This window comes from Symphodus melops (assembly GCF_947650265.1).
Source record: "Symphodus melops genome assembly, chromosome: 16".
Lineage (NCBI taxonomy): Eukaryota > Metazoa > Chordata > Actinopteri > Labriformes > Labridae > Symphodus > Symphodus melops.
Window position 1 is genome coordinate 10,526,674 of NC_136706.1, and position 252,773 is coordinate 10,779,446.

Below are 252,773 nucleotides of genomic sequence, written 5' to 3' on the forward strand. Positions count from 1 at the left end.
AATTGCATCGGCTACATAAAATAAAAATAAATAAATTTTTTATCTATGATTATCCAATCCAATAAATACCTTTAATGTTGTCATAATTATGTTAAAAACCCAGTTCAAACTCTGGTTATCAAAGTGCAAACAATACCAGAGATACCATTGCACAATAAAAGTGTGCAAATCTTGCTTCTTGTGTTAGCCTAAGGATGCATTAACAAAGCAACCAACGAGTGGACCCAACATCTCACATTTATTTTGTGACTGTCTGGTGGATTAATTGATTGATTAAGAGCCAATGTTGACTGAAGTGATATAATAATATACAATAATATAGTTTGTTCTGTTAAGCATGAGATAAAATGTGTTTATTACTATGCATTCATTCATCATACATTTCAACAGTTCTATAATTACAGAACAAGAACAAGTTTGGCTTATAATGTTGAGACTCTTTTGAGAAGAAACATTAATTAAACAACGTTGTATGACCTACTGCTGATTTGATAGTCATATTAAAGAAAAACAATGTAGTAATAATTAGCTTCTCCACTAGGTGTCTCTGTTTTGGTTGTGTGAAGACTTGATACCTGGCCCACATTCTTTGTTTGTCCATATATTGCAGTCACTTGTAGAGTCAGAAACTATTTTAAAACGAGCCACACCTTGAAGACGGAGACATTCCTATGAACATAAGTCTGATCTATCAAACTGTCTTTTTCTCCCCCACTTTTCATCTTTTTTTAATATCAATTTAGATATTCTCAGGTTACATAACTCATGATTGTGCTCATTAATAGAATATTTGATATAGATAAATTGCCATATACTATAGTTTAAAAAAAAAAATGGTTTACATTAGAGTGATGGAGTTTGAAATGTAGATGTTGGCAATAGTTCACTAAACATTTTAAATGACTGTTTTGGTTTATGACACAGAAACAGACAGTGAGGTAGCCTATAGCACAACTCATACCAAATAGTACCAACATTACACCCTGACAATAAAGACACGTTCTCACCTGCATTAATAGGTATTATTGCTGAGGTGTTGCATCACAGGCCCATCATCAACATGACACGACTGGTTTTTAAAAGATGATACAAATAACACAGAAAAATCGGTGTACCCATGATGACTAATTTTTATATGGAAATATTCTTGAACAAAAACAAGTATAGGCTTACTGTGTTCACATTTATATATCCCCACCCTAAAGGTACAAAGGGCCCATCTATTTAGGAAAAATAAGAATAGTAAAAAAAAAAGATAATCACCAGTGTGATTCCATTAGACCATGCCCAATAAAGTGCTAATGCATGCATAATAATACAATATGGTAAATAAATGATGAATACAGAATCAAAAAATAGTTGGCAAATAAAAAGGCTTTTTTTTATGGTTTAATGAAAGTAGATTGAGATTTGTTAAAGTTATAGGAGCTGCCGCTATATAAAAGTGGGCCAGTCAACCTTGTTTTTCCTCTTCTTTTTTGTATTTTTTTTTGGGGGGGGGGGGTCATGGGAGTTCACAAGATCGGGGATAAGACTTCAGTAAAGTGGCAAATCAGCAGATTTATTATCTGTCAAATATAAAGACGGACGTTTTCCTTTAGTAACACATCATGATCTAGCTGTACGCGTTTGGTTTAGTGTGAAATACCCCTTTAACCAGAACATCTATGGGGCACAAAGGATAATACAAGAGGGCTCGCTCGCTGCCGTCACGAGAGCACTTGGAGTGACGTCACTTTCCTAAACCGGGCAGCAACCGCTGAGTTGAGTTGAGTAGCGAGCGAGAAACAGGCAGGAGTCCGTGGACAGCAAACTTTTAATGTATACGGGCCGGGCGGTGTTAATGAGCTCTACTTTCTATTCTTTTGCATCCTCCTCCTAGGCTTAGAAGAAACATCGACTCGCTGTTTTCTTACCGGTTCGGTAGATAATCGTTTTTTGGCACAAAAAGCGGTTGTGTGTCAGATTCTTTTATGTGTCCAGCTCTGCTGCGATTCCAACTCATTACAGGGTAAGTGAGTCCAGTTTCATATCATGGAAGTAGTTATTGGTCAATATGCGGACTGGTCATTTCCTTTTTATAACTAAATGTTTATGGTAATTCAAACAGCTCGTGTGCTGTCGCGCAGCGTATTTAAAAAGCGTTATTCAATTGATCACTGTGCAATGATACTCGGCGCGCGCATGAGATACTCTTGCAAAACCGAAGGCACCAAATTTTGTGCATGAATTCATGCATAGCCTTTATTGCTTAAGGAGCAATATGCAGTTCTGCTCATGTAGCTGTTTGATAGAATGTGAACTGTGTAGTGTTTGGAGCTTCATGCATTCAGTAGTGAAGTTGGATTCCCAACAGTCTGTCTGCTGAAATCTAGTTTATGTAGTTTCTCTACTCTACCAGTTTGTCGTTTTGATTCTGTTTGTCCTTAGTGGTCTGGACATTTTACTTTAAATTCCAACAGGTGCAGGTATACATATACAATTGATACATATACTGACTAGTCAAATTAAAGTTAATGTGAAATGCTTGAATGTTGTCAGAGTAGCTCAGACATGGCTGTCCTTGATGCGCCCACATACAATAAACCTTCTCTCGTACATTGCCATCTGCCCAAGCAAATACTCTTGGAAATATGAATTATTCTTTCTAACTTACGCTTTGTGCCTGCAAAACATTTCTGGATGGAAAATGTAAGATATTTTCCTCCAGGACACAACTGCTTGTTATCATTGCAAAGAGGCTCATTTAATAAGCGGTTCTCTCAGTTTAAATAGAAGCAGACCCAGAGGAACCTGTAAATAATATTAATGAGGGAAGTAAGTATACCTTTTTTTATGCTCCGTAAATCATTGACATGGTCATTTCAGGCATGACATTTTTGAAATTGCTCAAGGCTGTTAAGGCACCAAAATAGACCACATTAACCAGACATCCCCCTAGGGTTTTGTGGTGATTTTAAACATCCTTAAAGTAAACAATAGAAAGCCGGATGCCAGCAAAAGGTCTGAATTGGCATTACCCGCCTGTTCAAAGTCACAAAACATGTTTTTGTTGCTTTCTAGGACTAAACATTTCACTTCAGATTAGGCCTGAATAAGCAGCTTTTATGAGTTTTTGTAAGACAAACACTTCTTTTTTTTTTAACCTACTGTTTCTTGTCTGCTTTCAGCACCACAAACGTCTTTGTGTTTGGATGAGTTTAGTCTTTATGGATGGATACCTGAATCACATTTGAAATAGGAACAAACACGAGTGATTTCAAACATCTGTGTTTTCGTCTCCACAGCCCTGACTGAGTGAACGACTGCATGGACCGGACTGAACATGAAGAGCCTTAAAGCCAAGTTCAGAAAAACTGATGTAAGTACTGTAACATGTGTTCTAGGCTATGTAAAGTGTGTGTGTGTGTATGTGTGTGTGTGTGTGTGTGTGTGTGTGCCACCGTGTGTGCAAATGAGTGTGTTTGCATGGCTGAGTCAGCGTCTGTCTATGTATGGATATTGCGGATGATTTATGGCAGATTTGTTCTCCCCTTGGGGTTTACAGCTCTCCACGGCTTGTTGTTATTTAACTTTTCATGAAGAAGAAAAAAAAAGATTTGAATCATGTTGTTGGTCAAATCAGTATCGGGCATCCTCCAAGCTTATCTATAAACCGAAAAAATAAATAAATCACAGTTTCAAATGAAATCTCTTTGGCTGCATCTCATAGCATCACAAGAACTTTAAGAACCTACAACTGTGATTTATGTTTTATGGCCTCATGACACAAACTTCAGACATGCTGAGTCTCCTACGAAGGAGTGATGTGAACGTTTTAGATTCAATGAAACAGGCCACAAATTCTTTCAAGACACTCTCTCTACGTTGCTTCATATGGTGATTTTAATCCTCCTGACAGTGAATCAGTCTTTCGGGAAGATTTTCTCTAGTCGGCTCAATCATTTGTTTTAGTCTATGATACTTTACACTCACAGGAAGTGAGGCGTCTGCACACTGCCTGACTCATCAGTTGTCACAGTGACCGGAATGACACAGAGCCAAAAACCAGACAGGAAAAATCTGGAGGGTTTCTAGATGAATGGGAGAAGTTTTAGAGGACGCAGGGAGTGTCAGGAGTAGAGAGGTTGGCAAATGGAGAGATGGATTGCCTAATGTATCAGACACTGGGTTCATGTAGACAGTTTCCATGAGATTTGGAGTGAAGGGCGGGGCAGGGTGGTGCTCCTCTGGTTAGATGTCAGACTGTTGAGAGAGAGAGAGAGAGACGGTTGGACAGAGGAAGGTGGAGTATATCCCTGCTTTGTGAGGCATAGCTAATGCATGGGTTTGTAGAGAGCAAAATCAAATCACTTATATAATCTAGAAGCACACAAACATGTATAGCTGAGCTTTTCACATGGACTAGGGACACTCAATTTTATCGATACAGTATGAGTAGAAAAGTAGGGAAAACAGACATATTTAAGTGTCTGATTTCCTCTTTAACAAGCTGCAGTTTTACATACGCGGCAGCCTAGTTACAGTAAATTATTGAAAATTCAGGCAGCTATGTGGGGGAGCACAATAGTGTCCATTGTTCCAGGAAATGTTCAGCATTACGCTGTAAGGTCTCAAAAGTTCCTTCTTTGTGCATGAAACGGCTCATGGCTGTCTCACCTGAACTGTGCGTGTGTGTGTGTGTGCGTGTGCGTGTGTGTTTCTCGTGGAACTTGCGATGAGAGTTGAAAATAGTTTGAGACTGATCCTTTTGGAGAGAGATGCATGAAAGTCGTAGGCGGCAGGAGGGATAGGAAGGAAGGCAGGAGAGCAGCGGATTGAATGTTGCTTAGAAACACGACTGAAGCCATTCGCAGTCATGCATGCCTTTGTGGACCTCACACCCACGTACACTGTCACTTTGATGTCTAATAAATATCCAGCTCGTCTCTGGAATGATGATGAATCCCCTGTGTTGGTGTGATACTGTTTAGAAAAGGATAGGACTGAACTGTAGTGATGCACATCTGAAAGAAAAAAAACATTTCAAACGGATGGCAGCTATTCTGATTGATTTTAAAAATCCTGTAATAATCTCAGTGCAAACACATTACATCATAAAATGACACATGATCAGTGAGTCATTATTTTTTGTTACTTAATATCGAATCCAACTGCAAAAGCAGGTTTATCCCTCCATATTTGTGTGCAATACAAAGTGCTTCCAAATGTTAGTATAACATTGTTATTGTTATCAGACTGTGTGCGCTGATTTTGTACTTTCATCAAAACGATTCTGCTTCTTATTTAAAAAATAAATAAATACTGCTCCACATAAAATATCTCAGGTCATTTAGTTAAAGACAGAAAAAGGAAAAAGAAGAGTGACTTTGTGAAAAGATCGGCAATGAAATAATCGCTACATTGTTTTGTATGCAAAGGAATTCTGGGTAAAAACAGTGCCAGCCCTGTAGTGCACAAATGGTGATTAAAATTAATGGCCACCTTTAAGGTATGCGGGAAAAAAATTAACAGACCGGCATGTTTATCCCCTTAGCAAAAAGTCATTTCAGAAAAAACAACAACAACCCTGAACTACCTTAGTAGAATATCTCCTTGCTTCTATTTTTGGCCATGTGTGTCTGTGATAGATTACATAGGAATGTTTCCCCCAAAAAACAGCTTCATTTTTTTTTTTAGAATACAATAACCGAAAGTTAATGCCCTCATAAATAACTTTTATATGAAGTCAAGACATTTCCAGAACATGCGTAATGGAGTCTGTGTTCTCCTATCAAATCTTTACTGATTGTTTCACCACAAGAGTTCTCATCCAAGAGAACTGAGCCAAACATTCCCCTCAAACACTCCACCACAACATGAGGCCTTAATAAGGTCGACACGTTAGAAATGAGACTGGAGGAGATAGAAGATCTAGGTTTTCTGTAGTACAGTACAGAAAGTAACACAACTGAATGTTATGAAGACTTTTCCTGTGTGTATTTTTCAACTTCCCCCGATAGTTAACTAGGACTTTGATCCATTTTGTCCACGTGAAAGACCACAACACAATGCATCGAATAGACTCTAAAATCAGGATCTGGAAATAATTGCAAAAGAGGGAAAAGAATCAGCAGAGTGATAGAATGTTGGGCTGGGTGTTCATAATGACCCCAAAACAAAACAATACGCATCACAATACACGGGATCACGATATGAAATGGATCGCAACGCTGCACACAACTCAGTGAGAAATAAGAAGTGGAACCAAGAATACAGTTAGCTGCCATATTGTGTCAAAATGCAAAGAAACCATTTCTATTTTCATTTATTAGAGCAAAAGGTTTGTTTGAATACCAGAACTCCAAATTTAAATATGACACTAAAAAATCACGACCTGTTTCGATGCCATGGTAAAAAAAAAAAAGAAAAAAAAAAGTAAGCCCTGCCGGGACTGGCTTTCTTGTTTTTAATTACCAACCTGCACACAGCGCAGATTAGAGCTCAGAGCAAATACTTGAACAGAGACTAGCATAACTAGCAGAGAGACTCACTCCCCATGATACCCGGCAAGCCTCAACGTCAGCTCTGCTCTACATTTAAATGAATCTCCTCTTTACATCCGACTTCCAAACAGACGTTACGTTTGCTTGTTAGAACTTTTTTGTCATTGTAATTTCACAATCTTTTGTAAAAGCATCACACAAGCGAGCTCACATCGGTACAGCCGGGCAGACTCAGCGGACTGTATCACCGTTATTCAGAGAATCAGCTTTTTCTGAAAAGCTGCACACTAGTGAATGCACTGCAAGGCCAAGCAGTGTAAAAATGCTGCCCAAGCTTAAGGTGGCCACACGTTCCCCAAACATGACAAACAGCTTTGTTACCGCACAAAAGAATAACCGAATGTGAGATTTTCACACAGATGTGACAAACCCCCACAGTTTTCACCTGTGCCGTGATCATCGTGGCTGTGCTGTGGGTCGACTTTTTTTCCACATGAAACGTATCCACCAAATGCTTTGCAGCCTGCACTCGAATGGAAGGACGAGCAAGCATAGCTTTATCAAACTGTGTGGGCAGGTGTGTAGTTATGCAAGGTCACAGTGAATCAGAAGAATTCTTCTGTGTGTGTGTGTGTGTGTGTGTGTGTCTGTGTGTGTGTGTGTGTGTGTGTGAGTGTGTGTCTGCTGGATATCTGAGCTTTGTTTGAGCGTCTCGTTGTCTGCCTATGTATTTATATATCATTGACATGGTGGGGAAAGTGTGGGTGTCTGTGGTCGACAGTCGTATGTAGTTTTTTTTTGTGTGTGCTTATTGCAGGAACTGTATTATTACAGTATTAAAGGGATTGCAATTATGAATGCCGATGCACTACCCCCCCCCCCCATAAGGTTTGTTGGTGCAAACACAAGGATAGAGGGGTTGGAGGTGTGCAGCTGAGGCTTCAGGATGGAGGAGGTGTGGCCAAACAGTCGCACATTCCGCCTTTTAAGACCCCAGTTATGACAAAGGGGTTTTTTTTTGCAGATAAAATGACTCCTTCATTGACTTAGCTTCAGAGGAGTGACAATAAAGCCCCGGGTCCAGCAAGCGGTTCAGTTCGGTTCGTCTCGGTACGGTTCTCTGATAGCTATGCTTGATTATGTTTTGGAACAAAATGATATCAAGCGTCTAAAAGAAATACTACAATGTTCATTTTAATTTCGTTTCCCCGTTCTGCTGATGGACATTCATACAGTGATGTCTCTTGAAGTTGTACCAGCTGACTTTTGCAGCTCTTTTAACATTTAACAAAAGTGTACTTTTTCCCCCCCACTTTTAAATCAGCCTGACATGGAAAGTGTAGCGGCCCTCTTATTAGTGGGAAGAAGCTATTTTTATCCTGACATGAGAGTATCACTCAGTATGAAGGTCAGTAGGTGTCCTTTGGATGATGCTATACTGTAATCTGTTATCAGCACTTCTCTTCAAAGTAGAAGTCCCTTCATCATGAGGTTGAGCCACCCTGACATTTGTAAATATGCAAATTAGTGGACACAAGCTGTCAAATGCTTTATAGCTCTATTGTGTGGGCGAGCTGTGTTTAAGACAAGCAGACAATGTGACGTGGTTTCTGGGAATGTGTTTGGCAAACAGCCAGAGAAAGACGCCGAGGCATTCTGATGCACTCATGTCTGAACAATTAGCATTCAGAAATGAGCTTTCTGTTCCCTCGATCGTTTGCTTTGGAGTTACCACTGACATTTAATTCAGTCAGCCTGCAGAAAAGATGTGGAAAGGATTCATGAATGGATAGACATTCTATCATGTCTTTCCATTCATAATTTCCCACTTTTTTTTTTATTGTCATCCATGTTATCAGCTTATCCCCCCTGCCAGCTCCATAAATGTTCTGCTGTTTACCAGAAATGTAACCTCTAATATAAACATCAGGGTTTATTGAAATCAGCTGTCCAAAAATCTAGAGTTAAGTTGTTTTTTTCCCCCCTCAATTGGAGCTTAAACTGATCAAAGAATTAGTTAACAAAACAAAAATCGGACACAGAATTCAGCTTCAGTTTGCAGGTTTTTGTATTGAAGCAACGCGAGGTTCTTGGGTTTCAAATAGTTCTATGTGACGCCTTAAAACAACGCCAGAAACCCAAAATGTTGGAAATAATTTTAAAAGGTACGAGTATTTCTATTCACTTATTACTAACCCTAATAAAAAAACAGTCCTGTGTAAATAAACATTGTAATGAAATCTTACAGTGTGAGTCGACTCTCTGAGAGCACATTAACAGCTGTCCCTGCTGTTTGAGCCGAGCTGCTCGAAATTGGTTAATTTACTTCGACTATTATCTTACACTCAGCTCTTTACTGCCACCCCCCAAGTACATTACTCACACTACCACACACACACACACACTACCACACTACCACACACACACACTACCACACACACACACACACACACACACACACACACACACACACACACACACACACACACACACACACACACACACACACACACACACACACACACACACACACACACACACACACACACACACACACACACACACACACACACACACACACACACACACACACACACACACACACACACACACACACACACACAAGCTGGTTCTTATGTGTGTATTCAATAGTTTAAAGTGGTTAAAGTTCTTAGTATTGAAACCTCTCACCAAGCCTACATACTGTAACACTACATAAAACTGCTCCCACAGATGCTAGACTAAGCTGGATTACTCAAGGCTCACACACACACACACACACACACACACACCCTTATCACCCAGACTCAGTGTCTAATTGATGTGTGGATTATGCCGTCTCCTCTCGCTTCTCACAGCTGTCTCATGGCTTCCACTCATCCCGGCTCTAAAACACTACGGAGACCAAACTGAACGAAATTTCACGTGCCTGCTTTGACACTCCTTTACAGCAAAACAATCTCGTTTTAGAAATGTTTATAAATCGAGCAGCGGAGGGATTGCATTGTAAAGTGGAGCAGCCCTGTGGAGAAAAATATCACATGCGGATCATTTGAAAACATTTCTAAATTATGGATTGTGCGCTGGTGGTTGAGAATGTAAAACGACAGTCCTCCTCCTCCTCCTCCTCCTCCTTCTTTTTGCTACTTCAAAGAAATTCAGCCATGAGAGAGAAATATTTTTGCCCTACTTTTTTTTCCACGATTGTTGCAGTAACAAAATAAAAGTCATTTCGTTGCAACAGAATACTGTAGCGGTCCTTGAATTATACAGAACGTTTCTTTTGACTGGAGCTCAGCCTGAAGTATTTCCACTTGGCCCTGTTTGATTTGGCCCAGTGTGTCATGGTTTGGCAAGGAATGGTTGGTTCTGGCGGGTTGTAGTGAAAGGGTATTAGCACTGTGGGAGACAATAAAACCTCAGGGATGGCCTGAAATTAATCTGGCAGAAGTGGAGGAAGGGGGTGTGTGTGTGTGTGTGTGTGTGTGTGTGTGTGTGTTGTCATTGTAAGCAGAGAGATAGCACAACAGTCAAAGGGATAACTGGCATTGTTCACACTAAGCATTCTGTCTATACCGTGCTTTCAAAATGTTCTCCACCCAGCAGATATAGTTCTTTCTCCAGCGTCAACCCTCGTGTAAAAAAATAATTTATATAGGATTGGCTCTTTGCAAAAGACTCCCTGAGGAGCTCTGAAAAGACACGCACGACAAGCGTTCAAGTTTTCACGCAAACATTTGTCCGACCATCTGACTGCCGTGCAGCCATTAGCGACATTCACGTCGGTGTTAAAAACGACCAGATCAGCAGACGGACAACAAAGTGCAGCCTTACTGTGTTCATTCAGCGACAGTTATATCATCGCCACAGTGTTTAACATTGTTTTTCCTTCATCATGCAGGTCAAGCAGATAATTCAAAGAAGGGAGATAACAGTTGATCATCACACGACTTTAAAGATAAGATTTATCCTGATTAAAAGCTAAAAGGATTGTTGGGGAAATCAGTCACTCACAGAAAATACAACAAACAAAGAGGCAGTGTGCTAGCTTTGTGTTATTGATGGAAAATGTCAAATTAAACTGAACTATGCTCCATGTGTTTTCGCCTCACCTTTACATTCAGGCTTTTAAAAAAAATATATATAAGATTTTATCTCAGTACAGTTTATCTGATCGCTGTTTGAAAATACATTCTTGATTCATGAGCACAATAAATCCATCTGGACAGAAGGGTGTGAGCAGAAAGTAAATATCATCTGGTCAAATGTTGTTTTAGTCTCTTTCCTGGAGCTGCTGTGAGAGTCTCATGATCAGTCTTCCCTCTTATTGTTCCACTCCTGCTGTGCAGTGTGCAGAAGGCCTGTCCAATACGCTTCTACTTCAGTCGCCACAGCGAGTCAGCTGCTGACTGCACAAGGCATTGTGCCCTTTATTTTCCCGTTCCAACCTGAGTTTCATGAACAAGCACTCCGGAAAGAATGGTTTCAAAACTTGAACTAATCCTGACTTGAACTGGTTCAAATGAATCCAAGGAAAGCCCGAGGAAAACGGCTTAAAGCCTGTTTAAACAGGGGTCCAATTAATGCAGGAAGTGCCCGTGGGAACTCTTTATTTCTTATCGTCTGTGTATATAAACTACAGAAATTCAGCCAGGAAATGAGCTTGTCAGCAGATGCACGAGGCGCCGCGGATGGTGCAAGCAGGCGGGTGTGATCCTTGTCTGTGCATGTGTTTGCATGCTCATTTATGTGTGGGTGTGTGTTTGCTTTTGGGCTTGTTTCTCGTCTGGCGTGAGTGCGAGTACATCGCTGATGATGCAAGCTCCTTGTCGCGCTGCTGTATTTGTATGTTTATGTATTTATTCATGTTTAAGAGATTCCATGAGTGAAAGTATATTCCCGTTCAGGTTCTTTAGAAAACTGTGGCTGTGGATCCAGTATGACTCAAGGCGACCTGTCTGATGATGTCATCAGGAAGTGCATTTAGATGACGTAAGGGTGTGAGACACAACATCTAACTGATAAAGACGGAGGCACCAGAGAGGTAGACGGATACACTCAATAAGTGGACACTGTTCAAATCTTGTGGAAACTGGGCAGGAGTCGTGACAACTGAGACAAAGATGAAGAAATAATCAGAGGTAAAAAAAACAACAACAAAAAAAACAAAACAGACTGGAGGTGAGGGGAGAGACTCCCTATTTGTCCAGTCAGGCTTCCTGCCTCCAGTGTGGTTTAGACAGGTTGTTTAGCTTGGCCTGCTCTCATCAGCTGGAACAATACTCATGTTAGAAGATGGATGGAGGGAGGGTGAGAAACACCCTCCCTCCATCCATCTTTTATCTCTTCTGTCCAATCTGACGGTCAAGTCCAAGGAGAAAACTTCTTATTTCAGAGATTTGATCAAAATAATAATTGAGACTGTATGACGTTTTTATTGTTTCTTTGACCTATCCTACACTGACTGTGACCTGTGTGTGTGTGTGTGTGTGTGTGTGTGTGTGTGTCTTTTATTATACTGTAACATTGCTCAATAGAGGGGTACTACAGAGTATTTTATTTCTACCCCTCTGCCTTTATGAGCAGCTCTCTGGGTTATGAGCCTGGTGACTTTCCAAGACCAGCAGTGTTTATTTATAGAGCAGGAAAGGCTATTTGTGTCAGGAGGAAATGTTGCATGCAGGCTATTTTTTTTTTACCAGAGGTCCATTTTTACTTCTAAATGTCCATGTCTGCGTTTGAAGAGGGAGGGTAAGGTCGCCCCTTTTTGTGTCTTAAAGTAAGATGACGGCTTATAAGCGACTGAGTCAAAAGCAGGCGTACTGAACAGTGTTACACATGCTTGAATCACATTTGGAGGGTTTCATGATGTCACAGAATCTGTGAATGAGCATATGGGTATAGGGCTCTTAAAGTCCTGTTGGTTTTTCCTTACCCTACCTGAGCCGTTTATAAGAGGAGCGCTAGAAAAGCAGTAAAACAAGAGGTCAGTAGAAAGGTCAGAGGGATAAGTGGACTTTTTAAACATTTCAAAAGAAAGAGGAGGAGAGAGAGGGCTGACAGATGATGTGATGACAAACTTAACTGCTCTTTGTTTACCTCTCTGTGAGGGCAGTGAAATGTTAGGGGGGGGGGGGGGGGGGGGGGGGGGGTGCATCCTTACTTCAAAGTTTGACAACATTATCCTGAAACAGCCTTCAAATGTTGTTGAAGTGTCTCTTAAAAAAAACCCAAAAAAGCAAAACAAAACTCTGAGTCATTTTAGCTAATGTAGCACTTTCATCAGAGATAATCATCTCTATTGCACATTTACAATAACATTACAAGATATTTCTATTTCTAAATGATCCCGGGCACTGATGAAGACAAAAGGAGGAACGCTAAAGACGCCTGTGACAAAGGCCTCCCTTGTTGCTAAATGCAAAGCTCTGTTTCTTTTTTTTTTTGGGCACGTCATTTGTAAACATATTCTTCTCTGAGAGAAATAGAAATCGGCTCACCAAAGCTAACACATGACGTTAGATAAATAAACACGCTGACAGCTTTGCGAGTCCTTTGATACAGTTGTCTCTTTCACATGTCTTCAACTGCGGAGAGTACATTAGAAATAAACGCCGACATGCAGACATTCTGCTGTTTCCTCTGGTGTCATTCAGCTGGGCTGTCTTTTGTGTTTAAGAAAAGGAAACTCTGTTGATGTTTTCACATTAAAGTCTGTTTACATGTCCGAGCGCTGCTGCATTTGTGACCTCGTAGTTTGAAGCGAAGCCTTCGTGGCTCCAGAGTTGCACCGATTTTTCGACGTTGCTGCCTGCAAGCGATGTCACGAGATTTGTTTAGAGAAGTTTGGAAAGTTATTAAACTTTTTTTTGCACTGACGTTTAGAGGAGTGCACCCCTCCATCGCCTCATCCAGAGTCCTCGTGTGCTCCAGGTTGTGCTGTACGCTAAAAACGCATGGCAGCATCACTTATAATGAGAGCAACCATCTGCTCTTTGTTTAACTGTTCTGTCTACTAACTCTCTTATTCTGGCTTTAAGTTTCAGAGTCGAGTAAACTATTGTGCCGTGTGTGTGTGTGTGTGTGTGTGTGTGTGTGTGTGTGTGTGTGTGTGTGTGTGTGTGTGTGTGTGTGTGTGTGTGTGTGTGTGTGTGTGTGTGTGTGTGTGTGTGTGTGTGTGTGTGTGTGTGTGTGTGTGTGTGTGTGTGTGTGTGTGTGTGTGTGTGTGTGTGTGTGTGTGTGTGTGTGTGTGTGTGTGTGTGTGTGTGTGTGTGTGTGTGTGTGTTGTGCTGCAGCAGGCAGTAAGCAGTTTCAGCTGGGGCCCGGGAGAAAGGAAGTATTGTTTGAGGCCATTTGAGCATCTGCTTTGTTGCAGATAAGGAGTTTGAAGTTAACGGCCACTGCTGATCAAAGGGCAGAGATATTGTGGATGTGCCAATCTCTGTCCTTCACTGTTTCTTTTCCTTTTTTTTGGTTCTACTCATTGCTACACCCCTTTTCCAACCTCTCCTTCACTTCCCGCCTCTCGTGTTTCCGTCTCTGTGTCTCGTACAAAACAAAAATATAACCTGTAATGAGGTTATTCCCCTCTGGAGTTCATTCTATGTTGCCTGCGCGTCTTAGCACCCAACTTAACCTACTTTTCTTTCTGCAGAGATTTATCTTTCTCTTTGATCTCCGTCTGTAACCCCCCGGAAACAAGCTATTCTCACTTACACACCGTTTGTTTGTTTCAGGAGAGCGTAGTTATTAGGTCTCCCTTCAACACTTCAATCCAGAGCAAGATATCTTGGACCAGAAGTGTCCTGACATCAGTGACATTTTTAAGAATGTCTCTGAGACGCTGGCAGGTCAAAATTCAAATTCAAAAAAACTTTATTTGTCCCCCTGGGGGGCAATTCACATTCAGTCCCTGAAACATTTGAATCCATTACCAGGTACACAGTAAAGCAATTCTTTAGACAGTAACAGACCTGATGTTGCTTCTCACAGTTTATTCTAATCTGGATGTATTCTGTTAAAGGATTTTCTTAACATTCGTTTCCTTTTTAGAGACACCTGAGTTTTCACTGTGCACACGTCACAGATGCTCATTAAACAGAAACGAGCAAATCAGGCCTCATGTACTTTTTGCTCATCAGTTGAAGATTAATTTCAGCTCTTATATGAGCTCTAATAACTTTATTGATAGAATGTTTTCCATTTATTTGACTTGTTTAGTGTGTAGTAAAAGCAAACCGGAAAACCTTAAACCAAAGCAAACAGCTTTTTTTTTTTTTTTTTGAATTACACAAATTGTTGTTTTGTCTATTTCGAGATATGAACGCTTTCCTAAAGTAAATGTTTTTTCATTGAAACTCCACACACGCTTAGTGGCTAAACCCTCCAAACATACCGAGTGTGATGCAGGAATTACTGTTTCCCCCCCGAGTTTATTTTTCCTTCGCTGTACTGAGGAAGTTCAGAGTAGTAGAGAAAAACAGTCGGACCAGGCATGTTTATGTAGAAACCTTCAGGCCAACAAGCGGCCAATCACACGTCATGAGCTGTTGTTGACTTTGTGTTTTATTCACAAACTGGAGTACTGGCTGGATGCTTGTGATTTTATGATCTGTTTTTTTTTTTTTTTTTTGGGGGGGGGGGGGTTTCTTTGAGGTCATTTCTCCAGTTTGCCGTCGCCAACAGATCTATTCCCTTCTCTCTTCCCCCTGCCTTTTTTACCTCTCCTGCTCCCTGTCGTCCTTGTCCACAGGCCTGGACAAACAGGAAACACTTACTGTTATCAGCCACCTCTGTGTGTGTCTTAATGAGTGTCGGGCTAAAGCAGGGAGGAAAACAAATACCTCCGTCCCCACCCTGCTCTCAGTCCCTGAGAGAGACGCAGGCAGACGGAGCCAGAGAGTATGATGCAGTCTGGGGATTACACCCCAATGTAGCGTGATTCAATTAGCTGGAGGTGTGACTGAAAACTGAGTTCTTTTGCTGAGTAGGTCTGGCTTTAGTTAGAGAATGGCCCCGACTGTGGTTTTACTGGTTTGGTCTCTCAGGATTTAGTGACCTGTGACTTACTGCTGGTGCAGCTGATGTGGGATAAACCCATGCTGTCCACTGCAAACCAATGTAGGCTAAGCCCTTTTGAATTTGAATGCAAGCAGATATTGTCTGGAGTCAGAGTTCACGTGTGGAGATCGGACTAAGCTTCTTTTTGAATGTGCAGTGTTTGCACTTTTTTTTTTTATTGTCTCGCTCTTAGGATGAGGAGCAGGACGACAACTTACAGCAATAAATTGGCTTCGACTGAGCTTGAATGAGATGTTTGTCTTTCATGCCACTAAAAAGGAGAAGTTCATTAGCCAAAATCATTTTAGTCTGTTATTTGTCTTCCTATCATTTATATATTCACATAAAAAAAACCCTATCCTGTTGATTCAACATCAAGTGTCCTCTCTGAACAGGCAAAACTTCTCCTGCATTATTCCTCTTTTAGGTTGAGAAAACTTCCAAATCTACTTTTTTTTTTTCCAATAACTTTGTTCTGGAGTCGGTGCCAGTGCTGATTTGCAGTGTTTCTTCCAGCACATGATTATTTCATCAGCCTCCCTGCGTCGACGTCTATCCGTGTGCGCGGCAGAAAGTAGAGCAGAGCGTTCCGCTCCACTTCAACCTGTCCATTACGATGTAGCCTAATGCTAACGTTTGACATGCTGCTCCATCGTGACAGCCCTTCACTTTCTGTCGAGCCTGTTGCAATCACAGAGGCATTTAGGCACGATCACGCTCAACACTACATCAGTGTTCCCCCCCCCTCCTCTTCTCCGACTAGTCCATTTCAGTTCTCTCCCACATAAGGAGTCCACCGTACGAGCTCTAACTGAGAATATGAAGCAGTGGACCGCTCACTTTCTGGATGGAGATTCCTCTCAGTCTTTCTTACAGAAGAGCAAAGTGTCACCTCAAACCAAAACACAGATTTTAATTCTTCAATTCATACTTTTTGAAGCAACTTCGCACTCAAGAACCCTTTTCTACACACTTTTGATCCTTGCTTTAAAAAAAAAAAAATCTTAGGATGTTTTAATGTACAAAGAGGAAGTCGTACTCAGTATAAACTAGATGAGTCATGAAGACCGAGATGATGCACTTCTTTCAGGCTGTATCTGTCATCTTATTCTCTATTTGGCCGTCATGAATAGCTTTGTAATAAACAATAACAGAACATACTTTAGTTTGGTCGAGAAAGCGGGACTCTGCACACGCAAAGGTTGAGCTGAGGTCAACGCTGGAGTAAATCTTGGAGCGTTTTCGAGGGAAACTTTTCTGTACAGCAGCAGAGAGACCACACAGTGGCGGGCATACCATCATGTATGTTCCATAAATGCTCTGCAGTTTTCATGTTTAAACACAACTGACAACCGTCACAGCGTGAACGCTGGGGCCAGTTTACAGAGAACTGGGACCACTAGGCTGTCCTAGTTTGACTGGAAGAGTTTGAATCCCAGCTGCAGCACGAAGCTCCCTTTACTTTAAAAACACTGCCCAAGCTGAACGTTTCGGTCCTTCGTCTCCAGAAGTGAACTCTCGGTTTTCACCGCGCAGTGCCCTCTCTTGAGTTGTGTGTGGTTTGTCCGTGTGGTTAACAGTCCTTCGTGGTAACTCTGCTGTCTTCTCTGTGAAACCTTTTCAGAGCACATGAACACAGTTTCCATTGAGACACACCTCTCTTTATAATATCACTCTGGAAATCTGTTCAGCACAGGAGTTACTGATGTGTGAAAATCTTCTCTGAGAAAAGTGCATTTAGTTCCTTGAACATAATCGATGTATTTACACGTGTTACTTTCTTTCAGCTTGAAATAGGCTCGGATGAATACAGCGTGAGGCGTTAGGTTGTATCAGATGAGTGGATTTAAATTGAGTGGTTTTAAATATGTTAAAAACAAATGGTTTAGTTTTCGCGGTCTCTTTAGAAAATATAAAGAGTGGTATACTTTGATTCGGCAGAGCTTTTTTTTTTTTTTGTGCAAATGAGCGACCGAGACGCTCCAGTTCTGACCCTCAAAGTTTGTCTTCATTTCGAATGCTGCAGCTTTCTCACCTTCTGCATGATGTGACTTCCTTCATTTTAGTGCGACATGCGGCCCTACAGGAGTAAGTCTGTTTGGCTGGCTGTTTTCCGGATCACAAAGGCACTTAATTACAGCCTCTCAGAGGTCCACCCTTCCTGATGTCCATGCAACATGATAAGAGGATTACTGGTTAAATCATGGAAACAAACAACACTCCATCGTTCTCTTTCAAGAATGGAGTAAACTCATACAACAGAATTCATTCACTTCAATACATATCCCATTACATTGACTTATGCTCAGCCATCTTTTTCTTTTCATTTCCCCCCTCCAGCTCTGAAGTGAGTCTATTTTTAATGTTTGACTGCCTCAGCATCCTGGACGCTGAGAACACATGACTGCCTATATATAAAAAAAAAAACAGAAGTCTTTTCATTCCAGCACACTGGGAGACAAATCCAGCAGACTCTGTAAAAAAACAAACAAACCAGCCAAACTAACCTCCACGCCATATGTTGTGTCATTAATAGCCTCAGCTGATGTGTCATGTTTCACTGCACAGCGATCATAGAGACGAACAGATGCACAATCTCTGTCGAACATCTTCCACAGTTTCTGCAGTTTGCTGTTCAACATTAGTCTGCTTCTGCTCGAGGCTGTGTTGCCATGTTTCTGCAACTTCACTAAATGTTTCTCGGTGCTGTATTCATGATGGATTCATGTTGGGTCTCTGTAAATAAAATAACAGTCTACAGTCTTGACTTCATAAGACTCGTGGTGGTAGAAGACGGACTTTCACTGCTCGAGCTTTTCTCGTCTCTCGTGTGTGCTGAGAAACACTCGGTGAAGCGTGCTCATTAGTGCTCATAATAGACGTGGTAGACCACCTGGTGGATTCATATATCTCCTTCACATGTCTGTGTCATGCTCGGCTGAGCGTCTTTATACCCAGTCTGTTATTTCCAGTCTGTCAAGAGAACTTTCTCATCTTACAACGCTTCCCAAATAGTATCTTGACTCCTCGCCTCAGCGCTTTGAAGCCTGGATTACGAGCACTTGTGAGGGGTTGTGTCTTTTACAAACTCTTCCCCCACAACTTTTTGCCAAAAAAAAAAAGAAAAAAGTATCAATGATTTTTTTTTGTTGATTTTTGTATTCTTCATTTCCCCACTGCTTCACATTAATTTGACTTTGTGTCTTTTCGGCTGTGGTGCTCAGCGGTCATACCGATTGGTGCCAGCGACAGAAAGATTTTTATAGCCCGGCGTTTTCCGCCAGCTGTGCAAAACATATTGCCCTGATAGCATGTGGATGTTTGCCATGTATCGCCATGTTGACTTATTCCTGTCTTAAAATAGCGGAGAGTTTGCACTCCACACGCATTTATGGAGTCAGAGAGTTCACTCAGTATCACATGAAGGTCAGTTGGCCATCAGGTCAAATCTAATACCATTGGAGGGGCGTGGGTTCAGTTCTGCACCGAGCAGAAATAAATTCATTTACAACCTAATCGTGTGTTTTAAACACGATCTCAAAACTGTTCATGGACGGACAGACTCCTTTCTCTCCTACTTTCTATTCCTTAATTACTTCTATTAAAGCACCTGATTCCATTGTCCTTTTCATTTGGTTCTTGTTGATTTTACGTTTGGTCAAAAGTGAATCACCTGGGCTGGACGGAGAAAGTTAACTGTGCTGCGTTTTGTGAGATCAGGCTCGAAGCTTTTCCAGTTGCAGACTTCTCTTAAAGTCAATAGGCTGTCACTGATACAAATGTGGGGCCATTTGGGGAGTTTGTGTGTGTGTGTGTGTTCCCACACACAGACAGAAATGTTTTGTGTGGGCCGTGGCAGAGCAAGAACAACATTCCCTCCCCTTGAGAAACATGACTCACATTAAGGGCATCTCGGCCACTTTGTCTGGCTTACACTTTTATTTTCTAATCTGTCAACGTCTAATGATGCAAATGTTTTTTTTATGATAAGAGACAGGCTTAATGGTCACATACTCTCCTCTACGTATCTCACAAAAGAGAACTGAAGAAATATCTTAAAAAGATGTGATTTAGGTCATGTTGTTCTGCTTTCACTCCTCATCTCTTTTCTTTTTCTCGACCTTACAGACCAACGAGTGGAACAAAAACGACGAGCGCCTGCTTGCTGCCGTCGAGCATGGCGATGTCGAGAAGGTGGCATCGCTTCTTGCCAAGAAAGGTGCCAGCGCTGTGAAACTAGACAGCGAGGGGAAATCAGCGTAAGTTATTTTCATCAATGATGTAAAGCTCTGGTACAAAGCGTTGACTTGACGACGCATTAATGTATCTTCTCTATTATCAGTTCATGATCCCCATAGGAGCCAATTACCTTTCTTGAGAGCAGCAAAGTAAATCCATAGCACAGCACGCCTGCTGCAAATTCTACTCAAGCAGAATAATTAATTGGCAGAGACAAAAGTCTCCTGTGGCTTCAGTATGATGTGAACTGTACGACACGAGGAAGCAGCCAAGACATTTGGATTCAGACGGAATTCACTGACATGACTGAAACAGGAAAAACAAAAAAAACACCAGAGGAGAAACAAATGTTCAAATCTTACAGTTTGTAGCTGTCAAGTGTCAACATGTCAACACATTAAGCTTAAGTCAGTCCCCTGCATTAGCCTTCACAACATCAGGAGATGATGATAAATAACCAGATGCAGAGAAAGGGAGAGCTGTGCTCATCTTACCGAGCAGCGCGCACTGATTTAGTCCGCCATTACGGAAGTACCGAAGTTATGAATCGTCTGTCTCATCACCACACTGCCTTATTCTATGCTGTGATTAATCATGCTGCATTTTTTTTTCATGAATTGACAATATTGGAAAGTACAGATTTAAACTTTATAGGGTCTGTTGGACTTGGCTCACACACTTTAACAGAGTGTTAACAACGACGCTTTGTTAAGCTGGTGTTTCTCTCTTCCTTTTCAGTCAAAGGCTAACAGCATCTTCTCAAGTCTCGAGCTTATGAAACTCCCGTCATGCTCCATAGCACAATGTTAAAAATGAATGGCTGCTCTAAAAATAATGCTGTTTTTCTTGGTTACTAAAAGGTTGGCTTTTTTTTGTTGTTGTTGCACCGTTCACACAGCCCGCCTGACATTCAGTGCTTTGAGAGCCAGCACATTTCTGCAGAGGCAGTGCAGCTCGCCGCCTCACCGGTTCATTGTTGATAACACAGAGACTCAGTGTTAATATTTGACCTCTTTCCTCTTTCTGAAACACAACACCCGCTGACCTCAATGTGCTAAGCAGCTCACGCAGCGCCAGGAACATCAAAACACAGGAACAAAATGTGGGGAGAAACCACTGTGCAGATTTGCACATGCCGAAACAAACACACTGGCTTTGTTGTTTCCTTGCTAGTTCAAACCCTTGACCTCTTCGTTGTGTGTGTGTGTGTGTGTGTGTGTGTGTGTGTGTGCATGTGTGCGTGTGTGACTGGAAAACAGACACATTGCATGTAGACGTTTCCTCACTCGCCTTTTTAAATGACCCTGACTGTGGTTTAACATCTTTTCAGAATGCACAAAGGAGGAGTCTACAGCATCCCTATGGTGTTAAAACCTGAAAGGGCATGTTGGCATACTTGTGTGGAAGAGTGTGTATCCTACGCACACACACACACCAGAGGAAGGCCTGGCTTGTGTGGTGTTTTTTTTTCTCTCTCTCTCTCTCTCTCTCTCTCTCTCTCTCTGCTCGCTGGGGTGGAAAGGCTGGTATTGATTGCCTGCACGCTGCACACATATGCACAAACACACAAGTTAGGTGGACAGACTAGATGTTGTGGTTTTACAGGGAGCTATGTGCTGTGCTATTTCTTAGACAGGAGCAGAGATCCCGTGTGGTCGTTGGCAACAATAAAAAAAAAAAAAAAAAGATACAGCTTTGAATAACAGCTGTTTGTGGGCACATTTGGTCAAGCTGCCTTTTTGTTGTCTGTGCTATCGTGAAGATGCTAATGGGTTGCTAAATGTTGAAGTGTGCCTTTTATTAAACGAGGTCATTTATATTGTCAAAGCTGTGGTGTCACATGGGGGGGAACATTTGTAGGAAGCCGAGGCGAGAGGTTGAGTTGAGACGCCTCTGGTCTCCGTGCATTTTTTTGGGGGGTGAATCGCGAAAAAAAGACGATGACGCCACACGGATGGAGAACTTATAAACACCAGATAACACTGACACTCTCTTCCTCTCTCAGCAGGTTACAGATATGTGATCCAACACACAAACCCGGTCTAAGCGCTCAACATGCACGTATATAGTTTGCATGCGTAACACCGGGGCAGAATACGTTTGACGACATGACGCTAAAACTGAACGCCTATAAACAACAGCATCTAAACAGAACCTGAATGTTTTCATTTCTGCCAGAAAACATCAGGAATAAAATAAATATTCAGTCAACTGATGAACACACTCCAGACAAATACAGACAGGTAACACAAATAAATCGATGTAACAAGTCAAAGCACACAAAGCCAAATGAACAGTTTAGTAACGGTACAGCCACAGAGAGAGAGAGACCCCCCCCCCCCCCCCCCCCCCGTTTGAAGAGCAATACTCTTCTGTTGTCGTCCTTCTGTCTTTGGCTGTTCTTTGCGCAAGTCTGGGAGTTAGCCTGCTGTCACTGACTTTAAACTGGCTGTTGAAGTTGTAGTTTAGTAAAGTTATTTTTGAACAGTAAACGTCTGCACTTGTTTATAACGGTTATCTCCTGCCATTGGATTCCAGTGTTGCTGTTGATACCATACTGTGATTTTAATGGTCAGAAGCCAAAAGGACCGTTTGTTTTGCCTGGAGGAGTCGTGACTAATCACTGTTTGGCTGTGACATGACATCAGCTTCCATTGATCGGTTCATTCTTGATTTTTTTTTTCCCCCTCCAAGGGATGCTGGTGAATTTATGAATTAGCTCATGGCCTTTGTAGTTCCACCACAGATGCCTTGTTTAGGATGTTTATTCAGTTTATAGTAATGTTTTTGTTTTGTGTGTGTGTGTGTGTGTGTGTGTGTGTGTGTGTGTGTGTGTGTGTGTGTGTGTGCGCAGTCTTCATGTAGCTGCTGCTCGTGGTCTGACAGACTGCCTGTCTGTCATCCTGGCTCATGGAGCTGACCTGTCAATCCCCGATCTTGCAGGTATGTTTCGATACAGAGGATAGAACTTTCTCCAAGTACCGTAAATTTCGGACTATAAGCCGCTACTTTTTGTCGCGGTTTTTAACACTGCTGCATTTAAAACGATGCGGCTTATTTATGGATTTTTCTTGCGGGACAATGATCTTGTGCCGCAAAAACATTTGACTTCGTCACATCGGATCTTAATATCAGTCATTTTGCGCTTCATGCACGCACCCTCATCATGGAAAACACACGGAGAAATACATATGATGCAGCTTTCAAGTTAAAGGCGATCGAGCTGGCTGTCAAAGAAGGAAATAGAGCTGCTGCACGTAAAGTTGACACTGACAGCGACAACGAAAAAGAGACTGAGGAAGTGAGTAATGAAGTCATTCTGAGGCAGTGAATGGATGGACTTTTTCCTGTGAAATATATTACGGTAATCTTTTTCATCAGCCGCGTTACAGACACTGTTTGATAAAGGATTTACAGTAGGCTTCATATTTGCGGATGTTACCAGTAGTACGTATTTCATTAAAAGTTAAAAAAATGTCTTTGTGTCACGTCTTTCTGTGTAAATAGCTCTTGTTATAACGTGGACACCTGCGGCTTATAATCAAGTGCGGCTTATATATGTACAAATACATTTTTTTACCTATTTTTAGCCGGTGCGGCTTATATCCAGGTGCGCTCAATAGTCCGGAATTTACGGTATATATTGCAAATAGAAAGAAAAAAATGTGTGCATGTTTTTGGGGTAATTTGTTTCATCACTATTTTCTTTAAACACTGTAAAATACTCCCTCTTAATTATTTTCTTCGTAATCTTATTCAATTTCTCACAAAAAGTCTGTGGTGCCATACAGATTTTAGATGCAATCTTTGTTGTTTCCTGTTCAGGTTTGAATCCGTTACACCTGGCTGCAAAAAACAATCACATCGAGTGCTGCAAAAAGATCATCCAGGTAAGGGGGACAGAGGGAAGGAGAGCCTTCAATAGGTAACAAAGTTAAAAAGTGATTGTTTATCTCTAAAGCTGCTATGTTGTGTTAATGCATGACCAGAAATCCTCACTGTGGTGATGGACAGTATTTGAGATCAAGCTAAATGTTTTCAAGATATTTTGTGCAACAAAGGGTGTTGGAAATATTCAATGGCAGAGCGTCTTGTCTCCCAGCGGGCCTTCTTATTGGACACAGTAGCAGCAAAAAAAAAAAACAATGTGTGAAAGCATGAACAGAATGAAACTCGCTCTCTGATAAGTCCCACCTTTCTGTTGAGCTTTCTAAAAGCAGACAGCTTTTCCGCCTCGTTTCTTCAGTCTGCCGACTGTGTGTTTGTTAGTGCAAATCAACACACACACACACACACACACACACACACACACACACACACACACACACACACACACACACACACACACACACACACACACACACACACACACACACACACACACACACACACACACACACACACACACACACACACACACACACACACACACACACACACACACACACACACACACACACTTCTTCCTGCTCTGATCTGCTGACCTTACTGTCCCATGACAGTCTGCAGCATCTAAACAAACAACCACCTGCCGGGTCGCACATCCATTCAAGTCTACCAAAGGTCCACGCAGCAAGATTTTATAGCTTGCTATGCCCTTTTACTCATGTGGCCCAAACTGCTTTGTTCGATATTTTTCTGACATTATATATATGTGTGTGTGTGTTTGTACTACTATGTGAAATGTAATGTGCAGGGAGTGCTGTAGTTCATTTTGAACAATGAAATAACCAGCTTGTAAAAGAGTAGTGTTTCAAAGAAGTAAAGCTTTTATGCTTTCGTTTCCCTTTCAGAATAAAAGTCCTGTTGACGCTGTGGACGGCTCGGGGAAGACTGCTCTGCATCACGCTGGTAAGCGCCTTAATGTCCTCAAGTAAACCTGAGATCTTTGAGTGAAGGTCAGGGAGCTCAGATGAGAACGTGGGAAACTTGACTTGTGAGATCACGGTCTTTAATTCATATTCCATATTTAAAACTAAGTGATCAGACATGATTTCAGACCTTTTTGGTTCCTTGAAATGTTTTCAGGTACATTGATTTCTACTCACTGAATCGTTCAGTTCTCTCTGAGCTTCTTCATAGTTTCTGTAACAATGCTGTTGTAAGATGACCTGGATACTTAGGAAATCAAAAGGGAATTTAAATAATGATTTTCAATCCAATATGAATAAAAGAAGGAACAAAGTCAACTAATAAGAACACAAATAATTACACAAAAAAAACATGGAATTATTTCTTATTTGTCTCAAACATTGTCTTTTATATTTCCACATTTTTGGAATGAAATGTTTTTTTTATTATCTTGCAGGACTTCACTCTAGACCAAACTGACTACACTACTGCGTGCACGCTTTAATATTCTGACTGATATTTTCATTTATCATCAGCTGCCAGTGGGAACATCCAGACCGTCCAGCTGCTGTGTGAGCTGAAAACTCCCGTTGACCTCAAAGATGCTGTGAGTCCTTCTCACTCTTCTCCCTCTCTCTGTGAGATCTATTCTTCCTGGCAGGATATTCAAAAAAAGCTTTGAATTGGAACATGAACAACAGAAATCTGTTCAGACTCATTCCAATCTACTTCCCGTTATTTGAGGAATTTGTTAAAGAAAGGTGAATCAGTGGAAGTTGTAGATTTCCATTAAGACTTCACCTGTGTGTTTGACCCTGTGTTTTAAGAGATGTTCCTTTTTGTGTGTCTGTCTAATAATGTATTAGGTAGAGGGTCAGTTTACCGTTTGAACGCCGCTCTAACGCCGCAGACATGTGGTCTCCATTTCAGTGATGCTCCATGCCAGTGGTTTTTAACCCACTGCGGTGTGAAGGCATGATGTTTTTTTTTCTTTCTTGGGGGTGGGGGTGGGGGGGGGGTCTTTGCATAAAGAAGAGAGCGAGTGACTGAAAAGAAATGGAGAGAATGAGTGCAAATATATTTCCTCTTTACTGTCACACAACGGCTGGCCTGTTAGAGATAAACACACTCATAGTCAGCCTCCCTTCTGCCTGAGGGTTCTAATGTTATGCTCTTCACATTTAAATCCATCCCTGCCTATTGCTTGTGTGAGCCTTGTGTACGTGGCTTTTAAAATGCTCTATGCTTCCACTTTGTGCCTGTAAAGAGTTTAACAACAGGGCTTCTGAATTCTCCTTCTTCTAAGAGCAGACCCAGTGAAACATCGAAGGCTTTCCGCTAAACACCTAAAATGATTTTCCCCCTAAATCAATCCCAACAATATGTCTTGCTTTGTTTTAAAGAAACGGGATCCAAAAACACCAACAAAAATACGTCGACAAGTTCTCTGTATGTTAGACGAGAAGCCATGTTTTTGTAGAGTAGTGACAGTTCTTTCGAGCTGCTCTCTGCTCACATGAACAGAAGACTTCATGGAACATACTTTTCTTTTCCAGCCTTAATCATCTGCAAATGTGTGAGAGAGACTCGAGCGGCTCTGTTCGCTGTTAGTAGAAATGTAGACGGAGAACCACAAAGAGATCTGGAACTTATTTCTGAGTGAAATATGCCAGCTTGTTAGCATAGCCTGAGGAATACATACTTACATGGCTGTAACACATATCACTTTCTGATCTAGGCATGTTTGACTGAAATAAACACTCGGCAAGATGCAGGCTATATGGAGAAACAGAAGAACATCTGCCGGGTCTCACATGTGTTTGACAAAGAATCAAGTAAATGTAAACTCTGCTCACAGACATTGGCACGATTTAGAACCAAAGCTTTCTGATGTTTTCAATTGGAAAGACTTTTTATATCAAGGACTTTATAAGACACTCTGTACTGAGACAATTTACCATTCATGAGCTTGGTTTAATAAGTGGGTCAAAGAGTCTTGAAAGGTTCAAGAAAAACACAGAAACATGATGGTACTTTTTTTCCACTTGGGAGTTAAAGCTTATAAAAGAAATGTACACTCAGTCAAAGCTACGCTAAGAATTCATTTTTAAGAACTTCACTTTAAGAAAAACTTCCTAAAAACATTTGTTTGAATCTTTTTGAATCCTGTGTTGTTGATTTGTCTGTTCAGCTGAAGTGGGCTGACTCCCTCTGGAGATACAAAGAGATTTGTTGTGAGAAATTCCTATAAATATTTTATTACATTTCTGCCTGTAGATCTCCTACGTCATACACACTGCCTCTTTAAGAGGAGGCTGTGACATCCACTAATGGTTACCTTTGTGAATTGAGCCCTGTATATACTGTATGTGCAGCTTGACACATAGCACCATAAGTGTAGTAGAGCAGTTATGATGACAGCTTAGACATTTAGAGAAAGTCTTATTAGATTGTCTGCTTGTTTGACAAATTAGCTGCTGTGCAACAATTTGACCCTTTGCTTTGTTTGTTCATAAAACTTACTTCTCAATGTTTAAATCCATTGTGGACCATGTAATAGTTTGAAAGACAATTTGAGCTCTAACGTGTATTTGATCATAATTGTCACATTAGGATTGTCTTAAACTTGATAAAGCTGCATCTTTGTTTGAGTTTGTTTTGATTGACAGACCTCTCAAGGAATCACACTGCTTCTGTTCTTCAGATGGGAACATACTTCACCTTGTTGCCCATATATGGTATTAAGACTTCAAACTGTCGACTGATGGTAGTAAATTGGAAATAGATCCTGGATCAACAGGTGTAGACAAACAAGCATGAATACACCTCTCAGATTCACACACAAACATAGCTATGGTTACTCTGTGAAGGCAAAAATATCTTCGGTCTCCCAAAGACAATTTCAGTCAAAATGTAGAGTGAGAAGAGCAGACACAAACACGTCTGTTAAAGTCTTCAGCAGAACCCACAACATAGTTTTCTTCTGTGTGGTTCGTCCAAGCAGCCGCCTTGTTTTATAAAACACAGAGTCATGCTGACACACTTTGCTGTCGCTTGGCAATCTTTTCAATCGTTATGTATAAAGTGTGATTTCATAACAAATGTCGTCTGAAGGCTGAGCAGGTGAGCCAACATTAATCCGGCGTGTGCACAGCACTTGGAAACAGTTAGCAAAGCGGGAAGGAAAAACTGCCTTTAAAAAGCAGAACCATGCTCATGCTGAACAACCATCTGATGCGACTGTGTGGGCTTTTTAGAAAAAGAGAGAGAGAGAGAGAGAGAGAGAGAGACAGAAACAGAAATGACAACAGCAACTAAAACAACAACAACAAAAAAACGATTTATGGCTACAAAGCCGGGAGCGATTTATGAAGTATATTTGGTATTTACAGTAACAGTACCCTGTACACACAGTACACCCTAAGTGTTTTTACCTCCACAAACATGCTAACTAGATTTTTTTTTTCTCTGTTTCATTTTTGGCAACATAAGTAACCTATGGAAATGCCTACTCACACATTTAGAACTAAATTACTCATTCATGTTAACTGTATTCACACTGACTTTTTTACACAACTAAAGACCATAAGGGATAAATAAAGTCATATTAAGTGGAAGTTGGTTTTTATGTGCCGCGGTTCGCTGTTTCAGAAAAGCATTCAAGGCTTAGTCAGGACAAAATGAAACCACAATGAGATGCATTTCAAGATGCCTGAAGATGACGAAGCCTCGGTGGCCACAGCTTCTTGCAGGGTAAACTCAACCCTGCAGGGGCTCAGCCAATCAAATGATGCGGTTTGAGCTGGGTCATAGATGGTTTAGGTCAGGTTAAATGTCATACTTGGGGTCAGGATCTGTCAGTCTTTTTGTGAAAAATATGGGAAGCTACGCCACATGAACGACAGCCCAAGTTGCCTAACCAAGGCGAATAAATTCCACTGAGCGGCTGCTCGTTTAGAATCGTCAACGTACCATTTTGGGGATTTTCCCAAAGTTTATACCACTGCAGACAGAAAGGCGGTGTTTGCCTTTCTGTTTATCTGCTGGGAAATTTGATTCGGGAAACATCCACTCCTTTTTCACATGGATCTGTGATTTCTCTCACCACACAGACACTTGAAATACTGCATGTCTTGGCTCATGTCCTGATGTCATAGGGGATAAGTCATGTAGCTGTGTGTAATGTTGGTTTAAGGTCCCTCTATAGAATGATTTCAGACACATCTAATGTTTTCTAATCTCTGTTTTTTTTTCTCACCCAAAGGACGGGCTCACCCCTTTGCTGCTGTCAGCCAAACACGCTGAAGTGTGCAGCACTTTGCTGGACTACGGTGCTGACATCAACACTTCTGACAATAGTGGCAGGTACAACCACAACAACAACAACACACAAAGAATCATAAATCATACATCTAATAACAGAGACGGTTGATTTAAGACACTTAGGTTCTTTGATGACTGATGGATGGTAATCAGAATGAATATATGTCTGTGTTCTAGGACAGCCTTGATGCTCGCCTGTGAGTCCAGCGCTGTGTCTGTTGTCGAGGTTTTGGTTCAGCGAGGAGCAGATGCGTCGGTTGTGGATTCACAGGGCCACGATGTCGCTCACTACGCCAAACAGCCGGGTAACTCTGAGGTCAAAGCTGCGCTTACTGCCGCCCTGAACAGACAACATGTCTCAGGTAAGAGTCAGGAAAAGAAGATCCTACAAAAAAAAAAAAAGACAACATGTTGTCCCAACAGCATGATCAATGCAAACACACACACGTTGCCTCTCTGTGGTAGAGACATGCATTGCTTTAATTTGAACTCAAAGTCCATACTGCCATCTGCAGGAGTAATCCTGTTAGTGTTTTTATTCTTTTCTTACTTAGACGTTAGTTGCTCTCTTTGACTGAAGTTTGACCAAATTAGGAACTTGTGAAAAGATTCCATTTTTGTTCATGACCTTCCCGTTTTCTTTCACAGATGTGAAGTCTCCTAAAAGTCCACAGGTAAGACATGGATCTGTTTCTTTCATACTTCTCTTCCTATCAAAGTCACTTGAATGGCCAAGCTTAAAACATCAAATCAGCCGTTGAAGACAGTGGCAAGTTAGAAGTTGGGTTTCGTTCTACAATCTAATTCACACTGATGTTGAGCTAAAAATGAGCCACATGCTGTTGTGAGCTTTACTGTGTTGACGGTAGATTAACATGAGCATTTCCAATGTGACAATATTTACATCTTCAGCTTATGTAAAAAATCTTTTAGCTTCTAGCGTTGGAAAAAAACCCAAAAGTGAAGTCTTACTGTAGAACTCATTCGTTCTTCTTTTACTAACCAGCACTGAATCCCATCTCTCTTTCTCCCTCTTTGTTTCCTTTTTGCTCTTCTTCTTCTTCTTCTGCTGCTGCTGGCTCCTCAGCATGATCAAGTAGCTAGGCTAAGTGATGAACGGATCACAACTCCCAAAAAACGAAAAGCACCTCCACCTCCTATTAGCCCACCGCAGGTAAATGCATGTTTCTGTGTCTGTCTGCTTGTTTTAGTGCCTCCCTTTACTTGAACGCATGTCTGCAGTAGAGAAGTCAGACATGTATGTGTCTGCTCTGTTACTGTTTAAATCAGATCTGTGACAGGAGGTCAGTCTCAGGATTACACCGAGTGACAAACATTTTGAATCTTAGTTCTGCGAGTAATATTAGAATTTAAGTGTTTTTATTACAAATTCTAACAAAATCTTTTAAATCAGCTCAAGAACACATTTAATTGTTTATATTGAACTATTCATGAAAAGTGTCCATTAAGAAGAATAAATACAGAAGTTGTCAAACTAAGACTAATGAACTTAATCCTTGTTCAGAGTTCTGGGCCCTCCTCTCCCTCATTCATCACCTCCTCTGGGACCCCCGCATCCAACAAAAGTGACACTCCCAAAAGGTTCATCTACAAGGTAAAAAAAAAAAAAAAAAAAAACTGTCCTCAAAGCAGATATCAGAACTTCAATAGAAAGCAGGGGGTTGCCAGTGGATGAGTGGTTTGTGTGCATCCAACCTGTGGCTCCATTCCTGCATGTCTCTCTCTCTCTAACACTGTCCTGTCTCTCAAATAAAGGCATAAAAAAAGCCCCACAATCCCCATTTCTGGAGACTTACAGATCATGCAGACCTCTTAAGAGAAAAGACAGCTGAATTAAATTCTATTCATTATTTACACTTACTTGTCAGCAAGCTTCTCCTCTCCCCTTTTACTCTTTCTTATCCATGTCCATCTTCTTTCCCTCCTCCCCCCGCCCATTCCCTGCTCCCGCCACTCCTCCCTTTTGTCAAAGGAGGACGAGATTCAAGGAACGCCACTGAAAGAAGAAGTGGAGAAGCTCCACGAGGAGAGAAACATGTTGCTGGAGACGATTGAAGACCTGAAGCAGTCAGTGGAGCAGACGGTGGCTTTTCCTGAACGGGACACAAAGGTGAGTTGTGACTACAGTGGCACATGTATGATACATATGAGCAATAAGAGAAGACCAGGTGTGTGTAAATGACTTCCTGCTTTAAGGTTAAGCTTTAGAAAACACTGCTGCTGATGTGTGTTTTTTATTTATTGTTGTATTTGAAGTTAGTTTGACTATACTGTATAACATTGAAATGCCTTTGATGTCGATGTGGGTAATTCTTTTAAAGGATGACCTTTGATTAATGATGAACTAGTTTCTATGACACGTTTACTATCAGTCTTTGCCGTTAACATCTCACATCAACACTGTTTTTCTTAGTTAAATTCTAAACTCCGCCAACACAGCTGTTTTCTGCTGAACTTTTTCACCTTGGGCATTCTTGAAGAAGGTCTAACTTAAGCTTCAGACGTGTCTCGACTCGTTTTGTTTTTCAGGAGGTAGCTAGTGGTCCCTAAACACATCTTTTATGTCTCTGCGTGTTAACGTGTGCACGTTGTGTATGTATGTGTTGACAGGTCGAGCACAGTCTTACGGCGTCTGCAGCTCTGGTGTCAGCTCTGCAGGCAAAGATTCATGCTCTTACTCTGGAGAATCAGCAACTTGCAAGCAAACTGAAGGTATGCAGCTTATTCATTCCTTTGAGTTAACAAACAAAGTTCAGTCACAATGACAAGGTGGAGCAACAAAAGGCGAAGAACTTAAACTAAAGAAAGGCATCGGCAAAGTCACAAAAGAAAGTGTTTTTATGTGAGATCTTGATGTGATTACCAAATAATGTCATTGATGTGTCAAAATAAAAATAAAATAGAAGGATAAATTCAAATACTCTTTTTCACTTTTCTTTTTACTTCTGAAAGCTACAATCTCTCACCCATACATGCCACTGTTTCCCTACCATTCATTTGGAGCCCTATGCATCCTCCCACACCTCTAAAAGAGAGGCACTAAAGCATTTAATGAACTGACATGAGTAATGTGCACCTTTTATTTCTGCAGATAAAGAACGTTTTATCTCATTAACATATAGTTTCCAGAATGCCGGTACAGTTTACAACTTGTGATTGACACGGCAGTCTGTGAACAGCACATAAATTTGCCTTGAGCCCAGTCCTTGTTGATGTTGTTTTCAGACACAGACCCAGCACTCTGATGTTAGAGTACAAGCTCAACAAACAAGCTCTCAAAGGTCTGTGATAAGAGGAGACACTCTGTGTCTGTCGGGGTCTGGTTACACACGTATATGCTCTGAATTGAAAAGATGGTATAAGCAAACAAGGAGTCTCACTTGTCTAATAAAAAAAACAACAAAAACTCAACTCAGTTAAATGAGTTTAAGTGTAATCATTGAAAATTAAACCCAATTTAGTCTCACTCAGACTATTAAAGCCTCATATCAACGTGGGTTAAAGTTTTTAATGAAGGAAAAGGACTCCTGACGTCACCCAGCAGGATGAAGGATGATATCTTCACCGCCAGTGAAGACAACAGAAGTTTCACTTGAGGCCTGATTAGTTCAACTATCATTTATCGTGCACATCGTTGTCAATGCATTAAATAACTTCAAATAAGTTTGACGGGGGAAAAGTTTCTCTTACTTTATATTCTATAAATCGTTTGGATAATTTGGACAAAAATGCAAAAACATTAAATGCCTAGCTTCTGTGACTTTGCTGCTTCTCTTGTAATTTCCACCTTTAAGTGATTACAGACTTCAACCACAAAATGAACCTCAATCTGAACTCTAATCATTCTCCACCCTCACCTCACAGAAACATCCGTCCCTCCAAGGAAACGAAGACTTGAAGGAAGACAGTCGCCCGGACAGCATGGCCTCCAACTCCTCCTTCCATTCCACCCAGGACGACTTTGAATCCTTTCCGCAGGTGGAGAGGGAGGAAGGTACAGGCGGTGTTTCTGTTCTACGAGAGGATGAAGAGAGTGAAGCAGGAAGAGAAGGGAGTAAAGAGGAGATCCGGCTGTTGAGACAGGCACTAGAGGGAGTTCAAATTAAGCTGCTAGAAACCAGGAAGGAGAACCGCTCGCTTCAAGCCCAGCTGAAACCCGAGCGAGACGGAGAGGAGTGTGAAGGTGTGAGGGAGAAGGGACGAGAGGCGGAGCTGATGGAGAGTCTGGCAGAGCTGCAGGCGAAGCTGACCGACACTCAGGAGAGATACCACCAGGCTGTGGAGGAGGTGGAGGAACTGAGGGTGCTCATGGGAAGCGGTGAAGGTGATTCAGTGGAAAAACAGGAGGAGAGACGTTCCTCAGCCACACTTGAACAGGAAGTGAAACAGCTGAAGGCCCAGCTCGTCCAATCGAAAACCGAGCAGGAGAAATCTGCACAACGAATGAGACAGTTGGAGGACGTGCTGAGGAGGGAGGAAGAGGAGAGACAGGATGGAAAGGAGAATAAGGAGAGGAGTGCACAGATTGAGGAGCTGTACAAAGAGGCACAGGAGGAGATTAGGATGCTTCAGGTAAACGTAGTCTTATTCTTATCTCTGAATATCTGTAGAACTGAAAGTGGAACCATTTTGTAAATCAAAGGTTTTAAAAACGATATATCATGTAAAGCTACATTAGTAATTGTAAATATAAAGCACTCCTTTTATATGAGTCAAAGACATTGAGCTATCATATTTACAGAACATCTCTTATTCTTTAATGTAATATTTAATTAAAAACTTCCCTAAATCCTAATGTTTGCGTTATTTAAAATAGTCCTTTTTCCTGTCGTGTTTTTCAGGAGGCTCTGAGAGGCACTGTGCCAGTGGAAGCTGCAGCCAAAGACTTTGAAGAAATGAAGTCTGAGCTGAACGAGGTCATCAGCGGACTACAGCGCCGCCTGCTGGAACTCTCACACTCCTACAGTGAGACTAAGAGTCAGCTCAGCGCAGCACACAAACAGCTGGCCGAGGCTCAAACTGAGAGCAGCGCGGCTTCATCGCCCTCCACAGAACAGGTACAGGTGCTCAACAGCAAGGTGGAGGAGCTGCAGACGTTAGTAGCTGAGGCGGAGAAGAAGAATTCATCTGCTCAAAAGGAGATTTTACAGTTAAGAGAGGATGCTGAGGCTCAGGCACAGAGCTCAGTCGCACTCGCAGACCACACGCGTGTGATGTCATCACTTGGAAATGCAATCAAAGAGCTGGAGAGCCAGTCAGAGGCTCTGAAAGAGCAGCTCCAACAGAAAACCCTGCAGCTGGAGGCCCTTCAGAACAGGTGAGGAAGAAAAGTGTGATGTTGGTAAATGGATCCTTTTCCTGGTTTAAGCAAAGACTACAGCTGGGGTGCAGACAGGTTTAAGAAGTACACTTAACCAGCTTGACTAGACTTCATGTCTTGAAAGAATGTGTCCGAGGGCTAGTTGTCACCACATGATGCTTGTGTCTTTCTCACATAAAGGCTGACAGCGGAGAAAGATGTCAATCAAGTGGATTCAGTGTCCCGTGTGGAGCACGACACCATTCGAGAGCAGCTGGAGGGCGAGGTGAACCACCTGACGCAGCTCCTCCAGGGGGCCCTCAGGAAGCAGGACGAGATGGCTCTGGAGGCTGCCGACGCTTGGCAGAAGGTGAGGGGAGAGCGGGGGTTAAAAACAAGGATTTTTAATGATGTCACAGCTCAGTTGAGTTCTTGGTTCTGATTGGTGATATATTATGGCATTTTTTTCCTCAATTACAGTAGAAAAACCACTGCAGTCCGAAACCAACCATTGCTACAGGATTCATTCTATTCCAACATCATTTGAGCCTTTTGAAACTGGCAAACAAACAGTAGCAAAAGAACAGAAGATAAAATGTGTTGAATGACACAGAGAGTTGGCAAAGGGACCGGACCTCACACAATGTCTGTGTTAACAGAGAAGTTGACAAAGAAAAATGTAACTAATCATTACCTGTTCACACATCAGGCCCGGGAGAACCGTTCAGAGCGGGAGGCCCTGCAGGAGTTGGTGATGTCGAGGGAGAAGGAGAACCAGACGTTGACCTCCAGGCTGGCTGAGTCCCAGGATGCAGTGTGTCAGCTCAAACAGTTGGTGGAGGGTCACGTCACCTCGGAGAGAGAGAAGAACAAGAGGGTCAGTTATGATCTGCAGGAGTGTCATCGCTATCGTAGTATTTGACGCTCTTCAAATTGACCACATTTTCCGTGTCTCCCCCCCCTCTCAGATAGACGACCTGTCGCGGGAGGTCGGAAAGCTGAAGGACGCCTTAAACAGCCTATCACAGCTCTCCTACACCTCAGGTTCTCCCTCAAAGAGGCTGCAGCAGAATCAGCAGCTGGAGACGATGCAGCAGCAAATCAAACAGCTACAGTACCAGCTTGCTGTAAGAGTCCTCGACACATTCTGAGAGAGAACACATATACGACCTAACACTACCATGAGTGCACTAAAGTCATATACACCACTCACAATAAGTTAGGGATTTTGTCATTTACATGAGTGCATTTCCTATTTGGTCTGAGTCTTAATGACATAAGTAATAGTTCCCTTTGACATTACGATTAATGAATAAGAAGAAGCATCATTTTCATTAATGCAATATTTATTGTCACATTAACAATTTAGACAATAACTAAGATATCCCCAAATAACCAAAACTGACAAAGTCAGTCGCGGGTGTTTCCACCATTTGCTGCAATGACAGCGACGTCTCGTGCTCTTAACCAGCCTCATGATGTTGTTCTGAGGCAATGTGTTTCACTCCTCCACATGTGAAACGCGCAGTTCTGCCAGGTCATGTGGGGGTGAGGTACATGTGAAACACAAAATAAGGGCCTGTCTATCACCCGCATACAATTGCCTCGCTATCCCAAACAAACACCTTATGTATGAAAGATATTGTGAGGACCTCAATTATTGAGAGGGGTGTAACTTGTTCTTATTTGTGTTCTCTTGGTAGGAGTCAAAGAAGCAGCACAGTGAGATAGTGTCCGTCTACAGGATGCACCTCCTCTATGCTGTCCAGGTAAATGTGTCCTTGAGTTTACTTCACAATGTAATTGAAGACATTGTACAAAACACATAATTATCATTGACTTGGTTTGAATCATGTCGCTGAGGTGTCAGTGTGGCTGGATACGAAGACAATTTGCAGAGATGTTTTTGTTGTTGTTGAACCAGCCATAAAAGAGACAGCACTGATTTTACAACAGGTGCAATTATTGAAGCGAATAACCTGATCCTCTGCTGTTTGTCTCTTCAGGGTCAGATGGATGAAGATGTCCAGAAAGCCTTGAAGCAGATCCTGATGATGTGCAAGATGCCAACTCAAGCTAAGGAGGCGTGCTGAGACAGAGCATGTTGAGAACTAAATGAACTGAAGTGACCTGCTGCTCTCAGGTGCATCTGACGACGCACTACTGGTCCAAATTCACATGTTGCTTGTGCTCCTACGAGCAGGGCCAACGACACACGGTGCCTCTGGAAAACCCTTGAGTATTTGTTAACGAGGAATAGGTTTACAGTCAAATGTTTATGCCTTCTTTAGTGCCATTTTGACCTGCTAACATCATCACTTTGCGTACTGTAAATCAGCCACCTGACATGAAATGAAAAGCCAAACTTTAAAACTCAGCTAATGCATATGAACACTACACTTTGAATCTGCAGTAACTTTAAAGCACACGTGGTTGAACGATGTAAAAATACTTTAAAGTGTGTACGCTGACAAACATACGTGTACTTGTCCACCTATCAATTCTAATGGAAACAGATAGACGAGGTTTATGTCTCAACGTGCACTTCGAAAAATACAAAAGCCTCAGTAGGCGCTGCTGTTAATAGTATCGATTTTATGATACAACAGTGTTTCTTTGTTGTTTTGTGGCTGTCAACACTTTTCTGATACAATCTAAATTATTTGTGCCCTCTTATCGATGCATGCGACTTTACTTAACGCCTGCCTAAAAATCCCAGAGGATTTTTTTTGGCTGCACGTCTATGAAGAATAAGCATGATAGTGTACGCAATGCTATTTTCCTATCAGCACATAAACAATACACAACATGTGTTGTTCTGGTGGTGTCATTGAGTTGTGTTTGTTCAGTTACTGTACTTAATGAAACGTTTGATAGCTATATTTTGATGTCATTGTTTTGTCTGTTTCGTGTGAATTACAAACTTTTCCCGTGTAGTCAACCCACACCTGAAATAGTTAATCTAGCCGTATTATTAATGTTCTGCATTCAAGAGGGTGAATAGATTTGTTTACTGTAGTTAAAGAATTCAGTTTAACAAACTTTAACCAACAGGCTCAAGGTTTTTTGTTTCTTTTATACTGAGGGGAAACATTACATTTCCTTTTTCTCTTACTGGCTCCTACACTCTGGTCTGTAGTGTCCTACTTTAAAAATGAATGAAGATGTGTTGGCTGAAAAAAAAACAGTTGGGTCATTTTGAGCTTTTTCTGTAAAATTATTAATTTATTTACATTCACCCTGACTTTTTGACTCCCTGTAAGTGTTTGTTGTAGGTACATATTTTAACTGTGCAGTGTTTGGGGAAACCCTCTTCAAAATGCATTTTTTTGAACGTTTCTTTTGAACTGTTGGCACACCACACTCCTTTGCCTTAGCACTGTATTCAAAGCCATACACCCGGAGACAGACTCTTCTGAACAGTGTTTGACTCCATAGAATTATATTCAATGAATTCATACCTGACTGAAACTCCTATTCCCATTTCTCTCTCAGGAACATTTTTTACAGACATGATTTGTTCCACCCTGAGTAGAGTTTTTGTAAATTTCAAAGGTCTTAGAGTTTCTCTAACAAATCGATCTCCCTTCTCTCTCTACACCTTGACTCAAATATTTTGTAACTAGAAAGGGAAAAGAAAGAAACGGCTTCTCTGTTGTCTGTTCTCTAATGGTTTTGTAGTTACAATGAAAAAAATGCTTTTTTTGCCAACTGCTATTTTTGCCTTCATAAATAAATTTTCAAGATATTGTTTGTGTTTTTTTTATTGATAATCCTCATTACATTCACCTCTTAACTGTAAGACTAATAGCATGCTAAACTTTAACATTACATAGAAATGGACAAACCAGCCAGTATAGTTTATGTTTACAAACTGTTAGCATAAATTCATTTCCCTTTAACATTCAAGTATGAACATTTCAAACAGTACAAAAAAATCTACAAACATATTTCAGGTTTTTTTAATTTTGGGTTTCAATGCAGCTCTATCTAGTTTGCTGACTCAGGCGATATAGCCTTTTCAGGGTGTAGTGAAAAAGACTGGAGCTATATCCATCAGCAGGTACCAGATCAGAACAAATCAGTTGCAGTAGTCTGGTTTTACCCTGTAGAGGGCAGTCATTATACATATTTGTCGCACAATATTTCAAATTTCAATACTTTGTACCCAGATATTGAGATTTGGACCGAAGAGGTTATTTCTGACCACTAGATGGCAGCCTTTACTGTAATTTAAAATCTTAAATCGGGTGAACAAGAGATTAAATATCAAAAGGAAAAGCTGAGGATTGATGACATTAAATGAGATGGACCCTAACCCATCAGCGAAACACTCAATGAGAGAATATCTATCATTACAATGTTTTATCCCTGCAGAAGAGCTAAAGACGTGCTTTTCATGCACATGCAAATCTGCAATTATGCTGTTGGGGGGTTTGGTGGTGATCCAATTCTTCACAAAGTCTCTTAATGTTGATTTGCCTTTGATTTATCCTTCTTGATGTATATATCTAATTCCCTGAGCTTGTGCATTTACTCCAACATCTTCCAGAATAAGACCAAGACTTGTACACGTCCAGTTTCAAAAAGTGGGTGAATAAAAGTAATTAGATGCATTGTTTATCTTCCTGTTTGGTTAGGCATGTCAGCCACCCTGTCAACACTCTGTACACCCTCAGTGTCCACTCAGCTTTAGCCTTCAGAAGTCCTGCCAGCCCAACTCTGGGTAATTTATCTGCTGTTCTGTTTCCTTTAACCGGTGGCACAACCACTTCGTTTCCTGCCATTGCCCTGTGTTCTGCCCGCTGGTCAAACACATTAACATGTGCACGCAAGAAAGCACACACTCATACACACACCTCTGCCTTTACACGACAACTTCCTGTCAATCTTGCTTTCCCACACGTTCTGCCCTCAGGCCTCAGGGGTTAGTGGAGAGAGATCCAGTGCTCTGATACTGATCCAGCAAGAGCCCATGTTTGTCAAGCATCCCAGTCTGTGGTAAAATGTCAAACTCTGGAGGCTGAATGGCAGGATGAACTCTGCTTGACTAAACTAAATTATTCAACTAAATGATATTTGATGAGGAAGTTCAAACACGGGACTTTTTTTGTTTTGTTTTGTTTTTTTCTTGCAGTCGTTTCCCTCAAGGGCTTGAAGTTAAAAAGAAAAAATATCTTTATGGTAATCTGCTCTCTCTAATAGATGGACTGACAGAATTAGCCATTAAATCAAATTATTGATATTCAGCACATGAATCATTCGGAATATTAATGATTTCAATTATAATTAAAATGCAATCAAAATCTTTTTATTAGCTGCTTTTATTTATCCTGAAAGTAAATTGACAATCTTTTTGTTGATCAAGAAAAGGACGTGTCTTCTGCTCAGGAAGAAAGTCAGAAAAGGACTTGATGATATTGAAGAGAACTCATCAGCTCACTGAGAGGATGAAAAAAAAAGATTTTCCAATTTTAAAGGCATTACTATCTTGATTTAATGTTTTTAAATATGTTTCAATTATAGTACTGCATGATTATAATTAATCAGACGTACGTCCTGCTTTTTTTTTGGTAACCATAGGCTTTTGCATTTGTTGATTTGGACTAGTAGACAAAATAAAGCATTTGAATTTTTGACTTTCCACTGGGGAAGTGAAGATTGGTGAATAGATCTACAATATGGCAACCCAATAAATAGCAAATGACGAGGGGTTTAAGAACTGAACCCTGAGGAAGCCCAGAGAAGGAAAAGGTCTTTGGTTAGTGGACTGCTAATCTTTACCAATTCAAAAAGTAGGTGAAATGATTGTACATTTAATCATATACATTTGCCCCAATTCTGAATAATTTCGTAGTGGAAAAAAAAAAAAGAGAGAGAGAAGGCAGAGAGTTATATAATGTGAGGAAGTCATAACAGAGGGTCAAAGCCGAGGAGAGGAAGACTGCTGCTAAAGGAGCCAGTTCAGGGAGGAAATGAGAAGTTGTGGCCAAGAGAAGAAAAAAATGAAGGAGCAAAAAGCACCACAACAGAACAGGGAAAAGTGTTGAATCACTGTAAGGATGACTAATGTGCTACTAAGAGACTCCTTAAAGGTGGCATGCAAACCTGTATCTGTTATCGGAAGCATGAGAGGAACAACCTGAGGAGGGGAGAAGCTGATCAAGAGTCAGTTTTCTGAGTCTTCTTGACAACCATGGTTCACTGATAAAGTGTGGCAGCAGTTAAGCCAAGCAGTCTCGTCTGCCAGCTGGTCAGTTTGAGATCATTTTTTAAATTTTCTATCCGTGTCTTTTCTAACGATGTGTTTATACAGCGTATTTCCTAGCAATCAAGAGTGGTATGCTTAGTAAATATTGTTGAATGGCTTCTCTCAAATGTGCGTCATATGCCGAATGTTTGTTCTCAGGGAGCAGGCCTGCTGTATCTGCAAGTAGCTTGCATGTGTGTTTCTTTCAGCTGGTGTTATGATGAAGCATTGCATGATATCTTTGGCAGCTTTTAATAGACTCTAGACAGTAAATCTTTCAGTTAACTATAATACATACACAGAAATATTTCTCAACACACTTCATTGTGACTGTTGTAAGTAGTGAATAATAAACATCAGCTCAAATCTACATGTGAATCTTTCAAAGCTGAGAGCTTCTTCTGCCTGCTTACAACCTTTGACATATCTGGGCTGCAGCTGAACTCTGCCCTGTGTCAGATAAAACTGCGGTTTTGTACCCACAAAAAAAATGTGCTATCAAAAGGCCTATCAAAGAGCATCAGTCCACCGTGGTTTGCATTTTCCACCCACAACAGGAAGTAAACACATCGACATCTGTGCATAAAGTGACGCACACACACTAGCACGTCACTGGGCAGGTTGACAACACAAGGTGCCCCTGTCCCTCAAAAATCAAACAACCAGCAAAAAAGCCATCATACTGTTTTGTCTGTGAGTTTGACTTCCCTCTGCGAGCACGTTACAGAGCGCTGCATGATGAAAAATCAACTTCAAACATCAAAATCTGCCCTCTTAATTTATTTATTTATTTAGTAGAAATCAGAGGTGCACCAACTGACTGACTGTTGACCAGAATCGTCTGATTGTAAGCTTGTGACAATGATCAGATTAACACATATAAACCGTCATTTTAATGCCATGTAGCATGGATCTGTGGAGGGGAAAAAATGGACTAACAAAAAAAGGATTAACAAAGACACTGCCAGTTTTTTTTTACATTTGCGCTGTTCATATGTTTGTGTAGCCTTGCCAAGGCCTTTTCTGTCCACCCATTGTCATCATAAACAACTATCATGTGAGTCTACATCTACAATGGATTGTTTGATTGTTGTTTAGTCCTCAAACTACACTCACATGTAATCATATTGTGACATTCGGCTGTGATTAGCGCTGGGGACGATTGGCTTTTGGCATCCTTCTGGTAATCTCTGCCACGATAACTGCTCGCATGGTTATAGCTCTGTTGTCATCGGGGAACTTGATGGCAGAAAAAGAGAGTGATTGTCGGCAATCTGCGGTTCTCTGCTTGGCAAAGCGTTGAGACCACAGGGGTGTTTACATGTGTATTCTGATGGGAAAACTGATGGTAATGAACTCAGGCAAAATGAAGGAATGAAACAGGTTTTACACAGTTCAAGATTATAATCTTTTTGTTTTTGTCGTAACATAATGCCATTTTTCAAAACCCCTTGTTTCACACACCTCTATCCTTTTTTCTCTTTTTTCTCTATGGTTTGCCAACATTGTTGACATGCTTTTTTCCATCTAATATAACTACATTTTATTGTCAAGTAATTAACTGATGTGTGCAACATGTTGTTGCTGTGTTCAGCCGCTAAGCTGTCAAATGTTCCCAGTTTGTCTAACGCAGACCGGCCTTGAAATAAGACCCCGAAGTCAACGAATGGAGGGGCGTAAGAGGCTCATGCAGTTTAATTGCTGCAAGATGTAACCTTGCCTCTAGCCTACTGTGGCCCACAAACACACTCACACATTCACGCAGATGAAAGCATGCATATTAAAAAAAGCACGCAAACACATAATCAAACTTGTGTACACATAGTATTATGCCGAAAAGACAACAAACTGAAATAGCGTGTTACTAAATTACTAAATATTGTAAAATCTGCGTCACGGCTCTGAGTCAAACTTTTTCGAGGCAATTTCTGTTTGTTTGCTTGTGAAAAGACAACGTTTTAATTTCAGGCCATTCTCTGATGAAGAACATTCAATTGTTTTCAAGTCAACCAAATAGAAGCGAACCAAATCGAAAGGATTGGCAAACTACAGGATCGGTTTCCTGAAGGCATCATAAGATGGTCTTTGAACCAAAGTTTAATGGATTAAAGATGATATTAATGCAAAGATGCTCTCCGGTCATCTAAATTTGGCTCTTTGTTGAATGCCATGACTCATGGCTGAAAAGATGAGCGTGATCAGAGAGTAGAGGGACAGCAGAGAGGCTCTGGTCAAGTTTTAACTTATGTATGCAGAACTGTGAGCGCCTCTAAATTCCACCATAGCGATATAATATGTATAGCACTGTTAAATCCATATATTACGTGGGAACATTAGAGTCAGCCCTTCAAAAACAATAAAGAATCTGTGACCAGTGTTCAGGTCCATAGAGAATCGATTGGGAAAAGATGGAAAAGGGGACTGGAACATTCCCTCTGGGAAAAACATATTATGACCCCAATTCTACATCACTTAAAAAAAAAACATTCAGAAAATCTGATCTCATCTCGATTATCGGTCTGGGCGGCACACCAGGATGACATCACAGATTACAACCTCGGCTCTCAAGTTTCTAACTTTGTAAGAAAAGCTATCAGAATCCCCTATAAAAAAATTAGCCGTGCAACATTGTGATGCTAGCAGATGTGACTTCTTAAAACAAGTGGTATTCCCCTAAAACCGCTATACCATCTGTGGGCATGCTGGGGCTCTGACATCCCTGAGCTGACTGCAGATGTGCTGGCAGCAGTAACCAAGGTCACTTAGATACAGTTACCCTCATGGCTCTGAGACCACAACACATGGACCACATGGAGGACACCAGCAGAGTCCTGCACTGAAAGACTGTGAGTGATGTTGTACCATTGTTAGGATCATTTAAAGTTGTTACATAGGAAATGTGTCTGTCTGGGCTGATTTGGTGAAAGGAGATGTTCTAACAAGAATTCAGAAACAAGTGTTTGGGAATGGATTTCAGATTCATTATCTCTTGTCTTCAGTCAACAAACCTCAAAATGTTTTCAACAAACCATCTCTCATTAATTTGTACATTATTATCTCCATGTGCTGCATCCCTGGATCAGAAGTGCTTCTCTCCCATGTTTTGTTGTGGGATTTCTGGAAGAGCCCCAATCTGAGCAGGTTTTGGCTACAGATTCAAACCCCAGAGATGTTTATTTCTGCATTTGATTTAGCACAGAGTGATTGCAGCGATGCTGTCTGGAGGTGGGGTTGTGGCAGGCAAAACGAGGCCTTTGATCAGGCCATTTTCTTGTTTGTGTTTTACATTATGGCATCCTACAAATATGTTAATTGTCATGTCAACTTACTCGAGTCCCAGGGCGGCTGCACTCCACTTTGTAAAGCAATCGTTCAAGACAATATAATTAAATGATGACTTGTAAACGGGGAAAATACGCCATTATTAACATCTGGCAGAAAGCCATGAACAAAAGAATCTGGAAGACAAAATGTTCTCAACTATTTACCAACGAGGTCGGCAAAAACAATTTCATATGTTAATTTTAAGCTCAAGCAGACAGCTTTTTGCAGATAACACTTTCTTTCTCGAGAGTTCCTCTTTTCCAAAAAGCTTTTGTGAGCATACCTGCACACCAAAAGAGCTTATGATTGAATTACCTCGCCCTGTGCCGCTGTTCCCACTCCAAGTCAGGCTCAGGCTTCCCAGTCGCAGTCCCTCTTGCTCACTTCAGCCAGTACAACTTTCGGCCTTCGACATCAGGTTCTGATGAGCCTAACTGGAAACACGTGCTCCACGCAGGCTCCCCCCGACAGATGGGACAATATCATATTATTAATGACAGAAAGAGAGAGACGCAGGGAGGAAGGGAGGGAGAGAAAGAAGCAGGGGAAGGAAAATCCTCTCTTCTCAAAGGGCTTGCTGGTCTTAAATAGCTCAACACGGAGCTGCCGTTGCTTCTGAGGAAGTTATTATAGAAAGGCAGCATGTCTGTGTTTGCATATGGAATATCCTCTCAATCTGACTCAATGCTTTGCCAACTGAACCCTGTGTCACTCCTATTAAAACTGCTAAACTCTGAACCTTTTGGCCACAGACAAAGGGAGATTTTTTTGTTGAACTTCTGTTAAATATAGCTCTGATTGTAGACTATTTATTAAGATAGATGGAGTAACAGCCTCCTGGGAATCCAACCAAAATATGTAGAGTTTCCCCTGCTGACTGGTTGCAGTACAATTCATAAAGCTCACTTCCTCCATGTTCACAGATGGGATATTGGTCAAACCATAAAGTTGAAATGTTTCTTAAATATATTTTGTGACATAGCAAGCTCTGTCGTGAGTAATTATCAAGCTTGTTTATGTCCAAGTGTTGATCTCCAGAGTAGTTTTGTTTTACGAGTTATTGGGTGGAAAAAAAAGAGTGGATGTAGTGTACAGCAACGGCTCCACATTAACAGAGAATCAAAAGAAGGGCTTGAGAAAACAAAACTAAAAATACACTCAATGAATTTTCCATAACTGTTATTGTCTGCAGACCAACTTCGTGGTTGCACGAGCCAGATCCCTTCTGAGCATATCTTGGTTCCAAATGAATTCACCAGGCAACAAGTAAGCACCCATTGTGGGGGGAATTTACTTCAATATTGTTCAACAGAAGGATATGGAGACGCGCTGTCCATGTTGATAGGCGTCTGTTAGCCTTCATAAGCCCGTAATACTGCTGCTTATATGCTTGTTACTGTTCACTAATTAAAAGGAAATAAAATCATCCCAGATACATACTGTATGTCGTGCTTGGGAAAGCAAAGAGCAAGAGTTGGACTGAAGATGAAAAGTAAGACTATGTTTAAGTTGAAATGTATCTCAGTGATCATCTGTTATCGGAAAAATAAAAGTATATCCTACAGTAACTAACACTCAAATGCTTCTAATCTAACAAGTGTACATTTTAGGCATAGGCAGACACAGGATAAAAGAGCTAAACAACCTTGTTATTATTTCAATGTGGCTCCTGTTTTCAGGCCTTATTCATCGGCACTGTGACCCTGGAGGGTCTCCCCATACAGGCTGAGTCACAAAGGCCAGATTCACCTGCACAGAATTACTCCCCAAGCTTAAGGCTGTGTGTCCCACCACTGCCAGAGCAGACACTGAGCATGTGCGGATTGAGGAGGTATTGGGGCATCTTACAACATGCTAAATTGTGCTTTTGTGGCTGAATGAACTAATCTGTAGAACAGCCTTCACAGAAGATTGGCGTCTGTGTTTCTGGCGTCGTAGTATTTGTTGTTTGGAAGAAAGGATTGGATGTCTATGTACTTTTGAGTATGTTGGTGCAGTGCAGAGATAGGTGGTTTGTCTTGAACTAAACTGCAAAGTTGTTTTGCAAAACAGAGCACACACTAAGCAACAATTAGGTGGTCTGCTGTTTTAATGACTTTTTCAACCCCAGTCACCACTGATTCACTTACATATCAAAGTACCGGAAACTGCATTCTCACTGAGTCAAACCACCAGAAACCACCTCTGTCTCTCTCTTTCATTTGCTCTCACTCAAACACACACACACACGTATAGTGCACAGGAAGGGGTCTCTGAGTTTGCAGCCAAGTGACAAAGAATTTACAGGCAGGACCTGCAGTAAAGAAGCTGTAGGCCGAGGTGTGTACGTGACAGAGTGTGTGTTAGAGAAAGAAAGAGAAAAAGTCTGACACTTGTCTATGAGCGCCTTATTAAAAAGGTGAGAAGTGAGTGCAGTGTCTGGAGGAGGGGGTTAATTGTGCTCTTAAAAGAGGACTTCAAAGGGAGGCTGGTGTCAGGGCTGAGGGGCATGGGAGCCAGAAAGGATGAAGAGGATGAGGAGGAGGAGGAGGAAGAAAATATACTGTAACTGATGTGGTGGTCTAAGGGACATGCCTGGGAAAGGGGAAGGGAATTGTAGTTAAACCAACAATTTTGAGTTTTCTGAAAATAATCAAAGAAAAGAAAAAGTTTTAGGTAATAATAGCTGTATTTAAATAATTTACAAAAATGTTGGTGAAATTATCTGTTATTATCTCTTAAAGATACTATTAAAGAAATTGCAGTAAGTTTTTTTTCCCAAAATGTTTTTTGCAACCTTGCTGTAATGTGGTGCTTCTGCCAGATGGCGGCTGTAGTGCAGCTAAAAGTTGTTTATGACCTGGCATCACATAACAAAAGAAGAAGAAAGCATTAATAGCAGTTGCTTTGAACCAGTTGATGAAACAAGATTTGGAATCAGAGAAAAATGCAGGGACTTCTGCAGCCGTCGTTCTGTGTGGAACTCCTTCAAAAGATTAAAAAGCGCATTTTACAGGTAAAATAGTCATAACATAAGTCTACAAGAACAACGCACAGTTGAGCGAGGCAGCAGAAGGTCCTTCGATACTAACAATCAGTGGTGTGTTCTGTCACCATTTGACGTTTTTTGAAGTGTGCATAACAGCCATCAGAGGAACCCATATCAGCACAGGTTGCGCCAAAGGCAGTGCTATTAAATCCATTGCATTGAACCGTGCAAATGTGTGAGGTGAAATCCAACTTGCCACAGAGCAAATATCTTTGACACACCTTTAAACAGGGCCCAAGATATTGCCATCCCCCTTGTAGAGTGAAAACCTTTAGGCCAGCAGAGGTTTGGAGCCGCTTGCTGATGTGGGCCAGAGAAATGGCCCCAACTATCCAATGAGAAAGTTGTTGCTTTGTTATAGGCTTACTGGTTGATTTTTTTTTTTTTTCAAGCCTTTTGCTTTATCTACATACATGCTTAATGCACATACTGGGCAGAATTTCTCCAATCTCTCCTGTTCCGTGGTGGAAAAACGAGGAGACTGAAAGCAGTTAGATCACATGGGAGACAACCCAAATTATGGATCTTTAGTATATAACAGAGATTTGGCCTTAGAACCACACGTGCATCTCCTGCGGCAGAATGAAGACAGTCAGAATACACTGAAAAAGTATAAATATCAGTGACTTGCTTCTCAGATGCCAGTGCCAGCAAAATTGCTGTCTTAAATGAGAGCACCCGAAGATCCACCCGACCTGAAGGCTAAAAGGTGGGATGAGACAGCGCATTCAAAACAGTTTGCAAATCCCATGATGGGTCCAGCTGTTTGGAAATCGGTCACAGTCACATCAATCACCCTTTATAAAGCTGCTTACAGGAGGATGCTGTGCCACACTCTTACTATTAAAACCTTCATTACGTTCTGCAATATTAGCATCCAAGTAAACCTTCCTGTAGAAAGTGGGGGACTGGGACTCTGTGCACTGAACACTTCTGCAACCTTAACCACTAGTCTTCAAATGCCAAAATCAATCATATAGTGACCTGATAAAAAAGGTTTGCGCACACAGTATAGTCCCACAGGTAATTTTCATTGCAGCTGGTAAACGTTCAGACTGGGCCCCACCTCCTGGGCTCATTGCCCCCAGAAGCGCAGAATTATTGCATGACATTATGTCCATATTTACTGCTTGTACCTTACATTGCGCTACCACATGCTAGTACAATATAACTGCTGGTGTTTGGCAGCTGTCTGTCTAACAGAAAGCATGCTTACTTTGCATCTGCAGCTCAAAGTCAACCAAAAGTTCCCCCTCATTTTAAAATAAACCTTATCCACTTGGTGTTTCGCTCTTGATAACAGGATGAGGTAAATCATAGGCAGGACGTTGTGCCACCGAGCCTGTTCCTGGGTAATCATAGTGGACCTCACCCCAGACTGAACAGTGCACTTACTTGGTGAGGTGGAGGCAGGACAGAACACAGATTTGCCGGAGTGTGCTTCAATCCAAGACAAACACTGGATGAGTACATAGCTGAAATTCATAGTCCTGAGGTGAAAGTTTAGCCGCTAAAAAGGGAGCATGTGGTGCTGTAGTATCTTGGCAATCGTACACTGAATTCTACTATGATTATGCAATTATGAATAGGTCGTTGTAAAACTGTAGCCAAAAAAGTGTAGTAATCGTTAGTGTGGATGCTAGTTTCATGCTAAGCTGATGTGAAAGCAGGCTATAGCACTAGAAAGCTAGTTTGTGAAGATTGGGGAAATACTACTCTACATTTTGGTATCTCATCAACCACTCTTCCATTTCAAAGTATCTATTTGTTTAAATCTCTGGAAATTCTTGGCAAACTTCCTCCGTTAAATGTTATCTCCTATAAAAATGTGACTCAACTTGTGAGAAAAATGTTTACATGTCGTAAAATAATCAGAAGAGAAGCAGCTGAACACTTGAGAAATCTGATAAAATGTATGTAGGAAAGAGCTAATATTTTATCAGTTTAGATTATAGCTTGGAAAAAGTAACATGTTTTATTCATCCGTTTGTTTTACTGACCTTCTTTTAACCCTTTATAGGGCACTCATGGAAATACTTTGAAATTCAAAAATTCAACTTCAGAGTGCTATTGGGGGACATAACAGAACTTTATTTCTGTTAAACCACTTTTCAATTTTTTTTTAATTTCATTTAGAAAAATAAACTTGAAGTTACTATATTTGGTTCAAATGCCGCAATAGCAGGATCAGTGACGTAGGGTTATCTCTTCTGATTGGCTGAGTGAGGATCGCGTGCTTCTCGACCTTACTGAGGTGCAGAAGGGCGGCCATATGTGAAGCGTACGGAAATTACCAAGAACTGTCACTTGCCCGATAAAGGGTTAAGTGCTACTAGCTGGAAGAAAGACCCTAAACATTAACAAATAAGCATGACAAGTCCTGGCAAATCTGTTTCTTAATCAGTGGTAGATTGTAAACTACATTCCCTGAAACACTAAAGCAGTGGTGTCCAAACTTTTTTTCTTGCGGGCCAAAATTGTGGCGTTAGAATCGCTCACGGGCCACAGGGTTTTTTTTATTTGTTTTTTTTAAATATTGGAAGGAACTTTTTGTATTTTGACCATCTCAAAAATTAATGTAAATACACAATAACTAATTGCAGTGGGAAACTGTTGTTTTCTAATTTTTTGGAAAGAATAGTCAGGCTTTTATAGGTCTCCCTCGCTAACATGAAAAAGAAAAAAAGAACGAAATACCATCTGATGAGGCCTGGGGCCAAAATCTTCTGATTCTTCGATTTGAAGTCAAGGGCCACAAAAAATCCACTCAAGGGCCACAAATGGCCCCCGGGCCGCACTTTGGACACCCCTGCACTAAGGCTACACTGAAGCTATACAGTATTTTATTTCTCTTTTTATATTCGATCAATATAAACATTATCTTACTTCATTCAATGCCTTTAAAACACAAAACAAATTGTTCAGTGTTCTTCTGACACTCATGACTCTCCTCTTGGAAAAGATTAATTTAAAGCCAGAATGTGTCATTTGAGAAGACTGTTTTTGTCTTTTCTTCCTTTTTTTTTTTTTTTTTTTTTTAAATCAAATGTCTAGAGACTTTCTTGGAGGGTCGACCATACTTTTTTTTTTAATTAAATTTTTTTTTTTGTATTTGCCTTTTTTTGTAACCTGCAACCACAATCCACAAAGCAATGCCCATACTAAAGAGACATAACACTGGACCTCAGTTATCCCCTTCAAGAACCCACATGACAATAATTAAAATGATTCATGGAGCGTTACCATACAACAGACGTCCTTCTCCGTGTGTGTCTTGGCCTTGAAAGACCTATGAGTCTCTAAGTGACAGATCTTCAATTACAAGCGCAAACATACGACACCATGTACATATGTTCTGGTTTACTGTAATGAGGGAGACACAAGCAGGAAAATATTGTTGTCATCGTATAAAGGATTACTGAGTATGAGATATCAAGTCATTACTTTAAGATCAGTAATCCAATCTGCTGATAATGCTTTGATCCAGTGACGTTACTGAGTCATTTAAGCTACATGTACTTAAAGTAATGAATTATATCTAGAGAATGTAACGCCTGGATTTGCTTGTCATCACGACCATGTGTTTCTGATCAGTTAAACCAATCTCCGTTTATTTGGCTGAGGCTAATTTCTCCCTGGAAGAAAAAGCTAAACAAAAACACCACATTTTCGTCTGTGTCATGTGCTCTGTCTCTGTCACCTGCTGGAGCTGTGCTTGTCAAATGTTCAGAGGAGAGAGGGGTTGAGTTACAAACCAAACTCAAGGCGCACAGGCTGTATTCAGATAACAGACTGAAGGAGCCTGAGAGTGGTATGCACACATGTACAAGCTCTAAATTGTGTTTTTTGTGCATGAGTTCATGTATGTTTTTCTGCAATGCAAGCCCGTCTGTGTGTGTGTGACTGTGGAAGTGAGCTATACCAAAAACACCCAGCGGAGTGAGTAATGCCTTAGCCTTTGGATGTCTCTTACAGTATATGAAGCAACGTCAGAGCCTGTTAGTAAATGATTAATCAAAGATGTTATTTGGGCTAATGCTGTCTGATAGCTTTTTTCCTGGAAGCTCTGGAATTTGTCTTCACAGCTGGACTTTTACAAGATCTCTCTGCTCTGCAAGGGAAAGAAATGCAAGAGCGTGCAGTGTTGCAACAGTTCACAAACCTCTTGGACAAAAGATAAAGGCAGATAAATAAATCATTTGAATTTGAACATTGTTAAAACTCACTCTGCAGGACAAAAGATGCAACTAAATGATCATTAATAACAATGGAAATAAAATGTTAGGGATGAAAGTCATGCATTTCCAGTAGTCTGTTTCACATAAGTATTTTTAAAGAATGTTTGTTGAGTCTTGCTTGAAGGAAATGTGGTGTAAATACAGCCGTATGGTTATCTTCGACTGTATCCTAGTGGTGATGCATCTTATCATAATTACCGTCTCTTTCTTTCTCTCTCCACCTTTCTCAGATAACAACTTCATTACTTGTCTTTATCTCCCAGACAAATTGTTCTCATGACATCATTGCTTGTTACATACATCACAGCTCACCCACTACTTTTAAAAACTCCCCCTTCTTATAAACATCCCTAAAAGCTTCTGCTCAGCGCGTCATGTATCACAATCCATCTTTTTCCTACAACATTGTACGCTCCTCTCGAAAGGATTCTCGTTTTACAGGAGAGTATTTCAACTGAAAATCCAATGAAAATGATTCAAAATGTGAAGACCTAGACTGTTGCTGAGGATTATTTTCTGGTTGGATTTTGTTAGCGGTTGTGAAAACTGTGAATTTATGAATGAATTTCTGCAATCCCACTACATTGGAACAAAACAATGACAATGTGTCACAAGCAGAGTTTTTGTACTCGCAGCACCCTTTCCCCCCTTGGACATCAGGCAGACTCCTCCCGATTTCATGCTTGTGGGTACATATGTTAGAAGTGAGGGACAGACGTATATAACAAGAGACATATTGACAGATTTACCACTGCAAGGGATCACTTCAGCTGCTGGGTTCACAGTTGAACAGATGAGAATTCTGTGAAGTGGACTTTCTGGTTGATGAAGGTTTTCAAACTCAATAGCACCAAACTTTTTTTTTTTTTACCTTTGGGTAAATGGTGAAAAAAAAAAAGTTAAGATTTAGAAGTTGTCTTTGAAGGATTGATGCAGATTGACAAAGATAAACTGCTAGAAGCAACTTTAACTGAAATTAAGCACTTAAGCTCTAAAATAAAAGTAAGAATTCAGTGTCAGAAAACTATAAAAGTTATGCCATTTTTTGCATCAACATCACAAACTGAATGTGTTGAGGGCACTGGGTAATCATGTGGAAATACGATATTTATTGATGCTCTTCTCATGTTACTCTTGTGCTTTTTCTATCTGTAGATGACTTTTCCAGAAACAAGAGGTATAAAAAAGCAATCAAACTATGGTTGTTTAATGTCAAGCTGCATTTAAACTCCTTGACTTGACACCTCATCATGTGACGTTTCTGTCATTGGAAAAATAATCTATCTGTTGAAAACTATTTGAAAATAATTCAAGAATTCATTCATGCCGGCAATGGGAAAGACAGACCGACTAAATGTGGGTCACCATTTCCCACTGAGCCCACTGGGCTGGCATGACCCGCAGCTGGAGGTCCCTACATGCTAAACAGACTGTTCGATGGCTTTAATAGGCTTCACACAGGCCAAACTAAACTGTTATGTTACCATTAATTCAAATCATAATGAAGATAAATCTTTCCCATTGGACATGTCAGGACTTTCATTTGGCAGTGGCTTTGAAATCCAAGTCTTTTTATTTTTTAATAGCAGCTAATAGCACATTTTTCACATTGAAATGACCTGAATTCCTTGTAGAAAGAGAGACGTTAACTCAAATCTAAGCACTAAACACAATTACATTTGTGCCAGAGGTTGCACCTTACTGATGGCGATGATTGACAGCCAACTGCTGAAAACTAAAAAGAGTTTCCCTCCTTATGAAACTTCGGTTGTCAGAATACAGTGCCCTCAACTTTTACTGAAATCATGTGTAGCTTTGCATACAGAACAAAAGAAAACATCCAAATCCACTTAAGTGAGATTTATAATCCTTCACACCTCGATAAAAGACTGCATCATCAGCAGGACTTCGCAATTTTTTTTGGCCTCCGATAACCATTTCAAATCTGTGCTGCAGCTGCAAAAATAAAACTGTTGCACCACTGTGATTAAGGTCTGGTTAGGTTTCAGTGCAAAAGGGACATGGTTTGGTGCAGGGAAAGTTACCCCAAATCATGGTTTGTGTTAAAATAAAGTATTTGGTTCAAGTTAGGGAAGGATTTTGGTTTGGGTTCAAATCAAAACTTTGTGAAGTCTGGGGGACTTTCGTCATCATGGTTACAATAATAACATGGTTTCGTCCAAGGAACGATTTTGGTCTTGGTAACAATCAAATGTTGACTGATATACGTGTTAACTGTCTTTTTCATGAACTCTTCTTTACGTAGCCCATTGTTAGGTTGACTCACAAATACACCAAATCACCTTCCTCCATCCTTTGTTTCTCTGTAATTGTCACTTGAATGTAAACTTGTTTTTGTGGGGAATTGAAATGCTTGATTGTGTTCAGGACAGTCTAACAGTGCTTGATAACAGGAAGTCCCAGACTGTGTGATGTCAGGTATTGTGTGTGAAGAGTTATGTTAACACTGCATGTGCAAATCAAAGGTAGAAACTTTTGCACACTAAAGAAAGGCCACTGCCTCTTCTTCTCTGTTTAAACTTGAAAACATGAATGCCTCATAACAAACCCTCAAGCATTAATTTTTGGGCAGATTCTTTGTACAGGTCTTTCATCTTCAAAATAATCAGAATGTTTTACCATTAAGAACAACGTGTGTTGTGTTTATAACTTTAATCAGTAGAATTACTTTCTTCCAACTTGATATAGAAAATCAGTCTTAATTTGAGAACTTCGTCCAGGACAAGTCTTAGTAGACCATGGTGCAGGTCCCTCCTGTTGAGAGGGTAGATGTCATGACTCTGTCCAGTGGACCCATCAATGTCAGGTTCAGGAATAAATCCTCAAGCAGACACAACATAATGAGGTTTCAAAGTACTGTAATCCCCAACAGTGGAAGCTTAAGTCGGCACTGAATCATGCATGTTTGTTTTACGCTCAGCAGGAAACGGTTGAGGGTTCCAATAATGTTTTTTCTCAGATTATTTTGTTGCCTCTCGACACGAAATGTAAATCTGTCAAGGCTTGTTATCATCTATAATCTTATGACGAGCAGTTATTCAAATAAGCTAAACTTAATGTTTACTGTAAGTAAATATGCATGGATGTCTTCAACACTGACTCTGAATCTTCAGATGTGTTGCAGTATTCCAAAGCTGAATGGCCAGGAGTGTATTTTCAGTGGTTTCTGAAGATGAAAGGAGAAAGGGGATTTATTGTTCTGTCGGCATATATGCCAAATACTCTTTCTCTAAAAAACTCTGGAACTATAAATTGACATACTGTTATGGCCCTTCTTCAAGTGTGATGCAAAAGACCTCATTGGAAACTATGAATCACTACAAAACAGAGCCCACCGGGGGGAAAAAAGCCTTATTCATGTGCAGACTTTTACAGACTTTTTTTTTTTCAACAACAACACCTTTAAGTTTCACTGGATGTGTTCACATGGAGGTTTTCTAGATGGACATTTTTTAACATAGCAAGGTTTAAACTATCGTCACTTGTAGCCATGGTAAGAGATAAGGTGCATTGCTATGTTTAAATGCTAAAACCTCCAACAAACTTTACCTCCTGCAGCTGGGCTAAACTTTTGGTTCGATGTGGAAAAAAACCCCACAAGTAGCAATTAATGATCAATTATCATGAATACACATGGAATCAGTTCAGTTTTCACGTCCTTTCCTTGCTGCCAATGTAAGTGGTAAACATGTCTCTAATCCACAGCTTGCTTGCACATTTAGCAGAACATCTGCCTTTACCAGAGGGCTTCTAGGTGTGACAATCTTTAATCTCTTTGCAATCAGATTACAAGGGTTCCTGGTGAGCCAGTTTAGCTGCTGGAAAATTGTTGAACCAACAGTTAAGAAGAGCAGGAGAAATCTTCAGCTGAGTTTGTTGATGTAGAAAAAAGACCCAACCTCGACAGCAGCAGGTGGTTAATGTGTTTCTGGTGACACAGCTTAAGTTTGTAGCATGCTCAGCTGTCCCGGCCTGTCAGTCCACATGGCTAACAAACATGCTAAGCTAACGCTGGCTTATTAGTTTACATATGATACGCTTTACTTGGAGCAGATGCGAGACAGATCACATCAAAGATACACTGCTGACTGTGTCCAAGCTGTGTTTGATTGTCATCCTGCCTGAATGTGTTGAACTGATGTAGGAGGCATAGGCATGGAAATTATTTTCTGTATCAAAGGCTGCTTTATATGAGGTCTAGACAACACCACATACTTGGCTGCATTCTCCTTAGTACATACACCAAATAAAGCACCAGATAAACAGTTCTGTAGGTAAATCTGTGTGAACATATGTGGATTAAAAAAGGGAGGGGGAAAAAAAGAGTGAAGATGGTAACCTTTAGATAAACCCTGACAATATCTGAAAAATGTGTCTTTCCAAAGTTACTATTGTCAACAAATTTCAGAGGGTTATCTGCCACATCTGCTGGGTAAATGTTTTACGATGAAGTAATAAAAACTATGCTGTGAGTATTGAGTGTGTTTCATGTAGCTGCAGCTACCTGCTCCTCTCTCTGCTGTCATGACTGTGAGCACTGTGGTGCACACTGAGAGTCTGAGACACGCACACACATACCCAATGCTTGCGGTGCATCCCTTTTAAGTTATGCTGCATCAGCACACTGTTGATCTGTGATCCATACGAGACATGACCGGTCCAAACGGTCGGCTTTTCTCCGTTCACTCTCGCCGTGTCTGCAGCTAACATAACGATAGCAGCGTCCTCTCACAGTCGCTGTAGTCTGTGAATGTCTCCACTCAGACTCTGTGAAACAGCACTGCGTTATAAACATAAATGTTGCTTTGAAGGACTCCTCTAGAATAGATAAGCGGGCTTCTGTAGTAAATAAGAGCTCCAAATACTAATTAAATCATGAGTAGTTTTCAGGTTTTCCGTCTTTTAAATCTATTGTCTAACCAGTTCATTGATTTGTTTAATTTTCTAAGTTAAGGAAAGGTTAAAGTTCAATTTTGGATTTACAAATGAAATGCTAGTTTTGAATCGATATTTTCTATAGTATACGGTACCTGCTTCTTTGTTTGTCTGTCTGCAGTGAAGTTTTAAACAAAAGTAGAAGAAAAAGAACACAGGAATCTCAGTTTTTGTTAAGCTAAACAACGATTAGGAGGGTCTCAACGAAAGGGTATAAAATACTTAATATTTCTCATCAGCAGTGTAAAGAGTTTTCTTTTCTGAATGCGAGATGTCTAAAAATGAAAAGAAATGGTCTTAGCAGGCACTGAGGTATAAATACTTCAAGGTAAGGTAAACTGGCTTACAAAAGGACGGCTATAGTCCCTTTTAAAGAGACCTGTTTTGTTGTGAGTTACCCAACTGATGTAACATAGACATGCGAGCTGAACACCGCAGTTTTTCCTCTCTGGAAGCTCCCAAGTTTCCTCATCATTCAACGACATCTCAGACAAAGCCAACAATTAAAACCACTGTACAAACAAATGTGATGTGACATGTTAGTTTGTTTTGTATAAAGTTCATGACCTGCGTTTGTGGCTGTTCTATTAGCTATTAGTCATCTCTTGGGGAAACATGTGGACTTAGTTGGGTCTGCATCCAAAGCATCAAAGACATTTGTGTTTTTCTGCTTCCATATGAGGGAGTTGTCCTCAGCAGGCACTCCTTTCACACTCTCCAAAAGAGTGCCACAGTGCATGTGTGTGTGTGTGTGTGTGTGTGTGTGTGTGTGTGTGTGTGTGTGTGTGTGTGTGTGAGAGAGACAGAGGGAGAGTCAACTCCAGACAGAGGAACATTAAGTTAGTGTGTGTTGCCTTCATACGAGTGACTTCACCGTGGTTGACATAGAAAGTCAACAAGACAGCCTCACTGACCACCAGATGAATAGACCCTTAAACATTTAACAAAGATGTGTCACAGCTTTAAACAGTTTGTCATCGTCATATCATATAGCTTAATAAATATAACTAAAGAATTCAATTTGTTATTGCTATGACTTAAGGTAATCAATGAATAAATTGTCCAGTGTTGTGTATGGAAACACCAACAGGGAAAATGATGGCAGTATTGGCTATTCACACAGACAGGATTTGTGCATTAGGATCAATAGTACCGTAATCAAAATGAAGTATTTAAATAAGGTGATACTTTGTTCTACAACCAAATACCTAAAAATAATGATGATGTGCCTTAAACCCAGCTTCACGTTGTGCTAATTGCAAAAAAGCAATCGTAAGCATGCTAAAGTGACAACGATACTTGGATTAGCGTTGTCATTTTGTGTGACTTTTTTTAATAGAGCTTTACTTGATCCTCCCCTCCTATGCTGTGATTGGCTAGAGCTAATCCTCACTGAATGGTTATAAAGCAAAGATAAACAAGGATAGAGGGCTTCACCCAGGAGATCGTCAGAGGGAAATTCAAGATACGGATGGTGAAACAGTCTCAGTTGGGTCAGATTCAGGAACCATCACAACTTGGTTAATTTTAGGGAATACATCATTGTTTTGGGGTAAAATTCACAAACAGGACCAGCTATCTCCTGCATCTTTAATGAAATAAGTACATGGCTCTGTTACTAGCCTTTCAGTCAAATCAGCCACAACCTTTCTAAAAAAAAAGAGCAATGAAATCCCAAACAGAGAGACCTGTTTATATCAACCATAAAGATGAGCATTTGAGGATATACTGTATTAGAGCCAGTCTCAAGTCGAAACTTGAGCAACTGCAGTTTCTTGCACTTCAGTATTGGCCAGCGGTTGCAGCTTGATGAAGACTGTAGGTCTTGCTGAAAAGCTAAGTTATATCAGAACATGATTAGGGGTTCGTTAGAGTAAATTTTCGGCATCATCCAGCATGGACTTTTTTTTACACGGTTAATCATTTAAGAGGCTGGAGTTTAGGATTGAATAAACCACTAAGCTAGCTTAAAATAGGATTCACCTTCAGTCAGGACATGTGAGGGACAACCGCTGTGGGAAGCAATGAGTCAAGACTTCACCTTCTAGACAAGGGGAAGCCCAGCCTCGCTGTTCTCATTACTAGCAACAGAGCAGTGTGATGATGACTCCTTTTATGTGAGACCAAGTCTCATGTCTAATGGCCCCCTCATTACCGCAGAGTGTAAACAGGAGAAAACACTTCATACAGACATGGGATTAGTCCGAGAGTAAGTGTTTGTTGTGGTTTTGAAAACCACAGGATCATGTGTGTTTTAATGTGTGTGTATGTGTGTGTGTGTGTGTGTGTGTGTGCGCTGCTGGGAGGACATCTTCTGATGCTCTAAATGCATTTGTTGTTGTAAACCTTAGTGTGGATTTGAAAAAAGTTACAGGACATGATCACAGGTGTTCATGCTGGCCTTGTAAAAACATGCAACCTTGTAATGACAACTTTTTGCATCAACCAACCATTACAAAACTAATTTAGACGGAAAGTAGAAAGCATCACAGGAGTTCATGTCTATACCGACAAAAAAACATCACTTCATTACAAAACCTCGACATATTTATTATGACTGTAGGCGTTACTCTCAGCATACATCGCACGCTACATTAGCACACTCGGACTTTTAAGGGCTTAGTAAATAAGAAGGAGGCGAAGGAGTCCAGCAAACCATGATAAAAAGCACCCAAGAAAGATTTAAGACCTGAGGGAATTCCAGACTTTGGTTTAAGAATACAAAAACAAACAAAAAAACATAATAGTGCCAATCACCTGAGTCTTGAAAAGCAGTACCTTTGAGAAGATTAGAGCTGACTCTTTGGAGGAAGAAAGAAAGCTGAAGTTAAAGCACCCTGTCAAAATCTTTCAACTTCAACATCTTCCCACTAAATTTCTCCGACAGCACAACCAACTTCTCTGTCCTGACGTTGATCCTCATGTTTAGAACGTTCCAAACAGTCCTGAGTCAGCGGTAAATTACCAAAACACAATTTACAGCACAGGTTCTGAGCTTGAAGTAAGCAATGGTGTGCAGGGCATTAAGCTGCAGCATGTTGTGGGGAAACTCCATCAAAGGAAGAGCATACATTGATTTATTGGCAATGAAACAGATGAGAGTATGCTGAAATTATAAAAATATAGGAGAGAAAAATGTTTGATTTAATTTTAAAGGCAGATTTAGTTTTTTTATATAAAATAAAGTAATGCCACTCAATCATCATGGGGCCTTTATACATGTGTGTACATCTGTGTTTGTCTGCAGACACCCTATCCTCTGCCTGTATTTTCATGTTTTGTTTTGTTTTGCTTGACATGGGACATTTCTGTGTGTGGAGCTGATGTGTTTTTCCCAGCCAATGACAGCACACAGGCGAGTCAAGGATTGGATACAATGCAGCGATTGGAAACAATTCAAACCTAAACGTGTTTTAATTAGAGCTGCAGATGAAAAGTACCTGCATTATCTATTTATCGATGAAACAGTAAATGTATTTATTAATTAATCCACCAATATGTTGAAACAGCTTATTTCTATTCTGAGACCAACACTTTCCACTTTAGGTTTGTGGATACTATTTTGGCTTAGATTTTTCTCTGTATCTTACAAAAAAAGACCATGTATCAAATACTCCCTCTCAACATCAAAAACACTTTGTAATGGGCTTTCTTGATTGATCTTGAAAGAGGAGGACCCACTAATGAGACAAGTTTAACAGGTTAAATCAAGTGCATTTCAAGTGCTTCAAAGTACTTTCAAAGCTTGTTCCGCTCCTGTCCCTCCTACAGTACTTACAAATGTCTTCAACCGCTCTTTATGGACTCGTTTTGCTTTGGTTTGTTCGCGTGTCTAGACCGAATGCATTTTGCGGGGCTTTTGACTCTGCTGTCTATTGTCTACCTGTGTACCTGGGGATGGTTGGATGACTTCACCACATCACAGGGTTTTGTCTGTCTCAGTTTGTTCTCTCATCAGAGACCAGACATAATTGCTCTTCAACTCCTGTGGGCCTCTCTTTTGCACACTAATGTGTAGAGCGGGGGTGGGGGGGGGGGGTGGGGGGGTGGAACGTCCCTACCTGCAGTGCTTATATCTAGAGGATAAAGCTAACATGCTGACTGAGCATGTGCAGGAAAGGCGAGAGAGGGAGCACAAACCTGATACCTGAAACCCAACCTCAGTACATGGGACAGGACAGGTGTCTGGTTCCAACTTTGGCCAAAGTAATGGACCTGAGTGGTGGCAGGGGTCAGGTTAGTGTGTGTGTGTGTGTGTGTGTGTGTGTGTGTGTGTGTGTGTGTGTGTGTGTGTGTGTGTGTGTGTGTGTGTGTGTGTGTGTGTGTGTGTTTTAGGGTAGATGCAGAAGGTTACAAAGCCTTGGTAACATAAGAATAGAGCTTATAATACTTCTAACCTCTCACCACCTCTCCCCCCCCAGCTGACCTTTAAGTGAATGTGTGCGAGTCCATGACTGTGTCACTGTGTTTGTGTAAGGCTGGAGATTTGTGCTCTTTTCGCCTCATTTAGTTAAAGACATCATTGACAGAAAACTATCTTTAGAATCAAGTGTTTGCATCCTTTGACGTTTTAAACAGGATGTTTTTTTCATGCTTGAAAGGTCGGGCAACTTTTGAGCCAAATAACTTGAGAGCCTTTTTCTCATACACAAACACTTGGCCTCCATCTTACTTTCTGTCTGATGCAATACACCACATCATGGCATCATTGCCAAGAATCAGAAGAGATAAATATCATAGCAGGAATACCTAACACATTCTCTGGTAACTGGTTCTCAATAACAAGGCTAAGATGCTTTTGTTCTAAGCTACATTTACCAGAACTGTGACAAATTTTAACAATGGTTTGTTCAATTCTCTTGCTTAGCTGAAAGAAAATTATCAAATGGTGTCAGCCAAAAGCAGTATGAAAGAAAGCAAGAAAAAAAACATGTGGCAGACAAATCATTGCTGTAAGCTAAGTAAGCTAATATCAGCTTACCAATATGCTCCCGAAGATGCTATCATTACGGGTGTTTGCCGAATGTAATGTTTCCAGTGTCTTACATGTTTGTTTGTTTGTTTTTTTAATTTTATTGTGAAGCAGGGTGACAGAATTAGAACACAGAAAAAAAACAGTGGTACAGGACATAAACCATAGACATACAGTGAATAGACATACAAATAACGGACAGAGACAAAGCTCGCAGTCAGAGTTCAGTGGGTATGGGGTGATAGATGTCTTACATGTTTTTAGCTGCGGTCGCCTTAGGTAGCATTGTAGGTACAAGCAGTAAACATACACGCTACGTCCTGCCTTAGTTTGTACTTCTGGGGCGCCAATGAGTACAAGAGAAGTGTTCCAGTTTGAATGTTGTGCTATTTACTCCACCATTAAAGTTTATAATTACAAGGCTTTCAACTAACAATCGGCACACATACCTAGAACAACAGGTTTTTTTTCGTGGCTTTTTTTTTTTCGGTCAAATTGAGTCATGTTGACTTTGGATAACATGGTACTCTTCCTGCATATTACTGTCTCATGACTGCTGATTGGTCACAGGCCTACTCTGCGTTGAAACTCACAACTGGTGAAATAAACAAACCAGCAAAGACCATCACCTCTCTTGCTGACCATCTTTCTCCCTTTCCACCTTCTCTCGCTCCCCCCAAATCCTCCCATTTTTCTACTTGTGCCTTTATTCGGTCTCTTTTTAACATCATTCAGGTCTGGACTGTGACAGATGAGCCAGTTTATGCTGAATGTCAAACTTCATTATGGTCATGTTAAAGGTGCTTTGTTCAGTCTGTGAAATGTAATGTAGCAGTTTATTGCTGTGCCTGAGACATTAACAGAGCTAAATGTTTATTTGAACTTTTACGATATCCTAGACAAATCCAGCTAGCTCTATACACTTTCTTATAAAAAAAAAAAACACATACTCTGAATATCTCATAAAATATCAATAGCAAAAAAAAAACATGCAATAGTAAAGTTATCTGTCGCTGATAACTTTTTTTGGTTTTCCTCGTCCTTTCAATTGTTCAGCAGGGATGAAGCTTTAATGATTAATTTATCCATCTGCTCGCTTTCTCTGAAACCAAAACTAATCTACCTGTTGCATTATTCACCCAGAAGCAACACTCCCGCCCCTACATTAATATTTCAGCTGAGACCTTGTGCCTCCACTGGACAGTGTGATGACATGGAAGCTTGGTGCATAGCAGTAACAAAAACAAAAAAAACAAACCTCAAGTTTTTGTTTCTTATTTTTGGTTACAGTATTGATACCGGTAGAAATTTGGTTTGCTTTACTTACTGAAATTCATGGTCAAGTGAATACAATCTAGAGTCCGGGGATGTGGGCTTCAGGTCATTCTGATTAAATGGCTTGTTTTCTCATGTTATGGGTTAGTAAAAATAAGTCACTACTATTTTTAATTGGATAGTTGGTAGCACAGTTGTATATAAACTACATGATTGCCAGATATCATCTGACTAAGTTATAAACAATCTGAATAATAATAACACTGGGTGAAAAACAGTCACCAGTATGATTGGTGGACTAATCTGTTGTAACCATTGATACCATTTAGGTTCAAAATAACCCCATCCTTTCTAGTAAAGTGTTGCCACAAAATCCATCAACTGTAGTTCTGTGAGATTGTTATCCCTCCAGTTAGAATAGACTTCCAGAAAACCTGCCATGAATTAACCAATCACAGCTGTGTAATCTTACATGAGGTTTAAAACAAAGACAATGGGGCATTTTCATGAAAAACCAAAATGGCTGCCTACGATGTGAATTTTTTTTTTAAATCCATTATTGTATCATTATTGAAAGAGTTCATGTTGCTGAAGGATTGTGCAATGTTGGCAATCAAATCATGTCATATCAAATATTCTTTATAGAGTTGAACTAGAATTGGAAACTAGTCCATTATAACTGGACAAACAGTCCCTTGAGGAAATTGTGAGGAGAGGTCGATGAGTTCATTCCTGTACACACAAGTTTGCTGCCAATAATCTAACAATGTGTCAGTTGATGGAATTGATCATTTCTGCTTTGACATGTCATTTGTTAACATGGCAGATGAGGCATGGGGACCTGCATTCTAGTTACCACTATGTTTAACTTTATTGTTTGTTGTACCCTGCTTTGGCCACATTGTGATTACTTTCATGTTGTTAACATTATTAAAACATGGAAGATATTTATGTTAGCGGAGGCCCTGTTAGAAGAATCTGGAAATGGTTCATTGGGAACATTTAAAAATGTGGCTTTACATTTCAAAATGTAAACCTAGTTGTACAAGCGGAACCATCTGATACTGGGAATCACAGTTTGTAATTTGAGCCGGTAGTTGACAAATTAAGTATGAAACTAAAAGCAGAGCAGATGAGGTTTAAGAGACCACAATTTCAACTTGCGTCCAAGGTAGAGACATTCTTTGCTTTCACATAATGCTGCATGCATCATAAAAGGTCAACCCAAGGCCGGTATCATGTGTATACATTGTTTGAGTGTCATGTCGGCTCTGTGTTTCCACTGTCAGTAACTCCCTATCCTAAACCACATCCATCATTAATGATGTTAGTTTATGCAGGTCTTACTGAGCCAACACACAAAAGAAGCAACGCATACTTCCGATCGATTCCACAGGCATTAATAAACTCAACACCTGCTGCACACACTTCCTGTGTGTGCAGCTCACTTCACGTGCTCTGTGAAGTGAAACTTTGTTTGAGTGTTATTTGTTTGACTGTATGGCTCATTAAGGCATCACGGCCATTGGTGTATGGATGTATCTGTAGGGCAGATGTCAGAGGGTTATGTCTGGTCTGCAGATGTGAGGTTTGGTGTCTAAAAACCAAAATATGGCAGCACTTTCCTTCAAATGTATGTGTTATGACTTCATATTGAATCATAACTTTACACAGGGCTCTGAGATATAAACTATTGCTTCTCACTGTCGCTTTTAGACGACAGTTGCGGATGAAGAAGAACAGCAGCCCTGCTCTGGTGTTTGTTTCCGGTGGAATTGACCTTTTAGTCCACTGAAATTACAAGAATTCTCTGAAGGAAAACTTGTTCTCAAAATGTTATCCAATAATCTTTCTTAAGGATAAAGTGTTCAACATAACATGAACAAATGTTGTTGCTTAATTCAATTTCTAAACAAAAAGTTACATTTTAAAAGCCACAAACCAGTTGTCAAGACTTTCACAAGGAGAATGTCATGTGAACGGGGGAAAAAGTAATAACTTCATGTAAGTGCTGCCTTTTTGGGGTTTTTTTGTACTGTAATTTCTAAAAACCAGATGAGGAGTCCATTGGAAATATTGCAACGTGTGTAATCCATCCAACACCCATAAAAACAAAACACATGTACCACATTTCCATGTTGCTGTCCCAAAACATCTTTTTTCTTGCAATGAGATGGTTCAATCTCTATTCTCGGAGGTCTGGCCCACCTTCTGAGGCTGCCCATTGGAAAAGTGTGAGTTGTTTTAATCACGTTTGTCTTAATGGTGTTGTTAACATTCTGATCTTTGTTTGTTTCCATTTCAGAGCATGTACTACATTCCAATGGAATAACAAGAAATGCACTGAGAGGAAGGAGCAACAAAGCTACGCTCTAAAGGTATTTTAAATTTATTTAAAATGATCAACCTTTCCAATGTTTTAAAGACACAAAAGTGATTTGAGGTTTATTTACATCATCACGTTTCGAAGCCATTGTGAATTACACATTCGGCAGCTTAACCAGTCTATCCATGACCAAGCTTATTGTAAGAGCTCCTTTTTTGTCTCTAAGTGCTTTAATGTGTCTGTAATTAAACTTAACTGCCAAGGCCATTTCTACAAAGCCGGTTTGAAGACCATAATACGTTCAAAGCCACCAGCTCAACTGCAATGAAACAATTAGAATCACTGAGCCGAACTGCTGGTCCCTAATGGCGACTGGCTTCTAGGCATGAGCAATTAAGACCTATCCACAGCATGACAAACTGAGCCAGAGCCGGTTTGTGTCAGCAGGAATCCGTTAAGCTGATCTTATGGACTTATCTAAACTCTGTGTCGCTCTATGGTGGAGATAGCTTTTCTTTAGTTTCTGACCCCCCATCAAGACTTCGACTATGCCACACTTTGAAGTTTGGCCTCTAATGCAGCAACAGTTTAAGCCAAAACCACAAGACAATGAGAATGACTCATTTCTCCTAAACATAGTGATTGAATTTTTTTTGAATGATTCACTTAAAAAAAAAGTCATCATTAGAGAAGCATGAATTTGAACATTAGTCACCAGATTACAGCAACAAATGTTGATTTTGCTGCATTTTCCTTTAAAACCTCAAGTCATGCTGTGTAATGTACCGTGTAATTTCTAAAATATATTTGGATATTTCTTGAATATCATGGAATATTTTGATAGAATATAAAGTCATATAAGAAAGTTTAGAGAAAACAAATATGAATGACAATTGTTTCCAGAGAGGGAAGCCCCTTTCGCCTACCTACGTAAGTTAAGGGGAGAAAAGCAGGGAATGCGGTGCTTCACTGCATCAAACAAATTGTTTTCTGGTGTGACGAAACATTTTTTTTCCCCTCACGAACGACTGACTTCCAACATCTGAGTCTTGTTAGAACTGTTACACACAACAACAAGACTGCAGGGCGCAACAATGAAGAGATCAGTCAGTGACTGATCAGCAACTGATAATTAGTTCAAGGGTTATTTGTGCTTACTTTGACAACACAGAAGGATTAGTAAAGCTAAAAAAACGCCTGTGAAATCAAAGAAGGATCGGGGACATTCTGTGTTTCTGTGTGTTGTCATTCTACACCGTTAATTTGAGCCGCAGAGTCATTGACCAGATGTTTATTTTCTCTTTTTCCCCCCAATATCTTGGCTCTTTTCTCTCTACTTCTCCCTGCTTAGTTATTTTTTTCAGTTTGCAATGTTATCACTCCACAAGTACCAATTATAGCATATATTTAATTGTTGTCTTTTTTCCAACAGTCACCAATACTGCTTAATGTCTTAACCTAAAACTTCCGAACCATCTGATGACTGATCAATTTGTCAAATTAAAGAGTTAACATCTGATTTTAATGGCATGTTTACTTATATGTTTCCAGTGATTACAACAATATCTGATACAATCAGTTGATAACCTAAAAAGTTGTGAATAAATGTCTGGGATTCATTTTTGCCTGATATTGATGACTTTTTTTTTTTTTTTTTTACTGCATTAAATTTAGATAATCTGGCACAATTAAAATAAAATGGGAAACAGATTTCAAAGACAAACCAGTAATGCTGCAGCCTTTGGTAATGTTTGTTACCTGTGTCACAGTGCGTCAACACTTACAGAGTGTTTTCTGAGAGGTTCTTGTCTGGACATGTGCGGACCATTGCCTTACAGTTGACTCATCGCTTAAAAGGAATAAAAAAAAATCCATCAGTGGGGGAAAACCCTTAGTAACGTAATGATACTGTAGGCGAGGATTACATAAGGCATATGAAGAACTACATCGTACAGTGCTGTCCGTGGTGCTGAAATTTGTCTGCAGGTATTGACACGTAGATCATCATTCGGTCCCTGATCATATTGGTGTGTGAGTGTGGGTTATGTTCTCTCATTGACTTAATGCTCAACTTGAACGTTTTTACAAGATATGAGCTTCTTATAAAAGATGACACTAAAAAAGCACTTTCCCTACACACTATTTAAAAAAAATAAATGTTAAGAGTTATCTTATAAAAAGGATTGGGTTTACTTCAAAAGCAAATATTTATTTTCCTTCAGAGGTTATGCACATTTCTTAGTATGAGTATATTTTTAATTGCACAGGTTTTGTTTTTGAATTTTGTAGTCACACAGGGGGCCTTCTAAATCTTGTTTCGGGTTATTATACAGTATATGTAAGTGTGTGTGGGGGGGGGGGCAGTTATTGTTTATTGTAACAAATGTCTATCTACATTATTGTTTACTAAATGACTTAGTTTATGTGTGCGCATAATGTTTGCCTCATATCTGTTGGTGCATTGACTGTGCACCTCCTCAAAAATTAATGCAATACTGAAGCAAGAAACAATTCAAACATGAACTGTGGGGCAGTGAGACAGGAAAGGGGATTTGAGAAAGTCAATACAGTAGCAGGGAGATCACTGGCAGAAAAATTTTGGGAACAAGTCTGCAATTATCCACATCTGTATGATGTGTCATTGCCACTGCGCAGCTACAAAAATGCCTGTCAAACTAGCTGGCAACAAACATAAAAGCATATAAAAAGTCAATCTGGGAACCTGTAAAAGTAAATGGAAACAAGTCTGGGGGTGATAGGTCTCCACATGGGAGCAACTAAGGAGTACCACTCCAGTTACTTGTAGTGTACCGGTAGTCAAGTATGTGGACAATTACGCTCATGGAGCAGCTGGTTGTGTACAGGAAGGCAAGGTAAAACAGCAAGAACATCTCCCACCTCAGGGGTTTGCAAAAACCATCATAAAATTGCAGGAAACTAAAATGCTTGTCATTCCCTTTTTATTTTCTCAATTGCTCGCCATCTAAACTCCAATGGCATTTAAAACAAGTTCAATAGGTAGATTATGATTACTCAAGAAATTGTTCCAAGTCTTCATCCTAAAGTCAGGTATTAGCCCAAAAGTAAACGCACTCAAACTCACATCTGATCAATGGCTCTGCAATACCCAAATACTTATTGAATGTCAAATAAGATAAAAAATATCGGTGATCATATTATATTAGGCTTCCTGTCAATTCTGCACAGTAGTTTCTCTTTCACCATTATCAAATCAGTCTTTGCTGTGTGAACAGTCAGGAAGAGGGAGGCTGTCAAGTGGACTGAATGACAGTTAGTTAAACACCTCATAGGGATGTGACAGCTAACTCTGCAGGGCTTTCTTTTTACACGGTTACAGAGGCAAAACAGAAGTGCATGAAATCTCTTAAATACTGTAATTATGCTTGATCATTTGACATTGAGCAAATTAATGAAGGAATAAAGGAAATAGATCAGAAAACATGGCTACTTAAATCTTTCTGTTGCAAAACTTACAAGTTGGACAGGAGCCAGCCAGTAGTTCGAGAAATATCTGAGACACTTATAAACAGAACAAAAAAGGAGAAGAGAATAAACAGAAGCGGAGATATGGCTGTTGTCTGACAATGTGAAAAGGAAATTAAACAACACTGAAACCAGACAGAGGACCCAGATTCTTGAAAGGTGAAATGCACCTTATACAGCTTCTTTCCTCCAAAAACACTCAGATGTTTGTCTAGAGATTAGGCTCCTGGGAAAGACAGCGCTTCATGGTGTCTGTCAAAACAGCTGAGGGCTAGTCGACTCAGCTAAACTGGCTTGCATGTTGAATTGAGGAAAGACGAGTCACAGCTTTTATCAGGTATGTTATGTGTCACGGAGGGCACAGAATTCAGACATCTCCTCTCAGTCACGAAAACCACAGGAGGTAATTTAACTAATGAGCATCCTGTCAGCTGAAGTAGACGGCATCATCCGGAAAATGAGCACACAACTTGAGTCAGAGACACATCTGTCAATGAAGGGTCCATTTATAGCAAATGACTGTTACTGTACATTTTGTGCAGAAAACACTTTACTCTTGAGTCTCAAAAATCAGAGCATCAGTCAGGATTCTTCTAAAATGCATCAATATTTAATCAAATGCACCATGGAATATCTCTGTGCTTTCTCAGCAGCTCAATGGATGTGACCTTGCATCCTCTTTGCAGAGGATTGTGGGTCAAAAAAGCTTGCTGACTCACATACTGCAAAATGAGACCAGATGTAGTAGAACATCCTGGTCCTTATTTAAAACTGCATTTGACAAACGTTGATTGTGACATCATAGATATTTTTTTGTAATACTACAGTATATAGTCATATTTTTATAAAGCACCTTTTCAAGGTTTGTGGACAAAAGAAAAGATAACACGCTAAAGAACATTGAAGTAAGGCTGTTAAAGGAGCCCAGAGTTTGATGGGTAGTGTCAAAACAGCTGCAGTGGATATGATTGGATGTTTCAAGTCAGCTGGTGGCCATTCAGCTGTGAATGAGCTTGTGATTGTTAAGGACACATGAAGCAGCTGATGCCATCAGCTAATCTAAGTGGGACATCAACACTGTGCAGAAACCTAACACTACACTACATCTTTATTTTCAGCATCTCAAGGAATGACCATTCTAGAAAGAAAGTAGCCCAGGTTAAAATTAGCAAGTCATAAAAGCTCATTATTGATGGATACTGACTGATCAAAATGTAAAATGTGTCCTAGCAAAGCAGCCTGGAGTAAAAACATGTGGCCCTCCACCTAAAAGTGTCTGTGATTTATGACTATGTTAAAGCGACATTTATGTGCTACTAATTGAGTTTTTAACATACTTAGCACATCAGAAGACTGTTTTTTGTGTTCGTATAAAGACATGTTTTATTTCATAATACTTCCTTGGATGAAATAATTAGAAAGAGCCCTTTTGGGATACTTTAAATAGCATGTCTAAGGTCTATTCTGGTAAGATGCACAAGTACTGAAAATGAGAAACAATATTTAAGGCTTATCAGAGATATAGAAAAATGGACCTGAGATAGATGGAGGAAAAATTGTCTTTTCTTTTTTCTGACCTGTTCTGCTCCATTGGTGGGTTTTGTGTGTTAAGGGGAGGAGACAGAGAAAAGGGGGAAAGAGAGAGGGAGGGGAAGAAAGAACTGGGTGGGACAGAACCCCCCCTTGCATGCTCTTGCACACACTCAAATGCAAACACACACACACACGTGCAAACACACATGCATGCACACATAAGTGCACGCGGCTCTTCAAAGCCAAGTGGTTTTCATAGACATCCAATTACACTAAGAGATGACATCTGGTGAACTGCAGCACATAAATAAGGTGAAAGGAAAGACAAGATTCAGTCACCTCAGAGAAACTCCAGATAACCAGACAGAGCTCGGCTGATAGAGATAGAGGAGAGGGAGAGGCAAAGGAAAGAGGGAGGGGGCCAAAAGAGAGGGAGCCACACACAGGAGGAAAGAAGAGAGGCAACGCGCTGCTCCTGCTCTCAGAGAGGCAAAGACTGAGGAGAGATACGGAGCACAGCTAACTGACAGGACGCACAACAAGAGAGGGGAGAAAGACAAGAACTGCCGAGCTCTGTTGCACACCGAAGTAACTTCAAACCAGCTCTGCAAAGAGAAATAAAGACGGCAAAGAAGAGAAGAGAGGAAAGTCTGGATTTTGTGACTTTTTTATGGCCTCCTTTGCGTGGATTTCTCTGAACATTTTATGAGATGCAGCATTAACCTTTTTTTTTTTTTTTTTACTTTCTGTTTTTATTTATTCCCTTTGTACTCAGCAAAGAGGCATCTTTTATCCAGACCTCTTCCTCTGCCTTGCTGAAGACAAACGGTTCGGGAGATGTGTGTCGATGTTTAGCAGCGTGTATGAATGAAGTATTCATGTATGTTTTTGTCTTCGGAATCGAGTGTATAGGCTTACATTCAAACTTTTAAAAAAAAAAAGGATTTTTCTAGCGCGTGAGAGCAACAACCAGCAAAGAGCAGCAGCGTTGGAACGGGGGAGGAGGTGGTGAGAGGTCTTTGAGGCGAGCCCCCAGTTGTTCCCATCGCGAGGTGATCTGAGTTATGGATGTTGACACATTCCTGCGGCATTGCTGAGGAATAAACAGCACCAGGGACTACAGCAGAGTCGGCCACAATACCGCAGGCTTCAACCACCATCAGCAGCTGCATTGCCATCTCCAGCTCCATCACTCAAGACAAAAAAAAAAAAGAAAAGCTACATCTGCTGCCACAAATATTTTTCAAACAGGTAACTCTACAGGTTTCCTCACCTACAGTTCCAGTGAGTGTGGGGGTCCCTGTACATAGGAGGTGTTGGCGGTCAGTCAGGGGGGGGTTTCTCCCACTATTGTTCCGTCTCCCTGCACCCAGCTCAGCATGCCCCAGCCCCTGAGCACCTCCACAGCTCTCCCAGCTCCACTACCATGTGTAGATGGACAGTGACACAAGGTGCACCGGTCGCCTGGTTCTCCTCCCACCCCTGCCGCAGATCTCCTTTACACCTCCTCACTCCCATCACCTTTCTCTTCCTGTTTCTCCTGCTCGGACCTTCCTCAGCCTCACCGCTCTCCACTCTGTCACCAGACTCCAAAAGGAACCAAAATGCACCAGGAGGTAGTCCTTCCAACGTCTTCACCTCACCCTTTCCACTTTACTCATCGCCGCAACCTCCGCAAGCATCCTCCGCAAGGTTGCCAAGGGCGACAAATGTTTCATCGTCCTCAGCGACAGTTGTCGGGCGCCACGTGCGGAGCAGTTACAACCATCTTCAGGGAGACGTGCGCAGGAGGAAACTGTTCTCCTACCAGAAATTCTTCCTTCGCATCGACAAGAAGGGGAAAGTTAATGGCACCAAAAGTGAGGACGATCCGTACAGTAAGTCAACTTTGTTAATTTTTTTTGTATTCTTTCTTTTATGCAACAACGGAAATTGCACTGAGCCATTGTTTCACTTAGTTTCAGTGTATAATTTTAAATAAAAGCGGAAAAATGCAAAGGGAAACACAATTAACAAAGAAAGTAATGAAAAAAATCTCAGATCAGTGAAGAGGAATTAATGCACTCTATTTCTAACATTGCATCGTGCTCATTCCTCTGTTGAGAGATGTCCCATTTGTTCCTACTTAAGAACTTTAGCACATTAAGACAGGTGACGAGGCAAGAGGAAAAATACCAGAGCTGCTTGATTTAAAGCCTAAAAACCTTTTCCAGACTGCGGAAAGTTAGAGAGGAGAGTTCATGACAGTGAATAAGGAAAAAAACTAAATGACTAGACCTGGAGATTAAAAAAAATAAAATAAAAAAAATGAGAGCAATGAGAGAGCCCCTGGAACCAATTAGAAATTGTCCAAAGAAACGTCTTCTTCTTTGAGGAAATATCTAAAACAGGGTTATTACCAAACCTCTGGAGAAAATGACTTACTTTGAAGTAAGTACTTTCGCTTTTCGCTGCTTTTCTGCTGAAGCTATAATAGTAGCAGGCATATGCTAAGCATGAGGTTATACTGAATCAGATGTAAAGTAACAGCCATGTAAATTCGTCTCCCTCTCTCTGGTGTATGCATTTTGAGGGCAATGAAACATGATGTTAACCTTTATTTATGCTGAGAAGGTTCACTGAGCACTCGCATGCTCTTCTGTCAGCGCCGCTCAGCATCATGTTCACACACTTACACTCCTTCACACAGAATAGACTACTATTCCTCCAATGAGGTGCAACAAGACACTGCGCTGGGGTCTTTAAGGAACATTGAGATCACTGAAGCGTTTACGACGGCTTGAAGAATATCAATGCACAGATGATTCTGATTTTCTTGAAAATCTTGAGGGACAAGACTGGAAATAGAAATGAAAAATATGCATAGAACTATTGTGATATTTTGGCATTTTTTAAGTTCATTGAAAAGCAAACAGTACAATAGTAGCAATAACTTAGTATGAAAACTGTAAGAAATGATCATATATTTACCGTAGCACATATACAGACTCTTAAGGGTGACCATTATCATTTATGACTGAAAAGTAAGAACAGAAAATCAGCTGCAATCACTGTGTACTCTTTATCATCTTTATCTATCGGTTAAACACATCTGGAAAATCTCCAGCACTGCCACAGAACCCTGGTCTCAGAGTAGCTGCAGCACCCTGAGGGCACATTGACAGTAGTTGTTGAGGGAGAACAGAACATTGCTCCCACATTTACCTGCTTACAGTTTCCCCAACAGATCAGTTAGACGAGCGACATCCAAAACACAAGCGCTGTTCTGAATGCTTATACAACAGGCTCCGGCTGCATGACGTCTACTCTCTGTCTGTGTGTGTGTGTGTGTGTGTGTGTGTGTGTGTGTGTGTGTGTGTGTGTGTGTGTGTGTGTGTGTGTGTGCATGTAATGGTGTGTGTCGTGTAGTCAAAAACGACATGAATGGATCTTGATCACTCACACAGTTTGATACACATGTCATAGGTTTGTTTGCATCTGTCTGTGGGTTCAGGTTGCTGTACAAGCCTCTCCTGATAAGACACACACACACACACACACTCACAAACACACACTAGAGCACAGAGAGGCCACTCTAGCACATGGCCTCCATATGGCAAAGCCCACTTTTATTAGGGCCAGGGCCAGTGTGAATATGGGTGTGCATGTGTGTTTGTGTGTGTGCCACTCAGACACCAGGGCTCTGCCAGACATGGCTGAAGGAATTTCAATTAGCGTCCACCCCCCTCGCCTGCAGTCCTCTCTGACATACACACGGACATGTATACACACTCTTTTACACATATGCACAAAAAAACCAACCAACCATTAGGGTTTGACATGTCACTAGGTAAATCTGCATCAGGTCATGCCATTAAAAAAGCAATCCATCATTTTCAACAAGTCGTGCCTCATAAATGAAAAAGTAGGCAAGAACTTTTTTTTTTTTTTAAAAAGAAAAGAAAGGAAAACACTTGCATGTGAGGTTTGGAAGGTCCTGGTTTCTCTTGGCAGCATATTTAGAAAGCATTTCATCAAGTATCTAACTGATAGCGTGTGCAGATGTTTAGCATATTATAGATTTCTTTAAAAAAAAAAATGGTGGGTAGAAAGTTGGCGACAAACTTTTTGCAGTGATGAAATAATGATGAAGTCATGTGTATATACTATCATGGTATACCGAATGTGTAGGTGCACTGACTGTTGGTATCAATGCCAAAGCTTGCATGTGCAATAAGCCACTTGCTGCTATCTCACACGTGTTTTGCAATCAACAGAGAACAAATTGTACCCTATAAACCAAACCAAACAATTAAATTCTCCTGGTCTAACTGAGAACATGGACGCGGTTTTTCAACATGTGAGACATTATGTTTTTCTGCACAACCAATAGTTAATCACTTGTTTTTGTTTTTTACTTTCATATGCTACAGATTTCTACATTGTTCATTTATACCGTATAGTTTCGGAGCATGTACAACCAAATCAACCGCTTCAAAGCCGCACGCAGACTGTCGGAGAAAGTTGTTCTTTGAGGCAGTTTTCTGGTCTTCAAGTGCTCATTAAAAACATATGGTTCTGTTCCTGTGATATATTGCTAGCTTTCAAAAATACCCTAAATTTAGAAAATCCTATCATACAATAGAATTTAGCTACATAACGGAGTGTACTGAAGTGCTCCAATAAGACATTATTATTGACCTAACTGGAGCGCTCCTTGAACATAAGCTTCAGATCGAAGAGTCGAGGGGGGCGGTTGTTAGCTTTCTTATCGTGGTCTAGTAGTCTGGTAATGTTCAGGAGGTCAGATTGCAAATGAGAGTCATTAGACGGTGTCAGAGGTGGTGAAGAATTTTCAGCTCCAGCTCTGGGGTCGACTCTCCTCCGCGGTCGAGTCTTTCTAATCATGTTGTCAAAGCTGAACGCAGTACATCATCCTGGGCCTGCGCTGCAAATGCGTGCTCACTGATGCCTGTTTGTGTTAACTTGTCTATTTGTGTCCTGCACCCATCTCACCTTATAACGGCCTTCGAAATAAGACGCCTCCCCCGTCTGAATATGCGAGTCGTTGTCAAGTGAATACACTGATCCCACTTCCACCGACCAAAGACAACAGGACTGGCCTTGTTCTCTTTCCTCGATCTTCGTCCACAAACTGTCACATCTTGTTTACAAGCACTGGAATAAAACGATGAAACAAATGGACATGTGTTTGCAGTCGGACCGCAGACTTGTGGTTGTACGTAGCAAAATTAGTTTCAAATGGTGCCAACTTGACCGCAGTTGGAGCTTTTGATTCTCACTGCAGTCACCCGGGTTGTTGAAGCTGCCACACAAACTTATTGTCAACATTAATCACAGGCGACACATAACGCAGCACTATTTATGGAGAGGCTAATACACTGGATGTTATTCTGATTTAGTGGAGGCTGTCCATGTTTAGGGTAACGACATCGACCTGCCCCCTCTGGTTTGACCTCTGCCTATTGACCCCAGTCAGGAAGCTTTGTTAATGGAAAGGTCAACGCTACATCTAACGTGTCACTTTGGGGCGTTTCTGTTATTTTGGCAATAATAGTTGTGTGGTAGAATCAGTTTTCCCTCCGTTTTCTATAACTAAATGAATCAAGCTGACTACCTTTATTTTGACAAAACATATTCTCTTATAACTTTGATAACAGTTGTGTTTGTTTGATTTGATTTTGTGGAAATCTGTTTTACATAGTTACAGCCCTTTTTCCAAATGAATGTGCTTCAAGCATTATTTTTTTTATGACTTGGAAGTTCGAAAAAGCAAATTACTTCAATAACAAAAATATTTTTAAATCTAATTTACAAGTGAAATTAAATATACTAATGTTTTACTGCACTGGCAGATCCACTTTTAAAAAATGGATTATAAGGATTACGTGTTCAAATGAAGATTCCATATTCCAGAAAAGCTAATCTTATGTCTAATTCTCTTTTAACCAGAGAAATGCAAAATAAATGTGTTTCAGACATATTTGATTAAGGTTGTATAAACCACAATCACTTCTTACCATCTCCCCCGTGTCCATTAACCTCCAATGACTCAGCAAAGTACGGCTAATTTGCAGCAAGTGCTGTCATTCCAATCTCAACATCTTGAAATTATTCCCAATCTCTCCCTGTGTCCCTATATTATATTTTGCTCCTCGCTCTGTGCCTGATGAGCTGAGTTTAGGATTCTCGTGGGAAAAGGTAACATTGGCCCATAAAAGAGAGTTATGAGGAGTCGCTGGATGCTCCAGAGGTTAGTGTCAGCGTTGCTTTTCATTCAAAGTTACTCTGACATCTTCATGGACTCTTGTCTACAAGAGCCGTAAATAAAAGTGGTGAGCCAACGTCACCGCACAGACTTGTTCAGGAAACGCTGAACCTATCATTGAGGCTCCTAAAGCTGCCAGAGCAGAGTTTAACATCAGCCATTACATCCAGCTGTACTCTGAAAACTTTCAATAAACATATACTACCTGCGCACTCCCTTCCATACTCACTCCCTCTGATCGTCTCTCCACCAATCATTATCGTGGTTTAAACAAACAGGCACGGTTTCTAATAGGTCAACCAGCTATTTTTCCAATAAGCTGATGCCATCTTTAATGATGTTTGTCAAACATTGTCACAATGAAACCTTACGTAATATAGATCATTATATAACATAAGAACAGTGTTACTCGACTGTGACTTGCCTTTTATGAATGGCGAAATCATCGATAACACCTTGTAAACAAAGAATGACAGCCTAAAAAACTTTAAATAATCTTTGATGCCTTGATATCAAATGTTTAGTTTGGGACAAAAGGGAAGCACACATCTAAAGACCAGGTCTTCAAAGGCTCAAATACAAAGACTGTTCGCTTGGTTATGTTGCACAGAGATAGCTGGGAATTTAAAAAACTTTTTAGGCCTTCAATACGTCTGGTAAGATGTGGGATTTCTTCATTTTTAAGGCACTTCCCCTTCAGTATATTTAGTGATGGTATTGATAAGGCAGTCAACCTCTTCAATTTAATACGCTCAACACTGTGCATTTAAAAAATGACATTGCCTCCAAACTTTTGGCAAAGTTGCCAAAAGAAAAAGAGAGAGAGAGAAAGAGAGAGAGAGAGAGAGAGACAGAGAGAGAGAGAGAGAGAGAGAGAGAGAGAGAGAGCGCATTGGGGTCCAATAAAATTCACAGTCTAACACAAATACTTATATACTGACTGACATTTCTCAACTCCTTTTGGCTTTGCCTATAAAGATACTTAAATAAAGATAAGTCTCTATGTCTCTTAGAAATAGACAGAGATAACAGAAAGTATTGCTTTCTAAATTGCACAAATACATTGGCAACGTTTCGGTACTGTAACAATAAATAAAATCACCAAATGGTGAGTGGTACTTTTTGTGGCATCATATTAAAATAGGTATACATATTGTTGAATTCTTACAACTATCACATCAAGTGTAGAATTCTGATATCTTGACAACACATGGTTATGATAAAAGTTATTGTTATGAGCGAATGAATCTTTATTAATCTCTATGAACCTTTATTAAAAACCTTTTTTTTTTTTTTTATCAATTTACATTTTAAACTTACAATCTTGATTAGACTTGGGTGCCTTCAATACAAAGTTGTGGGTGCATTTTAATACGTTTTTTTTTTCCATTTGTGGTCTTCAAAATACATGAACTGAGTTTGAAAAAGTCAGTCATCACATATGGTTAAGGCATTGGTTTATCAGATGAACCCTTTGACTCCATAACTGTCCAAATGGGGTAATTTACAGCATATGTGTCTTAACTTGGCATCTCAGGAAAAGTGCAATGTTGAAAGCAACTGGTCTAACTCTCCAAAATTAGAGTAAAGAACATTCTACAATATCTAAGTTCAATTTTACTTTAAAAGGCTGTTTCTGAAAAGCGTCACTGAGGACACTGACAAGATCTGTCTCATTTCATCTCTGTGTCCGTATTTCCTTTCATCACCACTTGATATTTTCCCATCAATTCACCCTGCTGTCCATTAATGTGTCAGCGACAACAAAAAAAAACCTCAAATGAAAACCAGATTTCTTGTGTAACCTGCCACAAACCCAAGTCGCAAGACACCATCTTAAACAAAAGTCTTAAAGCAGCAAATCAAGTTTCTGTGAAACCTACAGCTGCGACTCTCTGACAAGCAAATGGATCTAAACACAGAGTTCATTATTGTCCACGAAAAAACCCAAGTGGGATGTCTTTGTTTTTAACAGGCGTTCTTTTTCATTGTTTATGTTATGTAGATGAATTTTGCAAAGTGCAATCATAAACATCCAAGAAGGAGGGAGCAAGAGAAGGGAAACATTAGAATGATGGATTCTCGGGAATTGACCAAGTTTCTAAATAACTCTCAAGATTAAGTTTCGATAATTGTTCCCATGTAACTACTTCTTTTTCTTTAGCTTAATCACGTGTACACCACACACTGATACCCTTAGGATTGGAAAGCTTCAGGAAGTCCTTTTGAACTATTCCTGAAGGTCCTTGTTGCATAAGAAGCATGTAGCACATTCAGCTCAGTGTTTGTGTCCTCTCCGAGCTGTCCTGACAAAAATTCAACAGTTTGTTTGTGTCTGAACAACAGAAAGTCATGACATTTGGAAACAAACTGAAGAAACGGAATCGCAGCGTCTTTGACTCAGCATGGAGTAAACAGTGATGGGAAAGTTGTTAGCATCATTTACAGTTGATGACTTTAAAAGTGCATGCTTTGCAGATTCACCAAGATGCTCGTCAGCAAAGCAACGTCAGAGCCTGTTCTTATTTGTTGTGAAAGTATAAAGTCAAACGTTCTTTTGAGTAATTTAAGCTAATAAGTCCTCTTTTTGGATGGTGCAGAACAGTGACCTCTTGTAGCAGTAAACTGAACAGCTCCTGGGCAAAAGCATGCATAATACTCAAGATGGAAATGTACAGTTATGCAGTGCTCTTTAGAATTATAATCGTCTATCTATCTATAACGTTATGAGCAACTATAACCTATGAAATAGCATTCAGATTTTTATTTAATTCTCTTCATTTAGATCACTTTTTTTGTTATAAGCAGGACGTTAAGAATATTGGCTTTAACAGCAGCCAGGAATGCTAAATGTGAGAATATGAAGACAAAAGGATAGTGAAAACCTCAGGGCCTCACCGTCCTGACTTATTGTAGGATGAGTCATCAACACTCACATTCACATTCTGCTCCAATGTGGCGTTTTTCTGCTTTTCTCCTCTTCCCAATACATTAAATCGTTTTGGTGGATAGTAAGACAACATTTGAAGACACTTCCTTTTGCTGTATAATATTAGGATTGTCATGTTCTGCAGAAGATCAAGTCATTCACGAATATAACTTTTACATTAAAACAGTCATCCATGTGGGATTTGAAGTCCTTCAAAAACGTATGCCTCAACTGATCCATAGAACATCTATATAAGATCTTCTCTGAAAGCCTTACACTGAATGTGTCTCTTTGGCGTTAGCTACGTGCACATGAACAGACAGAATTCATGGCCTGTAAAACCGTGGGAGGTAAAGAAATACATCTGTGACAGATAACATCCACCAACCACACACACACACACACACACACACACACACACACACACACACACACACACACACACACACACACACACACACACACACACACACACACACACACACACACACACACACACACACACACACACACACACACACACACACACACACACACACACACACACACACACACACACACACACACACACACACACACACACACACACACACACACACACACACACACACACACAGCATGAAAGTGAGGGTCCTAATGCAGTCATCAAAGGTAGAGCTGAGAGTTGAGTCCAGAGAGGCATCTGGATAGCCTGGTCGTTTCAGCAGAGCAGCAAGGAATGCCAGCTAATTACCCCGTTTGTGTGCGTGTCTGTATGTGCGTGTGTGTGTGTGTGTGTGTGTGTGTGTGTTAGTGTTCGTCGGTGAACCCATGTAAATGCATTTGTGAGTCGAGACAAAGAAAAGAAAAACGCAGAGACAGAAAGATTTGTGTGACAAACTGAATTATATCCCTGCATGTCAGTGCATATATTTGTGGTGTAAAATAACAAGATTTTTAAAAGCTTTTAAAGTCCAACACCAACAACTCAGACCACAACAGTTGGGTAAGATTGCACAGGCAGCTGAACTATAAATGAAAAATGTGTGAAATGCAGACAGTCGTCACAGCACTTTGCCTGAAAACATAACTCCTGCCGTGTCAGGCCAGTGAAATATTTTGACAGAAACTGGCAGCTTTTGCACCTTATCATGTTACAAAGTCAACTGTGTTAAAGGATTCACAGTTTTTTTTTTCTCTACCTGATCTCTTAATATCTCCTTTGATTTCCACTCTTGATATGTCTCACAATTTGCTTAGGTCTTACTGCGCTTAGTAGATCGCACATGACGGGGTTTTCTTAGATCCCTTTTGTTTGATTTTTAATAATCTGCATGTGATTTTACTTGCGTACCTCCTCCTGTTCTGAACTCACTCACAGCTCCAACAGTGTGTGGTTTCAGCTATTTCTGTCGAACAAGAGAGACAGTGATGCGAGTGTTTCTGTCAGGGAAGGAAATAAATTGGGGCAGGAATACGCTGTTTAATACTAGTGTGGCTCAAATTTTACAACCCTGCTTTGAAAGGTGACTCGATGTCTGTTCAATGTTCAATGTGATTTGATCTGTTCAATGTGATTTGTAACCCAGATATACAAAAAAAGCAAAATCGTTTTTCAGAACCATTTCCAAAATACTGTATTGTGAAAATCAGAAACAGGCCTTTTTTTTCTCAGCTTTGGTTAAAATCCGTTGGCCAGGCAGGCTTTGATGTGGCCACTTAGCGCAGTATGATACTGTTGTCAACCACATCAGTCTAACCCAATACCTCAATGCTCCTCCAAACACAAAATATACAGCAATTTCCACTCCAACCCAATGACTCTGCCAGCAAAACCTAGAAGTATTCTTTCCCTCTTCATAAAAAGCCATAAATATTCAAGCAAACTCTGAGAGCAAATCACGCAAAGGACAGTGTTTAATCGTGGTAAAAGGATGGTTTTGGGGAAATGTTGAAGCAGCCAAGATGGTCTGTTCGCAAAAATATTGTTCACTTTTTTTTTTTTTGCACATTTCAAAATATAGTAGAATTTCCAAATGTCGGTCCTTTTTTTGTTCTGCATTCCTTTATTCTCCTGTTTAATCTTTTTTTTGTGTGGATTTGCTTTCTTTTGATTCTTTTAGCAGTCACATGGATGTAAACACAAATGTCACAAAGGATATGAGATGTCATCAGTCACAGTTTAAAAGAGAAATATGATCTTTTATTTAAACCTCATCTGATTCAAATCAGACATGAAATCTTAAAACAATACATAAAGCTACTCTTGCCTCTTGTTTCCTGGATGTCACTTTTATCTATCAAAGAGAAAGTGGAAGAATTAGTTGGAGTGTTTTAAACAAATACCCAAGAATATTGGCCCCAGAATAGAAGGACTAACCCATTTCACTGAGGGGAGTTCATGACTCAAACTTGTCTGCAAGTGACAATATTTCACAATAAGAGTGAAACCCATCTCTCAGGCCTACTTGCACACAGTAGATCCGCTCACAGCAGGTCACCGTGTCAAGGTCAGACTGTGAACAACCACAGCATAATCTTCAAAAAGTCCACTGGATAAAACGTGGAAACATTTTCATAACCTCCCGTAACCTTTAGGTTCAGCTGGAGTCTCACTGAGTGGCTCTCCAAAGGAGGCGGGGCAGAGGAGTGAAAGGAAGCTCTTTGTTTGTGTGTAACTATCTGGAGTTGTGTGTGGATTAGTGAACATGTTGACATGTAATGTTTGCGTGTGGTTTCCTGTGTTTCTATGTTCAGTATGTTAGTGATGAAAAAAAAAAATGCTGCCAACACTATCATCTGTCATGCATCTCAAAATAGACAAATCGAGTGACAATTGGAATTTCAATAAAACATTAGACACATTTCACAAACTTTCATTTAAATAAATCTACGACTACTTTTTCAATATCTTCATTATTTTTAAAGGGGTGTGGAAACAAAAACACTGCAAACCAAAATGTAAATCATCAATTTGTTTAACTTTATTTTCGTTATCAGACGCTTTCAAAGATGAATGCTTATGTTTGAAGAAATGGTATTTTTCTAAACAAAGGACTCTGTTGCAAATCACTAGCACTGACTGCCCTCCATACAGCCACCTTACTGCTAATAACCAAATTTTAACCCCTTCAAAATTTCAACATTTTAAAAGTAAAATAAGTTTCAAAGCAAGCCAAAGAGTATGTTCTGTGAAGCAACAGCCCTTACAATAATATGAACTTGTGTCTAATGTCTCTTTACCCTTAACAAAGGGGTTTACTGTGAGGGGGACAAAAGCTGATAGAAGTAGGAAATGTAGCATTAAAAAATTCAGAGTAAAATAATAGAAACTAGACAGTAAAGAAAGAAATGACCGTTTAGGTCTCCTAAAACTAAAACAACAACCATCCATAGCAAATACATTTTACAAACTGTTGAACGTCAGCATCACTTCTTATAAGCAAAAACATAACTTGCTGTTCACTCACACATTCTTCCAAGGTATGAGTGAACAGTACCGCTTTTTAAATAGCAGATTCCCTTCACGTTGAAAGATTTAACAGGGTTACATTGGAGTTAAGTTTTGGCCCTGAAACACACTGAACCTCATAGTGGCCTTTATGAAGTGGTTAATGAACAGGTTCTCACTGTTAGAAGGCCAGGCTGTGTTTATTTGTACTCATAGCTCAGTTAGTGTTACAGTTTGGACTCAGCTGGCAGAGACCCATTTGGCTCATTTTTATGAAAGTTGTAGTGTTGCCCTGTTACACGCAGGTGTTTGCCTTTGGTAGCTTTAAGAAAAAATGTAGATAGCGGAAAATGTTCATGCCTTTTACATTAGCTGAACCTTGTACTATTTGTACTTTCAGCTTTAGATCATAAAAACTTTTTTTTCTGCATTAAGAAAATGTATTCACACTGGGCTGAGATCCAGGAAACACAAGGAGGTAGACAGACTGCAAAAAAAACCCATACAGACTCAAGACACATAAGAATAAAAGTGTCTGCATCAGTCTTTGTGTTTATCTTAAAACCTGATGTAAGGGCCTTTGTCACAGGCTCTGGTCCTGTTTTTCTCCCTGCTATAAACTCTGATGTTGCAATCTAAGCCTTTTGTTGCAGCCTCTCCTTTTAACTCACGGGCAGCACAGGCTGCTTCTGGTAACTGGTTAAGGGGCCATAAAAGAGCTCTGTGCTTTGGTTTTCTACAAACCACATCAAACGGACGGAGGGGACGAGGGTTTGAACAGGTGGAGTGGACTTGTCACAGCTCAGAAATGTCACTTAAAGTGCAACAAGATGGAACATCTAGAGCCTGATAGATCGGTGTTGTGATGATCTACTTCTTCTCCAAGCTGGGAGGTTTAACAAACTGTATTTACCCAATTAGGATTCTAAATGTGTGCCTGAAGCTGTGCTCGTCTTCAGTCTGTCACAGGGACCTCCATCACGTCTCTAGCCAGTTGTCTTCCCAGAAAATTAGAACTATTTGAATTGTTTTTCGGTAAACCGTCAGGTCATTAAGTTTCCCATCACAAAGTCAGAAATCTCAGAAAGACAAATGTAAGAGTATTAGAGATAGCGTACTGATTACATGATGACCCTGTTCCTTTATACTATTCCTGCAGCCAGTCTGCACTTTCCTTCTAGGCCCTTTAACTAATCCTCTCAAACCACTGATAGTTTTATGGCTTGGTGTAACTGACTTTAGGAAGAGAGAAGAAAGGGCCGGCAACCACAGCTTAAACCAGTAATTGGTGCAGGCTTGAAAACTGATACGGACGCCTTGACCTCTTGCCAGCTTGGCAGCCACAGAGGCTCTCTCCGTCGCGTCCATGTGAACGCCTGCCTGCGCTCCCCTGGTCAGAAAAACAAACAGAGAACGGAGAAATGTTTTTTCCTGGCTTACACCTTGGTCCCAGGGCACACAGCCCAAAAGCTAAGCAGCAATTGAACGGGGCAAGAGGCCACTACGAGGTCTGACTGTAACCCAGTGGAGAAAAAAATAAGGAGGGTGGGGGAATAACTGAGACAATTTAGATTTTCTATTTTATAATGTTTTCATTTAGATCATGTATTTCAAGATGCATCATTTGACATCAACAGCTTCCAGATATAAATTAAAATAAAAGGATTGCTACCTGTGATTTTGTGAACTGTACCATGTCAGTTAGACCGTCCTGTGCACACTGCTATCTTATCATTGACTTGTATCTGAAAAGGGTCGTGGTCAAGGTTAATGATATTCATCATGCACTATATTCCACACTCAAAACATCCAATGTGGATTTCCATGCACCATTGTTGACAAAGTGATCTAGCAGTTAATTGGGATCGGTTAATTATTCGACAGTCTATTTCACATGGCTGAATCAGAAAAATGTTTTTGTGACAGTTTCTTCGAAGCACATTTTTTTCTTCTCCAGGTTTATATACTTGACATGTTTGTCTATGTTCTTGATACATCAGGTATTTTGGAGATCAAGTCTGTGGATGTGGGAGTGGTGGCCATCAGGGGCCTCAGCAGCAACTACTACCTGGCAATCAGCAAGAAGGGTGAATTGTACGGAGCGGTGAGTAGCAGTTTCCCAATGATCTGCCAATTTAAATGTGGGATGTCCAAAACGCTGTTTCAAGGTGGTCAATTTCCTACACTTTTCAGTCTAATGATGTTTCTCTTTTGGAGAAACATCAGTGACACAGTGTTAAATCACTGAATCTTAATGAAGCAAAAGTAAAGACTTTTCTCCCGAGGCCGCATTAAATTTTCCTAAATGCTCTCTAAAACAATACACTGCAAGACTCCGGAAATAGGAACCAAAGTTAATCAATGTGAGCAGGCCTCTCCTCTCTGCTACCTACCTCTCCTCACTGCTCCATTCAGAAACAGGAAACACAATCCTTCAGTTTCTCTATTCTGCTTCAGTCCCTCTGGGGAGGGAAGCCCTTGTTTCATTTGTTTTCTCCACTTCCCTCCCTTTACTTCATTTCATTCTCCATTTTTTTCCTCTCTTTTTCTTACTTTGAAAGACCCAAACTTTCAGCGTGTCTCTCCGGAGCCACACCACAGATGAAATGACACACGGTAGAGGAAGACAGAGAGGCATTCTGTTGCATGGCCTGAAACTGAATTCCCATGACGTCTTCTGCTAGGTGCAACACTAGCCATAGTAGCTCGAGCGGTGAAGGGCCGGCGTTCGATTACACTTGATGGGTTTCCACAGTGACTTCTTTATCCAGTGGTCATCAAATGAAATCATTGTTTCAGACCATGGACAAAATATAGGTGAATCACAGCTTTATGATTGTTTTGAACTTTCCAGACGATTGTATAAATGAGAAGGAAAAAAAAAACAGACAAATTATTTTAATTGATTGGTTTGCGCAAAGTTACTTTTCTATTTTGACGTAGAGAAGGGTTAGGCTTGAAAAACATTCCTTAAAAGATTCATGAATATAATTTGATGTCACTTACAATTATAATTCATTTTTACAAACTGCTTTTCATATCACTGACTTGAAATGCAGCCAGTACCCAAATACTAATACATAATACCCAAATACATTGTTCGCTTGTACTGAGGAACAAGCAGTGTTGGGTAAAAAAGCTGAACTTCTGGAACCAATTCGAACAGCTGTGGCTTGGTACACAGAGAGAGAGAGAGAGAGAGAGAGAGAGAGAGAGAGAGAGAGAGAGAGAGAGAGATATGATATTGTGAGTGCATGTCTGTTGTGCATGTGTGTGTGCTTGTGTGTGCATGTGTGTGCGTGCACAATCAGAGCAATTTAATTTTTGCTCATGAATATCAAGTTTAAGTGAAGTTAGCCCTAAGCACAAGGGCAGCTTCTAGTAAACTGACAAATGTTACTCTCTCAGATCCCTTTGTCTTTATTTAGCAGTGGGTGGTCACTGCGGTAATTGAACATGGTGTCCTGGCGCTCTTCGCTGGCCCAGAGCCCAACTTTGAAGATGTCACACATCTCATGCCTACCTCTCCATCGCCACCCAATCGTACACAAACCCACAACCCTGCAACTGCAGTCAAGAGACACACAGACAACGTCTTTCCCAATCACAATTTCCTGTCCATTTTGTGTTTTCTAGTGGGCCTAGATTCCACAGGAAATTTTACAACAACTTCTTATACAATGGAGATCGTTTGTCGACCTGTGTTGTTCTAAAATGTAAACAACATGCTGTTGCTGTGTCAACACAAGGCCTAAAGGAAGAATTTTAGGAGCTTTTATTTTGATAGATTAAACAATCGATCACTTCAATAAATAGTCATGAAGTAGTGAAAAATGTCCTTGTCCATAAAGAGATTTACATTTTCACTTCCCATTTACAAAATCGTTGTTAATCTGCTCTGATCTGTTCTCCCCCACGTGATGACACTTACACCCTTTGTCTCTCCCATGCAGAGGGACTTCGGTTTAGACTGTCGTCTGATTGAACGCATCGAGGAGAACAAGTACAACACCTACGCTTCAGCCGAGTGGCGCAACAAGAAGAAGCACATGTTTGTGGGACTGAACGCCAACGGCAAACCAATGAGAGGGAGGAAGACAAGAAGGAAAAACACAGCAACTCACTTCCTGCCCATTGTGGTGCAACCACGATGATTGGACTTATAAGCCATAAGAGAGCTTTGTACACTGCAGGCGACCAGACTTTGTTGAGGTACAGCGATATTGGACTGATCTAAATCAGATCTGAATGATGCACTGAGGAGGAAAAGAATTGAAACCTATGAACATTTTATCTCTGTTGGATAGAGGCATTTCTATTTTTAAAGAAAGAAATAAGATATATTGCTATACATTGTATATATTATTTTCAGTTTTAAGTTATCAAGTACATTGGCCAGGTAGAAAATATGAAAAGAAATTGAATCTGTGCCAAAATGTGGTTAGTAAGTACATTTCCAGATTTGTATACATGTGACGCTCTGGATTAAGTTATGACTTTGTGTGTAAGGGAGGGACAAGAAGAGAAGAGGAAGTATCGATGGAGGGGAAGACGAAGACATCGGAAAGACAAACGATGAAAAGGAAAAGTTTAAGTCATTTAGCTCCAACCAGCCGCAAGTCTAACACTATCATCATGTTTTTCCTTTGATTTATTTATTTTGTGTAATATTTAACAGAATAGAACAAAAACACAAAAAGGACATTTTTTTTTTGTCTCTTTGACCATTTATGCTTCTGTTTTTGAATACTAATCATTTACCGGAATAAATATAAAGATACATTTGTCTTTAAGGTGTTTGACTGGCTTAAAATCCGTTCAGATATTTGTAGGGTTGTTCAGTGTCAACATCCCAGAGATAGAAATAAATACATATACATGCAAAAACACTGAAGAAGATTCAGTTCATCAGTTGACGCAATATTTCTTTCACTTTTTCCTCTCAGTGTAATTATACAAAGTGCTACAAATGAAAAGTAACTCAGTGGACTAAAATGAGTATGTTTCAGTTCACCAGTTTCAAAATGAGCTGTCATTTTTTTGTTATGAAATCAAAACAAGATAGTCTGTTATTCCCCTCCCCACATTTTCAACAGAATTGGAAAATCCCACTTTTCCTTACGGTGGCGACATTCAGCCTTTCCTTTTGATTTTTATGGTTAAACTTTGTATACATTCATAAATATTTGATCAAGACAATATTCTTATTGAGCTGTTGGCTGATGAAAATAAATATTCAATTGACATTCCTTTTTACATGCAGCTGTTAAAAATTTTCTAGTTAATCCAGGTAAGAGTTGGAAAGCTGGTTTATGTCACACGAACAGACCTAACTGAAACTGTAAGCTGTTTGGAGGCCATAAAACTGATATTCTGACTGTGCTGAATACATGACCAAAGGTACTTCAAAAAACCTAAAAAGCATATTTCCTAGAGCTTTTAGAGAAAAGGTTACATTTATTTTTATTCATCATTTGGAATAAGGAAACAGAATATGATGTTAAAGTACCCTGCTTTGATCAAATGCATGCATGTGTTCTGCGGAATGTCATCAGCATGTTTAACATCATGGTCAATGATACAAACGTGTTTTCTTGACTCTAGATTGAACTTTCACCTTGCCAGATGTAAACTAGCTTTCTGGCTAATTTGGCTAATTTACGACACTGTTTCCAGCATGCTGTGTCGGAGAAATTACACTAAAGACTCAAAATGTTCAAAAATCTTTTTCAATTGAATTCTAAAATCTGAAAATTGCGAGTGATATCGATGCTATGGCAGAATTGTTTTTCAGCCCAACTGAACGTTTTGTTTGGATGATGATGATCCCATTATGTCAAAAGTTCAAAAATCTAAATGCACGCAAAACTAAGTATTTTGACACCTTAGAGGCGTCATTATTTACTTCATCCAGTAATCATTCCACAAGTATGTAAGTGGAGTGATTTTGAAAACAAAACATGGATCAGGAATCTGTACTAGATTCAAACTTCTGACAGATTACCAGCAGATGACCTGGCTAACATGGCTTCTTGGAGGACAACCATTCTTTTATTTGAAAACAACAAAGACCAAACAGGCTTAAGAAACAGTCGACTTGCACGCACGTACGCACGCACACAAACACACACTTATGCGGCTGGGCAAAGAGGTGTGTGCACTCGTGTGGTCTAGCAGCTGGGGAAGGCCTCTGCCTTGACCTTACTTGTCTGAAACCTGTTGCTGTGCCCCCGGAGACACAAAGACACATGGAGTAGGGCATATGGTTTAACATAAATATCACTGCCTTGTTTATCACCTGATTCTAATTAACTATGATGTCATGTTTTCTTTCGTCCTCTCTCGCTTTCCCTCTTCAACTCCTTCTATTATGTTTTTGCTGCCTTGGTCTTGGAATCTTCCCCCTCTGCTGCCTTTAGTTTCACTCCCCCCCCCCCCCCCGTTGTTTTAAAACTTTTGTCATTTCTCGGTAGAGCTCAAATAGGTTCCAAGATTACCGTCTCAGACCAAGGGTAAAGTTATCGAACAAACACAAACACACGCTTTACAGCAATTTTTTTTCATCGCGTCCATCATTTCAACTCTCTGCCATCTGTTTTCTCTGTATGTATATGTTTGTTACTTCATTTCCGAGGATGATGGAATCCACCAGAGTGGGTCTATCCCGCTGTGTTTATTGCAAAGAGGTCCTCGATCCTCTTTTTATGCGGAATCCTCAGTGCCTGAAACTTGTGTCAAAATGTGAGTAAGTATGATGAATCAGAGCGAGATTCAAATTTCCTTTCATCCTCCCAGGGCATCTAGTCCTTTGTTTATATGATTACTTGGGTGTTCTGTAAACGACATATCAAGTACAATTACTTTGAAATGTGTTCAAGACACTGATCCTCTCCTCCTCCTTTCCCCCCTTCGCCCTCCCTCATAAAGTTCAAGGGCTGGCATTCCTAAGCCAAGATGTCTTCATGATTTGGTGGTAGACCTTCAGAAATAAACCTTTTTAAAACTGACTTGTTACAAAACAGGAAACTACACTTGATCTCATGTTTGAGACTTATTTGTCCACTTGTTCATTTCCAGAACTTAGAATCTATCTGATTATATATTACGTGTAGAACTCTCAGAATGTAGTTTTATTGCACTTTTAATACGACTTAATGTGCTCTTGCCTCTAACCATAATGCGTAACAAGACCAGATTTTAAAAGGGGGGGCATTTATCCAAGACAGATGTTCGACTCTGATTATCAACCCCAGTGACATCTTAGTTGGTGTGCTTGGCGGCACCGGGCCACGCATCTCCCTCCCGTTTCTACAGTGGGCCGAACATGTTCCTAAAAACTGTTTTCCAATGTCATTTCTGAGTGTTGTGCTTGGATTTGTTTGGTTAGTGTTTGGTTTGTTGAGGCATGTGGCGAGGCTCAGTATGCGGTTTCTGTTTTGACTACATCAGGATCTATCAGACCTGTGTCGGACCTCAAATGAAACGTAAACCATCGGCTTCACACGTTCACAGCTCCTCTGTTTGCTCAGAGAGTCTTGTGGCCGTGCGACCTGACCGCAGCAGCAGCTGTGAATATTTTACATCCCGGGGAGAGGAGCAGAGAGAGCCGGAGAGACAGAGGAGGGGATAGAGAGCAAAAAAAAAAAAAAAAAGCTCTCGATTGGAGAAGGACGTGTTGGTTGGTAGGGGAGGTGAATAACTGAAAGAACCACAGTCCTGGGGGCATTTATGGCAGTCAAGGGGGGAGGGACGGGGGGGGGGGGGGGGGGGAGCGCGAGAAAGAAAGGGAGGAGGGGAGATGTTTGCTGAGAGGGCAGCAGTTAGGACGGGATGCCAAAGGGTAAAAAGAGGGGGTGAGTGGTTGAGAGGAAGAAGGGGTGATGGGGGCAATTTAAAGAGTTGCCAGAAAATGTGAAGTTGGAGGGTAGGGGGGGTTATTTAAAGGGGTATTTCAGAGGTAAAGAGACATGGGGGGGGGGGGGGGGGGGGAATCATTGGAAGCAGACCAAGGGAGTTCCTGGAACCCAGGAGGTGAACCATGATTCCTCTTTCTTTCATGTTCAACTTCTTTTTACCTTGTTCCTGTTCTTACCATTTGGTCCTCTGTAAGATTCACTCTGTCGTTGCTTGTTAACTGAAAGTCATACTAATAGCTCTTCATGCCGTATAGTGAACAACACAACCCTTGACCGACTATTTCTTCATAGTTAATTAAATGGCTTTTTTTTCTGCCACCTGGTCAGTGTCAGGCGAGGAGAGCCCATGCCTACATTTATACAGTAAGATTAAAAAGAAGTCAAAAAGAAGGATAATATTTTTGAACAGTGCTCTCGGTCTACCGGATAAGATGGAGAAAAATAAGTTTTGTGGTTCAAAGGGGTTGAACAAATCCCTACAAAATAAAAGCTGCTCAGAGAAGCTTGAATAAAGTACCCCAAAACACAAGTTCTTTTTAGTCTCACCAGTCAAACTGTCATCAACACAAGTGCAGCACAGATTTCTTGGACAGTCTGTTATGATGTAAGATATCTACAATGCAGGCAGCTATCTGAAGATGCAGGGATGGGATTTTTATTCAAAAGCTTATGAACCCAAATCATTTTCTCTCTTTCTTTTTTTCCCCTCTGGGATTCCCCTTCAAAATACCTCAAACATTGAAATTCAAATATAGAAGAAAGGATCACTTCATCTCATTTGAAAATGTATGACCTGCATAACCTGTCATATCAAAAAGTTTGACTGCCGCTTGTCCCTTCACACACGCAAGCACGCACACACGCAGACACACAGCTTTTTTCCGTCTACCTGTCTGTTCTGGTTGAGAGGAGACTTGTAGCTGGAGCACAGCCTCCATCCTCACTTCTCCTGAGGGCTTCAAGTTCCCTCCAACAGGTGGCTCAAACATTTGCCTTGGCTTGCGCTGAGGTAAGGTCTCTGTTGAAAAAAAAAAAAAAAAAAAGAAGATAAAGTTAGAGCCTGTTAGCAGGGGAGAGAAATATTATGGCAGAGAAGTGACTCTGCCACAAATGTGGTGAAATATAATTCCCTAAAGTAGAGTTTGTTTCATCGAAACGCGTTTGCTACAGAGAGATAAAAACAAGAATGTAAACATGTGTTTGGACTGATATTTTAGTTGAGGTTTTGATAAACCTCTGAAACGTTTTCCAGAGTCTGAGCCAGAGCGGAGCCAATACTCCCAAATTAGTCTCTCCTCTCCTGCAGCAGTTTTTTTTTTGACATCTCATTCCTGCCTCACTTAATTCATTTTCTTTTCCTCTGCAATGCTACGCCTCTCCTCTCCTCACCTTTCCTCTTCCAACCTCGCTCAACCCCCCTTACGCTCCAGAGGAATATGCTTGCAGTTGTAATGAAAATATATTTGTTGTTTTTGTTGGCCTTCTCCCCTCTCACTCCACTGGCGTGATTTAGATCCAGGGTCGCTGGAAGCGGCTACGGCAGCAGAAAGCATCTATTAGTCCTTGATCACTGGCTGCCTGACAGCAGAGTCAACATGCGGGGCATTAGGGCCTGACATGGGATCAAATAAAGACTAATTTACTGGGTGTCTGTATACAGTATAACCACATTAACCATCTGCTTTCCAGGGTATTCTTAAGGATAACCAAATAAGTTCAAGTGACTCAATGAATGGATTAAAGGAACAAGAGGTAGAGTTATTTGTAACTGTAACAGCAAACATAACGTATTTTAATGTAAGAGTTCAGAAAAATGTTTATTTTACAAACATATTTAGTACGTAACATATTTGTTTAATTTAAAGGCAACATGACCACCAACCACATTTTTTCCACTGGAAAGAATTTGTTTAAAAAGAGGATCTGGTTGAATGTCTTGTTTACAGTGCTGGGTAAAGAGTTTGATACAAAACACGAGATAAAGAATACCTTTACCACCTGCTTTTGATTTATTTTGAGGCTTTTTTGTGCCTTTATTGGAGAGAAAAGTCAGGGAACAGAGTTTAAAAATGGGGAGAGGGGGGGGGGGGGGGAATGGCATGAGGGAAAGGAGCAACAGTTCAGATTTGAACCCTGGCTGCCCGCTTCAAGGACCTCAGCCTCTGAACACGGGACTGGTAATTTGTTCCAGAAACAGACAACACCTTCAGACTAAAAGCCGACAAGCCCAAGCCCGGCAAGACAAACATCCATGGAAGTTAGCAAACTTGGTATTTCACTTAATGTTACATTAGAAGTGTTGGTGTAATGTGGGCTGATGACATATTCAACATGCTTTTAATCAAAATATTAAAATATTTTGTATCCACTATTGGAGAGAACAGCAATATTCAAAACGTTCAGAGTAGGTTAGAGTTTGTTATAGATGCGGGAGTGTTCGCTTAAGTCCTTGTTTGAATCTGTCCTGCATGGATTCCACCCCATGCTGAATGTCATCTCCAAACATTTTCCATTTTATCAGCTGTCTTATCTAAAGAGAGAAAATATGGCCCATAGAATAACCTATGGGCTCCCATGCCAAACAGCAGAGCATGCAATGGTGTCTCGAAATGTTCAATCCTCTCTAGGAAAGCCATACCAATATCCAGTCCTCATCGGACATTAAAGCCCTGTTTCCACCAAGCGGTTCAGTTCAGTTCGTCACGGTACAGCATGCACTTTGTTGTGTTACAACAGTCAAAAGTTGGGAAAGGTGCCAAAGAAACGTCCTGCTACTTTTCTTTTGGGATGCCAAGCAAATCGATCAGACCCTAAAATATGGAGCTAGAAACACTTCAGTCCATTAACTGGATAAAAGAATCGTCCCATCCCGTGTGACAGCAATAATGAAGGACAAAGAAATTCCAGGTTTAAATATCCATCCTATTTGTGAAGACGATTTTCGATCTTTTGCATTATTTATTTGAGGAAATGTGTGGAAACATGCGTTGTTGACGTGCTGGCTTCTCTGACAACAAAGAAGCAGGCGGTATGTCCTCCCTTTTCTGGTCTGGAATGGTCTGCATTTGTGTTGACCAGAGCAGGTTGGCAGTTTTAAGGCTCTCCACATGGCTCTTTTGGATCAATTTGAATCTGACAGTATCGAATGGTACTGAATCAAATCATTCTGTATTTCAATCATCCCTAAATAGTATTGTAGCTCTTTAGAGAATAGAATCCGATGGAGTCATCTTTTGAAAGAGAGATTACACGCCATACTCTGAGTGTCACAATTACAATTTGGAAGGGGGTTCGACTATTATTTTGGCTTTCAAAAACTGAAAATCTCTCATTCAGACTCACTTTCATATGTACAACGAAGCAAACACTTTATATTCATGAGACTATAATTGTAAAGCATTAGGGGTTTTGAGTGATTCCTGTTTGTTTATCTTAAAACACATATTGTTAAACTGTAGCTATCCCCTACACTTCCCTGATCTGACGGTTGGTAATACTGTACGTGGGGCTGCAGCCGAGGCTGGTGTGACATATGTGTGGTTAGTGTGTGTGTAAAGTAAGAACAGACTCATGTGTTTCAGATGAAGTATGGTTGCAAAAGGAGTGAGAGGGTTTTCTGCGGTAGTGTGGGCAGCTCAGTGTTGTACTTGCATAGAAGAGGGTTGTGGCATAAGTGAGCTATTTCAGGGGGTCTCTCCTCTTGCATGTGTTAGTGATGTCACCGCTAAACTTCAAACTTGCATATGCTGGTTTTTATATTAAAAAAAGATAAATGTGTGCATGTTATAATTGATGAAAGTAAGAGGAAACGTTTCTATTTCAAATCTTTGTCCTTGAACATGTCTTCATTCATTTATCGTCATACTTATGTTGGTGTTGATATGGTCTTGGATGGCACAGCATTGGACAGAGTGGTAACAACCACTTTGTACATCATTATCAAAATGTAGGTCTACAACAAAATGATCAGAAAGGTATGACTGAAAGTTTCTAAAGAGTTTAAGGGTTAGCTGGTGTGACATTCAGGCTGTAGCTTACTTAATCGGACTCCTTGTCATTCACTGTGATAGAGAGTTTGTGATATGGTGGGTTGTGGTAATCAACATATTTACACCTAAAAATTGTTGCGCAGCATACAGGGTATATGAAAAAAGAGATCAAGCATTGTTTTATTCTCCTATATGTTTGCATCCCTTTTGCTGCCTCATGTTATGTGTTTCATTGTACTGCTTTGTACTGCTTCAGCACCTGTAACTTAATGATATTTAGAGCTAGTTTTACCCACGTGTGTTTATGACAAATGGAACCAATTAAAACCCCTACAATAATATCATAGATCTTGTGAGTTGATGTCAAACACACAATGTTCCTTTGTTACAACTTACACCACTACTAGGTATGCTGGGGGAGGTAGAAACAGACACAAGAAGTAAAAACAGAGGCTATGCCATGTGCTTTAAAATGTGATCTCAATGGGTTAATAACCTGGTTAAATAAAGGTTGAATTAAAAAATATCCAAAACAGAGGTTTATGAATTCAAAAGAACAATCCAGAACTAAGTCTCTCTGTATCTGTGAGTGACCATAACTGAAAACTCTGCTTTCTGTTTGACACACAATGAGTGTGTGTTTATGTGTCTGTCTGTGTGTGTGTGTGTGTGCCCGTGTCTCAATTAGTCAACAAGAATTAACGATTTCTAATCATGATTAACCTTTTCGCACAATGTATCTGTGTTAAAAAAAAACGGTCTAATAAATCTAAACATGTCAATGTGTGTGTGTGTGTGTGTGTGTATGTTTGTGTGTGCAGTGTTTTGCAGTATCTGCTTTGTATTACATGGCAGATCTCATGTGCTCATGTGTAACGGGATAGTTGTGACGCTTAAAGTCACCATGAAATGGAACCTCAAGTATCCAACTGCTGTGTCGTGACGTATTTCCACCTGAAACGGGATAAAACCAATCACAAGGTAGAAGGCTGAATGTTGGGATGAATTTGATTGGATCATTGAAAAGTGGGCTTCTCAAAACAAATATGGCAAACTACAGTGATGACTTGGATGTGGACATTAGCCTAATGTCAAAATTAGACAGAGCTTTTAATTTCTTGAAAATTAGTGCAGAAGGATTCATTGGATATTTGAAAAATCTAACAAAAAGACAAACTATTGTTATTTCAATGCAAAAAATACTCTGATAATGCTTCATCAATATATTTGGTAGAAGGATTAAAACTGAGAAAATGTGTGAGAGAGAGAGTGGGGTATGAAACACAGGACAGCTTTTAACCTCGGCACTCTGCCTATAGCCTCTGAACATGGTGAACAATAACTAAAAACTAGACCACTGTACATGCGTCTTCAAACTATTCTATATGAGTTTAGTTTCTCCATGATGTGTATCTTGAGCAGACACCTAAAAAACATCAAATAAGAGATTCTTTAATAGTTTATACTAAATATACTGTAAACACATTCTGCACACAAAGGGGAGACCAAGTATGGCTGTTACATGGGAATAGTTGTAACACCAGCATTTCTACCAATATGGGACAACATTGATCATATAAATGAAACATTGCTCTGTGTGGAAACTGTCTCCCTGCCTGCATCAATATAAAACAATACAAAACAAAACAATTCAACCTTGCATGCTCCAGCTCCGATCGTGGACAAGATGAGGCCTGTGATTGGTCGGTTTAGTTGTTGCTTGTGGTAATGCACACACATGCATGGTGTGGTTCCACAATCACAGACACTGATGAGGTTTCCAGTGATGCACTTTGCCCGTCAGCATGGTAGAAGACATCACATTCTGCACATACTCCATGCCATTCTCTTGAACAACCTCGAACTGATCGGCATTAGAAGACAAGTTCAAGATGGGTAGACAAACAGAGGCCTTTACACGAGTCCAAATCAGTAATTCATGAGGTAAGATGTTTTTAGAACTTTCAGGGTTCTGAAGAGGATTTGTTTACGCTGAAATAATAGTCAAACTGCGATCTAATAATCGAAAGCAGCTGGATTCATGCTTTTGATTAATTGTAAACAAACCACAGCCATCCTCCAGCAGGTGAGCCAGGACTGTAATGTTCTCATTTTGTTACAGTTGAGATTTAAACAGAGACTGTAACAAAATCTAATCTGCACCTATTCATTACAAAAGAAAACCGTGAAATCCATTTATATTGAGCGACACTGGAATGAGAAAAAAGGACAGGGCAGCGGAATTGAAGACAAGCTTTCGGTTGATAAAAGCCGAAGATGTCTGAGTGGCAAGAGCACCCTGTGTCCATATTACAGTTAAAAGAAGAAAAGAAAAAAGGCACGATCCCCTTTGCAAATGTAAAACACATGTTGGCTCCATATGAAAGCAATAAACAGCTTCTGGCCCCATGTCCCCAATTCCAGCCGCCATAGAGGGCGAGTGTAGATAATGGCAACAATGACTGCCCAAAACACATTTATAGCATTTCATTTTGTAATGTGCTGCATTCAAGTCCCCAAGGTTATATGAGAAACATTAATTTATCATTAATTACACAGTTTGAAATCCTGATGGAGAGCATGTGTGAAAGCTTAGTGTATTTATAGCCATGAGTTTTTATTTGTATTTTACTATGGTGAGAAACTGAAATGAAAATGTAAGAACTTAATCTTTAAATAATTGAGAAGTCTTTATAGTGTATGAATGGACAAAAACGGGAACATTATTTAAAATTAAGTTAACCGTTTTGAAAGCAGTCGACCGTTGCGTTGCATCATTTAAAAGCAATTACAGGACATACATCTAAATTAAGTCCAAGCAGGTGACTGGACTGAAGCTCGTGCTGCCACAGTAGCTGTGTTGTGTCCTCAGCAGACACCGGCTGCCTGGTGCCCTGAGGGTGTCCCCACAGTCTGGCAACCTGATTCACGCATTTTGACGCACACAAATCACCACTGCTCCAGCTTTAACAAATAAAGACAAACCGTTTCACAGTGCATTCTTGTTCATATTTTTCCTAGACACTGTAGACAAAAGTACCAGACATCAACTTCAAAAAACGACAGCTGAAAACAAGAGAAAACAAAAGGAAAAGCCCTTCCTGAACAGATTTCGATTCATTAGACTGTCAAAAATGATGGCCGGCTAATAGGAACCGCAGGTCGCTGGAGACTTTGCGGTTCGAGTGTAACGCATTCATCCCTCGCAGTCTTTGTTTTACAGCGGAGGGAACAGTGGTTATGGCAGAACAGGACTAGGACGGGTAACCACAATGTCACTCACAAGACTGTGACCAGACTCGATGTGGGTACATGTGTGAGTACTCTATTTGTTGTCAAAGCCTGGTGCTACATGTGCATCTGTTAGCACAGACGGCATGTGTGCAGCCAGCGTGTATTGTCTGTCGTCAGTCATGCCAAGCTGTAGCGCGGCATCTAACCACCCCGGCCCACTCTATAGGAGGGCAGCGGCGGTTTCCACTTCATCTGTCCCCTCAGGTCACCTAAAGATCCAGATGTGCGATAGCTCGTAAGCTCGTGACTCTGGCGGGTCTGGTTAGGACTTCCATGAGTTCAAAGTGTTTGCAGTTTGCAGCTGCTGTCTTTGGCGGGAAAGGTTATTTGGCAAGAGTTAGTTAACCTTTCTTGTACTTTTTTTTTTTTTTAACTTTGTGTGTGTGTGTGTGTGTGTGTGTGTGTGTGTGTGTGTGTGTGTGTGTGTGTGTGTGTGTGTGTGTGTGTGTGTGTGTGTGTGTGTGAGAGAGAGTGTGCATGCATGCATGCTTGTGTGTGTCTCATAAAGGATGTCAGACTATTTCATAAAAGGCTCCCAAATGCTGTGCTCCTGCTGGCTGTTTGTTTAGAGAGAAAACAAGCAGAATGAGACAGAGGAGACTCTTCAATTTCCTTATCTCTGAATCGTCCTGGTAACTGTCCAATATGGTGTGTGCATGTGTGTGTGTGTGTGTGTGTGTGGTTGTAACTGTGAGTGTGTCTGCTCTTTTCGAATCCAGTCTGTGTGACCTGCATTCACAAGCAGCCTCTTTTCGCTCTGCTCTACAAAGTAACAGTCTCCATATGGCCGGCGTTAAGATGTTGTGCTTTGTCTTGCATGAAATGGATCGGATAGAATACATGACAGCCCAAGCTTTTTTTCAAGTGTTTTCCCAGTACTTCATATCACACACACACGTGCACACACACGCACACTCCTTGAAATACAAGCGGAAGTTTGCAACAAATTTAGAAAGTTCCCTCCGTACGTCTTTCAGCAGAAATAGGACAACACATAATGTATTCTAATTTTATTTGACATGAAGTCAGAGGTGCTACTCTTGGCCAGAATAGATTTCGTAAAATGGAAGAAAAAAAAACACGAAAGAAAGGAAGTGTGAATTTAATTTACTTCCATAGACTGCTTAAAGTGGAAGACTGTTTACGAATAGCTTTCCAAGGAAATGGGACATACATTATTTATCATCTCAGCTACCTTGACTCCTGCATCCTGCCCCCTTGTTCCCTTTTCAACATGTTGCTTTGCCTCACACTATGCTGCTCGTAGTTGTTCTCACCTTGACATCTCTCTCTCTCTCTCCTGTTATTCTACTAGCAGAGCTCTTCCAGCCAGATGTACCCTATAGTTTATCTTACCTTGGCTCTAAAACTCAGGTCCTCAATATGATTAAGAAGAGTCAGGGCCTGAGAGCACACTTCAAAAGGGGGGAGAGATGAGGAACCTCAGGGAGAGAAGGAGAAGGCAAGAGGGACGTACTGAGTACTTAATGATCACACATTTATCTTCTGTGAAGTCACTTGCTGTGCTCATGCTGTTTGATTTAACTGTCAATTACAAATAGAAAAGGCAATTTGTACACTCAGCCGTTCTCCAGGATACCTCAATGCCAAGTTTTCACAGACTGAAGTTCAGGAAATATCACTTGGATCTGAAATATCACAACTGGAATACTGAAATTTCAATCATCAAACATCATCTTTAGCTGAGTCAGAAAAAGCAACAACTAATAACAATTAATTTGGCCAAAAGTTTGCATGTCATCCTCTCACATGGAATACACGGCAGCAAACAGAGGGCATGAGTTGAGGTCACTTTTCCACTGGACCACGCCCCCTTAGTCGGACTGAGTGTCAAAACATTCAGAGACACAGAGGACAGTTGGACTTGACAGATATCCCTACTTACATGGAATCAGAAAGAGGGTTTTCCTGACAGAGCCAATGAAGTACACAGAGCAAAGCTTAAAGACACACATTTCAGTTTGTAGTATGTCACACAGAGTTTCGGATCACTACATAGTAAGTGTTGGATTAGTTGTTTTTCTATAGTTCAGTGATCCATTTGCTTTACTTTGTTTGTTGAATCTGTTTGCACAGTCACTTGAACAACAGCAGAGCTGTTTCTAAGTGACACTTTACTGTACAAGACAAGATGAGACCCCACGGCAGTCATGTCTATATTGAACCCCTACAGTACACCTGCATTCTGCACTCTGTTTCTTTTCCCCCCTGAGAAGAAGTGCTTTAACAAAATAAAGATGAAGGACAGCCAGTGAAAAAGAGAAGGATCCTTTCATTTATTTCCCACAGTGTGGGAGGGGCCCGCTGAGTCACATCCACTTTGAATTGTTACTCACATACTGTATGAGGCTGCAAGCCTCGAGGTGTCTTTGACCTTTAATCAAACAAAGCTGGTTCAAGTAATGGTGCAAGTACTGCTGGCAAAGTGAAACTCCCCACAGGGATGTAATGCGGTCTTACTCTGAGTACAAGTTGCACAGGCAGAAGAAGAACCAAAAAGAGAAGCAGTTTGCTATATTTAAACAAAAACTATTGTAGACATGGACCTGCATTTCCCTCTATCCATCCATGCATGCATCTGTTGTCCCGTGACATCATGCTCAGGCTCAGAAGCTCTGGTGTAATACGGTCACGGAGGTGTGTAAGTTGTATTTATTATGAATCTCAACAACTTGTTCTATTTCACAGCTTCCTGTTTTATCAGAAATGAGAACAACTGCATTGTTGAATCGTGATAACCAGTGACCATACAATCCATTTCAAAACTTGATGTGGGGTTGTGAGTACTGTTAGCTCGCTCAAGTAAGGCTAGCAGAAATGTTAGCTAGGTACCGCCTGAATGCTAATGTTAACCATTTGAAATGGGTAACATAAACACAGTTCCTGAAACTTCCTCAAACCCTTTCTCCCAAATCGTCCTCCTGAATCCTGTGTTCAAACTCTGACTTCTATGTGATGTTATCGGTAAGTGACTTCAAATGAGCACTGTAAGTTCAGGTGATTGCTTATAGAGTATGATGCAATTAACACACATACACTTTACATTTTAAAAGACGTGTCTTAATGTAGCAAAGTGTATTTTGTAAAAAAAAATGTTGTTGCAAATCTGAGGTGACAGAGGGAATGACGACACGCTGTACACATCGTCAAGAATACGAGTCAAACCTTCAACCAGTGTGATGCAAACTAAAGTTTCTGTTCTCGGGAAAACCGCTTTACCAACTGAGGTAAACTACTGACATCAACTACTGACCCAAATCCCTCTATATTTCCACCACCACCATGTCGTTTTTAGGTCCTGATCAGTGAAGCTATAAAATAATGATTTTCATGTTCCATGTTTTAATACTATTTACCAACCATTATTACAGCAGCACACCATTATAACACTATTTGAGCTTTCCACTTGGAGCATAGCCAATGAACACAACTGTACACATTGGGGTGCTCTTTGGTTGTAGCAAAGTTGAAGAGGTAGACTTACAACACACATTTGTAAGATTGCTGCCAGCCCTACATGCCTTAAGTCCTTCATTTCTCAATTCTTTAAACTGGCCAGATTCCTCAGACAGGGTTGGAAATGTTCACAAAAAAGATAAATCCTACAGTACTTCTTAATCATTCAGACTGTAAATATCACCTGGAAACCCAATACAGCTCAGCTACATTTACAGTTTAAAATGATCAAATGCCACATCACTCTTCCAGCCTCATGTTAAGACTGTGTGCCAGGAGCATGATTGTGGATCACCACCCCCCAAATCACAAAGAAGAAGCAACCACGAACAAACACATACACGAACGTGAGATCTTTGTCGGCGGAATATAACAGTGGTGGTAATATGCTGATATCGAGAAACATTTGTTCAATGTCTTGTAAACCGATGAAAGCCAAACATTTTATTTGTGATGATGACTCATCCTGTTCATCTGTGTTTGTCAAAGTACACCTGCATGTGTTTGAAATATAGAAATGAAAAGTTATATCCTTTTACTCCAAAAGAAAATCAAGTACAGACCCAAGCTGTAAAGTGATCTGCTCCAAACACTGACTGATCTGAGGCAGAAAACGCGGCTGCATATCCAAATGCTGCTCTCGCTCAGGTAGTTTAACAAAAACAAAACAAAAAATCATGTTTTATACACATAAGAGACTCCATGCTGTAAATCTGCACACAGTGATCTGACACAAACTTTTTGCATGATTAGAATTTTAGCATCGACTCTAGAGCATGATAGAGAATAGATTTACCACAGATGTTGGAGATGTTAAATTTAGCTCTGTGTGATCTTTTCCACCGCAGTTCTATCTAAAAACCTTGCCAAAAAGCCTTGGACAAGCACAGACTTTTAGCACCAAATTTATTAGCAAGGGGATGATGACCCACCCTCCCGATGAAAAGCCCCCGTTAAAAATGGGAATAGTGAGTGGATCGCAACTCTTTTAGATCAGAATGGCTGTAGCTGTGACATGCTCGGGAGGGCCATGGCCATAAAAGATATTTGCTTTGGTGATATCATTCTCGATGATCAAATGTGAAAGTGTCGGGTTTAGGTGTTAGGACTTGGAGTCGGACGTCTGTCACAGGGCCAAGTGTCTAAACTTCCAGTTAGATGACCGATGTAAGGTGTGATGGATGGGTGCTGGATCTTCTTTTGTTAATTTAAATCAATGTTGATCACAATCAAGGTTGTTTGAGTCGATTGGACTGGATTTGTGAGACCAACTATGGCCACAACAACGTAGGTTTTGAAGAGAGTGAGGAAGCTCTTGCAGGCGCTACAAACCAGGCGCTACAAACCATTTACCACAGTAGAAAACCCCTAAAATCCATCAAACAGGGTAGCAAAGGTGTACAGATGACTGTCCTGTGCTTATGTTTGTCATGAAAGAAAATGATACTGTTTCTGTTAGCAAGATGGTGGAGCCAAATAGGGAGACAGTTTGAACAGTCGAAAGCAGCCTTTAAGGGTTTAAAGTGGTAGTAAGAAGCTCATACTGTACTATGCACCCTATGAGGTGCATAGAGGGGCACAGGGGTGAAGACACAGGATTAGGTTTTGTTGTAGAGGGTATATCAAACTGATCAAATTGCTCTTAACCCTATGGGAGTAAAGAGTGGATGCACCATATCAGGATAGCAGCTTCCACCACAACAATTAACGACAAGCCTCCAAATACAACTGCACGTGCATGAAGTTGTCAGCATTCTCACACTCTTACTTTTGACATGATACATGAGAGACAGAAGCAATCCATGGAAAACTACAAACAACAAGGAATCATCCAAGTGTGAAGCATCTGACAGAACTCCGCCCTGAGTCTTGGACCAACCTGCTCATCAAAGACAGACGGGGGAATTACCCAGGCCTTGTGAACGAACACACACACACACACACACACACACTCTTGTATACAAACACACATACAGAAAAACACAGACACAGGATCTAATGAGTCCCAGCTGTGAATTGTTGCGTGATACAGCAAGACAACAATTAATGTTGAGAGGACATGTTGACCTACAAAACAAAGAGTAAGAAGAAGAAAAGGGAACGTTCAGGGATTCGAGCAAAGAATAGAGAAAATATGAAGATAAAATATGAAACAATTTACATCCTGTCATTAGTTACAATGTGGTTGTAAGGGGAGCGCAACTTTCTTTCAGGTTTAGTTTGGCTATGTTTACAGCTACAGACTACATCAGGCTTTAATATTGCTAATTTAAGTTTTCTTATGGATGATGTGAGCAGAAACCAGCTGATACCTGCTTGACAAATGCAGACAGAATGAGATGTACTGGAGGAACGCTGGAAACAAAGCAACATGAAATATCAACGCTTTACAACCTGTTCTTGTGTGATAGTCCACAAAAATGATATATTCCGTGTACATTATACACTGAAATACTTTGACGATACCAAAGACTCTGCCATGTGTTGTTGTGGGGATGTTCAACAGCTCAAAGCCTCACTGTAAAAAGGGAAACTCACACAGCTTGAATCCAGAGGAATTAAGAAAAAATAACTCAAGTTTCATTGTTTATGTGCTTGAACTTTATGTTGCATATTTTATTTTAGAAGGGTGTTGACATCTTCATACCAAAAAATGTGCTCATGTCTCCATAAATTTTTCGCTTGGAGCAGTCGATGTCTGTAAAGTCAGTTTTTCATTATTTGTCAATAGAGAAACTGTGAGCTTTGGAAGTTAAAGTTTGTTGTTCTTGGCTTAACAACAAGCTTTGAAAGAAAGTTTGTGGGAATTTAATGTTACTGTGTTTAACCTCTGCAGGAGAAGTCCTAGTGAAGAAAAGTTATAGCATTTTGTTTATTAGCGACGAGGGATGTAATGCTTCGCTAAACTCACAATGCGATTCTTTCCCCATATATTTGACTAAATGAGACTGAAGACGATTATGAGATGACTGAAGAAGATTCTGTCAATTCTTTTCATGAAAACACGAAACGCCTTGTAATCTCATGTGCTCTTGCACTGGTATGGGCGAGCAGGGCAGCAAACCCGCTTGTAGTGTGGTTTTGCCTCAGCAGCTGCCATGATAATGCCTGCTTGTTCCAACTAACCGCCTCAGCTCGACAGCTCCCGGGATAACTGCAATTCATTTTCAGAGTATTGATGTGAACCATGATACCTTTGAATGGATTAACTTCCTCACGATTCACTTTTACATCCGTATTAGTGTCTGTAGTTCATGCTAATGGTTGAATGTCAGCTCTTTAAAAAAAAAAACAAATCTGACCTGCGGCTCCTCTCTCTAGCTCTCCCTGATTTCAAACTCTATCTACTGTACTATTTCTCTAATAAAAGGCACGAAAAGCACAGATCTCCCAGCAGGGAATGATGTGACATGAGTTAACCGGCTTCCAGTTGCAAGTCGATCAAGATACATGGGTGCCTCCAGTAGTACCTCTATTTTGTTCGCTAATAACTGATAAATAACATGATATGTCTGCAGATAGAACTTGCACAAAACTTTTAGTATGACCGATTTACATATATATTTTTTTTTTCATAAAAAGAGTTAAACATTATAGTTGATGCACGTAGCAGACATGTTGGATTTGAACTTGAAACTAATATATTTTGAGTTTCTGAGTCAGAACTCAACTTTATGTGGGCGTTCCTAATGATGTATCAGAATGACAACTTAAGAGTTTCCTACTTCCGAGTTCAGATGAAACACAGCTAAATTATCCAATGGTATACGGAGAAGAAAGGCCAGCCAGATGGAAAGATTTTACAAAATTGCTGTTTTTGGTATCACCTTTAAAAGTCATGCACCCAGCAGCCAATAGAACAGGAGGATACATTGTTTAATATACCGAGATGGGACTATTACTCAGCATTAGTAACATCTGTAACAAAATCCTCTGCCAACGAACCTCTTACTTTCTCAGTGACCTCTTTTGCAAAATAATTGCCCATGGTGTTGAAAGGTGCTTTGGGCTCCTGGAACACCAGGGAGCTCCAACTTAGGGTCCTCCTCCTGGAAATTCTGAGCATCAAACACCGTAATTCTTGTATTCTGGTGGCTTTTTGTGAACCAATTTGGCAAAAAAAAACTTTCATTGAGCTCATGCTTCAAAGAAAACAATGTTCAGATTAAACCTGCAGAAAATATTCTGTTCCTCAATATGAGACCGACTTCACTGAAAGCGCCTCCAGAAAGTAAAGTGTCTTTTCTCTCACAGCAAAGCGCAAAAGCAAAGTTAGAACGTGGATTATTTTTTTAGCCCTTGATGGCTGGAAATACAGTTGAGTGAATAAAATAACATGACAGCATTATAACAAGTGAGTGATTGTGTGTGAATGATGATAATGAGTCCAAAGGGCCCTCTTCATGTCTTTAACGATCCGTCTACATAGCCATGTATACGCGTTTTGTAACAATGTTGTCTTGGCATTCTGAGTGGTCAGGGCGGGAATAAAAATTAACACAATCAGAAGTTCGTTCGGGGGTGGTGGCATTTTCCTGATAGGAGGGACAAGATGTATTCTCAGCCAGCGAGAACGCTCAAGTACTCTCATTAGCTTATGAACAAGTACTCACTGGTTTTTTTTACTGACTAATACAACACAAGATTACAAATGTTGTAGAGCATACGTTTGTACTTTTTGTTAGTCCATGATCTGTCAAACCTTTTTGATGCAGCAAAAGCCTGTCAACATGAAGTTAGTCCTTAGCTCGTCTTCTTGACAAAAGGCTCGTCTTCTCCGCACTCATATTATCACCTGCACAAAAAAAGCCTAGCAATTGATGTGAAGTGAGACTTCCTGTTGTCTGTCTCCGCTGGCTTCTCCACATGCATGCTGTCAAACATCCAACGAGTATTTATGATGTGCGAGGTTAGCACCGTTTAGCTAATAACAACGCGTACGTGAGTAACGAAACGTTACTCACGTATTATCACCACCAACGACGACCAGAGTACTCATTCACATCCCAATGGCTGTCTGTGGGTGACATGTTTATTTGGAAGTTATAGTAAAAAAAACATTTAATTTCCATTGACCTGGATGGCTGATATCAGTCAACATGAACATCTGAAACCTGCTGAATACTTCCCATTCTTTTCTCATTGGCAGCTGCTGTATGCACACCTGGCTTTATAAACTAAAAGAATGCATGAAAAGGACAACAACACATGAGTAAGCTGCTTGGGTAATGCTGATAAACTACATGTGTAGTACAACTTATTCTGGATGAAAGAGCTACATTTGGTGACATCATCCTGCATATCCTTTCTCTCTTATACATTATTTATATTCCTCTGCCATGTGTACTTGTGATCGGCTTCTTAGGCAACATTGGTAACACCTTCAGCACTTTTAATGTAGTGTCAATGTCGGGCTACAACACACCAGGGAGCAGGTGAAAACATGGCTGGCTAAGAAAAACACCGGTCTAATTGACATCACAGGCTCTTTAAAACAACAAACAAATAATGCAATAATCACCTCCCCACAAACATTTTAAGAGGTGTAGTCGACCACACCACAGCCACAGCAGATGGTCAGATCAGGTCTCAGCACACTTACACACATGCAGCCAAGCTTATAAATACATAAATGCTCTTGTAACAGAGTGCATGCATGCTCAGCACACAATCATGCTCTCAGACTTGGCCACCCAACACTCATCCAGCTAATAAAGCTGTTGGGTCGCAGCCCAGAGAAGGCCGAGGTTTGAGGGGCTGTGCAGAGTAAACAGAGCTTTAAAAACAATAATAAGTCATGAGTGAAAGAGTCAGAGCTCGCAGCAGCCCCTTCAGACTAACAACTCGGCAATATAGATGACTTTATTAGGACCTCGGGGGGAAATATTCATGCATTTTTGTTTGTGGAATACAACTAAGATCAGATGGCCTGTTGTCATCAGCAAAGCAAGAACCACACACACGCACAAACACACACACCTTTTTCATTTTGCACTAAACACTAAAGGCACTCACACTTACTGTAAAAATACAAAAGGACAAAGTATATGGTACACTATCCCTCTTTGGCAAACATTGTAAATGTTATATAGAGTGTTGAGGAGGGATACGAAGATTAATTATGAGGCAGTTAAAAATCGATTCAAAGTTTTCACGGTTCACATCGATACTTTAAAAAAAGGATTTGCAGTAATAGGGTCCAAAATCCAAACCAGCCAAGCGCCAAATTGTTGGGATACAAGGCAAAGCTTGTTGCCCTTATTCACAGCCAATTTTAAATTTTTCGACATATTCAATTGGCAGTTAGAATTTTGAAAAAATATTGATAGCATATTAAGAAACAAAACGTGTTGTTCAAGTGGATTTTAGTTCACCCCACCTAACCACAGACCAGAAGAGGAATGAAATAATGTGCACACAGACTAAGAAAAAAACATGCTCTCTATCCAAAGAATGAACTGAGAAAACAGGCGAGCGTGCAGCTTGTGAGGTGGAAAAGTATTCTTCACACAAAGAATCTTCCCAAAAGGCCAGGCACACTGGAAACCAAAGACCTAGCCACAAAACCCTGGCCCTAAAATATATGAAAAACAATAACTGTTGATCTTTGAGGCTTTAAAATAAAAAAAAATCTCTGAAAAGTAGTACAATCAGAAAGTCCGTCTGGAAATGTCTGCTGTCTTTTTGCTAATCCGAGACAGTCAGGCCAATATTAACACACGACATAGAGGCAATATTATTTCATCTGGATATTGAGAATCTGTTTGCGTGTGTTAAAAATTACATCTCGAAATAGCTGAAATGACCCAAAAAGGACAAATTTAAAAACCTCACCCGCTCGATGGAATCTGTACTATGTTTGATTTGTTTGCTTAATTCCAGATCCTACTGTGAGGGCTGACAGAACCATGGAACAGGAGCCAGACGAGGACCAGGCACAACCAGGAATCAGACCAAAAAGAACTAATTCCACACATTTGATTGGCATCATTTAATGTCCTATGAAAGTGATGCGAAACAAAAATGACAGCAGGTGAACATTTGAAGCTATTTTTAAAATTATTTCAGAGGTTTGGTCAGCAGGCAGAGTTTTATTGAGACACCAGCACTCTGACTGTTACAATACAGAAGCCTTTACATTCTTCCAAGTCATCACATCTGACGCTCCACCTGCAACCTCCCTTCCCATTCTAAAATGTCGTCAAAGCATTGGCTGTCTGTCTTCGACTAACCCCGTCCATGAGGTTTCATCAAACCCTTTAAAAGAGAGCAGCCTCATGAATAGTCAAGTTGGTGTGTGTTCCTCCATGTGTCAGCTTTGAAACAAATAGAAAAAAACAAGAAAATAGAGCTGAAAGTTTCTGTCTGGGCTGATTGTCTCTATTTTTTTTTATTTCGCTTGTGTCAATTAAATGATGAAAAGTCAGAGGGGGAGTAAAATCAGTCTCTGTATCATAGACGTCTCTGAGAATTTTTTTCTCAGAAAGGCACAAGGATATGTGTGTAAGGAAAGGGAAGAGTTGTAACTTCTCATGTCCTGGCGCTGCCTTTTAGAGGAACCTTAAAGGAGATCTGTCAATCAGTGTGATTGAGTCAAAGACGCCAATAAACCGCTCGGGATGAAACGAAAAACTTTTACTCAAGTGTTGCTGACTCAACATTTCGCGTCTCGTCTATGTGAGCGGCAAACAGAGGAAAATAGAAACAGGACATGGAGTTAAAAACGGCGTTGCCACGTCGCTCACGGGCGGTTAGAACTCTCCATTAGGAAACAATTGAGTCAAGCTGATTTCGTTGCGGATGGTGCCGGTAGAACAGATGGCCCCCCCCGACACTTGTGGTAAAAGAAAACTAAGCTGAATATAATAAAGGGTAAGACCTAGAGTTGACACGTTTAGTCCAAATGTACTCCAGCTTCTTGTGGTCAGTCCACACCAGGGAGTGTGGCTCTGCCCCCTCAAGCCAATGCCTCCACTCTCACAATGCTACCTTTAATACACCTAAAGTCATATTTCTTTCTGCAGGGATTTACACGAAAGAAAGAACCAGGGGTTAAGCTTGTAGTCTCACTAAACTAATAAGATGAGAGAGTCCGAGTACCAAAGACAACGGCTTCAGCTACTATGACCAACTTGAGTATAGATGAAGCAGAATGATGGCAGAGGTAGAGTTCTTCTTCAGCTTTTGGAAAGCAGAGTCGGCTTGAGAGGTCCACTGAAACTTGACATAACGAGAGGTTGATGCATCAGCAGCTTTTAACTTTGGGCCTTTACTCTGTCCGTTCTCAAAGTAATTCAGCTTGAAAATGGAGTTCTGTTCTGCTGCTCAGAGGTAGCAACAACTTTGATATTGTTTCAGGAAATAACCTCAACAGTTCTTAGTGTTTCATCAGTAACAGAGCTATACAAACAATGTTGATTTTATTTGAACGACGTGAACCGTGGTAACTGATGGGAGGGCAGAAATCATGTGTGCGTCTCCACATCCAAACAGACAGGAAGGTAATTTTAGACCCTGAGAGAACAAATTGGTCTGTTTCACCCACTCAAGTCAATCAAGAGTGAGGGGGAAGGGAGAAAGAGACAGACTGAGGGGGTAAAACACTCAAGACATAAGGGATGGGACAAAAGACAGAAAAAGATGACTGTGTGAAACAATTACAGAAAACAGTTGGTCACAAAAAAGTGATGAAAATGGTCAAAAAAATAGTGAATCATTTGTCTCCTCATCCTCCCACAGGTGGTCCATGTTACCACATCACCTCTCTTGATTTAATTGCCCGGGTAGGAGTGAGATCAGAGCAGAAGTTCGGCAATAGGCTTCTATCAAACTTTAAACAACAAGACATTAAAGAGATTACAGAGAAGGACACAAAGACATGAGGGGAAAAAAACAACTAAAAACCAGTGAAGAATGATAAAAAGGCGCTTTTATAAAACAAAGAGGAAGACTGAGAGAAAAAAAAAGCACAAGAGAAAGTAAAGGGTGGGGGGGGGAGCAGATACACAGCTGGTGGTCCATTTCCTTGTTTGCGGCTAAATTTAATTACACAAGTAGGAGTAAGTTCAGTAGATCAGTAGATCAGCAGTAGGAGTAGCAGGCCCTCATCAAAGAAGCAGTCACTGCTTATTAGAATATTATTACAGAACAGCAGCAGCCAGACAGTGGGCTGATTACTGACTGGGTCCAATGGGAGGCCTCATTTGACTGGAATGTACGGAGGTTGAAATGGAGAACAGGGATAAACACAGAAATAACATTTGTAGAGCCGACTGTTTGATATGCTTTTATAAAAACCTTGTGTCATCAGGAACAATGGAATCTTTTTCATTGTACTGTGTACATTTTGCTTTTCAAAGCTTTACTGATGTCTTAACTAAACATTTCTTCATGTGTTAAAATGTCTTCAGAACCTGAGGAGGCTTTTTGCAGCTTTTAGATTGTATTCGACTATGGACATTTTTTTTTAAATCAGGGCTGTCAGCATTAACTATAATCTCAACAATAAAAGGTCTAAAATTAAATTAACGTATTAACTCAATTTGATCATGTTAGTTTGTCCCTATGGACACACTGTGGATAATCATCCACAGTGTCTGTCTGTATGAAAAAGAATGATCCGGCTGCGTCTTTGATTTCACTTTCACACTAAAGACAGCTCAATAGGATCTCATGACACCACACTTTTTTTTTCAATATTCAAACCACTCGGCCACTGGCACCCAGAATGAATGGAATTTCAAAAATGTAATTACAAATGCAATGGTTATTTATTATGTTTGGCAGCCATAACATTAATATGATGTATTTATAATATGTAGCGGTCAACTTACATTGGCTTGTAAGGTCATTACTAAAGGCAATTTTTAAGAGCGTAACACAATTGGTCGGAAACATGACACACAAAATGTAAACAAATCTGATTTGGAAATGTTAATGTGTCATGTTACAGAACAACTAAAGGAAGTAGAAGACGTGGTCCGAATGATCAATCTCAATCAATCTTTATTTGTATAGCGACACTTTGCAAAAAGCAGGTAAAGGACCTTACTCTTTGTCTGTTAACGTTAACAAAAGAGCAGGTAACAACACCATGCTCATTGTTATGTTTACAAAAAGCAGGTAAAGGACCTTACTTATTGCTATATTACAATAGCCCAGCTTAGCGTGGCAAGAAAAAAACTTCCCATTTCTACATGGACCAATATTCATGATTAAGAAAAATATTTATAACTTTAGTGAGACATTGGCGTTTTGAGACAGAAAAGTGGACAACACACAAAGTCAGTCTGGGAATACTAAGTCTAACGTGAAAAACAAGAACAAATGTGGGGTAATTAGAGCTACATGCAGGAGTTCAGGAATTCAGATTGCATTTCTTCCACCAATCAAGACGGGCATTGAACTCAGGTTGATTGGTTGTTTGACTAAGTGAAATTAGGCAAAGCAATGACTATTATTTATTCCTCAGATTTGACATGGCTGGTTGAAAGAGATTTTATCACACAAAGCTTAAAAACACAAGTAAGCATGCGAGCCATGTGCCTCTATGACACACACCAACACGCTACATCGCTTAAACTTGCACACACCTAGTGTGGTCCGACCGACGACCACCATGACTGAACCACACACAAACACACAAACCACATGCATTCAGCCAATGCTGCCTGATGAGAATACTCATGTGAAAGTTTGATTTGTAAGAATGTGATCACAAAATTGAACGGATGAGGGGGTGCATGAGAAACATCTTCGTCATATTGCTACTGTATACCTGCGTTTATCCTTATCGTTTCAAAACGAGATCAGCATGCAACTTGGGTTAAGTAACATCTGAATCAACTTTCATCGACAAATGTTATGTGTTGAAACAGTTTAAGAAATATGTTTAAGTAAGTTATGTTTGTGTAAATAAAACTTATATTTGTTTGAATTAGGCCCAAGCGAAATTATTTTACAGAACATATTCTGTATAAGAAAAACTGAAGGCAGTTAAAGATTAACATAACAAGAAGAAATCTTTCAGCGCCCTGAAATAATTTTTCTTTCAGGGCGGTCAAATGGTGACCCATGATGTGGATTTTTGGTACAAATATGACTCGCAAAGTGAACCCTTTCAAAAACCAAAACAGTGTCAGCCACTGTGCTGTCAAGGATTATAAGAGAATGATGAGGACTTCTGACATCCTGGGTTTAACTCCGCTGAATCACCAGGCGGCACACAAAACAACCTGAATGTAATGGAGCGCCTCCAGAGGAGTCTTCTCTTCTGTCCTATCTTACTCCCCTCTGTTTCTGTGTTTTAGACAGACACAACATGAGTACCTCCTCAATAAAAGTGACACAGTGTGCCGAGTGCACGTATGTGTTCAGGCGTAGACTGGAGTGAGTCAAGGTTGGACTAATTGGAGGTTGTTTGTATGTCTGAGAGAATGTGTAAATGACGGAGGTAAGGAGAAAATGAAGGGAGAGAAGGGAGCAGGTGGCCTTCATCATCTGGACCCCAGCTGTAAGGAGCATGACTCACACACTCCTACCTTGACCAAAAGACACACACACACACACACGTATGCACCTACAGAGCAACAAGGTATTTAAACACATTTTTGACAGCACACTAAAAACCCTTGAGACATCTTGAATCTGATTGAAAGGACCCCTATGTACACTGATGCATGCTTTCATGGCTCACAAAACACTTCCATTCTCATCTGAAAGTTGCTCCTACAGCTCTTATTTTCTACATGGGTCACATTCTCAGCCTTTTTTTTCTCTCCTGGTTCAGAGTTAAAGCTGTGCACTACAACTTGGAAAAGTACATAAGAAGAGAGTGTGGGGGGGCTGGTTCCTTCAGGGCGTAGTTAAGGTCCTCTAGAGCTCTAAATATTTCCCCTCTTATTTCACCTAGATTCCTGAAACACTTGCAGATGAACACACACACACACACACATACACACACACACACTTTAATTTACCCTCTATCTCGCTCTGAATAATGGGTAACTCTGCAAAATCTTGTTTTGGTTTTCATCAAAGTAGAGCGATTATAAAACATACAATCTTTAATTACATAATAAGATAAATATGCTATTTCCTTTTTCAGTAAGTAGAACTGATTTAGACTCTTTCCAAAAGTGTGATCATTTAAATTGTGAGCATGCAAGCATTTTCTTTTTTCTTTTTTTTTAAGTGATTAACCCGTAAAGTGCTGTTGTGTTTCAGTCAAATTATTCATTTAACTCTCTACTGGCATTAGCAGTGCAACTCTTGGCCTGGAAATGTTACACTCAAAAACACAAGTCACATGAGTTTCTCCTTTGCCACTGCCGTTGACAAAGCTGATATCAGCAGTCCCACCCCTTCTTGGTGTTGATTGGACAATGAGCCAAACAGCCATTCTAGGTTGGTAACATCTGCTAGAAACTTGAAGCCATTGGAAATCCTCATCATCCACTATGAAATGGTAATAGCAAAAAAAAAAAAAAAAAAAGATGCAGAATTGTCTATATATGGAGAGAATCAGATATTCAAACAGACAAGGCAACCCTTCCTCGACTACGTCACAGCTCTGAGAGAACCCACATGATACCTCAATGCCTTTCATTTTCAGCAACGTATTATAATTGTACAAAAGGATAACCATAGCAACACGTAAATAAGAGTACTTTTTCCTTCTTCTTCTTCTTCTGACATGTGTAAGGAGAGGTGGTTGCTTGGTGTTCTTGCTTAACAACTTTTCAAACGTTTGATCTCGTTTGAAAACTCTATAAATAAAGTTCGGAATATATTTTACGTGTAAAGTTACATGTAAAAAACAATTTGGTGAAACACTTGACATGTACAAGAGTACAGTGACCTTTGGAACTACTGAGGACTATTTCTTTTCCCTTTAGACATTTTTTTACAGTTCTAGTTTTCCACATTCTTAAAGGCTTTCTGAAATTCCATGTCTTGGATTGTGGTTTCCCTTTGGCATCATGGTTATTTCACTGAACCTCGGCATTGATTATTTTCTGAATTCCTAGCATTCTCCTGTTTTCTGGTTGAAGTACTTGAGAAACCCAATGCATGCTTGTTTGAACTAGAACATAAACAATGAATTTTGTCTATCCAAGAAATGTCATTATATATTATCCTGTTGCACATTTTAAGTTTTATGTGGTAATAACTTCTGCACCATTAATTATGTGATTGACGACTGTTACAATATTGAAGACATTAGGTTATTTTATGTCTTTAGAAGAGAAAAATGGTTCAACAAAAGTTACGAAGAAATCATCATTCAGCTGTTCTGATTTGAATACTCTTGAAACAGGGAGGCAGCATCTTGTCGCTGATTTGAGGATGGATGAAAAGGATGCTATACTGACCGAGTCAACCAAGAACATTTCAAAACAAACAAAGGGATATAAAGGATGCATACAAAAGAGAACGTCTAACGTAGAAAAAAAATGAATCAAGGCAACATAAAAGCAACGATAGAACGATATAATAGATTTGGCAGCCAAACATTTGACCCAGGTCTATCTATATTTAAGCTAAAAACACTGACATTAAGAAACTCAAACAGGCCAGAACCGCAACGGCAACCTAAGGGATATACTGTATGGATGAAAAACAGAGGGCCAACATTCCCCGACATGTAATGAGTAGTAGTTTTGGATAAAGTATGCTGCTTTGCATACACGCTTTTATCTTCTAATTGGAAGAATTGACTCTTGATTTGCTGCCCACTACACCGCACAATACTTAGGCTTGGCTGTTTGCCTTTGCAGAAGTCTTACAAACATCTGAACAGAAGAGTTTGTGTTTTGGTTTACCAATGTCCACGTAATTCACCGGGATCTAATAAGCTCAAAGCTGCTTAAATCAGCACACTCCGGGAAATGCTTTTAATAACGGGTTGAGTCACGAATATGACAAATCCTTTCAAAGTAACCTTAACTAGCTAATTGTAAATGTGAAATAGAGCATGATTCAGCATCTGCTAAGCAAGACATCTTTTTTCAATTTGAAAAATGGAAGCAGCTTCGTCTTAGGCAATAAATGTTTCCATTCTCGAACGTATCCCACCTAAGAGATGGATACTGCTGTAGAATTAGTTTCTGTGTGGACCAATGACGAGACTCCTGAAATGAACATGAGACAAGCACATGCTGTATTGTCGTCATGTTTTCCACATGGGTCCCCATAGTTTGAGGTCTGACACTCATCGATGGCAACAACTGCTCTTTACTAAAGTATCGAAGACTCCCAAAACCAAAGGATACACCGAGAATTAATCTGCGATGAAAGATTAGAAGCAGGTGCTTTTCCACAATCAAGGCGATTCTACAAATGAGCGTTGTCTCTACAATGGATTAAATTATCCGCATTTGATTTTTTACTTTTAGACTAAATGTAATACTTTTGGCTGAGTTTGACCAACAAAGGTCAACAAAAGCGCCAACTCAAGAGCGACTACTTCTATATCAGGGCTTGAAATATTTGTCAAAACCTCACAAAAGGATAGTTCTTGCGATACAGACTGATTTCCTACCTCTCGATTTTGGATAAAGACCATGTCTTACACAGAGTTCACTCCGACAGCTGTTCTTCATTGTTGAGTATAAAGGCTGAGGGATCGTTCGAAGGATTCTCAGAGTTGCTCAGAGTGTTTGTGAAAATGGGTCCAGAGATGGGATGGAAAGTTTTCTCCTTCCAGCCTCTTTCTAACTTTTCACCTTTTCCCTTGTCCCTCATCATAATGAGTCTTGATGACAGTAAGTGGCACACACTAAAACGGAATAAGTAAAAAATAAATCCAAGATCATTTTTATTGGAAAAATCTTTCTTATAACGGGCTGACGACATCTTACTCTTTACTGATTTACAAAAGGCCGGAGTGTCCATTTTTTTTGTTCTGCTGTTTCCAGTTTTGTTTTTCTTCCTCTGCCTTATAAACGTCTTTCCCTCACTGATCTGTTGTTCCTAACTTTTATCTCAGTTGTGTGTCACTGCTCTCCTCCTTCCGCCACATGTCCCACTCCTCTTTAATTCTCCACTGCTCCCTTCCAATATTACTCCCACGTACTATTTCTCCATCGCTCCCACAGACCCATCAGTGTGTTTCTGAGTCCAGGCTTGTATAATCCATTAGTCAGTGTTATCTTCATGTCAACAGTTCCTCTTAAATATTTACAAAAGTTCCCGGTGGGGAGACATCCAGCCACGAGTGGGATGATTCACCCTTCTACAATCACCAAAAAGTAACTGTGTATCATTCAACGTGTCCCAAAGCATGTTTGGTACACTGCGGAAATTGACCTTTAAGAACAGGTTTTAGCATGTACATTAAAACAGGAGGGACTGAGGGGTTACGTAGAAAAGTGGAGGTCAGCTGTGACCAAATCCTGAACCTCTTGATTTTCAATTAACAGAATGAGTTACAGACAAAGACTAGAGGCTTTAGTGTGCTGTACGTATATATAGGACAGGGGATCTTTGGGTGTCACAAGATTTGATTCGATTTCGATTCTTTGGCTCAGTATTCGATTCAGAACAGATTTTCGATTCAAAATGATTCTGGACTCATTGATTCATCGATTCAAGGTCTATTTATGAATTAGCACATACTCTGGATTTACTCCAGTCATCTGTGAGACTGACAGAATTTCTTGTTGCTATATTTGGCGTTCTCGTTATTTTTTTTCCCTCCACCCCATCTATATAAATAATACTAACCATCATTTCATAATTACACTTAAAGCTTATTAATTTAAATGTATCTTAACTTACTGTCTGTGTCGTCTCTGAGAGGTTTACAACAGGGGTTCTCACATTCTTTTTAGAACATGGACCCCTTTCAGGTGAGACATTTTTCAAAGGACCCCCTCATTATCGTAATGTTGATTTTAGCACATTTTAATACAATGTATTCATGTACTATGGAATACTTTCCCACAATAAAATTAGGCTACATTTATACTTTTTCAAATAAGTTTCCTCCAAGTTGTTTTTTATTTTTAGCCTTTTTTTTTTTAATTGTTGTGACTATGAAGTGACAGACCTGTCACGATCATATCAGAGTTGATTTATTGGCACAAAAGTAAAGCGGGATGGGAGTAGTGGACAAAATAACTGATTTTATTGGCGCAAGTCCCAGTTTGTGGTGCAAGTCAAAAAAAATTGTAAATTATTCCAAAGATCCCACTTTGAGAACCTCTGGTTTAGAAGACAGGGATCTGGAGACGCTAAATGTTTTGATGCTGCCTGATCCAAAAGGAAAACTGGCCCGTTGTCATTTTCCATTAGTCATTGAGAAGAAGTATGTATGTTAGCATAAAATTTAAAATGTTTATGTATAACCTGCTTGTTTTTACATAGGCAGTTGTGTATACCACTTTTAAAATTGATTGACTCCTTAAAAAAATAAATAAATGGTTTTACCCACAATGCAAAAGTAACATGCCTTTTAATCCAGAAGTCAGTCAAGCAACAGGAGCTAAAGCAAGACAACAATACCAAACATACACTGAAAATATAAAGCTGTAGAGGCAGATGGGCCACCCCGGGTTAACCACAGAGATGTTTCACGTGTTCACATCACAACACTTGGATCTGAGTCCACCCTCTGATAACATACACAAAACGCGTGAAAATAAGCCTATGTTGTGGATGTATACATACAAAACTCCACGTGTAACACAAGCATACGTGAACTTGTGCTTAACAAATCTCACTGTTGCAAACACATCTTTGTACGAACACCCTCAAATATATTCAGAGTGAGTCACCAGTAAACTAGGATAGATAAACACAGTTGTTGGAGGCAGTGAGTTTATTTGACGTTTTTCGGTCTCTCCTTCATTTCGTGGTGTCTCTCTTGGCCCATCTTTAACTGTGACCTCCTGCTGTATTTGTTTTGAGTTGAGTCGACTTGGGACTCTGTAGGGCTGTTCAGGGAAATGCGTGCACATTCAGTACAAGTACACACAAAGACACAGCACTTTCTAAATGGAAGGAGGAAGTGTAGTAACTCTGTCTGACGTTAGTAAAACACTCAAGAGTTTCCTCATGGAGGGATTCTTGCGTTCCGACTCTCTTCAGTCAGATCTCAGATATTAAAACACAGGGGTCAGCTGGTGATTGAACTTGAAGGGATTGTTTTCTCTGAAACAGTATATTCCGTCAGTTCAGATTTTTCCGGAAATTAATCCAAGAAAAAATTACTGAGACAAATGTGATCAGAAGTGCGATAATTCTGTTTTTTTTATTATTATTATTTTACGGCTGAAACTACCCTCTAATTGTTTGGTTTTCTTTCTTTTGTTTTTCATGAGTTTACTTAGAGAGCACCACTCATACATTTAAAGTGCTTTACATTTTTAACATTTAGAGCAATAATCACACAGAGCAAAAACAAGACATTACAAACAAAATATGTTTAAATACAAGATCCTGAAGAAAGCAAGAAATGTTTAAAAAGGTGAGAATACAAAATATCTTTAAAGATCCTCAAAGTATGCATTTAGTGATATGTGCACTGGATACCTGTTAGTATCAAAGTGATTTAAAGTTCTCAGAATCTGGTCCTACCAGTGATACCACTGTTATTTAATTCCACACATATCCATCACATATTTGAAAGTGAAGATGAAGGCAAACGTTTGGATTCTGAAAAATTATTAAATTTGATAGTTTAGAACAGGCTTTCCCAACCTTGGAGTGCCGTCCCAATGTGGGAAATGTCACAGAAATTCAAATAATGGGAAAACTGTATATATAGATAAATAAAGATGTATTAGTTTTTTAATATATATAACTATATATTAAAGACAGGCTACTACGTCTCCAGCAGCTAGAATTGCCAATATGAAACATTTAAGTGCTACCTAAGTCCCTGTAAAGCAGACCTGAGCAAACTACAGCCCGCAGGCCATACCCGGCCCGGGCAAAACCAATCATAAATTAAAAAATATATATATTTAAACCGTGTACACAATACAACTCTGATGCTTTTATTTTGAAAGGTGCTACGTTCGTCTTACTTCAGTACGGACGCACACAGTGCACGTGCGAGTTAAGATGGACAGCGTTGCTAGCAAAGCTGAAAACCCAACAAGGACTTTTTGTATAATGTTACACAGCCAGAGATGCAATCGTTACTTGATTTCTCATAACACTGCCAGAAAAAGTAAGACGTTTTCTGACAGAGTTTATTAAGATCTGTACACCATACTTGAACAACGCCTACTTCTACAAAAACCCTTTTTATCCTTCTGATCGCCAGCTATTCAAAATATGTCATATTGTGCATTTTACAGTGAGAGAAAGTTGAGCAGAGTTCAAGTTATCGTTGGTGCGGCCCTCTGACAGATTTCGGGTTCTCATGTGGCCCCTTGTAAAAATTAATTGCCCACCCCTGCTGTAAAGAACCACAAAATGTGTTTTAAGTGTATTATTCGAGAGAAGAACGTGTGATTAACCCTCCACATCAAATTTCAATAATTAAAAATAACTCAAAGTTGATAAAATCAAGCTTCAAAAACATACTTCTGTACTCTGGGAGGATGTGGGCGTGTCCATTGAATGACTTATATATATCGGGTCGGGAGCCAGTTCAAGTCCCAACGCGGATTATAATATGGAACTTGTTGTGGTAGCGGGAGAGATCCCTGAGCAAGGCACCGAACCCCAACCTGGTGCCTCACTCTCACATCTCTCCACTAATGCACGTCCACATGTCCAGTTTGTGCATGTGTGTGATTCAGGCCTGTGTGTGAGAAAGATGAGTCTCAATAACAGACAGCAAATCTCGCATTTCCCTCAGGGATTATTATACTAAATAAAAAAAATAAAACGTCAAGAGAGCAATGCCAGAAAAAAAAACATTTATGAAGGCATTGAAAGAATTATCTTTCCATGTGAGACCAAAAAAAAAAAAAAAAAGAGTCTCAGAACGTCATGTAAAGGACATGGAGGAGATCAGAGATACAGATGAAAAATGAGGAGAGTGAAACAGTCATTGTTTTATCACGCTGTCATCATGAAGTCATCACTTTGGTTTTCATGATGATGACCACGCAGTTATCCTGTCGTCTTTCAGCTCATGCTGCACCAGTTGTTAACCTTATACCTCCACAGTCGACTTTGTAATCAAGGAATACCTACACAAAAGCATGCCCACACACACAGACACACACACAGTTTACCCTGGCCTGGTGATGAGTTATGTGCATGATGGGGTAAAACAGGGGTAACATTTCAAAAAACCCTGCCAATTCTGCTCAGACACAAAGAGAGTGCATAGAGTACATGTACACATATAGGTACAGTACACACACACACACACACACACACACACACACACACACACACACACACACACACACACACACACACACACACACACACACACACACACACACACACACACACACACACACACACACACACACACACACACACACACACACACACACACACACACACACACACACACACACACACACACACACACACACACACACACAGAATGAAAGCCACATCAGTCCAGGTGTGTCGAAAATTTAGAATAAACATTGTGTACTCATTTGGACAGATGATGAAAAAAATAGTTGGGCAGAGAATTTGAATTTTTTAACAAGAGGACTTTCTGATAGTTTTTCAAGAGTCAGAAAACGTCTTCATTAATGTTGCAAACAAGTACACAAGTTTGTAATAGTTAACACATACGACATGTGAGTCAATGCACACGATCACAAAGTAATGAACTTTTCTTTTTCTTCCTCATCAGACAAACAGGTTGTGGTTTCCAGGAGCTAGCACTTTGTATGATCTTAATGTTAGTCTTGTCCTCTTCCTATGATACAGTCAATTACATACAGTGTGAAATCATTTTCCTAAACGGGTTCACGACCTCTTCAAAATGGAGGAGTCGAGCCTATCATGTTTCGAGCTTTTGGCTAGACTTGCTCGTGCGACATCTACTCCATAAGAGTAACACAGATTCATTATGTTTGGGGGATTTTCCTGTTTCTGTAGTCATAAGCTTCAGCTTTAGACATCTGCAGTGTTGTGGCTTTTTGACTCTGACAATGAATTAAGTTAAATTGCTCTACAGTATGTACATACTTGGCCTCAAAATGTCTGTCTGTCTTTACTATTCAAAAATGTGTCCAGTTGTTTCTTCAAACATTCCCACTTCATCTTCGTGCCTTTGTTTGACTTCCTCTGTGCATTGTGGGTGGGTATTTGTACAGACTGTGTTGAATGTGAGCTCGACCACTTCCTTATCTGGTTTTAAACATCCCAATAGCAATTTCTCTACAAATCTGATTTTCTAAACCTCTGAAAAGTCACATTGAATAGACAAACTCTGGTTTTAAGAATTATCTTAAGACCAAAAAGAATTGATTGTGGTCTCTGGGCTCAGTTTATCATCAGAAAAGACACTGTAGAGAATTCCCTGATTTACTGCATATTTCATCAGGCGCTGAGACAGACCACACTCAAAATCAAAGTCGAATGCATAACCATTGTGCGAGAACACTATTCAAACACCAGGAACGACTCCAAAAGGCTGGAATGTAAAAGAGAGATGTACTGGTGGTTTGGGGAAGGCGCACATTCAAATGCTTACGTGTACGGTTTTCTATCAATACACAAATGCCACAGTTGTTATTGATTAGGTTGGTATAAAGAGTCATGACACAAGCTGGAGCACTTGTAGCTCTCAGAGGACATGAAAAGCACTCTCCGTCACATGTTCTGAACGGACTCAGAGCTGAAATAAGTTAAATCATCAGTTATTTGACAAACTGTTGACTTTTTCTTTATTAGCATGACTAAAGCCGTTTTGACCCGCATGCTAACTTTGACGCGCCAAAACGGTCACACGGTCAAAAGGCTAACGCTAACCACGTCCACCGTATTAGCTTAGTGTAAGCATGCCAAATAATACAATTCACTCTTAAATCAAGAAGCTCCTCCAAAGTCCATGACTGTGTGTCAGTCAGTGGGATTGTGTCAAAGAAGAAAACTCGCTCCAGTAGGAACACACGAGCAGTACAGAGCAAAACAGAGACGTTGCTCAGGACACAAAAATCCATGAAAGATGCTAATGTGCTGCTGAAAATAAACCATGCAATATAAACCAGGTAAATTCCAGATATTCAAGTATATTGCGTACCATTCTTATGGAGTGGTGCTAGTCTGCATTGGGGTGGCGGGCTGCTGAAACACTGCTGGAATTTGTTTTTTTAAGGTTTTCATTTATGAAGATTTTTGACGACCAGGCAACTTGTTTGTACTTCTGGAGGTAAACTGTGTTTTTATCAGGTTCGTTTGCACTGCTTTGTGATTTACTGTTGAATATGTGTATCTTACTTCCTGACCAATCCTTTACTACCCAGAGGTAAGAAGCTGAATTGTAATTCTTGTTAGTATAAAGACAGCGGGGTTTAAATAAAAAGTAACCTAACAGAGGGATTTGTGGCAGAAAACGTTGTAAATTGAATCCCAGTCATCTGCCTGTTCCACTCTGACTTTAAGAGCAGAGCCAGGAAGTCCTACAAGTGTGCCCTGAGCACAGGCCTCCTTCCTCCTCCTCCTCTTCCTCCTCCTCATGTCACTGTTTACAGTGAAGGGCTGTGGGCTGAAAATGGATTGATTCAGTGTCGCTTGAGCCCTGGGCAGCACAGATTTGTATTGCTCTGCATAACTTTCAATCAGTCTTAGGGACAGGGAGATGCTATGTAAGGACTTCTGCTTCTCCACAGAGTGCTAATCCGTCAAACATTTTTTGAGGTTTTAATGTTCTTGCCGATACACCCTTTCAAAATAAAACATGGTAAGAAAAAAAAAAAAAAAGGAAATAAAGTAACCCATGAGTTTGTCAGTAAAAAAAAGGGGGGGGGGGGGCTCACAAATGACTTTTTGAGAAGGTTATCTAAGGCTTGAAACTGGGTCATTTTACACTTAAAAACAGATATGTGAATGCATTCATGAATCCTTGTTTCCTCCTGATGGAGCTGTGAGCTGAAGTGTGTGGCCTGGCTGTACAAACGCAGAAGAGTTTCAGTCAAAAGGCTTCGAAATTTAAAGTTTGATTTCCAAACCGAGTGATGACTCATCAGACTGCTAATCGGGGTTCCCCTTGTTCTATCCATTCTGCCCGTCTGTCTCTGTTTATTTCTGTATGCTGCTGGTGTGTATGTGCGAGCTGTCTTTTCTCTTAGTCATCATCCTCTGCTTCACCTTCTTGAATTCTTTCAACACAACACAACACAACGTAACAATTTGTTTTGACTCACAAACAAAGTAGAACTGTCCTCACCAGGAAACGGCAGCATGGGAACTTGTTGAAATGCCCAATCAACTCCAGGCCTACCGTTTGATGTCATGTGACGTGCTGAGAACAGAGCAACTGTGCTCTCGGTAATCAAGAGGAAGTGGCAATAAAAATAAACTACGTAAAACATCTTAAGGAAGAGGTCCGAGGAGAACAACAGAGGCAGGTCTTAGGCCATGTTTCAAGCCTGGAAGAGATTATACAAGAAGTCAATGTAACGTATTCGCTCAAAACATTACAAGTGTAACAGTCACACCTCGTCTTTAGCTTATTTGTACAGTAATATAAGAGCCGAGTGGAGGCTGGGGTAGAGGGCATCTGCAAAAGTAACGGGACTATCCCAATGTCTTCTGCTTGTACAGGCACAAGCTCCTACTTGAAGTGGATTGTCATTGATATCATGTGGTCCCTCATATTGCCAACTTTTTTTTTTAGCTCTGTTTATTAAGATTTATAGAGTGATTTGTGACAGCAAACACTGAAAATATATCCCGGTCTTCTGCTTGTTGCTCTCTGTCTTTATGAACAGAGCCAGACGTTCCAGCACGCTGTGTCAGTTTTTATCATGATGGGCTACGTGCTGAAAAGGGGGTTTTAGAGAGTTTGTTTAGTAACAAACATTTCATACATCGTGCTACACGTTTCTGTCTTCTGCTACAAGATTATCCACCTTTGTGGCACCAGTTCTATGGGAGACAAAAAAGCTTTTTGTACAGATGTGGCGTGTTTATGTGAAGACAGGGCTAGGAATTGATTCGATTTCGATTCTTTGGCTCAGAATTGATTTTCGATTAAAAACAAATCTGGACTCATTGATCCATGGATTCAAAGTCTATTCATGAATTACATACTTCAGGATCTACTCCAGTCATCTGTGAGACAGGCTGAACACCTTGTTACTCTATTTTGGCATTTAACAAAAAAAAAACGATTTCTAGAAGTTACGAATCGAAGATCGAAATCTTAGAAGAGGAGAATCTTGATTTCTACAATTTCACCTCTGGTGAAGACTAAGCCGCTTCTTGACACATCCTGCTTCTGCAATGCTGTAACAGACACCAATATCACGCTGTTGCGGAATCTCTATAAAAGAACATCGACATAATAACTGCAGAGCTTTGTTATGGCGCGGTTGTGAAATCACAATCTGAAAAGTGAAAAAAAAAAAAAAAAAGGTCACTTCAGACTCTAGAAAAACTAGCATGGCGGGAGCAAAGACGCCTCGGTTGAAAATCAACAATTCAATGGGTGATTGATTTCATGCTGCTTGAACTATTTATCTATGGTGAGAACTTGTAATGTAGAGCAGAAATGCATCTTCTGAATAAAACCCGACTTGTTTAAGGATTTTTTTTTTTTTTTTTTTTTTTTTTTAATTGATCAACCAACAACAATCCATGAAAGGGACTGGTTTGTATCTGCTACCAGGCCCTGTTGCAAAACAACTGTCAACATTTGCAGGGCATAGCGTCTTTCTTGTCTAAATGATTGATTGGAAATTAGTTTCTCTCTTGGCACCCATGTAACCACTGTTATTCTTCTCTGCCTGTAATCTGTTCATTGTGTCAAAGTCTGTCGTATGTTATTCAGGTCTGTTCTCTGTTATTACTGTCTGGTTGCAGCCAGTCTGAGCTGTCACAGAGGATTTTATTTATACACTGCCTAAATCAGTCCTCGTCTGTTTGATAATTAATGTGGGGGTAATGTCATCTGAATTGAAGTGTGCCAGCCTAATTAAAGCACTGTGCTGTGGTGTAGCTGATGTTCTGTCTATATGAGTGAAGCTGTCAAAAGTCTCCTAAGTCTCTGGTGCTGCCTATACAACCTCACAGTGAGAAATGCAGTTCAAAATGGAGCTATGATGCCAACATTAAATCTCTTCAATCTGTACTGATCGGAGCTCATATTGACATATTTGCAGTCAGCAATTTCTAATATTCTCATTCAATAAATCCCAGATGGTGATGATGCTTTTTTTTTTGTGCCAATACTGGGTGTGCGACATGGAGCGAATGGAGACAGAAAAAATTCTGAAAGATTGAAGGACCGCGTGCCTTGTTAGCAGTATTACCTTGACAAGCAGATTATTGTATTTATCACAGTATAGGTGGAAGAATGATTTTCACCAGTTAGAATAATGATGGAAGGTGGTGTGTGTTTTCCTGAGCCAATCACAGGACAGGACAGTACAACCATCTGCTGTCTCTGTATCAATCACCTTACTTCTGTGGTGGTAACATATCTGACAGTGACAAGAAGAAGAACATTTTTCGTATTCATATTGCTGCACTTCACTTTACATTTTCCTTGGTACCCCATGCAACTTATTTTCCATTCATAATGGTCCCTTCTTTACATAAAATAAAAATGTATCATCAAGGTTGTAAAATGAATGTACTGCTTTTAAATCCCTGTTGACAGTCTCAGTGAAAAGTAAACAGCGAGTCATTATTGTGTGGGCGCCCTGGATACTTACTGTAAAAGTATGAAAGCTATTCTAATGTGTATGGTCACTTTGTTCGAACGCTGCTTCACCTGTTCTCCGTTCAGTATTTACCATGTCTGCATTTATCCTGCAGCGTGTATCAGCTGTTGGTCGCAGATAACATCAAACGTTAACTTAACGTTAGTAACGTAACATTTCCTGAGCTCTGTGAACGCTATGAAAAACTAAAGATCTACGTTTGTTGTGATTGACTCACAGCTAACATTTCAGAATGGACCTGCATAGTGTTGCCTTTTGTGACCGTCAATCGATTCAAGTCTATTTTTCAGCTCAAATATTTTGTCATAGAAGTTTTCTTAAAAAAAAAAAAAAAAAAACATTTGGCTGTGTTATCATCACAGCCAGGGTCCGAAAATTAAAACTTCTAAAGTGCCAAATGCGGGCACATGCTCCGTTTCGGTAGTTAAACTTCACAGAGCTATCCACCACATGTTGTGTGAAATGTTTATACGCAACAACAGTCATGTATGAAAGAGACAGACCGATATTCGGAAGAAGTGGGAAACAGTGATAGTTTTGTCAACCAATAGGTTGCTCATCATGTCGAGAAATAAAAAAAGTTCTGTCATGTGCTTGAATGCTGCTGTACACCGGTCAACACAAGTTTGTATCTCCTGGTTTAAAAGTAGAATCCCTGCCAGGTTTATTCCCCAGCATTCCTGAACAAATCTTATTATGATGCCTTCAGGGCCCTGATAAAAACATGACTTATTCATGCAAAATCAATGTTAAAAGATGTAAAAAATTTGATTAAAAAAAGCATTTTTGTGCCACAATGTAGTTCACACCTTGTGTAGTTTGACAGAATGAAACACAGGAGTACAATGAGTGGACAACATCCTGTAACAGGCCATATTTGTGAAGTGATTCAAAGATGTAGAATTACTATACCAAAGTATTCAGTAAGACTAAATTAGGGGCTAGTGTTGCATGTGTGTTGCAACAGATCAGATAGCAGCTCAGACTTTGTGATCAAACACTGTATGGAGAGTCACTGATCGCTGAATGGGCCACCATACAGCTGGGAGCGTTCAAAGGCTCTCAGGTAGGTCGGCCGCTGAGGTATGCTGGCTCCGGCTCTTTCCCCTCTCATCCTTAGAATCCAAACAGACACGCACTGACAACCTCGCACACAAGTGGCACATTCCCTCTGTGACATAGTGCTGCCCAAACTAGGGGCTCAGGTGTTTCTCCCTTTGTAGTTTTACAAACACAGACCCCCCCCCCCCCCCACCCAAAAAAAAAAAAAGAAAGCGAGTGAGACAGCAAGAAAGAGAGGGGAGAGAATGATGTTTTCTTTTATCTGCCCCAGCTCTGAAACCCTATCCCTCTTTACTTCTTTCTTTGTGTCAGTTTGTCTTCTGTGTGCTGCTGATGAGGCCCCCTTAAGAGGTTATGCAGCTGATACTTGACTCCCATTGATTCTTTTTTTCCCCTCTCTCTCAAACACACTCACACATTACAACATGCACACCTCCAACACTCTCCTTCTTTTCGTCTTCTCGCACTTATCTCCTCTGTCGCCTTCTTCCTTTCTTCTTTGTTCCCCGAGTCTTTTAGCCATCTCTCTGCCATCCGAACACCGACACAAACGTCGGCCCACAAAAGACTCCTCAGGAGACGTGTCAGGAAACACTGACACCAGTGTCAACATGGGGGGAAAGAGAGGGAAACAAGAGTGGTAGAATGGAGGGACACATATCCCTCTTGTCTTCTCACATCCACCTCCATCTGTATTTATCGCCCCCCCCCCCTCCCACACACACACACACAAACACAATCATTCCTGCCACTTGTTTTCATCATTCCTCCTGTTCACCCTGTCAGTGAAACGCTTGAGCACCCATAGTTCAGCCAGGCTTAAGTCTCTCCATGGGAGAGACACAGTGTCAGGGGATGTTCCAAGGTGAAGTTGTTAGCCAAGCTAAGTCAACGAAAAAGCTGAAGTTATGGTGCAACATTTTATGAGCACCATGTGTTCAATCATGCAGAGGAAATGAAGCTCTTGTTCTAAGACGTTATTATCTCTGTACTGGACTTTATGACGGCTTGTTACGAGTCAGGCTGACCAGCTGAACTTAGAACCACAGTTAACGCCACTGCTGCATTTCTGGGAAGGCAGCGAGGGCCTTGTGAAATCTGTTTGAACACTTTTCACAAATTCTTTTTACTCTTTCTGTTTTAATTTGCCCATTGAGGACGAAAACAAAAACACGAACAAATGTTCAGACTTCTGTGTTATGCGCTCGTTTTGTTTTCATAAACTCGGTAAAAGTGGATTTTTCATAACATGTCCTCATAACGCCCACTGGACTGTCATGTACCCATTGTTCTGTTTGTATTTTTTCATGATTCTTCATATTTGACATTTTTTTAGATTTTATTTTATATCTCGTTAATTGTATCTTATGTTCTATTTTATTTGATTTACGTACTTGCTATATAGCCTTATTTCGCATGTGAACTGTTTTTTGCACCAATAACACAAAGACAAATTCCTTGTTTATGCAAATGTGCTTGGCAATAAAAAACGATTCTGATGACAAGAAATAATCTCCTGACAGAGGCGTCAGCATTATTTGCAGTTAATAATTCCTCACGGTATGAGCTACTTCCAAATAGAATCCCTCTTATGTTTCATAAGCTCCTGATTTGAAATGATTTAGGGGCAACCAAAGTGAAGCCTTGTAGTGCGATTCCCTTCTCCATTGACACAAATGTGAATGCCATGTGTTTCTTTCTTCCAGGTCTTTATGTCTTTAAGACAATAACAGACTGATGCTAAGTGCTCTGAGAAGATGTTTCAATAAACATATTGTGTCTCTGAGCTATTAATGACACACACACACACACACACACACACACACACACACACACACACACACACACACACACACACACACACACACACACACACACACACACACACACACACACACACACACACACACACACACACACACACACACACACACACACACACACACACACACACACACACACTACTTCAGAGAACATCCAACTGTGCTTCCTGCTACAATAACCATCCCTTCACTTCTTTCACCCCTTCCTCTCTAACCCTCCGACAGCTGGACAATAAAAGCTGCTTAAAAGGACACATACCCACAATGTTTATGTTCGCTAACCTTAAGCAGCAATGAAACTGAACAGTAAAAGAGGCCGGTTGCGTTGCTTGCCGTCCAGGTCAGTGTGTCCACATTTATCTCCCGGCTGTCACTTTCAAAACGACTTCAGGACAGTCCGGGTACAGTCTTTGTGTATGTTTGTCATGGGACGGTGTATCCAAGAGGCCTCTGTCCCTGGGCTTTTAAGACACCGCTCAATAACACAGTCTCTCCAAACAAGCTGTTAGGACAATCAGATTAGACATTAAAAGAGGGAACATGCTACAGATCAGGGATAAAAGAGACTCCTCTGCACATGAGAGGATTCTTCCCTTACAATGACAAACTATCATTACTCTATGTGTAGACAACAAGATCAGTGCTGTAGTGATGTTAGGACAATGGATCTTATATTTGATACAGTGCATAACCTTACCTCAGCACACTATGGTGGTGAACTACAGTGTTACCTGGGCTTAGTTAGAGAGATCACACGTAGGCCGAATCATTTGATCCAAATGGATCATCAAACTGCACCGAGAGCAGCCGTTGGCTCTCACATAGAGACACAGGACGTTTTGCTTTTGTTTTCCACTACGGTAGTGAAGACAGAGGGTGTTAGTTGTTGAGGCGGCCACTATAAGGCCGGAAGATTCTCTGCAATCCCCTTTACACCGAACTGGTAAGTTACTGGAGATGGGACCGATTCGATCCACTATCAGTGTCGGCTCTGATTTCGGACTGACAGCGCCGATCCACATCGTGGCAGAAATTCTCAGAGCCCCCTCGACCAGTGCTGAAAGTGAAAGACTGTTCAGCGTTGCGTCTAATACTGTTAAAAGAAAAGAGGAATCGACTGACGAAAGTTCCTGGATTTGGAGCTCTGCTTTTGCTTTGGACAGATCTCTCCTTTTCCTCCAGCTTTGAGTGAACACGGCCATTAAGGTGTGACACAGGCATTACAATCCTTAACGCTTGCCTCTGCACTTGTTTCTTTTATTGTAAATTATGTCTGAAATAGTTCAGCCAAAGCAAGCTCACTTTGTCCGCTGCTGCCATTTCTGTCTTGGGGGGGATTTTCTCCCGTTGTTTATCGTTGCACACAGAGGCACTTTTTGTCAACAGGCAAGGCAGGCAACCGCTTGGGGCACCAGACGAGCAAGGGGGCCCCCTGAGGGCTCACAAATTTTATACCACAGCAGTATCCGATAATGCGCACATTTTGCAAAGACAGAAGGAAACCTCCCTAAAGGGGGCCCATTCAAAATCATTCACTCATGTTGTCTACCCTAGAGAAAACAGAAATAGGAAAAAAGAGGAAGAGGAGTAAGCTTTGGGAAAATGGCAGACATTATGGTGATAAATGCGAGTTGTAGGGCCCAAAATTATTTTTTGTCTGGGGCCCCAATGGACTCTAGAAGCTGCACTGGTAACTTCAACAAGCCAGTTTATTCTCATCCAGGGAACACACATCAGTGGTACATACAAAACGCTGTTAGCTTAACACTTGACTCCATGAAATATAAGTAAATTCAGTTATCAACATTTTAAATCTAATATTTCACCGACTGTGCAGCATCAGGCTGCAACAAACAGCCATTTGAAAACATTATATTAGTGTTGGGGGGAACTATTACCATTATCTATTACTGTAAGAGTACTGACAGGTCAATATGAAAAATATGTTCATGCAAGGTGATGATAAACACATTGATTCTGAAGTTGAATCCCTATAGCTCAATAAAAAAAAACTATAAGCATGAACAAATATTAATCAATTAGGCATTCGCTTTTAATAATAACTATTCTCTTCATAACTCTAAAGTTACTAAATCAAAAACAAAACACCTGAAAACAGCAACAATCTCTGCGCTCAACCATTCAGCCAATACAATGTAATGAAAAGCTCAAAAGCTCAACCAAAGGAATCAATTAAATAAAGATTAATAAACAGATACACCAAATGCTCACTGCCAGCAAGCTGAGGGACAATTTACAAAGTAAAAACATTGTTGTCACATTCTACAAGTGGCTTTAAATGTGCTTCTTACTTGGTTTGTAGAGGTGGAGTTTGGTCCTCTGAGAAGTTGTCCAGGAGGAGCGGTCAAAGACGGGCCGCACTTTAATGGGCGCGCATGAAGCGTCCTTTGAGGACCAACACCGGTAGTAGACCAGGAAATGTACGTTTATATTTTTGCAAACACACAGTTCTTCATCTTGCCATACATCTCAACTCCAGGGTAAGTTTCCATATAAACCAGTTGTGGTATTTTCCGAGGTCTGGGACTACATAGTTAGTTAACTCTTCATGCTTGCTGCTACCTCACCGCGCAATTCAGGTGTACTGATATTTTTAATAAGTGGGCGGAGCCATGAGGGCTTAAATGAACACTCAAAGGAAGAGGGTTTGTTTGATTTATTTATCAGTACAGCCAACTCATTTCACCTTGAGTCACAGCCGGGTCATAGTTATTACAGACGTCCTTTTAACAACATATTGTTTGTTTGTTTGTTTGTTTGTTATTGTCTTTTTGTAGTACATTAAAAGGAACATTATTATAAATCACTGTGTGTTGCTGCCAATATTTACAGTTTGGTTGCATCACAGGCCAAAACTGGTCCTAAATCAAAACATGTAAGCAGGGTTACTGATGTAATGTTCTTTTGTGTCTATTTTACTGATACTTGTATTTCAGTAGGCTGTTTTGTTTGTTGTAATTCTACTTCTAGGTAATTAAATGACGCATATTACTGCATTAGAAAACCCAAAGACACAAATTCGTACTGCAACGTTGTTTGAGTAACTCCAGGTTACTAACCCGGAGTAAATGGGAACAGGCAAAAAGGCCCAGAGCCTCAGGAAATGCTAAAGCTTTGTGTGGCAGTTGGTTCCCTATAAATATTTAGAGGAAACCTGTCTGGGAGTACACAGTAACGTAAATAAAAGCATCCGTGATGTTATACACCCTAAGGGAATTTGTCTACCAAGATCTGGATGTTTTGATTTACATGGTGCTTTTCTGTAAACTGTAAGGTAGATACACGTTGTCAATAGGAACCCCAATAATGGCCATTTATCAAATTAATCCCCACATTACCTGAAGTGTGTGTATTTGTATTTCTTTTCCTGCACTTGACTCAAATTTTAAATAAGGCATGCCTCCATGAAACTGTATTTTCAAACTTTGGTCAAGAAATAAGTAAGAGTAGGCTGAGCACTTTGTCAGAAACATGCATATTTTCTTCCCTCACAAGTCCATGCATGTTTACTGACCTTATCAGCCAAGGAAACCCCTGACTGCATGTCATCATTGGAAGGATCCACCCAGGCACACACCTGTTATAAAATAATCAAATACCCTCTACGTCAAATTGCATGCAAGGCCAGGCAAAACAACCGATGTCTTTTTTCAGGAAGGACAGAATATCCCTGTAGGGAGGAGGGATGGAGGCTTATTGTGTCTGGAACATGCTGGCTCTCCTTTAGCTGCCTGGGTAAATACTGGCAGTGTGACAATAGGCCAGCTTGAGTTGAGAAGACTGTCACCTAAGCTTTTATCATACCTTGGATCTTCATGCTGTCTCTTCTACTTCACCATTTGGTCAGAAAACAAACACCTTAGACTCTTAGAATCTGCAGATTCTTAATCAGAAAAGCCCCAGGAGGTAAATTGGATTTTTTTAAAAAGTGTACTGTGTCCCAAAAGGCTAACATTTAAGACGTATTATGCAAACAAAACAAGTCATATCTCAACTTATTCCTTAATCACTATCGCTGCATCTCTCCTATGTTGTGGGAGTGACAGTTCCCTTTAGATCTTCTCTAGCTTGGGAGCAGATAACAGCCTGTCTGAGTGCCACTTGTTACAGGATGAAGTCACCCTCATCGTGCACACATGCGATCCCCATCCTCATAAATCTATCTACAGTCTAATCTGCTGCATCTCTGTGGGCCCCACTCCCCTTCTAAGTACCTCCAGTTTACTTCAGCACTGATGAATAGCAATCAAGTGGCGCTTGTAGGTGAAAATGTAACACAAACTGATATTTACATTTCAGTTATTATCCCAGCCCTCAGCATGAACGCATGCGATCTTGTTGTGTTTGCAAAGGGACACTTTGAGGTTAGATAGGTGGCATCTTCTCCCTGTTATCCCTCATCAGGGCAGAATTATTGTGGTCATGTCATGATACATGTTGCATGACTGCCGTTGCTGGTTTTCAAAAATATACGCCAGATGCCACCTACAATTTGTAGTTATGCCACCATCTTATATTATGCAGCTGCGTTTGATTTAATAAATGGCAACAGGTTCTCCTGAAGAATGTGCAGGATATTAAATTAAATAATATATATTTTACTTCTTTTTTTCAGAGTCAAGGAAACTTCAGATTAAGCTTTTTTTTAACTCACTGAACGGTTTGATCTCGCTTCAACATTAAAAGTTCTGCTTGCCAGATTGTGAACATTTAAATAAAGCTGCACGTATTGCTGACATTAATGTAATCTACCCAAAAGCAGCATGAATGTAGCATTATAAATTATATGTGCAAGTGTGGATGCCAGCCCCTCATCAAGGTAATTTCTGCAAATATTTGAGTGTTTAACCTTACTGTACAAATGTTGGCCGGTAAGATTGCCATCTAGCTGTGGAAGACCTGGGGACCATGCAGATCAACTTGTTTACTATTAGTGAAATCAAACCACCTTTAAGAGTGTGTCAGGGACAGCTTCAGCCAAAGTCTAGTGTAAATACAGGTTTTATTAGGGATGAAAATGTTCCATGATAAGCAAGAGGGAAAACATTCACAGTACATTTCATCTTCCTTACACGGTGCACTGTAACAACTTCACAAGCCCATTGTTGCTCTGCACAAATAACTTCTTTACAAAAATACTCAAGAAGGCATAAAATAAGGGCATTTTGGGGCATATTGGCCATTTCAGAATTACGATTTTTCCTTTCCCTTAATTTCATCAATACCTTGACAATACAAAAGTGGCAAAAAGCTACAAATAGTAAGAAAAATGTCCCATCTAATAGTCATTAAAGACTGCAATTTCTTGAGTAAACTGACGTGCAAATATATGAACCCTTCATGAGCAGTGATGACATCTGCAGCTCTACACTTTCGTAACATACAGTAAAACTAGCCAGCAGCAAACTGAGGTCTGATGGTTAAAAATAAACACAACGTGAACACAAACAGAAGGCGATTGGTCAGGTTTAGAGACATGGCTGTTTTAAGGTTTGTGGATGAAAAATGACTGGTCCATTAGTTAGTTAAAGGATATTGGTCTGATGACGAGCATATGGAAAGTTATTGGTCATTTTATGGAGAGGTAGGAGAGTTGTCGATGTTGATTTCCCAGGGTGAAAATATAATAACCAGCCTCCAACAGTAAATGAGGAAAACGTTTTACAAGTTCATCTGCTGTTCATTCAATCTCATCCAACATTTCTAACCTTGATTGGCTTTATTTCTGGTGGTCTCGTTTGATTGGCTCTGCTATGTAAAGTCAGGTGTAGAATGGGAACTATTGTCAATATGTCAGGGATCTTTACTCAAGTGGTTATACAACAACCAATTCATTTATATTTGTGCCTTTAGATCTTTAAAAATTGGGGTGGGGGGGGGTTGGCACAAGTTTAAGTTTATGGCAAAATGTTAAGCTTTAACTAAAGAATGGGAAGGGGGGAATGCACACTTAATATCTTCAAACAAATCCTGTATTCTGAAATGTATCAGCAAGCTAACAAACAGCTTTGTTGCTTCGGAGTCTACGCACCAGTCAGTTTGACATCTGGCTCTACTTTACAAACAGTGATCCTTCATTTCCCTCTAGAGCAATAATGAGGAAACACATATTGGAGTGTATGAGCCTCATTCTCTAAAATGAAGAAAAAAAACAAACCCTCTTTACCACAAAGGCCAAAGGCTATCATCACATGTACTGTAATATCAGAACCACACACAAGGACGAGACACACCTGGTTCAAAAACATCATAAAATCCATTCAGCTATCAGAGCTCTGAGAGTGTTTGTTTCATCTTTACAAGAGTTACAGGACAGCTGTGGTCTCATACTTATTAAAGACCAGATCAATTTGGTTTTATTGCATTAAATGCCTGATAGGCGACGTTTGAATGGATTTTGAACTGTTTTTGGATCCATGTGTGGTTTCTGTACAACAGACAAAGGTGGAGATCACAAGACACAAAAGTCAGGTAAAAAGGGAAAAAGAAAAAAATGACATGAATAGATTCCAACAATTGGCTACGTGACCATGTAGACATTTTCTTAGTTCATGTTAATTGTTCGACCGAATACAAAAATCTCTCAATACGGTAAAAATCTGAAAGTGAAGGTACTTTACAAAAATGTTGAACTATTATGCTTTTTTTTTTTTCCTTTTTCTTGTAAAGAAGAAGAAACATGTGACAAAACAATTAAAGCAAATCTATCAATCAAAGGGAACATCAAAAGAAATCTCTGGGGAAAAAGAAGGAATAGAACAGTCTTTACGATGAGAGGAAACATTGACAGCGTAAGCATCTTATCCCTCTTTCTCTGTCGGTTTACCATCTTACATTTTCTCTCAACTTTTGACTACTGTATATCCTAGAAGTCTTTAACATTGAATTAAACATATCTAACATGTTACTGTACCTACATCTCTGATTGTTTTACATTAATACAGGTGTCTAAAATTAAGAGGACTTTTATGTCAGATGTCTCCAGATTACAAACCACATGCACATGGTGACCCTCCGTTGTGATCTAGGAATAAAAGATCTGTCAAAGAGAAGCGCAGTCTGTATGAAAGAACATTGTCAAGGTGGCGACACTGAAACCTACTGTGTTGTCTTTGTTTAGCATCTACTGCACACTTTTTTCACAACAACGTTACAGTTTCTTTTATTCCTAGATAACAGGAAGGGTCTGCCAAGAACTGTTTTTGTTTTATTGGTCATCACAGCTCAATGTTTCTCATTCAAGATGAACGATGAGGACCTTAAAGCTGTGATCGGACTTGTCATCCTCCTAATCCATGTGTGCTGTAATTGGAGAGTCCTTTCGCCCGCCCCCTTACTTGCCCTGGGACTCGCGGACCTTAGCTTGCAGGGCGTCGCAGGTCTTCTTGGCATCGCCTAGCAACATTGCAGTGTTGGGCTTGTAGAAGATGGGGTTATCAACTGCAGCGTAACCCACTCCCAAGGAGCGCTTCATCACGACCACCTGGGGGAGGGAAACGGTTGCATACAAACACTTATTACATGAAACCTTGAATGACAAAAAATAGACAAATACTGAAGAAGTTTTACATGTAGATATTTCAAATGTAAAAAAAAAAAGGTCTACATACAAAGCAGAAACTTAAATAACCACATAGAATAGTTATTAGTTTAAGATAATTAAAGCAAAGATTCATGAACACTGAGCTCAACTGTTAAAAATGTGTGTTCAGTAGTTTATTCCTTTGTGTCCGTCGGGCTCTTACTGATGACTATCGAAAAGACTGCAGCTATACACCTGCCTATGTGTCTCTGTGCTGGAGTGTGTGTGGTTAAACAGATTGTCCTCTTTGATTTTTCCCATAGGGAAAGTGTGTGGAAATAGCAGGAGCGCTTTATAAATCCCAGATCTCGGAGCAGTGCCAGTGGGATGCTCCGAATGTCGTCATTCCACAGCGACACAGTCACCACTAATGGGATCAGGATGGGACCGCACCTGGAACTGTAACAGTCTGTCTCTGTGTTTATGAGAACCTTAGAACATGTGTATGTGTGTGTGAGCGTGAGTTTGCATTTTTTATGTCTCGGTGTGTGTGTATGTGTGTTCAGATTGAGGCCCCTCTGCTGTTGTGTAGACTCCAACATTCAGTTGTGGCGATAAAAAGCAGTCCAGTAAAATCCTCCATTCCTCTTTATCTTTTTCGGGCTTCAGGACAGCCTCATTATCAAACATACGTTTACCAGATGTCTCACCTGCTTAGACTTCCAAACCTCCAGCACGGGCATACCAGCGATGATGGAGTTCGGGTCTTCCTGAGCGGCTGAGTTTACAGTGTCATTGGCACCGATCACAAGGGTCAGGTCAGTCTCTGAGAAGACAAACAACACATTTACATCAAGCATCTTGTTAAGTTGATCCTGATTCTGTAAAATGGACATATGGTTTTCGACTTAATGGCTCATTTATTTGGAGATGGTGCATGACGCATTTGGAGAAGATGGGATCAATATCGTGGGGGAAAAAAAGGTCATGCAGTAACTTTTTCTTGGTGTGAGAGCCAACACATAGAGAAATGATTCAGTTTTTACAAATAAATAAAAACTAATACAAGTGTATGAATATCAAGTATACAACACATGGTCTCCACGTACTTAGCAATAACATGCAAATAGTTTTCCATTCTTACTTTTTTATTCATATTCCCGAATTTCCCCATTGTGGATCAATAAAGTTATATCCTATTAGTGAAATGAACTTAGCATTAGCAAAACTATGTATACCATGTTTGTTTTTATTTTGGAGCTTCGTATTTAAGGAGGAATGTGCGACTTTTTGATCCAGTAGATGTCGCCCCTGAGTATCAACATGAAACCAAAACAAGTTGCTGTTTAGTAACACCTCCGCTATTCTGACTCCTCCAGCGGCAACACCTCTAACCCCTATCCAATCGTGTTTGCACGAAGGAGTCGTCCATGCACCATTAGGCGCAAGTGGCAGACAAAATTGGCTCCAACAACAATACAGCTGGCGGGTCTCGTGCTCGTCACTCATTGTAGGCCGTCATGATTCAGAGAGACATTTACAAAGGATATACCGGTATCGATTTCTGCTGTATTGTGTGTGTACAATGTTACACATTCTGTCTATAAATGAAGTATTTAGTCTTCGGGAAATACTTCTATATGCGTATATACAAGAGTAAGACGACACAGTTAGCTTAGCCTTCTCCAGGGTTTCAAACTGTGGCTACAAGACAATGAGAACACACAATGAGAGTATTAAAGCTCAGAAATAATTCTCACTGGTTCTCCCTCGTTAACCTCTGTGGTGCTAAGCTAACTGTCTTCTGGCTCTATTCTCATATAGTGTACAACAACAAAAACAAAAACTGGTCTTCTCACTGGACTCTTGGACTGAACGCTGATCGGTTCATATTCTAAACTGTCAAACATCTTCTTTGACAACTTACTTTACGACACAACAACACAAAACTATACAACATTAAATGTGCGGCAATTAGAGTGTATAAAAGGCAGAATGAAGGACTGGGTCTTACCAGAGAAGTCCTCATTAATCTCCTCCATTTCCAGGACAATATCATACGGGACACCAGCTTCAGCCAACAGCACATTGAGTTGACCAGGCATGCGGCCAGCCACAGGGTGAATTCCAAACCTGTGGGGAACAAAAAAAAAAACATGTTAGCAGAGTCCCCGGTCAACAAACGTACAGATTGATCTTCATTTCTTAAACCAGCCAAAGACACAGGAATAAGACGTCAAAGTAAATGTAGCCGGGAAGAAACGGAGGCAGTAAGATGGAGGCGCGGAGTCGAGAGATGTCAGTGGTTTTGGTTTGGTTACACACATTACCACACAGCACTCCTCCACCTTACATCATGTGTCATGTGCGAGCGTGTGTCACTGGGTGTACACACGGCTCTCAAACTCAATTAGCCATGTCGTGTAATCAAGGAAAGGAATTAACAGAAGCTACTGAAGTCTGGCGGATGCAGCTCTCCAGCCGCCTCGCTGTATGACCGAGCTCCGTTTAGAGATTTATCTTCTATTTGTTTGGCGAGTTTAGGCAGATACAGAGAGAGGACGGCGTGCCAGTTCTGGGATGTGTTACAGACACCGGCTGCTGATTGAAAGCGTCAGCTTCTGCCTTTAGTTTAATTCCGTACAGTCCACAGGCATTAGTGGACAGTGGTACCATGCAGAGGATTCTTGTCTTGAGGGAAGAAAACGTGTGTTTTGCTTTAAACCTTTGATACCGTGGTATCCAAAGCAACATGTGGGACATTAAGAGTGAGAAAAGAGGTGTAGGAGAATCCAGCAAGACACATTTAAAGAAGTAGAAGGCGAGTGATGAATCGAGGGGGAGGTGGATTTGCATAAAGAACAGAGAAAAGACACAAAATAGGAGCAGAGGAGATCAGGGTAAAGGTTTTTTTTTTTTTTTTTTCTGACCACCCACTTTCCTCTAATCAGGCACAAATGCTCTAAGTAGCAGCAGCTGCAACAGTCAGGATCAAACAACTGAGGCAGGGCAATTACACAAGCTTCCGCTCCACCTTGTCCTCCGTCTCCTCTCTTCTGGTTTCCTTTTACTCATTCTTTCTTCACACACACACACACACACACACACACACAGGTCTTCCTATCTGTCCGAGCCCATCTTTTTGTCATCAAGCCCAGAACCTCAACTCTTCGTCTCTGTCCTTTATAAATGTGCCCTCTTTCTTCCCCCTCTAATTCTACGCATGCTTTCATCTACTCTTCTGTTAATCCTAAAGGATACACACCGTCTCTTCTGGAAGATATCTTGTACTGTAACTACTTTTTATCAGGTTTTCTTAAAGAACGAAAAAGAAAAGTCTTTGAGAACACTTTCCATTAAAAAAAAAAAAAGAAGGAAAAACTAACCATCATAGCAACATTACACACAGGTCTTACAAATTACATACAGACACACAGCACAATCCCACACTCAAAGCTTGTTAAATAGTGTGAGTCCTCAGCTGTGATTTGGAAGAAGATGGGTCAGTGCAGCCTTGAATACGAGCGTTCCAGAGGGAGAAGGTGGGAGAATGTTCTGCTACCCCGCTGGTTCAGTTCCAATTAAACTAAATCAGCCATTTACCTGACGTCTTTGCCAGCTTCATGCAAGATCTTCACCAGCTCAGCGATGGGGTACTGGGCCTTTGCAGCACAGAGTCCATAACCTGGACGAGATTTGAAAACAACATCAGCAGAGTTTCAAATAGAGATGCAGGAGAAGCAGAGGAAGGGGACAATACAGAGTGTTGTGCATCCGCACCGAGACAAACACCTGACCGGGAGTTTTTTGGATGGAGAGCTGCAGAGAGGTGATGTTACTTGTGACTGCGAACATTCCTGAGACAGAAGTTTACTCATGTTTGAGATGCAGTTCTTCTACAGAGCACATTGCACATGTACATTACTTCAGTGCGACGCATTATGTCAGATCTGAGTATTGAAAAATATTGTTGCTTTGTTGCTCTCTTTATTGTCTGCCCTGTTTTATATGTTCTGTAGTGTCCATCACTAGAAGTATTACCAGATTCCCTCAAAAACATATTTTTTTAAGTATATAAGAGGAAGGACTCTTGTTTTTGATATATTACAAAGGCACAAGCTCGTCAGATCAAGATCTTTATAACATCAGGGTAAAGCTTCCGTCCACAAGGGCCGAGGAAAAACTAAAGATCAAGAGCTTCTTATGTCCGTGCTTTTAAACATTGAGATTATAGATTTAAAATATCATGTTGATTTGCTTTCAGCACTCAGCTGGCACTTATTTCTGCACAGTACCAGTATATGTTTTCTTTACGCCAAAGCCCGTGACCTCCTTCATGTTTTATAATGCTGGTGTGTGGTACTTGATTTTTATCACACAGTCACACACACAAACACATGTCAAACGGTCCACTGGTGTTTACTATCCTTGTCACAACAACCAGTCAGAAAGCGTTTTGTTACGACGGCCCAGTCAGAAATTACATGTTTTCAGACTGTGCATACAGAGGAGAGGAAAAATTCTGTTTGAGAAACACGGCAGTTTACAGTTCAGCTCAACAATTTAATAGTTTTCACTTATTTCCCCCCCTCGATCGTCAACAGCTCTGTCATTGCCTGTGCTTTCAGTGTTCTCTCTGGAGTTTCTCCTACAAGAAAAACAAGTGGGTCCAGACCATGCGGAGATGGGCCAGACTAGGCCAGGAAAACACTTATGTTTATCAGGCAGAGTCGTAACCATTTCCACAGATGTCAATCAGGCCAAGTGGCTGTGACGGCTCCAATTAGGGAGAATGGTGAAAATGGAAACAAGGCATTGAGTGAAAGCCGGCTCGAGGTAACAATACCAGTTTTACAGCTGAACACTCGGGCAGAGATAACCTGGTGCGTTTAGCTAAAGAGTTGCTCTTGGATTTTGATAAATTTGCCCATCGTGTCATTTTCTGTATTTCAGTTTCTCAAATCATAACTCGCAGAAATGTCTGGCATCTTATTATGTATCTTGACTCGGTGTGGTATGTTTGCAGAACATTGTGGGGGGGATAAAAGACAAAAAAAAAAAAAAACATTTTAATTTCCGCCCTTTCATTTTTCTTGACCTAGTTTTTTTTTTTTTCCTCCCAGTGTTTGTGATAGAGAAGTACCAACGAAAATAAAGAGGTTTTAATCTATGCTGGATGTTGCTCCGTTTCTTCTCGACCATGTGAACGCTTTAATTTCGCAATTCTTGTAAATTGCAGAGGTTTCCTCTGAAGAGTCGTTTTTTTGTATATGGGCTCTCAGCGCTATGACTGTAATCGCCAATTTGCAGGCTGGATGCCTTTGGTCTGTGTTTACATGTACCCACGTGAGTAAAACAACTCTTTGGAACTAGTTCCCAACAATCTGGCGAGGGGACTGAGAAGTCAGTGGGCCACACAATGACGAGTTTATGACGGCAGGATTCAACGTAATGGACCAAGTGGGAGGCTCACACATATATTTATGGTCTGATATTGAAAACATGTGAAGAGAAGAAAGGCATGTAGCGGGAACAAAGGCTGGATACAATGTCGTAACACTGAAAAAGGAGCAAGAAGCCAATTTTGGACATAGTATTGGAATTGTCAACAAAAAGCCAGCATACCCTCTTTCCATCAAATTTTCCCTTGACCTTGCATATATATACGCAGCACTGTAGAATGTCTATTTACCAGGGAGTGACGACCACACAGAAACCCAAGAGTACATGTGTGACTGTGTGTGATTGTGTGCGTGTATGAGTGTGTGTGGCCACTCCAGCAGGACTTGTCAATTAGGCTCGCAAGATGGTGATGTAACATGGGTCAAGAAAAGGTTAAATAAACAGAGCTTGGCTAATGCTGAAGAGAAAAAAAAAGGACACTGGCAGAGTCAAAGTACCATGTTTTTCCACTCATGTACAAGACCTCTGAAGCGTGTGTAGGAGCGTGTGCGTGTGTGTGTGTGTGTGTGTGTGTGTGTGCGTGTGTGCGTGTGTGTGTGTGTGTGTGTGTGATTGTATTCGTCTCTTACCTGGAGTGATGATTATGCTCTGGGCATCTTTAATCATTTCGACAGTCTGATCCACATTGACCTCTGTGTGTGTCCCTGTGATTTCCATGGGCTTTCCTGTGCCGGTGGAGGACGTGCCGTAGCCTCCCAGGATCACATTAGCCAGGGAACGATTCATGGCCTAAAAGGAGGGAGAAATTGATATTTGAAATGATCATTTAAGTTTTGTTTCAATTCATTTTTTTGTGTACAGAAAAGTGCAGCATTTAGAGACACAAATCACAACTTTAAAAAAAAAAAAAAAAACAGTGTCCCTACTCTGGTAAAGTTAGAGTACCCCCTGGTGGATGGGAGAGAGATAACAATAAGGCCACCAAACGCAGTGCTTCTTTGGTACATACGCTGATATAAGTTCTTCTTTAGATTGAGTCTCCACTCACCACACACATAATGTAAGACAGAATGGCTCCAGATGATCCAATGAGAGCTCCGACAATGGTCAGCAGGTTGTTATTGAGCAGAAAGCCCTCAGCGCAAAGCGCCCACCCTGAGTAACTGTTCAATACGGTGATGACCACGGGCATGTCAGCGCCGCCGATAGCTGCAGTGAGGGTTACACCCTAAAAAGGACAGAAGAGATGTTTTCAGTGAAAAACAGATCAAATGCAAAGTCTGAACACATTCTCTCAACTTAACAACAGAGAAAGGCTTGCTGACTAATAGGATATCTTCATAAAAACAAAAACGCATTAATATTCGATTAGTGGGAACTGTCTTTTTAGCTTCACTTACATTTTTCACAATCAGATTTTTTAGTTCTCTGTCCCTCCATCATCTGTAATTTTTCAAACAAGAGCCAGCTGTGGTTCTCTCAGCAGCAGGAATGTTTGACTTGATTTCAGTCTGCACAGGTGCACATCATCCATTGGTCTGTTGGAGGATATATTATACTGTACTTGAAACACTGATTAGAGATCATCTGTTTGAAACTTGTTCTTTTCGAACTGAAACCGAATTCACTTCCATCCATTAACGCAGCGGATTATCACGCGTTGATTTCTCTTGAGAAAAAAGTTTGTGTGGAAAGCAAAGATTCAAACATTGCAACACATCATTCATATTTGTGATCAATATAATACATTATTCTCTTTTTACAGTTACATTAGTGTGCAAAGGACACACATCCATTTTCGGCTACATTTGGAAAAATCATCTGATCATCATCTGGTTTATTTTCTTTTGATCATAAAGGCTGTTTAACTTGTTTGTGTTTAATGTGATTTCTGCAGAGTTTAGTAAGTACCTACAGCAGAAAATGGAATCTCCAAATATAATCCCCTAAAAAGCAATAAACGAAGTGTCTCCACTCTCCAAAGGTCTAGATTAGTTGGTGTGGTTTTTTATTCTCAATATTTGCAGCTCAGGCCAGAGGTTGATCTGCAACGTGCTTAATAAGATACGTCAAGGAAAAAGGATCTATACGGTGTAGTTGAAGTGCATGTTTCACATTTCACAGGCCACCATTAAGGGCATTAACAGGAAATAAACGAGGAAGCAAACAATGCACACACAACCAAGACATACCATGACAGCAGAGAGAGCAGAGACCGATCCGAGACAGGTGATGCCTGTGAGGTAACTGGGGTCCATCATGTAGGGAATCATCCCACCGACGCTGGCGGCCATGAGAGAGGCGTTCAGAGCGTGACGACCAGGGAGCATGAGGGGAGCGCTGCTCAGCACACCTGCATGGAGGGAAAATAACGGGGTACATGATGACAGATAGACAAGACACACGTGTGGAAATAATACTCCCTTAAAAACTGCAGATAGAGAAACACAGGCAGGTCAATGTAGGTCTGCAAATGTCGACGTTTTCTTTGGATTCATCTTTCAACGGCCACAACTTCAAACTAGCTAGCTAAATGTCATGTCCATGCATAACTCACCCTTATGAAGCTGTTGAAGCCAACATGGAAATTACAGTGCAACAGCCAGGACTGCTGCCAGCACATGAACCCAATAAACTCCCTCCTCCCCACAAACACACACACACAAGCTGCAGTGGGGATGAAGCAAGTCTAAAGAGCTTTTCTGGTTGATAAGTACAGTACAGCTAATGGGAAATATCACTGCTCTGCAGTTAATTAACAGGAGCCAGTTAGCGTAGCGTCACAGAAAGATAATGAGTTAAGCCACACTAGTTTGTTTTTTACCTTATGTCCAACTATTCCATTGCATTGTGGTAGTTTAATCCATTTTTTTCCCCTGGTGCCCACTGTGTAAAATAACATGTATAAAGTGAAAACCTATTGCATCCCGGGTTTGGGTCTTTTTCTTTTTTTTTTTAAACCATTGCGGTTCATAACTTTTAGGGATCTCAGATCACTCCTGCAATAGATATCACTGACTGACATCTCACACACGTTTGCACATCATGCGACACCTCCAGCCATAAACATACTTATTCAACTGTCTGTAAACCGTTGATGCTGTGAGGAAAGCTGTCAGATAGCTGCAGTCGAAGATACATCGGATGCACGTCTGAACTATGTGCCGTTTGTTCAGCTTTTTTTCACTGATGTCCATCAAAATCTTCAAAACAGCAGCTGTTCAGGCTAGAGCAGCTTAAGACTGACTGGAACCATCAGACCAGACAGACTGGACTCATGACGTTTCTTTTCAGTAACCTTTTGCACGTTTTGTAGCAATGTTTTTTTTCCCCACTTAAAATGGACTGATATGTACTCAAAATGATGTGCATTGAACTAAATGAACTGTGCTCAGGTATTTGTTGTTTATGGTGAAACAAAAAACCATGACTCGACTTCATGCTTTTCTTTTCCTTCGTCATCACATTTTTAGCCGAAGTTACTGTTTGTGTTTTTAGGTTATGTCCGTTTTGGGTTTGAGAAGAACTTATCTGATTTCTTTTGACCTTTTTTCGTTTGACTCTTAGAAAAATTGACTGCCTAACAAATCAAACCCTGACTTCAGTATTGTAAGACTTAATTAAACCTTAGAGACATCCTGGCAATATGTGAGAAACTGCAATACAGGAGGATCTGTCCATATATCATGACTTTGAAAAAGGAAACGCCTCTTTCAGGGCAACCTTGGTTATACACGACTGTGCTTCTCTCACCTTGCAGTTTGCCATATGCAATCAAAGAGCCACTGAAAGTGATTCCGCCGATGTAGGTGCCGAGGTAGGCAACTATCTTGGTGAGGTTCGCTGCGGGGTCTGTGGCAAAGTGGGGGTATTCGACCATGTATTCAGCCACACAGGTGAGCACGGCAGCCAGCCCCACCAGGCTGTGGAAGGCTGCCACAAGCTGGGGCAAGTCGGTGATCTGGATCCTTTTAGCTATGGCCAGGCCTAAAGAGAGAGAGATAGAGAGAGAGAGAGATAACAAATAAATAAAGTGCAGTCACCCTGAAAGACACCACACACAAATGAACATACAAATTACAAGCATGTGCACACACATTGAAGAGGACTGCTGGGAAGTGGGTCGGTGTGAGGAACCAGGTGTTGCTTATGAGGCCTATTCTGGGAAATTCCTTGTTTGTGAGCGGGTCTGTACTTCCTGTCCATCAGTGTGTGTGTGTGTGTGTGTGTGTGTGTGTGTGTGTGTGTGTGTGTGTGTGTGTGTGTGTGTGTGTGTGTGTGTGTGTGTGTGTGTGTGTGTGTGTGTATCAGAGTGTGCGTTCCAACAGGAAACCTTGCTGTATCTGGGAAAGAGCGTTATTGTCTGCTTGGACAGTTTAGTCTAGGATTCAGCTTTGTTACTGGAACAATTAGCATTTAAATGATCAAACTGTCCTGAGTGAGCAACACATGATGCTGACCGTCTCATCAGACCACCTGGGTCTGGCGGCGAGTGAGTCATGTTGTGTTTGATGTAAACATCACAGGGCCACTGCGCTCTGCACACCTGCAGCTTCATCTTGCCAAGCTTGGAAAACATGCAGGCACACACACACACACACACACACACACACCAAAAAATCTCAAAACTTGTATCGACTGCAACACAATAGCGCAAGTTTTTGAGTTTGTGTGCCGTCTTCTGTGTTGTACATAAATACACACAAGACTCACCTGCAGTACCGCCGACAGCCATGGCTGCGCTCATCTGCGCCAGGAGCTCAGGACTTGGCTTGAGGGCCCCCAGAGTGGCAATGACACCCCCAGCAACTCCCATCATACCTAAAGCGTTACCCAGACGAGCAGTTTTCTGGTTGGACAGACCGGCCAGGGCACCGACACAGCACAGACCGGAGCCCAAGTACATCATCTGGTTAGAAAAAGAGAAACAAGGGGGTTATAGACGTGGACTGAAGAACCACAGGATGAGAAACATGGCAGATTGATTTTCTTGGGAGGTCCTTTATAACATCTGGGCAAACAAAGAATACATTTGGATGATTTGGAAAGCTTTGGGAGCTAACCACAATTTGGATCCTGATCATGTGGACAGGGCTCAGAACAGCCTCTCTCACCTGTTCAATGTTGTACCCAGACTGCAGTGCGGCGGCGTAACCTCCAACAAAGACCCCGCCAGGAAGCAGATAAAGGTAGTTGTACTCTGGAGGATCGGTGGGACGCTTGAACATGTCCAACATCTTCTTTGTCACAAGGAAACCACCTTTAGGAGAGAGAGAAAACAAATACTGTACCTACAACAAAACAACAACAACTCCTAATGAATGTGGTTTGAATACTGAGGCAGGGATGAAGGAATAGAGTTGAGGCACCACAAGTACATGTAAAAGGATTATTTTTAGGCAACAGGTGTTTGAACGCCAAGTCCAATAATAACCAATGTTAGGAAAAGAATGAGTCTATTTCATCCTTATGTAAATATTTCAAGAAGAAAACCTCGGAGAAGGACCAGACGGTGTCTCACAGCGAGAGATAACATTACTCTGTGTGTGTGTGTGTGTGTGTGTGTGTGTGTGTCCGTCTTTCCCCCTCTGGCATAATCTCCGCCACGTGCACAGACAGGGTGAATCAGTGGCTAACACCTGTTTCACTTCAGTTCATGTTGTATTAGCTGTGGACTCTCCTACTTAAACATGCAATAAAAACAATAATCGGACTTCTATTATCGCAGACCAACCAATGGAGGAATGTTCATATTTAAACAAAGCCAGTATCCACATATTGTTTTTAGCTGTTTTTCCTTTTCTTCAGTCTGAAATGGCTTCTCATGATACTAATATATATATAAATATATATAATAGATACATTTACAAATCTGGAAAGAATGGAGGTTGATCTGCAACACAAAACTATAATAACACTCTACCGTTATGACGATCAACTCTTTGTAGCTTAAATAACTGCACACTAAGAGAGCTAACATTGTCAGTGTTTGAATACGGATGTTGAGTTTATTGTCATCTCATTCATTCAACGTTCAGCATGCTTACGTTGGGAAGTTATTACAACACTGCCATCAATGTTTAACCTCCAACGTCCCCGTTCGTCCCGCTCAGATCTTCTTAACCTGTTTTATTGTGGTCAAAGACGAAGTCACAGATCTTTATCGTAGGACACAGGACAATGGATATTCAGAAACCAGGGAGGGAGAGCGCAGGGAGCGACATGCGGAAGGAAGCCAAAAAGTCGGACTCGTGGGTGGGCCACCCACTCTCAAGACAACTGATAGTCTACTGGCAGAGCACAACGATATCTCTACTGATGTTAATTCACATTTGATGAGACTTTTTTTTAAGCTGTTCAAACTGGAGTGGCTCTCTAGTGAAGTGGTAATGGACATCTGGTTGGAAGCAGTATCAACGTTTTAAATGACTTGATTGCTCATAGACTGGGAAGTTGTCGGACTATACGGATGGAAAAACAGTTGTCTTCATGTGCAGAGAGGGAGGCAAAAATTAAACCCAAATATGTACAAATGAATCACCCATATTAAGGATAGTCAGGACATGTGAGTCTGATTTAACCTGGTAGCTTGTGAGGTTGTGAGAAACTGAACATTTAAAATATTCACCAGGCCCTGGTGTTTTCCATTCATTCCCACATCTAACGGTTGTACGACTCGGAGGGAACAAAAAGCTTCGGCCAGGGACCTGTTCCTCAGTGCAGACACAAAAATGTCAGGGTCTGTTTAATAGGAGCTAAATTTCAATATTGTGATTCTTCCCTTTCCATGGAATGTTTTTTTCCCTGTTCCCAGGGGTTTATGGGTAATGCGGTGAACCACTTAGTGTGGAAACCAAACCAAGACAAACATCAAAAATGATTTTTTTTATTTTTTTTTGAAGAGACTAGGTATGTCAATAAAGGCTGTGGTATTTGAACATGCTTTTGTTGGGGGTAAAGTTAACGCAGAGCTGAAAAAGACTACCAGGTGGTTTGAGGACTTATGCCACAGAGCCTAGAGAGACCAGGATTAATGTCAAGATTCACAGGCTTTCCTTCAAGTCCAATCCTTGTGGTATCCTGAATGTCTCCAATTTAAAACTCAGAAGAGGTTTGGTGTATTTCGAAGAGAGAGGCTGAACTGTTCCAATATGCAAGTTAACAAGTCATGTGCTTGCATCAAAATCTCCCCTGGTGTTAAACTGTGAGCTAATGGGATAAATTAGAACATATTAATGGGCTCAGCCTAGAGAAACACTGTTTTAATGGTCTATTAGAGAATGATGAGCTTTATAATGACTCCAGGAACACTCTGTTTGTATAATAGGAATTAATAAGGGTTAGAGCAGAAACACGCGTGTGTGGTCCACGCAGGTGGGTAGAAGGGGCAGCTGCATGAACTTGGAAGGCAAATTTTGGTAAAATCCATTTAAAAAACCCATGTGTCACTTTAGCCTAATTTGGTATTTTCTGGCTGAAGGCTGCTGTGACTGGCAGGGATGATGGTGAGGTGTCTGATCAGGTGACTCACCGGCAATGTTGACCGAGGAGATGAAGGCAGCAAGCAGAGCCAGACTCTCAGCGGTGCTATTCGGGGTATAGCCACCACCCATCAGGGACAGACCACCCACAGCTGTCAGTCCTGCAGAGCAACAAGTATCAGTAATTATTAACTATCCCAACCAAATTATACAGGACGTTCAAACTTTTTGTGATCACATAAACAATACACATTTTTACACAGTCATGAAGAAGCTCCTCTTGCTTCCTAATTCAAAAACACATCTACATACATTTTATAGTCCAATCTCAAATTCAGAATACTTCGTTTTCTGCCCAGACTGGAAATAAGATTTTAGGATCAAAAAGAAGCATATGATGAGAGATGAGATATGATGAGAGTGATAGAGAGAGATTTATAATAATAATAAAAAAAGGCTCAGGATAGCTTGATAGCATCAGCCCTGTAATGTCTTACAGGATCCCAGTCGCCTTCACTCACACAGAACTGTGTTCTTGTACAAGAAAGGTGAACGAGCAGGTAGACAGTGTGTGAGTGCACATTTATACCTGTATGCAAAAGTGTTAACAATGAATTTCCCAAGGAGGCAAAAAAACAACCCTTTGTAATTTTTCATGTTTTAGTCCCTCTTTTCTACACAAAATGTTTCTTTGCAAAAACACTTGCGTTGGTTTCTTTTTACAAAACAGTCTTCCTGGGGGACACTTAGATGTGACACAACAGCGCAAGTTGAGGAGGCATAGAAAACATGTTTGAGAAGGAGAGAGAGAGGGGAATGATTTAAAGTCAAACCTAGCTGCAACAATATGGACAAAGCCTTATTGATACAGACAAACCAGGCTAACATGTTTGGTAGAATCTAAACCTCTATATTCAGGCTGAAGCCTTGTACTTCTGAAAAAGAAATTAACCATGCAGTTATGGCTGGAAATGTATTCTTACAAGTGTCCTTAACCAAACAGTTGATTATCTAAGTAGCTGGTTAATCATTTGATTTTGCTATAAAGAACTGAATTACTGATCACTGAAGCTCAAGTGCTGATAAAAAAAACAACAACTACAGATCATTCAAGACGTACTGTACATAACTCGCAAAGGATGCTAGCTACCACTGCGAACAGATTAGCCAGAAAGAACACAGGACACTTCAGTGGGTGGGCCAGAGTCCTGTAGGTGTGTGTCTGTGACAAACAAGCCACCAGGCTACAGACAGCGTGCTCTCGGATAGATTAAAGCATTGCTGATAGACACCAGATATATAAAAGACACTTGATATAAGAGCAGCATCTGAAGAATTGAACATTTCTCAGCAGTCAGAGTCACTGCTCCCTGTAACTCGATAATCTGCTCATGAAGAATACAACTGACCTGAAATTCCATCATGATTCCCTCATGTCTGTGTCTGATTGTGTGTGTCTGTGAGTGTGTCTTCACGATGACCTGGCACAACAACAACAGAATTCTCATGGTCTCACTGTTTCCATAGCTGCAGACCGTCATTGACAGATATGAAGAAAAAAAGGTGATACAAGCTATGCCAGGCATGGAGGAAAAAGACCTGGACAGGGAGGAAAGCGACAGAAGAAAGGAGAACTTTTTCAGGAACAAGTTTCTTTTGTGGGTTTTTTTAAACGCTCCAGAGATTTACTGACAATCCTGTAAATGTGAGCATTTTTGAAAGATCTGGAAATATACAGATTTAGGAGGCAATGCTCAAATCACAAGTATTTGACTTTTCTTTTTTTTCTTTTTTTTTTCAGAAAACAGGAACAAAATATGTGACAAAGCAAATAATTTAAAGAGCTCCAACTGAAGTAAGACAATGTGAAGATGGGATGGTAACGTAAAAAAAGTTGAAAAAGGAAGTTCAAACTTTCTCTCTCTAACGTATTGAAACGCTTATTGTTTCGGAACTGGAGCTCTAAAGCCCGTCCGTGTGCAACACTAAACGATCGGAGGGCCTCCCCTGACCCTCAAAGATCACAGAGGGAGCGTTACTTCCTACCACGGTGAGGGTCCCAAGTGTGATCAAAGCTGTGAGAACACACACACATGCACTTACCTCTCTAACCCCTTTAACCCCTCCGTGTTAAGCAGCAGCAGACAATGCCGACACAATCTGTAAAGTTTTTATTTGGACTCAGCGCAGAAACGGCGTTGCTGCAGAGAGCCGCTGCACCGAGACAAGAGCGCTTTCATTCTTTACTTGTCTTCTCTATGTGAGGAATCCAATGATGGTGTAATGTCTGTATTATATTAGATGGTTATTTTTTCTACACTGCTGGATGAGAAAGCAGAATTCTTCTTTATTACACCTTATCAAATTTTCTAAGCTAGTGTAAGATGAGTCCAAGATCTAACAAGTCAGGAATGATCACCAGATCACTCCCACAAGGTTGCCAAACTTGCAACCATTGATTGAAATCATTTCAGTTATTCCCCTGAACCTCTGATTGTCTGTGTTCTGGGTCTAACGGCTTTGGATGTTTCTTAAAGACTCTGTTTTTTCTAGTTTTACTCAAAGGGTGAATATAAAAGCATCCTTGAGCACTAGCACTTCCCTGGGTGGAAGTGAGTCTCTGTGTAAGACACACTGAACACAACCAACCTGAGATGGCGTTGGTGACGGACATGAGAGGAGAGTGCAGAGCAGGAGTGACTCCCCACACTGTGTGGTATCCCACGAGGCCGGCCAGACCGAAGGTTGTGACGATCTGAGTGAAGGCGGCGTTTGGAGCCGACAGACCCAGACCCAGCAGGGTGGCAGCGCCTGGAGCACACAGAGTTCAAATGTTAAAAAAAAAAAGTGACTTAGAGACAAACCAGAGACAGCATTAAGGGACATTTCTGAATAAATCATAACCACAGAATCGAGAACTACCGTAAATTCCGTACTATTGAGCGCACCTGGATATAAGCCGCACCGGCTAAAAATAAGTAAATAAATGTATTTGTACATATATAAGCCGCACTTGATTATAAGCCGCAGGTGTCCACGCTATAACAAGAGCTATTTACACAGACGTAGGCTACCGGTAACATCCGCAAATACTGTAGCGTCCGTACGGACGTTAAAGGACGACGAGAGCGTTCAAATAATAACTTTTAATAACCCGATCACTGTCGGCCGTGACCACGCCGTTTACAGCAGAGAGCAACACATAACTTGCCGTAACAATCCAACTCTCTCCCCCAGCGTTCTCTCATACAGCCACTCAACACGTTCTCGCTGGTGCATTCACTGACTCTCCACATAATCGGAATTATGAACACATTATCAACTACTGACTTTACAACATGAACCGTTACAATACGAAGCCTAGCCGACGGTGTCTGTAACACGGCTGATGAAAAAGATGACCGTAATATATTTCACAAGAAAAAGTCCATCCATTCACTGCCTCAGAATGACTTCATTACTCACTTCCTCAGTCTCTGTTGTCGCTGTCAGTGTCATCTTAACGTGCAGCAGCTCTGTTAGCTTCTTTGACAGCCAGGTCGATCGCCTTTAACTTGAAAGCTGCATCATATGTATTTCTCCGTGTGTTTTCCATCATGAGGGTGCGTGCATAAAGCGCAAAATGACTGATATTAAGATCCGACGTGACGAAGTCAAATGTTTTTGCGGCAGAAGCTCATTGTCCCCCATAAAAAATCCATGCATTAGCCGCACCGGAGTAGAAGCCGCAGTGCTCGAAGTGTGAGAAAAAAGTAGCGGCTTATAGTCCGGAATTTACGGTAATCATCAACAGTATATTAAAGTACGAGATTCTAAGCTTCTTTTTTTTCCCCCATAAGAAAGAAAAAGGAGCAAAGTGTGGTACAATGGCTGACGCTCTTCACAATCTGGTGATCAAGCTCGCAGTTTAAACAGCATACTTGACCCTCCATGCTTGTTGCTCTTTTGGTTAACTGCTAGATGTGGGAGGTCATTGACCACCCATGTGTCCTCACTTCCTGCGACTTTAACAGACAGGTGAACTTTTCAGCCAGAGAGCTGTTGGGTAAATTTGCAGGTTTGGTAACACTTTGCCCAAACTCTCTCCCTCTCTTTCAGATCAGCTCATAAAGCCGGGACAATCTGAGCAAGTATGGAAATTCTACTTTAGCTTCCACGCTAATAAGCGGCATGTCACCAACATAAAGCAGCGTCTCCCTCATTAATGCAAAGAGTGGCTCAATTCAGCAGCTGTGTGCTGGTGTTAAGTAGGAAACTACTCCAGCCCCTAAACAATGTGTGAAACCACATTAACTGCATGAGGTGCGCCGACACAGGGTGCCATGTGAAACCATGGGAAACGCTCGCTCTAAGCAATTCTTCAAACACACTCAGCGGGACTCTGGTTTTACAATGCACACTTCCTGACACTAACAGGGTGTCTGTGTGTGTGTCACTTCACGCCTCCTGTGCACATTCCAGCGGTGACCTTAAAAGGCGGATTATTAACCTGTCCTTCACCTCACCAGATCCTCGACCTGCCTTCAGACCCCACATGGGCCAATGGAACACACTTCATGTTAGAAATGATTGCATTTTTAGGTATACCGTTGTTCCTTTTTTTTTTTTTTTTTTTTTTTTTTCTGCTTCTTCCATGCATATTTTTTGTATATTGTTTACAACGGAAGAGTGTTTCTATTATTTATGCTATATTATTCTTTATATTGTTACTTTTTGTTAACTGCTACATTTTTATTTTTATTTTTATTGTATATGCTGCTGGAACCTAAATTTCCTTGAGGGAGTCATCCCAAAAGGATCAATAAAGTTCAGTCTAAGTCTAAGTCTAAGTTCATATTTCTCTTCCAAGCTAGGTAGAAGATCACGATCTAACAGCATATTCACTTTCGGACACATCCACTGACCTCCTGTGTAAATGCCAGCGGTGGTTAGTGTGGCCTTAAAGGGGGAAACTTGTGCTGCCTTCTCCTTCTCCAGCTCCTGGATGCTCTTGGGTTTAGGAGGAGCCGCAACTGGCACATTGTTGGGCTGAGGAGCGGGGAACAGGTTCTTTCCATTCTGGAGTAGACAGAGAATAATAACCAGAGAAAAAAAAAAAAGATGATCAGAGAGCTGAGTCAGTCTTAACAAACAGCTGTTTTCATTACACAGCTTGGTGTTATCTACACTTCCCTGGGAAAAGAAACAACAGCACAAAACTAAAACTAAGTGGAAATGAGAGTAATCGTCAAAGCAATATCAAATGGCTCATTTGATGTCTGCTTTAATCTCTGATCTTATTACCTGCTGCTACACAATGAACTCTGCGAAATTGCCAAATTCGTGTAACATTAGACCCTGATGTCGAGATGAAAGTCAGCAAACTAATGACCAGCAGGTACAGCGAGAAGTATCTGCATTTCAGCGTCATTTATAAGTCTAATAAGATGAAAGTAATGGTTTAGTCTTTGCATTGATATCAATCTTATTAGTCCACCTTACTAAGAAACACATGGAGGACGACTGAAGGGAGCCAAATCTACAGAGACCGTCTGCAGTGTGAAATTTGGTGCAAGTTTGTGTACATAAACACATGAAATGAAAACACATATTTCTGTTAGAGTTCCTACAATGTGATGCGTAGCTTTAAAGCCTTTTGATACGCCGTTTCTAATTGACGATAAAGAGGAGGGAGGATTTCAATGCCGAATGTGAGGAATCTAATATGCTAAAGATTGGCGCAAATTTGTATCTGTGCTTAAGATAAAAGGAACATAAAGGAGATGGACTGTCTGCTGCTCCTGGTTGCAGTGTTGTTGTTATCTTTTCTTTTTACGATCTTCGCTCACACTGAAAATGTGTGTGTGTGGGTGGGTGTGTGTGTGTGTGTGTGTGTGTGTGTTTTGACCAGCTTCAGCTGGTTACATTAGACTGATCAGTCAAAAGCTTTGAACGTTTATTCTTTAAGGCTCTCATAGAACTAAAACTAAATAAACTAAAACACACAAAACCAACACGTTCAAACTACCAGTATGAGCTGTACATCTTTTATCTTTATAATGAATAAAAAAGACAAAATCAAAGCTGCTCAACTTCAACCTCTATAATTAAAACGATCAGTCCTCAGTGTTTCATCATATTACACTTATTTATGTTTACATTAGACTGATCAGTCTATTTTCACTTTTAGTTGTTAGTGCTAATATTACACATACTTTTACCATGACTTGATTGACCGTTCACACAGACCGTTACTCCTTCATTTGATTTAAAGGAACATTTCTGTCCCGTAATAAAGAAGGAATAAGGGACCGATTCTTTTCGGTCTTAAGAGTTTGAAAAACAATGAGTGAGTGAGAGGCAGCTTGCTGATCCTAATACAAACTATGGACTTTGAATAGGAGCTATTTTATTACTAGGATTGTTATGTTGATGCATTTTAACACTGTTAATAATTAAACGTGTGATAAATGAGATGATTCAACAAAGCTGTAAAGATTTTGTTAGGAGGAGGTCATCGGAAGAAAAGTGTCCTTAGAGTGACATCTAGTGACCACAAATGGACCTGCAGTCTTTTCTAAATACTCCTAAGCATCCTCAGTTTGTGTATCATCGGAGAGATTTAGGTTAAGGTCGGAACGTAAAATATTTGCGAGGCTGCTGCCCACATGAAACATCATACCTGCATGACGACAGACCCTCTGACCACGTGATCCATGGTGCCGTAATCAAACGCCTCCTTCACATCGAGGAAAAAGTTCTCCTTGTCGGGGCTGATGGCTCGCATCAGCTTAGTGATGTTGTTGGAGTACAGAGTGCTTGACTGTGTCGGCAAACGGCTGGGCAGGTCCGTGTAGCCGACGTGGGTCACTCCCTTTCAGACAGAAAAGCCAGTTTGAAAGGACAGAAGAAATGACAGACACTCACAGAGACAATCAACATCACTGTTCTTTGTTTCGGGTGTTCACAGTGTTTGTTCTGACCTTGTAAACCGACAGCTCTCCAGGGACTGTGGTCTCAATGTTTCCTCCAGCCTCAGCAGCCAAGTCCACCACCACAGACCCATCTTTCATGCTCTCCACCATGGGTTTGGTGATCAGGATGGGCGCCCTCCTACCTGTAATGATATAATGGAAACATACTGTACTCAGGGCCATTGGGTTCTAAGTTCAATGCACACATATTCTTGTAGAAATGTCTACTCTTCAATATTCCATTATTTGTCCTTGTTGTTCATACTACCTGCCCTGAATATTTCCATATTGCGTCTGTGTACACTTTGTGTGTGAGACTGTGCATACCAGGGATAAGAGCAGTGCTGATCACGATGTCCACTTCCTGACACTGTTTGGCAAAGAGCTTCATCTCTTCCTCTATGAATTCCTTTGACATTTCCTTGGCATAGCCTCCCTGGCCCTCTCCTGACTCCTTCATGTCCACCTCCAGCGGCTCTGCGCCCAGAGATTTGAACTGCTCCAAAGCTGCAGCTCTGCAGGAGAAAGAAGAGGTGACTCATGAATCATGACATGTCTCTGTTAGAACAGTTACAAGCCTTCATTCTGCATACTTGATTAATCCACGAGGGAAACGCTGGTTTCAACTCTGGTTATTGAGAGATGTCAGAGTGAGGCTGCTCCACAGGGAGCGCCTTGCTTAAGGGAAACTCGTCAGTACTCAAGAAGTGACCTGCCACCTCTACAACTGCAAGACCAACCTCCATGTTGGTTTGCACTGGGACTTGAACCAGAGACCCTCCAGTACCAACCAAACAGACTGAGCTACTGCTGCCCCAAAAAACATAACTAAAAGCTAAAGTCAATGGAAAACAGAAATGAGCCCTTAGAGCATTTTAAAAATCGGGTTTTTGATTCCATTTATTTATTTTTCCTTTCTGCTAAGATGTAAGGATGTAATCCAGATCATTTTTCATCTTACTTGTAACAGCTTCAGTGTTTACTGTTTACTTTATTTTCACCATAAAAACCACTTTAGCTACTGCGGAACTGAAATGTTCTACTGCTGCATTACACACGGTCACAGTGGAAAACATGGGACGCCTTTTATTTCAAGAGAGTCACTGGTTACTGTGTGTTTGCACTGTTGTAAATGTTTTATAACACTTTAAAAGAAATGTGCAATGAAAGAAGTCTTGATCCCTTCCCATGAAAAGTCAACTGACCACATTTTAATTGTCATTTTTACATACTGTTGCTAATCCAGGGTTGAATTAAAAATTATTTAAGAACACTACTTAATACTATACAGATATTTTTAGCTGAAAAAAAAAAAAATGATTTGGAGATTAAGTGAATTTCAAGTAACCAACCCATCTTTATGTTGATAAAGATTAAAGCCACTGGGGGAATCACATTTAGCTCATCAACTGTTTTTCCTTTCTTTCTTTCTATAAAGTTTTAAAAAAGACTTTTAAACTCCACACGCATGTGCATGACAAATCTATTTCTTCACTTTTATTTTGAAGCAATCTTTAGACCTGAATTTATTTCATAATGCTAGAGTATCATAATAAACGCAAACCTGGTGTCAAATCCTCTCACAATGGCTCCCATGGCTCTGGCAGAACCAGCTGCTGCCAATCCAGCCACACCACCTCCGATGATCAGAACCTAATCACAGAAACAACAATGAAAAGGACAATGGAATTAATAGTCCTTGAACCATTTGCACTAATGACATCACACACACACACACGCACGCACGCACGCACTCAAATGACACACCTTTGCAGGTGGTACTTTCCCTGCTGCTGTGATCTGTCCAGTGAAAAAGCGACCAAAGTTGTTCGCAGCCAACACAACGGCCTTGTAGCTAAAATGACAGAAAAACATGACAAGAAATTAAAAATCAAAGATAAGAATATATTTGAACACATGAATGGATCACATGAATGGATCACACAAGATGTACGACAGTTTGTTCTTACCCAGCGATGTTTGCCATTGAGCTTAGAGCGTCGTAACCCTGGGCGATAGTGACTCGGGGCACCTGGTCCATAGCCAAGACGGTGGCCTTCTTCTGGGACAGCATGTCCATCAGCTCGGGGTTCTGAGCTGGGTAGATGAAGCTGATCAGAGTGGCGGCGTCCTTCATCATCTCCACCTCGTGGATCCCCAAATCTGGGTTGAAAACGGGAGCACGGACCTGAAAGAGAGGAGAGAAATTTTTTTTTTTTTTAAAATAAAAAAATCAACAAGGAGACCATAAAAGGAAAACTAAGAATAATCTCATCTCATTGCTGAGACCTAAAATCTCTTTGATCTGGGGGAAACTTGCCCACCCTTTATCTGTTTTGAGTCATACTCAGACTCTCCTTTACTCCTGCACAAAGCAAGGAGAGGCGAGGATTAAAAAATAAACAAATAATAGTATCCTCCCACGACACATTGCAATATCACATCGACATATAGAGGCACCAGATATCTAATGAGCGCACTAATAGATCACATAAATGATTGTTTTTCATGCTACGATAAATATAAACGGGATTATTTAGTCTGGCTTCACATCCACATACAGACTATCAGATGATGTCAGACAATGATTGCCAATGGGTTTTAAGATTTTGTGTAGACTTCATGTACATTGTTTTATGACAGTGTTTACCAGTAATAAGCACAAATGGACATATTGGGGAAAAAAACAGGAATAACGTAATGCAATGTAAGTTATATGCTATAATTTTAAATATAGGGATAATAACGGATTGAAAGCATTTGCTAAAAGCTGCTGCCATCTTTTAAATTTTTTTTGGCTCAATGTATCCCTACCTTTCACTTTCTATTTCAAAGCTTGATCCAAAGGCAACTGGTTTAAGATTTATTAAAGCATTTGGATCAAGCTTCAAAATTAGCATGACCTAGATGACTGACAACCTACACATCCACATTCCTGCTTTTATAGCCAAACCACCCCTTCAAAAAAAATAATGGTCAAATGTTTTTTTTTTATTATTTTGAGAGCTTTGCCTTTTTGTATGGGGGCATAGACCACAAGGTTACCAGCACCGCCAGGTACCTAAGAAAGTTATTCAATTCATCCCCTTTATTTGCTGCTTCTCAATGGCCTTGATTCACCTCTAAACAATTATCTTCTGAATTCACCACAACCTTTTCTTTTTTTTTTTTTTCCCCTCTGTACCTTGACCAGCACATCCGATGCCAGGACATCTTTAATGTCCTTGATGGACGCTCCAGCCTGGGTGTACTGCTCATCGGGGAACTTTGAAGGCTCTCCAGCTCCCGACTCCACCACAACATTGAAGCCCTGCTTGATGAGCGCCTGGACTCCAGCAGGGGAAATCGCAACACGACGTTCATTCTGGAAAATCTCTTTGGGTACACCGACTGTGAGCTGTTTGTATGGAATACCTGCAGAGAGGAAGAGTAAGAAAACACACCACGGATTTATTCATTCATTTAAGTTTAAGAAGTAAATGAATGAAAAATGACTTCACGACAGACTCATAAACAGCTGAAGTTTTTTTTTCTAAGTTTAAAAAAAGAAATCATTTAGGAAGTTTTCTTTTCTAAGATCAAAACAGCACCGTACAATACACTTTCACGCAGACACCCTTTCATTTTCAAGGAGATGACCGTGAGCTTCCTTCAAACTGTGTTTACTGTAAATACTGTACTGTGCATGCAGTGGCCTTTATGCAGACTAAAGAAGTCATGACCCTTTCAGAACAGTAACAATCATTAGCGGTGTCAGAGGCTCTGTTGTTGAGGCCACAGTTTGGTGTCTTCTTAGCATGCAAACGTGTTATTTAGAATGAACCGCCAAGGACAGACAACGGCTGATGGAAACGTCTTAAGCTTTGGATCTAATGACAAGCTGAAATGAAACCAAAGTCATTGCCATACATTTTCTGAAATGCTGAATGATAATTATGACACATTTTACACCAGTTTATTAAGTGGCTGTGTTCATTTCATCACTTGGTAATTGAGAAAGTTGACCTGCTGCTGACACAAGCCGCAAATGGAACAGTAATCCTTCCTGAAGGTTTCAGGATATCACTGTCTTGACTAACGTGCTGAACTGACTGACATTGTTATTCTTAACTGCTCAACTATACTTGTTTTTGAACCAGGTGTACTTGTAGGCAACCTGTAGACTGTGTCTGGAATGTTCATATATTTGCCTATGTACAGCGTGTTACTGGAGGTTTCCTCTAGATGGAGCACCACATAAACCTGACATACATATGCCAACTATTTTGGCATGCCTGTTTGTTGCTATGCAACAGCAAAGACATAAAGTGTGGGTTGCTGCAGACTTAATCTCTTAACTTTTCTTTAAAACTTTCCGCCATTCTTGGAGCGACTCACTGGTTTTTTCCGATGTTGTCATTACCGTTCTCATCACCACACACCTCTACACTGTTCGTAGCGGTTATGTGAATATTGCATCGCAGACGCGATTGATTTCCGAGGACGTGCACAATCAATGTTCCAAACCACCGCAGGATACGCAAGGCTGATATCGTGCGTACGCGTAGTTAAAAGCAATACTACGGCCATAAAGATCAGACAATTTCATTTTTATTGTCTGTCTGTATGTGCTGCCACTAACAAGAGCTGCTCAAATTGTTTTTCAGCCATTACAATACGGATGCATTTCATTCTGCAGCTAACAAGTGTAAGTGCACAAGTGTAAAAGCCCCTATAAAACAATACAATTTAGGCTCAAACAAGTCAAAGGAATCAAAGCAGAAACTTTTTTTTAATTATTATTTTGTTGACACCGATTTAGAACACACCTGATTCGACACCTGTGAGCACAGAAGGAAACGCTTGTAATGCGAGTGTATGTAGTTGTAGAAGTTGAAAAAGAAAGAAAATCAGACCCAAGCTAATAACAAAAATAGCACAGCAGTATGACTAAAGCGTGGGGATATTATTCTAAGCTGGTGTGTTCTGCATCGTTTTTAGCACTCTTCTCCGTCTGAGCAGCAGACCGGTCACATGCTGAGTCAGCTCTTATGGAAAATTCCACTGCAGCTCTTTCTGTGACAACCTGCTGCTTCTCCTCTCCCCTTGTGACACATCCTCCAACGGTTTCGTTTTCTACGAAGCGCTCAATATGCTTAAATCAAAGCTCAGAGTCAACGGTACGTTAATAATCTCTTATTTATATCTGCCAACACGTTTAGCACTGAGGCCACAATCAGCCTCATAAGAGTCAGAATCAGGCTGCAGTCTGTTACATGGGTGTCATATTACAGAGCAGAGAAAGTACATCAAGCACACGGAACCAACCAAAAAAAATCCTAAAAATACAAGCGAAGAAGTGTTGAGGCTGACCCTGCTTATCTAAAAAAAATGTCAGTGCAGAGTTAACTACGTAAGAACCGCATACACCTCTACATTCGAGATGGAGCATGTGAACGTTTGCAGAACACATCATTTTAAAGGCTTCATGTGAATCATTCAATTTCATTCATTTAATTTGTCATCGAGAGAGATTTAGTTCAGCTGCCATCTGCAGCTAGTCCATACCAGAGCCACAAATAGAGCCTTTGCATACTGCGCTTCCTAAGAGTTTATCCCCTTATAGATAAAGTACAGAGCACGAGAATGCTAAACATAGTTAGTTCACAGAGGAGGGAGTCTGTCCGTGTTATAGTTCACAGATCCAGTCTCTAAGCATTAACCGTCCATACTGTCCCTCTATAGGCTCACGACATGAAACCTCCACGCCTCCTCCTCTCCTCTACTTGTCTGTGACCCTGGCAGCTGATACTGGTGTGTCCAGAATAGACGCTGCCAGCTGTTTCTGGAGCTAACCGAACTGCACCGTGAACCCGGTCACGCAGACCCCTTCAACACCCACCTGCACATACACACAGAGCACACTGTGACACGAGGCACCTGCACCCAGCTGGTTCTGGCTTTTACCGTACACTCGCACAACAAACACAAACACTTTCTGCCCGCTTTGTGGACACAGAGTGCAGGCGTGCAAAACAGAGAGCACAGTCTGAGGGCTCCAGCAGATGACCTTGAGACGGAGCGTAGCTGCAGGAAGCAGCACTAACACTTTAACACTAAACTCTGAATGTGTTCTTTATTTATGCATATTTTGGGATTGTCCGTTTTTGTAAGAATAACCTTAAAAAGTGAGAGTGTGTCTGACCCTCTACACGACATAAACTGTATCTAAAAGACAGTCTCAGCAGTTTCCACGGCTATGAATGACATACCTGTTTATGCTCCCTCAAAGCACTGCTATTCTGAAAACCTCTGCTGGGAGTTTCTATGTCATGGGTATGTTGCCACCTGTCACAGAGCACCTGATACACAAGTACATGAGAAGGCAAACAGAGCGTACAGGTGGGGCTGTCTTCATGTTGCTATCAGTCGTAAAACAAAACAAAAAATGCACTTTCCCAATCATATTTATTTAAACAATACGTTTTCATTATCTTTTTTTATTTCACAGGGATAGTGACAAAATGCTAGTTTCCATGTGTAGTCCTTAAAGAGAACTCAATGAGTGAAATAATCAGTTAGTCATTTTAGCTCTAAGTTAGATCTTTCCTGTTCCAGGTCATTTGTGAATCAATTTAAAAATGAGCACAGCACCCACGACGGCAGCTGCTAAGTGGAACTGACAGATGTCAGTCTGGTTTGGCCAACTTTTCACCACATTGAAACAGAAGAAATGTGTCAAGCTGCTCAGGAAGGGAGTTTGCAGTCCTGTTTCAATAACGTGCTGCTGTATTTCAGGTTTGACAATTGTAAAATCATCTGGCTTTATTTCAGCACTTCTTAATGATACGCAAGTGAGAAAGAAAATGAAAAGGAGAAAAATGGGGCCAGATCTTTTAGGTAAAACAACATATTTGATAATTGATTAAGAATCAACAGCGAAGTCAAAATTGCTAACTTTAGCATTAAACCAATTCTTTGCTAACATACCCCAAATGTAATGGCTACATTTGCTAACTTTACCCTTAGCTAGCCAAGATAACCTTTAGCCAATAATGAATGCCTATCGTATAATGTCAAACTATCAGGCAGTAATGTTAGTCAGGAAGTATAGAACAATAATGTCAGCTGTTTTAAATATAACCACATTAACAGATTATAGCAGAAAGTACAGCGTGATGTCAGAACAGAGGGGGAGACCGGATAAAATGTTGGATCGGTTGAGAAAACGTGAAATGTCCTTGTAACACCCTGGTAAACACGTCTTGAAAATGGGAATGTGAAAACATACTTCAGTGAAAACAAAAAAATATGACAAAGGAGACAAACAGTGTCGGAGCAATGCAAGTATTTTACCTGTATACTTAGAAATTTACTGAAATGTATAGAAGAGTAAATGTAAGTTGAAGATAACTGCTGTGGTCCTATTACAGCCTCTGTGTCTCAGTAAAGTCGTGAGTAATGTTCTGTCACAGTGTAGTTTCAAGATCATCTGACCTCAGTGGAGGTCCTACATTTTTTTATTTTATTTTTATTTAACCTTTATTTATCCAGGGAAAAAAATCCCATGGAGATTAAAAACCTCTTTTTCAAGGGTGTCCTGGCCAAGAGGCAGCAAACATTACACAGTCAGACTCACAACATACAGACAATTAACAGAAATTAAAATTATAAAAGACAATGAGTAATAAAACCTTTTTAAAAACAGTTACAAGTAAAGGAGTGTGTCTCAAGTTCTCTCAGCTTGGATTTAAAAGCATTTAAAGAAATTACATTACATTACAACTAACATATTGGTTATGTGTTGGTTTTTGCCTCCTTCAGAGCAGGAATGACGAGCTGTCATACAAAGTCTGAACTGTGATGATTTATTTCTGTTCCAACAGATTCAAATGTTCGCGTCTTACCTGGACTGGCACATCGTCCAAGAGCTTGATGGGTCCTGAAGAAGCGAATGCATGATGTCTTGACTGAATGGCCGCTCTGCAGCTTCACGCAGGAGACTGCGCTGAACACTGGGGACGAGCAGCTAGCTGCCACAACACGGAGGAGACTCGCCATGGTGCACACACTCCCAACACTCTCACACCAGGAGGAGCTCGACAGGACAGAGACGACCCCTCCTGAGGGAGAGGCGGGAGAGAAATACAGAGAGAGTAGAGAGGGAGGGTTAGGGACAAAAATGAATGTCACACAAAGTTGTCCAAATCAGAGAGAAAAAAAAATTTATACATCAGCCTTAAAGACAAGCATCCACACATTCCACACATCCACATCCACATCCATGTTTGTTTGTTTTGAACTATTTGTCCTAAATGTCACAACTAATTCACCAAGGTAATGTCCCCTATTACAGAAAATGAAAGTATATCAGTAAAAAGGTATAGTAAAATACTTCAATATTGAGAGGGAGTCAAGTTTGTTAATTTATCCAAGAATAATTATCAGCTTTGAATTAATTTGAACATCTTTAGAAGAACAATATGTTCCCACAGGTTGAGCACAAATCTGTCCTTCACTGATCCTTTATAGAGCACTGAGCACACGGGCACACGCACACGCATATATATAACCTCTGTTTATACAACAGGTCACCTTCTCTGAGAAAAAACTTTCTGAAGCTTATTTGTACCAAAATATTACAAGCACTTTAAGCTGTCAGATGTCCACTGTCATCTATTCTGGCCTTATTCTGGACTACACTTTTTTAGTAACAAAACAAATGTTAACATTGTTCTTGGAGGATTGAAAGCCTGGACATCTGCAGACTCTTGTTTGAAATTGCAGCCCAGTGAGTGACTCTGCTGCAGTTTTAAAACACGAGGGAAAAAGTGTTTACTTAAAAGAGAGATAATGATAGTTGGATCGGCTGGAGTAGCACGACTGGAGTGGTTTAAACTAGAACACACAGGTTGTAAAATACAATCTGACAATCAATATGCACACAAAGGCAGTTTCATAAGAACTATGAATCACTAAACTTCCAGGCGACTAATAAATGCTGAAACAAAAGCCAAAATGATGAGCAAATTACATTACTTGTGATCATTTTGATTATCAATAAATCAGGAGAGTCCTGAAGACTTTTCATATAATATCTCTCAGTTTCAATAAGAATATAAGGGCTGATGGGTGTTTTTATAACCCGTAATAAAAAAAATTAACCACCTTATAAGAGAAAATAGACTCGTAAATATTAATGACAATAATGTTAGGTTGCCTCTTACATCTGTGTAGACTTTAATATAGTACAGTCAAAGTATCAACACATATTTTCGTAATCTAAACAATGACGACCAAGATGACCTTGATTGTACGTGATTTTAAATCAATGGTCCAACGCAGTAAAATAAATAATGTACTATAAGAAAACATACACGCAGCATTTGAGGAAATTAAATAAACTGCTTTTTATAAGATTATTTTTAATTAAAAAATGTTTTACAGTTTTTCATTAAAAAGTGTAGTTTTATTGTTGACCGACACACACCTTCTATTAGACAACCTTTGACCCAGTTACAGGGTGTCTGTGAGCCCGTGATTTAAATACCGTCATTCATCTCAGTCGAGTCTCATTCATGAAAAGCTGAAGATACCACGTCACCAGCAAATGATTTAGTCTACATTTTGCTAACAAAAATCATGTTGGAAAATAAAACACCTAACGCTTATCATGAGCGTCTGGTGCTTAGTCCTGGATGTCCCAGACTGAACCCAGGTCTGGAGGTCTCTCATAAACCTCTGGCTTTGTTATGAGCCAATAAAACAACAACAATCACTGACTTCTACGCTGCACGTTCATTTGTGCTATTCAAACGAAAATGAATGCATTTAAAATGCTGAAGGACAAGACGTGTTTTTAAACTCAGCAAGCGCTCCGCGTATTTCTTCTAACAGTCTGACATCAATGGGACTAATAATGACAAAGAGGCCGACACTTGTCTGTGTTTGTCTCTCTGCACATACTAGCGGGGGTGAAGCTAAAATCAGCTAGCCCGCGCGCTAGCGGGAGAAATAGACACATCTGTATTCGTGCATGTTTGCGATGTATCATTTAGAAAAGCAACGCAACGCTAGTGTAAAATCATGCAAAACCAAACAAATGCACATTGAAAAGTGAAAGCATAGGATGACTCGACTGACCTTTACAAATAGTCCTGGCTCTCTGTGCAGCACAGAACGAACTGTCGGATAACCCGGAAGGTGTCAGGAGCAGGCCGGCATAGAAATATAGATCATATGAGACTCAGAGGAGGCTGTCTCTTGATCAGCTGTCACTGACGAGTCACCTGTGTTTTATATGTTTGTGACAGTTACCACAACTTTGGATAAACTAACCACGGCATTAATGTTCATAATGTTTTGTTTTTATTATCCATCCTTTGTTTTTCCATCAAGTTAAGACTGAATTCAAGAACAAGTGTCGAAAAAAAGACTTTGTTTTATTTTATTTGAAGCATATCCTACACACGGACACTTTTCTTTGAATGCAAAACAAAACTAGAAAAAAACATTAATATGCTGTGAAAATGTATGTAAGTGAAAGTGTATATTTACGTGTCTACTATAATTTTGGAAATGGCGTCCCAAAAACTGAAAGTTGAGCTAAAGATGCAACTCTTTAGATGTCCACTCGGGGGCGCTATTTTACCATCTTTATTTTCACAATAAGATAAACTGTTGCAAGTTGGACAGTGTGTAAGTTTACCTCCCGCGCACCTGTCTTGTGAAATGGTTCAAAGGGGTTTTTTTCTATTTTGTATTGTGGCAAATGTTAAATGTGTAAATATAGACTATAATGTAGATTGCATAAGTGAAATTTTAGATCTAAGCTGGGTCTACCTTATTTTTGATTTCATTTTCTTTACCAAAATTCTTAACACATAACATAAGTAAACACATGATGACTGTGCTAATACTACCTGTAGTATTTGAGTCGGTCTTATGTTTTTATTCTGTTAATATATAAAGATTTCTACATGCAACAGCGTCCCCACAGTGGTTCCCCCTTAAAACCGATATTGGCAATTTTAAATTCATGACCTGTGGAAATAGCATACACTTATAGCCTACTGTCTATGAGATCCAATGTTTCCAGATATTGAATCATTTGGATGGAGGAGTGAGATCAGTGGAAGGGGGATTAGGACCAATCGAAAGGTTAGATGTTGTCATGTCTTTAATCTAAGGCATTGTGTACTGGAGGGTACTGGAAATTATGATTTTACATGCATTTTAAATTTTAAAAAAAGTACTCTGAGAATATAATTTCAGTATCATATTGTTTACCAAAATTCAGGAAGCATGAAACAACCAACACCAACTGCAGGGATGTTACGTTTTGTTGAACTCAGGTCCCCTCCATGACTTCTTCATGCACAAATCAATTATTTTCACCGTTACGCCATACGCTGTTGGAACATGTGGTGCATGACTTACACTTGTCTACTAAGAGGTGCTCTTTCATAGAGTATTGCCTTATGTTATAACATTGTTTCCATCCATTTCTTGTTTTATTTCAATGACATTTTCTCCTGCAAGATGAGAAACTGATTTGATAACTTCTCAGAAAGATTATCATCCAGGTTTTCTGTTTAGGATAGCACCTTTTTGTATGTTTGATGAGTCAAAGGCACCAAATACTCATCTGTGTTGTTTTGGTGTGAATTTGATGTGAGAAATATTTTTACCAGAGACACTTTGAAAATGGGTTTGATCTATTTTACCTTAAACTATTTGCTAATTACATATTAAAGTTTATTATGTGCTATTGTAAAAACTTATTTTCTTATCTTCACATTCTTAACCAACACCTCCATTCAATTATAGTTTACATTCTCTATACACCAGCCGATATATACTCTCTCTCAGACACACACTGCTCATCTGGTTCTCTTTATCATTTTCATAGAGAGGAATGCATTGTTGCTACGGCTGTTTTTCATTTCAGCTTTTCGCCCTATAAAAACAGTTCTTCTAATTACACTGGTTTTTCCCACGTCTTTGATCTGCCCTTTTATCCACTCATTTCTAGTTCTTTCTATATTAAAAACTATACTTTTAACATATAACACATGTCACATTAGTTTCAGGAAGCTGGCTGAAGAAAACATATTTGATGGCTAAACCTGTAGCTCTACCTTGTTCTGTTTAGTAGACACTTTGGTTTACAGTATAAGGTCTTAACATCAATTTCTTACTTTACTTATTAAAAAAAGAAACTCTTCTTTCCCCCTCAGGCCACATGCATATACTCTTGCATCTCCCACCATTTAATTTATATGTGTTGTTCATGCATTACAATAAAGAAAATAGAGGTAACATTTACTGTTGACACATTGCCTACTTTAATATAACGGAAACATGTTTTTCATTGACAGCAGTTTAACATTATATCTTGGATATAATGATAAACTATATCACTATCTCTGTCGATCCAGAACCATTAGATATCGACTTTTTAGAGCCAAACTCGCAGTTTAAACTCTGTCATCCATGAAGCGCTTTCAGTGTGGGCTTGTGCGTGCAAGTGGAAGAGAGCGAGCAGACAGACAGGAAGACATGATTGGTTCATCACATTGGCACCTTGTGACAGGCATTGGTCAAAGGTTTTACATGCTTACAACTGCTACAGATCAAACATTTTCATCGTTGTTTTTTTTTAAAAATTATTTATTTCTGTCAGGATCTAAAGACAATTACAACCAAAGTCTTAAAAAACGTATCTGGAAAAATTTACCAACCATGCCTTTAAGCATTGAGAAAAGAGCAGCTTCAGGATTTGGTTCAACAGTTTGTGGTTTGTGTTTAGTGGAGCATTTCTGTAGTGGTAATAGGTGAGATAAATTCCTCTTCTTCACTCGTGTATGCCATGGTTAACTTGCCTGAGGTCACATTTTGCCGCATTCACCTGTCTGAGTTATTTATGGAAGCTAATAATTCTCTTGTTTAACAAAACTTTAACTCCTGTTAAATGATTGCAGTACCTCTAAACCAAACTAATTCTTATCTCCTACATTAACTTCCTCATTCCAGCAACACTTTTATTTTTTTCCCCCTTTCTTTCTTCTCTTTTCTTCCTCAGCATGTGTGAGGCAGCCTGCACATTTTTCTTTATTATGTATGGTCAGTGCTTGTCTGTTAAAAATATTAACACATGTTAGAATCAAAACCTGTCATGTGGAATCAAATGCCCCCAGATATGATAAAACAACTAATCTGACCTTTGACTGACCTCTGAAGGAATATAGTCTCTTCACTTGCTCTTTTTTTGCAAGTTCAGAGGTCAGGATTAGCTTCACAGCACCCTTAAAATAGATAGGGTTTCATTGGGCTGATCAAAGACACAGTAGGGTGGTTGTCCTCAAACTCACCCAACTGTCTAATTGATATTGCCCAACAATTAAGTGTGTGACTGCACACAAACGCACATGGGTAAACTGTTTTTTGACAAGTGCATGTCATATTCTGCATGTGTATGTTGTACTTTCTTGATACAGAAATGTTAGAGGCATGTGTGTGGAGAAAAAGAACAAGAGAGAGAGAGAGAGAGAGAGAGAGAGAGAGAGAGAGAGAGAGAGAGAGAGAGAGAGAGAGAGAGAGAGAGAGAGAGAGAGAGAGAGAGAGAGAGAGAGAGAGAGAGAGAGAGAGCAAGGGACAGGGGGTGGATTTTCCAGCAAGAAACAGCTTTGAAGTCAGAGTGAATTCCAGGAGTTTCCTGTTAACAAGCCCAGGGTATAATGTGAACCAGGACCATGTGTGTGAGTGTTTGCAAAGAGGGAAAAAGCTTCAGTCTCAGTCTATCTCTGTTGGGGAGAGGGGTTAACATTACTGCAGTCTTTTTTGTCTTTTTACCTCTAAGTTCCACAATTCCAGATTCGGTCCACCTGCATTCTTAAGGCCCAAGAATGCTTCAGTCTTGAATTATTATTTAGAGTATGGAGGTTTCTCCGCTGTAAGTTTTGGGACCGACAATCTGGAGCTTCTTTTAAACAGCTGGTGAATGCATCTTGTCTTTTGCAGATGCATCCCTGCAGTCATAAGGTTGTCAAACACAACGCTACGCATGCCTTCTTTGTGAGCTGCTGAACAGTTCCTGCTGACTGACAAACCGACCAACTGCTCGCTCGTGTCATTAAGGATGTTTTACTTCTATCGCTCTCACTTGGTTCTGTTGTTTTTTGCTGCCCTGTGGAGTCTCAGCTCCCCGAGATTGCTCACTGCGTGGCAGGGCATCAGCCGCAACAAGCCCAAGGATCAGCTGGACCCAAATGTGAGAGACTGGGGAGACTACTCAGATCTCCCTCCAGGAATAGAGCAGGGGCTGGGATTGGATGAAGACAAAGAACATGGAGACAACAGAGGAGCTCGAGAACCATCATCGAGCCTGGCGTCGGAGCTGGATTTTCTGGCAGACTTTGCAGGCAAGGCAGAGTTCTGTTGTGCTGATCTTGTTGTCTGTTCTTCTGCTTAAAAGCACCTCTATGCTTCTTTTCCACTGTAGGTAAAAAACGCTTGTGGCTGATAACAGCCCCATCTCACAATGACCACTACCTTCGTATGATGGAGAAACAGCTGGAGGACATGGAGCAGGTACAGATCCTATTAACGTATCTCACGAGGGAGTAACAAAACAGTATTCTTTCTTTCTTCATGTTCTTTTTCTTTCGGTGTTTGTGTTTTTTCTCAGAAAGGGCTGAACTGTCGTCTAGCAGAAAGAGACACATTCATCATCACAATCATCCAGAACGCCATGATGGAAGGTCGCATCCAGAAAACAACTTTCCAAGGTGATGCCACAGTAGAGAGCCTGGATCCTGACACAGTCACCAAACTGCTGCACTATCTGGATCTTACAAACCAGGTATACCAAGTTAACCTCTCCACAGAATACTGACGTTTCTTTACTTTCTCATATTTGCATAGCTATCTTAACTGTTGCCTTGCTACGCCGATTGTTTCAGGAGGAAGGTTTCACCATGCTGGTTCTAAAGAAAAACCTTCGGGTCAGTGAGCGCTTCCCGTATCCAGTCCGTGTGGAGGCCATTTTTGAGCTCATAGATCAGTTCCCCGTGAGAAAGCTGGAGAAGATGACCAGAAAAGGATCCAATTTAAGGTTTCTTAATACCTCAGTATCATGTGCTAAATGAAAATAGAAGAACTTGATTCAGTTGAAAATCAATTGTAATATTTAGCTTTTTATAAGTAAAGTGAGGAAAACTGCAAAACACTGAAGTGGTACAGCATCAATGGTGTGCATTTCTATCGTGATTTTTTTAAACTAATCATGAACTTTAAATGTGAAGTTTTATTTATTTAAAGTTTATTTTAAATAAACAAATGTACTGCCACAAGATAGAAGGTGGGACATGGCATTAGTTGAGATAAAGAAACTAATTTATAAGAGTGTCTTGGCCAAGATAGGAAGCAATATATTAAAAAAGTGGATACAGTTTAGCATTTTGACAACCGCCATCTTTGTTCTTCCAACCCCGAGGTGACCATTAGGACAACTTGGTAGCCACACCCCTAAGGACACCCGAAGGACACTCTGCATTATCAACAATTTTAACTTGAATTCGCCATGAAACGAAACTTTATGAGTATCTAACCGTTGGGTCGTGATGTATTTCCAATTAAAACAAGATAGAACCAATCACAAGATAGAAGGCGGGACATGACGTTGGGATTTATTACATTGAATCGTTGGCTTTGACAAAACTTTTTTAAAGGTCAAAACATTTGTTCACGCCCATGAATGCAAGATGAGGCATCAGACAACTGAAACATATGACAGGAAAAGGAAATACAATTATTGTACTGTGAGTTTTTTCATTTGGAATATAATAGCAAATGAGGTAATACATCAGTCTCCATATGATGGGACTATTTTTGGTAACACTGTGTTGCCACCATGGACATTGATAAGTTTAAAATCAACCCCACATAGGCTTTGTCAACTTCCTATATACAGTCTTTGGGTGAAGTTCAAGTGTAAGTTTAGAATTAAAATTCTATTTGCATGTCTCTATAATTAGAACATTGGTTAATAATGCTGTACAATTAGGATAAGGTGGGGTTTTTGTATGTATTTGTATCTATTGAAAAATACGCACAATTTGGTTGGTTTCAGGTGTAAAACAACTAAAAAGAAGATTGTGTCAAGAAAGAAGATGAAGAAGATGGTGCCGAGTCCTCAGAGGAGAGGAAATGTGACTTCTGTTGTCCCTTTACAAAGACAACTTCCCCTGGACAAAAAAGCAGCCCTGAAAAGCAAAATCCAGGATATACTGAGTGGACGGTCAAGGTTTGTGATCCGCAAAGTGCCTGCTGTGGGATCCAAGAGGGGAAAGGACACAAGCAGTGGTGGAGCCAAATCTAAAGGACAGGAAACAGTTCTCAGCCCTCCATCTGTGTCAAAGAGCAGTGAGGAAGTGAAGAAAAACAGGTGCTCGTCAGCTTTTGTGACATGAAACAGTGTGAACGTTTGATTGATTTCATTGAAACTGCTGAGATTTTTTCTTTCCATCTGGTGTCTTGTGCCTCCTCACCCGACAGAGTTGCTTTTAGTACTGGACGAACATCAAAGTCTTTTTCTTCTCTGCTTCAGGCCAGTCTCCACTGCAGAAGAAGGAAAGAAAAGACAAGGAGGGAAAAACAGTGAAGATGTAAAAGAGCACAATGTAAAGGAAGACACGCAGGAAAAACAAGGCTCCAAGAAAAAGGGCAAAGGGAAGAAAGGGAAAAAAGGAAGAGGGAAGAAGTCCAACAGAGATGCCAGTGAGAAGGATAAAACTTCCCTGAAGGAGTTTCTGGACAGCTTTAAGGGGACGAGAAGATTAATGGTGAGTATTTTCACATTTTTATTTGACTTTTCTCCCAGATCTAAATCAATCAGAACCATCCTATCATGTATTTGCAGTAATTGATCTGTGTGTTTGTTGCACTGGTGGTAGTTGATGTCAACACCCAGTAGAGATGCAACATTGTACCTGCAGCAGAAAGAAGAGAACGAGAAGCGACACTGTGACCTCGCTATCAGGAAGATCACTGTGGCAACTATTGTGGGACAAGGAAAGGAAACCATGCTTTCAGTGCAACACCATCAGCTTGGTAGAATGTGCTTATACACCTATGCCGTTGTATATATTGTTTTTGTTTAATATATTTGCATGCTAATTTGGTTAGCTTTTTATCAGAGGGATTTTCAGTTGGGAATGTTTGCAGATATTTATTTTAAGCACAGCTTCTATTAAAGTAAAGGAAAACATTGCATATATCACGAAAGTGACAAAAGGCAAATATAATGCCTTCATAGTTACAGCAGCAGAGGTTCAGTCACTTTGAAGTTCGACAGCATGAAACTGTGAGTTACTTTCTTTGATTCGTTGCAGCATTCTTTTGATTTTTGTTGCGTTGTTTTGTTTTGTTGTCACTTCAAATTGTTATTTAGAAATTCGTCTGCAACCGTTTTGTGGTGTCTTGCTCTGTGTTTCTGAATAGCAAAACTTAAGAGTCAGCTTCTGACAAGCAGCTGTAATAGCAAACAGCATTCATTGCTATAGCAACTCTGTAATGTGCGAGGGCACTTAAACCATGGGGTTGCTTTGAGCTTTAGGAGACAACAGCTTTTAGTTGGGTGTGATATTTTGTCTGTTATTGTGTTTGCGTTCTCTGCATCTATACACACAAATCTTTCTTGTGTGTTTTAGAGTCTGAGCCTCCACTCAGCGACCAATCAGATCATTTGTCAGATCCAGGGCTGATCTCTCTGTTGAGAACAGAGCTTGGCCTGTCCTCATCTGACCTCTTTTCTATGACCATCACAGACTACGATATAAAAGCTGATGTAAGACTGTCTCCTCCTTTTCTTCCATGTTTAGAGGACTACAAATACACATCATTAGACCTGTTTGGTGAATGTTATATTTGCTTAATTAGCTTTTATCTTTCCCAAGAGAATCTTCGAGGCTCCTCCATCAAGTCCTGCTCTCTTTGAGTACATCGACAACTTTCCCTCGAGGCGTTCAGAAAAAGAGAAGGAAAGGAAAAGTCCTCCAGTCTGTTCAACAGACAAGCAACAGCCTGGAGCTGAAAATGTCCTGCTCAGGTACAAATACAACAACACTGTTAATTTTTTGAATTAGAATCAGAGCCAAAGTAAGACAGGTTACATAATATTATCTGTACGGGCTTATTATCAATACCAACATATAATCTCATGACATTTGGTCTTCAACTGGAGCCAAGAACAAGACCTGCAGGTAGGGTAAAGATGAAAAAAGGTGATTTATTACAGAAGATTGTGACAAAATGCTTTTGCATTCCATAAGCAAGTTTTGAAAACACAGGGAGAGCCACAACAGCAGCAAAGGGAAAAAACACAGTGCACCAAAAAACTAACAAAAAACATTTCAGAAGTTGAACCACCACATCATTTTGTGAGTTGAAAGATTTCATTCTCAAGAAACTCAATATAACCTGTACACCAAGGCAAAACAGCTGAAGTGAACATGGTCAAAACTAGCTACATAGCTGAAGCCACTAACTCAAACCCTGTAAAGCTTTACAGGGTTCGACAGAGATAGCCTCAGCTTGGCTAATACCCTCTAAATGTTATAATTGCTATTAACATTTGAGACAACATTTCTGTCATAAAAAAAATTAGAAAAAAATCAGTTAAGAAGCTAAATCCTGACATTATAATATGTAGCTACCTTAAAGTTCTTAAACTTGTCTGTTTATTGTCAAATCAATTTGTTGGTGTCGTTTTTTCCACGTAGTCCAATATTAATGTGTCTGAACACATCATGGATTCAGGACAGGATAATACTTTGATTGCCTTGATATTAAAACATTTAAACTTGGAACAACATTTGATCTGTTCTTTAGGTTCATGTCTAAGAGGAGACTGCTGTTCATCTCTGCTCCATCTGAGGACGATTACTCCTTCCAACAGCAGCTCTCTGCTCTCAGAGGACAGGAGTGTCACCTGGGTCAGTAACTAACATTTACTGTACATGTACTGAACAGACAGTGTCTGTCTGTCTGTCTGTCTGTCTGTCTGTCTGTCTGTCTGTCTGTCTGTCTGTCTGTCTGTCTGTCTGTCTGCTCTGCACTCCGTGGAAATGTTTGGTTTCCCTTCTATTGTGCCAAAGAGGTGACATGAATTTTGTAGTTCTGCTCTGCTTCACTTTAATTAGCTCAAACTGTGCACTGGTATTGTCATGATGTTGGGTTATGGATTTCAGAAGAACTGCAGAGGTTGCTGCAGCATTTTACAGGAAACATTTACACTAAAAGTAGAAAAGAATTAACATAAACATACAATCTTACATTTATGCTATGTTCCATCTGTCTTTACAGGAACAGATATAATGATGCTTATACTTCTGAGTAAATCTCTAAAGAGTTATCTTTATTACGATATCAAGTTTATTCTTATAGACCTTGTTGCTGCAGAGATATATTTGGGTAAATATAAGTAAGATAAGATAAGTTTGGGTATGAATACATTGAAGAAATAGAAAGGGCTTGGGGTGGAACAGGTCATGGTAACCTCACATATCTGAGCTGAATTCCAAGCTTCCTGACTGATGAAAACGTACACAGACAACTGATACTGAAAAGTCAGAAACACAACAGGCCATATAACGAGTTAAAAATATGACAACCTGTTAGTTCCCATTACCGTTAGCTTTCAGCCGCTTTCATCTGTCGTTAACATTTACGTTTGAGAATCATGGATACGATATTAAAGGCATCAATTGATTCCAGATTATACTGGTCATTTAGAGCCAAATTAAGTGCTGGATCTATCGACACAGTCATAACCTTTCACATCTTCCTTCACTGTTTTTTTCACATTATTTTAATATCCATGCACAACATTAATTATCTTTGCTTGCCAAAAATACACCGTTTACAGTACGGACAGACGCAGGTGGTCAAACATTTATTATATTTTGTAAGTTGGAAATAGATCCAGTAAGTTTTACATCAGGCTTAAAAAATTGCTATAAATAAGCAAATGCAAATACTGGTGCATTTATTATGCACCAGTAAAATAAGTATGTAAACAGCAGCTTATTTGCCTGTGTCTTGTGTTATTTCAAGGTAGCAGCTAGGCTGTAACTCAGTGATAGACACTTAAAAGTCCCATGCTCTTGTACTCTCCATCTTATAATACAAACCACAAATAGACCAGGTACTTTTTGTATGAATTATTTGTTTCATATTCTCAGTTAAAGTAACGAGCCCTTTTGCGTCCTTAGGTATTCGCCACTTTGCCATGTTGAAGCTAACTGGAGTGGGAGACAAAGCATCAGGAACTGTTGAGCTATTTCCCCTAAATGGTGAGTCATAGTGAGATGAGGAAGTCTCGGTGCACTGGAGCTGACTGAAACATGAACTCTGTATTTACCTCCAATTTTCTGTACAGAAACATGGCCGAGCTTGGTTTTTAGGAGATTCGTATTACACTGTGTTGTTCACCTTGTTTTTCATCTTCCAGGTCGCAGTCAGAGTGAAGTTGAGCCGTTAACTCAAGACGCAGTAAACAATGTGAGAGAACAGCTAAAGATCAGTAAAGACTACTTCAGCATGGTGTTTGTAGGAAAAGACAGTGATGTCAAAGCGTGGTTCCCATCACCCATGTGGTCACTGGACAACATCTACGACCTGGTGGACTCCATGGAGCTCCGCCTCCAGGAGGAGAAGCTTCAGAAGAGACTGGGGATCCACTGTCCTGATGACAGAGGAAGAGGAGGAAGTGATGAGAGGCATTATGGAGGTTATGATGAAGAGCCGGACGAGACGTACTTGTATCACCGATCAGAGCAATGATATGAATGTAGGAGGAAGAAGATGCAATTCTTGTGACGAGAGAGCAAATACATGAATATCCACATAAACACATTTTTAAACAAAGGCCTCAAATGCTCACTTTCATGTCTCACAGGATTATTTTATAAAGACGATGCTGGACACCAAATAACAAGCTGGACTTTTATGTTTGCAATAATAATGGCACCCAGAGCAATAATATGAATGATAATACTCAAGCAAATCTTTTTTTTCAATAAATGATGGACTTCTTTTAATATTTGCTGATTGTAAATAATCTCCTTGTAAAATTGTATAATGACAATAAAAGGCATTCTATCCGATTGTAGCATCCATGAAACAATTAAAAAATTCCATCCATTGCCACGTAGACACACATTCAGAGTTTAAAGTAAACAAATAAGTAAATATTAAATATCTTCAGCTGAAATGTGGTGTTGATTAAATTGAAACTGTGCATAAAAGAAAGTCTTTCTTTAACTCAGAGAGTAATCTATGATTTTGTTTTCTTTTTTCTTTTAGATTGGCAGATTTTAGACACCTCAGGGTTATTAAAATAAAAAAGGTATTGTTACTGGACTTGTTGCATGCTGAAGGAGATTTTTCTCTAACAATGCTTTAAATGCAGGATTGATTTTCTGCAATAGCTCCCTGTACCCCAGTTAAAATAATTCTAATTAAAGTATTCAATATGGCTTTGATAATGAAAAGATTGATACTATAATTAGATAAGATATTTGTTTTATTTATTGTTTTATTCTGATCTGCAGAATGTATTAAAACCAAACAGCACATCTTTGTATGAGTACATATGTTTTAGAATATTGCATTGAAAATAAGAAAGCAGCAGTGAATGGGACGGCTCCAAAACAAAAGACAAGTTCACAGAAAGAGAAACTTTTGTCAACGTTTGTTCATTTTTCAAAACTAATTAACAGTGATGAAGAAGTTTGTCACACATCTCAAGCTTTATCTATGATCATCTCTGGAAGAAAAATGCCATACGTTTTTTTTTTTCCTGTGGACATTTGGAACAAAATAAATAATTTACAAAAATAACACTGAATTGTTGTCCAAAGCTGGACCACAGAGTTTAAAGAATACTGAATTTGGAATTAAAAAAAAAAAGATTGACTCAGGGTTGTACAGATGTATTCTGATCCAGTGGATTTGAATGGTGTAGTTTTACAGTCTAAAATCTTTACATGTTATGTTATGCATGTTGGTATGATGGTCCTCCCACAGTGCAAATAAAGGGCAGCCAGGTGAATCAGGTCTCAGATTGTGTCATGTTAAGGAAGATGGATGGTGGAGAAAATTGAGATGAATGCCCTCTTTCCAGTGCATCCTGGGAGAGTCTGCACGCCACAGTCTACTGTACAAAATGAAAGGCCAGTTTATGTACCATCTTGTTTGTCTGATGAAATGTTTTTGGTTATGCTCCTGCCGAATCTGGTCCACAGTCCGAAGTCGAAATGCATGAAACACACCAGAATGCCAGAATCCTAAAGAATTTCCATTAAATCCAGTCAATGTAAAAATGGCCCAACAAGTGTAATCTGAAAGACTTTGGCAATGCACTTACTAATCATCGAGCAAAGCTTTATTTTATGACAAAATACGAGGAAAAACAATGTCATTCCCATCAGCCTCTGCCGCCCTGTAAGAAGGAAATATAAGCATGCAAAAATGAACTTGTAATGTAAAGCTGTAAAGTAAAGTCACCACGCATCGCACAGGCAATAACACAGGACCACACCCACCCACTGCACCATTGCTTCTCCCTGTTACCCTCTGGTCGACAATACAGATCCGTCAGATACAACAGAGTACTATTTAAAAACAGTCTAATCCCCACAGCCATCAACACTCTAAACAATATGTAATCACGAACGGAAATAGATATTTGTATTTTTTCAGAAATGTGTGTTATATGTGTGAGTATGGTGTCTCCCTGCCTGTACAGCTGTGAAAATGAATTTCCCCACGGGGACAATAAAGTAACTAACTAACTAACTATATAGCATCACATTTACAATGTATAAAATGGTTGCTAAGGGACAAAACTCTGCAGTTTTTTCCTTCTGTCCTCCAATGTGTGAGTGAGCATTAGCATTTGAGCACAGAGGGAAACTGCTTGGAGTTAGCCAGGGATAGGCAAATCAAGATCTGAACACACAGATAACAGTGACTGTGACACTCACACAAAACACACACGCCACTGAGAGAGGAAGTTGCTCATGAGTCGGTGTATACATCTCCCCACATACAAAACAGACAGACTCACACGCTCAGCGTTTAGTCACTGAGTCATACACGACCTCGTAGTGCCTTTCTGTCTTTGACAGAAGCAGAAACTCACCTTGATTAACTGAGCACACAATACTCCAACCATTTGGACAAAGCAGTGGGGCCGGGGATTACAATCCTCAACATGGTGAGTACAAACAAAAGGTTTCAAAGATCCCTTTTAAGATTTACAATGTTTGATGTTACTTAAGTTATACAGTACACTGATTTGAAATCTTAAACTGGGAGTTGTTGTTTTTTGTTTTTTTTTCTCTGGAGGTCTTTCGTGTAATTCAATAAAGTATAGATACCATTGGAAATACATTATTACATTTCGTATCCTTTGTTTAAAGTGTAATCATCAGTACTTCTTTGTGCATAACAAATATATATCTATTAAAAAAGTTTTAGATTGCAAATAACTTAAGTGCTTAAAGGACTATAAGTTATCTAAACAAAGCAACGACTTCATTTAAAATGAGTAACATGTTTGATGATTAAGGCCTTAAATTTCTTTCGAAAAAACTGAAAAAGTCACTGTTTGGTTTGTTGTTCTTAGTTTTATCTCAACTACATTGAGCAAGATGACTTCAGCTCTAGTTTTCATCACACTGGAAATAGAAACAACGGTTCCTCTTTACTCTGAGCAGAAGACCGAATTCATTTATGCACCTCTAAAAAGGAATACTGGGTTTGATATATTCTGGTGCTTGATTATAGCCCAGGTACTGGCATTTTGACTTACATTTGCAGTAGCAGGAATACTAGCTAAATAAAATAAACACATCAGTGGATGATATATTTGTGCCCAACATACCGATGCACCAAAGTGACCTTGCACTCAGCAGTAGATTGTAAACAGGACAAACCTTTATCAATGCCGTTTGTCTCCAGTTTCTCCAACAACCCTTGGGCCTAATACAACATTCCAGATATAAAATCCGATGTCTATACTTTTACAATTTTAATGCCTCCTTAACCAAATATGTTTTTTTTGTGATTTGAGAGCAACCAATAACCTCAGCATGACTAAGATGGCCATCGCCATTCAGCACCACAACTTCAGATGTACTAGCTCAGCTATACAGTGGCTGGAAGTGGAGCAGTTTGCAAACAATCAAGAATTTAATCATCTTAAGCTTTTTTGTTTCGTTGATTTACATTAAGGGTGTCAGCAGGGCATAGTTCTCCTTCTCCTAGTTGAACGTATTCGGTGCTTTCCTCAGATGGTAAATTTGTTCTGTGAAGCTACATTTCTTCATTATCGAGCGGGGATTCCGAAAATGTAGGTTTTTTACAAAATTGCAACGGCACAAACATTTAGAGAAGCAGTAATTGCAAACGTCTGTTATTTGGTAATTTTTAGTTTACTGTGGTTAAAAAACAGAAGTGTGAACTTGCCTCTCTTTCTTTACATGTGATTTCTCTTCTGGTATATGTCAGACTTAACACGTATCTTTTTGCAGGATATTACCAACACCATTAAAAGGAACACTGCACCCAAATCACACAATACACAACCTCAAATAGAGTATAGTATAGCTGCTATACTGCTACAGTATAGCTTTTATAGCTTTAAAGAATAGCTGCTTATGGCTTATAATTACTACTTTGAATATATGATATCATCTGTGTTTGTACTTTCAAGCAAAATCATCAACCAGTTTTTGCACGTTTGAGAAATTTTACGAACTTGGTCTATATAAAGACAAGAAAAAATGTCTGGTGTAACATTTTAACAAAGTGGTACCACTTTTCGGATTTAAAATTTTAGCTGTGGAAAGCTTAAAAAAGTAAAAAAAATAAAACAAAATGTAATGTTTTGTAGCATGCAGTAAATCCCTTTGTCTGACACCTATCCTGTGTATCCGGGCTGTAAACAGACGATCTTTTCTTTGGTGATCTTGTTTGCATTTAGGTCATAAAAGACATTTCAGTATTATTTTCCATCTGTTTCATAAACAGTAAAAATCTTTAATCGATCGATTGAGTCCTTAAACGTTCTTTCTGTTCGGCAGCATTGTAAACATTTTTAGGAGAAAGGATTTGAAGACTACAAGAAGACTAAATTTCCCTGCCAGAGACGATGTGTGATATCAGGCTATATAAAAAGGTTCAATTATTCCAGCTTAAGTGACATAATTTTCCTTACTGGCAGCTGCCTTGTTTTCTGTACGTATAACTATTCACCCTTTTATAGCTGCGTGCTACTGTGTAAAACAAAGAATCTCCAGTGCACTGTGGTTTTACTTCCCATTTAGCTCCATTTTGCACATTTGTACTTTCCTCTATACAGCTTCCCTCACTTTTACTGTTCTGCTGTAGGAGCAGCTGTGGCGGTGTGTCCTTATAATTATTATCTCCACCAACAATCTCCCTTCCTGGTTTGCCGTCTCTTGGTCAAACCAGCTTCCAGCTAAAGGGTGTGGCATTTGCTTTGTAAGTCAACAGGGCCACTTTGTGAACCTGTCACTTGACTGATGCCGGATCAAGTCTGCTGTGACAGTGTGAACCAAACATGTAGTCAAACACTCACTAAAGCTCAGATTCAAGTTCAAACCAGGTTTCCTCTTTAATTTCATCAAACGCTCAAAAAAGTACTATTTGTTAACCTGACCATGAAAATGTGTACAAGGTATATTATTCACCAAAGTGTTAATAAAAAACGATAAGGCCAGATAGGACATTTGAAACAGTGGTATGAGAAGCACTAAAGCCTTTACTGTATCTGTCGCCTGCTCACTAGCAAAATGTTTTTACTTGCTTTAAAAGTGCTGTAAATTTAACATATTAGAATTTAATATCAATATTTTAAACATCACAATATTAACATTGTAAGGAGTTTGAGGAATGCATAATTATGCTTCTCTGTTCTCCCTAAGTAGGCCACAGGACCTAAATAAGCGCTTTAATACTATTAAGGTGATAACTTTAATTTGTTAGATGGAGGAAACTCATAAACTGGAATACAGGACTTTTGCTTTCATTAGTGCTGTTGTCTTAGTGCTATTACCCAGAGGTTAAAAATAATCAATAGAACATCATTCTTTCTGTTGAGTACACAGATCTAGGGGAATTCCTTTTTTATGCTGAACTAAAGTGGACACAGTTTTACCTTCCTATGAAATAAAAGAAAAAGAACATACATTACATTATTTCATAACAGTAAACAACAAAGGGATGATGACGCACACACATTCCTCTATGCATAGCGGCCATGTAGGAATTAAGGCGCTTGTCTGGTCACTATACAAGTACTGTAGCCTTAAGTGTCTTTTTCTTAAAGAAACTTTAAGTTTGAGTGTTTTTTTGCGGCCCACATGGACAAAATGCTTACTCTTGTCTATTTGCTGATTGTGTCCTGAATGTGTCATATTTTAAAAGAAAATGCCCTCATACAACTTTCAGCAGGCTAACATAACTCATCTGAAACCAGCCTGGTTTCATAAGTGATGGAAATGAACAATAACTGTGACACTAAGACAAATTCCCTAGCTTATAGTATAGTTTGAGACTCAGGGTCTTAAAGTATGAATTGATGTTAAACTGAGCAAAAAAGTTATGTCATTTATGCACAATTTAACATGACTGAACCACAAACCCTGAAATACCAGACAACCTGAATCTCCTCAGCAGCTGTGTGTAGGTCTTTGAATTTGACATGGTTGGTGAGTGGCTTTCACAAAAAATGTTTTACTCTGTTACCACAGAAAGTGGGAGTTGCATCAACTTGATTAGAAGTGTTAAAACAAGTAAAGGAAAGGCACTGCACCTATTTTATTTAATTCTACTTCTGCTCTGTCCAGCATTTCCTGATCTGTTGTCACACATCTGCATAGCACATGTTAAATCTATATGTCTGGTTTTGAATTCTGGTAATTAACTCTTTTTTTCTGATCTATTCTTCCCACAATACCAAGAGTGACGTAAAGGCCATGATGGCTCGCTTCCAGGCAGGTGGAGCCAGCAATGACGAAACCTCCTCCACAACAATGGCACGTCCGAAACAACCCCTGCACAACACCCTTTCCTCTGGCCCAACCATACCCACAAAGAAACCTGTCCTGGAAAGCCTTTCAAGCAGTGCGATAAATGTTCCTCCCAAACCTCCTTACCTGAAAAGTCCAACTTTGACAAAGACAGACACAGGCGCACATGAACCGAACAAAGCTAAAGCCCTGGCTAGCCGGTTTGGGAGCACCCAGGACGACACCAACACCAACACCAACACCAACAGCAAACCTTTTATTGGTAGTAAACAGCAGGTACCATTTAAAACGTCGATTTCACAGGCCTCTGAAAATAAAGTCACTCCTCAGAAGCCTCCTTTCAACAAGCCTTCCCTCAGCCACACTATGTCTGACTCCAAACCCACCTTTCCTAAACCCTCCTCAGCAGGGGTCTCCAAGCCCAGCTGGCTCAAAGAAGACAACGCTGGTGGTGTAACCAGCTCCACACCACCCAAACTGCCTTTACAGCAAAAACCGGGCAGCAGCATTGGAAAGTTACGGCAGCAAAATGAAGAGACCTTGGGAACCAACGTGGACCCAGCAAATAAACGTCCTGCTCCACCGAGCTCTACTTTTAAGCCCACCTCCAACTTCAGGAATGCTCAGAACATGTTTAACAAGGAGAAGACTGACCCATCGGATGGTGACGTGAAAATTGATGGAGCCAAGAAGCCACCCCTTGCTGTCAATAACTCCACCCCACCTCCCAAACCACCAGCTAGTAAGAAACCCAGCATTAAGAAGCCATCTCAGACCTCACTTCAGACAACCAGAGTTAACGGTGATGCTACTTCAGGTCCAAAGCGTAACCCCCTCCCCAACAGCTTAGCTTTGGGTCCTGCTCCTGCAAAGCCTAACCGACCCCCCAAAGTCAACCTGGAGAACTTTAAAAGAGGTGCTGATGCCCTGGATGATGGTAAGTTAGAGTGTGTGTTACTGCTTTGTTTATTTAAAAGAGATGCCTTAATACAGGGTCAAAGTTCTCATATATACTCATTTTACACAGGTTTAAATACGTCTCAGAAGTCTCTGAAACATGTCTGTGAAGTTTCTTGGCAAAAAAACGTTGATCCTGTATTTTAGCATGTCTTTAAAACACTCAATTTCAGCCCTGCTCAGAGCCTTGTTCGACCACACACCTCTGGAAGAGCTTGGGTGGTGTAGACTTTCTTGCACTATGCCCTATCTTTATGGTGAGAAGGCAGGGGAGGGGTTACTGCCCTTTGTGATGTCACAAAGAAAAGTCTCCAAATGGCCTGTTTGAGCAACCCTCGCAAACTTTGCAAAAATAAAAAAAAATAAAAATTATCTTATCTTATCTTTTCTAAAAAATACAGTATATTATCACACTTTTAGTCACATGAAGCAGAGATTTCCTGATTTTTCTTTGCAGGAAGTAAAAAGCTTGCATTTAACCTTTTATAAAGATATGTCCGTAAAGTTTGGGTTTTTAATTTTAACGATATGAACTCATGATCAAGATCTTGGATATGCAATTTGTTTGGCAAATTTTTCTGTCTTTGGTGCAAAAATGTGCTTATTTATCAAACACAACAACTTTTTCTAAATATAATAAAAAGGAAGTAAAATGGTGAAGAGAATAATGGTTAAAATGATACACCTCTCTTTCTTGCTTATTGAATAGAACATGTGACTTACTTACAAACAGCTGACAAAAAGTGTGGGAGTTTAAGAAGAGAACGTCTGACACTTCACTGGGCCACACATGGGGCCCTGCAGGCAAGAACATTTAGACTATTTCTGGCTGCATTTACACCATTTGTTTTTCATTTTGTATGATATGTATGAGTTTGTTCCTCTGCTTGCTATTTCCCATGTGAACAACCCAAAAAAAAACCAGCACAAACTTTTAGATGAGCCAGGAGCTCATCAGGTGAAATGCAACCATTCAGGGTAAATGTGCAGGCCTTGTCAAAGTCTGAAAAACAAGTGGGTTTCTCTCTGAAACTATTTGGTCTACTTTGTGTGAAAGCGTTTTAGAGGTGTGAAAAGGGTTGCTTCACATGTAAGTGTGGTCACAGTGACGTGTGCAATTTGTTGTCTTCAGTTGAAAAGTTTACTTGGAGTTATCTGATCAAACAGACAACAACTTCCCCTTGTAAAATAAGTCCTCTTTTCATACTGTTGAAACAGGACCTGTCCTGAATATGGTTTTTGTACAAAGTTATAGTGCAATAGTGCAATTTACGAATGAGGCTCTGTACATTTGTTCAGAACCTTAGATGAAAGATTAAATAAAAACACTCTTGGTTCCTCTTTTTCCCCGGGACAAGTTCCCTGACCAGTTTCTCCTTTCTCTCACCCCCCCAACCCCCATCGCTCTGACAGCTGAGTCGGTTTTACCAAATGGGGAAGTAAGTTCCAGCAAACAGGGAGAGTTTCAAGTGAGAGGCTCTGTTTATAGACCAAAAGCTGGTCTGATTTTACTGCCATTTAAGGGAAAAAATTAGGTGAAAATGAACAGAAACTTTATGTAACTGTTTTGATGTTGACACATATATTGGTTAGTTGCACTTTTTTTTTGTAAATCTGTAAATTCTACATTGTGTGAATAGTTCTTAGCATTTTAAATTTTGGTTCCAATGCTTTGTGCACTTCCGTGGACACGATATTTATTTTTATTTTCCAAGGAAAAAAATGTGAACATAAACTGGTGTAAGGTGTAGATTTTATTGAAGACGTATTGTTTGTTGTATTGATAGTACAGTACTTGAGCACAACTTTGAGGTAATTACTAACGTTTATCCACTGAGTGTACTTTACTGCCCGTCAGAGGTGCTAATACACTGATACTAATACCCTTTGTTTTTTATGCAAAAAAACCCTAAAAATTGCATAAAACAAATTTTTACACAAAAAACAAACAAATGATGTGCATTCAATATACAGCTCTATTAAATGAAAAATCTACAGTATAAATGTTAAAATAAGCTCACCCTTTACCAACTTCAACAGTCAGAAGATGCTCACATTGTCATGCATCCCTGATAATAAACAACACAACAACAGGATACATCATGAATCATTCGTCTCCACAATGCTCCCTTTTTCGTCACTTTAACTGTTTTTCTTTTAAGTCTTTGTTGTACGATTTCAAATTCAGGACTTTAATTTGTCAGAATATTTGGATGTTATTTCATTTTTTTAGGGCACAGCAATGTCTCATGTGCAATAAGTGTTCACTTTATTGGGAGTGAGAAAATTGTCAATTAATTTATATATACAGTAAGCCCTTATATATGTGCATATATATTTGATGACAGAGCATGTCTGCTTGTATTGACATTCCACATTTTTACTTCTACCAGGTCCTGGTACTTTTAAGAAACCCTTCATCCCGATCTCTCACCCTAGTAACAATAGCAACCATGTGACCCCAACTCAACCTCCACAACCTGCGGTTCCTAGTCTGCCTCCACGTCATCCTGGAACCATGTAAGTCAATCATTCATGACAAACACCCTTACAAATGAATCAATAGATATTTGAATTTTTGAAAAAAAAGCTACTCCAATAAACTAACACCCTGACTTTAACTTTCAGGGCCCAGCAAGAGGACTTCTATGATGATGTTGATGAATTCAGCCCTCCCCCTCCTCCTCTACCACCATCTACAGGTTCACTATTTGATCAAATGCAAAGTTTCAAAGCAGCCACATGGCTTTTTCAAATGTGTTTAGCAAAGGAAGACACACTACAGTACGAGTATTTTATGTTGAAGCTTGTTCCACATCTTATTTTTAGAGGACACGCAGAACAGAAACTATGTCAGTTATCACCTCTAAACAGTACACGGCCATTTTCGTGTATGACCGTGTACTCATTTGTTTCCTTCTCTAATGTTCATGCTTTTGCCAAAACTGTAATTTTGTTATCAATAGTTTAGCTTGGGTGATATAGTACTATTCTATGAGTAAGAATGTTGTAGCTATTACAAAAAGATCATTATGTTCTTGTAATGTTCATTTCTTATGTCTCTTTAGGCCATCCAAGTCAGAGGGCAAAGGTGAGGCATGCTGAAATACTCTCACTCATATACAATAAATCCACATTTCAATCTTGCTGCGGTACATGTGCAGAGTTGAACACACACACACACACACACACACACACACACACACACACACACACACACACACACACACACACACACACACACACACACACACACACACACACACACACACACACACACACACACACACACACACACACACACACACATACAAGTCCATTAACAATCAAATCTTTATCCATGATCACTGATTTTATTCACATCTTCTGTGGCCCAGGTGGAAAGTGATGATGATGATGGAGAGATGTATGAGGATCTTGATGAACGATGGTAAAGTCATTCTTCCTCAACTCTTCACTTTAAGCCTTGACTTTAAATGTCGTGGCCCTGTCTTTAAATGCAGTCCACCCTACTCACGTTTAAAATGTGAGCAGGGTGGACTGGTCGAATTGCTTCTTTCCATACATCTGTGCAAATTGAGGTCACAGGTCAGCTACATTCATATCAGCCATTACCAACACTACTCTCTGGTGGTTGTTTAAGGACACTACAAGAGATCGTTCACGCATGAAGGGTGTACTTTTAGTAACAGAAATGGGAAGGAAGAGAAAATTATGCTTTTTAGCTTGCTGAGTGATTCAACACTGGCATCGACCAAATTTAAAGCTGAAACAGCTTTTCAGAGGAAATCAGCTTCTTGCTGCACCAGTTAACAATCATAAGGTATATTTATTTATGTTCAATTATAATGATTGAAGAAAACTTGTACTTTGGCTAAGATATTTAGACATTAATCCTCAAAATCAGTTACATTTTTATGCTGGTGTTTTGTCTTTTTTTTTCAACCCATTCTTAAAATAGTAATACTTGATTTTGCAGTCTGTCTAATGCTACCTCTGGTGTACTCTATCTTTATATATATAAAAAAGGGAAGCAACTGAACAGAAACAAGAAAAGCTAAAAGAGAAAGAGGAGAAAGAGGAGAAAAAACGTCTGGAGGCTGAGAGGAAAGAGCAGAAGGAGCGTGAGAAGAAGGAACAAGACGTGAGAAAGAAATTCAAAGTAAGAAAATAAAATGAAACTACCAACTGAAGCTGTCATAAAACTTTAAAGGAACATCTTGAAATACATTGCTAAGAGGTATAGATGACAAGATCAAAACTTGTGTCATGTCTGTGTGGATTCCTTTAACTGAAGTACTTGAAGCATGTGACAACAGCGGCTTTTTAAGGGAAGTTATGTCAGCCAAAACATTCTGTCACGTTAAAAACAAGAACTCTTATTTAAATGTACAACAAGCTGTTTACCACGATTTCAAAGCGTAGCTGAGCTAAGCTACGCTAAATGCCCACTGGCTCAAACTTCCTTTGGTAGCCTATTCATTTCTCACATAAGACTAGGTAATAAAGAGGAAAAAAATTTTATTTCCTTTGTACACAACAACCTGTTACACTTTTACATTCTGCGTAAAATCCATAATATGTTGCCATACCTAATGTATTAACTTTGTCTGCTCTTGATGTCATTGACTCTGTTTACGGGTTCTTGTTTGTGTGTTAGTTGGTTGGTCCCCTGGAAGTGATTCAACGAGGGAAAGCCTGTGTGGATTGTCGGGGCAGCAAGACCGACCTGGCTCTGAAGCAGGGAGACAGTCTGGACATCATCCGGGTCCAGGGCAACCCAGAAGGGAAATGGTTGGGTCGGACACATGATGGATCCAGTAAGTTCAACATTTAAGTCCCATCTGTAAATACAAAACAACAAAATGTTGTTGTTTTTTTGTACATATTCTTATTTTTCATTTCTAAGTACACAAACATGCAGCAAATTACACTAGTCATAATTAGATAAAGACAAATCAGTGTTTCACGTTCCTCTTCATTTCTAACAGTTGGTTATGTAAAAACAACTTCAGTGGAAATTGACTTTAACACTCTGAAGAATCACCAAGCTCAGCAGGCCTACGACCCAGAGGTTTATGATGACATCGATGTCGCTCCTCCTGACAACAGGTACCAAGAATGTTGACCGTTGTTCTGCGGTACACATTACACATCCTACTGTTTGTCTGTCAGATTTAGAGATTTGGTTAGAATGGTTTGTAATTTGGATATCTTTTACCTAAGAAGGAAATTGATAAATCTATTTCCTAAATGTTAAAAAGTAAAAACTGACATTTTTGCATTTTATATTTTATATTACTTCATGTAACTCTACCTATGCATCACAACATTGTTTTCTCAAATCTTTTTTCTCTGTAGTGGGCTCAAAGGACCAGGAGGTATGCTCCACATCTTACAGAATAAGATTGATTTCATTATAAACAGCTACAATCTTATATTCAGATCAGATGGATGTTCGACTGAGATTTAACAAGTCACTTATTACAAAATTGTTTTTCTTATGTCCTGTAGTTGTCCTACCCCCGCTACCAGGAGAAGGAGGAGAAATATATGACGATGTTGTTGATCCAAACCTGGAAGTCAGGTGAGAAAAGTTTTATTTAATGTGTGCTCTACACATTCAAAGCCTGTGTGTTTCATGTGCTTCAACTCAGCTTTAAAAACAAATATTTAAAAACTTGATGCAGAAGGAGAGATGGTAAGGTTTTAACCCTCAGTTGGCTCTCTAGTCCCCTGGATCCCAGGTCTTCTACGAAGCCTGGAGGCTTCCTGCGGATGTTCGAGAGGAGTATGCGCGCTGTCAGCACTAAAGTGTAAAATACACTCTGTAGTAAGACTGATCACAGATCTACTGCCACTGTTTTAATCCCTGATTACTGTTCTTTTTTTTTTTTTACTCGCTTTTTTGAATCCCGTTTTTTTTCCCCTCAGTTTTAACCCCTCTTTCTAAAAATCACTGCAGGATTTGAAATGACAAATTCTGATCTAAGTGTAGTTCTTGTGATTACATCAATGCAGATATGTAAACTGTGATTTTACTAATGTTCTTAAGTAATTTGCATACTTGTAATTAATGCATAACTGTTAATCACAAATCAGGACATTCTCTGCTAACGCCATCAAAAAGCACATTTAACAATACTAATAATAATATGATATTTCACTTCATACACTTCATTAATCATTTTGGCTACTTACAGTGTTTAATCAATAACTGTCTTCTATTAATAACACTGTTGTGATATAAATGATGCCATTTTTTTATATTTTTTCTTCTGTTGTGCCAGAGTGCCTCCACCCAGCCAGTTCACTGCAGACGCGAACGCAGGTATCACTCACTCTCAATACACTTACATGGATGGATAATACATGAAAATCAATGTATAAATGTGCGGATTTCAAAAATTACAATTTGTCAAGTGTTTCATTGAATTCATTGTAATCCTACACAATGAACACAATGTTACTCAATTCAATACACACAAACGGTTTTGCTGCTGCAGCGTCAGCAGGTCTGATATGAACAGAGATTTATGTTGGCGACTGCAAGTACATTTCAGATTTTTAAATTTGTCATCGATCCCTATTAATTTTGCATCTTTTTTTGCTTGTTTTCCTTTCATGGAATAGAATCTTTGATCCATTATATCTGATTTATTTAATATTGTACCACTCAAAACCTGAAGAATTGTTTTTCTAAGAAATGTTTTTACAGCTCTAAATTAATATACAAAAGGTCCGCATTCAAGCTTAATTGGTTAAAATACAATGTCCCCATTGAGTCTCTTTATGTCCTTTATAGCTAATAATCAAGTTGATAAACCTAGTCAAATTTATGTGTACCCTTATGAATTCATTTTAATGAGTCTGACAGTTCGCCTTCATTTTGTGATCCCAGATCAGCACGGCGCAGCAATTGACGATGACATATACGATGACGTTGACTCACAAAACGCGCCTCCCCTTCCTCCAATCAGCAGGTACGATGATATCAGTACTACAATAAAATGATCATACAATAATTCAGTCATTTTCACATACATGGTTTAAACTGTCTGAACTTTATATTGCTTCTACCCATTTTGCTTTGAAGCCTTCCAACCCTTAAAAGCAAACGACAGACTGAAGATCTGGACTCAAAGAAGCAGAAAAAGTTTGAAAAAGAGGAAAAGGACTTTAGGAAGAAGTTTAAAGTATGTTTCTCCATTATGTGTTTTGTGCATGTATATCGAACCTCTCACTGTAACCATGATCGCACTAAAACTGGACATTTGTAACATAATATCTCAAGTGCGAAAAACTGTTGCTGTATAATTGAATTACTAAATCTATAACAATTAAAAAAAAAAAAAAGATTCAATCCAAGACCATTCAAATATTGCCTGTTATGGTCTGAGTAATGTAATGGGGTCAACTGTGTAAATTAAAAATGTATTATTCGGCTATTTGATTTGTTTTTCAGTATGAAGGGGAGATCCAGGTGTTATACCAGGTGGACATTATCTCAACATTGAACAATAAGAAGTGGGGCGGGAAAGACCTCCAGGTCAAAGCAGGAGAGAAACTGGACGTCATAGTTAAAGCTGTGGACAACAAACTGATCTGTCGTAATGAGGACGGCAAGTGTGAGTATTCGTTGCTCGTTATGGATCATTCAAATATGAACTCAGTGTCCTTTAGATCATTTGTAGCACAAAACGAATTTGTTTGTTTGCGTTTTACAGTTGGTTATGTTTCGACCAGCCACATCGCTATGGAGTAAGTAGATACAGCCACACATTCATACATACACTGTCTAAGAATTAGAGCCTTCTTCATATTTGACAACTGATTGTTTCCTTCTTGTTTACAGTGATGGAGATATCTATGATGATATTGGAGATGGTATGTTTTTTGGGCAATTTGCCATAATTGTATGAAAATATATATCTCAACTATTCACTCAATGGAACTTTATGACTATCGTAAAACTAACACAGGGCGTTATTTACTCCAGTCTATAAAATGACCCTGCCTTTATTAGGGACAGACATCAGTACCAGATGGCCGCTAATCATTTTCAAACAACACTGGTGAACAGCAAAGATGTACTATATTGATATACTGATAAAACTAATTAAATTACAAATCAGGAATTTGTTTAAGCTTTTTCACAGAGTGTTCTGCTGCGCCGCTGGTACACATCCCAGCATTATTCTGTGTTTCTTGGAAAGAGGTTTTAGTTCTTTTTTTTTTTTTATGACATACATATCCTCCTTATGTTTGATCCACAAACTATTTCAACACTAAACGCACATGGTCTTTGATTGAGACCTGCCTTTATTTGTCAAAACATGCAGCAACACCAGGCCAAAGAGGCATTAGAAATAACAATTTCTTTCTTTCTTTTCAGATTGCATCTATGACAACGACTAAATAACCATCCTGCACCACATTTATTGTTGCTCCGTGAAATGTTCACGTTATTTATTTTGTCAGTTGGCGATTAACATTTGGAGCTAATTATGGTTAGAATGATAATTAGATTGTATGGCTATTGTAAATGATTACTTCATATTTTCTTTATCTAAATTTAAATGTCCGGATAAATAGGACTGTTGGGTGTCATTCAGAGATCTAGATTGGGGCTAGTTTGATTTCAATGTCATCTTTTCATATTGCAAAATAAACTTTGTCAAGATATTTTATGAGTAGTTATTTTATCTGCAACATCTCAACATAGTCAACCTATTCAATATTCAGCAGTATTTGCAAATGGTCCCTGTTTTTACAACATTTACAAACTCAACAGCGCTTTATGTAAATTTATTGCAATTGCATTTATTGTGTTCTACAGTTTGAATATCGCCATATATTTAAATCAGATATGTTAACATTATTTGTTTTGGTACTTATTTCTGTTTATTTTATTTATATATTTTTTATACATTAAATGTCTGATCCTGGTTTTCCTGGTCTCAAGTTTCAGCTCCCAGCTGTATGTGTGCAAGTAGCAACACAGTAACATCAAGTGGCATTATTAAGGAATTACAAGAGACATTGCTTTACAATCAGATCTGAATTTGCAGTATAACCTTCAATTTTAACTCAGGTTACAAACTACATCACTGATGTAAAGAGCTGGAATTTCTGATTAACTCAGACATTTATTCATCAACAGAAAAATCACAATTTGTAACAAATTGTTTAAAATGAGCAGGCATTCATATGTAAATAAATTACATAATTTAAAATGTTCTACTTCTCCATGTCTTTCTTGTGTTTTATTTGATTGTTTAATTATGGAAGCCCATCTCCGCCACTGATGATGAAAAAAAAAAGATCCTGTTAGTCAATATAATAACTCAGTATCTCAATATAAAGACTTAGTATCTATATTGAGATACAAAGTCATGAGATACTAAGTCATTATATTGAGATACTATGTCAATATATTGAGATACTAAGTCAATATATTGAGATACTTAGTCATTAGACTGAGATACTAAGTCATACAATTGAGATACCAAGTCATTATATTGAGAAACCAAGTCATTATAAGTCATTATAATGAGATACGTCATTATATTGAGATACTATGTCATTATATTGAGGTACGAAGTCATTATATTGAGATAATGAGCTATTATATTGAGATACTAAGTCATGAAATACTAAGTCAATATATTGAGATACTAAGTTATTATACTGAGATGCTAAGTCATTATAAGTCATTATATTGAGATATTAAGCCATTATATTGAGATACTTAGTCATTACATTGACTTATTGAATCTTTTTTACTTACTTAATTACTAATACTACTAATTACTAATATAATATATAACAAATAACTTAATCTTCCATTACTAATGTTTACACAGAAACTATGGATTAAGATACATTTCTTAGTTGCAGCTAAAACTGTTTTCACAAAACAGCTTCAAGTGAGATTGTGTTGCTCTTCGAGATGTTTAAATTTAGTTTTTTCCTCCAATGTCAAGAAAACTTTAAACGTCACTTCCGCCGTCACCGGATCTGACGTACTCTCCTCACCATGGTTCCTCCTGTCGCAGTTTCGCCGCTCATCAAGGTAATAACCATAACACGAAGTATTTACGCAAAAGTTATTGTGGTTGTGATTTGTATACACAATGAAAATGAACATTTTTAAAGAAGTACATTTCTTGTGAAGTAATTGGCAAACAGGGCTTTGTATTTGTTTTTCTCGTAGCATGTTAGCTAATGTTTGTTCTCAATGTCATTGGGAGACTTATCGTCACAGGTGAACATTACTCTGCATGGTACCTGTTAACTCTAACATTTGACATGCTTTGAAGTTGTGATAATAATAATCATTATTTATCAAATAGCCAGATTAATTTCAGTTTGACATGTTATCTGAGAAGTAGCACGCTTGTTAACATAGAAACAGACTGGACTTTGTCCTTATCACGGCTAACTGAGCTCTGCACGTGTCTTGTTATTATAAAAGACTGATGCTAGTAAGCTCAGCTGAGATCACATCATGGTAACGAGAGAACAGAAGATGGTGCTTATCTGTCTGGTGGAATTTAATTAAATGATATTAACTCACTGCTAACAGAAACATTGCTTCAAAGATAACCTTGCACACTTTACTTTTGAAGATTGTTTTTCTTTGGTTCAAGTGTTGACAAGTTTGCTTCACCTTTCTTTCAGACGGCCCGGTGGTCTGCCCTGCTGGTCGGCGTCTTCTATGGCAAGCAGAGGTTTGGTAAGTTCGTGTCTGCGCATGCGCCAGATAAATACTTTTATTAATTTCCAATCTTTCATTGTACAGTGAAACCAATAAAAACACATCACTTTGTTTGTTTTGTCTATAAATTAGCATTCAGTCTGCGTGTATATATTTTTAAATACATTTTATTGTTGTTCTGGACCTTTACATAAATGTAATGGTATCAGCTTTTTTATTGTGTAGACTTTAGTTTGTTTACTTATTATATTCTGCTACTTTGCTGCACATTTGGACATCAAAACTTAATGAACACTGTAGTCACATTACTTATCTTACAAAATTAGAAGTACTTAAAAGCCCACCTTTTTTTCATCTTTCACATGGACCCTCACTTGTCAGAAATGTTGACTGTATTTATTTCTGTTTAGACTACCTAAAGCCCATTGCTGAGGAGGAGAGAAGGGTTGAGGAAGCAGAAAAGAAGGTCAGAGAGGAGCAAGAGCGAATCTACAAACAGCTTTCCGAAGGTGAACCCTCTGAATTGATCAAACACAGCTTCAACTTTAAAAAGGCAACACACATGCTGTCGACATCTCCACATCGATGTTTTATTCACCATTTTGTTTTTGTTTTTGTCTTTGCAGCAAACTCTGAAAGCATCCTGAAATGAACAATCACTGGACCGTTCTCAATATGTTCCAGATTTAATAAAAATAAAATTATTTTATATGTAAAAATATAAGTGTTCTTTTGTCTTTGTTTCTGTTGAGTTAAAAATAACATGGAACTAGACCAGCACATATGATCTCATTCATAAGACCTGCTTCACTTTTTCAAGCTAAGTCTAGTTTGTGATGTCTATTCTAATGCAACAATGGCACAAACTACAATAAGTGCCGTAGTGTGTTTGAACGTTTGTGTGCACGTGTGTTGTGCGTCTGTCCTTCAGTAAGAGATGAGCCTGAGGCAAGAGCATGGTTTAATCCTGGCCTAGTTTAGCAGAAATCCCAGGATTAGGGTCAGGTACCAGTAGTAGAAAGTGCAGTGTGGACAGAAGTGTTCCTGGGTACTCGTGTGTTGTTATATTGGATCCCTTGTTATGAACTCAAGATTACCATAATGATACACAGTACACAATACAGAGCTGTTATTTGCGAGGGCTAGATGCCTCCATGTAGAGTCAAAAAGTGTTCTCTTGCAACATGTGACCTACCATGACTTATTAAAGTGTGTGTTTTGACTGTTAAACATTCTGAATAGTGAGTAAACAATACGAATCATATATACAGCATCACACGAAAATAAAGCACTCGGCTACCTCCCCCCAAAATATTTGAGCTTTATTGTATCATCATTGTACATATGAAGGGGTCAAGCAAATGCAAGTCTACTTAAAGCTGGAATGGATTAATATACACAGCATGTAATACCAGTAAGGTACTTAGTACATGACCACCTTTGATACACTCCTTCTCCTTCTCATAGGAGGCATACTTTGACATCTGTAAACGTATGCAAGCATGGTCAAAAATACAAATTAGGCATTAAAGGGTATAGGTGTTTACATAACGAAACATTAACCATTTAAAAAAAGCACCTATTTATTTTGACTAGAAAAACATGTCTTTATATTTACAGGGTGGAAGTTTTATTGTGACATTCCCTTCTCGAAACTGACTCAAACGTCTCTCTGCCCGAGACTCTGTCCGCTGACATCGTTTTTGCAGATAACCGATGGGTCTTGTGGTTAACAAATGCTGCCTCAACATTTACTGCTTTCAGGTCTTTGACCTGACCCAACCCTTATTTGTGGAGTTTGTTCATACACAATCCACATTGTAGTGGAGTTTTCTTGGTATCAAAACACATAAACCATTATTGACATTCCTGCCATTGCCCTTGAACAAAGCATTGGCCTTAGAACTTGATGTAGCCCTCTGCCCTTCATTAGTACTGACCCTGCTGCAGTTTACTGTTGGGGTTGGTCCATTGGACATCATGAATTTCCTGTCTGGACGTGTAACTAGTAATAAAATTAACCTTATTTTGAACCAACATATCTGTATGTTCAGAATAGCAACTTGCGTTCCAATATTTATTATTTAATAAGACATTTGTTGTAAACTGTGTAATATACATAGAACCATCTCAGCTTTGCTCCCAGATTATTTACAGTGTGAAGGCGTCAAAAGGAAGCAACTACAGGCTTATTTATACCCACTAGAAATACATTTCTGTGCCATCACCTCTCTACATTTACCATTATAAAAGTCCATCTTAAACTGCTACAGCCTTAAGCTTTTCATCTAACTTTGGCCCTCTGCAAACAACGTAAACAGACTCTCATTTGTCAACGGAAAGTGACTGGAAGTAGTTCAAATGATCAAATCATTCTCAAATGAAATACTGAGTAAAGGTATGTACAGAGTTCAAAGAAGGTTCCATCTGAAAGTTAATATATACAAAATGTGTACAACAGAGGCTCAACAGGAGTCTATCAACAGTGACTTGGTAATTTCTGTAAGTGTGTACATTTAACATGTATGTACAAGTTTAAACTGAAACATTTTCTTTGATTGCTAAACCAGAAACACAGGGAACATAAAAATAATACGTATCATATTCTAGGCGTTGCTTTTCTTGTTGTGGTTCTATCCTCTTTTAGTTCTTTGAAATATATGAAAAAGCTGTACTCTCACTTATGTGTTCCTTTTGTTTCATTTGGACATTTTTTTCCTCGGAGTGGAGACAGTCAGATTGGCTGGCTGAGATTCTCAGGTGATCCCGAGGCTGTCGGTCATAGGCGGTCCATTCACATCTTGTGCACAGCATTGTGATCTTTTAACAAACCGAGCAGGTCTTGGAACCTGAGCCTCCACCACCGTGGTTGTTGGAAGGAGCTGGCAGGAAACAACACACAAGATATTAGATCTGTATATTAATGTAACTGTATGATGAAATAACTGTCCCTGTAGCAGCGTTAATATCATTCAGAACTGTTCAATTTATTTTTCCAAAGTATCACTGCACCTTTGGCTGCTTCTTTAGCAGCCTTCTCTTCTTCCAAGGCTTTGAGCGTAGCTTCATACTCTTCTTTTTTAGCGTTCCACTCCTTCCTGTTATTCAGGATGCCATCAAGCATGGGCTGGATTTGTGGGTGGAAGCGAGAAAACTCCTGAGAAGATAGAGCAAGCTTGGGTCAGACTAAAATTAGTTTAAGAAAAAAAAAAGTTTGCAAAGATGAATGGACAAAAACTAGCATTTTTAATTAGGGAGAAAGAAGCATTCATAGATATATATATATACACACATCAGTATGAAGTCCAGGGAGAAATTCAAATGTTGTTGCAGTCAATAAATGAGACTAATGAGTCAGGAATATTATCTGCTATACAAAACTCTGTATAACAGGTAAGACCTTTGTAAAGACACACGTATTAAAATTCTAGTTCATAGGCTAAAAATAAATATGAAGTCTTACCTTGTAGACAAACGTGCAGACAAAGTCAATGAAACCACACTGTAGCTTTGGAAGCTCTGCTGCTTTGTTCCTGTCCATCATGGGCTGAGCAGAGAGACAAAATGTGTTTAAAATACTCCTTATAAGCATCAGGGAAATAAATAGAGTAGACACGATTCAAAGTCGTAAGACTTGGAGCTTCTGGCCTTTTTTGGTTTTCGTACTTCTAAACTGCAAAATTCTCTTTCAGCCAGGAGTGGCAGCAACGAGCACATTGCTAATGACAGAGCTCCAGGTAGGATGATTTCTTTCTATGTAACTGCCAAGTTTCTTGGAAGGTGGTTTTATTTCGGATCCTGTCTCTATCGTGTGAGCAGGCCTATTCACAACTTTGGCTGTTGGTTCCAAACATTTGATGAGAATCGTTCAATTGTTCTGATATTTATTACACCAAATTGAAAACAAAGAAAATGATTTGTATATAAATGGATAGTGGCCGCCTGAAAAAGACCTCTAATAGACTAGCCAGTTATGAACTCATCCTAACATGTACTTTTACTCAGGTTCTCGGGTAGAACTTAACAATAATCACATTTCTAATATAACAATTCATAAACTTACGATAGGTTGCTGTTCTAACACTGTCCTCTCCAGGTCACCCTGCTCCCAAAACTCTGCAGCCACAGACAACGCAACCTGAAAGATACACAGAGAGGACAACATCAACCCCTCCAAACACCTAGTAAGTAACCCTTTTATCACCTGTGTGTGCGTCTCACCTTACTCTGAACCTCCCAAGGCTTGGTGATAGCTGACAGGTCACATGCTGTCATCATCATAGCCCTGAAACCGAAACGAGTTATATAATGAGAAAGATTTAAAACGAGACAGAAGGATTTTCAAGCTAGTTGGACTCACATGACGATTTCTTTCCTGGTTGTTTCTAGAGACATGAAGTCGACCCACTTCTTCTCATCCTCATATGTGTGTGAAAGGTCCACTATCTTCTGGAACATTGTTCTCTTCCTAGTAAGGCATGTTTAGAGGAACTACTTTACTTTTAAACACTCTATATTTTATAGCATTGAGTGAAGTGAAGCAGCAGACAAGTAGAGCGGGTAAGTGAGAGGTTTAGCTGACTTGAAATAAAGAGCCAGATCAGTGGCGATGATGGCGATGTCCGTGAGATGAATCACATGCTCAACCTGTCGCCTGTTAAGGTTCTGGTAGATGTTCAGTGACTGCGGGTGAGACAAGAGTAGAGAGAAATGTTAGGAAAAGGAAGAAAGTTGAAAGTAAGGGTTTGTTATTCTCCAGTGCACATCTTCTCTCTCTCACCTCGTCAGCCAAGAGGAACTTTCCAAACTCTAGATGGTGTCGCTCCAAGATGGATGAGCCATGAAGCTTGGCCAGAGGGTTGCCAGATCTGGTTGTTGAATCATTTCAGGTAGGAAATGGGATAAAAAAAAAACTGCTCAACTCTAACCTTCAAAGTAAAACGACTGGGTGCTTAAATATTGAAAAAGGTTCAAGCAAGAAAAACCAATAAGGACAGTACTCCAAAATGTGACTGTGATTGCCACACGTTTGTTTTGACCAGACGCTCTTCTTCAGCCCGTTACACCTGCTAGAGCTGACGTCAAACAAATTGATCTGTTGTTCATCCACTGCTCTTTGTGCCCTTGAATTGCTCAAAGCATGAGCTGAAATATTCTGGACCAATGGGTGAATTCGGAGAGGATGTTACTGTAGTTTTTAAAAGTTAGCCTGCCTTTAAGGTTCTTTTTTTTAATGAATGGCTCGATTGCAATGATGTGTTTCTCTTCCAGCTACAACGTGACCGTGTGAGCTGAGACAGGAAGACAAAACACACATTGAAGTTAACAACACCCTGAGCGGTGAAGATTTAAAAAACCTGAGTTGATAATTGACAGATTGAAAAGGAGTTACAGCTGCCTGCTGTCTGACACCTCTTTCAAACACTGTTTCCCACCATAGCGTGTATAATACAGTGATACTTTAAGTATTCCACTTGGGCTTCATCATTTACTCTACTTTAATCTAAATAGTTTTCCAACCATACGTTTGTGTGTGTGTGTAGCAAGAAGGCGTCTTTCAACCACATTTTACAGTGCAGTCCTATAATGTGCAATGATACGAAAGCTAAACCGTGAACGTTTTACATTTACTCAAGTGTTTGCACTGATTGTGCAAAGTGTGCGATTATAATGTAGCAAAGACCACTGACTTGACTTGGTATAAGTTGTTCGTCCCCCTGTGGTCGATATCATGGAGGAAGCCTGCAGTTATCATGGCCATCACTTCTAGATCAGTGTAGTATCGCTTCAGCACTCCAGTCTGATCAAAGTACAAAAAAATATAATACAATAAAAAACTAGGATCATTTTGTTTTTGAGGCTTTCAGATGTTTACAGATTCACAGATATCCAATAGCAGTAGAAATAAATGTACTATACCGTTAAGAGTGTAAACATGGTCTGTCCCACGTTGAAGCCATGACGCCAGTTGTGGTAGGTGATTTTTCTGTAACCTTTACTGACCGAGTACATGAACCGAACCAGCACCTGACAACAGAGAACTCTTAAAATATGTGGACCTGGTGCTTCAGAATCATTTATAAAAAACATATGTTTGTGGTGTTTCTGTTTCTAGATCACCTCCTGGGGGACCTGGAACTTCTTGACCACCCCGACCTCATAGTACATCTGGATCCCGCACTTCACAAGCTCCATCTCTGTGCATTTTAAGTCTGAAAAGTGAAACTCGTAGATCTCAAACTTCTTGATCAGTGGAGGTAGGTCTTTTTTCTGAAATGGAAACGGACACAACAAAGCACAGTCAGACAAGACAAGTGAAGCACCAAACTCTTTCCCTGAGAAAGGAGAAAAGTTTACGTTTTACCAGAATGTCGAAGAGCTCTTCCTCTTCACACTCTCTGGGTTCATTGCCATAAACCTCTCTGGTGTTCTGGGAGGGATGAGAAGAGTTGTATTTATTTCACAAAATAAAACAGTCGCGCTAACAAAGAGGTTGGACTGTTTTTGTTGCCTTGTGTTTGACGCATTCGATTTTTTTTTGTAGTCCTTCACTTCTTCCTACATTATGATGGTAAGAGCACTGACCAGGATGTTCTGAATCTCGTCGTCTCGACATTTGACGTGGTAGAGCACCATGTCTTGAGCGATGTCTTTGCGATTCTCGAGCCTGTTCATCTTGTCGTAAGTGTCCGTGTTCAAAACAGACCAGCCCAGGAACTGAGTCAAGGCCTGAGAAAACACAACATCATCATGATATGTTCAAGATGATTCAGAGACAAAGTCACAATTACATTGCTTTATACAAATTTATTTCACTTTCTTTTTTCTTTTTTATTGTGTATGAACAAGTCTGGAGCAGTAAACCGTTGTCGCACACGACAGAGTGTAGAGCTCCCTAAATGGACCTTCAAAATACCTAGAACTCAACAATGGATACTCCAAACAAGCACAACAATAAACAGACAGATACAGGATACAAACTATCATACAGTGTAAGTCATCTTGAACATTTTTTAAAAACTACATCTTGACCATAGGTATCACAATTTCTGGTTTTGAAAACTTCTAGTATCTCATCAATCACAAGAACGTGCATACGAGTGAGCACTTAATGACGTACCTCCATGAGCTGCTCATCCTGATCGTCAAAAGGCTTTCCATCTTTCCTGTTGTAAAAAGTGGCGATGCCGACAATCTCTTCTTTTTTGTTGACGATCGGCAACGAGAGGACGTTTTTGATGGTCCAACCACTGCTGTCTAGTGGCTCGGTCTGCAACAAGAAGCAATATTTGATGGAATGGGAACATCTCTGAATATCTCAGGACTGCTTGTCTGAAGTTGAAGTCGTCTCATTTCTCACACTTCTTGAATATATTACCTGAAACTGGAACGTCTCATCTGCAGCGGCATTCATAATGTTGCAAATCTACCGAGCAGAGAGTAAACCAGGTTATTCACAGTTCATGTATTCATTTAGTTTGTGATTCAATAGTTTGTACATATGCAATGAAACTAGACATACAAAACCACTCTCAGCAACATAAGTAGGCAGGCCGCTACTCAAGGCCCAGTGATCTGCAGGCGGATTGCTGTGTGAGAGAAAATGGACAAACTAAATGATATGCAACCAGATTTGGTCCAAAGACGAGCTCCAGAAAGATCTGTACTTACGGTATTACTTTGATGTCTTCCTTTCCATGTAATATATAATCAATTACTTTGTAGAAAATTACTTCCTGGGGGGAATAATAAAAACTGATTAAGTTATTGAAAAGAAAAGAGAAAAGGGCAACATCAACTGGATAGATATCTTATTGTGAGATGAATTAAAGGAGAAACTGTGTACCCTTCCATCAGGAGTGACAGGGCCGGAGTAAGGTGCCTGCTCGCCCATCAACACAGGCCAGATGTCAAAGAACTCCTGGAAGAAGATTTCAATGTTTAGTGCTTATTCCTTATTGATGATTGAGCAGAAACGTCTTATATTCCAGGTAAAAACAGAGGGAGACAGGTTACCTTTTCCTTTGTCATGTCTAGTAAACCGACAGAGTAGCGGTCACAGTTGAGGTAGGCTCGGACTGTGTACAAGGCTTTGTGAAACTGTCGCTCGATGTCCGTCAGCTCTTCAAAGACCTTGTTGGCAGACCACAGCAGCAGCTAGGGAACACATCAAACAGACAGCATTCACGTCAAACAGCCATTCCATGAAGAGTAACACATTCGAGGAGTGATGTGCAGATTTACAGCTTACCTGTCCTTTACGTGTCTCACAGCTGTGGAGGTAGCTCAGGTGGTAGATCTTCAAGTTCAAAGTGGCAATTTTTTGATATTTTAAAAAGAGCTTCAGGGAAACCATGGGAAAGGGAAATCAATAAAAATTGTGATAGGACAGATATTTAGGACATTGACAAACAATATTATATTTGGTGCTGTGTAAGAATATAGGATAAACATAAATTCATACACTGCAGAACAACAGACATTACAGCACATAAGATGCATCAATGTTAAATAAAAAGCTCAATAATCTCCTAAATGTCTATTCATTGGTAAAGGTCTAACTTTAAATTGAACAGGTTTAATTTGGATCATGTAAGGATTTCTTTAAATCTTGGTTCAGGTTCATATAAACATATGGGAGGGGGGACAGTGGGTCCTGTTACATGTAATAAATGTGTCATGTCACTTCTGTTTTTGTAAGCTGCTTTGAATTTCCTTCGGGATCAATAAAGTATCTGTCTGTCTGTGAAGCTTTTTGCCCTCAGAAACATTTTGTTAAACACCGAGGCACACCTCATAAACATGATCACTGACATCGAGTGACTTCAGCTAAGAACTCATAATACACAATGATCTAATATCTAAGTCTCTTTTTTCAGATGAGAATAAAGAAGGATACATAATATATTTATTCTAATATAGTCACTCTGGATCTTAGATTACTATAACAACTAATACAGCACAACACTTTATTCCATGCCAACTTATTCCAGCTATGTTTCATATATTTAATGGATTATTTTCAAATATCATGATGATCTTTTTTAATGCTAAAAAAACCCTGATGAAGAGTTTTAATTTTTGCAAACAATTTATTTTAAAAATTGTTTCGGGGCGCATTTACCTCAAAAGAGAATCCGTTTTAATGAATAGCTTGACTGTTCCTGTCAGTGAGATTTGTAATATATTTGTAATTTGTAGCTCATAATGTCACACATTAACTGATAGTCTCATAATGTTGATAAAGTCAATAATCAGGAAGCTCAGGACTCCCCCCGACACTGATATGATACACCGACAGTACTTTAGCCCTATTTTCTTTAGATGTGGTCACACAAAGGTCCGAGAAGTTGTCACTGTTTTTAGTTTAGGTCAAAAGAGGAACTGTTTTGAACTTGTGTTTCGGTAGTGGTGCAGTAGAGGACTCACATCTTCGTCCTCGGCAGTAAAATGCGGTCCCGTGGTCTTGTTAAGTACCATGATGACTGCCACCAGGTCTTTGCCGTTCAGGATGGGCGCTGCCAGAACGTTACGGGTTTTGTAATCAGTGAGTTCGTCCACGAATGAGCTGAAGTGCTGGCTCTGAAAGTCAAGAAAATACTTTTTTTGTTTTGAAATAACCTAAACCTTGAAAACAAAATGTGAACAGATAAAGGACTGAATGCAAGATTCATCTTTAATTCAAACCTTGAATGAAGTATTTGTTGTGTTTTATAATCAGTGAAATAAGCTCAATATGTATTAAGCTTAAAGACACAATTGAAGGCGTTCTCTGGGATACACTGTCTCGATACAGTGACTAGATTTGATCTGTTAGATTCCTGCTGACTAAATGCCAGAGCCATCTAATCCAAAGTAAGAGCAGGGCCTGATGGGATCTGGAAATAAATGGATTATGTCTGAAGTGGGATTAATATCTTCTGTGTTTCCAATTTCACCTGTGTGCAACCATCAAATGGTTTCATTGTCATTCATGAATTCATAAAGATTTGTAGACATATCCTGAATGCTAAATACAGAATTCACTTATTACAGTCATACTAATATTTGTAACTGGAGCTGTACAGTAAAGTGCTTTTATATCAGTGCGTTACTGTAACTGACTCACAAATAAAAGATGAGAAAGAGCATTAAATACTATTTATGGACTGATTTAGTATTAATACATTCATATAAAAACTCCTTCTTTAAATTGCGGTTTGAGGGATATTTTCCAAAATGTCCCAAAACAATCGTGTTTAAGAGAATGATACCTCAGTATGAAGACGCAGCAAGGTTTAACTTAGATGCTCAGCAGGATCTCCTCTCAAAGTGTCACTTGTTTTTAATGAGCACATTGAAAATCATCCTGATTACGTCATTTCATAATGAGGGCTGGGAATCACAGGGACTCTCTAAATACCATACGATACACTAATGTCATAATTGAGATATTACAAGACAATTGTGATACGTCAATATATCTGATTAAATGAAAGTATTTAATGAGGATATTTTAAATTTGCTTCACCCTTTCACTTCTTTTCGCTGCTGTCTATTGCTTCTTGTGTCCCTCAGTGTTCTCATTATTTTATCCTGCTGTCTATCTCTTCTTTGGCCGTGCAATCACACCACCCTCACACATTATCATCACCGTGAGGAGTCGTGAAGTTGAGACTAAAATTACCAGGGAAATGTGTGTACAACGCTACTGTATATTCAAGAAGGATTCATATTAGGCACCACCATAATAGCATCACACGAATCACAATGACGTTGTATTATAGAGCTATTTAAACTGTTATACAGTATATGTTAGATCTGAAGGTTAAAGGTGTGGCAATCATTTGATGGCGGTCTAATGAACGACTCTGTTATAGGCAACCCTGCAGAACTGTTAAAAATTGCCCTCCCAACCAGATTACTAACCCTCCTTACCTCTGTGACATCTTTCACGTTCACAGTCTTTTTGGTCAGGGCCACATGGCCGACTATTCCCATGTCCAGTGGATAGACGATCTCAGAGTCTGGTGGCACCACGCAGTCGTCCAGCTGTGCTTCATTGTTGACGTTGAAGAGCCTTGTGGCCAGCTCGCCGATGCCGTTCCGCTGTCTGTACATGAACAAGCTGCATCGGTCTGCATGGATCAACGTGCCGATTCTCTTCAGGATTTTAAAGACCACTTTTTCCATGTTGATGTTCTCCTGCATGTCTTTGATCAGGTCGTACATGATTTGGCTTTCCTCATACTTAAAAAAAAAGAGCAGAAAATAGGATTTAAAAGAAAATGTTGACCTGTTTTTAATCATTAAAAACATACTGAATTACCTGACTGAGCTCCTGGAACTGGCTGAAGTCAACCTGTTTCTCAGAGACACTGGACACCTTCGACATGGAGGAAGGTGTCATCTTCTTGGAAAAGTACTGTTTAGCAAATGCAGGGTTGTCATTGAGGAACTTTTCCACATCTTCCTTTTGCACACCCATGGCTCCGGTTTCCTCCTCTCCCAAGTCTTCTCCGGCTTCAGCTCAGCGATGCAGCTCCCACCAGGTCAGCTCCTGCTCTAAATGAGCTACCTCCAACTTCTCAGAGCAAAAATAAGAGAACAAATTCTAAACGGATAACGCACACTGATGTCAGTATTCCAGTTTTTATCCTCAAAAACATGAAATCTTGTTCCAAGAATTACACACAAAAGAGAAAACCAGAAGAGGGGGCACATTCAGAGCAGGTAAAACATTATCCCCCTGCTGTTGGGATGAGCGGACAGTGTGTGGGCGAGCCCTGAGGAGGAGGCAGAGGGCTGAATCCAAACAATCCTTCTGTCATCAGCAGATAGGGCTGAAGGTTAGCAGGGATCTGCCTATGCTCAACTTGTCACCTGATTGTCTAGTAATGGAAATGTTGACCAAATGATCCAGCCTCCTGTGTGCTTCAGTATAGTATAGTTGTGACCGTGCAGGTACAATACAACATAATAGATGATCTGATTCAAACTGACAAAATATGTGTCAAATAAAAATCATTGCATGGCTCTCTTTCTTCCTCTCCCTCTCTCTCTCTCTCACACACACACACACACACACACACACACACACACACATGCAGGTCTAATTGTACAAGCTCTTTAAGTCCTTATTAAACAAGGCCTCCTCTGGCATAAGCCCTATTTAGTTAGGACACTAGCTGATTATCTCAGCACCCCAACACTCTGTCTTTCTCTTTAATGCAGTCTGCATCACATTGCATTTCTGAGTTTCCACAGCAGTGACTGGTATAATTATACTGACATTATATATGTTAAAAAATGTCCCCAAAAAACGGATAGAGTAAAGAGACAGCCAGATTTGTATGACAGTAATTCAATATGTATGAGAGAGTGACAAACAAAGACGGACCCAAAGTAGAAAAAGATAAAGTTAATCCTTTCATTCAGAGACAGGAGGTCTCGGCTATTATAAGGTTCCATAAACACCTTAAACAAAAGGTCAAATAGATAATCTGCTTCCATTATAATAGACTACAGAGTGTGTGTACTTGTTGCGACTCCTGTGTGAAGACAAAAACTGAGCACAAGATGGATGCAGTGTAGTAGTGCAGGTTTATTTACCAGGACTTATCTTAGTGAATTGTGATGGCATGATAAAATAGTAAGTAAGTAAGTAAGTAGGATTAGTAACAGTACATTAGTAACAGTAAGTAAATGTGATCATAGGAAAAACAAAACAAAGCTGAGGCGAATGACAATGATTTTTTTTTTTACAAATGTTCAAAACTGATAAAGATGAAAAGGCAGAGGGCAGGAAAGCTACGGTTAAAGAGGATTTCACCTTGATAAATCATGGTTATCTGTTAAAATGTGTAATGAATTTTATTGTGTTTTAATGTTGCTGATCTATTTAAACAGTTTAAGTTTAGTGACTGTAAATGCTCAATAATATTCTGTTATAACTAAGGGATGGGAGAAAAAAAACCTTCTTTCGCCTTGGCCAACTTTTTTTTACATTGAATTAAAGAAGGGACGCCTTCAAAGCCAAAGAACCAGTTACAGTGACTAATAACGTTGTACATATAATATTTAAAGGTAGAAAAGATCATTTGTTAACATGTGCTTTCATTTTCACTGCCAATTTAAAACAAGCGATGAAGTCACTTTTATGTTTTATTCTTAGAAGCCGCAATGCCGACATTGACCACAAGAGAGCAGCAGAGCCATAGCAGCGGCACTCGTGCGCTGCTGTGGCTCGTATGACTCGTGCTCACACTTCTGTTGCTTGGGTCGAGCTCTTCAGCTCGCCTTTTCTCCCTCTGCTCAACAGGTGCGTAAATACGTTGCCTGCAGCTGTTTAGGTATTTTCTTTTCTTTATCCCCGTAATATCCATCCATGACCGACAAACTAGGGGAGAGCCTCCCTTTTCTCCGCACTTCTTTGTTGTTGCTTCGTGTCTTTGATGGGATGCATGTCATGAACGAGCTTCACCACCACCAGGGTCTGGACTCCATGGGGGGATTAATCCCGTTGACGCCCAGAATCTCATTCTCCAAACAACTCATAGAGTCTAAGCGGAAAAGTATTTCTGTCAGGTGACATTTCCATGTTATTCATTGTCATAAATAGTTGCCTTAATTCACTTGTCTCTTCTAATTGAACTTGTAAAAACAGCTCTTCTGTATATGTAGACAAAAAGGTAAACAGCACTGTAACACGAAAAGGTGCTGTGCACGTGCGTAAAATGCGCAGGTCACCTTTTCCGCTTTGAAGGCGCACAATACATTGCAGCTGCTGTATTGTTACATGAAATATTTTTTTAAAAAACTGAAATGGCTCGGTCTCAGTCTCATACGTTTTTGGGAGCCTTTAAAATAATGAATATGAGCGAAATACAGCGCTTAACATACAGGGAACGTAACAATACGTACGCACGTAACGCACGCGGAGGATTCCATGGTTGCTATGGCTCGTTTCTAGGTGCATCATTTCAATATCATTATTTAAACAAACAAAAACTCTACAAGCCACGGAAATTGTTTCACGACTTCTGACATCCTGAGCAGAATTAAAGTCTTCCAAAACCAAACTATAAACGTCTGTCATGGAAAACGTAAGGTAGAAAATAAAGACAACACAGAAACATTTGTACTGTAAAAAATACAACTGTCTGCGATGTCATGTCTTGCCCCAGGATACATGACGCTAGACGTTAGCAGTTATTGTGAAACCGGCAAAGTACCGTTCCATGGCGGTGGGCTCCACTTCTCCTTCAAGGCAGTGGGGTACATCACTGCTCCAGCAAACTGCTCCGTCCACTCCACGTCTGGCTGCCATTGTTTCTGCCTGTAAAAGACGAACAGTGTTAACACAGGGAGAGGCTGCTTCGACAGGAACTCAGCTGTGTGCACAAACATCTTCTCAGCTACCTGCATGATGCCAGAGAGAGACTGTGATCTGATTGGTTGAGGCTGCTGTACTTCTTTTACCAATTAATAAATGAAAAGTAAATGAGAGAAAGCTGCAAACGATGATGCATGTCACGGCAGAAAGACTCATCCGTTTATTAATATAACACATAATAAATAATACAATTCTTTATATATCAGCTGCTTTAACACAGGAGGGTAGCCAAGTTTGCTTCATTCAATTCATAATGGGTAGAGCTATTTTACTCATCTTTACACTTACTGTAATTATACTGTATATATTTGTGTTATTTTTCATGCTTTTATTTTTACTTGCTATTGTTCGTGTGCAATTATTTGCACCAACTTTTTGTCATCAGCCTATTTGAAGTTCTTTCTTTTCGCTGTGAATATTTTTTATTGAGTGTTTATGAAAGGTGATATATAAATAAATATTGAGTATCATGACTCAGTATGGCTGTAAACACACACTGCTCACACACACACATTAGTTAACAAGACGATAATCTGCTCACCTGAGACTGACTAGACACATGTGTCCTGTTTTAAGGTCAGATAATCTAATGCGAACTTTAAGGAGGACATTAGTTACACATATGTAAATGACTTATCTTCCTCTGGCCAATGACGTAGTGTAGTTTATTCTTTTGCTGTTGAAAATACAGGAGTATGCTCGGTGTGCTGCCACCTATCGATATGATTTAGACCCACACATAACATCAGCGTTTAATTCAGTATGGTAAAATGCATTGGAAGTAGCCTAAGGTTAAATGATGATACCTTATTCATTGTCTCTTCTATTTCTGCTGTTTTATTTTACCCAGCTAAGGACAACTATTTATAAGGAGAATTGCTACTTGAACATGTGAACATCTATTTTTATGCATTGATTCTTATTCACAAGATTCGTCCCCATAATTATTGTCAACATTCATTGGCAAAAGAAACCAATTTCAAGACTTATTCTACGAACAGCAATATTTATTCAGTATAAGGTCAGTCATCAGTCTTTGATGAGGACGCAGGACTGGAACCTCTGACGAAGATGCAGGAGTCAGCAGGGCCTCTGTGGTGTACGAGTCAGGACTTTTGAGGATGGCCTAGGAGTCTGTAGGACTTCTGAGGATGGCGTAAAAGTTTCTAGGACTTCTGAATTAATCGAAAAACATAACTACCAGTATCCCCAGTCCAAGCTAAAATAACAAAACCAAGCAATCTAAACATGCACCAAGAAACAAAAACAGAGAGAGAGAAAGCACGTAACAGTATGCGTGTCATTGTGTGTATGATGCGCGCGCGTGTGTATGTATGTGTGTGTGTGTGTGTGTGTGTGCTTGTGTGAACTGCCGACAATCTGACCAAAAAAACAACCAACTATAACTAAGTCACTGTCGAGTGTAGTCTTTAGTGTCTGTGGCTCCCCTTGTCGGCAACAGGGAGTCTTTACCTGCCAGCGAGGTCTTTGACCTGTCCCCCCTAGAGTGAATGGCCATGCTCACACTGTCGGGCACTGAGCAGGTTGGTACAGGCTGTTTCCTGTACCGGAGGGGTGGTGTTCCTGCCTCCACCGAGGACCTCAGGATCCAGGGTCACAGCGCACTGACTCACTTCTTCATGAGATAGTGAAGTGACTTTACTGGCAGAAACCACCTCCCCTTATAACCTCGGTTTTACATGTTTTTTGACATCGGGCATCCTGACCCGATGTCCATGGTGACAGTCCCTTTGTTAAAAAAAGCCTTAAAAACGCACACTGAATCATACACACACCCATGCATCATACAAACACACACACACACACACACACACACACACGCGCGCGCGCATGCATCATACACACAAAGAATGCAGAGTGTAAAATGCACACACGTCGAGTGGGAAAACAGCGCTCATTCAGAAAACAATTCTGACTATGTGGACTTCATGCAGGTTAAAAACATCAATTTAAATGATTTCCAGCTGGAGAAAAACAAGCTGAAGTTATTATGACGTCATTATTTTTAGACATCATAGCATAGCAGGCTGAGAGACAAAGAGAGAAAATATACAAAAATTAAACCCAAAAATGTATTGTTGCTTACCTGACCTGGCTGAGGAGTGACTCTTAAGTGATCTGTCCACAAATACAAAGAGGCAACTTCGTTAGGCTTGCATTCAGCTCGGCTGCAGGATTTGTTGCGCTCATAAAATTACATTTAAACAATAACTTCCTGAGATATTGAAATACACAGGTTGTATCCATTAACTTCTACAGTTTTCGCATCTATAACAAAATGTAAAGAAAATGACCTGTAACCTAATATAATTGAACTGTTTACCTCAAGCACAGTAAATAATGTAGGTGAAAACTTTCTTTACATAATAAACATGCATCTTGTCTGTAATGAGAATTTCGTTTTCATTAAATTAACAAACAACGTTGCCCTGAGCTGTCTTTTCTTACGTAAATTACTCAGTATCACACATAACAATGTCTCTTCTTAAGAAACATGTATTAGCAGATGATGAAATGTTTACATAAGCGCTCTGTATGATTTCCGAAACATCAGCAAAACAAAACAAACCCCTTTCATGTGACTCAGTGTTTTTTACGCTCTCACCAGCATGTACAGCTTCACATCTTCGACCTCGAACATTATACTTCGCTGACAAAGATTCCCATTCTTAACCATCATGCCGGTGTCCATGCATGTGTTTTTGAGGAAAATATCTGTATGTAAAAACAAAGAAGAAACGGAGTTTGCTCAGCTGCTTGATTTATTCTGCAGCATGTGCCTCTTAAAGTTAAAATGTCCCTCACGAGCGCTTTGCGCCACCTTGTGACCTGATTGAGTATCGCAATAACATTGTAATTAGTTCAGTGCATTAAAATGTGACTTTAAATTGCTTTTTTAGACACATCAAATATATATATTTTTTTATTTAAATCACTTTTTCAACTAATCTAAATTGTTCTTTTAGCTCTGAACTTTCTTTTCATCATAGAATAAACTGCCCAAAGGACGTTTTATGTAAATGTATGCAAATTTTCAAATTTTGTTGGCTAATTAATTTTTTTCTTTTTTAATAACCTTGTGTATTATCTTAATACACATTTAAATTAACTACATGGGCCTACAAACAGAGCAAACATACACATTTCAATTTGTATTTACAAGTTAAAATGTATTTTGTGATTATAAGGCTGCACTTGCACAGAGAGAGAGAGAGAGAGAGAGAGAGAGAGAGAGAGAGAGAGAGGGAGATGGACAAAACCCATTAAAACATAACAGACAAAGCACAAAACGTTCTGGAAAGATAGTAGGAGACTCACATTAAGCAGACATGATTGAATACAGATACGGTCAGAGGTGGACCAGAGGACTGGAGCTCTAGGTATACTCCACAAGCAGCATGAGCTCTATAGCAGGATAACCACATGCCTGTTCAACTCAAGCATGAGGCAGCCATAACTGTAAGTTACATTAAAAAAGGAAATGTTCAATCCCACTGTTAAAAATAGATACAGATTTTTTTTCCTGACCCAAACTGGTTCAATAGATGATTTATTTCAAAGTACTATTTAAGTGCTATTCTGGTAACTTTAGTTACCTGCATTGTGCAACACAATGTTCCAAAGGGTTAGAAGTGCACTATGAGCCCATTAAGATGTGATGTGCCTAAACATTTAGAGCTTTGTTGGTAAGAAGAAGGATTTCAAATTCTATTCTCGATCCTAATTGGCTTGTCTGTCCTTATTTTCACTGACTAGACGTGTTTACTATCAGTGGTTGGATGAGTCAGCATTGTTACACTTTGTGTACTGGGAAGCATCAGTAACAGTTTAAACCGTTAAAACTGAAGGAAATAAACACATTTAAAATAAAGAACAGAGTTATAGATATCAAAGGCAATGTGTGTTATTACATGGTATATTATGCAAGCAGTAGTTTCATGTGACTGGGGTTAATCCAGGAAAAGAGAGTTCACAAGTTCAGAGCAGAGAGAGTGAAACAGAGAGGAGTTTGTGTGTTTCTGTTGTACGTGAATATCTGCACTCATAGATTTAAAGTCAGTGTGAATTACACTTCTCCATTTGTCCATACATGGAGGCAGGATGCTAATTTGGTAATATTACAATTTCACCATTTTTGTAAAAAAAAAAAAAAAAAACATGTATGATTTAATCTCTAGTATGATACAATTTTGGATGGGGTTACTTTTTAAATAAAGACAGCATTGATTTCTGCACAACATGAAGAAAAATAAATGGGTATTAGGTTAACTTATTGTCTTTATTACAGAAGTTATCAAGGACACAATGATCTCCTTCAGTGTTTATATGGTATGACTGAATTAATTGTTCGTTTTACAACTAGATTTTGTACTGTCTACCTCGATGCTTGTTTAACCTGCACAGATCACACAAATTGAATTCCGTAATTGTACTAGTTTAGGACCCTACCAATATACCTTATAATATATCTTAACCAGCTGTCTTCTATATGAAACTCTGTTTTTGGACAGCCTTTTCACAACACTGACTTTATATTTTTAATTTTCGGCTTAACTGCAAAAATGACAACACTATAATCTGCAAAAACAGTTGAAACTGTCATTGATATTAACATTTGAGATGCAGATACTTTCCTATACCAAAGATTGTTCTGTTAATCCTATTGTCTGAGTATCATCTCAGACGGTTCGCTCAACATTATGTTACTCTAAAGCCAGACTTCAGGGAGCAGAAGTAAACACTGCCTGTACTGTTATGTTATAGGATTTAAATATGGTGCATCACAGTTGTTGTTGTTTTTTGTCTGATCTAACGTCAGCTAAAAAATACAAATACCAGATTTTCCATGTGCCCCCTGAAGATCTGTTTTGCTGTTTCCTTCAATTTAGAAAAAATAAATCCTATCCTTTATTTATTGTTTGCATACGCTTTCCATGCTTTCAAATTTAGCTTATGTTTAACCACTAACATGTAAACATGTGTTTCATTGTGTTTCCAGTCAGTTACATAAAGGTCTAATTGTTTTGATTGTAACTCTTGGGTAGGTTTGAACGCAGAAGCCAGCTTACAGTAAGGATTTCAACCCAACAGGATTACCTCTAGCTTTAAGCACCTTATTTAGTTCCAAGCAATGAAAATTAGTCGTAAGCTTGTCTGAGGAGCGTGTATATAAAGGCTGTCACGGAAAGCAGAACCCATTCTGGTGGATCACCAAAAACAAACAATAACATCTACCATCACATCTCTAATCTAAAACAGGTAAGACACTACAGTTTATGCTTCTATGCTTTAAAGAAGTTATCAGCAGATTATTTGAGATATGTTTTGCGAGAGATGTAAACTTTCTGTTCAGTCAGCCTTTGTCATGATATCCCTGACCTACGCTGTTGTGTTACAGTTTGAAGACATTTTAACAAGACAACTCTGGTTGTTCAGCATGTGATTGGTTGTTTATTTTTCCAGTATCAAATTCTACAATATGTTGTTCATGCATTTATAGACGATAAGGGATTGTTGAGAGTATTGCAAAACTATTTCTGTCCCATACTGTTTTTTTTTAAAAATACTAAAAAAGAAATAATACAAAGTCCCCGTCTTCGTCTAATAATTTTTTTTATGTTGATCATAGAATGGGATCCTCTAAACTGGCCCTGCTGCTGGTCATTCTGTCCTGTGTAGAGCGCACTTTTTCTGCCTCTTGTGTTGTTGACAGCTTCACAGTCAAGAAAGACTTTGACCCCAAGAGGGTGAGTTAAAATGAACTACATAAACACTTAAACTGCAATCTCAAAATCTAAAAAGTAAATCATTTCAAATAAGACTTTCTGTCTTTTCATGGCAGTATGTAGGAAAGTGGTACGCACTGCAGAAGAAAGATCCAGAAGGCCTGTTCCTGCAGGACAACATCTCAGCTGAGTACACCATTGATGACGACGGCTCCATGGTTGCCTCGTCCAAAGGACGTGTCACTCTGTTTGGGTGAGTAAATAAATGAAAAGCAAAAGCAGAGCGAGCAGGTTATGGTCATTTTAAATCCCCTCCTTATTAGGTCAAAGGGTCACAGAGACCTTCTTGACACTGAGACCTGGATGGATCAACAGCAGTCAGCATTTAGAGATGGTGCCATGCAGGGTCCTTGTCAAGAATCACAACCAAGACCCAAGATGATTTTAGCTAGGAACAGGTATAATTTTATAGAAGCACATTCTTGCCAGCGTTTGCTATAAACTGAGTTTTCCCTGGATTATCGAGGATTAGGAAGAAAAGCAGAAGTGGGTTTTACATAGGAATGTGGGCTTAGGTATTCTTTTACAAACACATTTAAGAACATCAGCTGATTTAAGTGCTCATGACCTGGCCTTGAATTTCCTTGGATCTCTTATTTGTATGAGAGAATATGTGAGCTTTGCGACTTAAAAATTACACTATAAAGACAGGTGTTGTTTTCAGTGTTTTATGGATTCTGTAGAAACAGGAAGATCTAATTAATAATGAGTCCAATTCCAGTAATCCTGGTTTTCAGGTAATCAAATACGTTATTTTCTTTCAAGAAAGTGTTGTAACCAAAGAAAACAACAAGAACAGGAATCAGCGCACTGAAGCCTCAGCTTCCCACAGTGTTACTCATTGTCTAAAGTTTTAAAAGGAAACCTTGAAATTAGCTGTGTGATATGCAGCAGTTTTACATGCAGCTTTAAGCCAACATTAACTTGCATTAACTGTACAGACCTACAGACCACTATATAAGCCTCAAAAAAAAAAAAAAAAAAGAGAGGAAATAATGACCTTGGACAAAAGTCTGGTCTGCCAGAAAGAGCTACTCAGCTTTGTTGTCAACTTTTGTGTCCGCTTTGCAGTGAAGAAAGATCATCTGGAACAGCCACAAAAATTGACCTGAAGAATTGTTTTGTTTTTTGTTTTAACACTATTTGGGTTGTAATGTTGCAGCTTCTGGGTTGTGTGTGCTGATATGGCTGCCCAGTATACCGTCCCTGACCCTACTACCCCTGGCAAGATGTTCATGAACTACCAGGGACTGGCAACCTACCTGTCCAGTGGAGGTCAGATGTGCACTAATTTACCTTTATTCCTCTTAAATCTCTTCATTCCTCACCACAACAACTAACTGTGCACTTTCCTCCTAACCAGGTGACAACTACTGGGTGATCGACACAGACTATGACAACTATGCAATCACCTACGCCTGCCGCACTCTGAAGGAAGACGGAAGCTGCGAAGACGGCTATGCCATCATCTTCTCAAGGAACCCCCGTGGTCTGCCGCCAGCCATGCAGCGCATCGTCCGTCAGAAACAGGAGGAAATCTGCATGGTGGGAGAGTTTCAGCCTGTCCTGCAGTCTGGAGCCTGCTAAAGAGAGAGAGAGGAGAAGAGAATGAGGAGAGTGTGAAGTGGAGAAAGCCAGCTGGTTGCAGTAAAGGAGGCTTAAAGGAGAGAACATTAGAGAATATATGTGACAGAAGGTCTGCATGTAACAGGGATGGTTTGCAATGAAAAACCAGAATTACCACAATTTGCAAATGTTTTTTATTATCCATTTCTTCCTCTACCACTCTCTGTACATCCACTGTTTGTCAAGGAATGTTTTACTGCTACTGTTGTGTTTTACGAAAATAAAAAAGTTAATTAAAAATGTTTTTGTAACCAAATATTATGGATTATTTGGGGGGTTGCAAAATCTTATGTTGTTTAAGTCCTCGTTAAAAACATGAGCTTTAAAATTATACAGTTTAACCTGCATAAAAAAAACCAACAGGTACTCCAGGGGAAAAAAACACTGTGTTTACTGGTGTTTATATGTGTCAAAAGTTGCAGGCTTGAAAACATGTTGCACTAGCTGTGTAGTAGCTGTGATCCGTCCTGAGCTCAGGGGAATGCAGCCAAACCCAACACAATACCCACTGAGCAGAAACAGGCTTACAGGTGGCATGATGTTCAGAGACTTTAGTCCTATTACACTAAATCTACTGTTACACCACTTAGCTACTTCTGGGGGTCAAGGGTCATATCACAAAGTTTCTTAGTCCACATCTCTCTTGGACAGCAAATATTTATTTAATGTGACATCCCTGAAAACATTAAATGTCATTAACTGAGAAAAAGAATAAGAATAGCAAGCTGGGCACCTGTAATCCTATGTAACCATGTTGATGTTATGCTACACACTGTAGGCAATGTGTGAACACCTATTACATTCCTTATTGCAAATCATTACAATACACCTGATGTCCTGGCTAACTTCATGGAGGACAACATAACAAGTGAAATAAAAAGGACTTTTTCAGTTTCACATCCGAGGCACAAAGGTGAAGAAAAAGAAGTAGAGTGGAGTTTATTAATCTACAACACAAATGTTATTAAACTTAATAAAGTAATAATTGTAATACCGATTTGATTAATAAAACACTTTGTTTTAAAGTTATTAAGATAATATATATTAAATCATACCTGACAGCGCTAAACAATACAAAAATAAATTGTATTTAAACATGTTGGATTTCATTTGAAGAAGTATCATACAAATGAAATGTTAATGTCAGCAGGGGATTGTGGGTAATCTTTTTGGCAGGACAACGCATATCCAAAGGTTAGCGACTCAAAGCTCCAGTTAGTCTGTCTTTAAACTAGCTTACCTCTGATGGGATCCGCTTTTTGGCCTTACTGGAAATGACACAATCAATTATCCTAATAATTATCAGAAGTGTTTCAGTGGCTTCAGGCAATTTGGAATTTGTTGTCTGTACCAAATTATTTGACTGGAGTTGACATGCCTGTCATAGTTGTTATGGTAACCCACACTTTTTTTAGCTTCAAAGACATCCTTTTGTAGTTGAATGCGAGTAATTTACATAATTTGAATTAAGTAACAAAACAAAAAGATCACCAGAATACAAACATGAACAAGTAACATGTATTCTGTTAGGAAGTCCGACTGCTTTCACATACTGTATAACAGACTGAGATGAGAGTATAAGTGCATTTATCTGTTTGGGTGTGAGGCTCACACTTAAAACTTCATGTCTGTATGCCAAAATTAGGGGTTAACACACTAAAGGCTGAAGAAACTGAACCCCAATGATTCTTCAAATGTGTTACACCAAACCACCTCTAAATGTCACACAGGTGTACTCCAAAAGGCCCATAAACAAGTGTGTACATTGAAAAATACATCTATTTTTAAAGAAGACATATCACATGTACATTACAATATTGTAAGAGTTCGCTGTTAATCATTAAGATATGTTTAATTTATTTTTTGACACACTGTAGACATTTGTGTTACACATTTGTTTGTCTTTTATCTGAGGTGACTTTATCAAATCTATATTTAAACAGTTACAGTTGCCTTTGCATCAATGTGTTTCACATATTTGTACATTGTGAAGATCTGTCCACTAGGGTGCAGTCAAACCACATCCAACATTTAAAAAAAAAAAAGTGCAACATGTTTTACTTGCATTGGTTTTGAAATAATTTTTTTATGGCATTTTGTAATGATGTAAAGTCATTTTTATTATTGCTACTTATTTGATTAACGTTCATTGAAATAGATTTTCAATCAATGAATCTCACCTTATCACCATAGTGACAATTAATTATGAGCCCTTCTAATCCACTGATTCATACATGCAGTCTTAAAGTTATAATGTAAAGTGTGCTACATTACTTTCTAATATCTCTTATGAGTCTCTCTCCAGTGTTTTACGTGTTTTGTCTCGGGTGTATTTTTGGAGCTTCCCACAGGGGTATTAAAAAACAAGTCATCACAGGATCTAAAGCCAAAGAGAAAAACAAATTAAAAGTGACATGAGCATAAATTTGATGGACTGCTTCATGTTGGTACCTCAGTGTCATTAATCGAATAAACGAGTGAAGTCATTGAGACTGTTGGGCGCTGAGAGATAATTGGTTCTTTTGTGGTCTTGTCTGTGTTGTATTGGGTGGGGATGAGATTTGATCTGACTGAGGGGATTTCTGTTGTACTCTTAAAATGTCATACTGTCACTCAGACAATACAAGAAAGAAGAAAAGAAAATATGACAGAGCTGTTTTTGGATGTAAGCCTCTAAATGCAGCTGTGTCTAAACATGGAGAATACATAAATGTGTGCTTGTTTTTTAAACATTACCAGACCGTTTAAGCCACTAATCTGTGTGTCTCCTGCTCATCTGTCGTCTTTCTTCTTCCCTCTATTTCTAGTTTCTGTTTTAGTCCAAGAAGGAGATCAGAAAGATGACTGCCTGTGTACTTTAGCTGCCGTCTTTGAATTGAAGACACTCCAAGATTCCATACGCCTGCTCGACAGGGAAAGCAAACCTGAACAAAGTTGAACATAACATTTTATTATACAGTGTTTCGTATACAGCCACTTAATAACTGACAAACAAGATGGGAAATACAAGAGCAAACAGTCAAAGAAAGAATATAGAAAGAGAATATTTCACTATATCTCTTTTTCACATTAATTTAATGTTTCATGTACTTTCAGATGGATTCTTTATTGTGCTGCTAAAATGTGCTTGTGAGGTTTTTAAATGGATTGCAGCATTTTCTTCTGAAAGTCATGCATCTCCTTTAGTGATTATCGAACAAAACCTGTTGCACCGTGAACAACACAAATGCAAGAAACTGATAACATCAGCGGGCCGCTCTCTAAGATACAAAAGATTCGTTAAACTCTATGTAGTCTAAGAGAGACCATTCATGTAGTTATTGATGCACTTTCTTTGCTTTAGGAACTAGTGTCTGTGTTTTATATCTGTCTGCATCTTAATTTAGAGCATATTGAATTTCAAGCCTTATTTAAACTGCTCTAGCCTGCCTACTTTTGCTGCTCCCTCTGCAAGCTGCATTTACAACCCTCCTTCACCCCAGCCCCCAGCTCCTCCTTTTATGCTGTCCTGACTTAATCAATTACATGCTTGTCATTGATGCTTGCTCTGTTTGGGTTTGTTGCTTATCTCCTTGCCTTAAAGCTTTCCTTGAACAGCATACACGAGAAGGACAGGAATGTGTGCTGTTCCTGCTTAATGCTTTGTGGGAGGGCAGGGAGATCCCAGACAGAGCCACACCGCCAAATATATATAATTGCAATAAAGTCATTTACTGGACAAAGGGATCCTGACTGAAGTATTATATGCAGATTCAACTCGTACTGTCCCTTTAAAAACACTAAATGTATGACCTTTTTTGGAGGGTTAATAGCTCATTAATTTTTATTGCAGAAATATTTTCCGCTTGAGGGAAATAGTTCTTTCAAAGAAGGGACAGAGGGCGTGCTTATTTCACTAAATATATACCTTTACATTATGTCATGGGCACCTGGATTGTAAATGTAGTAATTAAACCATAAAAGCTGCTGAGGTTTAATGACTGTTACAATGATCACGGGGCACCAGAGTGAGACATTCCTGCCAGCCTTCTGTTTGTCCAAATATTTACTTGCCTACTTTGTTCCCGTCTCTCTGTTTGGCTCCCCCTGACTCATCTGACTGTCTGTCTCGCTTTTTATGACTCTTTTAAGTAGCCCAAGTGTGAATCTGTCAGGGGTCTTGATAAATCTAGCGAACAGCTCAGTAAACAAACTTTGCCTGGGGAAGGGAAGCTCAAGAGGATAACCTGAGGCTCGAGTCAGCAGTTTTTTTCACTGCTCACATTCAACTTCTCTGCACAGAACTCGGACAGGAACGTTTCCTTTGTTTGCTTTTTATTACTTTTAATCTCAAGATTAAAAAAAGTTTGATGTTGGGTTTTAAAACCACAGCCTCTTTGAATGATGAGAAGGCCTGTCTGTCATTCAGGCGGAGTCTTCATGTCTTATTTTTGTGTTCTGCTGGAAAACTATTTTCATTCTGTTCGATCAGTAAACAACGAGAAACAACAAATGCAAATTGCAAGAACTTGCTTTGTAGCATTTTGATTTGATTTAAAGCCACCAAATGTATCTTCATTTTTTCTTTCCCACATCAATATCGATAACATCTTGTAATTTCACATACCTGTTTATTCCTGGTCCATTTTGTTTCCTTATATTTTTGATTTTTTAATCATCTTTTTTGGGCGTGCTGACCCCTTTCAAGAGTTTTTGACCTTAAAAAACAGGGTTTGCTTAAAGTCACTGTGGGCCTTTTATGCCAAGACGAAGTGTGTAGCTCCAGAGAGTAGGTGCTTATTAAGGGATCAGTGGATAAAGAGTCACATTTTTACTCTCAAGTGGAGCAGGGGGAAAGAAAATCCTTTAATGTGTCTTTATATGAGTGACTGCACCCTTCTACCATTATGTAACCAACTCAGAGATAAACCTGTGCGTGTAAAAACTTCACAATCACTCATTCAGGATTATCTCTCTTACATTTAAAAACAAATCGACATTCCATCAGGTAAAACTAACACATTTGTCTCATGACAGTAATATCCCTTTAAAACGATATAATGGGCCGATGATGGTGTGGTGTGTGTGCATGCTCACCATGTTAGAGGGCCGTGGTTCTCTGGGCGGGCGGACTGGGTTCCGGTCCAACCTGTGGCTCCTTTTGTCATTGAGCCACTCTCTCTGCTTGGTTTCTGGCTCTCTCCGCCGTCCTGTTTGTAGAATAAAGATGTGAAAAGCCCCAAAACAAATCTTTTTGTTTATATATATATATATATATATATATATAATAAAAACCTGCAAAATAAGTTAGTCTGATAGAGACATGACATCACTCCTAGTCTTCATTCCAGCAGATTTGTCCACTCTGCCTTCAGAAGGCTTCACATCCTCCACACAATGGTAAAGCTATGGTTTATAACCATTAGTTTGATCATAAAGAAATCCGTACGATGTTTCGATCAAGAAACATGACAAAGTAAAGTAAAATGTGTTTTTGCTGTAGATAATATATCAATGCAATTTAAAATTTCAGAAAAAGAAACTATCTGGATTTTAGCATGATTGCAACATTCATCATAAAAAAAGGTTGCTGTGACTATGGCAACTTATTATTCCAAATGTTTTATATAAATGCAAAGTGTGTTTTTGTACTTTATCCCATAATATTTTGCATTGAATTTTTACTTATCTGTGTTAAAAGCGAGCAACATTTGGTGTTAAAAAAAAAATGAAGCCAATGCAGAACCTGCAGTTCTTTGAGTGTCCACTTGAGGCTGTCTGCAAGTCAAGACAGAGGCTGTCTGCAAGGCAAGTTAAAGATCTATTTAATGATCGAAAAAATTATTAATGTCAGAGAACCAAATTCTATCCATCATTTATGGAGTTGCACATTGCTAACAGGTCAGCTTAATTAGAATTCATTCCACACATTGCCACTGAATAAAACACTGTTATACAATTCAGACAATACCCGCTCTCCCGTTGTTCTCGTCGATAACAGATGCATTACCCCTTATTAACTGACAAGCCTGGACCTTTAGTAATTCATCAAATTAACATGACACTTACTGTAATGTTACCTCACTCATCAGATATCACATGCAAAGACACGGAGCCAACAATCGAATGCACAAGCAAAGATCAATGGTCAGCATTATATAAGATATACAGTATATATAAAACCCCCAGAAAAGTATAACTATGTTTAAATATATTGTGTATTAAAAAAAAAAACTGTAAAACATAAAAGTAAAGGCATGACATGGAGATAAGAAACTTTATTCAGAGTACACACACAAAACAGCAAATACAATTATATTCTTGTAAAATGACCTAAAGGATGTATCACGAAAGAAAACTAAACTTTTCCACAGTAAGAAAAAAATATCCTTTAACGACAGCATTTTGTTAGTAAAATAGTTGAAAGATGACTAATTAGTTGCTTATACACAAACCCACACATACACAAACACACACACAACTCTATTGTAAGCATGCAAAGCTAGTACAGCAGTGCTGGGCAGAGGGTTTAAATGTAGCATTTCTCTAATATATCAAATCGTAACTTGTACGTCAACTGTGGGAAAACATGTTTTCTAAAAACAGAACAGAAACAAGTCATAGCCAATTAATGCCCCCCAAAATCTCCAAATAACAATACAAGAATAGATGATGCTCCAAATAAGCTTCCACAGTTAGAGTATGTGTAATAATCTGACACTAGTCATTTTTCAAACCCCTCACCCTGCTCATCCATGAGTCATTTTCAGCTACATCTGGATTTTTTAGTCTTCAGTTCCTCCTTCCTGGATTTACTTCTTGGTCTCCTCGATCTGCTCCACCTCACTGGATTCATCCACCACTTTGCCGTTGACCATTGTCTGAGTCACTACCTTCACAATCTTCCTGGTGCGAACATCTGGCTCTTCTGCACAGAACAAGAAAGGACGAGATTAGGTGTGATTTATGAGCCATTAAAAGACTAACTACTGAGGGAGATGAGATGGGTTTACTAACAAAAGATGAAATGTTGGAGGAAAGACAGAGATTAAACAACTTAAAGAAATCAGTATTGAGCAAATCATTTTACAACAAGCTTTTTAGAAACGATGCAAATAAAAACAAGCAAAGCAAAAAGATGGAAGAAAATGAAATACAGTTTTAAGTCTACCATAATGAATTTATTCCAACATCATGTCTCAACATTTTTTTCAATAAAGAACTGTGTGCACTTCCCACTAATACAGTAACATCTGTTTTGTACAAACTGCTTTGACTATTCAACTTCCCTGTCAGGTGGAGGACTTTACCGTCTCATTCGGTGATGCGTTTGCTCTTTAAATGTTGCAAGATGAAGTTGAACATGTTCATAACACCTTGCAGTTTGATAATCCCTAAGCATGAGTCAGTAGGAGTTCAGTCAATTACAACATAAGGATAAATGTTTTTACACCTACTGTTGTTTTTGCAGGATGCTGGCTATTAGCAGTGTTTGCATTGTTTTTATGGTTGGCGTAAGAGCCATTAGGCCCACACCTCATGGGTATGTTTGAAAGAAAATCTATTGTGCCTGTGTCTGTCTGCACTCTGCACTACAACACCGACACATTTCTACTACTAGATCCATATAAGGTTAGGTTAAATAAGCTTTTAGTAACCCTTTTCCTCCTTTGGTCTTATCAGGCTGTGATCTAACATGTTAAAAGTAAATATCTATTACATTGAAAAGAATAAAAAAGTAATGTACTCACTTTTTGGTGGGGGAACAACTTCCTTGACTCTGAAGAGCAAAAGGAAACCAAGAACTTTGTTTAAATATACTTGAAAAGATAGATGTATATCATAACTTTTTTGTGCCCAGATTTAGGTGAGAAAATCAACGGCATTCTCAAGATTGTACAGTAAGGGTGCCGTTTATATGAGGCTCGAGCAATCAGCCAGTTAGCCTTAGAATCAAGAGGGGGGAAATCGCTTGCCTAACCCTTAGGTTTACTATTTTACATTTAATACCTCTTAGCTGATGTGTGAAAAAATTGAAATCAAGCAGGAAAATAGAGTTTTCTTTTAAGTTTGGACCGAGCCAACCACAGTTTGCTTCTGATTTAGTATTCGAGCTAAGCAAAACAATCAAGCTGCTGCCAGCTTAAGGAGTCATATTGATTTTAACATCTTGTTCAAAGCCTTTTGACTTAAATATTGGATATACAGGAAACTAATGACATGACTGTTCTTAAATGATGATGATGATAGATGATTCCAACACTTCAAGGCAAATACCTCAGTGGATAAAAAGTAAAACATTTAGTAAAACGAGTATGGAAATAAAATTAATATTGTGGTTAACCTGACTTTAACATTGAGAAACCCCAAATTTCTTTCAGTATTGTTAAAATCTCACGTTTCCTCTCCCTCCAGCAGACGCCTGTAGGTGGCAATCTCCATCTCCAGGTTTTGCTTGATGCGGAGAAGCTGCTCATAGTCAGTCTTGGTACGTTGCATGTCCAGCCTGAGCTGGGAGAGGTCTTCCTCCATCTGGCTCAGGGTGTTCTGCAGCCGCTCCATCTCACCAGAGTATTTATGACTTGCTTCACCCAGGTTACCTTCCAGTGCAGCTATCTGAGGAGGGGAAACAAGAAAAGAATAGAGATTTGACTATTATTCTAATAGCGTTGATATCATCTTAGTATGCATGGTATTGGGTACAGGAACAACTCTTTCCAAGAAATGTCCCCAAATTAACCATAATTCTGTGATTTCAAGCATTTACCCAACATCACAGTGTTTATACCGGCTGTAGTGTATTCACTGTGCAGTGAAGGGATGATTCAGGCTTCCTGGTATAAAAAAAATTCAGGCTTTTCAACCTCATTGTCTCCTATGTCTGAAATGTCCCCGATAACCATTATCAACAAATACCTGTGGACTGATAAGGCCTTGGCATCCAAAACAAACAATCGCTGCTCAGACAGGATTACCCATCTCCCTACCGAAACTAACCCCCATACAATTTAGCAACTGAATCCAGGATGTTGTTGAATGGCTGGATCAGTGTGGAGGAATATGTTTACTGTCAACACAGGATTAGAAGTGAAAAATCCAGAAGAGTTCTTCCCAGACACTGACGTGATGAAGAAGCATTAATGTGCACAAAGAGAAAATGGGGTTTAGAGGGAATATGAACATCTGCCGAGTTTTCTATATGGTCATCACTAAAGTCTTTTTATAAAACCAGAGCCATGTTCTCATGATACAGGGCTTTTGTGAAAAGTTAATAACCACGTCTTAAAATGTGGTTTTCAATGTTTGCACAGCCTTCTGTGTCTTAGATTTGTTTGCATAGCTCCAGCAATATTTTAATCCAAAACACAACCATGTCATGCTCTAACAGCTCTCATTAAATCTTTCTGGCACTGCATGCCTTGTGTAGATTTTCTATTCTGAACATGGATCGGCGTGTTTATGTGATCTTTATCCTCCACTTGTCAGGTGCAGCAGCAGCTCACCTGTTTGTGCAGACTCTCCAGCTCCACCTCCAGGTTCTGCAGGAAGCGTTGCCTCTCTACCAGCTCGCTTTGAGCTCCTCTCAGAGCCTCGTTGTTCTCCTTCACCTCGTTCTGCACTGTCTCCAGCTGCACACAAATAGGACATCAAATGCAAACACTGTACCCTATTTTGTTTTTATACATGTTTTCAATGACACAAGTGCTACTGTTTTTCAGAATACAGTGTTTTTCTTACCTAGTGCCATTTGACACAAACTCTGTTACAACTTGCACAGGCTTACTCTACAAACACAATCTGCAAACATTGTGAAAATGGATGAATCATTTCTGCAATCTTCAATGAAAATATTGCCAATCACTCTGTACAGTAGTCTGAGCTACTTGAATGTGAGGTTTTAGGTTTATGTCCTTTAAAGTAAAGCAACCTTATCTTCTTTGAAATTGAGAGGTACGTTTTAAATGATTAATGGGCTAGTGATGCATAAACTGAAAAGAAATCGCTTATTGACACAATCTTAAATTTGTTTCACGTTTCAGTGAATCAGAGGTTTGGAGAAAATAGTCATTGTCATAAAAAGGACGTTGTAGTATTTTCTCACACCTTCTTGCGGTACCACTGCTCTGCTTGATCCTTGTTCTTCTTGACAATTCCCTCATACTGGGAGCGCAGATCAGACAGGATGGTTCCCAGTTCAGGTCCGCTGGCAGAGTCCACCTCCACATTCACCTCATCCCGAGCAATACGAGACCTCATCTGCTCCAATTCCTTTCAGAGAGGAGAAACAGCTTACTTGTACAGTACTGGTGCATTATTGATTTTTTTTTTTTTAACTTCCAAGCTTTATATGCAGATTGCATTATGTTGCCTCCAGTCCAAACCTGATTCTAAACCTTGATTCTAAAGTCTATGTGTTTGACAACGTTTATTAGTTTGGTAAATCCTACACCGCAGACCGGCAGGGAGGATGTGAGGGCACCTTTATAATTTAAATGTTTTCTATCAATAGTTAATGCAGCAGAGATCATCTTACCCACACAGGTTACACTCTATTTATGCAACCTAGGGGTGTCTTCTCTCACTCTCTCATGTGTGACATTGTATCACATGTCATAGTTCAGTTATTTAATGTGATGCCGTATGATTGTAATTCTCTTAACACATGAGTAAACAATATCACAGACATTGTTGGGGAATAAAGTGCATTATTTACTCTGTTTTGTGCACGTCGTATCCTTGTTTGGGAAGGGAAGGCGTGAGAAAGAACTGTGACCTAGTTTCAAAGCTAACCCCTAGAGATGCTACTTTTTTTTTTGTCAATTTGTGACAAGTCCATTTTCCAAACAAAAAGGACTGACATGTAGTTTATAGATCAAGGGGCATTCATCGTCTACAGAAAAGAGTTAAGAAAAACAATCCCAACATACACCTCAAAGACTCAACACTTCAAATCCAAAATAATACGGTAATATTTGTTCAAAAGCATCTGAATTTGCAGGAGCTCATTGGGGCTCAAATTAACTGTTTGTTTGTAAAATTGTGTTTTACAACACAGTTCTTTTATAGTGATATACTATCTTAATAAATGTGATCTCTTGAATGCCATTCACACCTTGTTTTAGTAAGTAGGGAAACAATCCTTTCTTTGGGGAGAGGGGGTAAGTTAATCTTAGTTCCTCATCCCCTTAGAGCAAAGCGCCACTGATCAGTTGATTGGACAGAAAGAGCTGGTTTAGGAAACCAGATCCACCTGCTCCTTTTGTCTGTAGTAACCATAAGACCACCCCACTTTCTCTTTCACCCGCTCCTTACATGTTCTTAGCTCACCCCTCAAGCTGTTAAAAGCGCCTCTTAGGTCTAGTAAATTAGGTCAGTCTGATATCAAACAGCTTGTTATTTGTGAGGGCAGGCTGGAGAATGAGAAAGAGAGGCCAAAATGAAAACGAGATGAGAAAAATGTCGAGTAATGGAGAAGCCAAATAACTTAGAGTCTTAAAGGACCCTGCATGCTACCTCCTCGTGGTTTTTCTTGAGGAAGTAAAGTTCTTCTTTCAAGCTGTCCAAGTCTCCTCTCAGAGAGGCGATAATCTGCTCGTGGTCTGTCTTTGCCTTTTTCAGAGCGACGCAGTCTCTCTCCACAGACTGACACATCACCATCTCAGTCTCCCACCTAGAAAAGTCCACATCAAAGAAACGTAGCAAAATAACAAGAACATTGGTGTATATTCACCCCATTTTTCAAATCAATATAAATTGACCGATAATGTTGCACATTTTATTGATGCACGCAGAAAGAAAGTGAACCTTTAAATATAAATGCAGAAAAACACCTGCATTGATCTCTCCGTTTCGTAAACAAAGCAATAAAACATCTTTGTGCACTTGGCAAGACTTTAAAAAAAGCAGCAACAAGTAGGAAATCTATGATTGCATCTGTGAAAATAGAATTAAATATGCTAATTCATAAATGATTTTATTTCACGATGACGCATGCAACGAACATTTGTAAAAAACAAAAAAGACGCTGTGTAAACAGGTTTCTCGCTTGTCTAATTTGCGATCCATGTCCCTCGCTCAAATTTTAGGATTAAAACTGAATTAATCGACTTAAAGAAATACAAACGACGTGATGCAAAACATATACAGAAATTATAAACTCAATATATCTACATAGAATCACCATTAAATATACAAATGGCAAAGATTACAGTTCTTACAATATAACTGATGTGTGACAGTGAAGAAACATAATAATATTATATGTTTATTATGTTTCTTTGCCTCGACAGCTTGGTTAGAAGCTGTCGAGGCAAATTGCCACCACCAATACATGAATCAAACATCAGATGACCTGAATTCAAGCATTGCAGTAAAACATGCTGTAAGCTTGAATCACTCACTTGATTCTGAAGTCATCAGCGGCCAGTTTAGCGTTATCTATCTCCAACATGAGACGAGCATTTTCCAAGGTCTTCTTCCTCACCTAACAAATATTAACATGGGGTGGAAAATGTTAATGAAATGAATGCGCCACATCTTTACTCCTAAATCTATACTTCAGAAACACACATGATAGTTACAGTAAAAGGATATTTATAAAATAGTTGATTAACAAATGATTACAACAGAAATAGATACATTTCATTTTAAGAAGTTCACACATTCCTGTGGTATTAAACTGTAACTGTTTAAAAAATACAGCAATCATTAACTCTACCCAGGCTTGGTTTTAGTACAAGTTTAACTCGGAGATTAAGTACAGGCACCTCTGTAATACAAGCATTTGCATGAATGTCTTGTCTATGTAAAATAACTTCAGTCATCATCACATTGACTGCTGTCCATGAACACACATACAGAAGAGCTGTTTATTGAACTGTCTACCTCTTGCTCAACAGCATGAGCTTGAGCCATCATGGAGTCAAGGTCGTGACCTTTAGGAATCCGGTCGATCATCAACTGCTTGATCTTCATCTCCAGGTCTGCATTGGAGCGCTCCAATGAACGCACCTGGAAGAGGACGTGAAATTAAAAAAAAGAAGAGTGTTCTAGCTTGCTTATCATGCTTATCATGCTGTCTGTCTGTCTGTCTGTCTGTCTGTATCAGGCAGTCACACCTTGTCCAGGTAGTTTGCCAGGCGGCTGTTGAGGCTCTGCATGGCTTCCTTCTCATTGGTGCTGTTGCCGTGGAGACCATTAAGCTGCATGCTGGTTGGCCCGTTGAGATCCTGGCTGATGGAGCCTGAGCGACTCAGCGGGCTGGCGGCGGCAAAAGAGACAGAGGCTCTGGAGCGAGCACGGCCGGTGTCCATGAGAGAACGACTGGAGAAGGAAGGTTGACGGCTCATGGAGAAACTCCTCACTGACATGCTGGAAGCCATGATGGGCGACTCTGAAGAGGAAAAGCAACACTGCAAAATCAGACCATGTTTCGTTAATGAACTTGTACAAACAGAAAGGAAGCAGAAAAATCCCATACGTTACACCTATAACAGTTTCTGAGGGTTTATTCGAGAGGAGAGTAAATGGATGTTCAAATTACACGTCATAAGGAAAATCTATAAGTTCTTAAAGCCAGACTACTGCAGTCACTTAAAGCTACTTTGATATGAGATATGGCTGGAGAAAAGCTCTTGTGTAGCACTCAAGCAAATGTCTTTTATTCTAAGTATTTTTCCAGACTTAAAAGCAAAGTAGGGCTTTATATTCAAGACCAGTGAACGCCTGCTGAAAATGATGGAAGAAGCCCTTTAAATAAAGGACTTTTTACGAGAGATCTGTCCATCTCAGCTCAGTTCAATTGCATCCCTAACTGCAGTCGGTGGAGATTCAAAATGTAAATAAGATCAGCTCACAGAAGTGTTGAATAAGAGGCTCTTCAAGGCACCAAGAACACTCATACAGTTCTCTCACACAGTTTAAAACTAAAATAATAAGACCCATTATAATTCAAGGAGAGACTAATGGGAATCCTTTAAAACAGACACGAAAAAGAAAGAAATGATTGCGATGGCCAAATGAAAGTCTACTGGAACATTTTGAAAGTTTGTAGTTTCTATTGTTTTCATAACTTTTTTCTTTTTTTTTCTTTTTTGTTTTATGAATGCACCAAATGCTACATATATATTATCAGATAGAGGATGGAGTTGAGTTTTACAAACTGGAAACAGCTTGTTATAAACACTTTAACTGTGTTTTGGATTTGAAGTTGAGTCTTCAGGTTAAGTCAATATAATTTATTTCAGTGTGTACTGCAGAGTCGTTAAATTCTTCAGGAGTTTAGATGGTTAAAGCTCATCAAAGTTGTATTCTAATTGAAAAAAAAAGGAATAATTTAAAGATGTTTTAATTTTCCCATTAGCCTCATTTCATATTCACAGTGCATCTTTGTCCTTGCATGTGTGCGTGTGTTAGTGTGTGTGTGCGTGTTTTTTGCGCATGCCTGCCTTTGTGTGTTAGCGGTCAAGAGAACCTCTCTGTGTCTCTGTCACCTGATCCTCGCAACACCGTTCCCACAACACTACAAAGGAGTAAGCAGGAGACAGACAGCTCCTTGTTCAGATAAAAGATACAGGTTTGGGAAAATGATCGGGAAAATATTCCGAGTGAATTCCAGGGACACAAGGAGACACTTTGTTCAGAAGGAAATGGACTGTCATTGCATTTCTTTTTTCTAAAACTATCTTTTCATGAGCTCACTGATAGCTGTGATGACAACTTTGAACTAAAGTGAAAAAGGAAATTTAAAAAAAAAAAGGAAAAAGTGGTACAACTTTTCTCAAATTCTACTTTTGATTTTTATCAATGCTTCATGTTTTCATTATATCGTCCATTAAATATTATAATAGAAAAAAAGGTGAAATTGTTTAATGACATTTTAAATCTTCAGTGTTCATAAAAAATACATCTGAAAAAATAATAATTGTAAACAAAAACAACATTGTACTCACCAGGTTTATCTTCAGGTGGAGGAACAGTGAGGTCCAGAGGAATACAGGAGGCTTTGTGCTGCTGATGCTACAGGTGAGCATATATACAGGTATGCAGGAAGTGGGAGGAGCCAGCTCGGAACAGGAGGTGTGTGTACTACACCTGAAGGTCTTTAGAAAGGTAGGTGTCCAGTTCCCTAATGAAACTAAAAAAAGACCCTTTAATCCACTTGCTCGCTTTTTTTATTTCGTCTTTTGCGGAGACACTATTTTCCTTATAGTTTGCAGATAAAGTGATTTAATTGCACACAAAAGATATTTTCTGTTTGATTAACTTTGTAATGTTGGCTTGATTTTGAACTGATGAATATTTCTTTTTTTTAAACACTATCCTTTTGTTTCCAGTTACAAAAGACTGAGAAGACCTTCTCCATATATCAGTGTTGTGATATCGTCCCCACAATTAAAAGCTTCTATAGCCTGTTTGTAACACTTTGGCCTCAGAACTAAAAGTAATGTTAAAAAAGTCATAGATAACATACACCATACAAAAATCTGACAAAGTAAGCACAGAGGAACTCTTCTTGTCAACAGAGATATCGATGGCCTTCTAGTGTTAAGTTGCACATGCAGAAGCTCAAATATGAACGCTAAGTCACAACTTATGAAACACAATTTGAGGTGAGGAGGGTTTAAACATTGGAAGCAAGCAACAAAGTTAAAAAAAGGGAAAATGATCAATGTCCAACATTAATATGTTGAACATGTTAACAAAGAACTCCAGAGCTACACATCCAGCCCACAGAGCAAAACCTTGACTATTCATTCGAAAACACCATGTGAATGTTTATTTCGTATTTATTCTCCTTTTAGCTGTGTTTTTGTCTCCATCATGTCCAAAAATGATCCACTCTATTCACCAAATGAGTACATCTAGTGTTTGTTGCAGTTTCAAAAAGCTGTTTTTTTTGTGTTCACTGACAGTAAACTGTATAATAAAGGTAAGATTGATGACAGCAGTGAAAGTAAAACATTGAGATGGTTCCTGTAAACCAAATTAAAAAACTAAAACATGCTGAAATGTTAAGTTGAGCTGAAGAGAAGTGCAGAGTTGGATGCTAACTCTTAGTGATCATTGCTATGAGAATCTAATGTTATTATTGCACATAGATGTCAGTTTGTTATTAATATAATAAGACAGATAAGTGCAGATTTAAAAGCTTAAGGACAGAATTCTTAATCACAGAAACCTGTATGCATACATCTATTTGTATTTTAAATATAAAACAATGCTTATTGCCTATTAAATAAACGTGCAAAAAATAAAAACTAATTGAAGAGAATATTTTCTCTTGCAGCATCACTCATTACAAAGCCCCTTCCCTCGTGTCTGTGCTATTAAATATCCCATGATCATTACCACTACCAGGTGGGGGTTGGGGGGGGGGGGGGGGGGTCTGCACTTCTCAGCCCGCCTGTCCTACAGTCAGTCATCTCGCTGTAATCCGACCATCCCTGTCAGTGATAAAATATTTAACAAGTGATTCTGAGACAGAAAAAACCTGCTCTGAAACAAACATGCAGTGGGATGTAGAGGCTTGATTCAAACTGGACTGACATCAACAAAAGAAAAATTGTGCAGCTGAAAATGTGGGACTGTTAAAGTTTTTACAGTAATCTGGAGTGACTGTGTATGGGCAGAAGGGGTAAAGTTAAAACTGATATACTGTCTCCTGCTATTTATTTACTTTACTCACACGACCTTCATATGTACATTACACATGAAGGTCGTTCTCCTAGTACTGATGTTTGTACCCTATTTGAAGTCACTTTTATGGCATTTGTCCATGAAAGGTTTAATGGAAACATAGAGGGGTGTTTGACATTAAAAATTAGTGGCCACATTTGCCACATATATTCAAATTTAAGGAAGATGAAAATATTCCTTGTTTCTGTCAGCATTGCAAATATTTCCATTTGGCTAAATTATATCAACTCTTGAAAAGCTATGCCAAGACTTTTATTATTCACGGCTCTTATTTTTCTTGTAAAATTCGAACACTTAAAAGATGTGATCCAGTCTTTGTTAGATCATGTTGTTTATCAGAGCAACACAATATTAATCATGAATCGGTCAAAATTATTAACTATAGAGTTATCACTGTTTTGGTAATCTACTGACGGACTGACTGTTGACCTCTGCTGTGGCTCAGTGGTATAGTGGACGTTTCTCAACCTGAAGGTTGAGAGTTCGACTGCAGCAACATGTCTGATGAGTCCTTGGGCAAGAAACCTAACCTCCATTGCCTGATTTGCTCCTGCAGGTCATTTATATTAATAAGTATGAATGGAATAATTTACATCCGCTAGCCTTAATACATAACCCCCACCATCAGTGTTTGAATGGGCAGGTGTGTCATGCAGTGTAAAAGCTCTTTGAGTAGTCAGAAGACTAGAAAAGCGCTCAAGATCATTTTCCATACTATCTAATTACTTGTTTGTCAAATTGAGACTTGAATGTGAAGGCGACGGGCTCTTCGACTTTAGAACAACCTGCCCGAAGAGATAATGCTTGCAGAATCCGTGACTTCTTTAATATCTCATCTTAAAACCTACTTTTATTGACTTGCTTTTAATGTCTCCTTATTTCCTTCATATCTCCGTATTTACTTTTATCATCTCGTTATATTTTAGCCGATTTCATTTCCCCTAAATTCTCACTTCTTGTGCTTGCTCCTTTTATTTATTTATTTTTAATCAATTTACTGCTTCCATGTCTCTTAATTGAGTCCAGCTGTCACAGTTCACATGTCAAAAAAAATCCAGGGAAGAGGGACCCAAGTCCAGTAACAAAAGATTTATTAAAACAAAAGGAAAATCAAAAAACTTACTCAAATAATAGGTCCAAAAAAAAGCCAGGAGGACAAAAACAAAGTAATCCACAGGAGCAGGGACACAAACAACCAACAAACTACAAAAGACATATTATTGACTACAGACTACCAAAGACAGTGTACTGACACAGAGGGTAAGAAACATTGAGATTAAATAGACATGGAGTAATCAGACACAGGTGAGAGTAATGAGACAGGTGAGACTCATCAGGGTAATTAAGACAGGAGGGAAACACAGAGAGGCAGGAAACCAGACAACGCTGAGAACTACAAAGTGAAACATGGAGAAAAAATAAAACAGGAAACACTACAGAATAAACAAGTACACACAATAACGCTACACAAGGGAACAATCAACACTAGGAAACATTAATACACAGAAACATTACAGGGAAAAAATAAGAACTAATACAAGACAGGAAATCAAAACTCTGGAAAGCAAAACTAAATCATGACACCAGCTCTTTTTTACAGCTTCTATTGCTTTTTTATTTTCGCTGCGTTTAATCTTTTTAATGCTTCTGCTATTTCTTTTACTTTTTACAATAATGCATAGCTTCCCTTCTTCTTATTAAAATCTCCTTTATAATTAAGATTTATTGGATCTCTTTTATAGCTTGTAGTCACATTTATAATTTGATCTCTTTTAATTGCTTATATTCTTACAGATTTAGTCCTCTTGGTCTCAACCTAAGTTGCCTGAGTTATTAAAAGCAATTATGTTGTTGATGATATTCGGGTTCTGGTGGGCGTCTCATCTGTGGGTTGCTCTGTTGTTGTGGTGTTTTGCTTTTGTTTGGGTTCTTATGCTTTGCTATGCTCCTGCATGTGTCAAAGCCCTAATCCCTTGTTTTCAAACGTGCTATACAAGTTAACTTATTTTTTATGAAGCACTACTAAAAAGCCAGTTAAAAAACGTACCAACTCACTAAAAAATAAACATGCATGAAATGAAATGCTTTCTCCATATAGAACTTGAGAGGTAACAAAGTACAACAAATATTAAAGTCCTTGATAGATTAATCAGTAAATATAAGGCTTAAGAGTTGATTCTGATATAGTCCAGCTCTATCAAAGGAAGACAGTGATTACATGTTAAAGAGCTGTGTTCTAAATAGTGCTTTAGATGGACAACAGAGCAAAGATAAAGTGTGCAACATGAGGACAGAGAATGATTAAGGTTTAACAGAGAACACAGTTGAAAAATACAAATAAAAAATATGGAAAGTATGTCCAGTCATCATTGGTTAAAAATACTGCCCTTGCTTCTGGTGCACATTTTAAACCACTCGTCACTCACCGTCAATGACAGTCCGGTGTCATAGTTGTCTTCTAGTGCCACTATGTGGTGAAGGCTGGTAATTACAACCTTACAAAAAGTCGAGATAATTCCAAAAGAGGGCAGCAACGAGCTGAACAACTGTGGAGCTTGTTAGAGTCTTCTATTAGAGCCGACTGTATATTATCCGTGATTTTTTAGTATTTTCTTTATTTCATACGGGTTTAATTAAAATAAAAAAGAGTAATTATGTCAACACCTAAATCATTAGTTTGACCTTTTTATTTCATAAATAATGTACAATGTACTTATGTCTTCAGTTTTAAACAGTTTATAATGCATATTATTTTCCTTTTTGATAATGTCCTTTACTTTATAACTGTCTTTACTGTTCTCAAACATCATATGATGTATGTAATTCTTTAGTCTTCATATTTAAACAACATTTAAAGGAGAGATACAGGCGCTGGATAGCCTAGGTTATGTCAAGCACCCCGTGTGCACAGGGTCTGTCCTCCAGGCATAGGTGACCGTAAGTTTGAATCTGAACTTGGCCCTTTGCTGTATGTCATACCCCCAACAATCTCCCTCTAATGTTTCCTGCATCTCCTTTGCTCTTCCATCCAATAAAGGAAAAAGGTAGACACAAAATATCAAAAAAATTTAAGAAAAGACACATAAAGACATACAAGATATTGTAATTAAAAGTGCCACTATTTATTCAGAGCACCTGCCTGTTTATTGATTGATTGATGGTTTTACTTCAGCACAATGAACTTGTAAACAGAGAAAAAAGAGTTAGATTGAATGGGGTATGGATGCATTCCCAGTGAAACAGCCCATTGTAAATCTTGAAACCTTTTATATTTGTTTAAAGGATCAATATCACTAACAATGAGATGCACATCTCTACATGAAATCAATCATGTATTTTGATCAAGCTGAACCCTAATCAACCTTTGTTCATACTTTCACTTTCTCGCCCTCTGTCCTTCTGCTGGAGTGGATCAGAGTTTACTTTTTAAAAAAATAAACAGGTGATTAGACCAGCAGGATGTCAGGATACTGCTCATGACCCCACTTGACCCCTGGTGACCCCTGTCACGAGTGATCATGTGACCAAAAAGCGCACCAGCAGGAAAGAGTGCCACAGTGTGGTCCTGACAACATCCGGGTCAGGTCATCACTTTGGTAACGATTCAATAATTTAACCATATATGGAGTGAACGTGATGTGGTTTGTTTAGATGAGTTTAACTTGAGATTCAGTTGAAATCATCCCAGCAATTAAGTACATGACCAATGCCTAAATCCTTTTTTAAAAGGCTTTTTAGTCACAAAAAACCCAAACATAAAATAGTTTTTACCAAATAAGCATATTAAACCATTTTAAAAAAGTAGTATAAAAAATGATATATTCTTAGTTAAATAAAATGAAGTCGTTAAAAGTGGACTTGAAATGTCTTCTGCTTCAAGCTGTGCAGCATCCTCGCTGACTGGCACGTCTTTATAGATGTTTTGCTCCTAAAGCGATAGCTTCCTGGAACAATCCTGCTGCTGTCAGGACATTCACTTTGAATGGCTGATGGATGGACAAGAAAACACTGACACAGAGAGGAGGACAAACAGTGTTGGACAGATTCGAGTTTTTTTTTTAAAAAAAGGTCAAAAGTAATCTTAGATTGTTTGCCTGAAATAAACAGTCATTAATAATTATCAACTATTACAGTGGATTCAAGCGGATTTCCCTCATTACATCTGTGATTTTAACTATACTGATATCATCACGTGTCAATGTGTGTTGCAGCACAGGTGTAATTACTAATATTAATGAAGGATGAATTCTTTTAGCTTCTTTAGTTTCAGGTCCTGATATTGTGCATGCTCACTGTCACAGTGTCATGTCTTAACATATGCTTTGAAAATGGCCCTTATGTTGATACTTTATGTTGATACAGATACTTTTCTTGGACATTTTTGTAGTATTTATTAATTGAAACATGCTGTATGTTTCTGTATTTGATATCAGAGGCATTTCATTTAGAAAATCAATCACAATCCGATCACTGCAGATTACCAAAATATGATGTGATAACCTGAAGCATGCCCGTATGTTAAGCCAGTCGTCCACAGCAGTCTGTCTAATGACTCTATTAGACAGATTTTAGCTTGTAAACAATGCATGCTGATAAAGGGAATGTTTCTTTAAGTGTCATCAACCTGTGAAATCAGATTCCGTTATGCAAGACACTGAATTGATTAGATACGCACACGTTCTTTACAAGAACTTGTATTGAAAGGTGTACAGTTTTAACACACATCTTTTAAAAGATGCAGCCATAAGTTGGACATGCACACAAGTTGTAGTCTAAACTGCAGGCTGTTCTTTGGGGTAGTTTCAGGTCAGTTTTTGGCTGTTTCTTTACCACCTCTGCTTAGTTTCTCACAGTTTTCCATCTAGAGTTGAAATCTAAGGTAACGAAGGGATGTAGATTTGTTATTCCACCAATTTAAGGAACTCAAAGCACCGCTGCACTCCAGACCCTGATTGATGTAATTTGGGCCCCTAGTCGCTGTTTGATGGGCGGACTTCAGTGCGCTAGCCTCTCTGTGATAAGAAGATACCAATCTGCAGCAGAATAATTATACTGATAACCACATATGTGAGCAACTCTGGAGGTCAGCACCTGCCCTCGCCCTTTCTTTTCTTTTTCCTTTGCTTTAACGATCAGTTCTTTTCCCCTCCTGCCTGAAGTGCAGGTTGTTTTTGTGTGAAAGGAACACATTCTACTGCTGTGTGTTTGTAAAGATTATTATCAGGAGCGTTGGTTATATTTAAGATATTGATCTGTATGCAGAGCTTGTGAGTCTATGAAAAGTATGTGTGTGAATTACAGCGTCTCTTGAAAGGAAACTTTTCTGAGAGCACACTCTTATCCTTTTCAGTGGGGAGGGAGGAGGGAGTATCAAACACAGGAGGGAGGGCTACATCCCTGGGAGCTTCTCGAGTCCTGTTGACAGCTGAGCCAGTGGAACTATTATGTGTTTGACACACTGCTCACTGGCACATTGGCAGTAGTTCAAGAGGATTCTTTGACAAGTAAAACTTGTCAGGTGGCGTATGTAAGATATCTGCTGAACTAGACCTTACTATATCATCAGACATTATTGAAAAATGCTTTGATAAAGTGCTGACTTCCTAACAACAATGCAGCAGCCAGCATGTCCTCCTTCTAAGTTTTAATTCTGGTTAAGAATAATCTGTATTTGTTTGGGCCAGAGAAAGTAGGCAGTTGTAAGGTAACCCAACGAGGCTGTTTTGGATGCTTGACGGTTTATTAGATATGAACCCAGTATCATGGAAAAGCAAAAGATGTTGCATTGATGGAAGCATACAAGCAAACGGGTTCAGGTATAACTGACCATAAACATGGTAAAACTAGGATAAATATTGGACATGCTTTTGAAAAATGGAAAGGTTAGAACACAAAAAAAGTTTCATTGGCTCTAGGGAGAAGGGGGCGAGAGGAGACAGCTCCCTCTCTTATTTTTTGAATTTGAACTACAGTACAGTACCCATTTTAAACGTTACCTTTCAGTGCTTATATTTGTCACAGTAAAAATCCCTATAAAATGTCTATGTTATTAGTTCTTCCTGCAAACAATATATGCCGAGGTGAAATATCCCAATTTTTATTTTGAAGGTCCATCAATTTCCTTTACAATGACTGATGGGTATATTAGACCTTGTGCTCGATGTGGAACAGTTAATGTTATTAAAGTGAAATATATATTGTTAGATTGCCCTGTTTTTCCCCTTGGAGGTTTGAAGTCGTTATAACCTGACTTCGAAATGGTGAAGTCACATATTCCAAGTCCAATCAGGACTGCAAAAAAAAGGAGAGATCATGGCATTATCTGCCAATTTAACCAGCACTTTCTGTACAGTCACATCTTACAGATTCCAAAGGAGAAAAGGATTTTAATAAATGCACAATATCTATCTTTGAATGGTGATAAAAGCTTTTAATGTGTAATGTGACATCAACATCACATCGACAAAATTATTGACAATACGGTCAAGCAGGAGAGCTAAATAAAAACAAAAAAAAGGTAAATAAAGTCATTTCAAAGAAACTAAAGAATATGTTCTTTGGTTAGTAAAAAGTACTCTAGAGGAGGAAGACTAAGTTTCCACACAGAAGCTGCCTCAATTAACATTTAATTATCACCATGGTGATCAGTCCAATTTAATGTTGATTGGAGCAGCTTCTGGTATCAGTCTTTGGTTATGTTTTTTTGTCCAGCGACCAGAAACTTTTCAGCTGTGCGTGCCGTTATATATTTTAGTAAAAAGTACTCTAACATTATCCCTTGTGACATTTTGGTTGATTACATCCTCATCATCTTTATCATCTACTATCAAAGAAGCAAAGATAATGTATACATACATGCAAACACATTTTCTAAAAATGGGTTAGGGTTAGTCAAGGGGGTGTTTTTGTTACCATCTTTTCAATCTTTCTATTTATACTCTCAAATGAGTGGGACCGAGGCTCTAAACCAGACAGAACACACAAGACAGTAATGACACAGCTCCACTATCCATCACTAATGTGATCATTGGATGTTTGTTTTGAGGGAGAGAGCTCAAAATCCCATGTTGCTCAGCTTTCCTACATTTTGGTCCCATTAAGTGCTGGCAGCACTCTTGTTTTTCCGTTGTTGTTGAAAGAAGCCCTTTCATATTCATATTGCATGTCCTGAGGTCTGTATAGTGTAATGTGTTGGTGTGCGTGAGTGCATGTTCGTGTGTGTATGTTTCTTGACTGAGTCTAAATAGATGCACTCCAAAATAAAAATGCAAAAAGATTCAAATAAAAACAGAAAAGTTTGGTTCAACACTGATTGTGTATGTGTAAGATCTTACAAGCAAACTGTCCCTAATGAATACCTGTTAGTATAATAACATATTTCTGACTTTTAAATAGAGGTGATTTCTGTTCAAACAAAATGAAAGTGGTCAAATCCTTTATGAGCTCACAGGGGGAAACTAATGCAAAAAATACATGGCTTCTTTTTATCATTGTCGGACTTTTCTTGCACTGCAAATCAAACAAAAATGTGTGAAGCTTTAGGCCTAATTGAAATTTAGAGCTACATTTTATCATTAGGCCAAATGAAGATGAACCGCAGTAAATCATTTTTAGATTAAGATTAGAGACTGTTTTCCAATTAATTACACGTTTTGTGAATTTTAGTGATTTAGGCACAAGAGTTAGGCCCCTACACCTTAGCTGAATTCAAGTAAACACTTCAAACACTGTTGTTTTAAGGTTTGTCTTAACGGATGTAGCTGTTTCGATTTAAGCAACTGTAAAAGAAAGAAGGATCTTTTAGCTATGCAGCATCGACATGATACATTTCAGTGCTTGTTGCTCGGAGTAAGTTGTTGATCAATATGCCCAGCGGGTACGATGAATATGCACGAGGCGTCCGCGGCGGCGGCCCGGTAATTGCCGGTCGTCAGGGGTGGCAGGCACAGTAATTTGCATCTCGGGGATCCTGCAATCAGTGTTCTATTCATTAGCGCGCCAGCCGCTTCATCTGCTGGCCACTCAGAGCTGCCAATCTCCCCTCAGCAGCCAAAGCATGAGAAAAAAAAACAGAATGGAAAAGTTTCAATTACAAGCCTGAGAGTAGTGGTGTAACAAGTCTCAAAGCCTATATTTAGGCTGTTTAATGCAGCTGATTGGCTGTTACCGCATTGTGAATTGGTGGAAAAGCTCAATGAAACAAGCATAATCTCATGTATTTTATATCACCTTTATCTCGGGGTGCATGGGGGGGGGAGACACCACCCACTGAGATGTCTTTGCCCGTCTGAAGTGGGCCTTCGTACGTCCATGGAGCAGAGGGGTCACATGGAAGAAAGGTTATTATACTACATCTATAAGTGAACACTGGCACTCAAGCCTATTGTCTCGTGGAGGTTACACACAGTAGGCAGGCTAACACTGGGGGGGCTACCTTTTTCTGTACAACAATAACAGTGATTTCCAGCAGGAGGACAGCTGCATGTCATACAGTTGATGGTGGCGTATGTAGTACATGAAAGCTGAAATATGGAGGTGACAAATACCAGACACTATTCTCCTCTCGTCACGGCTATCATATCATAAATAAAATCGGAAAGATCGGATGTGGACATGCAATACTTCTCACTTTTATTTCCTGTTTTCCTTGTGCATTATTCATTAATACTTACTTTTATAACCCTTACTTCTGGAAAAAAAAGGTGCAAAACTATTGTAGATATATACATACAGATGTGTGTGTGTATTTGGAGCGAGAGAGAGAGAGAAAGAGCGTGTGTGCGTGCAGCAGGAAGGGTGTTTCTTGTGATATGAAGGGTTTCAGGAGACGTTAGTGCATGTGTGTTCATATGTATGTGTCTGTTTGCAGTAAATTTTCTATTGTTTTACACTGACAAAGTCATTGTTTCCTGCATCATAAATCAACATGCACGCACGCACGCACGCACGCACACACTCACACACACACACACACACCCCTACACACACACACACACACACACAGTTTATTTATACAGCACATTTCAACAACAAGGCAATTTAAAGTGCTTCACACAAGACATCAAAAGCATGATGACAGAGTAAAGAAAAGATTAAAACTTACAAATTACTGAAATTATCAAAACTTGTGTGTCATCTGCGTAGTTATGATAACATATTTGATTGTTCTTTTATAATCTGAGCTGGTGGGAGTATGTAGACTTTAAACAAAAGAGGCCCCAGGATGGAACCTTGGGGAACTCCACAAAAACCGACATGACATGAGGCATGTATTGATGTGCAATATTTTGCGCTGAATAAAAATCTAGACCAGAGTCCTCTGCTGTTTCAAAAGCTTGTAAAATATTCAAGTATCGATCAAACCCATGTTCTTTTAGTTACATCATGGACAAGAAGCTTATTTGCTCCAGCTCATGTGCTGTGAAAACCTGCAATGAGATCAGCACTACTATACCTAACATCCCTGACACCCAGCCCCAGCATCAGACTGTGTTGTCCCAAAAACCACAGCAGTCCTTATTCATGCACAGCCTGTTTCTACCTCCACCTCAGTGGCAAGGGAGTGCTGATTTTAGCCTTGTTTTTTTCCCTTTCGCACCAATAAACCAAGAGAAATTACTCATATAACGTTTCTAATTCTGATTGACAACACAAATGTGAGGAATGCAAAAGAGAAATCTGCGGGCATATTATCCCAGATGCTTTTTTTAAAAAAGCGTCTCGAGATAAACACTTCTTATGCATTGGGGCTATAAAGATTGATCCCCAAGTTTAAAAAAAAAAAAAAAGTTTCATTCTATGCTTTTAAATTTCAGGCAGGACATTGGACAGTGGTGCAGTGAGTCAACATCAATTCCTAAAGCTACAAAAAATACATAAATAATTGTTTCCATCTATGAGTAAACAGTGCTAGCAATATACTGTACTCGTCATCTTTCTCAATCTTTACCCAATTCCTAAAATGACAATATCAGATTTCATTGAGGTTAAAAAATTTGAGTGTTTTCATTATATATGTGTGGGGATTCCTTGAATGCAAATATGTTCAAGGAATATCAACTAAACCCTTCCTCTCCCTTGCAATACATTTTGCACAAAAAACTTTTTTCTTTGCTGTCCCATATCTCTCTCACACACACGCACGCATACACGCACGCACACACACGCACACACACACGCACGCACACACCTTCTTCTGACAACATCAAACCATTAGAAAATAAATAGGCACACACTCCTCTCAGCACACAAGCTCTTTTGCCCTACCATTGTCTCTCAGAGGAAGCCTCTGTGACATGGAGGAGGTCGGACCTTGTTCTCGGCTGAAGGAGCACACAGGGCAGAGAGGATAATGGAGAGAATACAGCAGGATGGAAAGACGAGGCCAAGAGGAAGCATTGGAGGAAAAGGAAGAGGAGAAAAAAGGAAGCAAGATGTTAATTCCAAAAAAGTTTGATAAGTCTTGAGTTGAACAGATGGATTTGGAAGGAAACTTTAACAACAATAGGATCTGATTTATTCAACATTTGAAAAAAAGACGAAATTCATTAAAAAATATCTTGAATTTCAATTCATATTAAATGAAACGATGACTCTGTGTCTCACACACATGCACTCACTTACACATCAAGAGGATAAAGCTCTGATGACTTTATAATACTTTCTGCTGACTGTATAGAAATACTCTTCATTACCACTGAGCTGTTTAACTGATTAAAGCCACCACAGTCTCTATGTTTAAGTATGTGTGTGATTAATATATCAATTATATGCTCATGAGCCATTAACAGCCTTTATTCTTTAAAAGGCTAAGGTAAAGCAGAGAGTAGCTTAACGAAAGGAGTAAATTCTTATTGAACGTTAAAAGTCTTTATAGTAAATGGGAAAAAAAGACGGTATTTTAGCCTCAGAGCTCAAATCCTTATAATTCTATACTGTGTAGCCTATGTAATAACATCCATTATATACACGTATCAATCTTTTAGTCCCCTGCTTCTCTTTTAGTATGATAAGACTGAAATATCGTGACAATTTTGAGATTTATTGCTGGGTTATTTTGCAGTCTTTCATTATCCCACAAGGATTAGGTGTTTTATATTATAGATGTTTGCCTTTAGTAATCTGAATGATTAAACACGTTTGAATTTAAAATATGCTAAGAACATCTCTAGACTCAAGGATGTTGATGGTGACCAATGGACTCTGTTGTTACATTGTGGGACTTATACTATAAAGGACACACATGTTCACAGAACATTCAGGCAGTACACAACATGTGGAAAACTTCACATGAAATAGAGTATTGATTGCCCGTTGTCAGTGAGGGCATGCTAGCATTTAGCTTAAAATAACACTGCTTTGTAAAAGTTCCATAGAGCTGCTATTGATTGCCAATGATTAGCCTTTCACCTTACTTGTGTAGCAACGCTCTGACAGCTAACTACAGTGTGCACCTCACTATACAGACCATATTCCCACAGCAGATGTTTTTTTTATGACATCACACTCAAGGTGGGAAATTTGGGCAGCGTGTGTTAAAGTGTGTAGAAAGAGTCAAATCACAAACATAAAACTGATAAAAAAAATGGATACAGAAATTTGACTGAGGATTATATTCACAAAATTGAAGTAATAAAATGACCATCAGAGTTTGTCCATATCGAACTGTTAACATCTGCTTCGTCGCTACGTGAGATTAACAGAAATGGAGCTAAACTTGTTTTACACTGCATCAGTTTTACAGTTACGTCTCAATGTCTAGAAAATAGGAATTCATGATAAGCCTTTCTTTCATATTCACATTTATCAACGTAAATGCTAAGGGAGTAGCGTCATCATTTTTTTAATAGATAATATAATAAATCATTATTTATTGACATACATATATCAATTTCTGATCTTTTTTTTTTTTCAAAAGAGATTAACCTCATCCAAATTCAGACAGTAAAGGATTACAAAATCTGGATATCCTGCGCCCCAAATAAGACTTACTTTGTAAGGGGTGGCAGTATCTAAGTCTGTAGGGACTCAGCATGGGAGCTGAAGGGTCACTGGTTCAGGTCCTGAACAAGTCTGGACATTGGTCTGGTAGCTGGAGAGGTGACCTTGAGTATGGCAGCCTCCCACCAGCTCAGAAGTAGTAGCTTTGTGCAGCCCCCTCGCTCTGACATCACTCCATGTATGCATGTCCATAGGATCCTCATGTGTTTGTCGGATGTTCAACAACAGAGTGTAAAATTGAAATTCCAAGTACAAGAACATCACCACAAACTGAAAGGTCCTGACAGCTGTTCAAAATTAAAATGAATAAATTAAATGTTTTATGTTCCTTGGGGGAGCTTTTTGGAGGGGAATCCTTTTTAAATTAACCATAATGTCAATGTTATCTTCTAGGTAACTATACAGCATTCAAGTGCAACATACAAAAAGTCCAACGGATCTACATCACTGTAAAAATGTTAAATGTTTGACAAATTTAAAAGTTTTATAACACTCTTTTGACTATTTCTAATTTACATACTATTGATAATAAATAATTATTTAAATTCTGGTTTGCACTTTGTTATTTCTAGCGACGTGCCTCTCACACACACAGGCCTGTATCGCACACATGCTAAGCAAGGCCTCTGGACATGTATGCATGGGGAGATGTCAAAGTGGGATGGCAGCCCCCAACGGAAGTGGCACCTCTCCAGTTACCAGACCAACTTTCATATTTCTGTCAACATCAGGACTTGAACCAGCCAGTTCCTAACCCAAGTCTCTGCAGACTGAGCTACTGCCACCTCTTTATTCCCTCAATCCAAACTGATTCCATCCTTCTATTGGGATAAGAATAATCTTGATATTTGAGATCAGAGTGTTCCCAATTCCTCTTTAAAGATTTGAATAGAAAAACTGGAGGATCTATACAAATACAAAAGGAATTTGGATTTCTTAACCCTATTCATTTTCTAAATATTTTCCATTATATAGATTAAAAAAAATATTTATTCCAAAGAACCCGTTTTGGTAAAAACAAACAAACAAACAAACAAACAACTCATTTTCAAGTTATGATTCTATCAGATACTGTTAATCCCATTTTATTTTGTATGAATTACTTGGCCTGAGCTGAAAAATAAAGGTATTGAGAAATTCCCTGAAGTGAATTATTGAGTAGAAGCTCATTTCAATCAAAACCTGCAAACACAAATCTGAGCGACACAGATGTACAAAATCAACTTGAAATACACTTTATAACAATTACACTGAATGGGGTTAAAATATTCTTGCCCCTAATTCACAACATTTACAGCTACTTTGTTATCTTTGCATCACACCCCATACTGTATCACTGAAACTCTAAACTAAAAGCAACATATTTCTGTAACCACTGAAACAACATCATAGATTTGACATGTTACTGTCAAATTACTGACCACCTATCCCAACTCTGCTTCAGTGTAACTCTGTGCTATGCTACTGAAACTGGACTCTTTCTCTCTTATTATAACATACACACTAATGCCTGCTCACATGCAGAAACACATTCTCCAAATGATTGAAATAACACCATTACTCTTGCCATCATCACGTCAAAACTGCTTTCAGTGTCAGTCTGTCTCGCCCGGCTTAAATGACCAGATCTACAGCTGTCCAAATTCCACCAGAATAACAATTAAGACTCCTCGAGACAAGAGCAGAAGACGACAAGCAGGAGAACAGTTGAAAGGTGAGGTGAACTCCAGGGGAGGGAAATGCAGGGAATTTATGATGCTCCTTGTCTGTTTTTTTTTTTTTTTTCCTGCTGAGAGGTGTGAGCGCTACACCAGCACCGTCGCGCCTTTATGGACCTGAAAAGAAAGAAAGAGCCCTCAGAAACTTCTGCTACCTCACAGCCCTGCCCACAGAGACACCTTGACACGCACCTGTCAGAGGTGTCAATACGTTCTTGCTGCACGTGCTTCAAAGAGAGACTGAGCGCGCATTGCAGCTCTGTGGGTGGCAAAGGAGAGGGATCACTGGATTTGACAGGAGCTATTTGACTAATCCAAAACAACAGCTGTAAGCTAAGGAAGAGGGGATGAAGAGAAGGAGGAGGGGAGGTACAATAAGTGAAGGAGGGGGGAGGTGGGCTGTCGGTTGAGGAGTATTTTGGGAAGAAAATTAAGGATACATGAAAATTAAGGCCAGAAGGAGTGAAAAAAAGAAAAAATGAATAGAAACATAAAAAGCAGAAAAGGAAGGGAGAAAAAAGGGGTAACAGGTAGAAACTGCTCAGTCTACCCTAATAGGGGATTGCAGGGTTGCATCCACTCCCCCCCCCCCCCCACATCTGCAGGTGAAAATGATTACACTCACACATACACACACTGTCCTCACGCGTACTCCGGCCTTCATTACACATCTGGTTGAGTTTTGTCGAGGGAAGCCGCGTTGGGGTGGTCCACGCTCCTCTAACAGGTCTGTGCTGTTAACACGGCAGGCCACGGAGGGTCCACCTCCCTGCAGGGCAAAAATCTTTACATCTCAGCTCTGTGCAGCTGAGCTCACAGCTAAGAGTAATTCTAAAAGTTTTGAACTCAACTATAGCGGCTGCAAGAAAGACACATTTTGCAGTTCAAATGGTATGCATCTCAGACTGTCAGCCCACTGGGACAACTCATTTGTTCCTCTCTTGCTGCTCTGCCAGAACCAAGCAACAACCTTCAGCTGCACTTCCTCTCACAGCCTCCTCATGTTTTCTTCAGGAAAATTATTTTTTATAAAGTTTGACATCCATTTTAGAGTGCTTCCTGATTTCTAGTTCCTAATACTATTTTATTCTAGTGTTATAATTTACATGTTTTAGTTATGAAATTCATTATGGAATGTCCAACAAAGCAAAAGTCAACAAGTGAAGATCTCATACAGAACATTCAATTATAAACTAATAACTAACTAAGCTTTGCGTTATGCTCGACACAGAAGTCGTAACCCCCAGGCTGTCATCAGCTGACATTTATATCCATAAAAGCACTGGTTTATTCTAACAATAAGGTGGTCCATTTAAATGCAACTTCTTTCTTGTTCATCCCTGCAACACCATTTCCCCTCAGAAACACACCTGATGCTGCTAAAAGCTTCACATTAGCTCCACACAAGCCTCTACTCTACTGTTTATTAGTCCCAATCCTTTGGCCCACATTGTTTAGCCTTGGGGTGCATCCTTAGAATGGAGCTATCAGCGCCAAGTATTTCCATTGAACAGTAAGTTGCTTTAACTTTAGGATTAGAGTAATTCTGACTGCCTTTTGGATTGTGTCTCAGGAACCAGGCCATAATAAATGTTCCTATAGTCCCTATAGTCAAAGCATTTAGAGCTTTGCTTGAAAAAAAAACCCTGTAAAGTTGCTATTGTTCTAAAATTGGATTTGCCAATAACTGGTATTATCAAAAGAAATCCTTTAAAACTCCATGAAGATTTTTTCAGTTTTGATTAACCATGTGAGCTATATTTCAGAACATTAAGCTGAAAGCCAAAGGAAATGTTTTAAACATGTGTAAATACTTTTCTTATCCTAGCCATTATGTGTGCTCCACATAAAACGGCTATAGATTGAGCGTTCACAGGTGATAAATGGTGCATTAGGTAGAGTTCCTTATTTGAATCATCAGTAAGATCACTTGAACATAGTCAGTGAATTAATCTCTGCTTCTCTTATGGCATAAATGTGAAAACCAAACATGAGGTTTAACTGGAATCCAGACCCCTTTGCATACCAACACAGAGCTCTGCGATTCGCGGTTCTGGGTTCTGTTTAACCAGCTGAGGTTTCATCGGTTCTGCTCGGGGACTTGGCCGTGAAGCCCAGTTCCTGTGGCTTTAGACCAAACCAAGAACAGAAACAGTTTCCCTTTAACAGATCTTTTATGATGTCTGGCTTTTCTCATCTCTCTCCGCTCAGTGTCTCCTTGATGTGAAACCATAAGGGTAAAACCAGCTTCTTCTTCTCTGCTTCTTTAGCTGCAGTATCTCTGGAGTTTCTGAGGTTTGCACTGAGGTAGTCTGATGCTTCACTTTGATGGGATCAGGCCATGTTTGGTCATGAATGTGGTTTTGGGTGAAGGATGTGAATGAAGGAGAATGAAAACTGACAGATTAAACATGTAACAGAGGAGCTGGTGCAGTGGAATGGTCATTTAGGCCAATGCAACCATCCAGGTTTTCTGTTTTCTTTGGCTAAAGCTCTGAGAAAAAAAGCAACTGTCTGCATGTCAGTAATATGATATGTAAAGAATGAACGCGCTTCTGCTTTTTATGCACACGGGCTAAGAGGATGAAAACAATGTATCCAAAAGTTGTATGGGAGATAAGCCGATCCCTCTTGTAGGAAATCATCTACCGGTTTAGGTTGAAGAGTTGGAGGTCTTTTCTACTTTTAAGAGTTAGCTTACTTTTGTTTGTGAAAAGGCATATAATATAGGACTGATTTAAGCATACCTTAGACCAGACCCTGTGCTGCTGAAGACTTGGACTTTGCAGAGACTTATTTCAATTAGCGCCTCTCCGCCTCTCTGTCTGCATTCATGTCTCTGTAATACATGTTACTAATATTATATCTTCCCCTGGGAGGATTGTGAAAGGAATAAACATGTAATTGTTTGAAAAATGGTGATCCTAAAATGTATTCAATAAAATAATGGTGAACTTGCTTCTCTTACATCCTCTTAACCTCTGACTTAGATCTTGAGGTCGAGACCTGGACTCCCCTTTAAAGTCTCTTTGGGTACTTTAAACACGCTTCATGTCTGATTGGGTTGCAGTTCTCCACTAACTTATACAAAAAGCAGCTCCCGCACCATAGTGTGCGTGTGTGTGTGTGTGTGCGCGCGCCTGCGTGTGTGTGCGCCAGTGCTCATGACTACATCTTGGACCTAAGTAGCAACAGATGCTGAGCTGACCTCAGAGGCTTCCTGGAAACGCAAATTTGTCAAAAAGAAGCAGGAAAAGCAGAGAGCCGCAGTTTAGGTAAATGTAACATATAGGACAGACGTGCACACTCACACACACACACGCACGCACACACACACACACACACAAAGACTTCCATGCAGACACACAGCACATGCACCTTTGTACACATATCCCTTCCTGTACTGGACACACACTCAGTGAGCCTAGGATAGTGTTACATGGGATGCTCACAATGAATAATTACAAATGCACAAAGCATCAAACAGAGAGAGAAATATATCAAATTACAATCACACACACACACACACACACACACATACCTACATACACACACGCACGCTCAAAACTATGTGTGGATTTACAATTTAATTTAACATTCTAAAAAAAGATGAGTAATACATTTTATTTAATCTATGCGTGCGTGTGTTGGGGCGACCAACACTTAAACCTGCAGCTGAAATCTTATCAAGAGGGAACAAATTTAGCAGCTTAGTTCAGTTTTTTATAAAGAACAATTTCCTGTCCATGTGGTCATAAAAACCAAACAAGCATTTTTCTTGGGCTACTTTCCAGAGGGCAGTTTTGTTTTCTCTGGCCTTAGAGTGATAACTCTTGCATAATCTGATGTGTGATTTAACGCTGCAGTGCCTCACTGAAAACCATATTGCCCTCTCATCCATCTCTTCTTTTCTTTCTTCGGCACCGGAAGCAATCACGTTATCTGAGAGACGAACAAGCGGCCTGACCGCATGATATCACCTCTGGAGGAAAACGAGAGGAAACGCGTGCCAGTTGCTCTCACATGAGATCAATTATTTTACGTTGAAGTCGGGATGTGGGGGAAATTTTCAGCCATTAGCCCTTTAGCGCAGGGATCAGACTGAGGGTAATAGTGACTAAACACTGAAAAAACACATTTGGCTAATAGGTCAATCCAACCTGGAGCAGAGAAGGCGGGTCTGTTAATTTGCCTGAAGGTTTTTACATATTTGCATTCGCAAAATACCAAATACAAGAATGTTAAATGTACAAAACAGCACGATCATTTCATAATACAAAAACAAATTTTTCATGTCAAAACTGTCACAGGGGGTTATGGAAATGATCCTGCAGTAAAACACAGTTCAAAAGGAAACAAGCTGCACAATTGAGCAATGTAGATGATTTGCAATTAGCAGTATGTGTCAGGAATAATAGAACATTTAGGCAACACAAGGCACTTTAAGTTTCTGAGTTATTGTTTTGTGAGTAAGATGTTTAAAAACTAGGCAATTTGTCAATCATTTTCTCCATTTCATTTAGGACAGATAATAGCTCCTTACTTTGAAACGGGGATACACAATTTTAACATTGCATTTAATACACAACATATATCCCATCAAAAACATGAGCATACAAACACTTTTGAAGGGCGGTTCTTAGTCATTGTCTGTTGTAATTTCTGCGTGTCATTGGTCCATTGTTTTTCTTTTTGTTGATTTGATGATCTGCTTCTTGGCCAGGACACCTTTTTTAAAAAGATTTTTTTTTTCATCTCAATGCAAATATTCCCAGTAAAAAAAATGCTAAAAAAATAAATAGTTCAGTCCAATCTGAGCCTTTGACAGTCTCAGCAAAAGTTTAACAAAACACAGCTTCAGGCAGTCTGAGCAGGGTGAAACTTAACAACTCACCTAATTAACCCAGACTGAAGGTTTCCCCTTTAATTCAGTCACCTTTAGCCTCTGCACAAGGATCGTTCACTCTTCATAAAACCTCAACCTAAGAGCTTATTGCTAAAAATACAGTATCGACCAAGGATGAGCCAAGTTCACCCATTGAAATATGCTCTGTGCAATCTTCCTTTTATAGTGTATGTGCTCATCCATCAATGAGTTAATAGAAGAATTTAGGCACTCATCTTAAACTCAGATTTTTCCATAATAACATTACTTGATTCATCCTTAGACTTTGTTCTCTCTATTTTTTTTTTTTTTTTACACTTATTTGTTTTTGAATCACAGAAGTTCCCTCTCTCTCTCTTTCCATCCATCCGCTCTCTTCTCCTCCTACTCCTTTCTGTGTTTATTCTTCTGGCGGTGCAACAGGCCCCAGAGCCCAGAGGCCAGTCATGTTCTCAGGGAAACAGCAACTCTCCACAGAGCTGATATCAAAATAGTTTAAAATGTGAATTGTCTGATAGTTCCCAGTGAGCACGGAGCCGAGCCAAACACTTCCAGATCGCCCTGCCAGCTAAATGTAAACAGAGCCTGGACTGAGGGAGAGAGTCAGTGAACCTGTTGTGTTCTTGTCCCACAACCATGCACGCAGCACTCGGGTTTGCTTGGTTGGACCAGACCAAGGTTTTCAAAACCTTTTTTAAAAAAATTTTTTAAAATATAAAACTGTAGTGTGTTGTTTTTGCTCAAAGGTCGAGCTTGTGCAGGTGCTGAGTCTGGATGGGGGGAACTATTTTGTCAGAGCGAGAAACGGTGACATAAAGCACACTTCAGCAGAGTT

The 252,773-nt window shown here is 39.7% G+C and overlaps 9 protein-coding genes and 2 long non-coding RNA genes across 15 annotated transcripts; 6 read left to right on the forward strand and 5 right to left on the reverse strand.

Annotated features, from left to right (window-relative positions):
* The first annotated feature begins 1,580 nt into the window (after positions 1–1,580).
* On the forward strand, positions 1,581–38,027 carry rai14 (retinoic acid induced 14). The gene is made up of 21 exons (XM_079365137.1): positions 1,581–2,011; positions 3,288–3,361; positions 19,674–19,804; positions 22,639–22,727; positions 23,610–23,674; positions 24,578–24,635; positions 25,172–25,242; positions 28,900–29,000; positions 29,136–29,320; positions 29,607–29,632; positions 30,046–30,132; positions 30,484–30,573; positions 30,952–31,089; positions 31,590–31,691; positions 32,844–33,551; positions 33,821–34,296; positions 34,480–34,648; positions 34,988–35,155; positions 35,247–35,405; positions 35,982–36,047; positions 36,285–38,027. The coding sequence occupies exons 2-21, from the start codon at positions 3,326–3,328 to the stop codon at positions 36,369–36,371; spliced, it is 3,012 nt and encodes a 1,003-aa protein (XP_079221263.1). The 5' UTR covers positions 1,581–2,011; positions 3,288–3,325; the 3' UTR covers positions 36,372–38,027.
* On the reverse strand, positions 35,045–131,104 carry LOC306837454. 3 transcript variants are annotated; one of them, XR_013780932.1, is made up of 3 exons: positions 131,006–131,104; positions 91,117–91,245; positions 35,045–35,130 (listed from the first exon to the last, which is right to left on the reverse strand). It is a non-coding gene; the product is annotated as an uncharacterized lncRNA (long non-coding RNA). The 3 variants fall into 3 exon arrangements; XR_013780933.1 differs by lacking the exon at positions 35,045–35,130 and adding an exon at positions 71,425–71,503; XR_013780934.1 differs by lacking the exon at positions 35,045–35,130 and adding an exon at positions 81,837–83,701.
* fgf10a (fibroblast growth factor 10a) lies at positions 69,632–86,997 on the forward strand. The gene is made up of 3 exons (XM_079365147.1): positions 69,632–71,561; positions 84,312–84,415; positions 86,265–86,997. Exons 1-3 carry the CDS (start codon positions 71,111–71,113, stop codon positions 86,463–86,465), a joined length of 756 nt encoding a protein of 251 aa, XP_079221273.1. The 5' UTR covers positions 69,632–71,110; the 3' UTR covers positions 86,466–86,997.
* Positions 131,105–133,697: 2,593 nt separating the features above from the next.
* On the reverse strand, positions 133,698–166,281 carry nnt (nicotinamide nucleotide transhydrogenase). The gene is made up of 22 exons (XM_079364912.1): positions 166,196–166,281; positions 163,960–164,175; positions 159,258–159,487; positions 158,044–158,261; positions 157,841–157,928; positions 157,638–157,726; positions 156,401–156,588; positions 156,083–156,216; positions 155,782–155,973; positions 154,025–154,178; positions 151,770–151,931; positions 149,171–149,281; positions 146,754–146,899; positions 146,353–146,548; positions 145,393–145,626; positions 143,832–143,992; positions 142,688–142,867; positions 142,269–142,428; positions 139,840–139,921; positions 138,251–138,369; positions 136,947–137,062; positions 133,698–136,197 (listed from the first exon to the last, which is right to left on the reverse strand). The coding sequence occupies exons 2-22, from the start codon at positions 164,111–164,113 to the stop codon at positions 136,048–136,050; spliced, it is 3,264 nt and encodes a 1,087-aa protein (XP_079221038.1). The 5' UTR covers positions 164,114–164,175; positions 166,196–166,281; the 3' UTR covers positions 133,698–136,047.
* A 3,594-nt stretch (positions 166,282–169,875) lies between these two features.
* ccdc80l2 (coiled-coil domain containing 80 like 2) lies at positions 169,876–177,891 on the forward strand. Its single transcript, XM_079364835.1, has 12 exons — positions 169,876–170,475; positions 170,556–170,644; positions 170,742–170,915; positions 171,016–171,167; positions 172,185–172,499; positions 172,662–172,896; positions 173,008–173,164; positions 173,764–173,900; positions 174,010–174,161; positions 174,944–175,047; positions 176,326–176,406; positions 176,565–177,891. The coding sequence occupies exons 1-12, from the start codon at positions 170,193–170,195 to the stop codon at positions 176,894–176,896; spliced, it is 2,211 nt and encodes a 736-aa protein (XP_079220961.1). The 5' UTR covers positions 169,876–170,192; the 3' UTR covers positions 176,897–177,891.
* A 1,106-nt stretch (positions 177,892–178,997) lies between these two features.
* fyb1b (FYN binding protein 1 b) lies at positions 178,998–192,816 on the forward strand. Of its 2 annotated transcripts, XM_079364833.1 has the most exons (19): positions 178,998–179,333; positions 183,106–184,111; positions 186,525–186,651; positions 186,760–186,833; positions 187,200–187,222; positions 187,509–187,561; positions 188,161–188,293; positions 188,792–188,951; positions 189,123–189,243; positions 189,493–189,512; positions 189,646–189,718; positions 189,864–189,947; positions 190,422–190,462; positions 191,033–191,114; positions 191,228–191,327; positions 191,597–191,759; positions 191,859–191,892; positions 191,987–192,018; positions 192,527–192,816. In XM_079364833.1, exons 1-19 carry the CDS (start codon positions 179,331–179,333, stop codon positions 192,547–192,549), a joined length of 2,352 nt encoding a protein of 783 aa, XP_079220959.1. In that variant the 5' UTR covers positions 178,998–179,330; the 3' UTR covers positions 192,550–192,816. The 2 variants fall into 2 exon arrangements, with proteins under 2 accessions (XP_079220959.1, XP_079220960.1); XM_079364834.1 differs by lacking the exon at positions 189,864–189,947.
* A 121-nt stretch (positions 192,817–192,937) lies between these two features.
* On the reverse strand, positions 192,938–193,351 carry LOC306837242. Its single transcript, XR_013780896.1, has 2 exons — positions 193,140–193,351; positions 192,938–193,076 (listed from the first exon to the last, which is right to left on the reverse strand). It is a non-coding gene; the product is annotated as an uncharacterized lncRNA (long non-coding RNA).
* Positions 193,352–194,098: 747 nt separating this feature from the next.
* On the forward strand, positions 194,099–195,575 carry atp5mea (ATP synthase membrane subunit ea). Its single transcript, XM_079364840.1, has 4 exons — positions 194,099–194,206; positions 194,815–194,869; positions 195,262–195,360; positions 195,478–195,575. The coding sequence occupies exons 1-4, from the start codon at positions 194,171–194,173 to the stop codon at positions 195,501–195,503; spliced, it is 216 nt and encodes a 71-aa protein (XP_079220966.1). The 5' UTR covers positions 194,099–194,170; the 3' UTR covers positions 195,504–195,575.
* Positions 195,576–196,157: 582 nt separating this feature from the next.
* LOC306837243 (rod cGMP-specific 3',5'-cyclic phosphodiesterase subunit beta-like) lies at positions 196,158–209,301 on the reverse strand. 2 transcript variants are annotated; one of them, XM_079364842.1, is made up of 25 exons: positions 209,252–209,301; positions 209,065–209,168; positions 206,160–206,414; positions 205,769–206,080; positions 204,281–204,433; positions 203,103–203,192; positions 202,868–203,008; positions 202,698–202,772; positions 202,523–202,587; positions 202,374–202,440; positions 202,230–202,277; positions 201,972–202,121; positions 201,437–201,580; positions 201,216–201,281; positions 200,972–201,121; positions 200,771–200,878; positions 200,542–200,651; positions 199,632–199,719; positions 199,434–199,534; positions 199,212–199,319; positions 199,073–199,136; positions 198,915–198,989; positions 198,315–198,398; positions 197,864–198,008; positions 196,158–197,733 (listed from the first exon to the last, which is right to left on the reverse strand). In XM_079364842.1, the coding sequence occupies exons 3-25, from the start codon at positions 206,316–206,318 to the stop codon at positions 197,675–197,677; spliced, it is 2,562 nt and encodes an 853-aa protein (XP_079220968.1). In that variant the 5' UTR covers positions 206,319–206,414; positions 209,065–209,168; positions 209,252–209,301; the 3' UTR covers positions 196,158–197,674. The 2 variants fall into 2 exon arrangements, with proteins under 2 accessions (XP_079220968.1, XP_079220967.1); XM_079364841.1 differs by lacking the exon at positions 209,252–209,301 and having other exon boundaries at positions 209,065–209,245.
* Positions 209,302–214,460: 5,159 nt separating this feature from the next.
* Positions 214,461–216,899, forward strand: rbp4l (retinol binding protein 4, like). Its single transcript, XM_079364646.1, has 5 exons — positions 214,461–214,505; positions 214,876–214,993; positions 215,089–215,225; positions 216,195–216,307; positions 216,396–216,899. The coding sequence occupies exons 2-5, from the start codon at positions 214,877–214,879 to the stop codon at positions 216,617–216,619; spliced, it is 591 nt and encodes a 196-aa protein (XP_079220772.1). The 5' UTR covers positions 214,461–214,505; position 214,876; the 3' UTR covers positions 216,620–216,899.
* A 6,016-nt stretch (positions 216,900–222,915) lies between these two features.
* LOC306837217 (keratin, type I cytoskeletal 18) lies at positions 222,916–231,630 on the reverse strand. Its single transcript, XM_079364779.1, has 10 exons — positions 231,589–231,630; positions 229,756–230,030; positions 229,523–229,648; positions 229,039–229,121; positions 228,152–228,308; positions 226,742–226,906; positions 226,141–226,266; positions 225,036–225,253; positions 224,389–224,417; positions 222,916–223,565 (listed from the first exon to the last, which is right to left on the reverse strand). The coding sequence occupies exons 2-10, from the start codon at positions 230,017–230,019 to the stop codon at positions 223,450–223,452; spliced, it is 1,284 nt and encodes a 427-aa protein (XP_079220905.1). The 5' UTR covers positions 230,020–230,030; positions 231,589–231,630; the 3' UTR covers positions 222,916–223,449.
* Between the last annotated feature and the right edge of the window lie 21,143 nt (positions 231,631–252,773).

Coding starts and splice junctions, on each gene's coding strand:
- fgf10a (XM_079365147.1), top strand. CDS start 71,111: ATGTGTAGATGGACAGTGACACAAGGTGCACCGGTCGCCTGGTTCTCC. Junction 71,562..84,311: donor AAGTGAGGACGATCCGTACA/GTAAGTCAACTT, acceptor TTGATACATCAG/GTATTTTGGAGATCAAGTCT. Junction 84,416..86,264: donor AGGGTGAATTGTACGGAGCG/GTGAGTAGCAGT, acceptor TCTCCCATGCAG/AGGGACTTCGGTTTAGACTG.
- LOC306837243 (XM_079364842.1), bottom strand. CDS start 206,318: ATGGGTGTGCAAAAGGAAGATGTGGAAAAGTTCCTCAATGACAACCCT. Junction 201,581..201,971: donor AGGATGAGCAGCTCATGGAG/GTACGTCATTAA, acceptor GTGTTTTCTCAG/GCCTTGACTCAGTTCCTGGG. Junction 201,122..201,215: donor AAGAGCTCTTCGACATTCTG/GTAAAACGTAAA, acceptor TTTCCATTTCAG/AAAAAAGACCTACCTCCACT.
- ccdc80l2 (XM_079364835.1), top strand. CDS start 170,193: ATGTTTTACTTCTATCGCTCTCACTTGGTTCTGTTGTTTTTTGCTGCC. Junction 170,476..170,555: donor TTTTCTGGCAGACTTTGCAG/GCAAGGCAGAGT, acceptor TTTCCACTGTAG/GTAAAAAACGCTTGTGGCTG. Junction 170,645..170,741: donor AGCTGGAGGACATGGAGCAG/GTACAGATCCTA, acceptor GTTTTTTCTCAG/AAAGGGCTGAACTGTCGTCT.
- atp5mea (XM_079364840.1), top strand. CDS start 194,171: ATGGTTCCTCCTGTCGCAGTTTCGCCGCTCATCAAG. Junction 194,207..194,814: donor CAGTTTCGCCGCTCATCAAG/GTAATAACCATA, acceptor CCTTTCTTTCAG/ACGGCCCGGTGGTCTGCCCT. Junction 194,870..195,261: donor CTATGGCAAGCAGAGGTTTG/GTAAGTTCGTGT, acceptor ATTTCTGTTTAG/ACTACCTAAAGCCCATTGCT.
- nnt (XM_079364912.1), bottom strand. CDS start 164,113: ATGGCGAGTCTCCTCCGTGTTGTGGCAGCTAGCTGCTCGTCCCCAGTG. Junction 142,868..143,831: donor CTGCTCTCTCTGCTGTCATG/GTATGTCTTGGT, acceptor TGTCCTTTTTAG/GGTGTAACCCTCACTGCAGC. Junction 142,429..142,687: donor TGTCTTACATTATGTGTGTG/GTGAGTGGAGAC, acceptor CCCTCCTTTTAG/GCCATGAATCGTTCCCTGGC.
- fyb1b (XM_079364833.1), top strand. Junction 186,834..187,199: donor TCCTCTACCACCATCTACAG/GTTCACTATTTG, acceptor ATGTCTCTTTAG/GCCATCCAAGTCAGAGGGCA. Junction 191,115..191,227: donor CCCCTTCCTCCAATCAGCAG/GTACGATGATAT, acceptor TTTGCTTTGAAG/CCTTCCAACCCTTAAAAGCA.
- rai14 (XM_079365137.1), top strand. CDS start 3,326: ATGAAGAGCCTTAAAGCCAAGTTCAGAAAAACTGAT. Junction 23,675..24,577: donor GCTGCAAAAAGATCATCCAG/GTAAGGGGGACA, acceptor TTTCCCTTTCAG/AATAAAAGTCCTGTTGACGC. Junction 31,090..31,589: donor TTCCTGAACGGGACACAAAG/GTGAGTTGTGAC, acceptor ATGTGTTGACAG/GTCGAGCACAGTCTTACGGC.
- rbp4l (XM_079364646.1), top strand. CDS start 214,877: ATGGGATCCTCTAAACTGGCCCTGCTGCTGGTCATTCTGTCCTGTGTA. Junction 214,994..215,088: donor AAGACTTTGACCCCAAGAGG/GTGAGTTAAAAT, acceptor TTTTCATGGCAG/TATGTAGGAAAGTGGTACGC. Junction 216,308..216,395: donor AACCTACCTGTCCAGTGGAG/GTCAGATGTGCA, acceptor CCTCCTAACCAG/GTGACAACTACTGGGTGATC.
- LOC306837217 (XM_079364779.1), bottom strand. CDS start 230,019: ATGGCTTCCAGCATGTCAGTGAGGAGTTTCTCCATGAGCCGTCAACCT. Junction 225,254..226,140: donor TGGAGAGTCTGCACAAACAG/GTGAGCTGCTGC, acceptor TCCCCTCCTCAG/ATAGCTGCACTGGAAGGTAA. Junction 224,418..225,035: donor CTGCTGGAGGGAGAGGAAAC/GTGAGATTTTAA, acceptor TTTGCTCTTCAG/AGTCAAGGAAGTTGTTCCCC.